This window comes from Anomalospiza imberbis, chromosome 11 (assembly GCF_031753505.1).
Source record: "Anomalospiza imberbis isolate Cuckoo-Finch-1a 21T00152 chromosome 11, ASM3175350v1, whole genome shotgun sequence".
In the NCBI taxonomy this organism is placed as follows: Eukaryota; Metazoa; Chordata; class Aves; order Passeriformes; family Viduidae; genus Anomalospiza; species Anomalospiza imberbis.
Genome location: NC_089691.1, coordinates 22,711,891 through 22,989,666, shown reverse-complemented (window position 1 = coordinate 22,989,666; position 277,776 = coordinate 22,711,891). Strand labels below are relative to the sequence as shown.

At 48.4% G+C, this 277,776-nt stretch overlaps 12 protein-coding genes, 4 long non-coding RNA genes and 1 other non-coding gene across 31 annotated transcripts in view; 8 read left to right on the top strand and 9 right to left on the bottom strand.

Annotated features, from left to right (window-relative positions):
* The window catches only part of LOC137480926 (uncharacterized), a 6,940-nt gene extending 2,918 nt beyond the window's left edge, over nt 1–4,022 (bottom strand). Inside the window, exons 1-2 of the long non-coding RNA XR_011003176.1 lie at nt 2,326–4,022; nt 1–1,613 (exon numbers count right to left, since the gene is read on the bottom strand). The exon at nt 1–1,613 is cut by the window's left edge and continues 2,918 nt beyond it. This is a non-coding gene — a long non-coding RNA (uncharacterized lncRNA). The remainder of the gene's footprint in view (nt 1,614–2,325) is intronic.
* Nucleotides 4,023–4,111: 89 nt separating this feature from the next.
* TMCC1 (transmembrane and coiled-coil domain family 1) lies at nt 4,112–76,556 on the top strand. Of its 9 annotated transcripts, XM_068202393.1 has the most exons (8): nt 4,218–4,233; nt 4,916–4,988; nt 7,678–7,924; nt 18,664–18,720; nt 21,379–22,090; nt 62,664–63,598; nt 69,956–70,091; nt 72,394–76,556. In XM_068202393.1, the coding sequence occupies exons 5-8, from the start codon at nt 21,545–21,547 to the stop codon at nt 72,706–72,708; spliced, it is 1,932 nt and encodes a 643-aa protein (XP_068058494.1). In that variant the 5' UTR covers nt 4,218–4,233; nt 4,916–4,988; nt 7,678–7,924; nt 18,664–18,720; nt 21,379–21,544; the 3' UTR covers nt 72,709–76,556. The 9 variants fall into 9 exon arrangements, with proteins under 9 accessions (XP_068058495.1, XP_068058490.1, XP_068058492.1 ...); XM_068202394.1 differs by lacking the exon at nt 4,916–4,988 and having other exon boundaries at nt 4,112–4,233; nt 21,846–22,090; XM_068202389.1 differs by lacking the exon at nt 4,916–4,988 and having other exon boundaries at nt 4,112–4,233.
* Nucleotides 53,214–55,552, top strand: LOC137480929 (uncharacterized). The gene is made up of 2 exons (XR_011003180.1): nt 53,214–55,108; nt 55,162–55,552. It is a non-coding gene; the product is annotated as an uncharacterized lncRNA (long non-coding RNA).
* LOC137480924 (uncharacterized) lies at nt 65,494–69,956 on the bottom strand. The gene is made up of 2 exons (XR_011003174.1): nt 66,155–69,956; nt 65,494–65,675 (listed from the first exon to the last, which is right to left on the bottom strand). It is a non-coding gene; the product is annotated as an uncharacterized lncRNA (long non-coding RNA).
* A 14,210-nt stretch (nt 76,557–90,766) lies between the features above and the next one.
* Nucleotides 90,767–92,840, top strand: LOC137480908 (uncharacterized). The gene is made up of 2 exons (XR_011003169.1): nt 90,767–91,386; nt 92,736–92,840. It is a non-coding gene; the product is annotated as an uncharacterized lncRNA (long non-coding RNA).
* A 4,156-nt stretch (nt 92,841–96,996) lies between these two features.
* Nucleotides 96,997–165,690, top strand: PLXND1 (plexin D1). Of its 2 annotated transcripts, none has more exons than XM_068202377.1 (36): nt 96,997–98,449; nt 114,421–114,597; nt 117,495–117,626; nt 119,343–119,443; nt 120,116–120,245; nt 120,781–120,955; nt 122,416–122,524; nt 123,399–123,501; nt 126,325–126,432; nt 128,245–128,334; nt 129,182–129,275; nt 131,672–131,835; nt 132,617–132,768; nt 132,917–133,016; nt 136,050–136,189; nt 136,536–136,703; nt 138,630–138,720; nt 138,872–139,147; nt 140,055–140,204; nt 143,083–143,197; nt 144,177–144,284; nt 144,934–145,046; nt 146,229–146,336; nt 146,884–147,014; nt 147,386–147,584; nt 153,154–153,300; nt 154,030–154,186; nt 154,391–154,494; nt 155,478–155,541; nt 156,417–156,451; nt 157,568–157,672; nt 158,434–158,597; nt 160,012–160,159; nt 163,174–163,314; nt 164,114–164,188; nt 164,819–165,690. In XM_068202377.1, exons 1-36 carry the CDS (start codon nt 97,106–97,108, stop codon nt 164,933–164,935), a joined length of 5,835 nt encoding a protein of 1,944 aa, XP_068058478.1. In that variant the 5' UTR covers nt 96,997–97,105; the 3' UTR covers nt 164,936–165,690. The 2 variants fall into 2 exon arrangements, with proteins under 2 accessions (XP_068058478.1, XP_068058479.1); XM_068202378.1 differs by having other exon boundaries at nt 96,998–98,449; nt 126,328–126,432.
* A 3,291-nt stretch (nt 165,691–168,981) lies between these two features.
* On the bottom strand, nt 168,982–170,889 carry H1-8 (H1.8 linker histone). Its single transcript, XM_068202376.1, has 5 exons — nt 170,384–170,889; nt 169,921–170,183; nt 169,708–169,840; nt 169,593–169,630; nt 168,982–169,514 (listed from the first exon to the last, which is right to left on the bottom strand). Exons 1-5 carry the CDS (start codon nt 170,397–170,399, stop codon nt 169,107–169,109), a joined length of 858 nt encoding a protein of 285 aa, XP_068058477.1. The 5' UTR covers nt 170,400–170,889; the 3' UTR covers nt 168,982–169,106.
* A 2,171-nt stretch (nt 170,890–173,060) lies between these two features.
* Nucleotides 173,061–178,664, bottom strand: RHO (rhodopsin). 3 transcript variants are annotated; one of them, XM_068202374.1, is made up of 5 exons: nt 175,650–178,664; nt 174,548–174,716; nt 174,268–174,433; nt 173,789–174,028; nt 173,061–173,382 (listed from the first exon to the last, which is right to left on the bottom strand). In XM_068202374.1, exons 1-5 carry the CDS (start codon nt 176,008–176,010, stop codon nt 173,263–173,265), a joined length of 1,056 nt encoding a protein of 351 aa, XP_068058475.1. In that variant the 5' UTR covers nt 176,011–178,664; the 3' UTR covers nt 173,061–173,262. The 3 variants fall into 3 exon arrangements, with proteins under 3 accessions (XP_068058475.1, XP_068058474.1, XP_068058476.1); XM_068202373.1 differs by lacking the exon at nt 173,061–173,382 and having other exon boundaries at nt 173,449–174,028; XM_068202375.1 differs by lacking the exons at nt 173,061–173,382; nt 175,650–178,664 and adding an exon at nt 175,210–175,521 and having other exon boundaries at nt 173,449–174,028.
* A 1,001-nt stretch (nt 178,665–179,665) lies between these two features.
* IFT122 (intraflagellar transport 122) lies at nt 179,666–210,456 on the bottom strand. Of its 3 annotated transcripts, none has more exons than XM_068202379.1 (29): nt 210,323–210,456; nt 210,032–210,098; nt 208,654–208,738; nt 207,760–207,838; nt 206,938–207,014; nt 206,462–206,528; nt 205,532–205,678; nt 204,736–204,811; nt 204,008–204,199; nt 203,188–203,326; nt 202,389–202,591; nt 201,781–201,918; nt 201,445–201,609; nt 200,395–200,592; nt 197,860–198,000; nt 196,148–196,201; nt 193,719–193,880; nt 190,791–190,957; nt 189,760–189,931; nt 189,101–189,203; nt 187,443–187,583; nt 186,363–186,460; nt 185,392–185,492; nt 184,091–184,256; nt 183,010–183,121; nt 182,484–182,612; nt 181,575–181,654; nt 180,788–180,952; nt 179,666–180,103 (listed from the first exon to the last, which is right to left on the bottom strand). In XM_068202379.1, exons 1-29 carry the CDS (start codon nt 210,361–210,363, stop codon nt 180,014–180,016), a joined length of 3,555 nt encoding a protein of 1,184 aa, XP_068058480.1. In that variant the 5' UTR covers nt 210,364–210,456; the 3' UTR covers nt 179,666–180,013. The 3 variants fall into 3 exon arrangements, with proteins under 3 accessions (XP_068058480.1, XP_068058481.1, XP_068058482.1); XM_068202380.1 differs by having other exon boundaries at nt 180,788–180,949; XM_068202381.1 differs by lacking the exon at nt 180,788–180,952.
* Nucleotides 210,457–210,658: 202 nt separating this feature from the next.
* Nucleotides 210,659–214,231, top strand: MBD4 (methyl-CpG binding domain 4, DNA glycosylase; the record flags this gene model as incomplete). The annotated part of the gene is made up of 8 exons (XM_068201406.1): nt 210,659–210,966; nt 211,158–211,727; nt 211,999–212,144; nt 212,289–212,378; nt 212,666–212,800; nt 213,030–213,179; nt 213,784–213,887; nt 214,030–214,231. Coding segments are annotated over 8 exons (1,581 nt in total), but the record flags the coding sequence as incomplete, so codon positions are not given.
* Nucleotides 214,232–214,628: 397 nt separating this feature from the next.
* Nucleotides 214,629–216,691, top strand: RPL32 (ribosomal protein L32). The gene is made up of 4 exons (XM_068202372.1): nt 214,629–214,944; nt 215,485–215,585; nt 215,780–215,961; nt 216,519–216,691. The coding sequence occupies exons 2-4, from the start codon at nt 215,490–215,492 to the stop codon at nt 216,646–216,648; spliced, it is 408 nt and encodes a 135-aa protein (XP_068058473.1). The 5' UTR covers nt 214,629–214,944; nt 215,485–215,489; the 3' UTR covers nt 216,649–216,691.
* On the top strand, nt 215,286–215,421 carry LOC137480933 (small nucleolar RNA SNORA7). The gene has a single exon (XR_011003186.1). It is a non-coding gene; the product is annotated as a small nucleolar RNA SNORA7 (small nucleolar RNA).
* Nucleotides 216,692–217,211: 520 nt separating the features above from the next.
* On the bottom strand, nt 217,212–230,107 carry LOC137480901 (cullin-associated NEDD8-dissociated protein 1-like). The gene is made up of 15 exons (XM_068202370.1): nt 229,866–230,107; nt 227,628–227,771; nt 226,234–226,388; nt 225,695–225,818; nt 224,856–225,112; nt 224,139–224,244; nt 223,524–223,666; nt 223,071–223,363; nt 222,536–222,677; nt 220,453–221,958; nt 219,995–220,090; nt 219,140–219,309; nt 218,861–219,025; nt 218,370–218,477; nt 217,212–218,164 (listed from the first exon to the last, which is right to left on the bottom strand). Exons 1-15 carry the CDS (start codon nt 229,931–229,933, stop codon nt 217,937–217,939), a joined length of 3,705 nt encoding a protein of 1,234 aa, XP_068058471.1. The 5' UTR covers nt 229,934–230,107; the 3' UTR covers nt 217,212–217,936.
* Nucleotides 230,108–230,202: 95 nt separating this feature from the next.
* On the top strand, nt 230,203–236,589 carry SEC13 (SEC13 homolog, nuclear pore and COPII coat complex component). The gene is made up of 9 exons (XM_068202371.1): nt 230,203–230,307; nt 230,558–230,602; nt 231,567–231,682; nt 232,086–232,237; nt 232,798–232,931; nt 233,692–233,825; nt 234,312–234,432; nt 235,210–235,356; nt 235,717–236,589. Exons 1-9 carry the CDS (start codon nt 230,305–230,307, stop codon nt 235,825–235,827), a joined length of 963 nt encoding a protein of 320 aa, XP_068058472.1. The 5' UTR covers nt 230,203–230,304; the 3' UTR covers nt 235,828–236,589.
* Nucleotides 236,590–238,101: 1,512 nt separating this feature from the next.
* IRAK2 (interleukin 1 receptor associated kinase 2) lies at nt 238,102–249,997 on the bottom strand. Its single transcript, XM_068202369.1, has 13 exons — nt 249,840–249,997; nt 248,301–248,480; nt 246,853–247,017; nt 246,030–246,142; nt 244,461–244,655; nt 243,959–244,023; nt 243,400–243,514; nt 243,006–243,115; nt 242,442–242,637; nt 241,707–241,769; nt 240,470–240,670; nt 239,788–240,304; nt 238,102–239,499 (listed from the first exon to the last, which is right to left on the bottom strand). Exons 1-13 carry the CDS (start codon nt 249,976–249,978, stop codon nt 239,381–239,383), a joined length of 2,178 nt encoding a protein of 725 aa, XP_068058470.1. The 5' UTR covers nt 249,979–249,997; the 3' UTR covers nt 238,102–239,380.
* A 3,859-nt stretch (nt 249,998–253,856) lies between these two features.
* Nucleotides 253,857–255,502, bottom strand: VHL (von Hippel-Lindau tumor suppressor). Its single transcript, XM_068202368.1, has 3 exons — nt 255,283–255,502; nt 254,736–254,846; nt 253,857–254,339 (listed from the first exon to the last, which is right to left on the bottom strand). Exons 1-3 carry the CDS (start codon nt 255,485–255,487, stop codon nt 254,167–254,169), a joined length of 489 nt encoding a protein of 162 aa, XP_068058469.1. The 5' UTR covers nt 255,488–255,502; the 3' UTR covers nt 253,857–254,166.
* A 1,598-nt stretch (nt 255,503–257,100) lies between these two features.
* Nucleotides 257,101–262,364, bottom strand: THUMPD3 (THUMP domain containing 3). Of its 2 annotated transcripts, none has more exons than XM_068202366.1 (9): nt 262,028–262,364; nt 261,566–261,643; nt 260,518–261,054; nt 259,515–259,645; nt 259,003–259,072; nt 258,512–258,627; nt 258,216–258,326; nt 257,871–257,994; nt 257,101–257,639 (listed from the first exon to the last, which is right to left on the bottom strand). In XM_068202366.1, the coding sequence occupies exons 1-9, from the start codon at nt 262,238–262,240 to the stop codon at nt 257,508–257,510; spliced, it is 1,512 nt and encodes a 503-aa protein (XP_068058467.1). In that variant the 5' UTR covers nt 262,241–262,364; the 3' UTR covers nt 257,101–257,507. The 2 variants fall into 2 exon arrangements, with proteins under 2 accessions (XP_068058467.1, XP_068058468.1); XM_068202367.1 differs by having other exon boundaries at nt 258,216–258,323.
* Nucleotides 262,365–277,776: the final 15,412 nt, after the last annotated feature.

Sequence of the window (277,776 nt, the reverse complement as noted above, 5' to 3'; positions counted from 1 at the left end):
TACACAGGCTTTGTATTTCCCTTGTAAGCCTGAAAGCACTGAGTCTGAGAAATGCAGCTGAGTGCACTGGTCACTTGCTTGAATCCATTTTGTCTCCCCCACAGCCTTCATTTTCTATATGCATCCTCAGAAAGATGGTAAACCTGGCAGTTTTTACTTACAGGAAAACATGTTTTTTCTCTCCCAGTGTATGAAAACTGGGAATTTATAATTCAATGTCACAAAGAGAGAAACTCATTATGCTGCCAAATCATTCCTCCCAAGCTGAGTATTGATCCTTTGTTCTTAAGTAACCCTGCAGTTAATCATAATCATTCTGAGACATCTCATTCCAGTGACTGGATCAATAATGTCTTTGATGGTGTCCTGCAGTGTTTTCCTGTCATTCCTCGGGACCTCTCTGTCACCTACTGTTCTTCCAGATCCCAGTGCAATAACCTGCTGCAGTGGTGAGAATGCTGTCAGCCCCTTCCCACTCACATAGGACTCAGCCAGGAGGATATGGATGAGAGTATTTGTAATCAATGTCCATGTGAACTCCACACTCTCCCTCACACAGAGGCTGGCAGATTCCCCCCCTAAGTCACAGCAGTCAGACCTAATGCCCATAGGATGATTGTCATGAGCCTGCCTTTGGGCAGAAATACAGAAAAATATCCAAGTTCCCCTTCTCATCCAGAGGCTGAGTAAACGTGCCATAGAGCAGTGAGTCCAGGGGCTCACCAAGGGAAGCAGGACCAGGAGGTGAGCGGCCACAAGGCAGGTAGAGCAGGGGCCTCCCAGTGCGGCACCTGAGGGCACACCTGTGTGCAGGGGACAGGGCAGCACTGGCAATGGCAGCCAGAGCCCACCAGAGCATAAGGGCAGTTTGTGGTGACAAGGTCCAGCCATGACATCAGTCCATGGGTCAGGATCACATCTAGTGGCAGTAACCAGGGTCACATGGTCAAGTGATTGCCAGGCAGGTCCGTAGAGTCAAGACAGTTGATCTGGGCTTGGTAGACCTGGCCACAGCCTCTGGGCCTCTCCTGTTGATCCCGCTCAGGTGCTAGGGGAGGCCTGGCCTTTGGAGACCGCTGCCTTGCCAGCTGTGCTATGGTGTTTGGCTCCTAGCTCTCCATACTCTATTGAGTAGCCAGCCCTTGCTGTGCCCTTTTTTTACCCTTTCTCTCCTTCTCCCATTGTAAAACATGCAGCTTAGGGATGGGAAGAAATCTGAGCAGTCAGACAATTTTAAAGATGGAGTTGCAAAACAGAATAGTGCTGTGTCACCTGCTTACCCAGAATTAGATGTGCTACTCTTAAATAATTTCTGAATCTTTCTGATAGACAAAGCTGGTTGCATGTTTGTTACACAGAAGCCCTGGTCACTCAAAAATTGCCAAGCAATGGTGTGGGTTTTCTATGGGGCTTCTTAAGTTTCTCAGGGATGTGGTTTCTTCTTTTTATACTACTTTGGTGACACAAATCCCATATAGTTCAGATGTAGTTATAGAGAAACCAACTATATGTGCTGTAAGTTTCTGTAAGATCTAGTATAACTGTATCCTCATGAAAACTTTTAAGTGCTGATGCCTCCCATCAATTTCAATGGTTTCATCCCACTTACACAGCTGGAGAGTAAGAAACATTTGTATTTGCCTTAGAAGTGTAAACACGCAAGTCTGTAATGGTATTGCAGTAAAAAGCTTTATACAAATTATAACTAAAATTTTAAAATACACCTTGCCCCATACTCTCTTAGTCTTCTTCACCTGAAAGCAAAGGTGCATTCTTAGATCATAGCTGGGAACCTTCAAGACATAGGCCACAATTAGATTTTGTTCTGACAGAAGGATGTCAGGTGGGAATTTGTTCTCTTGGCTGCATTATAAGCCAACAGTCTTCCTATGGTTGTAAAGTACCTCTACTAAACTCAGAGGAAAAATTTGAAGGTATGCTTTAAAATAATTGCAAGTGAATTTCTAGTATATTACTTGCCTGCAAGTCAAGAACTGAGCTTGGCCTAACAGGTTCCCACACTTTGTTCTTATGATGTGATTTTACTCCAAGCTTAATTCCACACTGGTTAGTTAATTAAGTATGTCAAAGGTTATTTTAGGTTAATGCACTAGGATTGAACTACATAATATTGCATAGCCTTTTTGCAGCAGTCTGAATAGAAGACAGTTAAGGGCTTTAAAATATGGTGCATAACTAGATGCTGTAAACTGACCAAGGTTCAAAATGGGATGGACATCTTTTTAAATTTGTAGAATTTAATTTTAATCCTGGATTTAAATATTCCAAATTCAGATGTTGTCATCCAGATCTCAAGTCAATGACCTGAATTCATCATAAAGTCCAGCATCAGTTGTTCACCTCGGGCTATCCCTCGGTTGCCCGATATTCTGTACTTTGGGGCACACAGTGCATAATGCAGTTCTTCAGCCAGTCTTACTCTCTCGTTCTCTCTCATATACACAGTTAAAATGGAAGACAGGGAAGAAGTGGAAAACAAGGACCTCCTGCACTCTTGCACTTTTTTTTCCCAGCCTGATTTGTGCCTCTAGGAAGACTGTGAAATTCAGGTCACACAGTACTGCCAAAGGTGAGCCTACCCCAGCAGTCTGTTGAAAATGGAGAGAATATGCTCAGTCTGTTCCCTGAACCAGCTCATTTGGCCTGAATAAGTCAAAGGCCTGCAGTTTCCACATTTCATTTGTATCCCATCATTTTAGTGGATAGAAAGTTCTTAGGTATTTCAACTGCAGTTTGCAAATAACTTTGTAAGGAAAAAAATGCAGAAATATATTTGTGAATTTATAATAGTCAGATTTGATTAATGATTTCAAACAGACCTGAATCTGTGTTTCCCAAATCCATCTTAGCACTACATTGGTTTGAATAAAACTTGTGTTGAGGTGAAGTGCAGGTTACGGGTCAGTAGTAAACAGTAAAGGGCCAGTATGAAAGTCTAGCCCAGACAATGGATATGAAACAGGTATTTCAGCCCTAATGTGAGAGTGCCCTGTCCCTGGAGCTATCGGTATGTGCGGTCTGCCTGAGTGTGTGTCCGTAACACCTACCGCCGGTGCCACTCAGTTGCACTTCGGTCCCAGCTCAGTCCCAGGTCAATCCTAGGTCAGTCCCAGCCCAGTCCCTGCCCGGTCCCAGCTCAGAGTCCCAGGTCGGTCCCAGCCTGGTCCCAGGTCAGTCCCAGCCTGGTCCCAGGTCGGTCCCAGCCTGGTCCCAGGTCGGTCCCAGCCTGGTCCCAGCTCAGAGTCCCAGCTCGGTCCTAGGTCAGTCCCAGCCTGGTCCCAGGTCAGTCCCAGCCTGGTCCCAGGTCGGTCCCAGCCTGGTCCCAGGTCGGTCCCAGCCTGGTCCCAGCTCAGAGTCCCAGCTCGGTCCTAGGTCAGTCCCAGCCTGGTCCCAGGTCGGTCCCAGCTCGGTCCCAGGTCGGTTCCAGCCTGGTCCCAGGTCGGTCCCAGGTCAGTTCCAGCCTGGTCCCAGGTCGGTCCCAGGTCAGTTCCAGCCTGGTCCCAGGTCGGTCCCAGGTCAGTTCCAGCCTGGTCCCAGGTCGGTCCCAGGTCAGTTCCAGCCTGGTCCCAGGTCGGTCCCAGGTCAGTTCCAGCCTGGTCCCAGGTCAGTCCCAGCCTGGTCCCAGGTCAGTCCCACCTCGGTCCCAGGTCGGTCCCTGTCCCGCTCACCTGGCTGGGGCGCTGCTGCCCTCTGCCGGACGGCCCTGCCACCGCAGGGTGGGGTCTCCGCCCGGCGTGTCCCCCGTGCCCCACTGCCCTGTGCTCAGCCCACGCGAGCGCAGCCCACACGCGTGTGACACGTCTACCCTCGGGGCTGACTGCTGGGCACCCCCGGGGGTTACGCAGTGCGAGGTGCGGGTGCCCATGGGCAGTTGTGGGGTGCACGGCCCGCTGAAGTGGGATCTGGTGAGCCCAGGTGCCACGAGGCGCCGACAGTGCAGGGTAGAAGAAGGAGATTGCGCGGGCCGCGCACAGGCGAGCGGCAGCGGGAACGGGAACGGACGTAACCCCGCCCGGCCCGCACGTGACCGCGGCAGCGTGGCTCAGGGCGGGGCCTCAGTGCGCAGGCGCCGTGGGGAGGGCGTACCCTTCCTCAGGGCCTGCCCCCGCAGGTGACGCCACCGCGCGCGCCCGGCCCCACCTCTCGCGCGACGTCACGCGGCCGGGCCGGGCGGTGGCGGCGTGCGGGGATGGAGCGGCCGCCGCTCGGCCGGTGAGTGACCGACGGACCGCGAGAGCGGGAACGGGATCGGGAACGGGGCGGGAGAACACCCGGAACCGAGGGACGACGCGTGGGGACCCCGCCCGACCGGCCCCGTGTGCGCCCATCGCGAGCGCCTCACCCACCCCCAGAGCCGCCACTCGGCCGCGCTGTCTCTCGCCGCCCCGCTCCTGCGGCCGGTTTAGGACTCTCTGGCCGAGTCGCGGCCCCGCCGGCCCGCTCGCCCCGTTCCGGGCCGTCGTCCGGGACGCAGGGCCCGGCCTTTGCGGGGCGATGTCTGGCCCGGCGGTGGCGAGCGGCGCCCTGCCGTGGCCCCCGCGATCGCCCCGATCCCCGCGGCCCCCGCAGTCCCCCCGGGCCCTCCCGGGGCGGCTGCACGCACGTGTGGCCGGTGCTGGGGGCTCGTGAGGCACCGCCTCGGCCCTCGCGCTGGTTTGGGGCGGCCTAAGGCGTGTGTTCGCTTCGCCGATTCCTGCTCGCCTTGGCTGTCTTCGATGAGATGGTTAAGACACGAATTATTTCATGGCAAGCTCAGAATTTGCTGGCTTAAAAGCAGATTGTCAGTGACAGGCCTTTAAAGTAAAGAGCTTAAGGGGTAAAGCAGCTGCTTCGAAGCTTTATGAGTGCCAAAATTCATGAGACTTGAAGCTGACACTGTGTGACTTGTCTGCAGCTGTTGTCACTGGAGACGCAGAAGTACCTGGTGTGCATTAGTGACAAATGCGGTGGCCAGCAAAACTCCCATGGTGGGTGGAGGCATTGCTTTCACTAAAAAACTCTGTCAATAGGGAAACTTCATGAGGCTTCTTGGTGGGTAGGAGGTGTAAAGGTCTGAACTGAAGGCACAAAGATCTGAGTGGAAGGTTAGGGGAGGAGGAGACAGAAGAGGGTAATGTAACTCCCGCTGCATCAGTAAACAGTGTCCATCATCCACAAACCTTAAAATGAGGTGTTTCTGCAGGTTAGAAGGCCTTAGTAACAGTCCAGGCTACCGGTGTGGTCACTGAAGTAGTGATGCGTTGTCCTGAGCCAGTGCCACTGGGTTCTCCTGCGGTCAGGGAGCAAGTGCTGCTGTCCCTGATGCTCATCACTGACTCTGTCTTACTCAAGATTAACATGTGGCAGGTGACTCCATTTTTGGTTATGATCCTTCTCTTAGGGTAAATTCCTGGTCCATCTGGAAGTGTGTAGAGGCAAGGCCCGGTGAGTAAGTATACTCACTGAAGGGCTGTTTTTGTCTTGGTTCTGGGGGGGGGAATCTTCCCTCTCTTGTCTGGGGACGGTGGGGCTCCCCAGCTTGCAGGGCATGCGCTGCTCAGCAGCTCTGCAGCCACACAGGGTTCTGGCACCAAATGAACAAGTTTGTTGGAGCTTTGTATCCACTGTTCTGCTGCCTGATAAACCCACCCAGCTGGTCTGGAAGCTATCCAAAATATGGAAGTAAACTGAAGACAGAGGAAGATCTACTTTATGTGGAATTTGCTTTAGAAAGAAATTGGAACTTCAGGTTTCTATAAAGTTTGGGGTTTCCCTCCTCCATTTACCACATAAAAGCTGCTGAGTTTGGTTTTCTAAGCAGTTCTGTGTCATAGTTTGGGCTGTCTTGCATCTTATTTAATCATAGCTGAAGTTCCTGTAATTAAAATGTATGTCTAATTCAGATACAAAATAGAAATCATTGGAAGTCTACAGATTTTGTTTCCATGTGTTTAGAGAGGTGCATTCTGCAGGAAATGGGTTGTATCTAGTGAGTCAGCTCCTCCATTGCTTGGGTGAATGGCCTGTGCCTGACTGTGAGCCGGCAGCTGTGGCTGCTCTGGAGTCAGGCAAACCTCGTGTTAGTGTTTTCTCAGTTCTTCTGAGAATTGTTTTGAACCATTCAGAAAGACTTGGTGTGATAATATCTTGGGCTTGGTTTCTAGGAATTTTTGCTTAGAGCTTTGGAGTAGGAGTCTTCCCTCTCCACTGGCTTCCCCAGCGTGCTAACTGGTGTGGCGTGTTCTCCTCAGGTGGTTCTGTAGCTGTCTGCCAGTGAGAGCTGGGCTTTAGCACCTGAGTTCACTGAGTGCCAGGTGTTTCTTAGGTGAGCTGGCCGGTTGGCTGCCTCTTGATAGACCTGGAGTCTCCTCACCCCTGAAATAAAGGGAGTGGTTTTTGCTAAGTCCTGATGAAGGCTGGTTGCTGTGGCACACTGAATGCTGCTTGGCACAGAGGTCGTGCGCTGTCCGTGAGGGCTGGAGCTCATGGGGACTTGAGCTCTCTGGGGCCAGGGTGGGCTCTCAATAGCAAGACTTGTAAAAATGGTGTGTAGGCAATGAACTCTGGGTGGCCCAGGTGACATCCAGAGGTCCCTTCCAAGGTTAGCAAATCTGTGAACTCAGCACAATGTTTCCTAGAGGATAAACTGGCATCTCTGGAAAGAGTGAAGATGGCTGAATGAAATGGAATGTGAAGGTGGCAATCTAGATGTGCGTTGTCTGCACTTCTAGAAACTCAGTATTCTGCTGTGATTAAATACTTAACTCCCCAAAGCAGTTGAGACCCTGGATATTGTTACAGCACAATGAGCTGATTCTTTGGGCTTGATTTAAGCTCCAAATTCTCAAAATTGTTCTTCCAGCCAAGCTGTTAAGGAAAAAGGAAAGACGGAAACAAGCAATTGTGTGGAATTAAATATATTTTTGCAAAAAGCAATGTCTTCATACTTTCAGAAGCATTTTATGGTAATGCAGATCTAGTTGACCCTTTTTATTTATAGAGAAGAATCCTACTCATGTCCCAAAAATACAAAAGACTTCTGTCAAAATAAGATTGAGAACTTTGATTTGGAAGCTAGATCTGACACACCATGTGAAATGCAAACACAGAACAGGAGGTCTCTGCCCCAAAAACATTTACATTTTATTAACTTAAATCCAAACCTGAGAAGTTCAGAAGTTTGCCAACACTCCTGAACATTTATGCCATGCAGATACCCCCCAAGTATGTACTTCATGTGCATGCTGTGTTGGAGCTTCCATCACGCTCTGTGTTGGTTCTTGTTTTGGACAGTGGCTTAATTCTTTAGTCTGACACTGGTCACACAAGCACTCCTGTGGCGAAATTCCCAGTGAACATCAAGGCATTTGGTCAGCTGGGAAGGTCTGAGTCAGGGCAATCTGTCATGTGGTATAGTGTTGCATGCTGTGATATGATCAAACTTTATTTGAATGCCTAGAGGATTTCCCTCCTTGAGATAATTTATTAGCTTAAAGTAGCCAGAGTATGAGGAAACTTCAGAGGCTGCTTCTGATTTTAAATACATCAAAGCTAGCAGAAACCCAGTATTTCAAATGAGTTTATTCTTTTCTCTGAAGGGGACTCTGAATATGTGTGCTGTTTTATTGTTTATCAGGTATTAATGGTGTTTCTTATTGTGCTTGTTAATTTTGGCAGGTCTTTCTCCTCTACAAAGAAGCTTTGTTGACAAGATTTACTCTGAAAATGACCTACAGTACTGACTGCAGATGTCTGCAAATGTAGAAGCTGATAAATCCTATCTTCTTCCCTCCCCTGACTTTCCTGTTTCCTCTGGAATTTATACTTCTAAACTTTTTTAAAGTTAGACATCTGTTGATGGCATTTGGATTACAACTGTGAGCATACCTATGCAAAGAGACAAGCTACCCTGAATACTTTTGAGGTATGTATGCCTGCTATGGCTTAGAACACATGGAAGGGGAAGGCCATCTGATTAGGGCAAAGAGAGCTCTTGTTGTACTTAGTCTAGATTTAGGCTGTTGTGCACTGTTTTGCATGGTTTTAGCAGCAGAATATACGTGTACACAGTGAGGCTGTAGGAGCACCAGAATATCCAGCTGGCATTGTATGGAGGGTGACCTTGGTTAAACCTGCTGTGGGAGTACTTAAAAGATTGTCTTGAGAAAATCTGTATCCACTGCTCACCCATTCATTTCCTAAATCCCACCATGGTTTGCAGAAATTTTCTTCTTCGAAGTATGTGACAGACATGCAGTAGTCATTGAAATGCACCTGGGAGGCCATGGTGGTTGCTCTGTTTGCTCTCACATGAAGTTACAGAGTACTTGCCTTGATTTTGGAAGCATCTGGAATAAAGGTTAGGAAAGAAGGATATTTTGCTTGCTTTCTTGTGCACAGGTGCTGGCACAGTGCTGTCTGGTCCCAGAAAGGAGCAGTCTTGTTAGACAATATGCCTGTGACGTACAAGAGTAGCAGAGCTGGGTGGGATTTGCCTTGTTGCTGTGTAGGTTTGTCCCATCCAGGTAACAAAAGATGGACAGCCTTGGCTGTTTCCGCAGCATAGAAAGTAGCCGGCATGCACAGTTTTATTTTCCTGGAGGCTTTTAGTTGTCTATACGTATTCTAAGCCTGGAATGAGGAAGCTGGCTAACTGCCTCTGTATGGGCTTAGAGGAGGCTGGTGTACACTGTTAACATCTTTTACTTCTGTAAACTACTTGGACATGTTATCCCTTCTGTGACGTAGATGCCAACGTTCCAGAGCAGTGGTGGTCTTGTCAGTTCATGGTGGGTTACAGTGAAAGGCAGCCAAACACACACCTCTGTGGCTTCGAGAAGAGACATTCATTAGTGGGTTTAGTTCAAAAAGGAAAATTAATTGTGCTGAAAGTAGCTACCTGACTGAATCATTCATCATGCCACACTGCCGTACAGGATGTATTTAGCAGACAACACAGACACTTTTGTTGATAAGCTCCAGTGGTTCAGACTGAAATGATACTGGAGGGACACAAAACTGACCTACCTCCCTGTCTGACTTAAACCAGCCTGATGGTGTTCCTGTAACAGGAGGGCAGAATGGGCCATGTTGCAGTGCAGGTGTGAACTGTGATGGGCAGCAAAGTGCAGTAGTTGGGAAGGGGATCCCTTACATGCGCTGAAGGAACTCCTCCATCATTCACCTGCAAGCAGAGCTGGGGCCAGGGATTGGCCTCTTGGTGAGATTCTGTGTTAGGAGTGGGCAGAAGTTGGTGCAGCACACTTTAAATGTGCTCCTCAGTCTGCCTGGGCAGTGTTGTTTGGCTGTGGCAGTGTGCAAAACTAGCATTGGGCAGAAAGGAGGAGCATTGTTTCTGTAAGCTGCTTTCATGGAAGCTGTAGGAACACACCAAGAGTGGTTTGCTGAGCTGCTCATTGCCACCTTAGTGGTGCTTTATGCAGTGTACCAGGGATGTGGATTCTGTAACCCAACTTGGTGCATTTTTTTGATTGTATATAAGTAAGTTATGATCTCTGTAATCCTATCAATTAATGGTGCACATTTCCCAAAAAAGCTGCCATTCTGTGAAAATAGAACAATTCCTGCAGTATCTCTAAATACCTGTAAGAATACATAGATTGCATCTCTGTGAGTGTATATTCCTAAACAGAATATTAGTCTTTATTTCCGTAACTGTAAGATAATGTTGAACTACCTTTGTAAAACATTAAGTTTCATGAAAAACATAAGTGCAGTTTAATTATTCAAACTCATATAACTAATATAAGTGAATTACTACAATGTTGGGTGACAAGGAGATTGAGTATAAGATAAAGTTTTCTTTTGATGTAAAGAAGTAGTCTGAAAGGTGAAATTGTGTACATTAGAGAACATTGCATTAAAACTGTTCTACAGGGTGTCTAAAAAGTTCAAAGAGCATTAAAGGGCACTGAAGTGTTGAGATCAATGGTACTGCTGTTGATTCAGCTGGTGGGATGGGTTATGACAGGAAGTTTGCAGATACCTACTTCCAGTTTCTTCAGGCATAAATTTGGTGAATTTCAGTATATTTTGGATTTGTGTGACCTGATGATGTCCTTAACAAATCCCATAGTAGCCTTTCGTTACGGAAGCCGTTGACTATTATTTTCCTGGAAGCCAGTTGCCATGGTGATTACCTGAGGGCAAATAAATGTGTTTTTCATGGTTCCCAGTTATACTAGTTTTGAGCAAAAGGACCGTGGCTTTTTCTGGGATCACCGGAAGTGCTGCACCCATAGCTCTCCATGTTTGTAAATCGCTGCCTGCTGAACAAGCATCTCATGCTTTAGTGGGTCACAGTCATAAGGGTTAGTGTCACTTGTCTGTGAGAAGCAGTGAGTGTCCTTGCTGTGATCCTGAGGTTGAATAGCAGTTAAAATGGGAGAAATGAACACAGAGTGACTTTGGGTCAGAATCTGACTTTGGGTCAGACTGAACTTAGCCCATTCAGGCCAGTGATGGCTGACAGACTAGTAAGGCAAAAGCTCTGTTGGTGAAAGCCAGTCACTCCAAGGTGCGTGGGGCTGTGGTCCTTCCCTGTGCTGGCTTTCAGCTGGGGTAGCCTCTAGCTTTGTTTGCTACTGAATGCTTTGTGGAGGAAGATATTCTGTATATGTGATCCTTTGCATAACAGAAGAATTTGGATAGTGAGCATTGGATACCTGTGAGAAGTTTGACTGCCTGGGCTGCAGAGCATCCTGTGGTAAGAGGAGCAGAGGGGGAGGCTGTATCAGTGTCTGCTTGCTGCTCTGCAGAGCAATTCCTGTACTGGTCATACTTTTGCTGTGGGAGTTAGTTCTCAGCTGGTTTGTTGTGCTGAAAGTTTTGGTTCTGGTTTACTGATGTCTTTTAAATGCTTCTGGTGTAATTCCAGTCTGTGGGAGAAGTACAGGGTCCAGTACTGTACAGTCTTTTTATTACTATATTAATAGGGCCAGGTGAAGAATTTTGTAGGTGATGCAAGATGGAAGTTGATAGACCTGATGATAGTACTGCCATTCAGAGGCACCTGGATAGGCTTGAGGAATAGGCAGACAGGAACCTCACGAGGTTCAATAAAGGGAAAGAGGAAGCTCTGCACTGGGGGAGGACCCACCCCGTGTAGCTGGTGTTCTGTAACCACGCATGTACCTGTACTGGGGGCCTGACCAACTGCAAAGCTGCTCTGCAGCTAGCAAATGGGGTGTTCTGGCAGAAACCCAAGTTGAACAAGGGCTCTGTAAGGAGCCATTAACTTGGGTCTTGGTTTTGACTCTGATTATAACCCTGCACCTTCTCAGTGGTAGCTGAAATTCAGCCTTATTTCAAATAAGACTGCTCTCTTCTTGTGCTGCTTTGGGTAAAGATTTGTGGATTTTTTGATGTGGACTCTACCATGAATGTAGGAGGAAACATTCTGATTTTGGCTGAGGTTTTAAATGCATGACTACTTGTTTCCTATTAGCAACAAAGTAGTCAAGCCCAATCGCTTTGTACCAAGTTAATGCCTCTGTGCAGCTGGATGTGGAGGTGGATATTGAAGAGAAGCATATTTGTGAGTGGCTGCTTTGCTGTGCTGTGTTTGTGCAGTTTGTGTCTGTGTCTCTAAAATGCATGATAAGAGCTAATAGAAGAAAAGGATCATAGATATGCATCAGTATTTTTATTGCAGAAGTCCAAAAAGTGAGCAAAGTGGGGAATTCACAAGTCTGTGTGGTAGCAGTTGATGGATGCTGCTCTGAGGGGATAGGGAGTTGTGGCTGTGCTGGGCTGGTTCCTTGGCACCTGAAAAGAGGCCTGGCAGCATGTCTGTGTGCTGCAGGGCAGGTGCCCATGGCCCTGCTCACACAGATACATGGGCCAGGCTGGTGCTGTTCCTACCCATTAGAGTACATAGGAATGAAGTTCCTTGTTCCTTGTCTCAGGCTCTGCTTGAGCCTAAGTGGGACTGGGAGAAGTGGCTGTAATGAGTCAAGTCAAAAACATCTTATGCATGTTTCCTGTTTCTGTTGACTGCTGATAGCAGGTTTTTAACACTGAGATCAGGTAAGAAGGTGTGGGTGGGGGTAGTCTTTTACTGATGGGTCCTCCCAGCCTCCTGCAAATGCTGACTGAAGGACTTCAAGCAGTGTCTGATGGGCAACATGAACATCTTGTTTGTAGTCCTGCAGGGAGGAATGTACTAATGCTTGATTAGAAAATGCCATGTAAACAAACTGTCCCCAGATTAAGACCACTACTATTATACTAATACAATTTTTTTAAGAGTTGCACTTAAGTAAAAGCTCCCTAGACTAGCAGTTTTGAAGAAGGATCAGGAGGGAGAGTTTTCTTCTGAAGAGCAAGATGAAGCTGTCAGTGGTTGAGCAACATCAACAGTCAGAGCATTAGCGATGGCTATTGACTTCTGGTCAGAATTTCTGTCTTGCCAGATTTGTGTCACGTTTTAAACAATACTGGTAGAAAGAGCTGGTTTTGAGTCATCAGGGGAGGTATTTTACCACTCTGTGCGAGGTTAGTTCTACTTTCTTCTTTCACGAGTCATTGTAAATATGATACTTTCCAAAATTCAGGGCTAAAAGCACATGTTAAAATCACACATAGTGTGGGGTGTGGGTTGATGGTAGATGATATCTTTCTTTACAAGCCTGCTAATTTAACTTGTTTTAACCTCCTTACAACTGCAAGCCTGGAATAAACCTCTCTTTTAGAACTAGAGATGCTAAATCTTGCCAGCTTCTCTGCTGGCATTATCACGTAATCCTGCTAGGAGTTAAAATGAGAGGCCATCTCTTCTTTTCTTTGTATTACTAGCATACTTAGAAATCCCTCTTTAATGCCAGAAATAGGTGTAGGATAAGCTTTTGTCTTCCCTTGGAAGTGGAATGAAAATACCTGTCTTTCCACTTTATGGTTCTCTTGTTCCTGACATTTGAGTCAGCTTTGACACACAGAAAATGGCAGTGTCTCTTGGCAGACAGGCTATGAAGAGATAAGAGCAGCTTTGATCTCTCCCCTCCACCCCTTCCTCTCCTGAAAAGATCCTGCTGAAATTCTTGCCATGGCCTAGTACTGTTGCGTTTTTCCAGAGACTGAAGAATCAGATCCAGATAATGCAAATGTTAATAGGAGAAGTTGATAGTAGGAGTGCAACTGACCACTAAAATGTTTGAGATGCTTCAAGAAATTAAATCCATTCTTTTCTTTGTGGAAGACACATTGTTTTGAATATTTGCTTAACACTTCTTCAGTCTTTTCCTTTACGGGGGGGAGTTTCTCTATTTGCAAAATGCAGTATTGAACTGTGGAAGTGAAATCACGTGTATTCTCATGAGTCCTTGCTGAAGCTCACTGAGTTCCTGTTTCTGCAGCTGTTGTGGCCATAGCATCAGATAGGAGGTTTTTTGATAACACCATTTGGGAGTAATTGTGTACCCTGTCTGTCTACTTCCTCTCTTTAACCTTATTCCAAAGTTGTTATAACCGGGTCTGTGGTCCAATTTGTCCCTCAGTCCTGTCTTCCTTCAAATAAGAGGGTTTTTTTTTGTATTGGTTCATATCACAGCCGTGGAAATATCTGTGCCTACAAAAGCTAAAATTGGATGCCATGCTCTGGTTCTGAAAATGAGCCCCAGGGGACAAAAGAAGTTGGAAGTTCCTTAAATTGCTACTTCTGTTGTACTTCTTTTGTTGTGAAAGGACAGCTTCAGATCCCTGCTTGGACTGTGGCTGGAGATGTCCCTTCAGTGTTCTTCAGTGAAGCCCTGAGTTCAGAGCATGCACTTGACTGGTTTGTAGAACACGTAAATATGGGTGCAACATTTTTCCCTTTTGCAAAAAGCAGAGCTGTTTTAGAGGAAATGCTGCTGTTTGAAGCTAAGCCAGTTTGGTTTTGAGGAAGAATGGGTGAGGATGTCAGTTTTCTGAAACAGGTCACTAAATTAAGTGGAAGTGTCAACTGTCAGCCCTCCTGTGGCAGACCACACAGTTTTGAATTGCAGGTTTCCTCTTGAGCCTAGTAAAGCAGGCTGTCTTAATAGTAATTCTTCATTCAGTTTGTTTTTCTTCTAAAATCCCTGCAGACCACACTTTTAGTGTTGTCTCCCAAATTTTAAGTATGTTCACAAAATAATGCCAAGAAAAAATGTATGATGTATGTAATTGTCAATGTCAACTAATCAGAAGACTCTAGTTAAATCCTTCTTGGACATTCATTTAGCTTTCCTGAAGCACTGTTTTTATATAATGTTGTGGAAAATAGCATATATGTAGCCTTTTCCAGAAAATGATGTTTTAAAATGGTTTGAGTAGGTTCCAGCTACACTGCTGTACACTGTTCATAAATTAATCTGAAAGTAGCAACAGGAGAAATCATGGAAGTATAACATTAGCCTTATAAGAGAAAATTTTAAGTTTGGTTCTCTGCTGTAAAAGTGTCACATAACCTTTTGGCAGCTTCTTGATCTTTCTGTGTGGGGGGAGGTTCGCTTGAAAACCAGGGAAATATTAGTAATTCAACATAATCTAGGAGCATTTGAAGGGTGAATTCATGGACTGCTCACATGTTATGGTAATATAAACCTAGAAATACTTTATGTAGCTAAGGAATTCATCAAGGATGAAGTTCTGCTAAGCTGTGGAACCAGCAGCACTGCCCCACAGTCAGACTCCATGGCACACTAGCTCTAGATGCAGCAGTGCAGTTGGGAAAGGCTTCTGATAAATAGGCAGGTCACCAGCTATAGAAATACAGCTGAAGCATTTTGCTTTGGTTTTCACATGAGATTTTAACTTATCACAAACACAGAATGATTATGTATTGGTACCTCTGCATGGTTACTAATTTTGAAAAAGTCTTGATCTTTGCTTCATAGCTTTGATTCAAACAGTGTAACCACTGAGTTACCGAATGTTCAGAGAGGGGTGGAAAAGATGTCAGGGGTGGAAAAGATGTCAGTGGCAATTGGTTATGCTGCAAAGCAGCAGAACCATTTCTGAAAACCAGTCACTCAACTTTAGGCCATTTTGAGTTATTACTCAAATAAACATGGAAAACTGCCTCATCTTTGATGTTTCCTATGGTCCTTAGATGTGAACTTCTAACTGTGCAGAAGAGCCAGCAGTCTATTTTACATTGAGAGCAATGATCAAGCAATACTTCCTATAGGGAGGGCATCAGTAATGTAGAGGTTGCCCACAGGTGGTATTGAAAGTACTTGATTCTGATGTAGGTGTACTCTGGAAGATGTTTCTTAAAAAGAAATTGAAAGGAGAAAGGGACCTGTCACTCACTAAGATAGTGTTTGGTGTATGTTCTGTGAGTGACAATAAGTGAAGTTTTATCTACAGAATTAATATTTGAGCTTTCAGGAACATAAACTGTGTACATTAGTTCTGCTGGTCAGCAGTATTAAATATAAAGTTATAGGAAGGAACTGTTTCAACAGGATGTGGATCTGAGAAGAAGCTGATGTTGAAAGATCACCTTCTGGTATGTCTCAGCATGCTGCCCTTGCACAGGTGAACCATTAATGGATACAGTCATAGAAATGATGAACTCTTTTTGGTGTGCCAAAGCATAAAATCTTCTGCTGATGAAACTTTTGAAGTTGCCATTTGTTAATGTGTATGGGAAGGCATGGGAAAAAATGACTCTCTCTCCCTCCCCACCCCTGCTTCAGAGAGAAGGAGGACAATATGTGATCTGCTCTCACTCCTTTTTCCTTGTAACATACTCACCTCTAATAAAGAAGTGCCTGGACTGTGTAGAGCTATTTTAGGCTTGTGAGGATTTTAGGAGAAACATTTCATGTTTTGCATGTGATCAGACATAATGCCATTTTTGTCCCTGAATATCTTAAAAATCTTGTAATTAATAAAACACGCTGCCAGCCTTTTCTTTTAACAGTGCTCTCAGCCATACTCCCTTTCCAGTCTTGGCCTGGAGAGGGTCTTTGTATATCTGTATATTGTGTTTCTGGTTTTTCTTTCGGACTTCAGTAAAATTAAAAAAAAAAAATTTCTTGGGTGAATTTTGGAGGAGGAGGATGATGAAGAATTATGTATGTAAAACTGTAGGTATCTTTTCCATTAAAAATACTGTTTTCTGTTTTCTTTCTGCCTGTATTCTGCCATGTACCTAAGGTATTTATATTTAATTATTTCTTGTATGTCTTCTTCCATTCTGGCCCAAATTCTCCACTCAGACTTTTTCAAAATTGTTCTATTGTAATAGCTAAATATATACATTTCTCTAGATATTGGGTAGTCATGTTGCTATCCCGTTTACTTGAGTCAAATTACTTACTCTATTACTGGTGTCTTCCTCTTTAAATGTTTTCCAGATGACAGCCCTCTTGAATTTCACATTCTGATTTCTCATGGGTTCTTTTTTCTGATAGGATTAGCTGTTAACACACCCGGAGCTTTCTCCTTATTTGCTGTGCTGAGCAATGATGCTTTTATAATATCTTAATCCTCCTTTGGATATAAATCACTTGCTAGGGTTCCCAGTTCCTGTAATAGGTGGCTTTCCAGTGTGTGACTGTTGATTCTTTAGTCTTTCTTGCTAAACTGTTTGCCTGGATACAGACTCAATTTTGGGATGAGTTTCTGAAAATAATCTGGGATTTCTCAAACTAAACTGGTCTTTTTCTTACTAAAAATTGCTTCTATTCTGAAACAACTGAAAAATACTTTTCTTTTACCAAATAGGATGAGTGGGAAGCATCTCCTTCCTAAGATCCCTGCTCACTGTGATGACAACTCTATAGTGAGTTGTTAAATTGACCTGTTTATGAAATAAAAGGAATGTGAGGATTATATAGGTAATTGTAGCATTATTATTAAGGGTTCATGGTGTTCATATATGGCGTAAGTAAAAGGTATTTGAAATACTCTATGAGAAGGTGGAATTTTTCCTGTTTCCTTTCTTTGAAAATAATTTTTCTTCCCCATTTCTGCAGTCCTGTACTGTTTGCTTCTGTAACAAGTACTTCAGCTGCAGATAAGTCATCTCTGGACTGGTTTTCAATGGTAGTTTCAGAGTTCACTTTGTTTACAAAGAACTGTGATTTTGAAGGGAATTAATTCAACTGATTAATTTAAAGTAAACTTTCACTTGAATAAAGTCTAAAATCTGAGGGGCAGAAGTATTTTCAGACTGATACTTGTAAAATTTTTTTGAAATGTTCGTGTTACAAAGTATTTGATAAAGAAAAGTGAAAGAGTGGGAAGAATTGTCAAAAAACATTAAAGCCAAGATGATGTCTACGCGTTGTAAGTACCTGGAAGTGAAGGAATTTTGATTAGCCCTGTGCAATAGTTTCTCAAAGTTCAGAAGAAAATGGAGCTTCTCACAGAAAATGGGAGTTTTGGTGGTGTGCCAGTGAGGGTTGTGATTCACACGAGGGACAGTACAGGTAGTTTTGGTGCTAATGCCTCAGTGCCCACCTGTGGGCACTCTGGGACACAGACTCTGAACTGTGGCAGCTGTGAAACAATTTGAGCCAAAAGCAGCTGCTAGTCTGCAGGTCCTATAGTGCTGTAGGTCATCCTGTAGTGCTGTAGGTCATATCTCCGAAGACCTTGCTGACAAAAGCTCTTACAGTTACTATAAATAAAAAAATAACATTAAAACTTTAAAAAAGTAGACAAATAGAGAGACTGAAGTTCTATTGGTGACACTTCATGTGACCAGTACTTCACCCATTATAGTAGTTCTCCACTCATGCTAATATAGAAATGGACTTTCTTCTATATGAAGATCTTTTTCAAAAATGTGTTTGTTCATTTTTTCCAAGTTCCTAATATTTGCTGTCATCACTTTCTTCATATTCTAGCATCCCTCTTCATTGGATCAGAGTAACCCTTTCTTCCTCTTTTTCTGTCTTGGAGGTGGGAATCTGATGTGGGATAAAATATCAAAATACCCCTGTTGTGCAGAGTTCTTGTAGTGTTCATCTGAAGAGTAGTGTGCTCCCTGTTTTCAAGAACTGGTTGAGTTAATGATCATCTTTGGAAAATCTGGGTGATCTGGCTGTGTTTCAGAATAGTCCTTGAGGCTGCCTAGAGAAGTGTGGTCACCGTGTCTGGTCTCAGCTGACCTCTTGTCATCTCCTAGCAAGCACCTGGCCTTTGGGTTGTTTGCAGAAATGTACAGTCAGGAGCTGCCAGGGGACAGCAGCTGCCTGTGCAACGAGCTGTGGCAGGTGCAAGTGTGTCCAAGTGCTCACAGCTTTTACCTCCTGTGAGGTGAGCACCAGGTAAACCAGAGCCAGCTGTTGGACCTGTGCTGGGAGCATTGAGAATGACTAAATAGGAGAAGAAAATAAAATCTGTATGGTGCAGGTTGGAGCCCTGGCGTCTTCCTCTGCTTTCAGCCTGTGGTGATGGCCATAAACCCCAACAGAAAATGCTCCTTCACAAGAACTTCTTGATTAACTCTATAAGATTCAGTTTTAACTTCAGTCATATTTGTATCCCTTCAGTTATTTGAGAGAGTTTAAAATAGGACAGCTTCCAGGGGTGCTTGCATTTCAATGGAAAAAAAATTACTAAAAAAAAAATTTTAAAAGTTGGAATCTTGCTCTTTCTTTGTTGTTTATGTATATCTTTCCTCCCATTTTCAGTATTGTATCTCATACTCAATTTCTTTTGCAGTTTTGTTCAGTGGAGGGACTGCTGTGGGTCAACCATGCTAAAGGGCAAATGATGGAGGCAAGTATAAGTTTATCCTTTCACTGTTATCTAATGTTGGTTTTGCCAGTTTTTCCTTTTGAACTGTTTTGTTTCCCAGGGCTCCTGGGCAATAATTGCACAAATGAAGGACTGTATTAGAATGTTCTGGGATGTAATAATGCTATAACATCTCATTTGGCTGTATATGGAATTGTGAATTTTGTTCCTGATGTAGTATATTCTTGTACGAATAAGAAATGTATGTTTTTGAACTTTATGCTATAAAGTATTGTTTCCTCCCAATAACAGGATATAAAGGTGGTTGTAAGTAGAGAAAACTAAAGTGAGCACAAAAGTTGAATCCTAATGCAAATAAGTATGCTAATTAATTTTGAAGATTCACAATTCTTCACACTTAGAGTATTCTTTTTCCCCAGAAGTAGATACTAGAACAAATAAATAGTTGTAAGGTTTTTCATACCAGATGTGTCATTTGCAAAGCTCATTTCAGGCTCACAACAGACTCATCCTATGGAAACAGAAGTAGGAGATGACTACAAAGCTCCCATTAGGAGCCTCTGAGAGGCCATATAATTTCAGAAATCTGTCCCAGAATACACAGGGTGGCCATGCCTTGTTTGTGAGCTCACTGTGGGCTGGTTTGTTTCAGGTTGTTTTGTAAACTGTCATAGGGTTAATTTAAGCAGGGTAATTTTTTCTAGCAAATAATGCATGGAATTCCAGTTAGATTCAGGTGGTGTTCTTTAAGATCAGCAGCATTGCCAGTGATAATGTGGATAGAAAGCATGCAGGAGATCAAAGAGATCCTGGCTGGAGAGTTTACCAATCATCTTAGATAAGAACTGCAGTTCTTCAGTGAGTCCTGACTGAAAATAAATGCTGAGTGAATTAGCTAAAATGAAAAAGGCAGTTATGGGTCAGCTGTCAGGTTTGTGTTTTATACGCCAAATAGTTTTGGGACTCTTGCTTTTTTATATGGTGAGTTTTGTTCTCTGAACCATTTAGTCTGTTGATTAAAAAAAGGAGCATCTAGTTTAGCGATTTTTTTGTCCCAAAACATAAATTAAGTGGAGACTTGTAGTCTAACTTTCTGCAAAACCTGTTACCTGGGGAAAAAAAAAAAGATTAAGAAAGAGGAAGGTCAAAAGTCAAAGCATACTACTAGACAGAAAGGCACTTTAATTCATTTACGAAAGTGTTAAGTATGTAGGTATGTTGTTGGCACATCTTTTTTTCTTCTGCCACACGATTGCTGCATGAATGTGGGTAAATATATTTTTCTTGGATGTAGTTTATTCCTTTGCATTTAATGTGTTACTGATTAAACTGGCCAGTATATTTACACTCAATGCTTATAGCATCTTCAAAGCACTGAGATAAAATCCTTCATGATTCCAGTGTTCTGCTTTCTGTAAGTATTGGGATTCTTCTTGCCTCCAACAAATAGCAGTGACACTTGAAAAAAAGAGAAGCAGGTCTTCTGATATTTTTGGATGGCAATTTGGAAAGCATTTTGGAATATCTGTTTAACCCATTGTGTTAGGCTTCAAATGCACAAAATCAAGAGCACTCCAGTTGTAAACTCAATGCATTATGTTTCTGCAGCTGTTCTAGCATAGAAATGAACACTCTCAAATCCCAAATATGCTGAGTTTCAAATAATTCTTTTCTAAAGCACACACTGCTTTTTGCCAAGATTGGGGTAGACCTCTGTGAGCTGGTTTCTGTATTTATAGAAGCCTAATCAAAGTTTTCTCTTGCAGAAAACAATGGTCAGCTTCTGAGCATGTGATCTCATGGTGCTGATGTAAAACCCTTTCAGTTACTGTATCTTTCCTTCCTTCCTCCCTTCCTTCCCCATATCTTTGCTGACCATCTCCCATAGTTGTTGCTATACAAGTGCTGAGCTGCACTGTTGTATAATCCAGTCCTGTCTGAGCCCAGGGAATGACTTGGGTTGAGGTCTCTAAGAACAGCTCTGCAGTTCCTGTGCCAGAGGCTGAACTGCACATACCTGGTGCTGTTCCCTTGCAGATTTGGTTGCTTAATCTACTTTTCAAAAGGCATTCTTGTTTCCTCTGAGGGCTGTGGACAAGAGTATGCCAGTTGAAAGCATTTCACTTGTCTGTTCTTGCTTGAAGATAAATTTTCACATCTAGTTTCCAGTGACATCAGTGGATGCTGGCTGTAATAAGCCATTTCTCACTATGTGGAAATGAATAACTCATTTGGAAATGTTCTTTTTGCATGTATTAAAATATCGTTACGTTAGGGTCTTAGTATCAGATCTTTGTCAAAGAGCAAAATTAATTCTGCCTGAGTGACTAACATGCTCTTCAGAAGTTTAACATCATGTTAGATGTTATTATGGGCTTGTTCTTAATAAACAAAACCCCACTGGTTTCTTCTTGCTTCTCCCCCTTTTGAACAGCTTTTTTACCTTTCTTGCTTTCCTGCACCCTTCTGTGCTGGACTTCTCCCCCCAGGCAATGAATGACTTGTCTCACAGAACCTTTGGCTTCTGAGTACAGCCTAGATGCAACTAATGCCACGTGGAGGAGTGCTCCAAGGACTGATACAATTTATTTTGTTAATAGCATGTTTTGCGCATTGGATTTTTAACCCACACTTGCTGCATGGATGTATAATAATGACTACTCTTTTGTTTAACATTAGATAAGCATGAGATCACCGTGGCACAGCTGCATGTATAGTCACTCTTGAAGCAATTACACACCTAATTGGCTGGCAATCTTGGCATTTTCAAAATAAACACAAGCCTTTCAAAGAAAGGGGACGTATTTATGTATGCATAGTCAAATAAACTTGTTGGGTGTCATCAATGGAGCCGTCTGGCACTGAACAGTTGTCTGATGACCCTGATCCTGGAGGCAAATCCCAAGATCAAGAGACCAAAAAACAACATGAATCAGAGCAAAAATTATCCAAAATAACGCATAATGCTTTGGAGAACATTAATGTCATTGGTCAAGGCTTGAAGCACCTGTTCCAGCATCAGCGCAGGAGGTCGTCTGTTTCTCCACATGACGTCCAGCAAGCTCAGGCTGAGCTGGAGCCTGACCTGGATTTGGAAAGCCAAAGCGTCTGTGCTGAATTTGATGGTGTCTCCACCCACCCCACAGCTCTGAACCGGGTGCTTCAGCAGATCAGAGTGCCACCCAAAATGAAGAGAGGGACCAGCCTGCACAGCAGGTGGGGCAAGGGAGATGCCCCGAAAGGAAGCCCGCAGATCAACAGAAGGTCTGCTCAGGATATTCAGTCGGGTCGGCCCAGATCATCATCCACTACAGATGCTCCCACAAACTTGTCTGTGATGGAGATTGCTTCTTCTATCTATGTAGGTGGAGAAGAGGCTACAGCAGCAGCAGTAAGTTACTCAGATTTACCTTTGATCTTTATCATCTCCTTGTATGTTTTCTTAAGCCCTTTGAAATCTTGTTTAGAAAAGCAGGTTTCTTTCAGCAAATTCAGATGGTGCTATGTTCAAAAGCTTCTTCAGTGGTGAAGCAAAGAGCTTAAAAGATGCAAGCATTAGTCATTTTCTCACATGGCAGGTGGCTGATTTTATATGTATTTGATCAGTGAAATGAGAGCTACTCTTCAAACATGTTAGATTGTTTGGATGGCACACCTCAGTCAAGGAGTGATGGCCTGAGCAGCAACCAGAGTAGTCCTTTGTAGCATCTGTTAGCTAGTTCCTGCAACAAAACCTTCCATTTACCTAGATGGCTCTTTTAATTCCTCTGTCATTTTCTTTTGTATTTCATAAAAGCAAAGAATTCCAGTGTGAGTGGATGGTGCTGTTGGTCTTTTAGGCTGTGAGAGGCTCTGGGAACACGGTCTGCAGCCTGCGCTACTGTCCAGCCCCTCAGTGCTGGGTTGCCTGTGCGTGGTTTAGATCAGCCTGGCTGCTGTGCTGATGAGGGATCACTGCTGTCTCCTTCAGTTTGTCCTGCCTGTGTGGGAAAAGCATTCACTGAAATTACAGTCTCTGTTCTGTGGCACGTTCTTGCAGAGTTGTGCCTGTCAGCTTATTGATGATATCAAGAAGTAAGCAGCATTTGTCTTACCATTTCTCCCCTTTCCCAGATCAATTTAGTTGAAGCATTCTTGAAGTTTGATGGGGTTTTTTGGTTTGCTTTTTGGAAGACTAGCTTTCTGATTAGCTAATTTTAGCTTGTTCAGGACACTGGTTCAGAGAGTCCTCTGAAAAACAGCCCTTAATGACAATGGGGTCTATGGAGACTGGATATACTTTGTTTCCTTTTGCAAGGAACGTTGAAGGAGTCTGCCTGGAGCTGTATCTGAAGCTTTTGCTTCTTGCTGACTGTTACAACAACAGAGACAGTAATAAAGTAGTTGTGAAAAGCATGCACTCTCCTGGGCTGGTTAATTTTGCAGTTAGTCAAGCCATTGAGAGTTGTGAGAAAGAGACCTCTTAATAGCTTCAGGTTTATTTGTATATTGCCTCTCTTCATTGTGAGTGAACTCATGATCTTGGTTTCAGGATAATTTTAGGGAAAATTGTTAGTTTTTTGAGTTTGTTCCCAAATCCAGCAACAGAAGTTTATAAAGCAAGGTCTGGTTTGTTGATTTAAAACTGTAGTCCCTTTACTTCATGTATGAGCAGGGAGATTGAACAAGCCTAAGCATATTAGGTAAATAATGTTGGAATATGGGGAGCGGCCTTTTCTCCCAACTGTGCAGCTTGTCTGATGAAATATTTGCCCGGATTGAAGATTTCCAAAGTGGAATGTGGGTAGGACAGCCCACTGGAGTGCAGGAAGGAAATACTTTTTGGCTTGTTTTATCTTTATTTTCCTTTATAGTTTGTGTTTCTGTGTATGTTTTAAAATAAGCATATTGTATTAGTTAAGTAGTACATATACCTAGTTTATAAATAAGCATACATGTATTGGGAGTCCATGCTTAAACATTTTGTACTGATTGAGTATGCAAAGTTTGGAAACCACTGGGATCACTTGGCAGGAGTGACAGGAAAAATGAAGACTGTTAATCTGATAGCATTCTGCTACAGCATCTTGCAGGTGTGAGAACAAGTTTAGGAGTCACTTTTTGGCATATAAGGGCCTGTGATTAGGTGAAGCAGCCACTTTCACCCTGCAGCTGCCGTTCCTCTGGAGCAGCATGCAGTACAGAAGAGTGGCTGGGGACGGGGTCCTGGCCTCATCAGGCAGTCATCCCACTGGGGAACCATCCTCGGTGCTGCTGGCTGTGCCCTCGGTGGCCTGAGGGAGAGGGGCTGCACGGGCTTTCTCCCTTCCATGTTGGAGAGAGGGGGACTGGAGTCTGAAAGAAGAAAACAAAATGAGGGAGGAAAGGCCACCTTTGGGTACTAAACCATCAGAGACCTCTGTGACCAGTTGACCCTTGGTAGAGCTTAGTGTGTTTCTCGCTGCTTTTTAATATTTGCACCATCTTGTGACAGACAATAACAATGTATACTGTAGGTCTAAAGTGACATGGCCAAGGAAATACTGCTATGGAGAATGAGACATAAAATGAGAGGGAGATGTGAGTGTCAGTCCCTTGTACTGAAATCACATTGCATGGGCCTGTTTTCTGTTACTACCTTTTGTCTTTTAGCAGGTAGTCTGTAGGAGAGGGAAGAAAGATGGGCAGGAGAGTTGGACTCTTTATTTCCCTGGAAAATTTTGGCAGGTCTGGGTGGTGTACCTCATTTTCTCTCTTGAGGGCAGGTAACAGCACTATCTCACAGTGTGGCACAAGGAAGAGTTATTCAGTAGTTTAGTGCCACCTTCCAAAAATGGGGATCTCTATCCCCTCATGCCTCCAAGAGCCAGAAAGGTCAATACTGCTGCAATATTGCTATGCAATCTGCATAATGTTGGGAGCTGTAAAAATCACATGAACTATTGCTTGACTTAATTTGCACAGGAAACACAAAGTAAAAATTGGAAAATAAAGATTTTTTTTTCACAGCGAACAACAGAATGTTGTCTGATATGCCATGAAAAGCACTGTGTGAGTTTGCCGTATTAACATACAATCTTGCTGTTATTTCAGTCTGAGACATACTGTCTTGGCTATGGCATATATCTGTACGTACTAGGTTTGAAGTATGTTGATGCCACTCGAAGTTACAAATGAATGGGAGACAGCTTGCAGGTTAAATGCAGATGATTGTATAGCTTTAAATAATATATAGCAGCCTTTACTGAATTTTCAGTATAGAGATATAATGCATTAGTAAATCAGCTCCATGTAAATTTTAAGTCACTGATATGATTATTAGCAGAGCTTCTTCGTTTGTGAAATCAGTAAAGCATAAAGCAGTCATTTGGTAAATCACCCTTATAACAGATGTCAGTGCTGTTTTCATTGGAGAAGCCAGCATAGCATTCAGGCTGCCACACTGCTGGAATTTATGACTATAAATTAAGGAGTTGTTAAGTTGCAAAAACTAACTCTTCATTCAACAATTTGCATTGGAAAATTATTTACAACACACTTCAAATGAATCAATAAAGAGCCAGGAAAAATCTGAAATCATTAGAGCAAACTTAAAGTTTGAGGTAAATTCAAACTTTAAACACTGTCTTTAAGTTACGAGGTATCTGAAGTTGTTTCACACAGTGTTACTTTAACCCTAAATTCTCCTACTTTATTTAACCTCACTGAGACTAGATTACATAATGAAGCTGAAGAAATAGAAATCATTTATTTGAAGTGTCTGGCAGATAATGCTCAGTCGTCAGGGTTGAGAGTCCTCCAGACCCCCAGGTTCTACCAAGCCTGTATGGATTGTCTCTGCATCCAACTTTCACTTAACATTTTTGTTGTTTTGTGCTCACTTTCTCAACACTTTGCCTATTTGTCTCCTTCAGGTTTTTGTGATGTTATCTTTTAAATAAATTTTTGACCTTTTCCTTTTAATACAGCCACACCGATTTTACTTCCTTGGTTTTGATGTTTACTGCTGACAGTGATGCTACACTGACTGACCTTCCCTCAGCAGGGAGTATTTCCTTCAAAATTATTTAAGAATTTCATAAATCCATCTATAATTAGAAAAATGTCACTGAGCTACAGCATTGATCCATCTGTTGTGAACATATGGGATATACAAGCTACAAGGAACAGAGAAACAACTCATAGAATGGAAAAGTTGTGATTTAATTATGACAAGAACGACGTAACATAGGATTTGTAGTCAAGCAGTATAACTGTTTTCTGATTCCTGTCTTCCATCGTTGTTTGCTTTGCTGGTACCTCCCCCTGTCATGACACAGCTTGTTCCTGTTGGTGTTGGATGTGTGCCAGTGGTTCTGGGGCTCCTCTGCCCTGTCAGGTAACAGGTGTTGAACTGCACAGGGCTGTGCCCATGCCTTGATGTCACCTGTGTCGCTGTGCTGGCACTGCTCTTGTGGCAGGAATTCCTCCTCTGCTTTCCTTTCTTTCATTATTTTTCTCCCAGTATTCAGACCTATGACAGTTAGGAAGAGTAATGAACATTTTGTTTGCTTCACATGCTCTGTACGCTCACTAGGGCATTGAAGTGGGAGGTGATGGGCTCAGTCAGGCACTACACACCCTTGTGTGCCATACACCCTTACTGCTTTTAAGATTCGACTGTGACTGCAGAAGGTTATGCTATGAGTAGATGAAGGAAGTCAGCAGGCTTGGATTGCTGAGAAATTAACCTTCAGTTATATTTTATCAGAGGCTTATTTTATCAGAGCATTATTCTATATGCTTTTGTGGGCTGCTGTGAAATTGTCAGTGCTTCTTATTGGAACGGCAGGAGCATTACCTGTTGCAGAATTGTTTTGTCAGGCATGAATGAGCAGGAGCCCACGTGCGTCAGTCTTGCTTGCTACTGAAACTTAAAGACCTGATAAACACATCCGGGCTATTTCCAGATCTTCCATGTTTTGGGGAGTCAAGCCCTGAGCTTCATCCTTCTCTACAAGGCTGCACAGTGATTGGATTTTATGCTTGACGCTGCCTACATGAATGCTGTGTTGAGCTTGGCTAAAGCTTGTGATTTATTTGCTTTTTGGGCTGGTCTTGCTTGATGATATTATGTTTGCTTTTTAACAGTAGGTGCTGTGTCTGAAGACAGACACTCTTCCTTTGGAAAAGAAAAAAAAGCCCTTATCAGCCTGGCCATGTCCACAAGGTAAATTCCAAAAGTGCAAAAGGAAATTTTGTAATTAAATTCCATGGTGTACTAAGAAACTCAGCCCACCCTCATGAGGCAGCTGTGGAAGAGCAGAGCTCAGGGCAGGGAAGCTCTAGGACCTGGGTTTTCCAGCCTGCTCCTCAGAGTCCCCTTCTGCCTGCATCACATGCAGGGTACTGTGTGCAAGGTATGGTATTGATATTAGTTTGTCTTGCCTCTGTTCTGTCTTGGACTGTTTAAACTTCTGAAAGCTCCTATCCCATCACCATTTTTGTGCCCCTTTTTTTCCTGGTGTCTTTGTTCCAGCTTTATGACCCAGATGGAAGTCATCTTTCTTCATGTGCTGGGTACCATTTTGTCATTTATGTTGCATTTTTAAAAATAGCTGTAGCCAATGTGTGTCTTTCACGCCCGAGCCACAGTTTCTAGCATGTGAGATGTCTTCTTAGGCCTCACGCTTCCTTTTTCAGGAGCTTCCTCTTTCCCCAGCCTGCTTATTTCACATGGCAGGGTCAGTTTCCAGCTGTATCCTGATTAGATACACCTACACTTTCCTTTTCGTGTCTATAACCCCATTACACACATGTACAACCTCCCCCACTAAATACTGGGCCAGAAAGCTTAGAAGGGTGATGTCCTCAAAATGTTGTATTGTTAGCTGAAGTGTGGGGTGGGGTTGGGTTGGTCAGGTGTTGGTATTTTTTTCCCCTGCCAATGTTTTATGTGTGGTTGCTTTAAAGTTTTGGAGATAGGAGTCTTTATTTCTTGTTGTTCGGCAAAGCCCTTGGGTCAAGGTTGGACCCTGGGTGCTGGGGCCAGGCTGCAGTGTTACTGCATTGGCACTGGGACAACAGAGGCAACAGAGCTGCCTGCTCAGGCTGTTCAGAGAACTCAGAGGTTCTCTTACTGTGCAACAAAAGCATAATACAATCTCTGCTTTAAGCACTGGTTTATGTGAAGAACAAGGTTAAGCCTGGAGCAGCTGTCAGAGTTTTTCATGGGCTGTGATAGTCCCTTTCAGGTGAAGGTGGAAAACTCTGGTGGTGTTTTAACTTCGCCTGTAAACAGGTTGATGTTGTGTTATCTCATGTTTGTATGGTTCTTCAGAATCATGAGTTTTGGATGAGCCTGATTCTGTGGTGCTGAGGTCTTCCACTCTCAGTGGCAATGAAGGACATTGAGTATTTTGTGGTGTAAGGGAGAATAAATTCTTAATAATCCTCTGTACACAAAATGTTTTTAGTTCACAGTATTGTTCCATTCTCTGTTTTCTCAATTTGTTGTTGAAATAGAAGGGCAAATGTTATCCCAAAACAACAGATCAGATTTTTTGGAATACCTCATTTACATATATTTGCATGTGTAATAATCCTGCCACATGTTGTTAGGCTTAGTATAGAAGCTGAGAAATGAGATTGTCATAGCATTGAAAGTGTAATAATTAAAATCTTACTGAGATACTTCATTTGGGCTTTTATTTCAAGCAGTCTAAATATTTTTGCATAGATCTTTTCTTTTAGAGGCAACCCACTGAGCTGAGAAAATCAGAATTGTGGTTGTTTGAAAATTATTGAGCCTGCACAGATCTCATTTGGGTCTCATGTACTTACAGAGCTTTTTGTGGGGTAGCCAATTATGTGTCAAGACCAGAACAATATTGATGTTTGAGAGATATGAAATTATTGGTACTTCGGTGAGCAGTTGTGTCCACATGAACTTTTACCCATGCCTGTGACCCACAGGCAGGACCCGGCACCTGGCCTTGTGGAACCTCACTGTGATTTTTACCATGGAGGTCCCTGTATGGTTTGCTGTCACCTGGGCATGACACCAGGGTTGGTGTTGGAGCATGGCTGTAGTGAGGTCAGGTTATTCAGTCTGGGTTCTGGACAGGGAATTGGTTTGGAATGTTTGGTGGAAGCCCTTGGCTGACACCTTCTGGCATTACTGAGAAGACAGACCAACTTGGATTAATTTAGTATGAAGCTGTCTGGTGGATTTGCAGCTTTTTGCCTCCATAGGCCCAGACATTTTCATGTTGCCATTTGCTTGTCTTAGGGCTGCAGGAATGATGAGAGAAAGGATTTACTTCCTGCGGTGGGATTCTCATAGTGCAGCTTTTCAAGGCTCCACTCACTTCAGTCCTGCTGTATCCTGACAGAACTTCACATGTCCTCCTCCACTTGTCAGTTTTGACAATAAGTTTTCATAAATATTTTAAATACCTTTGGATTTTGGTTATCAACTTAAATCTATATTTTGTTAGTGTCCACATTTTAGAAAATGTCTACATATACTTCTGGCAGAAGTTTACAGTCTTCAGCTTGCAGCTGCATCGATATTTTGCAGATAATGTTGATCCCATGGGTATCACAAACCTAGCAATAAGCTTGCTTTTCTTAATTACTTACAGTGACTCCTTCCAAGTGTTCACACTGGTCTGCACACTGCATGATAACATAAACAAGACAGCAAGGTGGTATCCTTTCAGTATACGTAGCACAGTTGTGAAAGAATGAACATTTTCTCTCCAACTGTAAATAGTCTTAGGGGTAACTTATTTGCCAGAAACTTTTTGCAAATTCTTCTATCCTAAACAGCATGCAATATACCTGGGACAGCCACCTGTGACAAGGCAAAAGATAAGAGTTTTTCATAACATTAAAACCATGTGGAAAGTCTACTGTGGCTGTGAACTGTATGTCCTGGATGTCTAAAAGATGACTTTGGCTTTAACCCATTTCCCCAAAGAACAAGCAATCTTAACACCATACTCTAGTGTTGGCTTTCCTGTTCAGGTTACATTGGTGGTGAGCATTTGGTAATTTTTTTTTTGTTGTTTTTTGGTTTTTTTTGTAACTGATTGAAGTAAAACATTTTGTTGTTTTGTCTGTAAGGGACTGTAAATGCTAAAAATTATTTCACTTTCAGCATCTGCAGCTGAATCATGTTCAGCCAGCACCAACTTGCACAGTTCCTGTGAAGGGAGAACTTACACTCTTTTGGGAGGGTGAAGCAGGACCTACCCTGAAAGCCAGGTGTACAAGAACCTTGGTAGACAGTGCACAAAGAGCATTTCAGGACAGCAGGTATTTATCTCTTTCTTAAAAGTGGCCCTGTACACCTCTGGAGCTGCAGATCTGGGCTCCAGCATATCCAAACAGGGTTGTGTCATTGTCTCTGGGACAGCTCTGGCTCCTGTGTGCCTGTGCCACTCTGCTCCCAGCAGAAGAGTCAGCCCAGCACTCATGCAGGGTGATAGAGTTGTGCTGTTTGTGTCTTGCAGCAAGGTAAGATACTGGCAGATCACTGGGGTGGCTTAATTGCAAATTGAGACAGGTCAGGAGTAGGCTGAGGGTTATTTTACAAACTCAGAAATTAGTCTTCAGTTGATTAATTGCCCCAGAAGCCCATTCTGCACCTGGCACTGTTTTCCCTCTCTGGGAGCAGTCACCTTTGTGCAGTAGAGAGGGGCATTAGGCTCAAAGTCTTGTGGGCAAAGGATACACACACACACACACACACACACACACACACACACTCTCTATAGGGGAAGAGCCAAGAATTTTAGTATAACTGAAATCTGAAGGGTCTCATCATTATTAGTCCAGATCTAATTTTTTACAGAAGAAAAAGTATTATTGGTGTTAAAATGTTATACACACACTTCTTATTTTATAATCACTTCCTTCAGTTTACACTCACCCTTCCAGTATTCCTCAGGTCCTACAGTTGGTGATGTTGTTCTGGCCAGGGTGGAGGTGTTATCACCTCAAGTTGTCAACAGCTAGTGTCTGACACTGAGAGGTTACTTGGTTGCTCAATTATAAGGCTAAAAATGTAACCTTCTCTAGGCAGTGCTGTTAAAACTCAGTGCTACATCTTCTGCTGATGTGGTTCAGCCATGATAGAGCAAGCTCTGGAGACAGATGCATGCTGCAGCAGGTAGCAGAGCCACTGTAGATGTGTCACCAATGTTTTTGACTGGTCTGCATCTTCCACAGTAGAATACCATCCAAGATCATCCCCAAATCTCTCTTAGGACTGGGGTCAATAAAATCATGATTTTGAGCCATTGGGAAAGGGGCTGCACCATCTTTATCCTCATGGTCTTTAACTGCCGGGATGTCACCAAAGTGACAAATGCTTTGTTTGCCTGTTATTCACTGTACCAACACTGTCTGTGATAGTCACTGTGGTAGTATCAAATTTCATGGCAACTCAAAAACATTTTAAGTAATTTCTAATTGTAGATTTGACTGTGATATATATCTTATTTGTCAAACTTTTTGCAACTTTTTGCAAAGTTGTCATGAGTGCTTTCTGAAACAGTTATATAGAAATTCTAAGTGTAATTTAGTTGGAAATTAATGTCAAAATAATAAAACCTGGGCTTTTGCTTTGCAGTGGCCCATATAGGAAGTGGGTGGCAGAGAGGAGAGATGTTGAGTGGTACCATGACACTCTGCCAGGGTGCTAGGATCAGGCAGGGTTGTGGCACCACTGGGTGTGTTTATCTGCCTTGTGCAGTTTGCAGGTGGAAGTCCTGAATAGAAGAGCTAATCTAATCTCCCAGTTCCAAATGGTGTGCAGGAAGGAAGGATATTTTACTGGGGCATGTTCAAATATTTTACAACTATGGGAATGCTGTGACTTTACTGATGAGAAGTGGAAATCTGCTGTACTCGAGCATCAAACAGCTGCTGGCCAGGAACAGAAATATGGTCCCTGAAAAAACTGAAGTAAATTTTACTCTAAGCAATGCTATGTCCAGTCCCACTTTCGGTGAGTACTGAATGTGGGCAGGACAGGTGAGTCTTACCCAAAGTAAGACCGCCTAAACTAAAGCAGACAATGGAGGCCTGGGTTGGCGGTGTTCAGGACTGAGAGAGGTGAAGTCGTGCTGATGGAGCCTGCAGCCTGTCAGCAGCCAAGGTGCTGCAGTGGGGGACATAGGCTTCTTTTTCCTCTCAGTCAACTTCATTTGTGAACTTGTTGAGAATTTTCTTAGGAGGACATGGCATCTTTTAAATATGTGAGTTTCTGGTGATGCTTAAATGTGAAGGGCTTTGATAGACCCCAAATCTGGAAGTGTTCGTGGTAAGGTTAGATGAGGCTTGGAGTAACCTGGTCTAGTGGAAGGTGTCCCTGCCCACAGCAGCGGGGTGGAATGAGATGGTCTGTGAAATGCCCCCCCAGTCAGCGGCAGGAAGAGGTGCGGCGCTGTGTTGGCGGAGGTGCAGGTGTGGCGCTAGTGCGGTGTTGTGGTTCTGCCCGTGCCCCCGAGCTCCGGGCCGCTCGGGCCGCACAGCGGCGCTCCGGCCCGCAGGGGGCGCGCGGGGCCGCGCCGCGGGAGCGGCGGGGAGAGGGAGCTCAGAGAGAGCGAACTCCGGCGCTGCATGCCGACACCTGGGGCTCCCTGTCATGAATCCAGAGCACTGAGGCGTCTTTAAGTTTTTTATTTTGAAATACATATAAAATAAGTTGAAAGGGTTGATCCTGAGAACGTGTAGGTTTCAAATTTTAATTTTCCAAACCTTCTGCAATAAGAAAATGTCTCTCCTGTTGGTTATCTCAAAAGGTCCCCCTGTAAGGGGTTATCAGGAAGATGCCTTCGTGTTCATTTACATGTGTCAAGCGTTGACGTAACATTCATACATACATATTTATTTTAGCTTTATATGGTGCTAAAAGATATTAAAAAAAAAACCCGCTAAAATCTGTTTATTTGATTTACAAGTATTTACTTGTATTTGATATACAAGTAAAAATCTGTAGAAGATCTCCACAAGAGGGATATTAAAACAAATAATTCTCTTCTTTACTGAGCATTTTTAAAAAGAAAATTATTTACAAGATGTTTTGTACCAAGGATTAATTCTAATTGTGTTTTGTATTCTTATGAAAGAGTATCAGGCAGAGGCACTAGTTCATTATGTCAAGTTCATTTTAAATTTGAAAATAAAATTTGGTGCCTTTTACTGGAATCTTGCTTTTTGTCCATCATGTTCCTGAATAAAAACAGCAAAATTCCCCAATTAAGCTATTGCACAGGAATTAATTGCTGTAGGAAGGTAATATTAGGAAAAAAAAAGTGACAATAGCCCAGCAACAGGGGACTAAGGTATGTGTTCAGAGCAGGAGCCATTAATTAACTGTGAAGATCATAAGTTTGGAAATGCTGAATGTGAGGCCTTGGCTCCAGAGACAAAGGAGAATGTTGCTACCATCAATTTTGCTAATCTGGCAGTCTCATCTCAGCCTGATGTGGATTATATCCCAGACAAGCTGGCTCCATTCCTTATCTGTATCTCTGTGACCCAAACTCTGAGCTACAGGAGCCAGTTGGGGAAGGGAGAGCTGAGTGTCTGTAGAGGAAATGAGGCACCCTGTGTCCCAGGTGCAGGACAGTGGGTAGTCCTCAGGACCTTGGGCACCAAGCCCCGTGGGTGAGAGGCTGATTACCCAGAGCCATTGCTATCTGCTGTCAGGCAGCATGGAAGCAGGGAGGTTTGGGTACAGCAGATAAGGTGGCCAGCTGGCTGTCCAGGCTCCAGCGTTTTACTCCAGTGCTGTGGTGGACTCCCACGCTGCATCACTGATAGACTGCACATGTGTGCACACTCACACTCTCACGCTCTCTCGCACTCCCACGCCATCTCACTCTTACACTCTCATTCTCATCTCACACACACATGCCCTGTTGGTCTCTGCAGCAGTAGGCATGTGAGCTTTCCCTGGCACACGGCTGTTCAAGGTGCTGGTATGGATTTTCTGCAGTAGGAATTGAACGGTGTGCATGAGGCTTCTGAATATAGCCAAACTGCAGAACAAGTAGTACTGACCCAGTTCAGGGAGGAGGAGGATGCAGCTGCGAGATGCAGAATCCCCTGAGCATCTGGTGTCCCCTCTGTCAGTACAAGGAGGTGCTTCTAGTGCCCCAGTCCCTTTAATTTTTTGTGCTGTCAGCTCTCTGTGGTCATCACAAAACAGGCCTGGTAACTGGGTAATGTACTTTCTGTAAATTTAAAAAAAAGGAGAGCATTTTGAAAAGGACTCCCAAGTTCTGTCAGGGAATACTTTCCCTGTACAGAACGTGTCTGCATTCAATACCCCTAAGTTACCCCTGACTGGGCAGAATGCTACTGAATCCTGTTCTCATTTCACAGCTGCAATTTTGCTGCTGAAGAATGTATCTCTATTGATGTTACTTTTGGATGACAGTTATAAAATAAACACCTCTGTTTAATCTTCTTATAACTTTCCCTTCAAATCTATTTAAAGAACCACGCTGACTGTTCTCATAACCTTCCATGGCCCAACTGCGAATCTCTCTCTAGTGTCCAGGTCACCTGATGGCCTTAAAAGTAGGCCAGAAACATTTTCCTTAACAAGGCAAGTATTCTGGCCTAAGACACCTTTGTTTTTCTACAAGACTATGCAATCATGCATGGCAGTGATCTGTACTTACCTAGTACCTGCCATTGGAAGGGATTTTGTATGGAGTCAATGCACAGCTGACTCCTAACAGCCAGGTACACACCATAACCATACATACTGTGCTGTCTGGAGCCCCAGATCTGTCATAGCTGGAGCATGCAACGAGGTCCCTTTTAACCACTGTGCCAGTACTTGGTACCCATTGAAGCTAAGCTCTGAGGAGAGTGCTAGTGAGCAGCACAGTCCTGGATAATAACAGCACTGATACCGAGTCAAGACTCATCAGGGACATGCTCTGGCATGGGAGCTGTTCCTTATCCATTACTTTTGCTTATAGTTACTGAGAAACTATTTTTCTGTGTAGGTAAGGCCATGTACTGGAGTGATCAAGCCATGGCAATTTCAGTGTTGTGCAAAAAGGAAGCCTTTCTTATTGCATTCAGGAGGCAATTACAAAATGAGTTGGAAATAAAATCCTAAGAAGTCCAAAACTAAAATGCTGGGACAGGACTACTTGAGAAATAGACTTGTTTCCAGAGATTTTGAGCTCCTCATTGTGTTTGGGGTTTTTGGTTTACCTCCTTCGTGTATGAACATCCTGGCAGCTGCTCGAGCCCATGCGTTGAGAGCCGGCCCCCTCTGCACAGCTGAGCTGGCACTGTGTGTGTCCTGGCTGCTGGACTCCTGCAGCCCCTCCGAGCATTGCTGCAAAGCGAGGTTAGAGCCCTGCAATGCCCTGTTCTGCAAGACTGTACGGTGTCTCTCACTCACCCGTGCTGTGAGCAGAGGAAGAACACTTTCAGGATCCAAAAGCGACTCTTGTCACGGCATTTGAAGAATTGAAAGTGTACCTGTTTTGTCACACATCTTTATTGCATATTTATGGCGGGGAGGAAGAAATACTTTCTTGAACTATTTTGTAATGATTGCAGCGGAGTCTTCTGTGCTGATTCCCGGGGCAGAGTCGACACTCCCGTGCCACAGTGTGCAAAGGCAGCGGGAGCTGCGCGGGGCCCGCGTCCGGTGGGGCTCGGCGGGAGCGCTGGGACGGGCTCGCCGTTCAGGGGGGCCCCGGGGCGGGCGCAGCGCTCGCCAGTGCCCCGCAGGGCTGGGCCGTGCTGGCGCCGGGGCGGCGCCGGGGCGGCGCCGGGGCGGTGCCGGGGCGGTGCCGGGTGTGTCTGTACCCGCCCTCCGCAGCGGCAGGCGGGAGCGCCGCGCCCCGCACTGCCCTGCCCTGCCCTTTCCTTTCCTGTACGGCCCGGCCCGGCCCGGCCCGGCCCGGCCCAGCGCCGGGCTTCTCGGGGCAGCGCTGGCCCAGGACACGGTGCCGGCCCCGGCGCCCGAGGATGCGCAGCCCCCGCTGAGCGCCGCCGGCTGCCGCCCCTCGCCCGCCGCGCCGCGCCCCGCGCTGCCCGGCCCCGCGGCGGACCATGGTGCAGCGCTTCAGCCTGCGCAGGCAGCTCTCGAAGGTGGGTGCGAGCCGCGGGTCCCCGCAGAGCCGCGCTCGGGCGAGAAGCCCCTCCGCCTTTGTTCGCGCCGGCACGGACACAAAGGCTCGGGCGGGCGCCCCGGACCGCTGATACCGCAGCGGGGCCGGTTATGGGGGTCAGCGCAGCCTCAACGCTGGGCCAGGGGTACGCGGGAGGGGGCAGCGGAACTAACGGGTGTGCCCGAGAGGTGCCTGTGAGAACGTTCACACGTGTGCTTTGTCCTGGGCGGAAGGTCCTTAGCGGTGTGAGCCGTCCCAGCGACGTACCTGCAGGGGCGGGGGAGCATGCCCTGCCCGGTGCAGGCTCAATAGCCCTCACTGGCAACACAGTGGGCTTCAGAACAAAGGAGCTGCCGTGTACAGGTTTTGCGATTTATTAGTTGAAAGTGTTCGGATTCGTTTCAGGAAGCTGCCTTAAGAGAGAGAATAGTTAATCTACGTAGTCTTGCAGCTCGTCGCTGAATCCAATGCATGTAGCTGGAAAAACATTTAGAAAAATCCATCCGTGAATAAAAGTGAGTCTGTGTAGGACACTGCAGGTACAAACCGTTCTAGAGCTGCCAGCACAGCCCTGTTTGTACACCATTCCTGGTGAGCAGACTTGACTCTGGTTGTAGGAGTTACAGTATTGGACTCCTAGAAGGCAAGCTGAACTTTCACTTTACATTTAAGCTGTTCTTCTCTGTCCCTCCCACCCCCTTGTGTGTATTTGTAAAGGCTTTAAAATGCAATCATCAGAATTCTAAAATGCTGTCATCAGCGTTTAAAATAGGTCAGAATTCGCATCCTGCAAACTGTGTTGGGAAAAGCTACAGCTTTGCAATAATGTGGTATCTTTCTAATTAATTTGTAATTTTTTTTACTACCTCCTCATCTTTAAGAAACTGATGTGGCCATTTCAGGGAAAAGTGAAACTTGCATCTTTTAACGGTTTGCCTTGTTATGTATCAAGCTGTGTCTGCAAGCAGTAGAAGTCTCCACAGACACTCTGGAGTTTAATCTTCCCCTCAAAAGAGACTTGATCTAGTTATTAATGAACTTTATATCTAAGCTTTATTTATGTAGGGCAGCCAAAATAGTTTAAAATGAACTCATTTGGATAACTCCATTTTAATCCTTGTTCTTCTAGGTGGGCAGGATGATTTGGAAAAATGTTTTCACTGATTTTTTACTATAGGAGAACTATTTTCAATTTGTTTTTCTAGCTCTCTCCATTTTTATGTTGTCTGACACAATTGTGTCTTGCACTGCATTAGCTCTGATTGTGTCAAACCTACTTTTTACAATTGTCTGGCCCTGGCATATTCTTGACTTCTCTGTTTTAATTATAAAAGTTGCACAGCTCTTATAGTATGGTGTACTGAAGGAGAAGATGAGAGCTTTGTCTATGTTTACCAAAATAAAGAGCATAGTTGTGTGAACAATTGGAAGGGATTATGTTTATCGTAGTTTGGATGTAGGATGAGAACTGCATCTCCTTGCCGTGCTTTAGATAGTACTGGGAAGTCCCTGTGTGTTGGAGTCCTTGGCAGAAGAGAGGCAAATGGTATTAAAAATGACCTTTCATCTGCTGGGAGGAAAGCATAGAAAATATGTATAATTTTGCTGATAGCTTTATCAGCTGAAATGCAATGACTGCCAGACTGTATAAAAATAAACCAGAACTTTAGTAGTATTTCTTGTGTGAAAACCTTAGTTCTTTTATGGGTGGTGACTTACACTTCACAGTTGGCAAATCCTTTTGTAAGACCTGGAGCACCTGCTCCCAGGGTGTGTCCACTTCTTGTGTAAAACTGGACATTATTATGTGGCATGCCTGTGTTATGCAGCTGCAAGGTCAAAATTGCAGTTTCTAACCACATTTAACGGTGGAGGCTCAAATAGAATGGGTCTGTGCAGATTTGAGAGCTGCAAACTGAAAAATGCTGCCACCAGCGCTTATAAAACTTGAGCAAAGAAAAAGTAGGATTTCATGCAGGAAGGAAAATATGGCCTCATGATCCAGGCTTTAATCTCCAAGATCTGGTTTTCCATGGGGCTGTTTGCACTGCATGGCTTCCGTCAAATCCTTTCAGCTTTCCCAGTTTCCATCTTCCTCCTATGAATGAGGTTAATGCCTTTCTCTTATTTACATAATGGCGATCCAGTTTTAAAATGCTATTCTGGAGAGGGCTGTATAAGCACTTAACTGTGTCTTAATTCATTAAATGTTTTCATTTGATAACCAGTTTCCCCTGGCCAAATTTGGTTTGTTCACTTTGTCGTCTTATGGTTCTGTGGGAGGTCTCCATGCCTTTTTTTTTTTTTTTTTTTTTTTCATGTTTTCCCTTCCTCCTTAAGTATCCAAGGTGTTTTCAGAGTATTTTGGTTCAAACTGCTCTCTATCTTGTACTGTCTGGAAGTCCTTGGAGGACCTGTAGTTACTGCCCCCCAAGATCTCAAGAAGTGCTGTTGCTGATGTGTTGCATTTGGAGAAATCCCTTGCTGTTGAGGTGATAGTACAAAACTGCATCCAGCTGTTACACAACTTGAATTTGTTCAGGTGTTTTAGCTGGGTTTATGAAAGGAGAATAATGGAGACAAATTGAAGTGTATTTGAGGATGTTTTCCTGAGTTATCATGCATCCCCTTTTTCAAAAGGTACTCCTTTCCTGGGAGAGATTCCAGTGAGCCAAGTAGTTAAGTTCAATTTAAAGAAAGAAAAAGCCAAAAAGAAGTCATTATTGTGAACTGTGATTGATACTCCATTAATTTAACCAGCACATTAAAATATTATTAATTTCAGGCCAAACTCTTTTGCTCTCAAGTACAATCTGGATTTATCAGCATCTGAACTGTCTCTGTGTTGCCCCTAGTGTGTGTGGAGCTTATTTATGGGAAAGAAACTTCAGTGTGTTGTGTTGAAATAGCGTGGGAATAGCTGAGCTAAAAGAAGCTCGTCTGTGTGAAGGTGACAGGGGGTGACTGTGTTTGACAGCACAGGCTGCATTTCTCCTTGTCACTGACATAGGTAAAAAAACTTCTTCCTGCAGTGTTGCCCCGGCTTCCTCAGGTCTCTCTTCCTCAGCTTGTGGTCTCGGGCAGATACACTCTATCCTGTTGTATCTGTATGCCACCGTGTAGTAGCTCTCACGGAGTTCTCGCTAAAACTGTCCTTAGAAAGGTATCTGGTGTAGCTTGCCTACACTTAATAGTGAGGAAAAGTTAGAAGTAAGAGGAAGATTTGAAAATTTTATGCATTTCAACCTGATTTTCATGTTTAACAGAGCAGCAGGCACACAGTTTCCCTGTGGCTCATCAAATTTGCCCTGCTCGTGGAACTGGAATGGCACTGTTGTACCCGTGGCTAAACAAGGCCAGTGGGGTAGTTGGATCTAATGAGACCATCTGAGCTACAAGGACATCTTTGTTACCACATTGGTAGCTCAGTGGATTGCCTTTAGATTAACCTTTTTCTCTTGATAGATGTGATGCAACTTACTGGTGGGGGCATCTGATAGAAGGTTGCTCACTTTCACTGCAGCCTTTGTGGTGTGCTGCAATTCTGTCCCAGGCACACCTCACCATAACTCAGGTGTGTGCCCTCCCTTGGGTCATGCAAGGGATGAAGTTCTCCCAGTCAGTGCAAGGGCAGTTATTCAGAATTTTCCTGTTGCTTCCAAGGGAAAGGTAGCATTAGGTTGGCTCGTCTTGGTCGTTTGAGTGCCTTGTTATAGACAAGCCAACTAGAGCATTGCAGTGTATTGCTCCTCACATTTTTTGGGTTTGAATCTGTTACTGCAGATACTTTGCACGGTGTACAGGGCAAAAGGCTTGTCTACACAAAGCTGAGAGGTGGCAATGTGCAAACAGGTCTCTAAGCATTGCTGGCTGTGCTGGTTTGGAATGAGTGACTAGAAATGCTGTGAACTTTTCCAGGCATAGTGGGTCCTCAAGAAGCTTCCACTGCATCATCTTGCTCAGAGGAATGTGTGGGAAAATGTTACAGAGATATTACATTCATCTTAGAAAGGAAAATGAGCTTCTAGTGCTCTGATTGAACAAGTTGGAATATCAGGTTTCCTGAGGAGTTTGTTCTGTGTCAGCGTAACAGCTCCATGAGTGCCACGATAGTGAGGAAGTAAAATAGACTTGAAGCATCTCTCACATTGGTAATTAACAGGGTCTGTAAAACTAAACCTGCAGAGATGTTAGAGGTAGGATTTGGGAACTTCTCTTTGTGGAGAAAGCATTACTAATAATCCAGAGAATCAGCCCTATCCATGCCAGCTGGGGGTCTGGCAAATTGCATGTAATGGTTCATTGCCAAATAGACTTACAATGTATAAGGCTGTCAACACAGACTATAGGGGAATTCAGCTTACATAAATGCATTTTTCCTGCAGCTTATGGCAGTTTACAGAAGATCATCATACTTTGTAATAGGTGCTTACATGTGGCTGGATGGTGGTAGCAACTGGAATTTCCTCCCATCAGGGATCAAAAGAAGCATTATAAGTGTTGGCATCTTTACTCTGAATTGGTTACCTTTAGGGGTTCTTTGTCGAGGTTCTGTCTTGTGTAGAATTTGCCCCTTCCCCCTCAATTCCTTGTGACAAACTAGTTGGCTATTTCCTCAGCCAGTATTTCTTCAGGGGCAGAGCAAAGTTTGCTCTCCTTTTGCAAATCTTTCTGTTCTGGATGCGACAGTCATTGATAAAGATGCATATGTAAACTAGGTCCTTTCCAGAAGGGACAGAAAAGCCCTTATACTGGTGGAGGGCCTTGGTGGAAGTTCAGGGGAAATGAAATAATGCAAGAGGAGTTAGTTCTCAACATTTACATGATATCCAGTTTGGGACTCCCTCTTGTGACAAAGAATGTCACAATGGCCTCCAAAATAATTTGGAGATTAATTGTGAACAGTTGTGCTTGAGCAGAGAAGAACTTGAGGTTTCATTCAGAGGATTTTGGTTGTTCAAAGATGGGGTTTGCCTGTTCCTTCAGTCACATTTGCTCAGTGTTCCCAAAGTGGAGGGAGCTGACTTGCACAACTTACAGCTACTTATTCCTATGGACAGGAAAAGTAAAGGAGCGAGATTTTTTTTTTTTTTTTTTGGTGTTTGGTTGGTTGGTTTTGTTTGTTTGACTTGTTTTTTTCCTGAGACACGGTTTGTATCTCCCTGAGATCAACTGTTATTTGAATAGAGAGTTCAGCATAGAAAACATTCCTTCCTTGAGTTCTCAGCTTTGATACAATTAAAAATAGACAGGAAGAATTGCTAAGGAAGCCAGATTCTTTTCCTTCAAAGATGTGCTGTGAAGGTTTTAGTATGCATGAAATAGAAGATTGTATTTGGATTTGAAATATGAGTAATAAAATATTTCAGCAGCATATTATAAGTGCTGTTGTTTGAGCTTTGTGATAGGGCATTTAAAGAGCACACACTTAGCAAGAACGGAATCCAAGATCACCAGAATGCACGCTGAAGTTTTGCTACAAGAGCGGTTTTGTTGAATTTTTTTCCTGGAGTGCCCTTGGTAAATGTTCAACTGCAGAAAAATATTTTCTCTGTGTTATCTGTACATTTTGCGGTCTTATTTAACTCTTGGACGTCTGTGAACACTGAAGTCATGTTCGGAAAGTATGTAACCTGTAAAAGTCTCCATTCTAGAATCACTAACTTCTCCCAAAGAAAAGGAAATGTTGGAGTGCTTCAGTTAGCACAGGATGGTCTTTGTGCAGGCACAGTTTATGCTTGTTCAAGCATGTCTGCCTCGGAAGTGCACTGAGACCCACTGCCTACATTGTGGTGTGAGAGGTCCCAGGATCCTGTTGATAGTGGACAAAAACTTACAGGGGAAAGAAATATTTCTATCATTAGAAATAAATAATTCCAGCCTGCTGGCATTGGCAACAGGAACAGAGGAAATTAAGAGTTTCAGGTTGATGGGGAGGCGGTGTTTTCACTGGAGCCTGAACTGCAAAAAAGCATGTGTAATACTGGTGCAGTACTGCTGCCCAAAGGTCATCAGTGTGTGGAACTGATGTATTGGAGTGGGACTAAAATTTCTTTTCTGTCCACCATAAAGAATATAGGATTTTACTAATTTGCGTGAAAAGTAAAGTGGAAGAAGAAAATACTGCTTTTCATGCCAGAAGAGAGCAAAAAAACTAAAGACTGTGCAAAGAAGTCATTGTGCTGTTGTAGATCTAAATAACTGGGTCGCAAACTGCTGGGCAAGGAGTTCCTTGGCCACTGAAGTTCAGTCACAGTGCATGTAGCGTGGCTGAATCTCCTATTTTTCCAGACCCAGATGAGGAATTCCTGGATAGGTGTTCCCCTACAATACCGCATGGAATACTGGCAGGACTTGGGCACCACGGAGCTTGTGGCCTCAGTGCTACAGGTTTCTCCAAGCAAATGCCTGTGATGTGTCTGGCTAGCAAAACCAGAAAGCTGGTTGCTGCAGGTTTTTGGTTTCAGAACTCATCAACTGTTGTTCAGCTGTTTTTCACACTGAACGAATTATAAACATCTGCTTTAAAGGGAAATCCTTCCCATGTAGAGTGTGGTTGTGAAGTGACTCTGGTTTGGAGGGGCACTTGTTCTTCTGTTACAAATGTTCTCAAAACCATTGGGATATGTTGATCTTTTCTAGTTCTTCACTAACTACTTAATTTCTACATAGTCTTTGAGAGTTTTCTAATGTAAAATACCATGAGAATGCCTTCATTCATTATGTGGGAAAAACTGGATAACTGGGAGAGACAGTAGGTCAACTTTAGCAGTTCACTGACAGCCTGTGCCAGTGGGTTTATAATCCTTCTGTATTGATGGAGGCAGGAGAACTGTGGAAATTCAAAGAGGATCCTTTTACATGAGTCTAGACTTAATTATTTTGTTAGATATTTGGAAGCTAAGACTGTGCTGGGTTTCATGTTATCATAATATTGATAAAATTTGGGAAATATGGAACTTGCTACTGCTGCTCAGAAATGTAGAGAGTGGACCTTGCTGCAGGTGTCACTGGAGAGCTGCTGGAATTTAGTCAGCCAAATGTTTATTGTTTAACCATTGTTAAATATTGAAATTGTATCCTTTCAGAATCCAGGCTAAATGTATATATTGGTGGAAACAGGGTAATGGAAGGGATAAACTTAATGCTGTTCTGCTTTTAACTAAGGAAGTGCCTGCACTAGGTACTGTGCAATCTGTGTGTGGTGCTTTGCTGCTGTTGCCCTATGTCTGTGTGGGGTTTTGGGGTGCCCATTACCTGGCCATGCTGCAGAAGTGCTCATGGGGCCGCGGTCAGGTTCATGCTGACATCTGGATGGTGCGACGTTACCTGGGACTGCATGCTCCAGCAGAGGCCAAGGAGCTTGGCTTTCCCTGCTGCTACCAGGCTCATTCCCCTGGGCCTTGGCTGCTTAGATCTGGGAAGATGATGTGCCTCTCCTGCTGGTGAGGCTGGTTAGTGAGCCTGGGGGAAGCTGGGGAGAAGAGAGACCTGAGTGCCAGTTGAGCTGCTTGTCTGCTGCTCTGTGCAGAACCTGAGAAGCTCTGGCTGATGTGGGATGGAATGAGCGCTTGGTGATGGGTTTTATAGTGTAGGCCAATACACACGTGCTGCAGTGCACTCAGCCTGACTGCTCAGGCTGTTCTGTAGTTTGTAGAAGTCGTGCCTGAATTCTTGTCACAGTTCATCACATGGAAAATTTTTAGTATGCTTGGACATGGCTCTATGATCATCCTCCTCTTACCGGCTCATGTCCTGGCCCAACATGGCCAGGTTTCCATTTACAGTATTTGTTACAAAATGTTTTTGTTAATTAATCCATCTGGAATATTACCTTGTATTTTTTTAAACTTAAAGAATTAATACTTTTAGCAAAGTAAAGGGAAATTTGACATTAATTAACTTCCAAGTTTAGAGAGAAAAAGTGCTTAAGGTTATTAAGATTTGTTGAAGGGCAGCCTTCCAATGCCTAAAGGGCTCCAGGAGAGCTGGAGAGGGGCTTTGGACAAGGGAATGAAGTGACATGACAAGGGGGAATGGCTACACACTGACAGAGAATAGGGTTAGGTGAGAGATGGGGAAGAAATTCTTGACTGTGAGGGTGGTGAGGACCTGGCACATGTTGCCCAGAGAAGCTGCCCCTGGCAGGGGGTTGGGATTGGATGGTCTTTAAGATGCAATTTAACCCAAACCATTCTGTGATTCTATGAAATGCTAAGAAGAGTTGAAAAGAAAAACTTGACTCTGTGAAATATAAGCAGTTTGGGCAATAATACAGGGTTAGTATTATCATGAAGACTGAATTTTACATGTAGCTGTTCAAAAACTGTACATATACTTTTTTTAAAACCTCACTGTCCATCAGCTGCCCTCTGTCTAACTGTCTTTCTGGTCACTGAGGAGTCCCGGTCTAGAGTTCTATCTGCTTTCCCCTGAGTAAACCCGATTTCTAGATTAAATGACTTTTCTGTTGCAGGAGGTAATTACCTGAGAGATTGAATTCTCTGTATGAAGAGAATGGTGTTGATGACTTGGTAGCATTTCAGCTAGAGGCTTGCTGCTCAGTGCTGTAAACCTTATTGTTGTTCATTTCTTCACTGAAAAATTATCAAACTGTATTTCTATCCCATTTTTCAGAAAGGGCAGTAAATTGCTTTAGCTACTTTGTTATGCCATGGAGAACGGACACTTAATTACTCAAGTGGCTCAGTAGATATTTTGACTGAAACTCCTTCTGCCAGTGCAGAAATTGGTTCTATTTTTAACAACTTGAGATACTTTTCAGCAATTATTCGGCTGAGTTGCTTATGAGGGGGTATTTTCATGCACTGCTCTGGTCTGTCTTTTGGGTGAGGTTTATTTGTTGTCCTGTATGGATACTCTTTGTTGTCTTACAACAGCTCTTTTCAGCTAATCAATGACAGTTGTCATTTAAAATGTGTGGGAATACTCCAGTCAGGAAGCAGAAAACAACTAGGTACTTTTGGAAAAGTTTTATTGCCTACTTTGAGACCAGGTTTTGGGATGGGGAGAGTTGCCAGCAGAGCTACTTTGCTTTTTGGTTTTATTATTCTTCAGAAAAGTAGACTCTCACTTGAATTGTGTTCTTGACAGGGTCAGGGATGAAGTATTTTTTGCAGCCTCGGTGGCTCTGCTTGCAGCGCGTTCGTGCCTCACTTGTTCAGGGTTGCAGTTGCTTTTTCAAACACGCGTTTGGGGCTCCTGCCAAGACACCCATGGCACTACAGCATCGTGCTACAAGGTCCTGCTTTGTGCAGGCAGAGCTCAGCCCGGTAGGGCTGGGTCTGAGTTCTGCCAGCATAGTGGTGTGGTACAGTGTGTTTGGCCAGTGGAGGGGCGCTGGGGTTCACACTGCGTGCTGCCCTCACCGTACACTCAGCATGGAGAACTAGCTGCCTGCCTCTGGAACCATATGTCCTGGGGCTTTCTCCTTTCTTGGATGTCAGCTGTACTGGGGTTGTGGATGTGGTTGGTTTGCTGGACAGTCCTGAGTCACCACTGAACACCCAGGCTCTGCATGTCTGTTTGCTGTTGCTGCTGGAGTTTGCTTTTAAAAAATCAGTCAGAAAGGTGCTATGTGTTGTGACACCAAGGGATTGAAATCAAGTGTCTCCTGTCCATCCTCTCATCAGAGTGATCTAGGTTTTTCTGCTGCTGTTTTTCTGCTCCACAGAAAGTAATGTTTGTGGCCCAGGTTGTGCTCAACATTAAAATAAGGAAACCCACTTGCGCCACTGAGATGCTGGTTTTGTCATCAAATGCTTGATCTGTTCTGGATGTGGCAGTAAAAATTGCTCATTGGGAGACTCCCCATGAATGCAAAGAATGTGTGGTTTGAATGGTTTAGTGATTAGAAAAGGTAATACCAGTTTCAGGAGTATGGTTAATGCTTGTCCAGTTATGGTGATTTCTTCCAGGGAGCTTTGAGATCTGGCTTCCTCATGGGAATCCTCTGCAAAGTCTTCTGGAATTTGTGCCAAACAGCACAGAATGTGGGGAATTTGTCAGAAAGTGCCATGTACAGATGCAGTAAACAGTAGGGAATATGAACAGCGGAAGAAACATGGCTGAGATAAGTTTTTAGTAGTGTTTAAGGCCTCTTTAGCATATAAAGGCTGCATTTTATCAGGACAGCAAGACAATTCTAGGAAACTCCCTGTTTTTCAGGAGAGAAATGTGCTGGTCTTTGGAAGTCTACCTGCATATTTCAATGGAAATATTTTGGTCAACTGAAATTGGATGTTTAATAAAGAAAACAGTGGTGAACCCCCCAGGAGCTCCCTCCCCTTGGTGCAGAGGAAATCCAGTCCCTGCTGGGATTGCTGCTGTCATCAGCACTGGTTTGAGCTCAGCGATTTCCCCCTCTTGTTGCCTGTGCCTTGGCTCTGCTGGGTGCAGGCTCTGCCACCCGTGTGGGTCTGGCAGTGGTGGGATGGGCCCTGTCCCGGGCTGCAGCAGGGCTGGGCTGCAGGTGTCCCTGCAGAGCCAGGGCAGTGCCATGCGTTCGGACTGCTCCGTGGGGATGGGATGGGCAAAATAATGCTCTGTGTTCAGCCTGAGCACGCTCCTTCCCAGAGGACAGAGCTGCATTGTTGGGATAAAGAAATGTGAAAATACTAAAAGCATTCAAACTATTTTCTTTTTATTTGGGAGCCTTTTGTGGAGCTCTGCAAAGCAGCCAGCCCAGTGTATAGAGCCACTGGCAGAATTCAAAGGTGAGCTGGGAGTAGAAGGAAAACTATAAGCTTTTTGGATTTTTTGCTGCTTTCAAGGAAGGGTTCTTATATTTTTATAGGGGACATTATCAGTGTCAGGCTAAGATGCCTGGATACGTGTTGACTGATGTATTTAAAAGGAAAAAACATTTTTAGTCAATCTGGTTTCAGGTGGTTTATGGTCTGTACTCTATTTCAATGACTAATACTTTGGTTTTAAAAATTCAGCTTTCTTGTGTTGTCATCTTAGCTGCGAGTATCTGGGACTTCAATACCTCTCCAACAAAGCCAGAAAGGATCAGGTTTTCTGCTATTCATATTCCAGCAGTTGAAGGAAGTATGGGTTAAAGGGAAGAAGGTTTCACTTTTATGCTGAGAGGAGAGCTGTCAAATTCAATGTATCCAAGCCACCTTAGTGAGCATAAGGCCTCAGGTATTTTATTGAATTAACAAGTAAGCCTGTGTCAGCTAAACTGCAGTAACCCATCATGTACTGTGCTTGCTGCACGCATTGGCTCGTTGCAAGGTAGAAACAAAACCTTCAATCTTAGATCCTGCCTTGCACATGTGGTGACCAGCACTACTCACATTTGCAGGTACGGTGATTCACCCCCAGCTGCTCCGCGTGTCAGTGTGGGCTTGTGTTGACACTTTAATGAAGTTCAGTCACTGAATGGCAAAACTCAACCACAAAGACAGTTGCTGAAGAGTGAGAAGATGTTTTTTGTGGGTTTGAACTTCGGTTGGTTTTTTGTGATTTATTTTTTTTTCTAATATTTTAATAAAATGAAAATGTGAGAAGATGAAGTATGTTAGCTCAAAAAGCTTTACATGATAACCAGAAGTAATCAATTTGATTTACAGATGTGCAGCAAAACTAAAAACTGGCAAGGTAAATTCTGTTTGAAGAAAATTAAAGCAATTTCAACCACAGCTGTGTACCTTCTCAAGTTGTCATTGGAGAAAACAGAGCATTAAGACTAAAAGTCTTGGGGAGTGTGTGTATTGTGTGTCAGTTAGACTTACATGTCAAACACTGTGGTGATGTTCAAGCCAGCAATATGGAGAAATGACAAGTCTTCTTGGAAATGTTCCATTTCATCACTCTGCAGTTTTTAGGTTACTTTATTGATAAACTTAATCCTTTATGCAGACTGGGCATTTTGCCGTGATTGTTCCTGCTAAACCGGAGCCACGTGGATAGTGTGGTAAGTGTCTTTATTTTTAATGTTATGTATCATGAAGGAGGAAGATAATGTTTTATATGCAGATTTCTACCAGATTAAGAAATTAATTGCTTATTAAAAAAACAAGACTATGGTTTATGGACAAAACAAGCATGGTTTAAAGCCCATGCTGCAGGTCTCAGATCTGCTGAAGTTTAACTTTGTTTTCCCCTTGCTTTCCCTTGTGGCTGGAAGCAGATCCCAGTGATCATGAAGCAGCAGCCATTGGTGTGCCCTCATCTGCTAGTGCCGGACTGAGGTGTAGGCAATTTTCTTGGACTTGTCAGTTTTTCCTGTACCTGGAGAAATGGAAAGGAAAGGAGACAGGACAAAAATTTAGTGCAGTTTTGCATGTCCTTTGGATGTAATTCTTTAAAGTTCCATTCTATCTTTGGAAGCGAGGCTTTGGATCATCACATGAGTAGCCAGAATAGACAAACTGTTTAGTCTCCCCTAGAGAGACGCTAGGTTATAGATACCGAAAAATCCATTTCTAACTAGACATCTTTTAACCATGTATGCAGATCTGGTCTAGTAGCAATCTGGCAGGCAGCAGCTGGATTTCCTTCATTATTACTGTGGGCAAGTCAACTTGATGCAGCAGTGATCACAAGAATGCCCTTGGAAAATGTCCTTGGTGTTGATACCTCCTGAAGGGTGACGTGTCCATCCATGCAGCCATTCCCTCTCCAACATGGTCCTTGGGGACATCTGCCAAGTGATAGCTGCTTTGGCTGTGGGCTGCCTTTGTTGGTCCCCCAGTTGTGAGCTGCGTGGTCTCAGCCTGCCATGGTCTTTCCTTCAGACTCCCGATGGTGGTTTTGTGTTTGAACTGGTTGTGAAAAGTCCCATCAGTATGGCTGCACTTCACATCAGTGCTATGGGATGCAGGATTTATGAGTTAACCTTTCTCTCTCTCATTTCCCCACTTCACCTCCAAGTGCTAATGGAAACATTTGGAGTACTTCTGGAAACAGGTGTGGGGAAAGGGAAGGTTATTTTTCTTCTGGTAATTAAAACTGGGGCAAGAATCTGTGACTAGTAAAAAGAAAGCAAGTCCTGTGCAGCGCATCCTCTGAGGGAAATCTGCAAAAGACAAATATAGTCAAAACTGGCTTTATTCCAATGGGTGTGTACAGAGGAGGGGAACTCCAGCTCTGTGCAGTGACTTTGAAGTCTAGGATCTTAAATTAGAAGATAAATGTTAAATAATGTATTAGCGTAAAGTGCTTCTGGCCCAAATGGTACCTCATATGATTAGGCTATTGCAGCATTTATAATCACACACAGGTTCATAATTTGTATATGCCAGCAGAATGTTCAGGTGGCTTCAGCCCTTGTCCTGGGCAGTAAGCATGGGAACAGTCTGGTGGGTTTCAGTTTGGGGAATAGTATGGATCAAGACCAGGGATCTGCAATTGAGGTCTTGCAACTGTGCAGGAACTTACTAATCACCACAGAATTAAGCAGGAAGCCTTATGCAAGAGGCCTATTATCACTGAGGTAATTGATCCAGGAGTGCCATTGGGATATTAAGTCTTCACTGGCTCTACAATGTTCTAGTCAATAAAGGCAACTTGAATTTTCTGCTAGTTTCTCACTCTCTCACTTAATGTTTTGCATTACTTAATATTTGGCAGCATTCAGATTTTTTCATTGTAAATAGCTTTAGCCCCTGCTGTATTTTTTTCCAAAACCTTTTGGTTTTAAGGGGTCCTGCAAAGAGTTCTCATCTTGTTACAGGGGTCATATGAGCATCTAATCTCGGTAAGTTTTTAAGCTCCATCAAAGCTCGTTTGCTCCCAGCCCTGCAATTAGTCGTCTGAGAAACTTCAGGAAATAAATACTCTAGAATGTAAGCAAGCTACAAACTGCCCCTGGCTGCATCCCCATACTGAAAACACTTGTAGCAGGGAAGGGTGCTTAGTGCCCCATCCCTTTCCTGCCCTTCTCAGTGCTGGCTCAAGTTAGGAGACTTAGTTCTTGGCTGAGGCACTTGGAATGTCTGTCTTTCTCCATGTAGCTGAGGCTTGATGCCATCATTTGGCTCCAGCTGCAATGGCCACTCTCTCCTGCTATGTCAGGCTGTCACAGAAGGGAGGTGAGGATGGCAATGCTGCAGGAGTTTCTGCAGCAGTGAGACCTGCACACTCCTACCCGAGCTGTTTGGGTTTTGTTTGCATGGAAGAGTGGATATTGATGCCCTTTGTATGATGTTTTTATTTCTTTGTGGGTATAGATGTCTCCTTTTTACAGCATGGGACACCAGTGCTCTGTTGCCATATGAACTCACCGAAGAAAGCATGGGTTCATTTTGGATGAATGAGACAGAGTCCTCTTATTGGTGGTGAAATTCAGCCTGGTAGACTGGGTTTGGTTTTACTGCTCTATAGCAATAAAACTTCTGAAGGCTCTCTGAATATATTAAGTAGACTAATTAGCATATTTTCATGGATGTGTTTATTGCTTTATGTGGTGAAATGATCTATCTGAATAGAAGTAAAATTCATGTGAATCAGACTGGGTTGTACCCGACATCAACTGCTTCCTAAATAAGTCTAATGGCATTTTTTCTGCACAAGCAATTTCACCGTCCTTCCCTCTCAGCCCTATTAAATCAGATCTGCTGTTGTTAACAGAAAAAATATCTTGGGCATCTGGAGGTTTCTCAGTATAAGTACTGCTTTCTGAGAGGGCAATCTGCCATATGAATTTGAAACAGCTCCTTGAAAAAGAGACCTCTTTTTTTGCTAAATTTCTTGCTGTTGTGTTAGATTTTGATTCCAAATCCAGTGTGTGCTCTGAACTTGTGCAAGAATAGAAATTATTCCGTTTCTGCATTTAGCCTGGACAGTGGCTTTTTAATAGAGGATTCTCATTAGACTCTTGCAACAGAGTGGATGCCTCTTGGCCTGGTTGTTGCTCTCCGTCGCTCTGCGGCACAACGGATGGAGTCAGGCGCTCTCCGCAGTGTTGTGCAGTGCGGTCAGGGCGTTTGTGATGAGACCCTGCTGCATGCCCTGGACGAGTGGATGATCACAGAGATGGGGCAGATGTGGGCTGGGATCCTTGTTTGGTACAGGTCAGTGACTAATACCAGTGTTTCTGTTTAAGAGCCTTTTTTACAGCTTGAATGTGTTTGTTAGTGCACTCAATAGTCAGAGAATATCAATATCTAATACTCCCATAAGTTGATAAATTTTTAGAGATCCTTTTACCATTTAACCCTGAAGATAGCCACAGAGAAATAGTAATGCAAATGTCAGTTGAATTAGATTTCCTGTAGTTTCTGGGGTTTGCAGTCATTTTCATGTCAGTATGTTGCAGTTTGGAATCCATGATACTATGGTCAGTTGTGGTAGTTTCATTTTCCTTGGTGTTCTTTGCACATCTTGGCCTTGGTTACGGCAGTTCTGCTGCCTGGGCTCTTCCCAGGAAGGCGCAGGCCCGCTGACAGGTGCAGCTCTGAGGCAGCCTGTGCCGTGGCAGAGCACGACAGAGCAGGGTGGGAGTGGCGTTGCTGGCAGCAGTGCTGGTACCTGCTCCCTCAGTTCCCCACTGCAGGGTCCAGGTACACCGGGCACCTGTCTGCCATGGGGGGATGGGGACTGCAGGTGACCCAGTTGCAGAATTGCACCATAGACTCTTCTGAGATCCACCTTCCTCTTGCCTTGTCTCTCATCCATTGTCCTTCATGTCCTGTTCTCTAACGTCACAGAAATTACCACAGAAATGCTTTTAGGGCCGTATCATTTAACGTCTCCACCCCAACACGGCTTGTTTCCTTCATGAATCAGATGTTACCTCTCCTGCCCTATGGAGTGCTTCCGTTCTCAGTTCCTGTTTGTTCTAAATGGCCTGTAAAATGCCCTTGCCATTTCATCATAATGCTTTTTCAGAAATGCCACCTGACGTACCAATATAATTTGAGACAATGGATTTTCAGCTATTCTTCCTCTAATTTTGCTTCTTACAGAACATGTTTTTGGGTTTTAATTCCTCTTCTCTTTTTTCCTAATGAAAACCGAATTTTGCACATAGGAATATTTTCTTCCATATTACCTGTGATCTGAGTCAGTCAGGAGTTTCTCCTCTGTTATGTTCCTGAAATTTATATTTTAGGAATTAACATTTCAGTGCAGAATTTCTTCACGTTACCAATGCATTAGTGCAAGCAAAGAAAATTATTTGAAAAAAACACAAACCTACCAAACCATACCACTGTGATGTCTGTCAGAGCCTCAAAGAGTCATTGCCTCAAAGGGACAAACATAAATTAAAATGGGAAAGTTCAGTCCTTGTATTGATATGGTGGCAGACATGCTGCAGGATTCATGTAGTGGGGAACTCCTAAAAGTTCCCCACTCCATTCCTGTCAGATTTGGCGGTTCCTGGTATTTCAGCCTTGGGAGCACTTTGCATACTCTAAATATAATGGTTCTGAAGATCCCAAACTTAGATTATGTATGGCTTGTCTTTGGATCATCATGTCTCTGTCCTGGGTGAATGATAATATTTGCTACAAACAGAATATCAGTGAGACAAAGAAGAGCAAGGGGAGAAGTAGCCAGGGGGGTGAGGGTGGCTTTTTACAAATGAGTCTGAAGGAGAGGGGCTGGGTGGCATAAGGTGCTGTGAGTCAGAGCTGTCAGACAGGGTGATGAGCCTTTGCTTTACCTCTTCGAAATATCATAGTAAAACACATTTTCTTTGACAAAGAAGTTGAGGGTAGGGGATAAGAGGTGCTGAGGTTTCTTCATGCCCCATAGTCAGCTGTAGTAACAGTGCTGTGCTGGCTGTGTTGTGTACTGGAGTCCTTCTGTGACAAAATTAGAGCTTCAGCCTTCCAGGAGATCACGCTAATATTGTTTAGTGAATATTAAATAGCATTTCAGCACTGCCATAATTAGAGCATATAGTTTATGGGTGGATTTGTGTCCTGCTGTGCATTTTTGAATCTCTAGTGTCAATTCTGGTTGGCCTTTGATCCCAGGTCTGTTATGTTGTATTGCTGAGGAACTGTGTCACTTAGGCTCTATTGATCTACTCCTGATTTGATTGTCTGTTATCCTGAACTGTTTTTCTGGCTTAGAGGTATAGTTTTAAAAATAGTGTCAGGCGTTGCATAGCACCCGGGAAGCCCTGTAGCTTTAAATCCCGTGTCCTGGTCCTGCTCCCAGCCTGGAGCAGAGCTCCCCACCGAGGAGCGGGACTCAGCCTGGCCCGGCACTCAGCCATGCTCGTCCGGCAGTGGCGCTGGGGCGGCACAGCCGGCGCTCGGTCCAGCCGATGGCCGTGGCACTGCCCGGGCAGTGCCCAGCGCCGGGGCTGCCCATGGCAGCACGGTGATGTTTATGTGGTGCTGCTGTACCTGCGTGTGCTGTGAAAGGGACTTCTGCGAGCCCACAAAGGTGAGGAGGTTGTGGGGGAACAGTTGTAGCTGTCATGCTTGGCTGTTTTATTTAAGTCTCCAGTAGAACTTGACCTCATTTTGTGCATCAGCCTTGGAAGCACTCCATTTTTCCTCTGGGCACTGCTGTTGAATTTCAGTGGTTGTTTTCTTTAATATAGCTTTTCTTTGCTTTTGAAGCTGGGAAGTGCAAAAAGGCTCCTGTCTGAGTGAGTGTTGCAATTCATAAACAAGATCAAATGTGGTGCTGCTTTTTGGGATTTTCTGGTTTTGTTGTTTTGGGGTTTGGTTTGTATGATAACAGTGAGTGATGAAAAAGATGGGAGATGCAGATGCAGCAGATGCAGATGCAGCCCAGAGTCAGAGATAAGTATTTGCATTGGTAGCTTTTGTAATGTTACCTCTTGTTTTGCTGTTTTTAGCTGTGCAAAATGTATTTTCTGGAAGTAGTAAACAAACTACAGAACCATATTCTTCTCCAGGTAAAAAGAGAGTAAGTGTGCTGCCTCCCATAGACCCAGTGACCTTCAGAAATGATTAAGTGTTTTTCTTCTGTTCCGTTGAGCTGCGTGGCTCAGCATTGCTCCTTTTCAGTCTGCGTTAACAGTAAACTGTATCATCCCCTCCTCCTCCATTTATTAAATACTGAAGAGAGACAGTAAGGTCTTTGATGCTCTGATCTGCAACACAAAATAGAAGCTATTTCTCTTTGAATTGTTGCAGTTGGTTCTCCCATGCTCTGTGGTCCAGTGTTTGAGGAAAAAAGAAATCTGGGATCCAAACTGGTTTTTGCCATAGGTGATGGTTTACCTGAGGTCTGTTACAGTTCGCAGAGACACGGTTGAAAGGTTGAATAGTATTCCTGTTGTGTTTGAAACACATATGTCTAATGCATTTATTTAATTAACTCAGATTTTCCCAAAGGAAAATAATACCTTCTATGTGTGTACTTTGTCTCACTGTATTCATTAGTCTTCATAATAAAAGTGACACACAGGAGGCTCTCAGGAAAAATGCCTGTTGCTGAGTTGCAGAGGTACAGATTGCAGTGGTACAGGGCAGCAGGAAAGCCCGGGGGGTTACAGATGTTCCAAATCCCAGGTTGATAGATCTGCATGCTTTGCATCTTGTCACACCTAACTGCAGGTTACTGCATCACCTCTTGAGAGCTGAAGGAAGGAGTAGTGAGCACAGGATACCATACTGTGTGCTCTCTAGGCCAGGTCAGGGTAGCCTGAACAGCTTTCTACCATGTGTTGAGGAGATGCTGCTCTGAGGGCTATCTCTAAATGGAGTTCTTAATGAGGATTCTTAGCTTTTGCAGGAATACTGAAAGCATCGTGATTTCAGTATTTACCTAATTCAGTGTTCCCTCTGGATTTCTGGACAAGTGCCCTGCTGCCTGACCCTGACAGGTGCTTGTCATCCCTTGAATGCGTCCTCCTCTCTGGTGTCTCATTGCTTGCTGTTCTCTTCCATGTTTCTGAAGGCATCCGTGCCATGCATCAGCGGCCCTGAGGAGGGCATGTTCATGGGCTGAAGGGACTGCCCTTGCTCACAGTGTCTTGTCCTTTACAAGCTGTGTTTGCCACTTGGAATGATCTTAGAGATTTAGTTAGTGCTAATGCAGGAGCACCTGCAGCACCTGGAGTAAACAAGCTGCTTTTGAATGAAGCAGGAGTCTGAAACAGCTGTACTGAATATCTGTGACAAGTGTGATCTTATCTGGTACTATTTTTATATTGTACTGCTAAGGCTTTAAATAAGGAAATATGTGAAGAAATGCTCTATGGGAATGGCAAAGCAGTATATTCACAGGAAGCATGAATCTTGTTGTTTTGAAATACTTAATACTGTATGAACTGTTGATTGGATAAACTTCAGGGAGGAGTTTTGGTTATGGTCACACTGTGTGTTGTACCTGCAGAAATTACTACAAATAGTAGTTACAAATAAAGAAATGAAGGAAGTGTAGAAGTACAGTTGCTGGAGCCCTTCAGATTAAACACTTGGAGGGGATGTGCATGTTAAACCTCGGCAGAGACACATCCCCTGAAAAAGGGAGAATCTTTGCTTTCGCACAGGGCTGTTCTGTGCAGAAGGATCACGCAGAGGCATTTGTCCTTCCAGACTTCAGACCCAGTTTGCTCCAATGCTTTGCAAGTCAAAGTTAACTTGCAACCATAAAATTAAACTGTGTTCTTTACAAATTAATATATAACATGCAATAATAATCTATTCATCAGATAGCAGCTTGAAGCATAATAAACCAAAACTGCTTTACTCTCTGGGAAGTCATAACAAAAATTTTGTCTCTCAGGTATTGAGATATGACTCAAGCACTAGGGAAAATAGGATGAGATTTTAAAAAATATCAGAACCAAACAAAAAAACCACACACATAGTCACTTCCTTATAAAAGCTTGTATAAACTGGTTTCTTAATCAGTCCTCTTCTGCTGGTTCCTATACTTAACTTTTGCTCAGCTTTACCTCATTTCCTATCCTTATTGTTGTAACTTCTAGCCTGATTGGCACTCCGCACTGGAAATCAGGAGCTGCTAGAATAAACATCCATGGTTGTTATTTTGGCCGTATCTTTTGCTGTGTCATCCCTTATCACCTCCTACCAGCTCTTGTGTATAATTCAGTTATTTCTTATTTTTCCGACCAGATTGTTGTATCCGTTCCCTTGGATTTCCCTCACCCTCAATGTTGCCTTGTTTATTCAGTCAACACCGATGATTTTCTGCTTGACTAGTCTAGCTTTAGAAAACCATTACTGAATTGGGCCATCAAACCTTACTTTTTTGTGCTCAAAAATATCTTTTTCTCAAGATTTCAGAAATTTGAGGTCAAGAAGATGATATCTTTGGCAGCAGTGCTGTTTAAAAGGAATTAAAGGGGCTATAGGCAACCTCTTAAGGGAGACGTTACACTGCATTGTGTCAATCCCTTCTGTCTCTGGGATGTCAATAAGTACTTGTGGGCCAAGCTGGTTCCTGGTCCCACATGTTCCAGTCCTGCTTGAGGGAGCAGCTTGTGCAGTGTTCCTTGCCTCAGCCCACCACACTGGGCTGATAGGCATCAGGGATGCATGTGCCTGAACCACAGCTGGGAAAGGTGGAGGTCAGCTTTGTAGATTCAGCTACCTCTTAACCAGTTAGTTAAGTGAAACACTTGCTTCCCGAGAGGCAGAGGTCTCTGGGCAGGGAGTCAAGCAGGGGGAACATGTGGAGCCCACTGAACTCCCCTGCACTGACAGCAAGGTGCTGTGGGGGACGCATCTGTCACCAGCAATTGCCTTCACTGACAAGGCTTCGCTGGAGCTCCCCTGTGGAACGTGGAGTGTTGGTTGTGACAGAAGCTGCCTCTGGTACAGCAAGTATGATGCTGTGTGGCAGCAGCATCTTTCTTCATTGCTCCCAACACCAGGGAGTGCTGCAGCTGAATACTGGTCTGCTTTGGGAAGAATTTGTGCTGCTGACAGCTCTGAGAAAAAGACAGCTGGCTGCTTTACAACTAAACTATTTTTGGCACTTGATGTGGCGCATGAAGTCACATCTCCATTTCATACTGAATTAGGTACAAGGCCGTGGGCAAGTTGCCCTGTAGCTGGCTTTACCAAATCCCAAGCTGAGGGTTTGTTTGTGTGCCTCGGGCCATTGCTTGAGGAATGCTGCTCTTGGCACCAGTGCCAAGTGAAGCAGTCCCAGGTCACCTTTCCCTCCAGTGGTGTTTCTGCTGTCTTGGGCCTGATGGTGAACCACATTTGGGAAAGTGGTAAGAACATCCCCAAGCACCTTATCACTTGGTTCCCGGTGAGCTCGCAGCTTGGCTCTAGAGGGAGCTGCTGTCCTGTCTGTCCCCAGGCTGTGCCAGTACAGGATTAGGCAGGGAGCTGCTTGGCTTGGATGCCCCTAAAGAAAGGGAATGCTCAGTTGCATGCAGTATGTGTGAAATGTGTCCCCTTTGTGGTTGCCCACAGCCCTTCTGTCTGGGCCAGGGACCTGCCCTCTCCCCTCTCTGCAGAGCAGGCCTGTGGGGCTCTGTGTTGGCAGATGTACCATTAGCGCATTCCTGTTGCAGCAGTCATCACTCATGACTGTTTAACTACTGTGAGTAAGGAGTGAAGCCATTTCCTCTTGGTGTCACAGTGTTGGTTCCCTGCTCAAGCTGTTGTCTGAGGCAGGCAAAGGCATTGTACTGGAATTTTTCCTGAATATTTTTCAGAGTAATTTTTCCTTTTTTGTTTTCTCACTTTTTTTTTTTTTACGCATAACCATGGTGATCTTCCCATCATTTTGAGTTTTAATTGCCCATAGGCAAAGGCTGTATAACTTTCAGAAACACCCATTTTATAATCTAAACAATGAGCTGTTCTGTGAAAAACACACAGCAAGATTTCCTTGAGCTGTCCATCTGTTTGTGTGCTTTCCTTAGCCAGGTTAAATTTGGATTTGGATTTAGGAGCATGCTAGAGACACCTCAGAACAGTTGTTCTCAAGGATGACCATAGGTTTCTGTGGGTGAGTAGCTGGAGCCTGTTAAAAAGCAAAGCTGCTGCAGCTTCTGAAGATTCAATTGGTCAATACAGTTTTTCAGGATAACTGGCAATGTGTCACAAGGAATCACACTAGACATGTTTTTGGCTTTCCCTTTTCCTTTTTCTTGACAGTAAATCCAAGGCAGATATTTTGTAGAGTGGGGGCAAGTATGCACCCTGAGCACTTGCTGAGGGAAGGTGGACGGTGGATTCATAAATGAATCCACATATGAGTGAACAGTTGTCTCTAGGGATGGTTCAGTGCAGCAGTATTTAGATCTTCTGTCTATATTTACCTGAGACACGAATTAACAGAAATATTCTCCCTTACATATGCTGTTGCACAGGATTTGCAATCACAGAAATATGCAACTAGAAATAAATAGTGACCCATAGAGTTGGTGGTATCAGATGTCTGGCAATGTTGCAGCAGACAGATCCAACTTTCTGTTACAGACAGATCCACAAATGCAGGATGTGGAAGTAGTATCTGGGAGATACTCAAAAGCTTTCTGGACATGGTCCTGGGCAACTACTGGCTCTTGGTGGCCCTGCCTGAGCAGGAGGTTGGACCAGGTGAACTCCAGAGGTCCCTTCCAACCCCAATTGATCTGTGATTCAATAACAACCTTTAAAAAGCAAAGCATTAGAAAAACAGACTCTTAATTCTCGATCAGGTGTAGGTCATAAAGAGCTTATTGCATCACCTAAGTGGGTGAGGCAGTTCGTGACACTTTTTTGTTTCCTTTGTTTCCTGTGGTAAGTTGTGCCATATCCAATGACTGTGTTGGATCCAGAAGAGCAGGGCACTGACTGCTCATGAGACAGTGGGGCTGGTGCCACGTTAACCCATGTGTTTCAAGAGTCATGTGCTGCAGGTGGCATGCAGGGAGGTGACTTGTGGCTGTTGATGGCACTTAATCTAATGTGTTAAGGGTACCTCATAGCAATTTGTGATATTTAAGTATCTCTTCATTGTACCTGCTGGGGATTCTGTATGTGTTTATTCAAATGTGCACTTAGGTTTTTTAATGCAGATCCAACAAAATGGGGCCGGGTGGGGCTTTTACTGTGCAGATGTGGTCAGGCACAAAGAATGGTGGGATTTTTTCTCCCCTGTGATTTTTATTTCCTGTAAGGCGGTGATTAGAGATCTTACTTACTAACAAACCAACTCCCTTGTAACTGTCATCTGAGATTTTGAGTCTCTGCTACTGTGTCTGCCTGAGGCTGGAGGCCATCTGTCCATCTAGTGTGGAGGGGTTGGCCAAGTCCCTGTGCCCATCCATGCACCTGCCATGTGCTAATGATGCTGTTGAATGATGCTTCCAAACAGGAAGTCTAAAACCTATGACTTTCTATGAGTCTCATAGATTTTCTGCTTGTATGACTGTATTGCCTTCAGCGCAGTGGGAAAAGGAAGCAAAACAAGTTCTGAATGTTTTCATGGTTAGTTATAGCTGCCAGTGAGGTGTTGCAGTCACTGGGAAGGTGATTAACCCAGGCACCTCTGGTGCTGTTAGCTCCTTTCCGGGGTTGTGCAGTCTCACTCTGAGCTCCTCTGTCTCACTTTGTCCTGTATGTGTTTATTTTAAGTAGCACAACAATTTTCACACTTTTGAAGTTCCAGGCTTCACAAGGGGAGGAAGGAGGAAGCAGGAATTGCCCCCTTGCAGCGGGCTTGCTCTGAAAGCTGCTGTTTGCTTAGGCCAGCTGCCCTGAGTGTTTAAAAGCAACAATGCATCTTCTTGGTGAATGACCAGTATATACTTTTACTGGAGGAGTTTTAGGAGGGTGAAATACTTTAAAGGAACTGCGTTATTTAATCTTCAGCAGCACCAAAAGGCAGAATCATGAGGTGCTTTTTGGGCTGTGTGCTGCAGAATAGAAGAGACATTGGAAAGCTTGTACAGGAGGAAAAGCCTGAGAGTTTAACAGTTGAGAATTTGGTGAGATCTTGAGAGAGAGAAAGCATAAGGCCCTCGCATGATTTCATCTGGTTTGTGGCACAATGCCAAAGCAGTTGTCAGTGTACCTCCTGGTGGGAGGGCACACTGCTCCCCTTAACTGGACTGTCAAATATAATGGAAAATTGTATTGCAAGAGAGATTGACTATTGAATTTTAACCCCTATTCTTATACAAGCATTGATCATTATAGTATTTAATTTACCAGCGTCTTTTCAGGACAGATGGACCATAATCTCAAATTCAATAACATGTCATCGGCATTTCTCAGGGACCCAGTTTGTGCTAAGTCTTCCCTTTACAAAGCCTTGTGGATATGGACAAAGTACTTAAATTATCTCAGTTCTGTTCTAGAACTGCACTTGTTCAGCCTTTTCCTTTTGAATTGGAAAGAACCCTTTTTGTTATTTCAGAATAATATCCACACAGCTGGTAATTATAAAGCAATTATCCCAACGTGGTTTATTCTATTACTGCTGTTCTAGTTCATTTTCTAACACAGGTGTAGGGCAATAACCTGTGCAGATTTGCTGAAGTCGACTGACTTTAAAAGGGGAGGAAAAGAAAATTACTACCAAATTTTTCTCTCACAAAACTTGTGTCATGAGAGGAAGAGTGTACTATTAGTGTAATTTATGGTAATTATTCATACACGCACACACTAATTTGACCAAACCTGGAGTAAATTAAGCTGATAGAAACTCTTTACTGCAAAGTAGTGTTAAAGCCCCAGTAGTTCTATGGCATTGATCTGTGCAGATTTCAGCTCAGAGCCTCTGGGCTGCAGAAGAACTGGTGCTGAGTAGTTGTTTGGTTCTGAGATACCAGGTCAGTCCCGTGCTCACTCACCCTTACCACTGCCCAGAAAAAAAAACAATTATTAAAAGAAAAATAAAAAATAAGTTATATTAAATTAAATTGTGGAAGTTTTTCATCAAAACTGTGGATCTTTCTGGTTTTCTTCATTTGCCATTAAATACTAAAATGTCCTTGCTCTGGAGGAGGTAGAGATTGTTCAGAATGGATTGAGAAACCCTTGGCTCATAGGCAGTTAACAGTAATATGATTGTCTCGGTGTGCTGCACAGACGCTCTGTGCTGCTCTTGGGGTGGCGGCTGGTTGGCAGAGCTGCTCTGTGGGTGAGGCACAGGCCAGCTGTGCCATGGGTGCTGGGTGATGCTCCCAGGCCAGGCATGCCATGCACAGGCAGGGTCTTTGTGATCGGCTAGGCCATAGGGTGAAATCTGATCACCGACAGCCCTGGAAAAATCTTAATGAAATTAAAATTCCAAGAAGAGGGATCTTTACAAATGTGTATTACTTCCAAATGCACATCCCTGCATCTCAGAGACAGCATGTTTGCTGTGCAGTACTGATATCATGCGTAGTGTTGGTCCTGCTGATTAATATTAATTCTTAGCACCAATTTTCCATTGATCTACTCAGAACTCCATTGGGTTTCTACAACTAAACCCTCTTAAGAAAGCAGTTGATATTTCAGGATTCACAGCAGACCGAGAAATTATATTCTGTGGTTTCCAGCAGCTAAACTCCTCTAGAAAATGAATCGATTGCTTTCCCAGGTGTCTGGTCTTCCTCTTGATGGGACAACAGAGAACCTCAAGGTTATGGGAAGGAGCCTGGCTAACCCCCGGCGCCGGCCATTGTTGCTGCCTGCGGGGTTTTTTGCATTAAATATGGAATGATTAATCATGAGAGAGGGTACAGTTAACTGTAACAACGTTGTTTTGTGAAGCGCATATTCACAAACACGGACATGGTTCTGCGACTGGGCAGTAGCGGTGGGTCAGCTAGCAGCTGTTCCAGTGCAACGACCCGGGGAGCGGCCGGCTGGTCCCCGCCGAGCCGCGGGAGCGGAGCGTGCGGGCAGCAGTGGCAGCTGCTCGTCAGCTCCGCGCCGGGACGGGGGCCGCGGGATGCAAAGGACGCGTTCGGTTTAAAAGTCTTTAACGGAGATTCCCTGCGGGACGCGCGCGGCTGCGGCTGCGGGCGCCCCGGCGCGGCGAGGCCTCCCTGCCGCGAGGGGGCGGGCGGGGCCGGGCCGCGCCGCGCCGCGGCCATGCGCGGGCAGCGGGCGGCCGGCGGGAGCCATGCACGGGGAGCGGGACAAGGTACGGCGGGGGCCCCGCGGGCGTTCCTCCGCCGGAGGACCCGCCGTGGCCGGGACACGAGGCTGGACGGGATCGGAGCATGGTCGGCTCCAGGGAAGAATGCCCGGGTCAGGAGCCGCCGGTGCAGCCGCACCTGCCTGCCCGTTCTTCGCGGGTTCGCGGCGGGTGCTTGGCGGGTTGGATTGCGCTGAAACAGCATGTAACTTTCTTTATTTCCTTCTTCTTCATACGTGGGGTTTGTCCTTTGAAACTCACTATTTTCCTCCCACTCGGAGACACCTGCTCGCAGGGTTTGCCGCGGCAAGGCGTGCATTCGGGTGCCTCTCAGGCTCCGTTTTTCTGTTAAAAACACTGACCGTAGTTGATCGGTTGTAGGTTTCACTGTTGCTGCTCTTCAGACAGGTGAAGCACTAGGAATGACTCGAGTGTGCTGTACTGTAGAGTTAAACCGTGTGGCTTCTGCTCTCAATTACCTTCTTGGTCTCTTCACTCTCTAGCTAGTTGAGCTCCTGCCCTTGTACTGATATCTTGGAGTGCTTGGTCTGCCAAACTGCGGTGCCCTGTTGCACATATGTGCTTGAGTTTTGAATTGTTTGAGGTGATTAAGTGGAGTCAAGTATGAGAGGTTTTGCTTTTTTTAAACTTTTGCTGATCTCTGTAAAATATGTGAAGCTTTCCTGATTGATACTGTCCCCTGGCCAGCTGAAAAATGGTACCTTTTTTCAGAATTATATCCATTTGCCAAGTTGGTTGGCATAAAAAAGGAAAGCTTTTCTGTTGGTGAAGCAGCTGATTAGCACTCATGTTTCTCTGTCTCTCTGTGCTTAGATTGAGCGATTGGAAGTCAGCAGCTTGGCACAGACCTCCAGTGCTGTGGCCTCCAGTACTGATGGCAGCATCAATGCAGACTCTGTTGATGGGACCCCAGATCCGCAGCGGACAAAAGTGGCCATCACACACCTGCAGCAGAAGATACTGAAGCTGACAGAGCAGATCAAAATTGAGCAAACAGCCCGTGATGACAACGTGGCAGAGTACCTGAAATTGGCCAACAATGCAGACAAGCAGCAGAGTGCCCGCATTAAGCAAGTGTTTGAGAAGAAAAATCAAAAGTCAGCCCAGACCATCTTGCAGCTGCAGAAGAAACTGGAACATTACCATCGAAAGCTGCGAGAGATTGAACAGAATGGGATCCCTCGGCAGCCAAAAGATGTCTTCAGGGATATGCATCAGGGTTTGAAAGATGTTGGAGCAAAAGTCACTGGCTTCAGTGAGGGAGTGGTAGACAGTGTAAAAGGTGGACTTTCCAGTTTCTCCCAGGCCACACATTCAGCAGCAGGAGCTGTGGTTTCCAAACCCCGGGAGATTGCCTCCCTCATAAGGAACAAGTTTGGGAGTGCAGATAATATTGCTAATCTGAAAGACTCCTTAGAGGAAGGCCAGGAAGATGGGACAGGTGGCAAGGCTCTAGGTGTTATTCAGAACTTTCAGTCAAGCCCAAAATATGGCAGTGAAGAGGATTGCTCCAGTGCCACATCAGGCTCGGTGGGAGCCAACAGTACAACAGGGGGCCCTGTGGGAGCTTCCAGCTCCAAAACAAACACTCTGGATATGCAGAGCTCAGGGTTTGATGCAATACTTCATGAGATTCAAGAAATTCGAGAGACACAGGCAAGACTGGAAGAATCATTTGAGGACCTTAAGGTTCGCTACCAGAGGGATTACACGTTGATAATGCAGACCCTGCAGGAGGAGCGGTACAGGTATGTGCTGTGGTACTTCGTTTGACAATCCAATGCTGTGATTGCAAAGCACCAGAGTTGGGGATGGTAGTGCTCAGCAGGCTGTTCCCAGCAGCTTGATTCAAGTGGATAGTTCTGAGGTCTTCTCAGGACTTTTCCCTCCCAGTTCTGCCTTTTATAAATATTGCTATCTTGCTGCTCACCTCCCTATCTGTACAAAAAGAGATTGTAAGGAAAAAGGTTATTTCAAATTGTTTTCAAGATAAAAAGTGAAGCTGAAGAGGTCTAATAAGGTGTCCCAAACCCAGGAGTACATTGATGCAATTACTGTTATCAGACGGTGATTTGCCCTGCAAAAAATACTGAAAATGTCTGGATCAAAGCAATGACAGGGAATGTGCACATTACTTGACCCTGCCTTCTCCAACACTCAGATCCATATCTACCAGAGAAAGAAACATTCAAACTTTCTTCAGGTTCTCTAAAAAGACATGATCTTGGCCATGTGCCAAAACTAAGATATCCCTTCCTTTCTCTGTTCAGTCCACAGTGGCAGCTCTCAGGGAAATGAAGTTGAATTAAATGGCAGATACTGACAGTGCTCTTGTCGTGGAGATTATAAGTGACCCATGTTTCCATGAGTCTTCCCCTCACTGGAAGGAATGTAAAGGTGTAGCTGCTGATCCTTGATGAAGTCACAGGGAAGAGGTGACAGTGGCCTTCAGTAAGGCAGCCGGTCTGGCTGCCCCCACCTCCCTGCTGAGGAAAGCTGCCCATGGAGAGCTGCTGAGGGAATACTTCCCTTTCTTTGCTGGGTGGGAGAGGCTCTCTGCAGAGTGCCCTGTGCTGTCCTGCTGAATAACTGACGTCCCCTACACGCATGCTGGGAGCAAGGGCTTGACTCCAGGCTCTGAAGGGAAGAGTTACTAGCTGCTCTTCTGCAGACATCCTGGACAGGATTCTTAAACTTTAAATAACAAAGGCAAAGCCCAATTCATTACTTTGCCAGGATGTGAAGCACAAAGGCACAGCAGAGCTGCTGGGGGTGTGTACAGGCTTGCTGAAGTGCCCTGTGCCACTTGCTGCACTGGTTTGTGCAGCGTAACATGGAGTTGCCCTACAGCTCTTTAGACATGCTTATGCAAAAACATTGGAAAAACTCTGGAAAAGGCTAGCCTGCTACGATCTGGTAGAGACAGCAGGCTGTCAGTGTGCTTTGCAGAGCTTGGGCAAACAAAGCCAGGCCAACACTACTTTCTGATCCTGCTATGCAACAATCAGCAGTTTGACTGAAACCGGCAACCAGCACAGCAGCTTTGGTTCCTAGTGCCTCAGTGTCATCAAGTCATCCCAAAGCAATGTGAAGCTGGATCTTCTGTTCCTTAGCAGAGAGGTGCTGTTGTCTATTGCTGTGTAGGTTGTTGTTTCACACATACAGCAGCAGCCATTCATGATGGAATGCTAAATGCAAGCATGGCACAGCTGAAGGAGTGGCCTGAAAGTACAATAGCAGACCTTGGGGACTGATGTGTGCTGTCAGCTAAGTGGGCTGGTTACTGCCCAACACCTGTGAGCAAGGTTCACGTAGGTCCCATACTAGCGCACCATGAAGTCATATCTGTCATGTGCCATTAACCTTTGCAGAGCACTCCCCTGAGGTCAGCCCAGACCCCAAGCACTAACCAAGGCAGCCTGGAATGAAAAGCAGGGAGAATCTGCATTTGGCTTACAAAAGCTTAAGATAGTAATTTAGACCTGTCATTTGGAATGTTGATGCAAATTAATTAAAGGTGTGACCTTTAAAGAGGACCAGTTAAACCACACTCAGTACTCTTGTCTGTGTGGGTAACTGCATGATCAGCAAGAGCTCATGGGTTAATCGTGGTTAGATGACTACAGGACTGTGCAAATGTAGATTCTTGTTTTTATAGCTTCTGTATTTTGAACCGTCACAATGATAAAAGCCGACATCACCTTACAAGTGGAAGGTGATGTGATATGTCCAAGGGCAGAGGGTGCTGCTGCCTTGGCAGGGAGGGGTGGTGCCTGTTCCTCCAACTGGAACCCCTCTTACTCCTCAGCTCTCTTCAGAAAAAAGCTAAAAGAAGGGAAAGGAAGTTGTGGTTTAATGCTGGCAGGCTGGGGATTCACATTAATCATAATTGGCTTTAAAAGTTGTAAATATCTCCTTACTCTGCTCTGTTTATGGGAAGCTTTCAAAAACAAGTACAGAGTTGAGTTGAAGCTTAAAAAATTTTTTTTGGAGAAGTCTTTTTCTTGTCAGGTGACACTGAGTGTTTGCATTGGACCTGGAAGCTGGAACAAAGAACATGCCGTGACATTTTCTCACCTGGTCTTAATCCATTTCCTCTTTCTGAAATTGTCTACTGTTTTGCAGGTTCTGATCTTTTTTCCCATTTGTGTTTGTGCACTTTCTGTTTATCAGCCATTGCTTGCCTCACAAGTTTTCCTTGACCTCCTTCATCTCCTCCCTCCCCTCTCCCTGCTTCCAAATCTTGTCAATCACTCCATGTGGCTGCCGGTTTGCTAACCCTAGTCTCTGAGGCAGGGACTCACCTGTCCAGTTGCTCCAGTTCTCCCGCCCTGGTGCAGGCCTGGCAGCACCATGGCAAGGCCAGGGTGGGCTGTGCTGCCCAGCACATGCTGGCTCCGGAGCACTGCTCTGCTCCACTGGGGCTGAACCACTGAGGAAGGAAAAGCTTGACAGTACTTGGCCATCATTGTTTTCTTTGCACTAGGAGCAGGCGCTGAAATGGCTTCTTGCTAATCTCATTATTGGAAGGTGGCGATTGTTTACTGGTACAAGCAGGGACTTTCTGTGCTATTGAGACTGAAATAAAGTTCCTGCTGAGTATTTTCATCTTGCTTGACCCTTCAGGAACCTGTTTGTACATGGCAAAACCATAAGCTCGCATATTTGGAGTGTGGCCAGTCTAAGGTTTTGGGTTTCTTCCCAAGCCTGACAGCCTTGGAAAGGGTATTTAGGTCTCCCATGCTCCTGTCAGAAAAAATCCTTCAGCCGAAAGGCTAGTCACTGGTGCTTCCATTTGTCTAGGTTTTAATGTAGTCTAATTGTCACACTTCAGTCTGTCCTCATGATGTGTTTTAAAATAGATCAAAGGAGCTTAAAACTCTGAGGTCTGGGAGGGTTGGCAAGGCTGTTCTGGAGTGTGGCTGGGCAGTGGAGGCAGCGTGTTGGTGCTTACCCAGCCAGGGCAGCACCAAAACATCCCTGAAAAGCTGTCTGTCCTCCTACCAGGGAGGCTCGGAGCTAGAAGTACAGGGATGTGTGCGAGTGTCATGAGCAGCTCGTGCTCCCTGTTGGGAGCAAGCTCTGTCCTTTGTGTATCTTTCTAGGTAGAAGACTTGGAACATACTACAAATAACTTCTGGTTTTAGTTGTTTACTCCACTACTGGAAGCAGTGTGTTCAGTAGCGTAAAGATGTATTTAGTGACAAATGTATATGAATGTTTGTATGACATAGCTATAAAGAGAAAATATCCATCTTGAGAGACACCTGAAGACAGGTATTAAACTTCATTCACAGTCTACTGCAGATGTCTTTGTAGCATTAGTTTGATCAGAGTTTCTTACCATAGCACTGAGTGCAGATCAAACGTCTTTTTTTATCACCTCTCTCCCTTCTATATGCTGTGTTAGCTGTGCATTTTGCAACTATTACTTTAAAATGCCTTAAAGCTTTTTAGAAAAAATGAGATGGTCATAATTGTGTTTCTGAGCCTTTTTCAGACCACTGTCCCAATTCCCACACAGTGAGCCTCAGAAAACATGTGGAAATAAAACACGACTCCTTGAAATGAAGCGTTCCCATATCCCACAGTTGAGCCAAGCGCCCCAGCTATTTACCGTGTCTGTAGGAACAGCTCTGATGATCTCTGTGGTACTTGTGAAAGGCAGCATTGATCTGCTGCACAGAGACGTTTCTGGGCTGGAGCTTGTTCTTTTAAGGAGAAATTTCACATTTTAAATAGTAACAAAATAGTTCTTGAACTCCAAAGAGGCGTTTTCCATACATGAAGTGAAGTGGGATTTGATTATTCAGGGCACTGCAATATTCACAGACAAGTTTAGTTTGTTCAGTAGACCCTAGCACTCACGAATTAGAGGCATGTATTTCATCTTAACCCTCTTGACAGGTAGCCTATCCCTTTTATTTGTGTAATACTCCCAGTTAAATGCAAGCCAGCTTTAAATAGGGAAATCCTGGTTCTGTGCCCTGAAAGTCGCATAAACTCCTCCTTGCTTTTTAAATTTGAACACCAATAGAAAGCAGCTGGAAAAAATTAATTTTCTAAAATGTAGATAATGGAACAAGAAGTGAAAAGAAGCTGAATGGAGGATGTGTCATTTAAAGAATAAGTCAGGGTAGGTTAGTGGGAGCAGGGATGTGTTTTTTTAAATAACCCAGTTCTAGCACTTGCCTAACACAGTGAGTTCTGGAAGTGCAGGTGATTCTTGGATGCAAACTGCAGCAGTTCTGGGGTTGAGCAGGGAGTGAAGTGTGGATTGGGAACAAGCTGGTTGTTCTGCAGTCTTCAGGGCAGGAAGATTGGAGCCAACCCTTCTGCTAATCATGTTCTGTTTAAACTCTTAACTATACAGATTAGCAGGGTTTCCTTATGTTTCCTGTAGATTGAGGTAGTTTTGAAGTTATTAAAATATAATTGTTTCCTGTTAGAGAACAGGATTTAAGCTGCTTGGCAACAGCTGCTTTATGAAAGGTGTTTATATGAGAGGAGGTTAAAAAACACAATCATGCTATTTTCAGAAATGTTTAAGTTTCTTCTTGTGTAATAAACACACTGGTGAATTTTGTAATATAGTAACAAACTGAATATATTTCACGTAATTGATGCTGCCTTTGGGGCTTGGAGTGGGTTTAGTTGTGATTTTTTGGTTATTGTCAAGTTGTTGTCAGTTTTAAGTTGTGTGGGAACAAAGGGTGATATTAATTATCTGGGCTCCTTCTTCATTAGCCACTCTTCACATGGCCATTCCCTTGTCAGTCCTGGGAAACCAGTTCTCTGGTGTGTCCTGGCACAGTTGCACAGCTCATCTGGCACCTTTCTGGGCTCAGCCATGTCAGCTGCCAGTTGTCTTGGTTTCACTGCTGGTTGACCACATGCGTTTTACTGCTGCAAATTGTCATGCTGTCTGACTCCTTCTTAGTTTAAAGTAATATTTCATTGGGAACATAAATGAAAATTCTTTTCAAACTTGTCTATTAAAAACAAAAGCAAGACTGTTTTTAAAGGCTAGCTTTTGACTGCAGATTCTAAAACACAAAAAAAAATATTGAAAAAAATGAGAAGCAGGATTTGTGTCTTAGTTTCAGAACTTGCAATTCTTCATTCTAGATAAATATTGCTTATTCATCTTATGGTTTGGCTTTTTTTTTTTCTTTTTTTTTTTTTTTTAGGAAATAAATTCAGTGGAGTCAGAAGAAAAGCAGAATTTAAACAAGGAATTATCTCTGTGGTTAATTCTTTAGAAATGTCCTGGTTATTAGTATCAAGATTCAGATGATAAGGACTGTGTGGTAAGCTTTTTCCATCTGCTACAATGAGTAGACAGTGGAAAAAGCCCAATGGCCACCATAGCTGTACCCATACCTTTGTTACCATCAGAGCTCTACCATTTCAGTTAATTTATAACTCTCTTAGGGAGAAGCAAAACTTTATCTCTCAGAATTGTTATCACTCAGTTTGTTTAAGCAACCCTTTTCTTCAGGACTGCTTCTGGTCCATTCACCAGGAGCAAACTGAAAAATAAGCCTCCAGGTTAGTGATTCATATATCCTTCTTACAAATAATATGATGGTATTTGCTTGTTAAGTTGCATCATTCATGGGAGATAAAGAAAAAACAAATCAAAGATCCATGTGACCTCATGTAGAGATCAGACAGTAGCAGCATGTTCTCTGAGGCATCAGTCATATGTCATTTCTGTGTAATTTTTATGCCCAGTACTGTTCCAAGTGTAGGTGAAAATGCTTAGGAGTTTATGGTATTAGAAAGGAACTGCTTGGTTTACACGGAAGTTTGGTGAATACCTCATTCTATTCTCATTCTGTCGTCAATTTCTTGCATCACTCAACAGTTACCATGTAATTGTGTGTTTTCTGCAGGGTAGGAACAGTATCACAGAGTTTACCTGGTAGAAAGAACTAATTCCCAGCAAGAGGGCATTAGTGCTAGAGTCTGCTGTGTGCTGACTGAGGCAGCCCTGCTGGTTTCCGTACACAGGCCATGGTGTTCATTGCTTGCTTGGCACTGGTGTCATTTTGCCATCCTCTTCTCATTAAAGCCATTGTACCGTGTGTTGTCATTTCTAGATGTGAAAGACTTGAAGAGCAGTTAAATGACCTGACTGAGCTCCACCAGAACGAGATCCTCAATTTAAAACAGGAGCTGGCCAGCATGGAGGAAAAGATTGCCTATCAGTCTTACGAGCGAGCCCGGGACATCCAGGTGGGTGACAGAAGCAAGGACCCAAGTCCTGCCCTCTGCCTGCTCTTTCAGGAACTCGTTCACTTTTGAAGCATGCCTGTGCTTCAGTATTTGATTTTAATCCTTGTAGCTTTATTGCTGAACTGCTGCATTCCAAAAGGTCCTTATTCCATCTCTGACCTGTGGGTATCTCTCCAGGTAACCTTCATAAAGCAGGACTGTGTCCCACACAGAGGGGACCTGCTGCTCAGCTGGAGCAGATCAGGAGCCAGAGCCCACTCTTTGTGCAGGCTTTTATATTAGACTCTGAATGGGCTGTGACCCAGACACTTCTTTTACAGTAGTGTTCCCAGTACACGGGCCCTGGGGTGTGGTTGTGTCACAGATTTTACAGCAATGGTCACATACATCTAAGGAAAAATGGCTTTGTGTATGCACTGCATAGAGTCAGGAAATAATTCCTTCTGTTGACTTTGAAGAAATAAGGAGGTGTTTCTAAAGAAAAGTTTCTTTTAGTATGTAAAAAAGGCTATGAAACAGAGGTCTTGAAGTTGGAAGCCCTTCTATAAAGCAAAGCAGCTGCTGACCCTTACAGAGAAAGGCCTATTCAGAAACAAGTCTCTTGACTATTATAAGTACTTGCTGTGGTAGTTTTAACAGATATTTCAGTTCTGTTTGATGATGGGAGATATTTGTAGTGTGAGCAGAGAGTTGTAGGTTAAGAGTTCTCCCTTTTTCCTGCTGAGGTACTTCAGCCAGGTGATTTCCTCTGAAGACCACGCAGGCTATGCTGTTCGCACGCCAGCTGCAACTCCTGTTGTCAAACGTTCTTCTTGGTCACTGCTGTTTGGGGCAGCTGAGCAATTCTGCCCTGTGCTTTCAGGTGTCTTAACCAGGGAGAAGCCCTCATGTTTCATTAACCGCCATAGACATGATGCAATGAGAAATGTAACAGGTGACAATGACCTTTAACTTAAATTCAATCAGTGTCTGTGGACAGTGGTACTATGGCCCCTGGCAGTGTAAACAGGAGCCTCTCCCTTGCGGGAGTGTTGCAACAGTCAGGTTTTGTTCTCCTCTCTAAATTCAGATGGCAGGAAGATTGAATTGAATTGGGGATTTCCCAACAGCTTTTTTTAATCTTCATTGTATGATTCAGTGCTTTTAGTATAAACTCAAAAGTTGGGATAGTCTATTTCTCAGCACTGCTAGGGAAGAGGGAAGTGTTTTGTTGTATGAAAAACTATTGAAGAGCATGAGCTACTGTTGCAGAGGAACAGTCCTGGTTCCTTTTTTGGTGATCAGTCTGGGAAGGACTGCTGCAGACTTGTATATCATATTTTTAGTTGTGTCTGAAAAGGTGCCTCTGAGGGAAGATTAGTGGAAATACTGTAACTTGGTATCTTCAAGAGCAGAAGTCTCTCTTGGTGTTAATTGCCTTAACCTCTCCTCTTCTCCCTAGTCCCCTGCATTGCATGTCACCAGTGTTTTAGTGCAGGCTGGGTTGGTCCAGCTGGGGTTCAGCCTGGTGAAAAGGTCTGACAAATCCCCCCTGAGTCAGTGGGGCTTTAAAGAGGTGGATTTGTCCACCTTCTTTCATTCTGCCTCTTCCTGTAGGCAGTGCCATAAATCTCATGCTTCTTACCCTTCTAGATGTCTTTCCCCAGCCCTCACAGAGTCAGCTGGAACTGTGCCAGTGCCACAGCTTGCTGCAGTCTGGAGAAGATATCCTTCCTGCAATGGCAGCTGTGCAGTCCCAGCCCTAGTGCCCCTCAGACCTTTCTCTGAGCTCACAGCTCACTAAGCAAGCGGAACACAGCTGAGCCTTTGGTAGTTATTTTTGTTGATGTAGTTTTCTGTGAAGTTGCCTAGCTTTCTGCAAAGGGGTCAGATAAGCACAAGTGACTCCAAGGAAGGTGATGGAAGTTGAGGTTCTGGGAATGCACATCCCAGAAGAAGAAGAAGATTTCTGGCTAGGCACAGCACCTCTGTCCTGAGTGGCCTCTTGGAACCAAAGCTGAAGTGACCAGGTGTCTGGGTAGCCCCCTTCTGGCAGAAGCTCTGGGGTTTCCCAGCCTGGCATCTCCATGTCAAGCCTTCTGGGTGTAGATGAGCCGCCGTGGTGTATTGCAGGCTGCAGTGCCCAGTCAGCAAGGGGCTTCTCACCTCGGATATGGGAAATGGCGCTGCTTCCTCTGCTCCTGCTGCAGGGCAGGAGCTCAGTGCATGAGCACTGTGAGGTGTGGGGATGGTCCTGACTTGGCCTGGCTGGTGAGGTAACAGCTGTGAACTTGAGTAACCCAGCATGTGCTCTTGCCCACAGGAGGCACTGGAAGCATGCCAGACGCGCATTTCCAAGATGGAGCTGCAGCAGCAGCAGCAGCAAGTGGTGCAGTTGGAGGGGCTGGAGAATGCCACGGCCAGAAACCTTCTGGGGAAGTTCATCAACATCTTGCTGGCTGTCATGGCTGTCCTCCTTGTCTTCGTCTCCACTGTGGCCAACTGCGTCGTGCCCCTGATGAAGACTCGCAATAGGACGTTCAGCACTTTATTTATAGTGGTTTTCATTGCCTTTTTGTGGAAGCACTGGGATGCCATCACCGGCTACTTGGAACGATTCTTGTCTCCCCCCAGATGATGGTGGCAGGAATGGGCTGTGCTGCTCCCTCCTGGCGCTCTTGGTGAGCAAGTGTGGCAAAGATTAGTCAGCAACTACTCTGCTGAAGTTTTAAAGTGTCTGAGTGAATTTGTTTACATTTAGAATAACGTTTTTTCTCTGCAAGATGCATTGCAATAGTATTTTTTAGATTTTATTCAAGAACTCTTTTGGCGAGAATCCTGGATAATTTTTATGTAGCACGGTTCTCTTTGGATGCAAATCTTAAGATTCTTTAAAGTGTACAAAAGAAATGAATAAAATACAGAAATTTGGAGCATACCAATGGGCAATTTAAATTGTGGCTTGAACTACTGTACTAAACCTGTCAGGAAGAAGAGAACATGGTTAGCTTAAGATGAGCAAAGCTCAAAATAGTGCACAGCCTTGAATGATGGTACCACAGCGAACCAGTAACACTAAACTTTTACTGTGAAGTCTGCTCACATTCCATGTCCAAGTGTATGCGTTGAGTGGTTTCTTTCCTTAACAAGAGAAAACAACGTGTGGATCCCTCTTCCAGCTCAGCATCTGGGTTCGCCGTTTGTGTTAACCTGACTTCAGTAACTTTCTGTAAGGCTGGCTAACTTGGCTGAGTATATGGAGTGGAAGCCTCATGCCATACACAGTAACTGCACAGTTGTGCTACAGTATTTTGAAGTAGTCCTTGAAATATACTCTTTAAGCAGAAGCCCTTGGTCGCACTTTTAAGGTTTTTTTTAATATATGTATATTCACAGATTTAAAAAAAATCCGAACAGCATACTTGAAGAGTGTAATACTCAAACTCTCAGTGCTTCCTTATTGTTTCTAATAGGATTTTTTATTATTATTATAATTATTATTATTATTATTATTGGGGGTTTTTTTGAAAGGGTTGGGAGGGTCATTACTTTTTTTTCTTTCAAATAAAGAAGTGATGTTTTTAAATGAAGAAATGCGTGAATAATTGTAAGCCGTCTTGTCCTGAAGCAGTTCTGAGGAGGGCAGAGAGTAGTTTCTAGTGTCAGCCTGTCGAATGCAGCACTGTCCATATGCCATTTGTCTGTCCTCCTGAGCTTAAAGATGCAGCATCATGAAAAGCATCTGTCTTCTCCACACCTTTTTGTCATGCAGGGCTTTTGTTTCTTTTTCCACATGTGAAGGATGGTATGTTTGTATTTTTTGTTTGCATTTTATCTCTCATTCCTGGCCTCAGCATAAGAGCAAGGAATTTCTGTTCATCTCCTCCTAGGGAAAAGACAGGTTCTTTTGAGGAAAGAAATACTGACTCAACAGTTCACTTAACAGAATGGTTATCTCAAAAATAGTTAAAAAAAAAAACAAAAACAAAAAAAAAAAAACCTGAAAAGTGAAACCAAAGTTTTCCTCCTGTCAGGCTCTGGTAAGATTGTGTGTCTGTATCTGTGGTGTGCCATCCTCTTTTTCAGCCACAGAGGCCAACACTTGGTGCAGACATCTTTGTAAATCTCAAAAGGAAACGTCAGCTTCAAATGTAACCCCAAGTCCTCACAATGTGCAATTGCTGGTGACCTGTTGGTACAGGCAGGCAGCCCTCAAGTCCAAGGAATCTGTGTTCATTCTGTGCTGATTTTTAACTGCTGTCCCTTTCACCATAACAGTGCCACGATTCATCTTTTGTCTTCATGAAATCTAAAAAAAACCGTCCAGGATTCTGTCAAAACCACTTATGGTGTTTAGTTAGGTCTTACTGTTTTCCTTCATTCCGGGATCAACTTCCCTCTAGGAATCAGATGCTGCCCAAGTGACCTAAATCAGTTGAAATCATACATGGGCATGTATGAGACATGTACAACATATATATATACACATACATGGGCATTGTGCTATGATGCAGATTCTGGGTTCTGAGAAATTCCCTCAAACAAGGTTAATACCTTGAGTGTTTTCTGATTGCCAGCAAAGGCAAGCCCTCCACTGTCCAACCATCTTTCTTCCTCCAAGGGTTCTTTTTTTCTGTAGTCACAGAAAACTCAGGTGCCCTTCCCCCAGGGATCCCAGTACACCTCTCTGTCACCATGTGCACTAATCTGCTCCTGTCCTAATTAAAACAAAGATTGCCATTTACAGCTGACTCAAGTCAAAACTGCTTGTGCTTTCTGCAGTGCCACAGCCAGAGCAGAGGTGCGTGGCTATTCCCTCCCTTGCTTCTGGCTCCAATGAGGCTCTTCTCTAGTGACTCACATTTCTTGGCTAACTATCATCTTCCCATTATGCAGGTTTTGTCAGAAGCAAATGTGTGAATAACAGTAAGAACTGATTTGGCACATAACTGAAATACTTTGTTGCCTTTTTTTCTGAAACCTGGCCTTTGTACCTCTTTTTCTCAGTCTTGTTCACACTAGAATTGCTTAAGGTAGGTTTTTTATGTGGTCAAATCAGGAAGGAGTTAAAAGCCAATGGCTCTGGACACTCAGTGTCTGTAGTATTTAAGGAAGTGTTTGTCCCTCTTCTTTAAATCCTAATTTCATTTATTTTCTCAACACTGTCATATTCAGTAAATAACATTTGCTCGCTTTGCCAGAAGGTGCAGGCTTAATAGAAACTGACATCTCAGAACTCTTTGGTGAAGGCCACATACATATGGGTCTGGACAAAGTGTCTGTCTCTTTCTCTCTCAACAGTTTCTTCCATTCCAGAAAGTTGTCTGCAGTAATGTCATATATGATGCTGCATCCACTTTTCATATCCTAACACAACTGCCATGAGTTTTGCCTTTTGCACTAGCAGAACATTTTGGGGCTTTCCTCCCTCTTCAATTTGAAAGTCTGTGATGATTTCTGATAGCTTAATGATGATGTTGTTGGAAATGTGATTCTAGCTTTAAAGCTCCCTTTCCTTGTAAATGGTTGTGTTTGCTTTCCTGATGGAGTGTTTCTGGATGATGTAGAGGACAGTTCTGCTGTGGATGTGAGTGCATGTGTGAGTACCTTTAATAGCCTCTTTTGTAGATAAAAACTTTATAGTGACCATCTCTGAGTTGCAGAATGTTTCCCAAAACATTTCATATTCAGAGTTGAAGTGATTCAGAAATTGCTTAGATGTGTTTAGCACATACTGCCTTGGCACATAAAAAGGGAAAAATATAATGGGCTGTGTTAAGTTCCAAGAGCAGCACCTCCTCATTAACATTCAAGGGTTCAAGTGAAGTTCATCTGTTTCCCCCATTTCCTTCAATATAAAGAAGAAAGAAAATCTTGATGCAAAAAAAAATTTACTTTTTAAATTTTTATAAAGTTGTTTTTTCTCTCAGTCTCATTAGTTCAGTTCAAGGATACTCAGCATGCTCCCAGCAGTTGCTCTATTGGTTTATTCCAATCCCATGTGTGCTTAGGTGGGATCAGATGAACTGATGACTTATGTGTGTGTTACACTGGGACAGGAAAGCACTGTCTGTCAGCTTTGAAAATATGCATTTTTTAAATTAAAAAAAGAAAAGGCATTATAACAAAAGAAGCCAAGCTACAAAGGGTTCAAGATTGGGTAGTTTTGCCAGTTTTTAAATGAATTCTGAAAGTGGCTAAAGAGTTACCCTGTGTGTCTGTGTTGTGTATGCCAGGTGGTATAGTCGTAGGCAATTGACTTAGCTGTAAGTGTGTTTTAAAAGTGTAAAAAAATAAACAGAAAAACTCACTTGCACGGATTGAAAAGTACAGAAATGACACTTGTGAACGTAACACTGTAGTTTATAGATCTTAAGCTGCTAATTGTTGAGAGAGATTTACATTTGTCTTGTCTGATTGTCGCAGATTTACCTGTGGCACTTTTACTGTATATAAAAAACTTTAAATAAAGACCTCAGCTATTAACACTGGTCTAGTTTGGATCTTTCCAGAGGGGCGGGGGGCAGGGGAAGGGAGGTGCTATCATGGAGAATAAGAGGGGTGTGTCAAAACTGCTGAGCCCTAAGAGCTCAAAATGTGAGCAAGTTTTCCATAGCTCTAATTATCAGATTTTATCCTACACTCAGCCAGCCACACACCACTAGGGTGCAATGAAAATAAGCTGGTGTCAGCGTCTGGTCTTTGCGGGTAGAGGAAAGGAGCAACAGCATTGCATTTGTCCTCATTGATCCTTTCCAGCCCCCTTGTGCCTGGGACAGCCTCTGGCAGGGTCCCTGTGGCCACACTATGACTCAGTTTGCAGGTCGGTGCAGTCAGGCTTACCCAAGAAGTGTCTGTCTTGGAAGGACCAGAAGTTGGTCCTGTATTTTTCCACCACTGGTCTGTGGCCTGCCCTGTCCCAGATGAGAATGGCCCTTGCTTCTGTGGACTTTGTCCTTAAGGGATTTCAGGACCACTGTGTATTGCATGCATATTTAGAGGCAGGTGCAATTGCAGCATCACCCATGTGTCTCAGGGAGCTTGTGATGGAGCAATTCCAGGCCTGGCTCCCTTTGGATGAGGAAGGCTGCAGCTGGCAGGACAGCACTCCTTAGCAGAGGCAAGAGACTAAACAATGTTGGTTGAGCCACTGCTGTAAACAAGAGGTATTTTGGCTACCATGTTTAGTGGAAGAATTTCTGAATCCTTTATTATTTGTAACTGAAAGCAAATTCCTCACTGGTGTGGAGAAGATACTTGTTCCTCTTGGTTTTTGGTCATGTGGTATCAGGAACAAAGAACCAAGAAGGGAATGGAAACAGTATTTTAAGGAGAAAGGTACTGAGTACTTTTCTCTGTTTTCACAGAGATGCAAGTACTATAAAACCAGCAAGAGATCAAAAAGCAAAAGCAGCTGTTTGCAGGATTTTTCCGCCTGTGATCTCCTCACAACCAGAATGCAAATTGCAGCAGTTTATGGATGAAGCGAGTGCATGGTGCTGCTTTTGCTAGAGCTGTCTGGCTCAGGATGGGACATGGTTGTGAGGGTAAATGGTTCTGCATTCTTTTGGGGTGGTCACCTGAGAGGTGCTGGCTGTGGCTCAGGACCAGCAGAGGGCCATGATGACCAAAGGTGAAAGCACTGGCCTTCTACTCCCATGTCAACAGATTTAATCTGATAATATAGGGGATTAGGTGGTGTTACTCAGCTTTTTGGTTAGTCTGTGGGAAGTGGTTTGATAGCTCCACCCAGGTCCTGGGGAACAAACAGGGATATGGCAAGGGTACACCCATGCTGGGTTGCAGCAGTGGAGGTGAGGAATTCGCTGATGTTTCTCACTGGAGTAGTCATTCTCCCTGGCCAAATAACATCACTTTGATGTGCTAACAGTGGAAATTTTTGCAAACAGCCAGCTCCCTACCACAAAATACTTGTCTTCAAGTTGTTTCTTAAAAACCAAATCAACTGGTGTTTAAGTGTTGGTCAGTGGTTCATCAGCCTCAGTGGATCCTCCCTGACTGACTGGAGTTAGAAATAGGAAGAGGGTTCTTTGCTGCCTGAGTTAGCATGAAATCAAATATCCCAGGGCAAACCAGCTCTGCTGAGTGGCTTGTACTCTAGCCAGATCCCCTCTGAAATTTGGACTAAGAGTCACTTGTTATGTGTTCTCTGCCTTTGTACCAGCCATGTGCCAACCCTGGCCAAAAGGGGAAAAATAAGTAATATTGCCTGAGGAGAAAGACCAGAGCAGGATGGGAAGATGCAGTGTGTTTTCAGCCCTCCTCCTCAGTGCAGCTGTTCCTGTAACCCTACCTGCTTTCAGCTGATACTCTCTTGCCTTGCAACCAAGAAGTCTGAAGGCATTCAAAAGTTCCTCCACTACACATAAAAGTGTTTTCAGATTGGGGTCACCTATCAGATCTCTGTTGCCTGAGGACACCTCTGGCTCCAAATCATTGTTTGAAGAAGACCTTTATGGCTAATCCTAATTGTGATCTCTAGGGAAGAGGACCCCTGAGAGCCTGTCTGGCCAGGAGAGAGAAGCAGATGAGTATGACACCACATTGCTCTATCTGGTCAGTCAGTTCCTCAATTCCACCTGATTCTGGCACTACTGACAGATCTGCATATGACTAACGTGTTTCCCCAGTCCCTGAGGGTGAACAGGAGCTCTGGGCCAAGCCAGCTCCCGTTCCCCCTCAGCTCTGCTGAACATGTCCCTGAAGGGGATGGTGCTGACACAGATGAGAAGACTGAGGGGGAGGCAGCTGCTTGGTTTGCTCTGGGAAGGCGATGTGACCAGAAAGCACGGCTCATCCTTGTCTCAGGCAGACCCCGAGAACTAAATGGGATATTTTACAAATATCCCATCCTGCTTAGTTGGGCAAAGGATCCTGAGAAGAGAACAGGTATTGTATGAGGAAGCAGATGACGTTTCACTGATGGAGCACCCCTCAGCAGAAAATATCTTCAAGGAAGCAACATCCCTCGACCCTCTTGATTGTTGTCTCACACATCTTGAAGCAGTTGTGACCCTTGGCATGGGTACAATAGCCCTGTCCCACACTGCTCAAGAACTTGGGGCATGTTCCTCCAAAAATGTTTCTTTGAAAGTTCGTTTGCTTTTTTCAGATCAGCTCTCCACCTCCATTGGGCACATCGGCATTTCCCTCCACCTTTGGAAACAGACTGGCAGGTAGGTATCAGCTGGCATTCCATCTGTCCGTCCACTGCTGTCCCAGCTGGCCAAGGCCGGTTTTTGCTGGGAGCGGCCAGACTGGCCCAGTCGGGGCCGAGCCTTCGCTGCTCCGAGTGCACAGAGCCGGGCCAGGAGGTGCCTGGGCCGGCGGCTCCCGCAGCTCAGGCGGGGGCAGCTCCCGGCCTGCGGGCGGCCGCAGACAAAACCTGCCCCTTGGAACTGCGGGAAGACCCGTGTTCTCAGCCGGAGCAGCGGCCGGGAAGGAGCGGGACCGCCTGCACGGCACTGGGGCGCTGCTGCCGCGAAGTTATAGGGATGGGATCAGGAGCGGCCGATGGGAACCCTTTTGATCTCGGAGTTAACGGAGGGGCCCTGACGGCTCCGACCCGAGTGACCCGGGTCCCGCCGCGCCCTGAGGGGACTCGCGACCCCCTCGGCTCTGGCGCCGCCTGGCGGCGGAGCTTGGCACTGCACGTGCGCGCCGCCCGCGGTCTCAGGCGACCCCTGGCGGCCACGTCCGGTAGCGCGGGCAGAGCCCGGGACCCGCGGGCAGGGCCCGGGACCCGCGGGCAGGGCCCGGGACCCGCGGGCAGGGCCCGGGACCCGCGGGCAGGGCCCGGGACCCGCGGGCAGGGCCCGGGACCCGCGGGCAGGGCCCGGGACCCGCGGGGTCTGTCCGCAGGGCTGCGGCCTGACAGTTGTGCCCCTGCGTCCCGCGCGGCCGGGCCGCACCCCGCAGCGGCGGAAAGGTGCGCAGAGGACATGGGAACGGGCACCGGGAGCGGAGCAGCTGGCACAACTCAGGCCGCCTGCTTGCAGGCACTGCCGGAGTCCCCCAGCTCTGCCACTGACTGCTCGGTCAGTGCTGCCGCATCCCGGAGCAGCGTTGTGCAGCGGGAGGGGACGTGGAGACTCGGACCTGCTCGGACATGCAAACACCTCGCCGAGGCTGTCCCGGGCTCCGGGGCATCCCGGACGTACAAACGGCCTTGCCGTGCAAATGTCCCGGCCGCTCCACCCGCGAGCCACGGGCAGCAGCTGCAGCAGCACATCAAAGTTCCTGCACTGGTTCTGTTTGGCAGGACTCCTCACCCCCATGGTTCAGCATCCTTACAGCAGTAACTCAGTGGTTCTTACTGCTCGGATGCAGTCCTGTGTCGTGTTGGCTCAGATGAGGAAGAGCCTCTCCCTGCTCAGGCCCTCTTTGCAGGCTCTCTCCCGATCCTGCACTCAGCTCCCTTGTCCACATGGAAAGGGAATATGCAGACACACGCTGCAGCTCTGCAATTCCTCGTTGCTCCTTGCTCTGAAGGGAGCCATTCTGAGGGGTAATTGTTCATGGGACATGCTTGATGGCTCTCAAACCAGCAGTCACATAAAGCTCTGCTTCTCTTGTTAAGCATGCCTGGGTCTGTGACTACAGTGAAAATCAGTCTGATCTGGACCTTTCCTCTCTTCTCCTGAAAGTGGGGCTGGAGTCTACAAAGATTTGCTGACAAGCTCCTCCCTGCTTCATCCACTGCAGCTCTGCTGGGCACTCAGACCTGATCTACTGCTGCCTCTCCTGTTCTCATTCCCGTCGTGATATCTTTGCTCGCAGTTCTGGCTCTGGAGGCTTGGTGTCTCCTCTGGCTCCCAGAAAACGTGCTGTCCTGTTTGCTGGCTTGTCCCAGAAACAAAGGGAAAACCATGCTGATCAAGGCTCCCCAAGCACCAGCCTCAGCTCTGCTCTATTGGAGGGGTGTCCCCACCTACAGAGCTCACACAAAGGAACTTTTTCTTGGATGCCGGGTAGCTTCCTAAGAGAAAAAGAAATTGAAAAATCATATGAGATTTTGAGGTTCTTTGAGAACACGACGGAGAGAACATAGCAACACTGGCTACACTGATGAATTCCCCATTTCCTGACACGGGCTGGGAAGGAGGGACTCCTGCAAAGGCAGGACTGCAGAGTGATGGGAACTGGAGATGGCAGACAGACCATGGCAGTGCAAACAGAGCTGGCAAGCTCAAGCTGCCTGTGGCCCTAGGGAAAGATAAACCTTCGGATTTTCAGCCTCAAGGTGTTCCCTCCTATTAGCAAAATGCCCGACATCCCCCTCCAAGGAGTTGCCAAGAGCTGCACCTTTTTCCAGGTGTTACCTACATCATTAATTACTAGGGGCAAGGTGTGACCCCATCTGAAAATGGGGAGGCTGTGGAGACAGGGCACAACTGTGAGTTGGGAAATACCGGGAACTGGCTGGGAAAGGGCTTTTAATTGAGCTGCTGAAAACCTTCCCCCTCTCCCCATCACCAGAATGAAACTGGGGGTTCTGCTGTCCAAGATAATATTTTGTTTTCCTCTGGTGTATAATTTGTTTTCCTCTGCTCCCGTGTATCTGCCCTCCACAGGAGCGGGCTCCAGGCTCCCCGCGAACGCCCGCGGCAGGAATGGCTTCACTGCTGCCGCACGGCGTGAGCCTGTGTGCCCGCAGCCCCGCCTGTGCTCTCGCACACCGCAGGCACCAGAGCGCCAGTCCCGGCCCCAGACTCGTCTCCGTTGTGCGAGGAGCCCGCTGTGGGGCTGAGTTTTCCCCTCACAAGGACCTGACTTGTTTGGGGTCAGACGGGATACACCAGCTCACTCACCTTTTACATTCCTTGAATTCCTCCACGGGGCTCCACCAGCAGCTCCCACAACTGTCCATACACCAGAGGAAAACAAAATATTATCTTGGACAGCAGAACCCCCAGTTTCATTCTGGTGATGGGGAGAGGGGGAAGGATTTCAGCAGCTCAATTAAAAGCCCTTTCCCAGCCAGTTCCCGGTATTTCCCAACTCACAGTTGTGCCCTGTCTCCACAGCCTCCCCATTTTCAGATGGGGTCACACCTTGCCCCTAGTAATTAATGATGTAGGTAACACCTGGAAAAAGGTGCAGCTCTTGGCAACTCCTTGGAGGGGGATGTCGGGCACACAGGCTCATGCCGTGCGGCAGCAGTGAAGCCATTCCTGCCGCGGGCGTTCGCGGGGAGCCTGGAGCCCGCTCCTGTGGAGGGCAGATACACGGGAGCAGCCTCGGCGTTTCCGCTCTGCCGGCTGATAAGCACCAAGTGTGTGCAAAGCATCAGTGAAGCTGGCTTTGCCCGGACCCCCTGCCTGACACAGAAACACGGGCAAGGCACAGTTTGTGGGTCAAGATAATCCCCCTTGCTAGGCTAACCTAAAGGTGCTTTACACACGGATGTACCAGTGAGCAGGAGCGACAATGGTAGTGGAGTAGACGGATTGCTACTATCTGGGTTACAAAGAGCTTGTATTTAATGATGCTCAGCTTTCTTTCCCTGATGCTGAATTCCTGCACTGGTGCAGGGCTCGCCAGTGCCCACAGCCCCAAAGCAGCAGCAGGCAGCAAGGCAGCAGGTGCCCGCACCCAGAGACCTGCCCAGATACCACCCTGGGGTGGTTGGAGCGGAGTCATGCAGGCATCAAGCCCAAGCTCAGTACAGAGGCACTGAAGGACTCCTCACATGACAACCAGCTTCCAGGGGAGTGTGGGTGGGTGAAGCTCCTCCGAGATGGCTTGGCTCACACCTCATGCTGGTTTGATTGTGGCTGTAGCACCTGGCAGAGACGGTCCACACTCTGCTGCCTTCTATTTTTAAGATTCCCTTTGGAGCATGTGCACGGAGTATCTGCTGTCCTTGCAGATCTCATCAGGGCAATGCTGAGGCTCAGCTCGTGGTAGACCACTGCCTCCCTCTGAGATGAAGGCATTGAGAAAGATCACAGGCCCAGAGACAGCCAAGGCCAGCCAAGACTGTAATGATCCTCCTGGTTACACCACTCAGACCAGAGGCATCACACTGCTGAGGCATCTCCCTGCACTGAGACTGGGGACAGAGTGGGACGAGGTCAGTCCGGGGTACCCCTGCAGAGTCAGGGAGCCAGCAGAGCTGCATCAGCCACTGGCAGTTCAGAGAGCCAGTGCAGGAGTGGGGCGGATAGTTCTGGTGCCCCAAGTGCCTCCCCCCAGCGACACCAGGCCACATCCAGGCTGCAGGCATAGTCTGAGCATCAGGGAAGTTCTGATGGCAGTGGGGAGCCCTAAGACTCACTGCTGGCTCCACTGGCAGCAGCACTTCAAGGCCCCACTGGACGAGCTCCCGTTTGCTCCCAGAGGTGGGAGGTCTGGTGCAGGCTTTGGGGAGAGAGAGGGGGCAGAATAGAGCAGGAACGTGCTGGGCTTTTCTTGCTGTGTTTCCTGTTTCCACTGCCTGTGCCCATCCCTCCTGGCTGAGACCAGACCGTGGTTTCTAAGGGTGCTGGTTTTGCTTCTCTGTTAGCCTGCTCCAGCCTTGACTCACTTCCTTTCCCACCACTGTGCCATTGGGAATGCTGAAGAATGTCCTTCTGTTCCCATCCTGGAGGCTGGCAAAGCAGGGACTGCTGTACTTTGCTGTGTTTCCTTCAGCACAAGCAGGTCACTGACACAGGCTGAGGTTCAGGCTCCCCTAATCACTGTCCCCCACCATGGCCTCCTGAGCAGCAGTGAGCCAACACTAATCAGTGATTTGGTTTGTTTATTGTTGGCTTTCAGCTTGTGGGCTCTTGCCCAGGTTTGGTTTGTTTTTGTCTGGAGCATCTGGAACCCCAGGGAATTTCTCACCGTGCAGGTAGTTGTCACAACATACAGGACGTGACAACCCATCCCTGTCCTTTCAGGGGAGGTTCTGTGAAGGGCTGAAGATTTTAATTTTCTAACACAGGCTTGGAACTCTGTCTAAGAATGTGTTAATTAATACTCAGGGTTCCTGCCAAACAGCCAGGGAGGCCAGCCTTCCTCCAGCCAGGCATGGGGAGGTGAAATGACAATGATGGTATTGCCTAAGGTCTGTGGGAGAGATGTTGGAGCACCTGCCATCCTTCAGTGCAGCCCCTCTCTCCTGTGAGGGGCAGATCAGTTTTTGTCATGGTCAGAAAAAAAAAAAATCACAATGCCTGGTTGCTCTTCCACCTTGAATTACTATCAGCTTTGACAAGCTTTGTCTCTTGGCTCCCAGGATACTGCCAGCTGAATCTAATGCTGTTGATTTGATAATATATCTAATTTGACTTTCTTGAAAATGCCCAGTATATAAGAGCTTCTGTTTTCCTACTTGAACCATCTTCCCTCTTTGCCTTCTTTCTCTTTCCCAGCTGGGGCCAATCTGTCTGGGAAATAGTCCAATTTATTTCCATCTGATGGGAGCGGATCCCAGCTCCATTCCTTCCGTCTACTTCAGAGTTGAAATCAGCCTAGGTCATTATTTTGAAATCCCTCATTTTCCTGCTCTGCATTTTTGCTTCAGCTTTTGTCCCTCATCAGAGGCATCAGTGGAAACACCTCTAAATATCTCTTTCTGAGGGGTTTTCCCAGAGCAACCATCATGCAGTCAGCATGACATGGATGATTGAGGTCCAGACAAGGTGTTCCCCACAGTTTAGACCTTCCTGTGGTCTGAGCAGAAGCACCAGTATCCCATGTTGGATAAAACTCAAACTAGCAGGTCTGGCCAGGCCTCAGTCTTTCCACAATCATTCCCTAAGGGTCAAGGCACACAGCACTTTCTATCTTGTGCCTCTCGTGGCTGCTGGTCACCATGTGGGACAGCCAGGTCTCCATTACTCAGCAGCATGTGGGTAATGGACCCATCTGCTTTTGCTCCTGAGGGGATCCCCTGGATGGGTCTGGACCTGGCACGTTGGCTCTGCCGGCGTGGGGGCCACCAGTGCTGCTCCCCCCTGCTCCATGTGGGGAGGGATTTGCTGCTCTGCTCCACTGCCGTCCTCCACTTGCCATGGTGCCTACCTGGGGCTGCAGTTGCACCTCTGAAATGGGCCCTGAGCTGCTTCTAACTTTATTGTGGTGACAAGAGAATCACAGCTGAATTGTCCAGTTTATGGATCCCTGAGTAAATTAACTGTGATTAATAAGCCACTGCCAGAATGAACCACACTGCAGGCCTATCTGTGTAATCCCTGTTTGTGTGTTTAAAGACTGACAGGAAAGCCAAAAAAAAAAAAAAAAATCCAGACAAAAAGATAAGGGCTGAAGATGCAGGGTGGTGTCTTGCAAATTTAATTTAGCAGAGAAAATATCCCTTCTAAAACCACTTTATTAACTGCTGTCAAGTGACAGCCATTTGGCCTTCACGTGCTGTGGATGAATTCAGCCAAGTTGTGTCAGACTGCTCTGAAGTGTGGTGTGTGCCATGACCCAGGCCCTTCCCTGGGCTCGGGGTGCATAAAATCTGCATGATTGCTCTGCAATGGGGCTTGTCAGCGGGGACTGCAGCTGGGTTATGAATCACTTTAATTTGTCATGTGAGCTGGTTTCACACCAGCATCTCTGGAGGGAAAATGCTGGAAAACTGGGGGAGGGAGGAGAGGGGGAATGTCAGATGCTATCCCCCTCTTCTACCCCCTCCCCCCGCAGGTTCTTGATGGAAATTATTTTCCCTCTCCACCAGCCAATGACTAGTCCTAAATTAATAAAATGGAGAGAAGTGGCCAATAGAAAATGTATGTGTTTTGTTTTCACTTCTGAGTCTAAGGTGGCCACAAGTCATAGTCTGTAATGATGGGGGGTGTTATCAGTCACACAATCTGACATTTTGCCAAAAGGTCTCTTTTGTCTCTTCTCTGAAGTGTGAAAACAAGGGATGCTGTTTCTGGTGTTCTGTAAAGAAAAATGTGGGTTGCAGAGCCTTAAGGAGCCATTAGCTGAAGGAAACCAAAGAAGGATAGAAAAGTTAAGACCTCTTTCTTCAGATAATTACACAAATGCTGGACCTCTAGGGACACTTAATAGAATATTTTAGGAAGCACCTGAAAATCTGCCATGGAAATTTCCCATCCTGGCCATCCCATTGTCTCCTGCATCCTTTATTGGGGCAATTCTGAGAAAAATCAGACTCAGAGAATAATTTGACTTTTCCTTTATTTTGTATTTACTTATTCACTTGCTGTTAAGGACAATAAAAATAAAATTACCCACTCCTGACTGAGTTCCCTCAACACTTAGGTAAAGTACCGAATTATACAAAACAAGTAGATTCCCACTGCATGTTATCCTAAGCAGCAAAAGCATAAACCAAACATAAGCCCCTCCATGGAGACAAATTATTCACCCATCAAAAGAATTACTCACTGTGAGCAAGTAGGCTTTCACAAGGTTGATTTTTAAGCGTGCAGATGAATGTTCCAGCTGGTAAGAATTCATTAGTCAATGAATCTGCAGCAAAGGAAAAGATAAGGAGACAGAAATTTGTTTTTCCTAAGTGGAAAGGGTCCCACATTGTGATGCTGGAAAATGAATGCCCCGGTCTCTTCCTCTCTCAAATTAGAAAAGTGTTTGGTTGTCTGTTTTAGCTTTAGGCTCACAATAAGATCTCCTGAAATTAAAGAATTACTTGTTTTCTTCAATAGAGTGGAATCATTAGACATCTTGAGAGACAGCTGCTCCCTAGAGAGGGTCAGTGAGTGCAAAGGTACAATCCAAACGCTGTTTTCCAGTGCTCCCCCTCAGCAGGTTGCTTCTCGTCTCCAGGTGTGCCCAGAGCCAGGGACCTGTGTGGCCACTCTACAGCCTGGTTTGTGGCTCTGGGGGCAACATCAGGCTGAAAAACGAGCTCCGTCTCGTTTCGATCATCCAGCCAGCCAGCCAGCCCCTCAGCTCTGCCCAGCAAACTGTTCATCTGGCCTTGCAACAAGCAGCTCCTCACAGCAGCAAGCTGCAATCCTGGTAAACAACATATGTGAGAATGAGCTGGTGGAGCTGCCATAAAGACTTTTGCTTCTTCCAGATTCTGGCTCCCCCAGCACACACAGACTGCTGTTTGAGCGAGCAGAGCCCGGCTCCTGGCAGCGCGGACGCGGGGCTGCCACGCAGAGCCGCCCCGGAGGTCCTGCCGGCACAGCACACCTGCCTGTGCGCCTCCTAGGAAGGCTGCTGTGCTCACCTGCCTGTGTGCAGCAGGCATTTAGACATGCCAGACACATGTGCTGCTGCCCAAAGGACCGGCTTCCTCGCTTTCTTTGTACTTCCTGAATCCATTCACTCTTCTGTTGATTTCTCTGATGCTTCCCTTCCCGCTTCCTCCAAAGACTGTGTGGAGGATGCACACATGAAAGGAAGGAAGAGTTGGCCTCTCAGGGAGGAAGTACACATTGGTGCTTTTTTTTTTTTTTTTTTTTTTTTTTTTTTTTTTTTTTTTGTCTGATTCTGGAACAAAAAAGCTCCAGCCAGGAGCTGATCTGATTAGGTCATAGGATGAACCAGATGCAAAGTTTCATGTGACAAGTAAAGTGGCACACGGAAACTGATAAATTTTTACACGCTGTTGTTCCCCATCTCTTGCATGGGATCAGAGCTGTTAGATCTGTAGCCAGTTTCTTAATGGTCATTCTGCAGCTGGAGTGTAATATTCTTTTGAAATAAAGACCACAAACAAGGTCTTCCCATTTTTAAACAACCCCACTTCTTTCTATCTTAAAAAGAATGAAAGGAGAACAGGTTTGTTAATAGTGCCAGAGCTGGAGCAGAGGTGCATTTACGTTCCAAAACTTGCACTAATGCCCAGCTGCAAGAGTTTCCAAGCAGGGCAAAAGCCAGCAAGTCAAAGGAGTTGGACAGTTACACTAATTTGTCTGCCTTGTTGGCATTGAAATAATTCAGGCAAGGCCAACTGTGTCCTGGGATTCTCTAAGGTATAATTTAGGCATGAGATGTTTACAATCAACTCTCATTTGCATCAACCGCGAGAAAAACACAGAATTTATTGGTTATTTCAACTGGTGGGTTAACTACTAGTTTGACCACTAATATTTATTCAACCTTCTGCATCTGAACAGCCCCATGGCCAGATCCTGCACTCTGGCTGCCACACTTGCTCTGCAAGTTTCCTGCAAGTGAGAGAGGAGCAAGGCCAGGGCCTACTACTGTGGTTCATGCTTTGCAAAGCGGAATTGGTGCCTGATCCATGTGGGTGTCTGACTGAGAGCCACAGAACAGCCAGAACTGTATGCACATCCTTTTTCAGTCCCAGGAACAAGCTAGAACAAAGATACAGTTTGCCATGGGTCATGCTCTACGTGCCTGCCAGTGGTGGTTACAGAATGCTTAGCAAAGAGCTTGATAAAATCAGTGGGGTCGTGGGGTCGTTTGTGAGCTAGGAAGTGCCTCCATGTGTGCCAGGACCTTGGAGACTGGCTCCCAGACTGCTTTGTGAGCGCTGCACAAGGAAGTCTAAACGCTGCTAAGAAGGCTGCAATGAGCAAGGTGACCGATTGACAGATTTGATTGAAACCAGAAGTAAGTTTTGCTGGGTTTTTTTAATCCTAGGCTTAGAAGACATCACTTAGAAGAGGAACATTGATCAAAAGATAAACCTAGTGCATGTGAGCACCCTGAAGGTGAAAAGTACCATTAAGTAGGTTAAGGGAGCCTGTCCTTTCATGACAAGCTGTGCTCTGTGCCAGAGGACAGAGAGCACCAAGAGGGAGATGAGAAGATTAGGAGGTCAGAAATCTCTGTAGGCTCCGTGGCTCTGTCCATCTTGAGCACCTCTGCATGGGTTGCAGGGGAGAGGCTAATGACTGCTGGCTGTGATGCCTTTGGTGCTGCTCATACCTCTTGTCCAGGAACTGACCCAAGCCTTTCAGCTAATTCCTCTATGCCAGTAGCTCTCTCTGTGTGAACAAATCTTTGGTATTTAGCTGCCTGGCCTGAAAGGACTTGCTCTTAGGGAGAAGAAAGGTCCCATATTTCATCCTAAAGGCACCTAGTGAAATGCACGTTTTCCCTGCGGGGAGCGGTGGTCTCCAGGACGGTTTGGATGGATGAGATCTCTGAAGTCGGGTTGATATATGCTGTTTATTAGAAAGGGCGTGGGTGCAAGGGCCCTGCTTGGAGCTGCCAGCTGCAGCTCGTGGCAGGCCCAGGGGGAGAGGGAGAGAGAAGGATGGGGAAGCGGGACAAAGGAGCCAGGGCAAGGAGCAGGGACCAAGAGAGAGGGGGGGAGAACAGGAACCAAGAGAGGAAGGTCTAAGAGAGAGGGTGGGAGAACAGGGACCAAGAGAGGAAGGTCTAAGAGAGAGGGTGGGAGAACAGGAACCAAGAGAGGAAGGTCTAAGAGAGAAGGTGGGAGAACAGGAACCAAGAGAGCATCCGGTCCCTCGGGCACACCTTATCAGGGGGCTTCAAGGTGGGCTGGAGCAGGACTTGGGCCAATGGGGTCACAGATACCTGATACTTCAGGGGAGGACCACAGGTGTGGGATGAACCATACATTGGGGGTGAGACAGAGCATTCCATTTGACCTTTGGACCTATCTGCAGGTAAAGGGCATTGTTTAATCAGAAAGGGGGATTGCTTTCAGCCTGGCTATACTATTGTTTTCCAGTTATTCAGTAGTCAAGGTTTGCTATTTCAAATCTAGTTCTCATCTCAATGTCTGTATTTTCCAAATCTTTTGCCAGGCAATCATATTTATAAGGTTTTCCTATTTCATCTTCCCCAACATTTCCCATTGTGACCCCTGACAGATTCTTGGCTATCTCCCATGGCATTTACCACGGAGAAGTTAAACAGCCCTGGGCTGGGGCTGACCCCACAGAGTGGGAGGCAGACTGACCCTAGTCCTGCCCTGGCTGGAGGTTATGCTGGTGATTGCAGGAGGTGGGGATCCCTGGTTTGGGTCTCGGAGGAGACAAAAGCTGACAGAGCCCAAATCTGACCTGGTGGTGTGTCACAGGATTTGCTTCCTTCCAGCTTTGGGTGAACAATTCCTGCCCATTCACACCTCAGCTGGAGAGGGAGCTCAGCACCCAGGCTGTCACCTGCAGTGCAGCACCTGCAGCTCATCAGTCCTTGATGCTTACTAGAACTCATCACTGCTCTCCAGACAAACGCCACTAAACAAAGGGTTGCTGCCGTTGCCCAGCCTTTGCAGGGCTAATGGGTCACTTCATTCCCTGGAGATATCATTCTGCACCCTGTGTAAGCAGACTCACTTGCTCGGAAGGATTGCAGAGTGATTTGTATGAGTCCTTCTGCCCCTTGTGGTGCAGAGTAGGCTGAGAAAAGGGACACCAGGGACAGCCACGACTCCTGAAATATACTGCACAGCTGTGTACAATGTAATACATGGAGGTGAAATAGCACAAGCACTACTGCTTAGATAGATGGAACAGCTGAGCTGGCATTCAAGTGATAAAAATACCCCAGTCTCTAACTGTGTGGCGTTAATACTTTAAAACAGCGTTAAAAGGTCATTTTTACTACTTAGGTAGTTTGATTGCCTTTTCCACTCTCCTCAGGCATATCAGCTGAGGTTGCTTCGTCTCCCTTTGCTTTACCACTACTTCTGCTCAGTTTCAGGGTCACATTCACTGGTGGGTAAGATACTTTGGGTGCCCATCCCACTGGGATATCTGGATAAAAAACTGGTTTCAAGTGTATAAGGATTCCTGTGAGTGTTTCTATCAGCACACTTCTAACATAATGAATTTTAAATTCTTGGATTTGTGATGAATTCAAACACAAATACATGTCTGTGCACAGAAACATGTGGATTGTGCAGGGACCGTATCTTTGCAAGCTGAACAGGAACTGTTTGAGAACTCTCCTTCTGTGCTAAAAATTCAAAATGCAACCAAGTCCAGCACGGGGCTTGCCAACATTTCAAATGTGTATGTAGACACAAGTAGATTTTATACACGTATGTGTGTGTGTGTGTGTGTGTGTGTGACTTTTGACTTATCTCTAACGAATGTGTTTTCTGTACCTAAGTGATGTGGAAGCCTTTAAAACTGTTGGAGTCACCAGGGAAACGTTGAGAACGAGATCACACGGTCTGCATACAACATATCCAAAAGCATACAAGCCAGCTCAGTGCAACATGGTATATATTTTAAAGCAACACGAAACGTTAACCAAAATGCTTAGGATTGTATTAAGCCATGCAAAACAAACAATACATTTACAATTAACCACATTTGACCCTTTCACTTCAAAGCACAGAATGAGCATCAACACTGAAGGCTCAATAAGCTCAGTGAACATGAGAGATAATACCACTGAAGCCACTGAGGTAAGTCAAATTGGTTGGAATTAACAAGGCTACTATGGGCTGTAATAATATATTTACAAGCTGATGATTATGCTGTGGGAAGGAAGGGAAGGGGATTAAAATCCTGTTTAGTTTAGGCTGCATTTTAGTGCAGCCTCTTCTTCAGTAGTACACAGTTAAAAATGTAGTCTGTCAAATCCCGCTGACATATTTTGGCAATAGATATATCCTCTAATTGAAAGCAATTGTTGTGTTGTAAGCTTTCCCCTTTTCCCATTTGTTTTGGTTAACGAGTAGTGGTGGCCTGTCTACTTAAACACGTATTGAGCAACTGCTCACGGGGAAGTTAGCATATTGCAGAGCATGCAGCACGATCCTGCCTGACTTCATAAGGAAAACTTCCTCCAGGCTTTGGTGGAGAATGTTTGAACAAAGCTGGTAGGATCAGCCTTGCTGGTTGCTGTTGCAGGGCTTTGCTGTATGGGTCAGCATGTGTGAACCCTGGGGTAGGAGTCAGGCTCCCTCCCAAGGCAGCCAAGCTTTGTTTTGAGCAATCAGCATTGGCCTCTCCTGGGATTCCCATGAAGGGATGCTCTGCTTTATGCTGAATTTGCTTCCTTTGCAAGGAGCCAAGTCCTGCATCCTGCATGGCTGGCCACGTCAGGACACGCAGGGCCCGGCACGGGTGGGACATGGATGGCCCTGTTATGCTGTAATGCTGTGAGCAGTGCCCCGCAGCTCTGGGGGGCTTAACAAGCCCCTGCTCGGCCAGCCCAGGCAAAATGGCATGAAAACCACTGCTACTCGCAGAAACCCTCTAAGGCTGGTGCTAGCTGGACCCAGGGCCCTACTCTAGCACGCCCACCTGCACCCATGCCGGCCCATGATGACAAGAGACAGGTATGGATGACAGACTGTCAATGTAACCGGGTGGAAGGGACTGTGCTTCACCTGGCCACCACCTCAGCACAGGCTGAGCTTCCCAAAGATCAGAACTGGAGCTGCATTTGACCTCATGAGCCACATCTCCAGCCCTGACCAATGTGAAGCTGGGATAAGTGAGTGCTGAGTCCTCCCTAAGCCTCTAAGGAAAATAAAAGTAACTGGTCACCAAGGAGGTCTGGGGAAAACTGGGAAACCTGCTACTCTTGCATACAGTGAGGGTCCAAGTGGTGAAAGAGCTTCTGTCCACCCACAGGGCCCAGGTCAAAGCCAGCACAGGCTACCAAAGACACATCTTTATTGCCTTGTGATAAACCTCCCAGTCCAGAAAGTCCTGGTATTGTGGTGTGTGTGAACTTTCACCATCATCAAATCTGTCATTAACCCAGAAAGAAACCTTTTTGTGCTCACAATCTCTGTCTGCACAGCTCCTCTCAGGAGGCAAATCCCTCATGGCGAACACGTCAGCTGGCTGCATGCTGCAGACAAGGTTATGACTGCATTACACATTCTGAGGAGAGCAAGGCTCTATATTACATTGGGAAAGGCTCGTCTTTGAAAACGAAGAGGCTGTTTTTACTCAGAAAGTGGCTGAGGTCCCCATAAATCCCTCTCACCCTTCCTCAGACAGGGCTGGAGGCCAGCAGCGTGGTGGCAGCAGAGTGTGCTGTGCCCCTGCAGTTCCTGTTACAGCCGTCTGCAGCGGAGCCTGGGACCACACCGGAGCATGTGTTCGGATTAAAGGACGCTGGGGAAGTCACCTTGCCTTAGTCTTTCTGCTAAGCACCTAGCAGACTCCCAGTGTGCTAAATCATTAGTAAAAATAGTAATGACAGTCTGGCCTCATCCACGAGTAGTTCCTGCAACACAGATTAGTAACAATAAAATGGGGTCTCAGTCCACACTCATCCAAAAATACACCGAGGATTGCTAATCAGTCTATTTCCAAGCCCACTGTTATTTCAGAGTGCCCTGAAGTGCCTGAGTGAGCACTTGCTGATGGGTCCAGCCTGATGATCCAGGAGACTAACAACTGAGAGCATCAGGGCAGGGTAACAGGCATGGCTGGAGAGAATCTGGGAAGTGTGATGCTCAGGGAACAGCTCTAGTTCAGGCAACGATTGCTCTGTGTCCAAGTGTTTCTCGGCTCCTCCTCATCTCGCTTTGTGTTTCCCTGGTGAATGGCTCTTTGTTCAGAAATGCTGCTTTGGGGACAGCCTTGTTCTGGCCATCTCTGGGCTGGGACAGCAGAGACCAAGGGGACCACTCCACTTTCTCCTACCTGTTACCTTCTTCTGTAGGATAACCACTCATGGCCTCTGGCAAGATGGGGAGAAGACAGGGTCTGGACCCTTGCTCTGATGCAATACAGCTATTCAGAGGCCATTTTCCATCAGTACAGGTTTCTGAGATGAAAATCAAGCGCCTAAAGAGATTCAAAATGTGTCTGTAAGAGTTTGTGAATTCACCTTGTGGTCGACTGCCAACCTGCTCTGCAATCATATAGACCCAAACTGCACACTGAGGGGCAGGGAGTAAAGGAAATAAGAAAAAGGGGGACTGGCTGCCTGAGTCAGAGCAGAAGCACCTTCTGATCCACTGCACTGCCAGGGCTCTCCCACAGCAGCTCTGGGGTGGTAGCGCCTCTGCCAGGGTGCCCTGTAGGCCTTCTGTAGTGACTGACCCCGGGCTTTTCTCTGCAGGGCCATGTGGGGCAGAGGAGGGGCAGCTGCCTTGTGTGCCAGCATGTGCTGCCCGATCAGGCCTTCCCCATGCACTCAGTGTCAGACACAAAGGCATGGAGCACCTTGCTCTACTCCCAGGTCCCTGGGGGTCCCTGCCACCCCAGGCATCCACGTACCAGTGGTCCTGCGTGCCTGCCCTGTGAGCAGCACCTCTGCTCTGCCCTGCCCTGGGCTGCTGGTGCTGGGCCGAGAGCTGCTGAGGCAAACCCAGCCACCTTTGGCTGCAAGGGTGGACGTCCTTCCCAATCCACAGGGCACCCTATGGGCGCTTCACAGATAACCCCTGCTAAATAAACAGATGTTTATACTCTCTGTATTAAAGTAATGAAATCCAGGGGCTTGACAGTGTTGAGTCAATATAACCTGAGTAATTGCATGAGTAACTCATGTTTCCCCTAAAGGGAAAGTGTTCTTGTGTAAATATATTTGTCAATAATTAAAGCAGTTTTGAGTTCTTGTCTGCACAGCCCCTCTCCCCCTGCCCCAGCTGAGAGGCTGGTATCCCCACACCTGCACAGGAGTCAAAGAGGAAGGGATTTTGTCAGGGTGTGATGCTCTGTGACAAGAGGCTTGTGGTTTTATTTTGACCTTTTTCTCTTCCTGAACAAAAAATAACGGTGAGATCTGTGTATGAGATTTAAAAACCTCTAATACTCCATTAGGAGCATTATCCTGAAATACTCACTGGAGCTTATAACAGCCCAGATAATAGGGGTGGGAAATCATTGCTGGAAAATATTCCCCTCAAAGCATCTTACCAGAAAATTGTTTCCTAAAAACAATAGCAATAAAATATTTGTCAAATAATCCTTAAATACCACAAATATTTTGTATTTAATTGTATCAGTGTAGACAAATGCTTGGCATATGCAATAGGAGTCAGAGTTCCTGGGGAATTTTTTCTGACAGAGCGAGTACTGGATACCTTTGGGTAAGTCACACATTTTTCAATGTTCTTTGGCCTATTTTTTTTTTTTTAATTCCCTGTAATCTGGAACCTAATTTGATATGCCTTAAAAAGCTGATTTCACATGGAAGATGCTCTGCTATCAGGGTAAGCAGCCATAAGAAATCCTAAAATAGGCAGATTAAGGGTTCCGGATCATGGGGGTTTATTTCTATGCAATTAAAGACATGATCACATTTAAAAATTGCTAACCTGTAGTTTAAGGAGAAAAAGCCACTAACAACTGGGAGTCCCACATTTAAAAACAGCTAATAATTCTTAATTAAGGATATGATTAGCAGAGACAATGAGTTAGATAGCAAGAAAGCACAGCATTTAATTCAATGCAGATTTTCAGTGGACATGGCATGGCCAAGGCAGTTGTGTATTAATTAGTGCTCTGAAGAGGGTGAGGAGACAGGAAGGGGAAAGGAAAATTGGCAGGTGTAGAAATGAGATTAGACAACAACAGAGGATTTTTCTCTCAAGAACAGAAGTCATATAGAATCCCCATCAGCCTCACTAACATGTTTTGTATAACTAAAGTTCCATGCCACAAGAATGGGCAGAGGACTAAGGCACAGCCTGGGGAGAGGGACAGGGAGGACAGCTCTCCAGGCTCCACAGGCTTGCCTGTGCAGCATTTCCAGGCAGCTGTGATCAAAGACCAGCCTCCATTTCCCACCCTTGTTTTAAAGGCTGCTAGCTATTTGTGGATGGTGCGATGCCTCCGTGCTCGACCCTCGCCGTTATGCTGATACAACTGCTGCAGCTGCACCGCGAGACCAAGCACTGACTTTCCTCCAATGCAGGGTGCTCCAGCCAGGTCTCTGCTCTTGGTGGAAACCAAGGCTGGAGGCAAGGATGCTGTGCCCACATCCCACAGCCACTCCTCTTGCCTGTTAGCTCTGCCAATGCCTCAGCTTGAAGCATGCACATAGTGCTGAGCATGTCATGACCTTGGCATTTGCCATGCGCTGCAGCACACCCGTGTCCCCTACTGCATGGGGACCTGCGTGTGTTGCCCGGGGAATCAAGCTCCTGGGCGACCTATGACTGTACCCTGTGTCACGATACTGTGGCAGGAGGCCAGCTGGGTAACGGGCTGGGTAATTGCTCAGGGCTGTTACATGAAGCCTGAAGGGACGTGAGATACACGGGCAAACAAAATATCTACTGCAGGATGTGTGGCCCCGTCTGCCCCCATCCCGGGTTGGACCCTGGCTCTCCGTACAGCCTTGCCCAGGAGTGCTCCTCAGCCTCGGACGTGTCCCCTCGCGACGAGGAGTCAGTTGACGTATCCGCAGAGGGGAGGAAGGCAGCAGGAGTGAACCCGCTCAGGTGGAGCGATCCCACGGGATGGGGCGATGGTTCAAGGGCTGTCCCCTACATCATCCCAGTGTGTAATTTGGGAATTCACTTCTTTGGGTCTTTTCTCGTTAAAGCGGAGCCCGTTGGAGGGCAGAGGAGACGCGCAGGCTGGTCTGTACTCCGCTTTTGACGAGTCGTGCGGGCAGAGCCGCTGCAGGGGTGGGGCCTCGTCCCCCGCCCGGTCCCCGGGGACCGAGAGAGAGGGTATTGCGAGGGGATGTGTGGGCTGCGGGGGGTTGTGAGGGGGCTCCGGGGAGGCGGCTGTTCCGGCTCGCCGTGCTGCTCCGCAGCTGGGAAAAGTGCTTCTTCCCCCGCCCCTTCCCCCCCGGCCTGTCCTGCTCGAAAACGCGAAGGAGGCAGAGGAGTGGAGGGGGACAGCCCGGAGCAGCCCCTCAGGCGGCGGGGGGACGCCCTGTCCGAAGCCCCCCAGAGCTGCTCGGTGCCGCCCAGTCGGCGGCGCGGGAGACATCGGTAACTTCACCGCACGCACATGACGGGCCCGCGGCACCGGGACGCGGTGAGTACCGGTGCGGGGGCGGGCGCGGGGGCGGGTGGAGGGCGGGGGCAGGGAAGGGGCGCGGCCGCGCGCCCCGCCGCCCCCCGCCGCCCCCCGCCGCGGCCGCCACTTCCCGCGGGCGTCGCTCGGCGGCGGGCGCTGCCTCCGCAGGAAGCGGCCCCGTGCCCGCCCCTCCCGCGCCCGGCGGCGGGCACATGCACTGTGCGGCGCGGCGGCGGGATGGCTCCGGCTGCGGTCCCGGCTCCGGCGGCAGGCGCCGAGCCGCGGCCCCCCGCGCTGCTGCCGCTGCTGCCGCTGCTGCTGCCGCTGCTCCTGCCCGGCCGAGCCGCCGGCCTGGAGGTGCAGCGCAAGTTCCTCTCGCCCACCCTCACCAACAACTTTGCGCTGGACGGCCCCGGCTCCCGCGTTTACCTGGCGGCCGTCAACCGGCTGTTCCAGCTGTCGGGGGGCGAGCTGGCACTGGAGGCGGAGGCGGCGGTGGGGCCGGTGCTGGACAGCCCGCTGTGTCACGCACCGCAGCTGCCGCAGGCCTCCTGTGAGCACCCCAGGGTGCTCACCAACAACTACAACAAGATCCTGCAGCCGGACCCGGAGCAGGGCGTCCTTGTCGTCTGCGGCTCCATCTACCAGGGCCTCTGCCAGCTGCGCAGCATGGCAAACATCTCGGCAGTGGCCGTGCGCTTCCCGCCGGGCGGGAGCGACTCGGTCACTGTCTTCCCTAGCATGCTGAACGTCGCGGCCAACCACCCCAATGCCTCCACCGTGGGGCTGGTGCTGCGCCGCGGCGGTGGCGGCGGGGCGCGGCTGCTGGTGGCCGCCACCTACACTGGCTTCGGCAGCCCCTTCTTCCCCCGCAACCGCAGCCTGGAGGACCACCGCTTCGAGAACACGCCCGAGATCGCTATCCGTGCCCTCAACGCCCGCGGCGACCTGGCCAAGCTTTTCACCTTCGACATCAACCCGTCCGACGACAACATCCTCAAGATCAAGCAGGGCGACAAGGCGCGGCACAAGCTCAGCTTCGTCCGCGCCTTCTTGCAGCACGGGGCCGCGCCGCCCGCCCGCCGCCCTTACGCCTACCTGGCGCTCAACACTGAGGCTAACGCGGGCGACAAGGAGAGCCCGGCGCACAGCCTGCTGGCCCGCATCTGCCTGGGCGAGCCAGCCGAGGCCACCCTCAACGGCAGCGGCGAGACCAAGAAGCTGACCGAGTCCTACATCCAGCTGGGGCTGCGCTGCGGCGGCGCCGCCGACGCCTTCACCCGCCTCGTCTCCGTCTTCCCGGCGCGGGCAGCTTGGCGCAGCCCCGCCGCTCCTCACGGCCCGGGCCTGGCCCCGCCGCCCCCCGAGGAGCTGCTCTTCGGCGTCTTCGAGCGGGCCGGAGCCGGCGGCGGCCGGGGACGGCCGCAGTCTGCGCTCTGCGTCTTCCGCTTCGCCGAGATCGAGGAGACGATCCGGGCCGCCCGCAACTCCTGCTTCGTCAGCCCGGCCGCCGGCATGGTTACCGTGCTGGACAGCGTGGTGCAGGGCACCGGCCCAGCCTGCGAGAAGAGAAATATACAGGTACGGCGGGCGGCGGGCACCTGCCGGGGTGAGGGGGCGCGGGGACCCGGTAGCCGGCGGTGGACAGCGGCCCCATCTCGTCGCGTCCCGTCCCGCGGCCCCTGCTGTCGTCACCTCTCCCGAGCTGGAGCGCTTCCCCCGGGCGGGCGGCTGAGCCTCATACCCCGCTGCCCTCCCTGCTCTCCCCGGAGACCCTCCCGCCTGCTCGGGGACAGCATCGTTCCCCTACCCTGGTCGCCGGTGCCCCACTCCTCGTGGGTGCCCCGCGCGCCCGGATGTCTGTAGGCATCGCCAGCCCCATGTCCCGTCCCACGGCGCACAGCCCTGCCAGGGACGACACACAGGCAGCCTTGGCTCCCCGCGTTCGTGGCAGAAGTTTGCCATTGTCACAATTTGTTGCTGAGTGGCCGTAAATGTTAGCGCGAGACAGAGTCGCCTGTTTCCCTTTTCACTAAAAATATATCATGCTTGGGGAAAAAAGAGAGGGAAAAAGGGCTGCTTTAACGCTACATTTTTTCCTTCCTCTGGGACGAGTGCACAGCTCGGCTCCATCAAAGATTGTGAAAACATCTGTTTGATTTCAGAGGCGAGATAGAGCATTTGGGCTTGGGCTTCCCTGTGCAATGCCAGTGGCAAAGAGAGAAAGGTTTCCCATGGTAACCGGAGTGTTTAGTGTGGCATCTCTACTCTGTGGTAAAATATGTAGTCTTAATGCACTTGGTTCATAGACCTACTCTAGCAAAGTTGAATAGTTTTTCCCTGGTGGCAAAGTACAAGCTGCCTGACAGCCAGCAAATCTAGTAGTTGGAGCTAATTCCACAAAGACTGGGTGTGTTAAACACTGGGAGCTCAGTCCTGACATCTTGGCATGGTCACGGCTCTCAGAGGGCGCACTGGGAGTCAGGAATCCTATTTACAGGATGTGAAGGCACCCGTAGTTCTTGTTGGCTGTGGCTGATGCTCAGCACCCTTGCGGAGCAGCCCCTCAGCCTCGGGCGGGATTGAGCTGTCTCTGCCAAGGCGGGTCAAGCAGCAGCATTGGGGCTGGGGCTGCTGGAGGCACTTGGGAAGTGAACAAACAGCCTGGTCATAACTGAAACACAGTGGCAGATGCACCCATCACCCTTGAGCTTCCCCAGGACTCCAGGACTTCTGTGGAGATACAGTTTTTTCTAACTTCTGTTCAGTAAAGAAAATAATCATGACTAACACCAGTCTGCTGATGTTGAAAGTATCAAGTGCTGTATCTAGTAAGGTATTTAGACAGCTAATTAATGAGAGACTCAAAGGAGACTACGCACAGATGAGATTTCACTCCATCTTTGGTCCCGGCTTGTCACACTGTTCCACTGTAATGTGTGTTCTTGGTAGCACCTTCCTCTCCAAGTACTACCTGGGTAGGCAGGGAGGGCGACCAGGAGCCTGTTATCACCATAAAGGCTGAGAAGGATGTTGTGTTCTTGAAGGGATGAGCAACAGGATATGAGGGTTAGGGGAATGAGCTAAAATAACTGAGCACTGCCAAGCCACTGGGAGTCAGTGGGAACCCTCCATGTTTGCAGCCGTGGCAAGATCAGGCTGCAAGAAAATTTGCTCATGTGGAGACAGCAGTAAGACCAGTGGTGACATACCGTGGGTGGGGAGATTGGGTTCTAGTACCAACTGACATTGCTGCTGTGTCACTGGCCTTGAACCAGTCATTGAGCCCGAGGTACCTCAGTTTCCCACTTATTCCTGCATTTATTGTTATTCAGAAACCCAACTCGTGTAGTGTCAGATTGCATTTGTAAAGCTGCTTTGAGATCCTTTGATGTCAAATACAGCAGGATATAAATGAAGCATAACATTAATATTCGTTCATGCCTAATATTTCTACACTTCCCACCTTTTTGAAGCGTATTCCTCTAAAACCACTGATCGAGCCTGCTGGGAAACCATCCTTCTCGTCAGGAGAGCCTTTAGGGTTTTGTTTTGTTTTGTTTTTTGTTTTTTTTTTTTTTTTTGTTTGTTTGTTTTTTTTTTTGGTTTTTTTTTCCTTTTCCATAATCGTTAGAATTGCCAACAAGTTCACAAGCTGTTTTTATTTTCAAGTCCCAGAGTGGCAGTGTCAAGAGAAGAGTTGTAATAGTGTTTCTTTGTGCTGCAAAAACCTAACATCAGTTTCCACCTTCAAGACAGTGAAATACTCTAATATGTTTTGTGTCCTGGACGTGGAAATGCAGCAGGAAAATGTATTAAAGCAGCAGCTGGTCTGGCAGAGCAGATCAGTATCTGTCTTCCCATTGTGAGCTCTACTTCTCCTCCTGGTAGTGGGTTTCCAGTTTTCCAGTTGCCTGTGCATCACTGATAGGGGCTCTGTAAGTAAGTGTGGCTCGTTAGCTCTTCCTGAGGACCAAATACTTGGGTTTTAATCTCCTTTTGGAAGGAAAAAACCCTGATATTGGCCTGATTCATTCCAAGCGTGTGCTCAGCTGAAGTAGTCAGTTGTTACAAGTCTGGACCATGGGCTGTTAGGTGTAATGCAGTGTGAAAGGAAAATCATTGACCCCTTGTGTGCTCTCCAGTCTAATTGAATGCTCCTCTCCAGCAGCGCATGCTTTGACTCAGCCAGGGAGCTCCAGCACTCACCCACCAGTGAGGGGTTTTGGGAGTGGGCACTCAACATGCCAGCCATCCCTGTCAGTCCCACAGCATTTCTGCTCAGAGCTGACTGATGTGGGGCAGGGCTTCTCACCACTCACTGCTGTGAGGTCTGAGGGAGGCTGGCACAGAACGAGGGGCTTTGTCCCTGTACAGGTCGATGTGGTGGCAGCCACTTGTTTGGCTCCCGTTGTGACCGTGTGGGATTGGCCACACAGGGGGCTGTGGAGGGTGGCTGGGGCAGGTGGATCTGCCAGCTGCCCTGCTGGCCTGCATTCCCCAGGGTGGGGAAGGGGAGCCACCAGCTTGGCCTGGAAACAGCCCCTCTCTTTGATGGAAATGCTTACTTGCAATTAAGCACATGCTTAACAGCTTTGTGTCAGACTAGGAGAAAATGTGCAGAGGAGGATGGTCTAGGTCAGGAGTGGGGGCTGTTGGTTCTTCTCAATGAGGGTTGCTGAAAAGTCACGTACGGAGGAGATGAATTCACAGTGGCAGCTCAGGGGAAGGAGGATGTGTGAGGGAAGGATTTAGGTTGGTTGGCTTCTTGCACCGACAGTGAGTGGGTGAGCTCTAGGATTGCTTCCCCTCAACAGAAATAGTTTTTTTATAATGAATTTTGTGTCAAATGTAGCTAAATTGGAATACTTGCATGGAATCACTGCAGTGTTTTGCCTACTCAAAGCCCATGTGGAATTTGGACTCAAAGCCCCAGAAGGGAAGAGGAGTAGGAGCTCTCTGGAGCAAACTGCCTGTGACAGCATTTGCAGCAGTGTGCTGACAGACCTTATCAAATTCTTGGGACACTGCGTGGGTTTACAGCTCCTATTTGAGCTATTCTACCCCAGGAGGATCATGGCCCAGTGGGTTTGAAGGTTATGCTGGCTGCACGGCTGGAGTGTGACACAGCTGTGAGATGCTGAAGCCATTATGAAAGCAGAGCAGGCAAGAGCCCATCCCCAGCTTCCAGCTGGCTCAAGAGCAGTGGCCATGTGGGGCATCCCTCAGTGCCACTGCAAACAAAGGTCTGCCTGGCTGTTCCTTTGGTCACACTGCATCACAGCCACGTCCCAAGATAGCAAAGCCCCCACAGCGTCCTCTTGCCACTGCTCCATCTCTCAATGGGTATTTTGGCAGGGGACATAGCCAGGCACCTTTGTGTGCACACTTTGCTGTGATGAACAAGCTCATTTGAAGAAAAGCTGAACTGGAAACCCCATCCCATGCTCGCAGCTGCTGCGCCAAACTCAGTGTCTTCTGTGGGTTCTGCATGAGCCACATGGTCTCCTAAAAACTCCTGGAGAGGTACAGAGAGCAGACATATTCATTAGGCCTAGATTTGCTGGCCAGGGAACTACATCTCTCTTGGGAAATATTTTGGGGTCTGCAACTCGAAAAAGGCTGAAAATCCAGTTTTTTTCCTCTGCTGAAAACCATAGGCATAGTGGCATGGGATAATGAAATGTTTCAGCATTAATTCTCAAGTTTCTGGCTCTTGTGGCTTTGTGTCAGATCCTGCATGGTCACTGAACACCATGTTTGGGGGTATAATGATGAGATACCCACCAGTGAGCTGAACTATAATGGGTTGTTAAATAAAATGAACTCCTCGGGTAGACTATATAAACAGTCTCTGTATATATGTGTGCCTGGGCATGAAAATGTGGTTTAAAACCATTCAGAAAATGTTCCCAAAGAAAAAAATCTCATATACACGTGGGAATATGACAAAGCATCTACTTACTGTCCAAATATACTGTGGCATCTCCATGGAATTGGGTTTTATAGGAGCTGAGTTCCTTTGAAGTGCTGGTTTATACTAATTTAGAAATTCCAAACATGAAACTAAATGTGCTCTAACCCTACATGTACTCAAATAAATCCAGAGGATTAGCCACAGAAAGGAAACTGGGAATTTACACTTAATTTCTTCATTAAAGATAAGGTGGGAGTTCTTGTAGAAAACCTAATTTCTGTGTTTTGCAGTGCAGGCTGTTTAGAGTTGCTGGCACCACCCCAAGGTGTCACTGCCCAGGTACTGTAGAGCTGTGCCATGGTTGTCACCATCCTCTGCTTTGCTCTGGGATGTGGCATTACACACAGTGGGAGGTCAGTGTCCCTCCAGCTGCCCTGCAAGGGCTGGGGGTGAGGGGTCAGGCTGCCCGTGGAGGGGCTGTTGTGACCTAGGATGCCCTGACAAGAGGTTTGAGCCACAGTGTGAGCTTTGCCTGGCTTTGGACCCAGACCAAAGCACTGTCTATCTGTTCTGTCTCTCACCTGGTACTAGTGAGTTGTGGTCAGCTGTTGGTTAGGTTTCCTTGGGAATTTATGTGAAAGTACAAGCTGCTGCTGCAGTCAAGATGCACACAGGCAGCTCTGTGAACACCATCCTTCCTGGGAAGGCAGGCTCAGCTCTGTGGGCTGCCAGTGCCCGGGGGCTCTCCCACTGCCAGGGCTGGCATGGCCTTTGTGCTCCGTGCCAAGCAGGGGAGCCTCCTGAGGAGCAGGTTGGTGCCCCCGAGCTGAAGGTGGGTGGTGGGAATGCTTTCCTGGGGGCCCCAGGGCTCATCCCTGCTTTGCATCTCAAGCTCAAACAGGTCCCAAATTGCAAAGGGGAATTCAGTCAAAGTGGCAAAAGTTTCTGTGCCTGGAAACAGGAAGCTCTGCTGCTTTAGGGAACAGAAACTGGCTCCTGATTGTGGCATGGTGCCTGCCTGTTCTGGGAGCCCAGTGCTGCTGGCTGGGCAGGCAAAGTGTTTGCCAGTCCCTTGGCAGATGGGGGTCACAGGCATGCTGCTGGTTTCTGGAGAGCTCTGCCAACAGCTGGCTGTACAGACCTAGAAATTCCTGGTACCTGGATCTCAGACTAGATTTGATGCATTGAGCTCATTAAATCCCCTGTAACTAAATAACAGTTTAGGTGGAAAACAGGAAAAGGGTCGTTTTGGCTAGAGCCAAGGGTTTTCCAGGGCAGGTGTTTGACTCCTACATGTGAATGTGAACCCACGCCCCAGGAGCCACAGGTTGCATGCTCAGCTGCAGGTGTGGGTGGATGGAGATGAAGGGATTTGCCATCTTTTTTCTGATGTTTCAAAGTTTCATTTACAGCGACTGAGTGACAAGATTGTTGGGACTGAGGGCACCTGGAGAAGTGAATAAAGCACTGTGAGATGTCTATGGATGCCCAGGGATGCTGTAGAAACACCTTACTACGCCTTGTAAATCCCAACAGGTGTCTGTTCAGTGGCAGTGCTGGGACACTCCGATGTCCTCTCTCAGCGAGGGGTTGGAAACATAGTAAGTCTGAGCCCCTGACTGTGGTAATTTAATGCAAGCACCAGGCAGGCTGGAACGTGTGGTGGAAACAATGTTCTAACCACCTGGGTGCCACCACACGCTGCCTACAGCACCTGGGTGTCACCACACGCTCCCTACCGCAGCGTGGCTGCGCCTCCTTGCCAGGGTTGTGCACAGCGTGTGCCAGGGTGGACCGTGGCTGCCAGCAGCTCCCAGGTGCAGGGGCTGAGCCCCTCAGCTGCACCAGGGAGGAGGGATGGATGGGGCTTGTGGCTGCCACTCTGTGCTGGGAATGGGATAGTTTAGGGGTGTGACTGCTCCTCTGTACTAGGCACGGGGTGGATGGGGATTGGCATTCTTGACTGGAGGAAGAAAAATGGCTCCAGGGGTGGGTGACTGTTGCTTGATGGTGTTGTCCCCAGAGCAGTGTTTTGACAACCCCATGCACTCAAGGTCCTTTTGGCACGGTGAGCCCTGGGTACAGTGCAGCTCCTGTGCTGGGGCAGCATTGTTGTCCTTGTTTCATGGTGGGGAGGTGGGTGCTCAGGTCCCCCGATTGATGTCTCTGGTCAGAAGAGTGGCAGGATTTGAATTGAGGTCCCAAGTGTTTCTGTGTGACTGTCCCCAGCACACATCCCTGGGGCCACAGTGTGGCAGGGGATCAACAGCAACATCTGAAGGAGAGCTCCACTTTGCTATTTCTTTTTATGGTTTGGTTGGGTGTTTTTGGTTGTGGATCTTTTTTTTTGTTGTTGTTGTTGTTGTTTTGTTTTGTTTTTGTTTTGTTTTGATTCTTGTGAGGTTGGGAAAGAAATGATTTTAAGTTGTTGTTTTCGAGTTGGGCTGTAACACCCTGCAGCAGGTGGAGGAGGTGGCAGACTGTCTACAGCATCTCTCACTTTGAGAGGCCAGTAGAATTTATTGGCGTTTTTGAGCAGAGGGAGCAGTACTTATTCCTAACATCTGGAGAGCAGCTCCGCTGGCAGCTGCTGTTCTGACAGAGCAAGGCTGCAGGGCTGTGGGACAACTTGTGCCTGGGAAAGCCCAGATCAGAGCGGGCCCAGACGAGCCCTTGTCAGATGTGATGTGCTGGTGAGCAGGGTGGATAGCAAAGCCCACGATGATCTTGCCTTGATACCTGCTGAGTGTCAGCAGGGCTTGTCCAACACAGAGAGTGCACGCTGGCTCCTTATGCAGGTCTGTGGGAGCTGGGACTGGGATGTCTCCAAGGAGTGGGGATGTGCTGGCTGTGGCATCCTGCAGCAACGGGGATGGCACATGGTCTGATCTGCTGTTGCTGATTCCTGTGCCTTCCTCTCCCATTTGTCAGACCTGTGGATAAGCACAGCCTTGCAAGGTGGGACAAGAGGTCCCCAGCGTGGGCTTTTTCTCCAGGGGGCAACATGATAGGGGTTAACTTGGATAGTTAAGCTCTTTTCCAGGTTAAGGGGCTTGTTCTGCTGTGCCTCTCCTCTGAAGGCAATGTGGCCAGAGCAGCAATCATGGTTTTGCTGCCATGCTCCCAAGAGTGCTGCTGTGGGAGCTGTGGAGCTCTGGTGGAGTGGTTGAGCCCAGGCACAAACCCCAGTGAAAGTTCCAGTGTTCAGTGAAGCTGCAGGCTCATGTTTGCATCTTCAGCCACGGAACCTAGCTGATGCTGTGCCAGCTACTGGAACGAGGCTGCCTATTTTGGGCCTGAACCATTGTAGGGCTGTTGCTGTTACAAGATGTCTGCAGGTTACGTATTCTAAGTGAAACTGGAATACAAATCTTTCAATTCTAACCCAGAAGCAAAATGCTTGAAAGTCTGGATTTTGAAAACATGTACATCTATTATTTGAAGGAAATCTGGATCTTACCATTCCATTTCTGTTTCATCTGTTTAAGGTATTTTGCTGCTGTGTACAGCTCCCTTCTGGAGCAGGAACCCATTTGTTACTTGGTTTTCATCCACTGTCTGTTGCATGCTGCCAACATCCAGCAGGCTGTGAGGTGCTTGTGGCCACTGCTGTCTCTGGTGGGTCACCTAAATAAAAGGAGTTATTGAAAACTTGGCATGTTCCTGAAAATAGCTGTGTGTGGAGTGATCATTTTAGGAAGGGAAATTTTGCAGTATGATGATAGCACTCAATGAAGAAGGGAAGAGGTGAAAGATGAGGAGGTTTAGCCAAAGTTGTTTGGCTTGCTGTCATCCTTCAGTTTGTCTCATAGACCTAGACATTGTGGTTCAGGGGCATCAGGACTGGTGTGCTGTTGTGTGTGGTTTCCCAAGGCTGGGAATTGCCTTGCGCAGGACAGGGGCTCACGTTGGGCTTTTGGCAGTGGGTGCAGCATGTCATTAAATGGGGAGGAAACTGGGGCTAAATGTCTGTTTGAAGGGACAGAAATTGATGTCTGGAGAGCAGATACAGGTAAGGTCTGGTACAGGTAAGGTCTCTAGAACAAGGTAAGGGGTACAGGACTGGGATGGGTGCTCCTCGTATCCCTCCTGGGTTCCCAACCAGGACACTGCTCCAGTCAGCGTGGTGGCAGCCTTACTGCTGGGGCTATTTGACTGTGGAACCACAACTCGGCTACACTCACATAAGCTGCTGGAAAAAGATGTCAAGTTTTGGGAGGAGCTGGGGTTGCAATGTTATGTCCCTGGAATCTCCTAACTGTAGTGCCATTTCCTGCTGAGATCTGGTATCACAGCAAGCTCAGTGGGTCTCTCCTAAAAGTTTGGAAGCAGCAGCTTCTACAAATCTTGAAGACAAAACTATAAAATTATATAGAAAAGGAAAGCCTTACATGCTTTAACCAAATCAGAGCAGTGCTCAGCTGCTGAATCCAATATGACCACTGATCTGTAACAACATTTGAAATTATCCAAGTTATATAATTATTATAATCCTAATTTCCTAACTGGGAGGGGAATGGGGTAGGGAGAGAGGACCTCCAGAGCTGAATCTGTGGAGATGTCAACAGGCACAGTGCTTTCAGAGTGATGCCTGCAGAACACCTTTTGCTTTGTTCAGGTGCTGGCTGCCAGAGGAGACAGGGTGTGAGTGTAAGGGCTGGCCACAGGCCAGAGGAACCTGGCTCACACGTTCATCTTTGCACTTCCTTTGCACTGATAATTCACTTTATTTGAATCTCTTCTGTTTCAGAATGAGGACAGGGGTTAGAGTGGAGGAAGGCTGTACTGGTGATCCGGGGAAGTGGTGTGCCTCCTGTAGACTGCATCTGTATAGCTTGGTTGCTTCTGCATTTGGAGTGCTCAATTAATGAGTAAAAGGGTTTTATTAAGCTTTCCATGACAAGCTTCTTCTGCGGGCTGGGTGCTCGACCAAGTGGTGGTGGTTTGTTTTTTGGACTCTGGTGCTGAGGCTGTGGAGCAGGTGATGCGTGGGGGGTACCCAGAGGGGGACAGCACTGCAGCACTACAGCGTTGCTTCTCAGAGGCAGGTTTTACTTAGGATGCATAAAAGAAGGGTAGAGTTCTGCTCATTATCTCAGGGCTTAATTGATTCAGCAGAACTAATGAGGAAAACACAGGAAAACATTTACTATAAACCATTGCTAAATGAAATAGATTTGAACTGACACATGCAAAAGACCAGTTGTGCTAGGTAAGAAGCTGTTACTTTAATGGATGCTTTTTTCAGCCCTGACTTGCACAGATATGCCTTCAGAGCACTTTGAGCATGTGAAGTGCTAAGTGTTAGTACTAGCAATAATAAAATAGTAACGACCAAAGATCGAGGAGCCAAACTCATGGTTCATCAGGCACTCTTCCCTGTGGAAGAGAGTTTGAATGGTCTGAGGTTGGTTACTGAGGCCAAAGCTTAACGTAAATGAGAAACACAGGTTGAGTGGTGGAGGGGCAACAAAGAAAGAACAGCTAAGAAAGTACAGCCTAAACAAACCAAGTGTCTTACTCTGAGCAGTTTTTGTGGGGGAGGTGTCTCTTGGGCTTCTGAGCAGAAGTGGGTGTCCTTGAGATGAGGCACGCTCGGATGATCTGCTCAGCCCCTTGTCCCCAGGGAGTGGGAAGAGGAGCTGAGTTTCCAAGACGGGTGAATTTAAAGGACATAGAAGCTCTTGCTGCTCGAACACGTGCTGTTCTGACTGTGACAACCCCTCTGGAGCCTGTTTGTTAATCCCTCTGCTTGCCCATTCCTGGTGGATTTGATTGTATAATCTGAAGTATTGTATTTAATGCAGGATGAAGGCTAACATAATAAGCTTGACCGGTCTTCCTGGCGGCATGAAGGATGTGCAATTTTAGTTTAAAAAGTGCTTCTTTTTCATGTTTCTCCACTTGGAGCAGTTCCCCATGCTGTTGCACTTGCTGTTTCAGTGCCCTGCTGGGGGAAGCACTGGTGGGTGCCAGACACCTGACTTGTGTGGAGCAAGGAAGGGGGACCCATGCTGGGCTGCCAGGGCTGGGAAGGGTGTTTTGGGGGAGAGCTGTGCAGGTCCTGCCAGTCACCTGTCCGCATTGCCTTCAGCTTTCTTTTCCAGCTGGGGTCAGCATGACAGGGTTGGGGCTGATGGAGTGATGGTGGCCATGAGCTGGGCCAGTTGTGCCTGGAGGAGGGAGCAGAGGAGATTTATAGGGGAATCACACTGTCAGCTGCAGGCATCCAACTTTAGTGCCACTGCTGGAGCTGAAGCTGGAGCCTCTGAGGACTCGCAGCAGCAGATGGTTGGATGGCAATAGGGACCTGTGGTTGTTCAAGCTGTTGTCAGGCTTTGGCCTCACTGTAGCAGACTGGCTGTGCCTGCAGCCCAGCAGTGCCCTGATCCTGTCCCAGCCTCTATGTCCTCCTGCTGAGGTGGGTTCTGGAAGGCAGCAGCCGAGTGGGCGTACGTGCTGTCTGCCCAGGGCTGCCACTGCCAGAGCAGCAGATGCAGCTTGGGTTTTGCCCTCTGAGATGCTCTGTGATGCTGAGAGCCTCTTCCAGCATTCACACTCTCACACCTCTGGTGGTTTGAGGTCTGTGGCTGCAGTGGAGGTGAGCATGGCTGCTGCTGCTGAGTTGCAGTGCTTTGGCCCGACCCAGCTGTGCCTTTCCCCAGCCATCAGTCCTGTGCTTGCTGTGTCTTGCCTTCTAGCAGTTCTCTGTGCTCTGTCCCCTTCCTTACCTCAGCCACCAGTCCCATGTGAGGCTGCCAAGAGTGAAATTTAGGAGCTGTCAGGAAAGAAAAGTTTGGAGTCAAGAGGAGAGAGAGGGAAGAATGAGTTTTCTAAGAGTGATATCTCCCTGCAGGCACAAGGTCTAGGTGGCTGCTGGGAGCAGAGGGATGTTGGGATAGACCATTACTGGTGTCACATTAGTGACTCGCAAAGTGCCCTAGCCCAGGGCTGGCATTGTGCAAACGGGCAAAACACAACAAAACCCCCACTTCCTCGCTTGAGGAACTTGTGGCCTAAGCAAACAGTGAAAACAGAGTGCAAGTCTCACTTTAAGCCTCTTTTTTGTTTTTTAAGAATGTCTCCTGTGCTTTGTGGATACTGTACTGTTGGTAATTCTTGAGAAAAATTTGTCCAGATTCATTTTGCCAGAGATTCTCAGCCTGAGTGCCTTGACTGGCCACAAGTGCGCATTGATTTGCCTCCTGTTGCCTAAAAAATATGATGGGAACTCTGAGGAGCTCTGTGCTAATGCCTGCCCTTGAGCATCACTGCAGCTGGAGACTGTGTACATCTCAAGTGCCTCAACAGTGGAGTCCTCTTCTGAGATGACATTTTCCTCCAGGCATCCCAAAAAGCCTGGTTTTGACAGGTCTGGTTGCGACACTGCAGCAGATAAACGAGTGATTGTGTGTACAAACTGCTGGGGGACGGGGGAGCTGCGGGGGGAATGCTGGGGGTGTGTGCTTGGTCTGGGCTCTGCCCGACACAGAGCAGGGCTTGTACTCTTCCTTAGCATGATGCAGCCAGGCTGGCTTGGCATCACTGGCTGTGTCCTTTCTCCTGTGCAATATTTCCCCACTGGTTTTTAGCCTGTCCCTACTGTTCAGTGCAAGTCTGTGTCCGGCTATTCTTTTCAGACAGTATCCTAATTATTCTGAATATTGTCTCTGAAGTCAGAAATTTCCCTGAGTCATACCTAAATGTTAATAAAAGCCTAATGGTTTATGTTAAGGAAGACAAGAGATAAAACTAGAGCCCTTTCATTCACAGCCTTTAATGGCCTGAAAATGTCAGTTGTGTGGGAGCAGCTGCCAAATTTTGAGCCTATGAAGATGATGGCTAAGTCCCACAAATCAACAAGTTTGGAGCGGATTATCCGATGCTGGCTGTGTCATTTTCCCAGGACTCCAGGCATGCTGGAAGCCAACACTTTAATCCTCTCTGATATGAAGTCTGAAAGGGGCTGGGCTCCCCTTCTCACTCCGGAGCTCTGGAGCTGCTGCAGTGCAGCCAGCATGGCCTCGTGGAGGGCAGGGGCTCAGGGCTTTCCTCTATGCTGCAGCTTCTGAGTCACAAATTAGCTCCAGCTTTGCTTGAGAACTATTTTTAAGGTCACAAACACAGGATGCAGAAATCAGCGCATTTCATGGTTTTCCTGAGAGCTGCCTCACCACTCCTCTTCCTCCTTCTGTTTCCAACAGACTTCCTTCCCGAAGGGACATCCTGCATGCCCAGGGCTGGGGAGCTGTAATGGAAATTCTGGGAAATCGCTTTTTATGCTCCTTATAGGCCTGGGATAAAGAACTGAACTCACACTGTGAAGACAGCTGAACTCTTGAGCTCTGATGTGGCTGGAAATCTTTTATCTCTGTCCCATTTTGTTTCTGCAATCGCACTCAGGGGTTAATCTGAGTAACCATCCTCTTAACTGTGGCCCCTTGATTTGAATTCATTTGCATCACTTGTGAAGTTTTGCAGCAATAGCACAAATTGCAGTGTGCAGGGGCACAGCAGCATCATGGGGGCCGGCAGAGCTGCTCAGCTGGTGCTGGCTGTGGCTGTCCCCAGCTTGCGCCCAAGAGGCTCCTCATCAGCGACAGAGTAGCAGAGTCAAACGTTTTGTGGGCAGGAGGTTTCAGATCTAGAATCAGCCCACAGTTCTGTGAGTTATTGAGTACCCAGAGCATGTCAAAGAAAAATAGAAGCAATACAGTAAATGCCCACGGGGTGTTTTAAAATGCAGATTATAGAAAGAGATTGCTTTTGGAAGAAAACTTAACATTTGCTCTTTTCCTACTTCAGTATGGGGCAGCTTGATTTAAGGAGTGAGATTTAACCCCTTCCACTTGTAGATGGCCTTCTATTACATTCATGCACGCTGCCTGGTGCCTGCAGAGGGATGTGACTTGGCTGTATCCTGTTTACTGTAACGTGATGGAGTTAGCTGTCCTCTTGGTGCTGTGGGGTACGGGTAGCAGCAGCACAGCATGTCATCCCTTCTTTGGACCCGGGAGAGGGAAATACCATATGTCGCCTACCCATCCGTTTGTTGGAAGATCTGATGTCATTTGAAGAAAGGTGTTTCAGAGGAAGGATGTGTGCAGCCAAAATAAAGCTTGGCCTGTGTTAGAATAGTTACATCCTGTTTACTATGGAAAACACTTTGCACTGATATGAGCTCTGAAATGCATGATTTATAAGCCGGCAGGCGCTGCAGATAAGGGACTTCCCGTGATTTTGGCCACCTGTGAGAAGAAAGGGCCATGTCTTTCAGGCTGGCAGGCAGTGATGCTGGTCCCAGCTCCTGCGCAGCTGCCATAGAGAGAGGTGCTGAGCATCCCTTGGGGTCCCAGCAGGCTGGAGGTCCCTCTGTGTCTCTGTTTCCCTGCAGGAAAGAGCCTTGTAAGCTTCAGGTCATTATGTTCTTAAAGAGTACTGAAAAAGAGCTAGAGATAACCATCCCTAAGACAAGTAAATAACCCCAAGTGAATTTCTAAATAGCTATTTGGGAAGGGAAGGAATCATTAAATAAGAAACATGAATGGCTTGCCATGTCCTCTGTATAGTATAAAAAAAGTTGTGTGGCCCAGTTTCAGAGAAAACATACACATTTAAGAATTTGGGCTGTGGTTTTTATTTTTTACTAGAATGAGATGCAGTAAAACTGCAAAATGCATTTAGCACTGCATCCACAAACTTGATCCTTTCGTCTTGATCCCCTAAGAACAGAGCTACAGCTTTAAATGTGCTGCCTCATTTGGCACTCATCTGAGCATAGGAAGTTTTTCACATCAGGCTTTGTTACTCCGTGTCTGGCACAGCCAGCGGTGGCCACGGGGTCTGGTGGGGCACAGGGGACCAAGGTCAGGGTGGTTTTTTGGAGAAGACCCAGCCTGTCTCTAGTGGCACTGTGGCTGTGCTAGCCCAGCAGCAGAGATATGAGCCCTGGATGTGTCTGCAGCAGCATGATCCCTGTGGGCAGGGGTACGTGCTCATGTGCACAAGTTGCTGTGGGGTGTGACTGCTCTGCTGGGTAGCCCAAGCTGTTTGCTGGGGCTGCTACAACACACCAAGGGCTGGCTGGCATCCACAGCTCCTGGTGAGGTTTGCTGCTGTCCTCTACCATGCAAGGAAGAGGAGTGGGCAGTGCCATGGCCTGCAGTCCCCATGCTGACTGTTCCCTGGACCAGTCCTGGCTGTGACAGGGAGGTCACCACCCCCTGTGGGCGTCTGGAGCTTCTTTTCTTTTGCTGGTGCAGGGACACCATCTCTTGCTTATGCATACAAAGCCCCATCACTTTGCATTCCTTTTGGGGTTTAGCATGTTTCTTCCCCACATCTCCCCAGGAATGTGTTGCTGTGGTGTGGCACCAATCCAAGACACATGGTGGCTTGGGGGCAGATGGGCATGAGGCAAGAGTTGCACCCCAAAGTGGGATGACCCTGCTGAGAGACCCTGCCCAGTCTCACCCTCCTGTTGCAAAGCCTATAGATTTGCTTAATCTTCTGAAGTGTCTGGAGAGAGGAGAGAGCCAAAGCTTTAGCCTGGTTCCATTAATGAAATAATGAAGATGACTAGGGAATTAGCATTTGGGCCCTGGTGTAGCCCAGAGAAGAAGGACTGTGCTGAACACGCTGGTGGTCACCTTCTGCCTGGTGGAAACTGCTTTCCCATTCCCTGACAGATACAGCCTCAAATCCCTGCATTTATTCTGCTTAAATTCAGAATTCTGTCAGCTTCTGTGGCAGTGCTATCTGCCTTATGACTGGATTCAGAAAGTCATAAATATGCTTTGTCCTTGGGGCGTGGGATGCAACCCTGCAGGTGTCTCTTGCAGGAATTTTGTACAGGCACTTCCCACAACTGGAGCTTGGATTGTAGGCAGGTGACCTGCGGATACCTGCTGCTGCTGGAATGCCAGCCCTGCTCAGGAGTGTGACAGTGGAGTCACAGCCTCCCCTAGGCTAAACCTGGGGTGACACTGTGGATGATGTGGTGATGGCCCTTGAAACGTGCTCATTTGAAGGGCTCCAGCTGCACCTGCTGCAGCTCACAAAAGCTGCTGCAGGAGTGACTGCAGGTGAATTGCTGGCAGTGAGACTGCTGTGATGTTCAGGCGTTGTCGAATCCATCCAAGTTGTCTGAGCAGAAATAACATGAGAGTCTCAGAGGATTTGGAGTGAGGGGCTCATAAATCTTGGGTGCATCTTGTCAGGGTAGTAGGAATATGAGGCATCAGTTCCACTTGCAAATGCTGCTGTCACGCAGCAAATGCACTAATCAATTTAGCACAGGAGAGTCAAGTCTGTTGTCTTGCTTTCGGCCAAACAAGTCAAATGCCTGCTCATAGACACAGGTCAGTGACAAGTCCTTAACCACTGCCTTTGCCCCTTGGCACCAGACAGTGAATCCATGTGGCAGCCCTGCTATCAGCCTTGTGCCCCACGTGCCAGCCCTTGCAGGTCAGCTCAGCAGTCAGGGCCAGTTGCATTTTCCTGCTCCGTGGCTCAGCAGCGAGGGGCTCTAGGAAGGCAGAGCGGGGCTCTGAGAAGTCCCCACTGCTCCTGAGGGGGGTGGCAAGGGAGCACACTGATGTTTGTGCAGCCTGTTGATATTTGTGTCTCTCCCTAGCTGCAGCCGGAGCAGCTGGACTGTGGAGCCGCACACCTTCAGCACCCGCTGGCCATCGTGAACCCCGTCACAGCCACCCCCATCTTCACCTACAGTGGCCTGACTGCGGTGGCAGTGGCCAGCGTCAACAACTACACGGTCGTGTTCCTGGGCACGGCCAGTGGAGGACTCCTGAAGGCAAGTGGGGCCCAGCAGCAGCAGCGTGGGGCAGCAGAGCTGGGGACAGGGTGGGTGTCGGGGCTCCCCCTTCCAGCACCTCTGCTCTGCCCAGAGGATGACATCTGTTGTCCACTTGGTTTGAGCACCTGCTTCCTTCAGGCAATGAAAAAGTCCTTGGGTACTGCCATAGCCTGGACAGTGATACATGCCGCCTGATGACTGGGGGCTGTTAATCACTGCTCAGGGCTGCCATGGGAGTAGGATGTTTTTGATAAACCCTAAGCTGAAAATGCTATTGTGCAGCATTGAATTATTAATTGATTTAATTATACTATTTTATTAATTATATTAATATGATTTAAAAGCAATACGATTACACACACACTATAATATAATTTTATTACAATATTTTGTTATTATTTTAATTGTTGACGTTATTAAAATTATTAAAAGCTCTTCTAATAAATTCTCCCTCTGAGGTGCTGGCTTTTGAAGACTCCGTGTAGACAGGGGAATCACAAAGAGATTCTTCTTCACAGCTGAATCCAAAGCAGGTGTGAACCCATGGTGGAGTCTGTTCTAAATAACATGTAAGAGGTGATGCAGGGTGATGCAATGCCCCAGCTCTGCAGCCAGGACACAAGGCCAAGCTCTCAGTAACCTTAGTGCTTGAAGTTTGCCAGAGAAAGTTTTGATTCCAGGCAGCCACAGCAGTCTGGTAAACTGCCAGTATCAAAAGCCCATAGAGAAGAGGGGGAAAAGGCCTGGAGCAGAGACAGCTGATACCTGCTTTATCTCTGCCTGAGGGGACTGATGCACAAGGGGGGATACTGGATCAAAATACTTGGATAGAGGAAAACTTACCCAGTTTCTTCCCTTGCCTCACAGTGCTCCGGGCAGAAATGTGGGAACAATCACAAAGAGGCTCCCTGCTTTGATTTTTGCCCACAGGGGCAGGTAATTTGTGAGGGGGAGGGAGCTGGCGCTGGGCCAGGCGCAGGGGCTGGGGGGCACATGCCACACGCAGAGCAGCCTGTTCACACGGCATTAACAGCTCTGCTCCATTATCATCTCACAGAGACCAGCCTTATCTGCAGTGCCTCCATTAGGGAGAGGCTCCTGGCTACCCTGTGCTGGGATAATTTGCTCAGATAGCTGTAATCTAATTCCACAACACAGCTGCATAACCAGAAGCCCTTCTACCTTTGGGGCTCCTTGCTCTTTGGCACGGGACACAAGGTACTTTGCGTGAGCAAATCATTCGGATTTGTTGCCTGAGAAAAGCCAGCAGAGGGGCAGAAACAGTGTTTGCCCAGCTCCCGCCAGCAGCACTTAGGGCTACCAGGGGCATGTATGGTGAATTAATGCAGTTCTGTGGCTGCAGATGGGCATTTGGTGAGGACCAAGACCACATCTAGCTGTCATGAGAGGCTCAGCAGTGCTTGGGCAGCACAGCCAGGGCACGGTGTGCCAGGGTGTGGTGCCCTCAAGGGTAACGGTGGAAGGGAGGGGTCTGTCCTGGTGTGTGCAGATGTGGAAGGCCACAGATGAGTGCTGTGGTGGGGTTACCCAGGACTTCACTCGCTCTGCTCCCACCGGCACCCAGGGCAGTGCGTATCCTCCAGCCCACCCAGCCTGCTCCCCTGCTGCACCAGGACTGGTGGTCACTGCCCCTCTGTGCTGCTGTGGGGGCTCTCCCCCAGAGCCTGCAGCCCCCTGGAATCCAGGGAAATTGCCTGTGGGAAGAGGGTGTAGGGTGAACCTGCCCAGGAGGCAGAGAGAGCCAGACACAGGTGTCTGTAAACAGCCACGAGGAGCATATCTCAGCAGTGAGGGAGAGAGGATGCAGTGGAGAACGTCAGGGCTCAGTTCATGGACATCTTGGGTTATCCCAGGGAAATAATTTAAATGGACACAGTGATAGTACCCTTTTTCTGTGCTATGTTACTTAGCGAGAAGCCTTCTTCTTAGGGAGAAGCCTGAGCCTGTGCTGTCATACTGGGGTGTGTCAGTGCTGCTCTAGTGTAAGAATTAATTAACCTATGTTAATTAATTAATCCACATTTAGAGAACAGAGGCACACTTGGTCATTACAATTATTGCCTTCCTTTGCTAGTAAGAAGGCCAGAATTTTCCTCACTCCCTTTCTGTTTTAAGCTCAAAAGTGAATGTCACGAGAAATTGTGTAGCCCCATTGTTATTTCCTCGCAGCAATGCCACATTTAATTTACTGAATTTTCAAGTCAAATGCCAAGACATTCAGAGAACTGAAAGGCAGGCTGATGCTGTACAGCCTCCTCCATCACTGCCAGCACTTCTGTTGGTGATTCATGCGGCAAGGTAGGACTTGGCACTCTTGTTGCAGCTGCCATGGTCCTCCGGAGTCAGCAGGGATAGCAGCTTCTTCTGGCTGGGAGTGACAACACTTATTTTTCAAATATGCAGGGAGCAGGAGATGCCATGCTGTACAGCTCTGTTGCTGATTTTCACTGTTTTTCATTAAGTTTTGGAAACTCAGTGTTCTCTGTACAGAATGTGTGTATGAATACAGAATGCCTGAAGGCTGGTGCCACTTGCATGAGGGTAACACAAATGCTGCTGTGACTGCTGGATGAAGCTGTGCAGGGGTAGAGCCTCCAATCAGACACTTTCCACAGGCAGCCCCTCAGAGGGACCAGGGACACTGAGGGTCCTGCATCACTGAGCAGGGCTGGGGCTTTCTGGGCCATGCCATGCCTGCCCAGTGACACAGAGCTAACTTTCCAGGAAAACTCTGTGTGTGCAGCCTGCAAAGTGCTTGACGACTTGGGGCACCACTGAATACCATTCTGGTTTTTATTTATAACCAAGGAGAAATAATCTTCTCCCCTTAGCATTTGAAAATGGTCTCAATGAGTGGCCTCTTCTCTCTACAGATAAACCTGGACAGTACGATGAAGGTTATTAGCAGGAGATCCATTTTGGTGGCTTATGGAGAGCCTGTCCATCCCATCATGCAATTTGACCCTTCTGATTCCACTTACCTCTACCTGATGACCTCTTACCAGGTGAGATCTTCAGTCCTCAACAAAACAGTTCTTGGAGCACAGCACGCATTTGATTTAGCTCAGAGCTGGGAGCAGAAAGGGTCAATAAGATTTTCTTTAATGGTGAGAGCCAAGATGTTCAGATTATTGGCTGTCACTGGGCTTTCTGGGGAGGTGCCTGTCCATTCTCCTGTGCTGGGTGATAACACCATGCAGCCCAGCTTATCAGGTCTTTGTGGTGGTCAGGTAAAAAGAAGAATGAAAGGTACTGAAACCGATTGCACTTATGGGAGTGCAGAAACAAGCACAGAAATAAGGAAAGGTTGTTCCTGTACAGAAACCCCAAAATGACAGTACATGGTCTTTAGGGAGGCTTTCAGGAGATCCTACAGACAAAAAGTCTGCCTGTCAGATGTGGTTCCTGGGGAGGCTTCTGCTCAGTGCTTGGCAGGAGGGCTCTGCAGAGACCTGGAGAACTGCAGCAGGTACAGACAGGTGGTCCCATCTCCATCAAGTTAACACAGTAGGAAGATGAGAGCTGAGCGCTCCAGGCACTGAGGGTTTGTCCTGAATTGCATTTTAATCTGTCAAAACAGATGCACAACCCCAAATGTTACACGTTGTGTTTGTATTTTCCGAGCTTTAATTCCCTGCAGATTGGTCATTATCATTTCACAGACCCCTCCCAGGAAGCCTCTTTAGCTGATGGCTCTGACTGTCTCATCTCAGCCCCTGGCTGGGCTGTGCCCTCCGCTCAGGCTGATCAAACAACTGGTGTGGTGCTCATGGTGCCTCTTCTGACTGCTTCTTTTCCAATAAATCTGATGAGTTAGTTTTTCTTTGGTGGAGTTAGCATCCTGGGAAGCTCCCCAGGAGCTTGGCAGGGTTGGGGTGGGGTTGCTGAGCCCCACAGGGCTGGGGAACAGTTGTGAGTGAAGTGGGGCTCTGGCCAAGGAGCCTACAGCCTGGAGTGTGCTTGCCTGGTGGGAGCTCAGGGCTCTTGGCACCTCACATTTTCAGTCCCCCCTGTTCCATACCACTCAGGTTTCCTTCCCAAATGTTTAGAGATCAAAGGAGGAGAGAGCAGAAACCAACACATGCTTTCCCTTCCAACTGCTCCTGCCAAGTGAGTCCCCAGAGGTACTTGATTTTTTCACAAATCAAGGTTTCTAGAGTGGTGCTGCTTTCTGGTCTTTGTGTAAACAGACAGAGAGTGCTGGGCTCTGTCTGGAGAGGAGCTTTCTGCAGGTCTGGGTGAGAGCTTTTCACAGAGAGGGACAAGCTGTGAAGCTATGTCCATCGGACTCCTCTGAAAGGTGCAGTGTCACATTCTGTAACCTGGTTTCACATGGCTCCTGCCATGGCACCAGCTGAAAAGGAGCAGCTCAGCCCAGCCTAGCTCAGCTCAGCTCAGCTGGCTGCAAACCCTGTGGTTTCTCAAGCCCTAGGGGCTTGCAGCCCCTGGCTTGGACAGGCTCCAGGGGCCCCGAGTGGGCAGGTGGCTTCTTGGGCTCATCCCCATGCCAAGTGGCCATGGCACAGCTCCAGCTTCCAAGCCATGCCAGGGATTGCTCCTGTGGCGTGCTGGGTGAGTTTGCTCCAGGGGAAGGGTGTCGCAGCCCAAGGTGCTGGTGTCTTGTCTCCAGCTGCACGTGGCTGTGCGGCTGCGTCCTGGCCGGGCGGGTGTTCCTGTGGGGCTGTGCCACGTTTGGAAGCAGCTGTGCTGTCGTTGTGCAGATGACACGGGTGAAGGTGGCTGCCTGCAGCCAGTACTCGACGTGCACGGAGTGCCTGGCCGCCGCTGACGCCTACTGCGGGTGGTGCACGATGGAGACCAGGTAGGACCAGCCATGTCCTGGTGCGCTTCAGCGTGTCCTTTGGCCCTCAAGCCTGGGCAAGAATTTCTGGTGCCTTCTGTATTTCCCCCCAGTCACACTACCAACAGTCTTTTTCCATTCCTTACAAAATACGTGCTGTTAGAAACTATTCCATCCGGCCCAAAGGGTTGGGATGTTCTTCAGAGCCAGGATTTCACCATAGCTGCATTGTTATGCCACAGGCACTGCCAGTGCAAAGAATCTCTTGTAGGTCTCAAACCTTGGAACTGGGAGAACCCACACCCTATGAAAGTCCATGTTTTGCCTCTGCAGATCTCATCTATCAGTAGAAGACAATCACATGCAAAAGGGGATATTCAAAATTAGATTCCACATTTGCAAACTGAAGATGTCGGACAAAATGTCATTCTCTCCTCCTGAGTTTGGGTTCAGCCTGGCCTTTTGCTGCCTTCCTCAGTCCTGCTGCTCCACTGGTGCTGTGGGAGTTCATGTTTTTATCATGGCAAGCAGACCTTTAAAACATACCAGCAAATGTTACGACTTAGCTGCATGGATGAAGGAGAAAGATACAGACACAAGATTTTCTCAGGAGCTTCCCTCCCAAGCAATTCAACAATTTTATTACCTGTTTTAAAACTTATCAACCACAAGCTGTTCCTCTGTTTGTTGCAGGTGTTCTCTGCAGCATGAGTGCACCAACTTCACCGGGGCCAACTTCTGGGCGAGTGTGAGTGGAGGAGTGCAGCAGTGCCCTTCCATGACCATCCTGGAGCCTGAGATCAATATTGACAAAGAGAACCCGGTGCGTTTGCTGCCAATTCCAAATCAATCTCCTGCAGGGTCTGTAGAGCCACTGCCTGCTCCCAGGCTGGAGCAGTACGGCTCCTCATGGCTTGGATGTGGGTCAGGGGGATGCTGAGCTCTGCTGCATGCTGCTGCATCAGGCCAAGGCTCTCGGGGAGCTGGGGGTGACCTGCTGCACCCCGCAGCCTGAGCCGGCTGGATGCCAAGTCTGTAGGAAAACAGCACCCTGAGCTGAGCCTACAGGCAAAAACCACCCAGAGCTGCTGCACCAAACACACAGGGGAGGGTCGCAAAATTTCAAACACAATCAGCTGCAGACAGCTGAGTCAACTCATTTCCTGGTTTTGTGTTGTTGCTATTTTAAAGTATTTTAATTATATTTTAAAGGTTTTTATCAAAATATTATTTGTTTCAAGACAGACCCTGTCTGTGGGCTTGTTTTGGAGTTGCCTGCCTCTGAAAAGCTTCTAAAATGTCGACAATTTTGAAATACAATTTTCTGTGATAATAGCTGACTTTTTTGTCTAATATAGGCCCTGATAATACAAATAAATGGAACTATCCCGAACTTGAATGGAACAAATATTTCATGTGACTACGGAAACAACATCCACACTGTAGCCAGAGTTGCTGGGGATTATGTGAACCAATTTATTTATTGCAGTTTGCTTCCACACGAGAAATATCCAGCATTTCCTGATGACCAAGGTATGTAGAGGCAAACAAGCTGCGTTCCTTCTAACCACTTTTGTGGACATAGTTTTTAATAGGCTTTATTTATTTTTTCAGTTGTATGTGCAGTTAACACATACAGGGAAGAAAAGCCCAACGCTGTGTCTGTTTTACAGGGCATATGACTCTGAAGCATAGGAGTTCCACCATCTTTACATGAATTTATAGCATTTCAAATCTATGAATTTTTGTTTTAAACATCAGAATTTAAATGCCAGTTCATGTACTTATTTTTATCTGTTTTGAGCTTCTGCTTTAGATTTAGTATGTACTAAGCCAAAAATGTTTTAGCCCTGGGGAAATAATGTAGTTTTTTATATTGATATTTTCAATGTCAATATAAACACACGCTGCCTTTCAGAAGAAGTTCTGGAGGAAGAGCGAGTGGGTACCTAAAGGAGCCCAGGAACTCTTAGCCCCATTTTGCAATCAAAAGCCAGCCAGAGGTGTCCAGTGTCCCCTGCTTTCCGATGGTGCCAAAGGGGATGCGGGTCTCGAGGCTCCATGGAGCTGCCTCCAGAGGAGATGAGCACCTGCAGATGAGGCTGGAGTCAGCTGAGCTGCTGGCTGAGCTGGCCAGATCTGAACTGGCCACTTAGCGATGCAGTCAGCCCCTCTCAGTGCCTTTGGAGAAGTTTGATGCTTTAGTCCAGACTTGAGTGCTTGTAAAGTTTTCACCCTTCAAGGCTGGAGTGAATGTGCTATTGAAAATGGCTGACTTCAGTAAGGGGAGAATTAGCTAGTCCTTTTGAAAATTCCACTTTTCCTAGGCCCATTTGTAAAGCTGCATTGCTTTCCTCCCAAACTATCCAAAGAATGGGAGATCATTAACAGCTCTGTATTATTGGTTTCAGCAATGTCCAAATGAATTTCTGGAATCCAGTGCGCTGATTTATTCTCTGTATTCTGAAAGAGGCATTGTTTCTTCTCCCTGGTGCTTATATGGCAAAATTGCAAAGGAAAAGAAATAGGCAATTTTGGGGGGAGGGAAGGTAGTATGGTGTGTTGACCAGCCAAAAAAGGGATTTCCGCTCTCTGCAGGTTTGTTGGCACAGGGAAAGTGAGCGGAATTTTAAAGCATGATAACTAACATGTTTTAATTACCACATTTTAAAAATTATAGTTTAACACCAACTGTATGTGAAGACAATAATTAAATCTGCTAATTAACACTTGCATAACATGCTGGAATTTTGTGCTAAAAGTCACCATGTTCTTTTTTGTGAGAGTAATGTAAAGTGCTGATTTAGGAGGGTAGAGCTGAACGTCAGAGGAGAAAGGATGACTGGTCCAAGTTCTGAAATGCAGCTTGGAGGAAGCCCTAGAGAAAACAAATCATATTTAGCCCTTGTTTTCCCAAGGGTCTCTCGTCTACTGAGTGTGAGCGTGAGCAAGGGGCTGTTGCAACCCAATATTCTTTGGCTTGATTTTCTCAGACCACGTGATTGTCGAAACTTCTCTCCGGGTCAACAACAAAAACATAATCCGGGCCAATTTCACCATCTATGATTGCAAAAGGATTGGAAACATTTACCCGAAGAGAGCGTAAGTGGCCGCAGTGTGCAGGCAGCGGAGCCACCACGGGCAGGTGGTGGCAGGGCGAGGGTGACAATGGGGCACTGGGTGACAGTGAGGGGCAGTTTGAAGCGGGGAGGGTGCCAGCACAGAGCTGGACGAGGGTCCTCCTGTGTGGGGTTAATGGGGGAGCTCAGCTCCTGAAAGTAGGCGGCTGGGGGCCTGGGCAGGATTTGGCAGGACCGTGGGAGATGTGATGCCAGAGGAGGGTCCTCAAGCCATCTGGACATGTTTGGTTTCTTTTAAACATAAATAATATTTTTATATAAAGCTTGTTCTGTTAACCCTTCAGCAGCAGAGGTGGCCTCCCCAGCAATCTGTGGGGCATTGGGGAAGGGAGGGTCATGCTCTCTTGCTCCTTCCAGCCCTGGGTGGAAGCAGTCACATACCCCCATCAGCTGGAGGGGGCTCTAGTGGCTCACACCAAAACTCATCCACCTCTCAGGAGCATGACATCAGGACCTGACCACAGGGCCTGCCAGCGCTCCCATGTCTGTGTAAACAGCAGAGAGAGTCTTAGTCAGGTCCAGCATGCCAGGCTCCTCAGAGAGACAGATGAGGGGAAAGAACATTTTTTTGAGGGAGAAGCGTTTTTTGCTAAGCAGGGGAGGGTGGCTCTCAGTCTGCCATGGCCTGAGGCCAGGCAGGGATGCCCGGGGGTGATGGACTCTGGCCACATCCCCTGCCAGCTCCCAGGGAAAGGAGAGGGAAATCCAGCACCTGCTGTGGGTTTTTCTAGGCATCATTAAAGGCTGAACAGTGTGAAGATGGGTTGCAGGGCTGAGGTGTGGCCCCTCTGAGCAACCTATACTCTGCTTTCCTCACCTTGCCTTTGCCATTTCAGGTGCACCAGCTGCCTCTCCGTCAGGTGGAAGTGTCACTGGTGCCCCTCTGCCTACAGCTGTGTCTCCAACCACTCACAGTGTGAGGATGTGCTGCGGGTGGAGGTGAGGCTCGTTCAGCTGCTGCTTGGGCTCCGTGCCTGCTCCAGCAGTGGCCAGCACTCGCTGGCCATGGCTCGTGCCCTGCTGGGCTTGGGGCACCCTGCTCAGCTGTGTTCAGGAGGGGGATGTGTGCGCGTGGCTAGCACCGTGCTCTGCCGCTGTGCTGTGCCGAGCCGTGCCTGTGGGGAGGCTGGCCCAGGGATTCAGCTCTCCTGGTGCCTCCTGTGGGCTCCATCTCTTGGCTTTCCATGACTTCTCATACCTGGAGCAAGGCTGCTCTTTCTCCACATCCTGGGCCACCTGGGTTTGAGTGCAAGAAGAAACAGCCATTCTCCACCATTCCCTTGGCTTTGACTCGAGGTTGCTTTATGTTAAAAATGTGCTGGGGCACCACTAGGGTGCTCACCCAGAGAGCAACTTCCAAATTGCAGCTTTAATACCCAGAGGCTTAGAGTTTTCCTACTACTGAAGTTTAAATTGAAGTTAATTTAAATAAAATGGGCCTTTTAGCAATCAATCTGCTCTAGATCCAAGCCAGGCTTTTACACTGTAAATTGAATATCCCTTTTGCACCACTGCTTTTAACTCAGGTCTCCAGTGCTCCCCATGCTCATCATCGAGAGGAGTTTGGCCCCGTGTCAGATGTCCCACCCTCTCTCTCAGGCTGAGCCCAGGGCCAGCCCTGGCATCCACTCTCCTCCAGTGGGGAAGAGTGCAGAGCATGGGGGTGGAGCCGAGGCCAGCACTTACAGCTCCGGATCCTGTAAACCCCTGGGAAATGGGGATGGAAAAGTCCCTGCCAGGTGGCAGCTCCCAGCAGCACAGGGCAGTGTGTAGTGTAGGGTCAGCTGTGCCTGCCTGTGCATACCCAGGTGTTTTGGGGAAGCATCCTCTTCTTTGTCCACTTCACAGGTTTCAGTGTCTGGCATTTTCTCTGGCTGGCTGAATGGGTGCTGGGAAGTTGAAGACCATCCTGATGGTTGCTCCTGTTGGGTGTCTGTCCTGTGCCAGAGCCTGGGGAACCCTGCAGGGGTCTGGCACATGCTGCTGTTGGGGCAGTGGGTGCTCATGCTGTGTGCGCTGCTGGGCACTGCTGTGCTGCTCGTGCCAGGGACTTGGGGGTGTCAGTTTCAGCAGTGACACTGGGTGACATCAGGGCTGTGGGGTCACCTGGGGACTGCCCTGGGTTCGTCCTTGATTAGCAAAGGACTATCTCCTTGGATCTCCTGCTCCAGAGGTACAATTGGGCTGGATGCTGACCTGCTTGGGCATGTTTGTTTTCTTTCTGTGCCTCCTGCTGATCTTGTGAGCAGGAGAGGTGCTCTGTAGCCCTGGAAACATGGTGCTTTTATTGTGCAGTTGGAGCTTTTGGTAAACAAACCATTGCTGGCGCGGCTGCACCTGAGCATGGCTCTGCAGGGAAAGCTGCATCCTCCTGGCTCCACCCGCAGCATCTTGGACATTCTGCCCGTTTCCTCTGATCCAGATGTGAAGGATATAGTCAGCTGGAAGCTCTATTGCTGGTGGCTGGTGAACAGCAGGAGAAGGGGCTGCAAGATGACAAGTTAATCAGTCCTCTAAAGTGTATTTCTCTGGGAAGCTGTGCCAGCTCTGATGACATGCAAGTACTCACCTGGCCAGGGGAGGTTTTGCTTGAAATTGTAGCTGTGCTGGTTTTATTTTAACTCTTTTTATTTCCTTGGAAGAGGCTTGGGACTGAAATCTCTCTCCAGTTGTTTGCTTTGCTGTTTTGCTTCCCATATCACGTTCATCTCTGTTATTTAATCTCCTTGTTTAGGCAGCACAAACTATGCTTGGTTAGATGAGTGTCTTGACAGAAGTGAAATATTTTTTCTACAGTCAAGCAGGCACTTCCAGGTAGTTTCCTGACCCCTATCTAGGTCTGGGGAGGCCAGGAGAGAAACCTCTCCTTGCTGCATGTCCAGTCCCAGGGATGTGTCTGGCTGCAGGGATGTGTCTGAACAGGCATCCTAGCACTGGGAGGGCAGGCTTGGCCTCTCCTTGGAGCAGCAGCAGCAGCACTGGCATCAGTGGAGCCACAGCAGGATAACCTTTAATGCAAGCGAGAGAAAATCTTGCCTGCTGCAAATGATTCTGCATAATGGACTGAGTATTTTGTTGTCTTTTACCCCAATGGCTCCACTGTCACAGGCATTACTCTGGATGTACCCTGGGGCCATGCACAATCTGGCTTCATTTTTGCTGTAGTTTCGCAGTGTGATTTACGTCTCATGAGAGAACAGGACGGGTTTGTCACATAGACTGGAATTCTGAGTCAGCTCCAGTGTCTGAGACATCAATTTAAAACAAGAACAAAAGTAAGGAGACAGATGACCTTTTAAAATAATTTTTCAGCTTCATTTAAGCCTTTTCACTGCAGCTGCCCTACTACTGCAGCCCCCTCACTGAAGGCCCTGTAGTTCCTCCTACCCTCTGTCCCTGCACACGCAGCCTGTGCACTCCGCAGCGCCGCTGTGCAGGTGGAGACCCTGGAGCACAGGCTCTGCAGGTGCTGGCAGGAGTGAGCAAGGCAATGGGTGTGACACGGCTTACAGGGGGTAGGAGAGGGTAACACCGGTAGATCTGCCATTGGAGGTGGCAGTGCCTCCTTTCAGAGTTATTCTGGCCCTGTCACGGCCAGAGTGGCGGCTGAAGTGCAGGTACACGGTCACTGTGCACCTGGCAGTTCCCATTTCCCAGTGAAATGAATCTTATCAAGGACCTTCATGGTTCCTCTTCTCTTGTTGCTGAGGATGCTCAGCATGCACCCAGCTAACCCCTTTTTTGTCTTGTTTTTGTACCCAGCAGAAGAAAATTGACTGTCCTCAAATAGTACCTGCCCCTTTGGAGCCGATGCCCACGGGTGTATCTCGGAACATCATGATCTCACTGGCCAATGCAACTTTCTCTAAGGTAAATGAGTTCCTAAAGGCAATGGGAAAGTTTGGACAGGTGTTTGGGGGAAATAAAACTCCCTGTTCCCTTGTGGGTGTTTGCTCCACCACAGAGCGTGCTGGTGTCAGCTCTCCCAACCCCATCCAGCCTGGCGCCAGTGCCCGCGCTGAGGAACAAAGGACACAGCTCTGAGTGGTGGGCAGGGAGCCCTGTCTGAGCCACAGTGTTTGAGTACAGCATGGAAGCATTGTTTAACTTCAGATTGTCACTGCAGAGCTCATTTGGTGTGGAAATGTCCTTCGGGTCATCACTGCAGAGCTCGTTTGATGTGAAAAAGTATTTTTTGTGAAATTTTCTGACATGTTAATTCTAACAGCAAAAAGCAGGAGTGGACATCAAATGGTGCCTTTGGAGATGTGCTGCATGCCAGAAAGAACCAGAGGGATTTGGGGCAAAGAGGCTGAGCACTGGGAAAGTGCTTGAATAAGCTCTGGTGTTTGTAGAAAGCTGCCCTGAGTAATTTTGGCTCAGATCAACAGGGCTCATGGGGCCACATTTGCCTTGCCCCTGCTGATGATTCCAGCATTGTGGGCAGCCAAATGGCTCCTTGTTCTTCAGGAGAGGAGAATTTTGGAAGTGCCATGGAGCTGTTCTGGCATGCTGGAGGGTGCTGCTAGAGGCTGTGGGGGCACCACTCCCACCACACCTCCTTGCCCTCAGCACAGGGGCAGAGCAGACCCTCGTGCCTGGATGGGGTGGCCTTTTCCTGCACAGCTCCAGCCTCCAGGAAGGAGGCTGTGACCTCTGCAATCAGCAAAACAGGGTGAGAAATCCTTCTTCCTGTCTGGATGCTGGAGGTGGCTGAGGAGGAAGCAATAGTGCATGGAACCCACAGGAAATGGAGTCAGCAGGAAAGGGGCAGCAGGAGAGGCTCTGGCAGTCTGGCTTCCTTCCATCACCTCCTGCTCATTGTCCCAGGGTGCCGGGTAGGATTTCTTCTCCTTCCCTCTCTGGAGGAACTCATGAGTGCTGCTGAAGCTGGGAGCCTCAGAGACATGTGCCCCAACCCTTTGCTGTAGCAGGAACACTGCATGGGCAGGGACATGAGGCCAGGGCTCTGGGCAGCCTGCAGAGCCAGAGCTGCTTGGGGGCAGGTGATGCACTGGGCAAGATCCTGCCTGTGTGTTTGCTGAGCCAGCAGCTGCCTGCCAGGAGCCTGGTGCTTCCTTCCATGTCGTTTATCAGATCTGCCAGTTTTCAAAGGGTAGTTAGACCTCAGTAGTGGTGAAGCATCAACTGCTTGGAGATAGGATTTTTTCCTGCAGGATGTGGGTACAGCAATAATTTGGTGCAGGATATCATCCTTGTGTTATCAGGAGAACAGCACAGAAGTTTGTCTTTGAACCTGTTCTCGGCTGGGTCCTCGTTTGAATTAGAGATTTGCTCAGTGTAGTTGTTGGGAGGAGGAGGAGGAAGGTAACTTTGAGCCCAAATCTCCGACTGGTTTGGGCTGGTTTGGACAAGGTGGCCTGGGACAACGCTGGCTCTCAGTCTGTGCTGCAGCATGAGTTCTACACACCTCGGCCCAGAGGAGCTGTTGGGGTTACAAGAGTCCAGCCAGGCACATCTGGTCTGTGTGTGCTGTGGGCCAGGCACAGCTCCTGGTCTGCACCTTTGGTGTCGGGTACTGATCTCCTGTTTGACTTGGGCAGAGTTCAGGTGCCAGTGGCAGAATCAAGGTGGGACATGGACCCTGCTGATCGACTGACAGACAGAGAACTGCACTAAATGGTTGTTGCAGCCATTCTGCCCTTGTCTTCCCTCTCCTAGGAGACAGCTCTGGAGTGCCATTTTGGGACAGACAGGACATTTGAAGCCCGGTGGGTGAACTCCTCTGCCGTGGAGTGTGTACATGTGCTGGTGAGTCGAGGGGTGAGGCTGCCAGCCCTGCTTCCTCCAGGCTGAGGATCAGGTCTGAGGGCAGGCAGGGTCTTACCCCCAACCTCCCACCTGGCAGTGGGACACCACTTGCTCTCTCCCGTCCATCTCTCTCTCCTGCATTCGCCCTCTGGGCTCTCTGCATGTGCTGATGCTGGCAGGGCACACACATGTCACCGATGCTGTGTTCCCAGCTCTGTGGTGATCTGCAGTTGCTCTGGTCCCCGCTCCCCTGGGGCTTGGGAAAGAGCTGCTTGTTTACCTTTCTAAAGGGGAAGAGTTTAGTTCAGACAAAAAAATTGGCCACTTTTCAGGATTGCTGTTTCTGTAGCTTTTACTTTGAACAAGGAATTGGCCTGAGAAAATGCTGTGATGCTCACTGGAAAGCAGTGTGTGGTTGCCGGAGGGCAAACTGCACCTGCAAAATGCAGCAAACATTTGGGCTTTCACCAGTAGGAACATTGCAAGTGGCAGCTGGAGAAGAGCACTTTCCCGTCACATCACCTGTATCACAGCCCCACACTGAGAATGTGCAGACAGTCCTGGCTGCTCGTTTTCCTGTCCATTTCTGCTAAAAATAGCAGCAACCCAGGACTCTGTGCTCACCACGATATGCACTGTGTCCTGGTGCCCTTTACTGGGACTTCAGCAAAATTATTAAAACAAAACAGCTGTCTCACTTCTTCTGCTAAGGATAAGACCCTTGTGTCTGGAGGAGCAGTGGTCAAAGAAGCCTCACAAGAAAGGTCAATCCATGGGGGGTGGGTGTGTGTATGTAACCTCCTATTTCACTAAATTTCATAAGTTTTTGTTTGTGTTTTGTGTGCAGCTCCACACATCAGAGAAAAGCCATCGCTTCCCAGTGAACCTCCAGCTGAAGGACAAACCAGACAGATTTATTGACAGTCCGGATATGATGACAGGTCTGAGTTGAAAATATTTTTGTGCTTCTCTCATCTGGTTGGCGTGAACAACTCTCAAACCTGGGCAGAGTTCATGGCTGCAGGAGAGAAACCATGGCTCCAGTGGGCACAGCGCACTTCCTTCTCTCAGGCACATGAAAAAGTGTATTTACCCAGAGTCACCCCCCACGAACGTGAGTTTAGAGTGGCACCCACACATCCCAGACAAAGTCAAGCCCCGCCTTGAAGTGCAGCTCAGGTCTCACCTGTCAGCGGTGCATGGTTCAGGTTACCTGGTGCTCTCAGTCACAGCCGGGATGTGGGCTAGAGAGGAATTCCTCCCTGGGAGAGGAGGGATGGGGCAGGGCTCTTCCCTCAGCTCTCACAGGAGCATGGCATCAACGTTCCACATGCTGTGAAAATTGAGTCCTTCTTTTTGCTTCCTCTGCTGAGAAGGAATAAAATGTGTAAGCACATTTCACCCCTGGCCTGTTCTCTGTCTCTGCGAAGAGTGGCTGGATTCCCAAAAAAGCCCTTGCTACATCAGCAAACTGAGGAGGGCAGGCAGTCAGACTCGAAATGAGTCAGACTCAGACACGGTAGCCAGGCAGGACGAGCCCAGTGGGTCAGCCACGGAACCGGGCTGGCACAGCAGCTGCCACTCGCTGCGTGGCCGAGGTTTGGCAGTGCCCCTTGCCAAGGGCTCTGGCTGGAGGCAGCATTCCCGAGGCTCCTTTGCCTCTCAACAGTGTCAGCAGCTGTGGCAGAAGGGGCTGATTTATCTGAGGTGCAGAGGAGGATGAGAGCCCAAAGAGAGCTTTCCTTTGGAGGATGGCTGTGACAGGGAGAAAGACGCAAGCACCAGCACCCCAGTGACCAGGATAGAAAGGTTTCCCCATGATAAACCCCTGTGAACAGAGGAGGATTATCTTGCAAAGTGAAAATACCTGGAAATACCAGCATAGGCAGGCATGAGGTCTGGTTTCTCTGCAGAAAGAGGAGGGCATAATTTTGCAATACAGTGGTAACCCTGAGGAGGGGAGTGGGACACGGGGTTTTGGCTGTGTAGAAGACTCAGTTCTCTGTGTGGGTGGCGCTGGGAGCAGGAACCACAGCAGAAAAAGTGTGGTGGAATTCCCCTCCTCCTGCATGGAGAAGGAGCTCGTTTACATAGGCCATGATTGCATCCATCGGAATTGGCCAGAATATTTGGAGTTCCCACGGGACTGTTATGCTGCTCTGGCTCCTCCTCGCTTTGCTCAGGCTGGTGTGAGTCACATTAGAGAGACTGCTTTGCATCAGAGATCTGCTAGACAAACATGAGCATCTTTTTAAAAGTGTCTTTAATGAAATTGCTGATGTTATTGTTTATTATTTCAACGTTGATTAGCTTTTACTGTACACTCTGTTTTGATAGTCCATTGAAGGAATACAAGCTGTGCTATTTTGGAAAACCACCCAGTGTAATCTCCTGGGGAGACTGCAGATGACATGGAATAAGCTTTTTTTGCGGGGAATAGGAGAGACCCTCAGTACCAGTGATGTTTCGTTAGCATGGCACAGGCAGAGTGTTGGTGCTGATGGAGTTTCATTAGCACAGCGCTGCAGAGCGTTGAGGCTGAGGGACTCATTAGTTACTCAGGAAGCGCCTTAAGATGCTCCTGTGAGCAGAAGTGCCAAATGTGTCTGTTTCTGTGTTTTATGTGCTCCTGCAAAGTCTCCTGTGGGGAAAAGGGTGTGAAAGCCATGTTTCCTGAGCATTTCTGACCATTACCTCCGTGGATACCCACATTTCAGTGGCAGAAGTCTTGAGGCTGGAGAGGAAATGTAACCCAGGGCACCAGCTAATGGAGATGTGAAGGCAGTATGAGAAAAACAGATGGAAGTTGAGCTGAGCAGATCTGAAGGGAGAAGAAGTCAATGAAAGGGGTCTGTGGTCACAGGGGGAAGGACAGAACTGTAAACACTGTACAGAGCACAAACTACCCCATTTTTTGTCAGTGTGGAAGCAATGTGATTGTTTTCCTGGCAGGATGGAGCCAACTTTGCCAAGCAGCTTCCCATGTGGATGCTGAGAGTTGGAAACATGTACCATTAATTGACAAAAGGTTCCAAGTTTGGGTGTTGCTTGTTTTCCAAGGGGGAGAAAAAGGAAAAGAACGTGCTAAATTATATTGTAGTGTGAACAAGCGCCCAGGCCTTCTGGGAAGCCTGCAGGATGGTAGCCAAGTGCTGCCTCGTCTCGCTGTGTGTGCAGACTGCTCCGCTCATCCGCTGGATTTCAGATTTTACTGGATTCATGTAGCGGGCAGGTGGTGGGAGTGGGGGGGCGTATGTGTTGGATTGCCTTAGGCTAAGCAAAGCTGTGCGAGCCTCAGGCCTGGAGCTCATGTTGTCTGTTGTCTCTGGTGGTTCAGTGGAGGTGTACAACTGTGCGACTGGCAGCGCCGACTGCTCCCAGTGCTTGGGGAGGGAGGACCTGGGGCACCGCTGCCTCTGGAGTGAGAGCAGCTCCAGCTGCAGGCTGCAGACCGAGCCTCCACAGGTCTCTGAAGTCTGCCCACCTCCTGAGATTCGCAAGGTAAGACCCGAGGGCAGCATGCAGGGTGCTCGCAGTGTGGCGTGGCGGGGCGTGAGGTGGCGGGTGGTGCCCAGGGCTGGGACTGGCTGCACTGTGCTGCCTGGAGCAGAGGAGGATCTGCACATTGTCCCTGGCACAGGACGGGGTCAAGACCAGCACTGAATTATGCACTGACTTTCTATGCTGTCAAGTCACCTGGTGCCAAGGACATCTTGCTAGTGACAGGATCCAGTCTTCATCATGTTAGAGGGAAAAACAACAGCAGCACAGTCATGGCCAGTACCCTGTCCTCTCGCAGCACTGGGATGTTGTCTTGACCAGTACTCTGTCCCCTCACAGCGCTGGGGGCAGCAGCTGTCAGGTGAAACCAGTGGTGTAGGAGTGGGTTCAAAGCTGGTGTGTGGAAGAAAGCATGTTTCTTCCCAGAGGTGTTTGCAGCTGAAATGATCCTTGACAAAACCCCACTGCCCAGCACAGCAGAGAAGTGTGATGATTTCTCCTCTGCCAAGCTGGAGCAAGGAGACTCTGGTGTTGGGTGCACTGGGCAAGCAGAAGTGTGAGGAGTGATTCTGTCTGCTTCACAGGGCTCAGGTGGTGCTTGGGCACCAGGATTGGCTCAGGGATGAAGGCCAGAAACTCCTGGTTCTCCCTGACCTGGTCTAGTGGAAGGTGACCCTGCCAATGGCATGAATCATAGATGATCTTTGAGGTCTCTTCCAACCCAAACTGTTCTGGGATCCTGTGATGCTCTGACTTTATGACCTGCCCCTTGGTGCTACAGATCGAGCCGTTGCATGGGCCTCTGGAGGGGGGCACGCTGCTCACCATCCGCGGGAGGAACCTGGGCCGCCGCTTCAGCGACATCCTGGGCGCCGTCCGCGTGGGCGGCGTGCACTGCGCCCCGCTGCCCGACAGATACGTCGTCTCTGAGACGTGAGTTGGGGGAGCTGGGAGGAGGGACCATGACCCCTGCATGTCCCCGGCCCCTGCCTGTCTCTCCCTGTCCCCGAGGCCAGGCAGAGGCCAGCTGCTGCTGCTCCTCGCCCCTGGCACTGCTGCCATCTGCCTCGTCCATCCACAGAGTCGTGTGCCAGACCGGAGAGGCTCCGGAGGCGTTTTCGGATGTGGTCACGGTTAACGTGAGCCGGGAGGGGAGGTCCAGGGAACGGTACTCCTACGTGGTAAGTGGCTGTCTCCTGAGTGTTCCTTTGGTGATTCCTGTGCCCCTTGAAGTGGGTGTGCAGCTCCCCACGCCTTCCCCAGCTGGCTGACAAACAGGAATGTTGGGGTCCTTAAGGAGCTGCTGAGGTGTCACCTTACCTGTGGTCACCTGTGTGGGGTGTGGCAGGACCACAGCAGGATGCTGGCAGCACAGCCATGCTCCCAGACTCAGCTCCTGCAGGGGTCTGTCTCATCCCAGCTCTATTGACAATTCTCCTGCTATAAAAAGGAACTCAGTTTTCTTCTACCTCTTTTGCTGAAGTGTTGTTACAACCTGTGAGATTTTTTGAGACTTGTGAAACCCCTTTGTGCTGTGTAAGTTACATTCCATAAACTCACATTGTTTAGAACTGATATTTTTGCTGCAGAGATTGTATTAGTTTTTGCATGAAATAATGTGTAGGGATTAGACTGAAGCTAAGCCCATGTCATTGTGCAATGAAAAGCCCCTTATAACTTTGTGCTGTGCTGTTCCACAAAGATAGCTTTCATCTCTATAAACTTGGAGAGAAATCCATGCATTTTTTCTCTTCTCTTCCCTACATGAGCCTTCTTCTTGGACATTATCCATGGACAGCCACGATGGGTGGGTGCTGAGGGCACATGGAGTGCTTGGAGCCTTTGTGCCTCCACTGCAGCTTCAGCTGGGACAGGACAGTCCGTGCTGCAAGTTGATGGCCTGGGAGGAGACTTGGAGCCCCAGAAACCGCTTTGATTCCTGGGGGTCCTTGTGAGGAATTTGGGACAGATCACGGAGTGTGATTCTCCCACCCTGAAGCCAATGACAGATTGGGTGTTTAGTGCAGGGAGCTGAGAGCATGCAGCCAGCACAGGCATGGCACACCCCAGCACTCAGCAGAGCCAGCCTGACACTGCATGGGGAGAGGCTGGTGAGGTGATGGCACTGCCAGGCCAGTCCCAGCAGGAGTTCCCAGATCCCATTTCCACAGTCTCCAGGTGTCCAGGTTCACAACAGCCCCCTTTGTTTGGGGATTCTCCGGGTGTGTGTGCTGAGCTGGCACATCCCCCACTGCTGGCTGCTGGCTGAGAGAGGGGAGAGGGGCCCAGAGAGTGGAACAGGGCTGGGCAGCTCCCTCACCAGCTCTTAACATGCGGGGAAAAGCCTCTCAGGAAACACCTGTGGAAGCACCAATGCTGAACAAAGCCAGTCCCTGACCTCAGCCTGGGTCCATGGCAGCCCTGGGCAAGCTTAGGGAGCAGGCTCCTCCCTGGAGTGGGAGAGGAGCCGTTCCTGCTTGGGTGGCACAGTAGAAAACTGCTGTCTGTCTGTCCATCTCTGTTTGTCTTGTTTGTCTTAGCAAAGCTTGGAGCAGATGTGAGGGAGTGCCCTGCCTTGTGCACGTGTTGGGGAGGGACACTGTGTGATGGAGGTGTGTCACACTGAAAGTAGCTTTCATGCCATTTGCAGACCAAGCAACACTCTTGTTTTCTTGGTTCTCCTCTCCCATCTGATAGCATGCAAATGGAGTAGCCTACAACATGCATAGCTGGTCTTGGTGAGACCTGAGGTTGAGCACTGGTGCAGTTTGCCTGGAAAAGTTTAAAAGCCTTTCAAAACTGCCCTCCCAAAGAAGGTACTTCATGAAATACCAGATATTGTTTGTGTGCTACGTCTTTCAAAGTCCCCATTATACATGCCTAGAAGAGACAGAATTCAGCTGTAATTGTACTGAGGAGGAGGGAGCGGCTTCTTCAGGACATTACAGCAGGCTGTGGATGAGCTGGATTTGCCAAAGCTGCAATGGAGGTGATTGGTGCTGGCAGTGCACTAAGAGCAGCAGCCCCTGGCTCTGGCTAAGGGGAAGGGCTTTGGGGAACAGGAATAATCCTCTCTGCTGATGCTGTAGCTGCACTTATGAATATGTGGGTTAAGGGCCAAGGCCAGGAGACAGCTGCCTGCAGACAGAGAAATAGAAATTAGCAAAACGGATCCGGTGGAAATGGGTGACGATCAGAACTGACAGAGGAAATGGCAGTAGAGGAGCAAAGCCATCTGAGTGTAGGACAAGGGCCAGGGTAGATGTTAATGCAAGGGTTTGTGTGGCAGAGACTGCCAGGCAAGGCATTAAGAGCAGGCTCAGCCTGCACTCCACTGCCCGCCTGCGAGGGTCTGCTCTGCATGAGCAAGGGATGGGCTGGGGGTGAGTGGGGCTAGCTCCTGTGGGTCTGTCTGAGAGGGAGTCCCCAGTTCCCTATGGAAGGGTCTAGAGATCATGATTTGCTCTGCCCTGGCTGTCCTGCTCAAATGGAGCCAGGGATGTTGCCAGCAGCCTCTCCTGGGGTGCCTGTGAGCAGACAAGAGGGCTCAGCGCCACATGAGTTATCAAAGCCTCCAGCTTATGGATCTCAGGAAGATTTCCAGGGGCTGCAAACACAGATAACATACGTGCTAATTTATGCTGCAAATGGCAAGAGGCAAAGTAACTTCCCCCTCAGTTCCTGTTGCCTCAAGAGATACAGATTTGAAGCTTCCTTAGCAGGGGTCTGATATCCAGTTATCTAAACCCAGGTGGCCATTTTACTGATCTCAAGGCCATCCTCTAGTGGGGCTTTAACATTATCCTTGCATTTTGGAGGACATGGATCTGGAAGGGCTGAGATGGTGAGGGAGGGAATGAGTGAAAATTTTCCTTTTATTGATGGACCTTGTGCTGTTGCTGGCTCTGGACCTTCTGCTGGAAATCTGAAGGGAATGGTGGGATCTTGGGCTCCTGTTTGGCCCCATGTTTCATTTACAGACAGTATTTAGGGACCACTGAGAGTCACAGAGGTTTTATATGATCTTACTCCTTAGCGTTTGTATCACTTCTCTTTTTCTGAAACCTTGCCAGCAAAACCTTTTGCTGTGCTGCTGTTTGAGCCTCACAGTGCTGGACACTTACTCGAAGTTCTGAATCAATTCCCATGTACAGTGTTGAATATCCAGCTGCAGATTTACCAGGCTAGAAAACAGATTTCCCCTTTGTTTTTAGCTTCCCGTGGTGCAGTCCATAGCTCCTCCGAATGGCCCGAAGGCAGGAGGAACAAGAGTAACCATCAGAGGCAGCAGGCTGGATGTCGGCTCAGAGCTCCGTGTCCTCATCAACTCCTCCAAGCAGTGCACGGACCTCAGGTGGGAGCAGGGCTGGGGGCTGGCACTGGAGTAGTGATGAGAGCCAAAGCATTAGGAAGGTTGGTATTGTCCCCCAAGAAGTCAGGCAGAGCGAGGGTTTTGATGGGGGGCACCACTACATGCTGGCATGGCATCTCCCCACCCACCCTTCCCCTCTGTGTGCGGGGAGCAGTCCCAGCAGCCGGCTGGTGTGAGCTGGGAACTGCCCGCTAGCAGGCCTGGAGGAACAGCTAGTTGGCATGTGATGGAAGCTCCGTGTCTTCTGTGGCTGCCACCTGCCTGTCAGGGGCACACAGAGCCTCCAGCCCGTGGCTCCCTGCAGCTCACCCCTCCTGTCCTCACGCAGCCGCACCGACAGCACCATCACCTGCACCATGCCCGCCGTGGAGCTCACCGCAGCTGTGCCAGTCTGCGTGCAGTTTGAGAACAAGTCTTGTGCCAGCCACAACATCACTTTCAAGTACGAGAAGAACCCCGTTATATCAGACATCAACCCCAAAAAGAGCCAGATCAGGTGAGATCCTGCCCTAGCTGAGACAGCCTGTGAAAGAGAGGGTCAGCTCCACGTGGGAGAGGGTGGGGAGAGGGTCCTGCCAGGAGAAAGGGGCCTCTCAGCCCTGGGCTGGATGGGTGTAGAGGGTGCCTTAGCTTGCTCTTGGGGTGCTCCAGGGTAACCCCCCCATGGGAGTAGAAGAGGTCTCACATACCAGGACTGTCCATAGCTTGTTTTGATGCATTTATGAGTGGAAAAATGTCAGCCTTGGTAACTATACTGTGCACACCTGGTGAGTGCTTTGGGGAGGCCCATATGGGAGCTCTATGAGACCCTGAGGATTTTTCTTGGCAGTAAAACTGCTGGAGGATGAGATGAGATTTGTAATTTTGGATTTCAACCTTCCCCGCGGTCACAGTATTTAATTTTTAAAGTGCGTTGCTTTTAGTTTCACATCTCTGTGGAGTTCTCAGACTTCTGTTCCTTTGAATACCATGGTGAAATACCATCCTACTCACCTGTGGAGCCTGAAAAACCCAGGGCTGACTAGGAAATCTGGCAGGCCAGCAGCTGTGCTGCAGGACATCACTGAAAGCAGCACGCCCAGGGGCGAGCATGAGCAGGCTCTGGTGGCCTGACCCTCTTGGAACAAAGCTGCCTCTCTGTTCCCCAGCACAATGCCAAGGCTGCAGGCTATGGGAATGTTAGGGGAAAGGCAGAGCCATGACTCAGCCAGGCCAGGCGCAGCCCCATCGCAGGCTTCCAACTGCTGAGTGGCGAGAGCAGCGCCTAAAAAGAGACAAGGGAAGAATGTCCTGCCTGTAGTCACAAAGGAAACCACTGGGGTATTTCTCAGTCACCTTAGTCTGCTTCCTTGGTACTTAGAACCGTTCCCAAATTTCAGAGAACAGGAATGGTAGCTGCAGGCTCTCTCCAGCCTCTGGCGTGGCTCGTGCAGTCTGACTACTTAGCACATTGCTTGGCTATTGACCGTGAGGTGCTAATAACTTGTGTAAAAATTTAGCTGGATCTGATTTCTCTTACCATATTGATAAAATAATCCATAACACCAAAATCTAAACCAATGCAAAAGTTGTACACTAGTGTGTAGATGTGACAGGCTAGTGAGAAACTTGGATCATAACTTCCTAGTGATATCCCCAGGGTTCTCTGAAGCCTGGGGCCTCGTGCCCAAAGTCACTGTGCCTGGAGTGCTCTTCAGATAACAGGACTTGTGAGTCTTGCCTGTTCCCTGGCAAATACTCCAAACAAGTCAAATGTGATACGGGGAAGGTTGATCTAGGGTGCAGATGAGTGGTGATGGTTCTCCAGCTGTTGCTCTGCCTTGTGCACATTGGGGCTGCTCATTATTCTTGATGACTGCACAGTGAGAAGCCCATGTGTTGCATTTCTCCCAAGCAGATTCAAAACACAACAATTTTCACATTTTGATCTAAATCACAAGTTCCTGGAAGATGTAGGACGTTTCCCTCTCCATGTCTCACAGTTCTGTGTGGGCTGCTGCAGGGCAGGGGCAGAGATAGGGGCAGGGGCAAGGGCAGGAGATGTGTCCTGGCCATCACTTTACAGGTCACTTACATGGCCAGTGGCCAGAATGCCTGCTGCATACCCTGACATGCAGAGGCTGCTGTTCTGGACAGTGGGAGTAAGGGGGACAGCTCACTGATGCTGGAAGAGGCTCCCCGCTTTCCACCAGCGCATCTATTCCTCCTTCCTTCCTTCCTTTCTTACATGGTATTGTGGTAGCTGTGTAGGTAGCTTCCTACTTCTGCTGTAAGTAGGAAGAAGACTTTGGCTGTTGGGTCACATTTTCTGCTCAGGCAGCTTGGAAACACCTTGAGAAAATGACAGGAGGAAGATGCAGCCCTCACATCCCACTGCTGCACTGTCCTCTGCAGTCACCCTCTCTTTCTTCCCTTCTCAAAGTGGGGGCAGGATCATCACCCTGGAAGGAAGAGGCTTTGGGCTGGTGCAGAACGTGTCCATGGCTGTCCGTGGCATCGGCAGAGAGCACACGGTGGGTGTCTTGGCCAGGCACGGCCCGGTGATGCAGCAGGGCTGCATGCCTGCTGCCAGGAGCTGTGCAGCTGGGGCCTCGGCCCGTGCCTCAGGATGGGCTGGAGCACCGGTGGTGCTGGGTTCTGACATGCTCACGCTCCTGCTTTCAGCGCTGCAAGGTGCACACTGACACGGCCATCACATGCCCCTCTCCAGCTGCCTCCAACGTCACTGTGGGGAGCAAGCCAGCCCCAGTCGATTTCTACCTCAACGGGCGCCTCTACTCTGACGAGCGCTCGGCTCTGGATGAGGAGATGTACTCCGAGGAGGCCTCGCACATCAGCAAATTCAGCCTGGGCTACTACGCTGACCCCCAGTTCTCCACAGCCAAGAAGGAGAAGTGGATCAAGCACCATCCTGGCGAGCCCTTAACTCTGGTCATACATGTAAGAGGATGGTGGTTACAGTTCTGCTTCTCTCTGGGTGCTGCCATCTCCACCCTGGGCAGCTCCTCAGTCCCAAGTACCAGCACAGGGACTGTCCACAGACACAGCACGGAGAAGGGGGTGGATGGAACTGAGAGGCAGGAGCAGGTGATTTTGGCTCAGCCTGCAGCTTCTGCATCTCTCTGCCCCAGGAGATGCAGCCTGGTGTGGGGATGCCTTCTGAGGCATGATGCCAGAGAGCTGCCTGGGGAGGGGGCTGTAGCAAGGGGTTAAATGAAATACTGGACATGTGGAAAAGAACTACAATGCCCTGGCCTGAAACCAGGCAGGTGCTGCAGAAGGGCCTGACAATAGGTGTTTATTCCTGCAGAAACAGGTCATTCGTTCTTCTCTTTTGGCTACTGAATTCAGCTCAGCTCACAAGGAAGTTGGGGTGCAGAACCTGATTGGCCTGGACAATGAGCAATAGTAATTCAAAGGCCATTGTTTGCTGCAGGATATCCTAATGGTTTGCAACGTGCTCCAGAAATGTGCTCCCCCTTTCTCAGGCTTTGCAGGCACATTCCCTGGCTGTCCCCTCCGTTGTACATCCTTCCCCCCTCCCAGATGGGTGCTTACATCCTTATCTTCCATGCACAGCAGGCCCGATCAAAAGCAGATTTTTCCAGGTTCCATGAGAGGCTTGTTCCTCCTATGCCCCATGCTGAGTGAAGAATGGGAAACAGGAAAATGGGGAATGGCCTGGTTTTGGCTTTCCTGTGGAGTCCTGGAAAAATGTCCTTGGTGAGGGAGAGTCTTCCCAGGTCTGCAAAACAGCAGGGAATATGGAAAGTAAAGCAGGAAGATCGATTGCAATTCTAACTGCTATGCTGCAGCCTGACATCCTGATGTTTTTTTCTGACTTTAGAAAGAGCCTGACAGCCTGGGCCTGGAAAGCAATGAATACCAGGTGAAAATCGGCCTGATTTCGTGTGAGATCCAGATTGTTTCAGACAAAGTCATCCACTGCTCCATCAACGAGTCGCTGAGCTCCTCGGAGAGGCAGCTGCCGGTGACGGTGAGTGCGGGGCTGTGCGGACACAGGGGTCCCGCTGCACACCCCGCTCTGCTGCGCCTGCCCAGCTCGAGCTCACCCGCTGGTGGCCCTGCAGGAGGCTGTCCCGGGGAAGAGTGGCCAAAGCACGCCGTGCTGTTGCAGGGCAGCGGTCAGCAGGATGCAGGGCCCGGGCCGAGGGCTGCCCCGAGCCGTGGCACCACAGCTGCCCGCGGAGCTCCGGCGCTGGGCCCCAGGGGAGGCTGGTCAGCTCTGGAAGGCACGCTGAGGTCTTGGGCATGTGAGCTTTTGTCACCTGCACTAGTTTCCTGCTCCTCATGATATATGTTTGGGGATTTCCTTACAGCTTTAAGCCGTCGGCTCTGCTCCCACCAGCAGAAGGGCTACGAGTGGCCATGAGAGGCCAGCCTTCCCCGAGCTGGGTCCCTGCGGAGTGACCGGGAGGGTGACAGCAGCACTCAGGGCTTCCAAAGGCTGCTGCTTTCTCGCTGCAGAGTTCAGTGTTCAGGGCTGCTGTTTCTCTTTGTGTCTGCAAATACACCACGCTTTGTTACTGTCCTGTTTTCCAGAGGGCTGGACTGAACTGCTGTGCTTGCCTCAGTTTCCCTCATGTCACACACAGCCCGTGGCCATGCAGGGATGTGACCATGGCTCTTTGTACCTGGAGAGAAAATGCCTCCACCTCCGTGAGAGACCCCGCTGCCCTCTCCCAGTCCTTGTGTTGGCAGGGGATGGATGGGAGCCTGAGGCATGGGCAGGGAGGGCAAGGGGAGCTGGAGGGAGCTGCAGAGCTCTGGAGTTGGGCTGCCCAGGAGAAAGGCACAATGCACTACCAATTCACTGACAGGATTGTCCAGTTTACTGGCAACAATCTGAGGTGTATGAAATTCTGTTGCAAACTGGAAACTTGCAAATGCAGAAGTAACAGAATTTTTTAAGTCATCTTAGCAGGAATTTTAAACGGTAATTTTTTTTTTTTTGTAAGAACTGAGAAACAGGGGAATCCCTTTGTGGAAGAAAAGGAATTTTTGAGTTTGCTAGTCTTGGTGTGACATTAACCAATCATGGCAAGTCCCCAGGAAGCAGGAGTGTGATACCCAGCCCTAAATATCACAAGGGTGTTCAGAGTGCGCCAGCAATGAAAGTGCAGCTAATTAATCTGCTTGTATTCATACCTGTGCACCCCTACTAAACCTACAGGCGTGGCTGGGGCCCTTGCCTGCCCGCCATTCCACGAGTGGCCGCTGCTTCATCACACATGAGAAATGGCTTTGGTGACACAGGGCAGGCATGTGCTGGGGCCTTGCCTGGGCTGCACTGAGTGTTGAGTAGAGCTGTCCAGCTACACAAAAGAGACTTGTCAAGACATTCAGGCCCATCTTTGTTTATGACCAAACAGTTTAAACATTGAATTAAACAGCAGCCGAGGGATTTTTTTCTCTGAAAAATGCAAGAGGCTGAGCTGGTGAGGGAGAAAAGACTCAAAACACATTAAGGAGCTGCCTCATTGCAGCATTTCAGAGGGAAAAAGTGGAGATCCTGAGTCTGGGCATGTGGCTGTGAGGCTGCTGAGTAAACCTGCCCAGGTGTTCTTGCAGTGCTGTGGCTTCTGCCCCTGTCCAGCACCACGGCTCTTGGACAACGTGCCAGGGTAGAGACCAAAGCTCTCAGTGACTGGAGCCTTCCACTGGCAGCAGCCATGCCCTCACCAATGCTCCTAGAGCTAGGGCTGGATTTCCCTCAGGATGGAGCTGTGTGTCTGGTGGTGGAGGTGGAAGATCCTGCTTGTGGGATGGCTTTGGTCCAGTGGCTGAGCTGCTGGAATTTCACCACAGTGGGCACCTTTCCCAGAGGTGTTCCATGACACAAGAGATCAAGATTAATTTTGATTAATCAAATGATTAATCAAAATCATAAGATTATTGGAGCTCTTCCCTACCTAATTTCAAGTTGGTTTTTTTTTTCTCAAGTTTCTCTCACTTCTCATTCCCTGGGAGAAGTGAAATTCACATTTCCAGAAGCGAAAGCCTTGTGTGGTCATGAGTTTTCCTTATCAGATGATCCTGTGGAATCCTTTCATCCCAAGGGCCCAAAGAGCTGTTTGTAAACGGCACCCAGTGACTTGCCAGCCTGTGATGTGTGCTGGCCTCTTCCCTTCTGGAGATCAGGAGACCCAAGGACTGAGCTCTAGTGGTTTGTGCTTGTTGTCACAAGAAGTATGGGCTGGGAGCAGAGCCAGCACCTTCTGACACCCCTTTCACTGCTTTGGCCACAAGATCATTACTCGTCTATGGTCTCATTTATTTTTATTCCCTTAGTTTATTTGTATTTCAAGGACTTTAAAGTTTCTTAACCGTACTTCTTCTGGGTGGCAGCCGTTCTGATTTTGGAGGAGAAAGGCGAGTGCAGCAGGGCTCCAAAGGCTGTTCAGAGCCATAAAGAAGCTGATGATTAGTGGAAGTGATTTTCTAGTAAGCAGCACAGGCAGCCTTGTACAGTGCCATGGGCTCTCTAGGAAAGGGCTGTCTTTTCTGGGGCAGATGCAGTGGGGCCACGGGGCCTGCAGTTCTGCCAGCAAAGCCCTGTGCTGGCGCTGGGATGGGCACCACTGCAGCATCACAGCCTGCTGGGTGTGGCCTTGGCATCCCCCAGAGCACAGGAGGGGAATTGGGCTCCCTGGAGACACACAGAGTGCCCGGGCTCTGGCAGTGAAAGGCACAGCCCGGCCTCCCTCCCTCCGAGCCTGGGAGGCTGTGCCAGCTCGCTCACCGAGCCCTCGGGTGAAGGTCTGCTGAGTGCTGCCCTGTGTCCTCCCTGCTCCCAGCCCTTTGGCAACCTGCTGCTCAGCTCCTGCTTTTCCTGCCTCCTTCTCCTTCCTCAGATCCAAGTTGGAAAGTTCAACTACACAATTGCCATGCTGCACCTTGGGGGAGGAGAGACCGCGATCATTGTCTCCATCGTTATCTGCAGCATCCTGCTGGTGCTCTCTGTTGTAGGTAAGGGAAAGAACGACGTTTCCAGGCTGTGGCAAGGTTTTTCTCTCTGCGTGTGGAGGTGTGAACTCTGAGCGCTGCACTTGTGCAGTACCTAAGCTAGTCTGGGTGCAGCAGGTATGGCACAAAGCTAGTACCAGGACCACAGCTCCCTGCAGCGCAGAGCTTTTCCTGGCTGAATCCACAGCTCAACTCTGTTCATTGAACCTGTGATATTTATAAACTTACCCTTTTCCTCAAATACTTAGTTCTATAATACAAAATAAAGAAGGATGTGAGAAACTGATCTTGGTCACAGGCACGATTGTCCCAGACCATTCTAAAGGCACTCTTAGGCCAAGATCCCATCATCAGGAACAGTGACAGGTGCCTGGCCGAGTAGGAAGAGCAGAGCCAGCATCCTTAGCTGCAAATCTGAAGCAGGCACATTAGTGTATGTACCTGGCTGGAAGCCGTGCTGCACACCTTTGTCCTTGGGCTAGGGTCCCTGCTCATCTCATGCCCAGAATGACTGCACAGCAAGAAACCTGCCAGTTCACAGCATATGAGGGCTTTAGAGTAAGGATTTAATTTATCTTTAATAAAGGCTCTAATGCACCCTATTTACTAGATGCATCACCCATCATTAGAAACATATTTCTGGAGGCATGGGAAGACTGTCAGATATGAACACTGTAATACAGGTGGTAAACATCCTCAATTCTGTATTCATTAATCAGCTGGAACACATTAATATAGAGTTAAGCTGAATACAGACAGCCCAGACCTAAATTGAAGATGACAGTTACAGCATGATCATTAAATTCCAGCTGGTACTACTTATTTACAGACAATCGACAACTGCCTGACCAGTCTGGTGGTAGGTGTGAAACCAACTCTGGGTTTAGCTTTCTGCACTTGTGTCAGAGAGAACTGCTCTGATCCCAGCTGCAGCTGCTCCCAAGCCCGGGTCCAAAAGGCTTGTTCTCTTCCTCTTTTCCAGCTCTCTTTGTGTTCTGCACAAAGAGCCGCAGAGCTGAGCGCTACTGGCAGAAAACCCTGCTCCAGATGGAGGAGATGGAGTCACAGATCCGGGAGGAAATCCGCAAAGGTAAGTCCCTGTCTGGGTGCCGAGGAGCCATGGCTAGGAGCAGGATGTCAAGTTAGCAGGCTTGAAGCACCTTGTACTGTGTAGAAGTTTATGGAATTATTTGTAGGAGAATTTCTGTGATCACCTGTGAGTTTTGACAGGGTTTGGGAATGAGGCTCAGTGGCTGGAAGTCTGGCCCTGCCACTGTCCTGCTGCCTGGCTTGGGCAAGCCACAGATCTCCAGTGCCACCAGCTTCTCTAACCTGGGGTTAATGGCCCTTGGCTGTGTCAGAGGGTTACTTGAAGGTCATGCTAACCTTCAGTGTGCTTTCCTCTTGGGTGCAACAGAAACTGCAGCATGCTTCTCATAAAGCAATGGGAGAAGCATTCCAGGTGTTGGCACCCACCGCCCCGTGGTCCATGATCCCACCACATTGGCTGACCTCCTCTCCTGAAGGCACTGGGGCTCCTGGGGCAGAGAATGTTCTGGGTGTGCATTCTGATGGTTAAACCCTGATGGGAATGTGCTGCTCAGAGAAAACACGGCATCAGCCTCCGCAAGGGCACGGCGTGAGGGGGCAGAGATGAGATGTGCCGTGCTTTCCAGTGCCAGCCTCTCTCAGCTGGTGGAGGACTGGGCTCTCACCACCGGCGGGTCTCTTTGCATAAGGTTTTGCAGAGCTGCAGACAGACATGACAGACCTGACCAAGGAGCTAAACCGCAGCCAGGGGATCCCCTTCCTGGAGTACAAGCACTTTGTCACCAGGACATTCTTCCCCAAAGTAAGGAGACAGCGCGTGTCACGGGCACCTCACTGCTCCCAGATATGTCCCACTCAGTTTAGGGCTCTGCTAAAGGGCTTTTACAGTGTCACAAAATCATTCCACTGTTATGTATTTACTTGTCACATATTTCAGTCTTAATTATCATCAGAAGTGGAGCTGCACCTCCTGGGGTGTCATACAAGATCGGGCTTGCTCGCACATGACAGAAGCTGGCGGCAACTGTCCCAGGAGTTGCTCTGGCTTGCCTCTTTGGGGCTATTACACACCTCCTCTGAAAGAGCTCTCACACAAGCAGAATGCTGGGGTCTCCTTCTCAAGGGCTCCAGTGTCACCCCAGTCCATCCAGCAGAGGCTGAAGGGTGGCTGAAGGGTGAATTGGCAATCAGGAGTGGGGCTTTTTGTCCCATGCAGGGTGCCCCCAAGCATTCCCAGCAGCTCAGCCAGTCCTCAGGAGTTCTGTGGATGTCTCTGTCTCTCCCTTTCTCCTGTCCAAGGTTGGGTGCGTGGTGCTCCCAGTAAGATGTCCCTTGGGCACCCAGTCCCAGTCTGTCTGCCCGGGGTCCTTTACCAGAGCTGCAGCAGACGTGCTGGTGCCGTCATTCCTGTCACCGGCTGCTCCGCTGTGTGGCTGTGCGCCCCTCACTGCAGCTGTATTTCACCCCCGAGGCAGTTGTGTGTCAGTGCTGAGGACTGAGATGATGATTTATGACTGCAGAGTGTTTCATTAGTAGCTATTACTCAGGTTTTTCAGTTACCCAGTCTCCATATCTCTGCACACTGGAGGTTTTAAGATTCAGGCTGGTGTATGAATGCAAGGGATTTAAACATTTTTCCCATCTGTTTTAAAAGTTACATATGTTGAAACACCCAAAACTCCTCTATTTTGATATAGTCTTCTGTAAAGCTTCCTCTTCTGGGAGTTTTCTAGCTGTCACATTACTCTATTTGCAGTCTCCCTGCCCTCACAGCCATGCGTCTGAGCAGACGTCTGCCTCCCCCCATCCTTGAGGTGTTTGCTTATTCAGGAGGCTCTTGCAAAGTGTTTCAAGGCTACAAAAGCCAGCCCCATGGGTGTCTTTGGAATGGGTGGCTTTAGTCCCAGTGACCTGCCTCCCCATCATATTGCCCTGAGGTGCACAGCACACAGGTGCCCTCCCCTAACACTGTGCTTGGTTCCAGTGTTCCTCTCTCTACGAGGAGTGCTACATCCTGCCATCCCAGCAGCTCAGCTCACAGGTGGGCTCCCAGGTCCAGGAAACACATCCACTCCTGGTGGGGGAGTGGAAGGTGAGTAACCCACTGACAGAACAAACACTTTTGGGTGTTGCTAACCATTAACACAGACCAGCGCTGGATCAGCTTTGGCTGGCCGAAGAAGGCAGATCTGTGAATCTGCTCTTGCATGATGAAGCATTGGCCTGGAATCCTTCCTGGCTCTGTAACCCTGAGGCTGCAGTAAGGTCTCCCTCTAGAGCTTCTGAAAGCTGACCAAACCCAGCCCTCTTCACCTCTCCTTGTACACCTACTAATCGTTTTGTTAGCTCTCAGCTGCACTTGCTCCATCTGTCTCATAGTGGGATCCCCAAACTGGCCACAGCGCTCCAGGTATCCTCAGGAGTGCTGAACAGAATGGAATGGCCACTGCCACTGCCCCAGCTGGGGGTCCTTGCCAGCAAAGCTGCTGTCTGTGGCAGGTAGAGGGAGGAGGGACTCTTCTACTTAGTATCTCTGTGCTCAGTAAGGGCATCCCCGCCATCAGGAGGGATAAAATGTGGAGGAAAACAACAAGCAGGGTTTTCTTTCTAAATTTTCTGCTTTCTAAATTTTTCTTCAGATCCCTGAGAACTGCAGACCCAACATGGAAGAAGGAATTTCTCTGTTCTCCACCTTACTCAACAACAAGCACTTTCTTATCGTATTTGTCCATGCTCTTGAGCAACAGAAGGACTTTGCTGTCAGAGACAGGTATAAGCTTCAGAACCAAAGACTTGGCAGCTGGAGGAGACTAATTTATTCCTAACCCAAAGCAGTTCAGCCAGTGTCTGGGACTGTGTGTTTCACCGGATGGTTGAGTCACACTTGCTTACACATTTCTGTTAGAGATGGATGGCCATAAACCCTGAAGAGCACTCACTCATTTGGCTTACCAGTAAGAGTGTGCAAGCTGACCTGAGGTCCTGCAGCACTGAATGAGAGGGTTGGAACTACTAACACCATTAAAAAGGCTCATGAAAATTGTCTGAAAGACTGCCTTTGTGTGTTGGGTATTTTAGTGCCAGTCAGCAGTTCAGTCTCGTTGGACTGGGGTTTGAGTCCTGTATCATTCTGTGTTTCAGGTGTAACCTGGCCTCCCTGCTTACTATTGCACTGCATGGGAAACTGGAGTATTACACCAGCATCATGAAGGACCTGTTGGTGGATCTAATAGATGCTTCAGCTTCCAAAAACCCCAAGCTTATGCTGAGGAGGACAGAATCTGTGGTGGAGAAGATGCTCACCAACTGGATGTCCATCTGCATGTACAGCTATCTCAGAGTAAGAGAACCAGTCCCTGCTGTGGTGGGTGCAGGGTCACCTCTGTGTGCACCAGGGATGAAGGACGCAGAGGATAGCCTAGGACCTGACACTTGCTAGCACTGCCACTCAAATGGTCACTAACACTTGGCAAACTGAATGATTCAGGTGTAGGAAAGCAACCTGAAGTTCAGTTGCTTCTCCACTTCTGCCCAGGATTTTGGTGAGCTTAGTCTTCATGGCAGGCCAGAGCATGGATCAACATTTTCACTGTGGTTGAGAAGAGCCATAGGGGAGCTGAAAAATAACCAGAATGGCTGGAGTTTTTGGGGCCCACCTGGTTATGTGTTGTTTCTGTGACCAGCTGGCACAGCCGTGCTGACCAGTCAGCATGTGTGTCTCAGGAGCCAGGAGGCTCAGAAGGGCTGAGGGCACCACGCAGGGGCTGCTCTGTATCGGTGCCCACTGCTGTGTGGGGCCTCTTATGCAGAGGCATCCTCGTGGTTCTGCACAAATCTGAGCAGGAGGGGTGGGGTGTCTGTCCCAGAAGGCTGACGGTCTTCTCTTGGTAATGAGCAGGAAAATGTTTGGCATCCCAGAGCCATCAGCAGTCCATCTGCTCAGTGCTTTATCTCCAACATTTGCCAGTTCTGTTTGGAATTCCCCAGAAGAATTGAGCAATAACTTAATTGATTCCACAGCAGTTAATTGGAGGATACCCCATTATACCCACGGGAAAGCCTTGAAAAAGCCTTTGAAAATATCTCTTTTCCCAAAGTGTTGTCTACATCCACAGAAGAGGTTCTATGTTGTCTTCATACACATTGTGATGTCTTCTGATCCCAGATGACCACTTTTTGTCCTAAAGCCAGTGGTTTTGTAGTTCATAATTTTTCATTCTAGCCGACACAGTTAGCCAGTCTAATAAAAGAAGAGTTACAGGACTGGATGAGGATGACTGTGCCAATGTAGCCCGGCTATCCAGCCTGTAAGGACAGAAAAGAGGAAATTAGTAAAATTTTTTTCATCTTCAGATTTTGTGCCTGTAGTTAACCACTGGAGAAAAAAAAGTGCTGATATTCCCTTTTGGGGAGGGGAGACCACATGTGAGGCATCTGATCCAGCTCCAGCTTGTGCTAAAAATGGACATTGTGCAAGAAGGCTTTCTCAGGGAAAAAAAGAAAAAGAGGAAAGTGGAGCCTTATCACGTGGGCCTGAAGGCTTGAGCACATTACACAGCTCACAAATGGCGAGGAGCTCCACACGCAGCACCGCAGCCCATTCCCCTGGTCTGGGGCTGGGGGCTGTGGCCATCCCCAGGGCTGGGCAGTGCTGCTGTGAGCTGAGAGCTGAGAGCTGGCTTCCCCCTGGCCCGCAGAGGGAGGATGAGAACAGGGTATGGTGGGAGCAGGACTGTGGGGTCCTGTGAGGTGACTGGATCCTTTGCAGAGCTGTTGGGCTGCTGGCTGAATGTGCATTTCCATCCACCTGCAGCAGGTTCTTGGCAGGGTCTAAGGCTATGCTCTGGGTTTGCAGTCCCCTCCAGGCCTCCCATGTCCAGCCTGAAGCCATGGCAGTGCAGAGCCTTGCTGCAGCCTCTCTCCCATCTCTGAAAGCAAATGCACAATTAAGTTGATTTCCAGGGGACTCTGATATCTCACATGCTCCACAGTGAGGGTGGGATCAGAGGTGACACTGAGCTGCTCCTGAAATACAAAAAGGGAAAATAATTGATCAGACAGGAATGTCTGGAGAGAAAATTTGTCCCAGGTGACCCAAGCCCAACTGTGCAAAGGGACAGGAGCTTGATTCAGATCAGCAGAGCTGGCATCTTCCCCACCACACAAATGAGGATGGAGCTGCTGTGGTGGAACAGACAGCACCTCCTTCCACATGGCTGGTGTCAGCTCAAGGCTGTGATTTAAATGGTAGTGATAGCCAAAGGCCTCCCATGTGCCTTGCATTCCTAAGGATCAAACTCTGCTGCCTTTGGAGAGGCATTTCTTGGTTAAAAAGAAGGCTTGCCTGTCTGCCTGTAGCTCTGCTCTGTCAGACATGTGATGATGGGCCTGGTTTTCATTCCTGAATTATCCCCATTAATCACAATGTCTATTTGAAACAGCTGCTGCGAAAGTCCCTGCCGTTGTGCAGTGGAAAAATTCCAAGTGCTTGTATTTTCCCTTGTAAGTCAACGCTACATGCTCAAAACATTTGTTTCGCATTAATGCTCTGCCTAACAGCCCGTCCATTTGTGTTTTGGGGGAAAATGATTTGAAGGAGCTGTCTTCAGCTGGGAAAGAGCTGCTGGCCACAGGCATTCGTGGCCTGCACATGTGGAGGGCACCTGAAGGCAATGGAGTCCACGGCCAGGGGCTGGGGCAGTGTGTGAGAGGTTGGGATGAGCTGGCAGGGGCTTGCTGCGAGGCACGGGGGCTCAGAGGTAGCTTGCAGTGCTTGCACAATCAATGCAGAACTCTGTTTCTGCAGAAATGGGTGAGAATCGTAGATGAAATGGTCCACGTCTCTACTTTGTGCTACAGTTTTGGTGGAAAAAGCTTTAAAAGAAAGCCTTCTCCGTGAGCTACTGTCGTACCGTTGTGCCTGGCTCCTAGCAGGGTTGGGGAGTTAAAGGAAAAGCAGGGTTCTGGAATTCAGCTTTTATGTCTGGGTCCAAGCTTACCCAAGTTTTGCATGTGGGATAGAGGTTTGGTTCTTCACAGAATGCAAACAGATAATTGTCCCAAAATTAGCAGGCACTTGGGATAAGCAGCTGTTTTCTGTGCTGTTCCCACCCTAGGTTCACCAAAACATTTTGGAAATGGCTGTAGTGTGTTCCTGGGAGAACATCTATAATAACTTGTGAGAGTTGTGTTAATAGGGCAGCAGCATGTGAATCCAGTCTGTGCTCTAAACCTTTTTGTTTTCCCAAGCATATAAAAACGAAGCCCTCCCACGCTCCGTGTGCGTGGAACAGTTCAAGTCCTGCCAGCCTGAACTGTGCTTTCCATTACTGCAGTTATTTCAGTGCCCTGGGTGGCTTCAAGGGCCCATAACAGTTCAGTCAAAAATGAAAATGAAGTCTCATTAAAATACATTCACAATAGGAGGAAAAAAAAGGCCCCAGACTGTGTATTTTTAAGTTTTTTTTTTGTCCTGAATCAGCACTGATCTCTTCTGGTTAAACTTCCTTTCTCCTAACTAGCCAAGTCCAAAGACAGTTTTGATTCCGTTCCAGATGAGTTTTCTGAACAATGCTGGAGGTTTCACAAGTTTGCCATTTTATCTCTAGTCCCTGCCTGCCAGCCCTTCTTTCCCCGCTTTGAAATTCGCTGTCTGATTAGCACTTTTGCAGATTTCCATAACATCCCACAGTTCCTGAGCCAGAAAGCCAAAAAGCCAAACAGAAATAGCATCTCACCGGTGGAGCACTGTCGCTGTGTCCCCTGTGGGCTGGCCTGGGCCACATCCTGCCCGTGCACCCTGCAGTGCAGTGACCCCCAACGCGCGCTCCGGCGCTTCCTGGGCAGCCTCGTGTGAGCAGGAAGGTGTCGTGGGGTCAGCCCTGACCTGTGCAGCCCATGCTCATTTCAACCCGTAGGAGTTCCCATATCAGTAGGACTCGCCCTTTTTTCATGTTTTTGGAGACACTGCAGACTCCCTGTGGCTGCAGCTGCCCATGGCGGGGATGGGAGGGCTCCAGAGCCCAGCTCTGAGTTTAGCCTCAGGTTTGTCCCTGCTCACATGTGACACAAACAGGGTTCCTGTTGGTAGCGTGGCCAATGTCAGAGACTGATGACCCCGTGTGCAAGGCAAGCCAGTGGTGTCTTGCAATTCGTAGTATGAGGGCAGTGGTACTGCAGCCCGAGGAGGTCTCCATGTCAGTGTTGTCTCCTTATTATATCTTGCTTCTACCTTTCTCTCCAAAATTAACTCTTTGTGTCTTCTGCACATTCTTCACTCCTTGCAATCCTCAGCTTCTCCACTTCCTGACTCCACACCTTCCTCTACATTCTGAAAGCCATGCCTTCCTGCATTCCGGCACCCACAGCCCTGCGCTGAGCCCATTTTGTGCTGCCTGCTCATAGGAGCATTGCAGGAATCATTAGACCCCTGCAGCAGACCCAGGGAGCTTCCCAGTATTCATGAAGTTGCCCTTGACAAGGAAGCGAGTGCCCTGCTGGCACAGACGGCATGTGCCCACTGACAGCCCTGCTGTATCACCCTATCATCAACCGCGCCAAATGCAGCGCATCCAAATTGACATCGAACTAATTGCTTTAGCAATTAGCAATTTTATAGGGCAATTAGAATAAAAGAATCACCAAGTTTTAATTAAGAGGCAGATTGAACAGGATTTAGCAGTTCCTAGCTGAGGAGTATCAAACCATGGGGTATCTGTTGTCTTGAGCAGGCTCTCAGATGGCAGGCCTGTGTGTGCAGGGGGGAGGCTCAGAATACATAAATGTGCAGAATTTGCACTTGCCTCATTGGAAGGAAATTGAACGTGAACATTAGGGAGAATGGGATGTACTCTAACACTGAAGAGCTCCTTAAGAAAATAGCTTGTGTTTCCCTTGCACATCAGTGCAGCAGGCAGAAATGGCTCAGAAATTTGGCATTAAACTGTGTAGCTGAATCACATCAGAAATAGATGCTCCCCGTTATATTTTTCGTTCCTGCTACAGGGGTGCCACAGTTCACCTCTCTCCCATGAACTTAGGTTTGATGAATGTAAGGAGTTAAATGGTGTGTTTGCTTGCTGTCACATGGGAACAACTTGTTGACCCTGAGCCTCTGTTTTGCTGTGATGAGGGCTCTGCTGTGGTATGAGAAGTATGAACGCTGGTTCCCAGAGCCACAGGCCCAGGCTGTGGGCTCACTCCCATGGAGTTCAGTGGCAAGCCAGGCAGTGCAGTGAGGGGTTCACCTGACACGTTCATCAGAAAGCTGGGTTCTTGGATTTTTGTGCAGATCAGCCCTATCTTGTCCTGCTGAGTGCAGCATGTTGTACAGTCTGCTCCCTGTCAGATTGCAGGAAGCATCTCTGTAGCACAGTAAGCTAGATTCTCCCTGTTCCTGTGTAATTCACATGTAAATTAATGCACATTTGCATTTTGCTGAGTGTCACATGTGCACATCCCTACTCAGCACAGCCATGCCTTTTTCCCCTGCCTTCTGAGCAGCACCCCAGCTCTGCCCCTGGGACAGCACAGGCTGGCACAGCTCATCGGTGGCATTCCACAGCTCCAGTGCTTGCTGCAGAACTTGGATGGGGTATGTTGATGCTGACAGCTACAGCATCCCCAAAAACGGCCTGCGGCTGTTGTTGGCTGTTGTGTCCTCTTCCCCATCTGCGCTGTCATGTTGCCACAAGTCTGAAAACTTCTCAGCAGCCTCGGAGAGAGGCAAGTGGGAGTTGGGAGGCAGTGGCCCCCACCAGGTGTTTGCAGCACCTGGGGTGCACTAGTCCTGCTCCCTGGTGTGCAGAGGCACCGTCACTGTCCACACAGAGCCTGTCCCTGCTGCACTGCTGATGGACCTGTCACCACCAGGTCCGGGTTGCTGATGTGGTCTTCTTTCCTTTCCCCAGGAGACAGTTGGAGAGCCCTTCTTCCTGCTGATCTGTGCCATCAAACAGCAGATTAACAAGGGTTCCATCGATGCCATTACAGGGAAGGCCAGGTACACCCTCAACGAGGAGTGGCTGCTGAGGGAGAACATAGAGGCAAAGCCAAGGGTGAGTAGCCATTTGCTCAGGCTTCCCCAGAGCTGGGGTGAGAAGGAGATGCCATGCTCACAGCATTTAGGTCTGCACAGCTGGTGAGAGGAGGAGGCACCCAGACGAAAAGAGGAGAGGGTTTCTTATAGAAAGAGTTGCTCTCCTTGCCCTGCAGCTTTGGGCTGCAACTGAGGCAGTAGCTGTGCTTCCCTGGTCTTCAAGTGGGTGTCTGTGGCAGCCTGTAGGCCCTCACAGCTGCCTGTCCCGCTGTCCAGGAGCTCTCAAGGGCTCCAGGCACTGCAGCAGACCCGTCCTGCAGCAGGCTTAGAGCTGGTTTAAGCAGTGGAGCTTGGCCTGTTGCATCAAGCAGAGGCTGAGCAATGAGCTTTGGTGGTCCCATTAGTCACCAGTTGGAGCCAAGCAACTGAGAACACGGCTGGTAATGGGGGCTGACCCTTCCTCCTGCCTCGTGGTGGTCAAACCCCATTACCAAGACAACATGAGAGGGGGTTGCTGTGTTGCTCCCTGTGTTCTCCCAGCTTGGTCAACGGAGCCCTCAGCCCCTGGGGCTGTAAACCAGTGCTTCTCATGCTGTAAAGCATCGATGACCACATTAGTTCAGCTGATTTCTATCAGCACGGGGCCCAGGGTGCACCAGCCAGAGCTGTGCAGACACCACAGCTCCCAAGCATTCCTGGGAGCCAGCAGAACTAGGCAGGTTGTCCCTAACACAGCCTCTCCCTGCAGAACCTCAACGTCTCCTTCCAAGGCTGTGGGATGGACTCCCTGAGTGTCAGAGCCATGGACACGGACACACTGAGTCAAGTGAAAGAGAAAATTCTGGAGGCCTTCTGCAAGAACGTGCCCTACTCCCAGTGGCCAAGGGTGGAAGACGTCGACCTCGGTAAGGACCAGGTGCACGGGACCAGCCAGTTTGTAAAAACAGGTGAAGCACCTGAAGTTGTGCAGCCGCTGTTGGTGCCTGTCAGAGCAGTGGGTGAAGCAGCACGGACAGGAGGGCAGACATCAGGGCAGCCCTTCAGTCCCAGACCCCCTGGCCCCTGCCTCGTTCGGGCTGGGATCTCACTTCTCCCCTCTCTGTGTTCAGAGTGGTTCGCCACCAGCACTGACAGCTACATCCTGCGGGACCTCGATGACACCTCGGTGGTGGAGGATGGCAGGAAGAAACTCAACACGTTAGCACATTACAAGGTAAAGCTACAACACCTCAGGGGAGCCCCACCTCCTTGGAACCTTCCTGGCCTCCAGGGCGAGCTGCGGTTCCCCTCCAAAACGGGATCATCAGGAACAAGCAGAGAGGTTGCCATAGCTCCGTGAGAGCTTCCAGGGAATAGACATCTGCCCTGGCGAGAATCTCGTTAATATTGCAACACACAGAAACTAATTAACACTCTTCATGCAAAACAAGTTATTACTGACAACAGAAAGAGGGGGGGAAAAGCTCTTATTCCCAAGGGCCACCAGCCTGGCTGATTAGTATCACTGTGCTCTTGATCCGCACTCCTGCTGAAATTGCAGCTACGACTGTTAGTGCCTGCTCTGAGAGCAGGGGCTGGGGATACCATCCCCAGGAAGTGAGGCTGAAAATATGAGGAAACATGGTGAATCAGATTGTTTTCTTGACTCTTTTTCTGTTTAAAATTAAATGAAACCAGAAATACTTAACGATTTTCATATTCCCTGGTATGCCTGGAAGCGTAATCCTCCCTGGTGTGTAGCCGTGCCTGGAAAACAGAAGTGGAGCTGAGTGCTCACTGGCATGGTTATCGGGGCAGCAGCCGTGCCGCTGGCACAGTGCCCCTGAGCGCGGCGGCTGCACCAGCCCCACGGCTGCTGCCACTCCCTTCTCCCATTTGGGGAATGGCAAACCAGCACCTGCACAGCCAAACTCTCCTTCCTTTTCGAATTACCTGGTGTCGACATCCAAAAGTGTACCTTAGATACATGTATTTGCCCAATTCCCATCGGGTTTGAGAACCTCACTATCTTGTAATTGTATTGAAAATTCCCTTTCCACATAATGAGGGGCAGGGGCAGGGCAGGGCAAGTTCAGGGGATGTTTGTGGCAGAATTATGACTGCACCAGCATCCTCCAGCTCCTGGGATATCCACAGGACCAGGGAGGCACTGATAAGGCCCCTATCATCAATGTGTGCTCTTCCCTTCCTCCACAGATCCCTGAAGGGGCATCCCTGGCCATGAGTTTGACGGACAAGAAGGACACCACACTGAGCAGAGGTAACATCTCGCTCCTCTTTCCTGCTGCTGATGACTGGGCAGGAGTGCTTGGATTATCAGAGAGTTGTCTCTGGCTGGGGATGCTGGAAGAGGCTGCCAGCCCCCGTTCCTGGGCACTGTGGATGCGGTGGCTCTAAACATGTGCTGTCCAATCTCCTCCCTCTGCCTCATGGTGTGTAGGGTGCTCTCCCAGCCCTCAAGGTGTTTGCACCTTCCATCTCACACCCTCACTGGGAGCTGGCATCCAATCTGTGCTGACAGAGTGAGGAAAAGGAAGAATCTGAAATCACTTGGTTGAAAAAGTCCTCTTCCTCCCAGTTACATATATTCAGTCCCTTGCCAGTGCATTTCTAGGTTTCAGGCTGTGCAGAGTGAAAACAAGCCAAGTGAGACAAAACTCCACATTAAACAAGGAATTTCAAACCCTGTTTCCAGGCTGCCTCCAGAGAGCCTGGCTCTCCAGGAGTCCTTTGCCTGCTTTGTGGCAAGGAGCTGCTTGGGACTGAGCTGCCCTGATGCTGAGGCTTGGAATAATCCTGGGAGTGTGGGGCACAGCAGGGCACAGCAGGGCGTCATGGTGCAGGAGTGCCCCTGTGCTCACCCTGCTCTCGTGCCCTCTTGAGTCCCTCTTAAAACATCCCTTGGGAGACCTCAGGTTTCCCCTTGAAATACCTCCTAGGCTACTTGCCACGAGCCCGATAATGCAACAAACAACCCCAAAACAAGGAGAAACGCTGAGATCACTTGTGGTTGAGAATGCCAGCTTGGTGTTGGTATTCTTGGGGCTTAGATGCCTCTTGACATGGAGGTCACCAGTTGAGAGGGATTTCAGTTTGGGCCCCCCTGACTGAGCCACTCTGTCTTCTTCTCCACAGTGAAGGATTTGGACACTGAAAAGTACTTCCACTTGGTAAGTATCCCTCTCCTGGCTGCAGGGGTGATGGCTGCATGTGGGGGCTGCTGATATTAAATTATGTCTGTGGGCTGTAGTGCCAGATGTGATGAACAAGCAACATCAGGGCTCATTAGTTCTCTTCAGCAGGGTTCAAAGAGGCGCAGAAAGGTGATCTGTAGATAAGCTTCATCTGTAGATAAACTGAGGGACGTGATAAAGAATTACCAGGATGGCAGAGAAATTGCTGTGTCTGATGGAGCTGCTGCAGCCACAGAGAGCTCAGGGCTGAGGTCAGAGCATGGCACGGCAGGCACGGTGTCAGTGGTGGTGTCTGTGACACCTCGGCTGTCACCTGCTGGGAGCTCCTGGCATCCCGCCTGCTTCCTGGGCTGAGCAGCTCCGGGGGCTCCTGCTGCTGCACCGTGCTGGAACTGCCAAGTGCTAAATGCCGCTAAAAGCTGTTATGAAAAAATGTGTTATGGACAATAACAATATTTTATAGCCTGGTTTGGGGCTTTTTTTTCTCTGCAAGCATTTCCATGCTCAAGTAGAAGCACACATGCACACGCACGCACACACACACACACACACACACACACACACATGCAGAGCAAGGAGGGACAAGGAATGGGAAACCAACTGTTCATATGTGAAACAATGCCAAGATGGATGTCAGTTGCTTGCTTTGTCATTATAGAGAGTAATTCACTGACCTAACCAGTGGAATATTCATTTTTGTTTTGAAAAAGTCAGCATTCCTACATACTGTGCTTTTTCCAAACCCAAGCAAAGCTGGTTTCTGCAGAAGCCATGTGCACTGCTGCTGGGAGCCCGAGGTGCAGCCCAGCCCGGGGGGGCAAGCAGGCCAGCGTGCAAAGGAAGATGAATGGGTTCATTTCCTTCATCTCGGGTGAGAGAGGCAGTAAAGAGCACAGGAGAAACAAATGTCATAAAAACTGAGTATTATAGATCACTTTTTTTAAGCCATATAAGGGTGTGTTTATAAAGCAGTAACTGCTTTTTTAATTGAATTTTATATGTGATTGAAATTCTATGCTGAAAGTAAAATTTAGTGTGACGCTTTCAGGGAAGAGTGCTCTGACCATGTTTATCTGCTTTATCTGGGACCAGGTTCTCCCAACTGATGAATCAGTGGAACATAAGAAGTCCCACAGACAGAGCCATAGGAAGAAGGTTCTTCCAGAGATCTACCTGACACGGCTACTCTCCACCAAGGTAGGAGCTGGGCTGCCCCCGTTCTTGGCAGGTGGGATTGTTTGTGGTCTGTAGGGAGAAGCCTGCTCCAGGGAAGGAGCAGCTTGCAGCTCCCACTGCAGGGCTGGTTGCTCCCCAAAGGCAGTGGGACTCCTCTCCTGGATGGCTGTATCACGTTTAGTGAGGCTGTCAGGCTCCTTGGGGTCCCTCCATCTTCCCAGCTCATCCTTGCTGCTGTGTGATGCCCCACATGATCTCCCTGCGATGGACTGGGGTCCGTGCAGACAAAAGGGATTCTGGCTGCCTCAGGGCTTGAGATGCAAAGCTGAGACCTGAAACCATCTCTCCAGAAAGAGATGCTGCTGGGACAGGAGATGGAGGTGCTCAGCTGTGGGAGCAAGAGAAATGTCTGTGTGATCTGAGGTCAGATCTGGCCCATCTTTAATCCCAGCATGGTGCCTCACTGAAGCAAAGATCACAGGGGTGGCCAGCAGTCTCTTGTCTACTCTGTCTGGGTGTACAGAACAAGCACAGATGTGAGATCTCAGCAGTAAGAAAGAAAATCTTGGTGCCAAAAGAAATTAACCCCAAATGCAAGTTTATAATATTGCTATCCACAAACAAATTGTTCCCTCCCTGCTTTGGCATCCCCTCTCTCTTCTGACTTTCTAACTGGCAGCAGAGGGTTTCCCCTAGTGTGCAGCAGTCACAGCCCCTCTGCTGTTCTCCTGGGCCTGGGTGCTGCTGCTCTCCCCAGGGTCCACTGTGTCCTTGTCCTGCAGGGGACACTCCAGAAGTTCCTGGATGACTTGTTCAAAGCCATTCTCAGTATCCGAGATGATAAACCACCCGTGGCTGTGAAGTATTTCTTTGACTTCCTAGAGGAACAGGCAGAGAAGAGAGGGATCACAGACCCTGACACTCTGCACATCTGGAAGACCAACAGGTTTGGAAAAGGAAATCCTTCTTTTCTTCCTTCCATCTCTTGGGAGCAGCAGCTGCAAAACCCTGGTGTCCTGGACTAATCATTAGATTGCTAAAAGTAGAACAGGGACTTGGGAAACAGGGAGGGTGGCAGAGAGGGCTGTGAAAGATGAAGCCAAACACAGGATTGGAGAGCTTTGAACAAATATGAAGCCCAGGGGAACAGTGAGCTGAAAGAGGAGGCATGGGCAGACAAAGGGCCAAAAGAACTGGCACACACAAATAATGAAAGGAGAAATAGGATGATGGGAGACAGCAATGGGATCAGCTTCAAGCACTGGAGATCTGAAACAGAGTCCAAGACCATGTCAGGTCTTAAAAACGTCATGGAAATTTTAAAACCGACATATTTGGATCCTTTTCATTTGGTTTTCTGCCTTTTCAGCCCTTTAGCGGTTTATCCTGCTCATGTCTGTAACCAGGCTGAGTCTCCAGGGTATTCAGGGGACCCCAGGAGCGGGTGCTGTGACAGTTCGTGCTGGTGAGCACCGCAGCAGTGGGACCAGAGGGAGTGGTGCTGAGGGACATGAGCAGCTGGAATGGGGTGGAGGAGCCCAAAGTGAAGGGGAAATAGTGTAGGAAAGAAACTAGAGGATTTAAATGGAGAGAGCAGGGAGCTTGGAGAGAGTGTCAAGGAGAGGCTCAGCAGTTTGGAGACTGTGGAGACAGGAACTGTTTCCAGCCCAATGTGTGAAAACTAAAACCAAATTTTACTGGGAAAGCAGGCATGCAGATACAACCATTGGGCAACAGATTTGCCTACCCTTTACGACCTTCACTGGCCTGTAGAGCCAAGACACACAGTGGTTTTCATCTCTCAGCTGCTGTGGAGAGTAGGATGGGTAAGCAATAGACTGAAACTGTATTGTGGCCAAATCAGCAGTGAAATAACTAAAGGAGAAAATGATGAGAGAACAGAAAAAAAGACAGATGAAATGCATTTTGTGGGGTTCACTGTCAGAACCAGATGATGGGTTAATGTCAGGAAAGAGGGAAAAGGAGGTAACACCATTGCTCCAAACAGCAGCAAGTGAGGAAGCCTGACTCGACAAACCCACCCAGGCAAAGCTGCTGGTGCCTCTCTGGGCCAGCAGCTGCTGGGAGCTGCTGAAGGAGCAGGGGCATGTGTGTGCCTAGAGAAGGCTGTGCGTGCCAGGTCCTCCAGCCTGAAGAAATGTCTTGAAGGTGAAGGTGTGTCCCTGCCCCTCTATCAAGGCAGGGGTCTGTACCAGGGGTGATTAAATAGCAGAACCCATCTCCTCAGCTTTCCTCTCTACTACTCCCTTACTATCATTGTCTTTCCTGCATTTACGCCCCTCTTCCTCTGGTACACAAAAATTCATCTCGTGTTTGTCCCTGGATCCTTCCCTTTGCAGCCTACCACTGAGGTTTTGGGTCAACATCCTGAAGAACCCCCAGTTTGTCTTTGACATCGACAAGACAGACCACATCGACGCCTGTCTGTCTGTGATCGCCCAGGCCTTCATCGACGCCTGCTCGCTCTCCGACCTGCAGCTGGGCAAGGTACATCCAGCGAGGGCTCCTGCTCAGGCAGTCACAGACCTGGGGCAGGCTGGGTGCGCAGGGCCTGGCAGAAGTCACCAGCCCAGCCTCCCTCCCTCCCGTGGCCGGCTGGAGCTGTTGCTTGGGCTCAAGCAGCTGAGTTTTTGTTGTCTCCAGGGATGTGTTTTCCCCTCCCTTCCCCACCCCTTTGTTCAGGCTTGAGCTTTAAATTTGCACCTCCTCTGTCACAAACAGCCAGGGAGCAGGGACACACCGTCACAGGCCGGATGGACACAAGGCAGGGCCCCCAGCCTGGGGAGCTCTGAGGATGGGGGAGACCAAGCACTGGGCTGTGTGCTCAGGGTTACCCATCAGCTCCGTGAGCTGTCCTGCAGCCATGGCAGAGCACCTGCTCACTCAGCACCGTCTCTGGAACGCTTCCTGAGCCAGCCGAGCTGCTGCTGAAGCAGATGAATATTTTCTGCTGTTGTCTTAGGCAGGGGCAAACATGGAACACCGAGCATAGGTGGGGGCCAGTTCTGCTCAGGGCACCAATATGGGGCATGGGCAGACCCCACAGGGGAGCCCTGCTTCTCCAGTCAGGGCTGGTTTAGGAGACACCATTGGCATAATGATCCCACAAAGTAGCTGAGGGATAATGTAAAATCCTGGTGACAGGATGGAAAATGATGTAGCTCCAGGTAAAGCTGCAGTCGTTTCTCTTGGTGATTTCTGCAAAACCTCTTACCTAGGAGAGAAGCCCCGGAGGTGAACCAGTCCTCTGAGAACACAGGCTGTGCCTGTCCAGGGATCACAGACCAGGTCTGGCCCACCTAGAGGTGTGAGTCTGTCCAGGGCCATCCCAGTGACAACATCCATCAGCGTGTGGAAGGGACTTGGCAAGCACTGTCACAGCTCGTGGTCTCCTCCCGTGCAGCGCGTCCAGCCCACAGTGGCCATGTCCAGCGTGGGGTTGGAGGCCGGTGGGCTCAGCACAGCAGTGGGGGAGCTGAGCCTGCTCCAAGCAAGCAGAAGGCTGCATGAGCCAGGTCCCATCTTCCACCCTCAGGCCCCACGCACAGTCCCGCAGGGCTGGCCGGCAGGAAGACATCCCATGTGCATATTCTCTTTTCTCCCACTGCCTTGGCTGAGCTCAGTGCTGACATTTGAAACTTCCTGACATAAAAAAGTTTTATTAAGAAATGCTGTAAATCACCCCCACTGCCCCCCCACCCCAGAGGCTGGTGGTGACAGTGTGTGACTTGGGGGACATTGTGCAGTGAGGGGGTGGGCGCTACACCCCCAGCCCCAGAGCTGCAGGAAGCCTTTGTTGGGAGAGGTTAATGCTGGAGGAAGATCTTGATTTTTTGTTTGTTTGGGTTTTGGTCTTTTTTTTTGCATGTGTTACGAAACACCTACAATTTGTCTTGTCAAGCGGCAGATGAGGGGAAGAGGGGTCAGCTGGAGTCAGACAGCAGATGGAAACACTTTTCTGGAATACAATAGTATAAGTGAATGAATTGTTGAGTAATGTGGGAAGAATAAATCCTCAGCATAAAAATCAGCTTGCATGTACACGCAGTGTAGCACTGAGCATTTCCCAGACTGGATTCTTCCCTTGGTTTCAGCATGTTGCTCTTGATACTGCAAATGTGAGAGCAGACTCAGTCCATACATTGACAGTGCACAAGCAGTTAAGAAACCAGTGCCCATCTCTTCATCATAGAGACAAATCAGACACAAATTAAAAAATAATGTAGAAAAGGCAGCATGGTTTTCCTTCGTGTTTCCAAGGAAAAAAAATAATGCTATGAGCAGGCTCTCTGTAAGTTGGCCATAGTCTTACCATGCCTTGTCACTGGGTTTGAAAATAAACTGCTGTGGGAGCTGGTGCCCATTTCTTGTTTCCCCTGCAGCATTAGCCAAGCTACAGATTGCAGCAGCAGATTGGAATCACCCTGGGCTCCCCTATTCCTGCCTGACAGAGCCAAGTATGCTGCCCGTGGGCAGAGCCCACCACTCCCTGCCATCAGCAGGTCCCCTCCCCTCTCCACCTGTCAGAGCACTGGGGAGCAGTCTTGTGCAGGACCAGGACGCAGTGATCTCATTCCCTTTGGTGTCCCCAAGCCTGGGGCCGTTCCCCTTGGGGATGCAACACGAGGCTAGTCAGCCAAGTTCATTCCTGGGGTAATGAAATCGGGAGGGCAGGATTGCCTTGAGGTTAAAATTACTCACACTCTGTTTGCAAGGAGGGCAGCAGGGTTGTGCCTCCACTGGTACCACTCTGTTGTGTGGCTGGGAGGTTAAGGCTGCTGCCTCCAAGCTGACATTAATCAAGAGAATTCAGTATTCTCTGTTAATTACTTTACGTGCACTCAATTTAGGCCAGGCAGGCTAGATTAGCCAATGCAAAATAAATCAAAGCTACATGAAAAATCCAAAAGCAACATTTCAGCTGACAAAGTTCAACTTGTAAGATAGCTTTGTTCTTTAGCGTAAATCAATGTGGCTGCTCAAGAAACCCCAGCAACTATGTGCAGAAGCCCTTCCCTTGTTGCCAATTTCCACACACAGCACCACAGAGCCCAAGTGTTTGATCTGGTACAGGTGTGCTACCTCACCTGCAGAGCATCCCCTGGCAGTAAGCCACCCTGCCTGACCCTGGGCTTGCTTTTAGCATGTGCTTGCTGCAAATAAAAGCACACACCCATCACCCCCTTCTCCAGCATTGAGCTGATGGATGTTCAGCTCATGCAAGGGCAGCAGGATGGTGGTTTGTCTCCACAGGCACATGGTGCCCATCCACAGATCCTTGATGTGTCTCAGCCCTTCTGCCATGAGCTGTTCCGTGCCTTGGTGCTGTCCGGCACCGCACTCCTCCCTGGTGACAGCTGGGACCAAAGGCAAAGCTGTTCCCTGCACCCAGCTGTAGCTGAGGTCCCCATCTGGTGTCAGTGCTTTGGTCTGAAAACAGGATAACATTTTCAGCTGGGAACAACCCAGTGCCTGAGTTCGGTGTCTCGCCCTCGCTCTAGGACTCCCCGACCAACAAGTTGCTGTATGCCAAGGAGATCCCTGAGTACCGGAAGATAGTACAGAGATACTACAAGCAAATCCACGACATGCCCCCTCTGAGTGAGCAGGAGATGAACGCCCACCTCGCCGAGGAGTCACGGGTAAGTGGGTGGAGAGGATGGGGTTGAGTCTGCAGGCTCAGCGTCCTGCTGGAGCCTGGCACCAGCAGGGAATGCACATAGGCTGCAATCAGCTACTGCTTAGATGCTGGAAGGAGTGCACAAGAAAGGCTATTTTGCCTGAAACTTCCACACAGAATCTTCATCTGACCTAATTCCAAGCATCTTCAATTACTGCCAGAGCTGCAATAAACACCCATGAGTTTGCTTGAGCCTAACTAGCTCTGGCACCACTGGGAGTTGAGAGCAAAATTCAGTGCCAAAAAGCCAGAAAGTTTGGATTTCTGCAGTCCTGCAGCCACCCATCCAGCTGGTTCCCAGGTGCAACTGCCAGGGACAGCCCTGAGTCCCAAGCAGCCAGCCCTGGTACCAGCCTCAAGAGCTGGCAGCCACATTCCAGATCAGAGTCCTGCCAGCAATGCACCACAGGTTCCTCAAAATCAAACCTTCTCCCCGGGGTGTTTTAGCTTTGGGCACCAAGCAGGATTTTTCTATTGATATTCTGCAGCGCAGCTGGTGCACTGCCCCCTCCTGTGAAATGGCTTTGGGCACAGAGGGATATGCAGTGCTGCCCAGCGTGGATATTTACAGCTGGCTTTGAAAAGACCAAGACCCATCCTGATGCAAGCAGATGCACCTTCCGTAAAAATCCAGCTGTACCAATGTGACCACAAAGTCAGGCACAACCTGCTTTTACCGCAGTCAGTGCCTGCTGGCTGGGCTGGAACTTACATGCTCCATCCTGCTAATATTCTCCCCTCTCTTTTCTGTCTTTATAAAGAAATACCGAAATGAGTTCAACACCAATGTCGCCATGGCTGAGATATACAAATACGCCAAGAGATACCGCTCCCAGGTGAGTGGGCTTTACAGCACATGGGCTCTGGCCTGCCTGGTAAGGGAGGAACTGTGGCTGCAGTAACCCTGCAGGCAGACACCTGCATCCAGTCCCACAGAACAGGATTGCTGGGGTGTGCATAATTGCAGTACGTACGTAATAGATGCACCTACTCTCTGTCCCTTGGTGGGCAACTTCTTGGAAGAGAAGGCTGGCTATTCCCAGCTGATCTTAATGGCCTTTGGCTGGGCTGAAGAAGGGCTGCCAGATGTATAAACCCTTTCAAGAGAGCAAAACATGCAGATATGGTTCACCCTCAAATTACCTTGCACCCACTGTCCCTGCCCCGTTGAGGCAGTGGCCCTGGCTGGCTCCTGCCCCCCTGCAACCTGTGGGCTGGTGCTGTACCCTCAGCTCTATTACAGCAGTGCATTTTTGTCAGCTATCTCTCCACTCTGAGCCCTGACCAGGGACCTTAGGAGAGCAGGAGTGCCAGGGGTGTGAGCACAGGGGCTGTGGGGCTGGGTGGGCTCTCGCCTTTGGAGCTCTGGCTGGAATTTGGGCTCCATAGGTCTGGTGGAGTGAGCTGGGCTGGCATGTGAGCACCCCACACTGCCTCAACACCCTGCCTGCCTGTGTCTCCCACAGATCGTGGCCGCCCTGGACGCAAACCCCACGACAAAGCGCACCCAGCTCCAGCACAAATTTGAGCAAGTGATTGCTCTCATGGAGGACAACATCTATGAGTCCTGCAGTGAAGCCTAGGCTGGCTGCAGCCCTAGAAGTGACCTTTCTTGCAGCACAGTGCCGCAAGGGACCCTGCCTTCAGCCGCAGGCTTACCTTGGTCATACTCAGACCAGCCTTGTGGAGGGGGTGGGCCTGGCCATGGCTACAAGTTTGCCTCACTTCACAAGAAGCCACAAGACACCTTTCCAAGCAGCTAAAACTCTTCTGGTCTGCACTGTGGCACCCCTAATTTATTTGCTGTTGCCAGCCAGAAATGGAGGCATGACCCTTGTGGCAAGCTCCGTTCACCACTTTCCCCTTGGTCAGCACCCAAGCCGTCAGCACTCCGTGCATCCCTGGTGCGTGGTTCCTCGGGACGGGGCTGCAGAGGCTGGAACGACAGACACAAAGCAGAAGGGTCACCTCAGGGAGTAATGACCACAGACAGCAAAGACCATCATAGCCTGAGCTCCCACTCCATCCCTCCAACATCCTTGTTTTTCCAACATCAGGGACTCTTTATCAGCTGTTCACTATCTGCTGCATTCTGTGTATATTTGTGCCTTTTAATTTTTGTACTGTATGTGTAAACATAACCACTCCTCCATCTGAAACTTGGGCAACACAGGGAACTCGAGGCTGAGACAAAGCAGTTGCTTCCCAAGCAGCTAAGGCAAGGTGAAAGCACTTTATCCCCAATGGAGACAGCTGTCTGGGAGCTGCAGGGAGCCCAGCCTGTGCTAGCACGGGAAGGGCTGTTCTGCCTTTCCTGGGCTCTCGTGTCTCGTGCGTGGCTGGAGTGCAGCAGGGAGCTGGACGCTGCACCAGCCAGCCAGCTGGGGTGCAGCGGGCGGGGGAAGGACGTGGCCCTCGCTCATGCCGGCTCCACACGTCCATGGCACTGCAGCACCTCAGCCCGGTAACACCGTTCGTGCTCGTGGGGCCTGCTGACAGCCCTCTGACAGTGGCCTCAAGCCACACGCAGGGCAAACACCAGAAAGCATTGTCTGTGCCTCTCCCTGTGACCATCACCAGACATGAGGCCAGTCCTGCAGAGGTGTCTCCTAAAGCAGCTTATTCTGCTTGCTTTGGCCCAGCCCTGTGGCTGGTACCTGAGAGCAGCCAAGAAAGTGGGACTTGGCTGCATGGGCAGCCTGTTTCCAGCCCTTAAGGGCAGAGGGACTGGGCCCAACCACTGCCAGCCCAGCACTGACACCGGCCAGCAGAGCATCTCCAGCACCCAGAGCTGCAAACTAAGGTAGAGAGTGTCCCAGCTCAGGCTGGGGTCACTGAAAGGGTCCCAGTGGCAGACAAATGGAGCTTGCCCAGGACCAGACATCCCAGTGCCACCCTGCCGACCCAGCTTGGTGGCCTGTTCTCCCTCCTGCAGCCTGGGGAGCTGTGACCGCTCAGGTGGCCAGTGCCACACGGGCCCCCGCAGAGGCTGGCTGCAGGCAGCGCCACGTGTTCAAACCAGCATTCCTGCACGGACAAAGCTCCTGCCCACGGGCTGACCACCACAGCCACCACGGCTGGAATGCCATACAGGAAGGAAACACAGTTGCTACCTCACTGCAGGAGGGTGTAAGGGAAGCCTTTGGTAGTCATCCAGCTGGCTAGGATGCAGTCTGTCTTTGGATGACTTTGTCCACCAAAACTCCTGGGTGATTCACTGCCATGGACAGGTGGTCTCCATTCCATCATTTCCAGTAGTGCCACATTTGTCAGAAACCAGAACATCAGAGTTGTGTATGTGTACATAGATATCTATTTTAAAACAAACAGTAGACTTTATCCAGTATGTTAAAAGGTGGGGAGGGAGGGGAGGGAAAGGGGAAGAACAGAGTTTTTTTTTAAGAGAACTACAGAAAAAGTACTTACACTGTGGAGGTCTCAATGTCTTTGCTGAGGATGTAGCTTCAGAAGAGAAACTCTAAGAATGTAGCTGGGCTACATTGTATTTTGAAAGTGATTTCACAAAATTTTCTTGATGTTTTTGTCTTTTAGAAACTGTGAATAGCTGCCAGAGATGTAGGCAGGCCCAGCACAAGAAAGGCCAGGGTGAGAAGGACCAAGGTAGCAGAGAATGTTGAGCTTGGCTGGAGGCAGGGAAAGGGCCATGGAGCTATAGCCCCATGTTGTTTGTTACAGGGAAAGGATACAGGTGAGCCAAGAGTAAGTAGAGTTTGCCTCCAGGTGCTGTGGCTGGGCCATGTATTGGGGCTATTGTTTTATTATTTAATTTTTTTCCAAAGTAAAAAAAAAAAAAAAAAAAAGGAAAAAAAAGTAGTTGCTACAACCGTTTAAAGGAACAACTTTAGCAAAGGGTTTGTAGTGTTGCCTTGAACTTCTGAGCCCTTTGTAAGATGTTTTTAAACTTTGGCACGTGTTGTGGGTGTAGTGCCCTTACCTGCTGTGTAGTGGAAGTGGCAGACTCCTGGCAAAGCCTATCTTTGTAATAAAACAAGGTGCTGAACCTATGGAGTGCAGTTCCTGCCAAGCACACGGGGAGGACACACATGGATGACACCTGCTCAGACAAGTTTTGCACATACAAGACACACCATGCATGGGGTCAGCAGCCCAGTGAGAACAGGTTTGTACCCCTCACACACACCACTCCCACAGCCAATCCCCCAGTTCCTTCCTGGACGAGGCACAGGAGGGGACAATTGGCATGAGGACAACGGCACCTGAACTGACCAACACTGTGCACATGCAGATCAGTAACCCCACAGAAGCAGCTGCTGCCAGCTGCCAACCTGTTCTCAGTTTTGCACCTCACCTCTGTCAGGTGCCTCCCTGCACCAGACTTGAGTCTGCAGCTTCAGCACTCCGACACCAGCTGTGGCCCAGGGCCTTTAATGACCATGGCATTGCTAAATCTTCCCCCTGTCCCAGTAAAAGCTGTGCTTTCCAGACACCAGAGGGATTTTCTTCCGCTAGCAAGTTGATTCTTTGCAAAGCTAAATCCAGCCATTAAATTATTTGGCCTCTCGCATAGCAAGAGCTTTGCATTTCACACCTGGTGGCTGGTGAGAGGGAGGATACAGTCCCTGCCTGGCGCTGTTGGGGACATTGCCACACGGGTGAGTGGTGCTCTGTGAGGCCACCCCCATCTGACAATCCAGTGAACTCTGCTCAGTTACTGCTGCTACATTCCCCACCCTGTCCCTGGGGGGACACGAGTTCCAGTTCCTTTAAAGATGGATCAACACAGTCAAGGCTGAAGTTTAAGGGAAGTTAGTTTGCTCAGCTCTTGCTTAAGCTCCAAAGCAAGGCCAGGAGCCTTGGAGGGCAATGGCAAGGCCAGTTGCAGATTAACAAAATCCTCTTTAGAAAGAGTTTTACTTCCACTTATTTTCTCCCACCCAGGAGGACTGTAACCCTTTACATGATCAGCGTGACCTTCAGAAGGGCGCTCTGAGCAGAGCAAGAGAAATTCAGGCAATTGAAGCTATTAAATGGAGATGTGACACACTGACCCACAGGAGCTCACAAGATAAGTTTGTAGGTGGGAACTGTGCCATAGACTGGTAATAAGAGCAGGATCTGTGCTGGAGGCTACAGTAACACCCCAAACTTGATTTTTGAGCCCTTAAACACCTCTGTCTTCCTCTTACTGTAGTTCAAGCACAGGCTGCTTCACCTCTGCTGGGAGACACTTGCCCGTGGCATGTACCCAGACCTGCCACCCTGGTGCTCCTGTAATCCCAGCTCAGCCAGGCATTAGCACAAGGGCAGCCAGGACGACAGAGGGCTGGACACCATGGCTCCACAACAGCACTGGCCGAGCCCGAGTTTCTGCTCCTGGGGATGTCACCATGCTGTGGCCCATGGGTCTCAGGGTCTCTGCCCATCACCTGGCACACTGTCAGCCTGCACACACACAGCACCCAAGCCCAGCAGGCCCTTGGCACCACAGCTGGGGACACATGGGGACAGAGAGAGAACCTCTCCATGAGGGCAAGCAGCTGCCTGCAGCATCAGCTCACCACCATGCTGGAGAGGGTGAGACAGGGCTGAGGGATTTTGGCACTGAGAGATGGAAGTGCAGGGACAGGGACCCCCAACAGTCATGCCATTCCATGAGGCAAGTAAAGAAGCTTTATTAGGGTGAGGTGAACACAGAGGTAAAAACCTGTCCTAGGGACTGAAACCAGCGCAGACCCCAAGGGCCTGGGGCCAACTGAAGCAGGGCTAAGCTCCCTATGGAGCCTTTCTGTCTGCTGCCACGGAAGCTGCCTTCTCCACCCTGGCCTTCCCCTGCCCAGCTCCTGGAGTCACCCGGGGCTTCTTCTTCGCCTGATCTTTACCTCCCTGTGCCTTGGGGGCATCCTGCTGTGCCCCCTTGGGCACCTTCCCCTTGCTCTTTCCCCTGGGGGCCTTCTGGGGCCCCTTCACCCGAGCACTTCCAGAACTGTCACTATCGCTCCCTCCTGAGTTCTCAGCAGCCCGAGCCGTGCTGGGTCCTGAGCGTCCTTTCTGGGGGGCCTGGCGGTGGCCAGCAGCTTTTGGGGGCCCTGAAGGCCCTGGGCCGTGAGCCCGGGGCCGGTCAGCAGTTTGGGGATGCTTTGCTTTATCACTCCTGGGCTTCCCTGCTGCTCGTGCCTGGGCCTGGAGGGGAGAGAAGAGAGCAGCTCAGGGTGTTGTTGTGCCACGAGCCACCCAACCCCGCTGCTGGCCCCAACTCACGTTCACGGGCTTTGCCTTCGGCTGCTTCTTGGCAGCACCTGTGGAGGAAGGGCAGCGGGTGAGTCCAGGGAGGCCAGGCAGTGCCAGCTTGCTCACAGCAGCCACAGCCCGTTACCTCGTGGTCGTGCTCCTGCCAGGGGGGCCTGGGGCTCCTTGGTGGTCCCTTTCTCTCCTGGATTTGGGGCCTGTCCTCTGTCAGGATCTGCCTGGCCCAGCTGCTGCTTCTGCCCTGATTTCCTGAGTGCTAACTGGAGGTGAGAGAGGGGAGTCAACAGGGCCAGCCAGCACCTCAGTCCCCAGCCCTGTGGCTCCAGCAGCCCTCGCTCACCTTGAAGGTGCCAGTGGCCCCCACAGCAGACGAGTTTTGGGGCCGCACCAGGTCCCCGCAGCTCAGCCCCTTGCTCAGCGCCTGCTTCAGCAGGTACTTGAGGCGGATGGGATCCACAGTGGGGTACTTGGCCAGGATGAAACGCTTGATGGCAACAACAGAGGCACCCTTCTTCTCGTCATGGGCCTGCAGTGCCTCCTTGACCATCTGCAGGGTTGGAGGGTGCTGGGCCTGACTGCGTGGGGTGATGCCAGCAGCTTTGGCTGCTGGGAGAGGGACCATTTGGGACTGAAGTCCAGTCCTGAGACATTCACACCCCCAGTGGTTTCAAAGCCCCAAGACGCCAAGCAGCCACCACCCTGCTCATCCCTGCAGCCCCCCCCCAGGGAGCACAGCCACCAAAGCCCAGGGTGTGAACCAAGCTCCAGCTCTGAGGGACCCACAGCACTTGCAGACCCCTTACCCAGCTGAGGCTCCATGGCAGCACACAAATCCAGGCAGTCACAGGCACCTCTACTCACAGCAGCACAATCCCTACTGCCCTCCCAAGCTCACCTCCATCCAATTTATCTGATGAGCAGCCTGGCTGCAGGTGCTGGTTGGTAGCTGCTAATTGCTGTGGTCGAAGCCCTGGTGGAAGCCAGGGTCTGGAAGTTGAAGGGCCTTTGCCAAAGCTTTGTGAGGGGCTGGAGGAAGAAGGGGCACACCTAAGCAGAGAGTTTGGAGAAGGATGAGAGATGGGGGTTTGCAGGGTGAGTGCCCTGAACAGGCAGACAGTGGGTGTCTATCTGCTGCAAGGTGGGTGTTGGGGTGCTGGGATTGCAGCTTGCTGACAACACTTGCTGTGGGGTGCACAGGGAACCAGCCCAGAGCACAGGGCCATACAAACCCTTTGCCATTGTGAAGGTGGGATGTGCTGTCTCCCTTACCACGTATGGCCTCACTAGGAAATGGGACTCTGATAATGGTGGCGGGGGGTGGGATGGAGAAGATTTCACAAGTGAGAGGAGGAAAATGAAGAGCTGCTTTGTTAGCCAGCAGAGGCAGGAGGAGCAACTCTTGCCCAGCATCCCCAGGTGTCACAAGCAGGACAACAATTTGCCCCCACCCACTGAATCCCATGTTCAGGGGAGAGCACTCCCAGCCCTGGACACGGGCAGCCATGTGACTTCCATGACCCCTCCGTGCAGGCACCTGTGCTTGTGAGGAGAACCTGAGGAAAACACCAATGGCTCTTTGGTGCAGAAACAGTCCCCACTGCAAATGTCCCCACGGTGGGGACTGCCCACTTCACGTAGGATTCAGAGGGATTTTGTGTGGGATTTTCCTCTGTTGGAAACGTGAGGAAGTTGCAAAGCAGGATTACATGATGGCAGGACTGGCTCATGGCCATCTCAGCAGACCACAGCAATGGACCTGAAAAGCACTGCCCATGGAGACCTTTGTAAACGTCTGCACCCACCTCTTGAGCCCAGGGGCCAGATCCTGGCTGAGGTGCCAGTAGGAGCCAGGTCTGGAAAAAGGAGCTGGGAGATAGACCCATTGCCTGGAGCCCCACATGTCCTCTTCCTCCCCAGACCAGCACCAGCCTGTTTATTGCTTCATTTCCAGTGCATTTCTGAATTCCCCAAGAAGGGGACAGTGGGGGCACAGGAGAGCTGCTGGGGCTGGCACCACAGAAGGTTTGGGTGCATTTCCTCATCCTGGATCCATCCATCATCTCTTTGGTAGCTCTGTGATGCCTCTGGCACCTGTCTGAAGTGGCAGGAGGGTCCCAAACTCTTGCTTGCCCCAGCACCACCAGCAGCAGCCAGGTGTCACAGTGTGGGGACAGCCTGCACGCCTGGGGCCAGGGCTGGTCCTCCATGGGCGGGAGAACCACAGTGCCAGGCATCACCACACTCCTGTGGAGCACAGCCTCACGGACAGCAAATAAACACTAAATCCTTCCTCCTTTTCCCTCCAAAACCACCTCCCAGATTTGAAGAGCATGAATCAGACATCAGCCTAAACACTGAATTATTCATAAAACTCTAATCTTTAGATTTCACTGAATATGCAGAAGTATCAATAAAAAAAAATAATGAGAGAATTGTACTTGCAAATTGCTCTTTATTAAGGGTTTAACTCGCGTGGGCTCTATACATTCCCTATTAGTCCTTGCAAAGCTGCATAGGATTAGAAATCAGAGAGGATAATAATGTACAAAAATAGTTTCAAATGTTGATAACACTGAACAGTGAGAAAAACATCTTATTTGTATAACTGAACTAAAAATAAAAATGAAGAACACCGCTACATTGCAATATGCCATCTTGTAGTGCTTCGAACATATGTCGGCATCGCTGAGCCATATGCTGCTGGGTCCTGCCTGCTGCGGCGTGGAGGGAGATCAGCCCCGGCCCGGCAGGCCTCAGCAGCACCAGAGCTGCCCTAAACCTTCTGTTGGGCTGAGGCCAAACTGACCACAGCCAAAATGGGGAGGGGCACGGGCAAGCTTGCTGGGGGCTTGGCCCTAGGGGTCCAAAGATGCCTAAGGAAGAGAGGTAGGACTGTGGGGAAGGGGTGCTGGGGGACATGGAGCAGAGCTGCTGCTGAGGGTGCAAACACCATCCATGTGCGGCTGCACCAGTGCTGGAGGACTGAGCACAGAGGACTGAGCACAGAGCCGTCCCGGAGAGCTGCGGCCGCACACGGCTGTGCCGTGCTGGCACGGCCCTCTGTGCCACCTGCCTGCCAGGCAGGACCCGGGCACCGCTACCTGTCCCGTCCCCCTGGAGGAATCACGGTGTCTCCCAGGACTTCTGGCAGATGGGACAGGGCCAGAGCTGGGAGCATCTGGCAGAGCCGGGGCGCTTTGCAGCAGCCAAACGTGCTCTGGGCAGAGTGTGATGGGGCTGAGCGACTGGCAGCACTGCCTAGGATCCATCTCTGACAAAAGGGCCAGAAAGTGGCCCCAGTTCTGGCCCCAGCAGCAGCAGATGCAGAACATGCCCTGGGCCCTGGCTGGGGTGTCAGGGTGGGTTGAGGGAGGCAAGGACAGCTCTGTCATGGCCCAGGATGGCAGAGCTCTCCAACCCAGCCTGCACTCGGAGAAGGGGCATGAGGTCTCAGCAAGTCAACAGAAATGCATGGATTTATGCCGGAGGAGCTAAGCCTTTGCATTTTAATTACAAAATGTGTACACATTTTCAGCCTTGTTCCCAGGGTTCCTAGAGCCAGGAGCGAGGAGCCCGCCCCACAGGGCCTTGGCCATGGTGAAGCAGGGGCAGGTGGTGGTGGCGGTGGGGTTAAGTTTGTGCTGCCAGGGCGGCACCCCAGGGACTGCTGCTCCCATGGGGCCTATGCAGGAGAGACCTGGCTGGTGGAGACGGAGGAGGTCTCTGTCTTGCCAGCAGATGTGTCCTCGTCACCCAGTGGGTTCTTGCCACAGCAGAGGGTTGTGATCATGCAGTTACGGAACTGGGAGAGAGGGAATTCCAGGGTGAGCCAGCTGGACACCATGCAGCTCTAGCTGCAGAGCTGTCTTTAAGCCCAGCAGTACTGTGGTGCAGGAAGAATTACGCCTATATGGAGTCTCCTGCCCCACTGTCTACTGCCCACCCCATCTACTGCCAGCCCTGCCTGCTCCCATCATGGCTCCTCCATCAGCCCAGCACCTGCATTATTTCAGGTGGAATGGCCTTGCATTTGTGAGATTTATGCAACACCAAGGATGAGCTGCATAGTCAGTTTGCCATGTGCCAGGACTAGATCTCCTGGAAACAATCCCCGCTCCAGACACTGGCACCTTGAGATGCTGTAACTCTCTGCCAGCTGTTATAAAGAGAAACACAAAAGAGGGGTTTCCTGGCACCCTGCCAGTTACCTGTTTGTTCATTACGATGTAGATCACAGGGTTGTAGATGGCCGAGCTCTTGGCAAAGAATGCCGGGATGGTCATGAAGATGGGCCCAAAGTCTGATCCCTGGTTGGTGAAGATGTAGAACGCGACGCTGGCGTAGGGGACCCAGCAGATCAGGAAGGCGATGACCATGATGATGACCATGCGAGTCACTTCTTTCTCTGCCTTCTGGGTGGTGGCAGACTCCTGCTGCTGGGCGGCAGCCTGTGGGCAGAAAGGAATGGAAACATGATGGAGCCAGTGGTGCTGCACCAGTAGGGACACAGGTCAGGGCTCTCGGCAGTCAAGCTGCACATCTGGAGTTTGCTATTTCCCATTCCATGGACGGCCAGGCTGGCCCCTAGAGGACCCTCCCTGGCACCATTCTTGAACCTGGTGTGGGCCCTTTCCCAGCACTGGGGACAGGGGTAGCCCTACTGTCGCTGCATCTGACGGGTACCCACCTCCTTGACAGTGCAAACCAGGTTCCCATAGCAGAAGAAAATGATCGACAGCGGGATCATGAAGTGAACCACAAACATGTAGATGACAAAAGATTCATTGTTGACCTCTGGTTTCAGAGTGTAGTAGTCGATCCCGCACGAGCATTGCATGCCCTCGGGGATGTACCTGCAAGGTGAGCCCAGCAGGTCAGCACCCAGCAGAGGATACTGGCTGGAAGCCACAGCTGAGCCACCAGCCAGGCTCCCACACCCCTGACACTGGGTCCAATACCCTCCCTACCTGGACCAGCCGAAAAGTGGGGGAGCTGCACACGCCAAGGCCATGATCCAGGAGAAGGCAACACCCATGATGGCATGGTTCTCCCCGAAGCGGAAGTTGCTCATGGGCTTGCAGACCACTACGTATCTTTCGATAGCCAGGACCACCAGTGACCAGAGAGCAATTTCACCTGCAGCAGGGAGAGGGACAGAAAGGGACACAGGGACTTTGAGCTGGAAAAGAAACCACCCTGATGGCAGCATGAGGCCTCCTCAGACTGATGTTCCTGAGGACAAGCCCTGGCAGAAGGTCAATCTCTGCCAAGGGTTCAGAAAGATAAATGAAGAATGGTCAAGGGCAGATGTGGCAGGACAGTGTGAGAAGACCCCTTCTCACTGTAGTGCTGACCCACAGGAACCATTTTGCTGCAGTGTTTTGAGATTCCTGTCTGATCCCACCATTCATCCCAGAGAGCATCTGCACCTGCAAGCCTGTGGTCACACTCCGAAATGCAGCAAGTGCCCGTCATCCCAGGACTTCCCCTCACTACCCACAGCTTCCCAGGAAACTTGTGCCACAAGGACCAAACCAGTAAAACAGTAGCTGTGGCTGAAGGCTGAGACAAATGGAGGAGGACATTTTTAGACACAAAGTTTCTGTTTCACATCTCTTTGGTTCCATACCAGGCTGGCATGGGGAGGAGAGCCAGCTCTGCTTGCCTGTACCACCATGCACCACACCAGAGCCTATGGCAGATTCAGCCCTGCAAAATAGGAGGAGCAAAATTGTCATCCCTCGGGTCAGAAAGTGAGCCGAGGAGATGCACAAATCCAACAGCTGCAAAATCTGATATTGGCTGCTTTTCATTGCTGCACTGTGGTCCTGAGGATACTGAGCAGGTGGCTCCCAAAATGAAGTTGTTTTTTTTTTTAAAGTGTCACTTGTCACTTTCTTCAGCTCCTGCCCAGAAACAGGGCAAATGGCCTCAGTGTGCATCAGCACATCAGCAGGTCAAGGATGTTACAGGTACCATGTTTTTCCAAGATCATCTGTGTTTTCCCTCCCACTACTAAAATCCAGGGAAACTCCTGACAGAAGACATTTGAATATTTGGAAAACTTACCGCCCAGTGTGGCAAAGAAGCCTTCGATGTAGCACCCTGTTACTCCAAAGACAAAGTACCCGTTCATGGAGGTGTACATAGTGGTTGTGAAGCCTCCGAATACCATGAAGAGGTCGGCGACGGCCAGGTTCAGAAGGATGTAATTTAGAGGTGTCCGGAGCTTCTTGTGCTGGATGGTGACGTACAGCGTGAGGAAGTTGACGGGGAAGCCCAGCAGAATCAGCATGAACATGTAGGCAGCCAGTGCCGAGTACTTCCAAGGCTCAGCCAGGTAATACTGGGGGTACTCAAAGGGGCTCCGCACCACCCCGGTCTTGTTGGACATGGGCACATAGAAGTCTTGGCCTTCTGTCCCGTTCATGGCTGCAGTTTGTGAGGCGCTTTTTGCTCTTACTCTGGGAGTTCTTTTGTGCAAGGGGGAAATTTCCCCTGAAATGGAGCTCCTGCCACCTCTCAGCCTTCACTGTCACCCCAAGGAGAACCAGTTACACTCCTCCACAGGGCGCCTCTTATAAAGTGCCCCTGGGGTAAGCTCCTGGCACTGGTGTCAGCACGATTAGGGTTTAGAGAATTATTAATCATAATCATCCCGGGGTAATTGGCTTTCCTGGGAAGGTGTTAAGGTGACACCAGTTTCTGGCCAGCACTGTCATTGTTGGAGACCACGGCTCATGGTCACATATATAAAGAGGTAGCTCTGCACCGCACCATTCACTTGAAGGGGCCCAGACCAGGCAGCAGCTCCCTTGCACAGCCTCACTCTTCCTTTCCCTTCCCCACTAACAGGAGGGACATGTGTGGTTCAAACCCCAGCACTGTGGGTTTGGGGGCTGCAAATGGTGGCCCGGCTGGGCAGGTGTGGTGTGGTCCCTCAGTGACAGAGGAGTGTCCCTGCCCCATTCTCACAAGGGGAATGTGGATCTGTGAGACCAGCCAGTCCCCAGTGGAGAGCCATCCCCACATACCGCCAGTCCCCGTGGGAGGCTGCAGAAGGCAGCGTGACCAAACCTTCTTCCACAAGCTCCAGCCACCTCTCTACTCAGGATCTGGCTGTGGAGGTTTGACCACCACCATGAAACACTTGGCCTACTTGCAGGTTACCAGTTCTGCCATCTTCTCTGTGCCTTTGTGTCTGATTTGGGTCATGCCAACTCCATTGGTAACAGCTAATAAATAACCTAGTCCATCTGTCCTGGACTGGAATCATTCTGCAATGGTGCTGAGAAGGCTGCTGGACCAGGGCACTGATGGGACATTCAGAGCTGAAGCCAGCACTCAGCTTCACATATTGGTTGACAGACAACCTCAGTCTCCTCAAACCTTGCATAATTATCAAACTCCACACGTAAGGCTATTGTTGGAGCCTTCTGTGCCCTCTATGTCTCTCTGACTCACCACTCTGTGCACTCAGTTGTGTTTGAAACATTCCTTGTGCCAACCAGAAGCTGAGTTACACAGCTGAGTTATCTTAATTTTTCAGAGGCAGTGGGACAAAACGTACAGGAGATGAGCACAAAGAGAGACTTTGCTCTGCCCCTTTGTAGGTGATGGAGGCTGGAAGGGAGTTGAGCACCCACCTCCCCTTGCTGTTTTGGCTGCACTGAGGGCTGAGCTGAGCATTCCTCACAGCCAGGAGCAGGTGAACTTGAGGGCCTCATCCAGTACAGCAGGATGTACCAGAGCTGCTGGAGCTCATGGGTGTAAGGTGGGCAGAAGTTCACGTCCTCTTGGCCTTAATAAACTTCCTCCAATCCTAGCCTAGTTCTCACCAATGTTCCTTGTAAGTTAGTTCAGAAATAAGTTTAATGCAAAAAAGCACAAAGCACTGGACTCTCCTTAGAGCAGATACCAAGCTGGGAAACCTGCCCTCTAAGTGGGGAAGGTGGAAGGGGCTGGAGTGCTGGCACCACGGACTAGGGCAGACCCTGCTGGCAGCTCAATGCAGGCCACAGTCTCTGGACAGTCCTAAAGGTCTTCCTTCACCTCAACATGAAAACACCAGGTCCACACACACACTCTGTTCACCCTAAATCCCTCTCAATTTCTCACACTTGTTTCCAAGGCCAGAGCAGTGCCACTTTCTAACTGCAAATGCAGCTCTTTACACTTGTACCTGGGCACAGAGGGATTAAAGGTTTATTTCCTAAAACACTTTAAGCTGATGCAATAAGCCACTGCTGAGGTAGCAGCTGCTGTGCAGAGCTTAGGGCTGGCGTGCGTCACCACTGGATGCAGCAGTGGGACAGGCAGGCAGCTGAGAGACAGAGGAACAGGGCAAATTGCTCACAACTTCCAACCAAAGTGCCATGCTGGGACCTCTTGCACCTCCAGGGACTCCTCAGCACGAAGCCAGCTGGTGGGCTCCATGGCACAGGGCAGCCTGGACTAGCACACCTTCATCATGTATGTACGAGACATGCAGAGTGCTTCTGCCCAGAAAAGCCCAAAACGCTTTTCAAAGCTAGACAATATTCACAGAGTTGTTTAAAAAAAACACATTGGTCCATTTTGTCTTGGTCCATTTTGTTTTTGTGTCACAGCAAACCCTTTCTCTTCAGTTTTATAATTTTTCATTCCCACTGGCTCGGCACAGCCAGCTCAGTTCCAGAAGGAGCTGAATTCCACCCTGGCTCCCATCTCAAGCAGCATTGTTTACCCATGTCAATAGCAGAGTCTTCACTGCAAACAGTGACAGCTGAGTCAGAAAGCAGACGAGCTGTAATTAGAACAGAATGTTTTTAAAGTGGTAAATCAAGCAAACTTAGTCAGGAACCACTGAGGGACTCGGAAACTCGGCAGTGTGACTGCAGGGTCTCCTTTTCCAGAGGAACTCGAGCAGACAGACGTCCCGTTTCACGTGCAAAGTGCTGCTCCCATGGGAGCTGCTGCCAGCACCGACCACCTCAGCCAGTTGCTCATGTCCTTTCCCACTCAGGGTAGAGGCAGGCTGGGACAGACAGGCTGCCATCCCAACAGAACTCGTGGCAACACGGGCACAGCTTATACCGGACTGAAGTTGAGACGCACCAGTTCCCAGCTCCAGCCAAGCTGGTTACCTACGTGAATCTTCCTGCGGCTGGGAATGACCCTGTGGAGAGTCCCTGCCCGGGGGTATGCTGGTGTCACTGGCACGGAGACACTTCCCTCCCAGCAGCGTGGCGTGCTGCATGCTGGTGTCTAAGCCGGCACAGGGAGCACACCGCCTGCAGCTGGGGCAGAGCACTGAGGGCTCCATTCCGCCCTGTGCCCCTCAGCCACAGGCCAGAGCAGGGCTGGGAATAGAGGGACAGGCCTGGCACAGCTGGCCAAAGGGGTGTGCCACTCCAGATGATGCTGTGCTCCAAAATAAAAGCTCAGGGAAAGGGGGAGGAAGGGAGGATGTTGTGTTTGTGGTGCTTGCCTTCCCAAGTGACAGTTAGTCACACTGAGCCCTGCTCTCCAGGAAGCGGGGAATAAATTCCTTCTTGCTTTTCTTTGCTTGCACGCAGAGCTGTGCTGCAGCTATCAAACTGTCTTTATCTCAACACAGGAGTTTCTTGGCCTTTGCTCTCCTCTTTCCTGCCCAGTCCTGCAGGGAGAGCGAGCCATTGTAGGGGCTCAGGTGCTGCCTGGGACTGCTGCCCCCCGTGTCTCACGCCTCCACAAGAGGCTGCAGCAGAGAGCAGCAGGTCTGCCTCCTGCCACACGCTCACAGGGCTCGTGCTTGGCCCAGGACTGACACGATGCTGGGACACCCTGCTCAGCAGCACTCCCTTGGCACAGCCCTACATGGCAGCAGCACGGAGCTCAGGTGCGCACAGCCTCACATGCTGCACTTCAGCCAGGTGAATTCCACATAGGTTCAGCCACCACCTGCCCCAGGGTGGCTGTGAGATGCCCCCAGTGCCAAGAGTAGTGGCACTCTTCAGATTATATTTGAAGGGCTCTAAATGCTGTTCTTGCCTAAATGGAATAGAAAGAAAAAAGAAATTCCCGATCAGAAGCATGAGTATTATAGCAAATTCTGAGACAATAAATAGTGAAAAATAGTCCCATTTATTTGAAGATCTGTCAATAACTGGTGTATGTTAAAGAGCACAATCTGGAGTAAAACCAATTACTTGAAGGCTGAACTTGATTCTAGAAATGTTCCTATAAAATTCTGTGGCACTTCAGATGATTGCCTGGAAAATGCAGAGCACATTCACAAAAAACAGACATCTTAATTTAAAAAAATAGTTACAATTCTTCAACTTGGTTCCACTCTTACATACAAAATGAGACAAGATGACGTAACTAAGTTATTAGGAAAGCTCTAGAGATCTAAGAAGGGTTTTGCCAAGCCAACAGGGGAGTCTGTTGTTGAGGTAAAAGACTGGTTTTCTTCATTGGTTTGACTCGTCTACTCTCCGCCGACAGAATGGACAACAATTATGCTGGAGTATGAGGAGCTCATAGTCTTCTGTGTGAAACATCTGTTAATTAGGAACAAATTTAAAACAAGTTAGCCTGTACCCTGCTCAAAGAAAATGCAAACCGAGTTCAATGGCTGCTCAATAGCACAGATATTCTGGCACTACCATCACAGAGAATTGGTCCTCTCAGTTTCAATCACCTGAGAGCTACGGCCTGGAACACAGGCAAGCACTTCACAGACCTCTGCCAGAGCTGCCGAGAAGGCACAAACCTGCTAACTACTTTTGCAAAAGGATGGATAATTAGGCAGCTGAGTAAGCAAACATGACTGAATTCCAGCATTTCATAAAGTAATTTCTGAGCAAGGCAGGAGCAGGACTGAGCCACAAGGTAAAAGTCACTGACTGGATTTCCTGGCTAGACCAGGCTGCAAGTGAGAGAGACAGAGCAAAAGGAAATAAATACAAATCAGCTTCTGTTGGTCAGCCAAGGCTTGCTCAAGAGGCTCTGACTTGCTGTCAGGGCAACTTCTCAAATTCAGCTACGGCCAAGTCTTCCAAGGCAGCTGTTCCCCTGTCTATCCCACAGCTCAGAGCTGGGCTTCCACTGCTCTGCCTCTACCTCATTCAGGAATTTGCCGAGTACATTTCAGAGGATGAGGTTTCACTGGTTAGCACTGTTTCACCCATCAGGCTCTGGCTAGGGCCTTTTGTTTCTTTGCGAAGCTCCCCGTGAAGCAGTACCTGGAAGCAGGAGGGGCACATGGTGATGGAGGCGTCGGGCAGCAGCGAGCGGTAGTACTGCCAGCGCAGCGGCCGCGGCCAGCGCTTGACCAGCACGTCGCGGCGGCTCATGGAGCGCAGCACGGCGCGGCTCACCACCACCGGCACGAACGCGGAGCCTCCCTGCTGCACAGAGCGAGGACTGCCGTTACTGACGGCACCCCGCTGCCCGCGCAGGGCTTCCACGCTGTGTGAAGAAGCTGAGTAAAATTCAGTAGAAGCTCATGCAGACCTGCCTCAAGCCTCGTCCCACCAAACTCCCTGTCAGTTTTATCAAACCCTCCAGTGACAGCAGCATCCAGCCACATCTGTTTCCAGTGAGCTTCCCTTATCTCTTTAACTCCTTGCAAATAACAGCCACACTCACAGTCTATGAAACCCTGCGGTAAGGCCTGCTCTACAGGTGTGCTGCTGCTGTACCAGTGCACAGTGAGGAAACAAAATTCCAGGACTGTTTGGTTTAAAATCGTTGTTTTGTGAGGTTTGTGTTTGTTTGTTTGAGGGGGGGTTGTGTGGGTTTTGCTAGTTTGTTTCTTTGCTTTGAGGGGTTTTGTTTGTGTTCTTAAGGGAGGAGTTAACTGGTTAGTCCATTTCCCTCTCAAGTGCCATCCCCCTCCCAGTCCCCTGCTCTGCAGCTCTCTTTGTACCACATACACACCAGAAGAGTGACTTTGTAAAGTAAAATTTTCTATAAAAAAAAATTTTCTATTAAAATTTTTCTGCTGGTAGACACAGGTACAGTTCTTACCTCAAAGCTCAGTTTTGCTGTAAAGGGATCATCGTCCTCAATAGTATCTGTACTGTCATCAAGCCTCAAACTCTGAGCATCTGGATACATGTCTTAAGGAAGGACAAGAATTCCTGTAAAACTGGCATATTTTGATAAATATGGCTTACCATAGCCAGCACTGACAGAATCAGTATGAGAGCACCCCAGCAGGACCCTTGCTGCTTCAGAGTATCTCAAACTGTGACAGTCCCCAGATCATTACAAAAAGTACCAAGAAGGCCTTGCTGGGGTTTCCAGTGACTGGGGAAGTTTGTCACTGCAGCTGCTGTAGAACAGCCAGAACAGACTGACCACAGCCAGGCATGACATCAGCTCTTACCCTTCCACAGATGACAGAGCAAAGGAAGCAATCTATTGAAGTTACATTTTTGGGCAGCTTTAGTCAAGAGTTTGTGTGTTGTGCATTACTCTACATCTCATATTCTATATCCATGACAGCAACTGGGAGCTCTGGATGCCAAAGCATTCCAAACCAATTCTTAACAGGAACAGTTGTGAAGTGCTACTTCCCTTGGCTAGGAGAAGGCAGCCTCTAAAAGAAGCTGTTATTGGAAGCAACACAATCCATATTCCCTTCATCCTTGTCAGAAAGCAGTTCACACAGAATAGGTAAAGCATGGCATTCCACTGTTAAAAACAAACATTGCCAGGATTATAAATAAACTGTCCTGATGGAAAAGCGTCTTGACAATATTAGGTTTAGTTGAACCATATTTTTGTTGTTATACTAACACAACAAAGAAACAAGATGCAATTGTACTTACCTCAGTCATATGAGAGAAAGGTTTAAACCTAAGGGGAAAAATAAACTCTAAATTGTTTAACTTTTCCCTAAGAAAAGGAAACCAATTCTAATCAAAAGGATACGGTCAGTCATCCTCTCTTGCCATTTATCCTCTCTTTTACTCACTCTTGGAGCTTCAAGATTAATGAGAGCTACAGCTTCTTCATCCGTGATGCCATCTTCCAAAAAGAACTCAACCAGATGCAGCACCTCTAAAAGGTGGGAAAGGCAGGAAGTGTTTGACCTGCAGGAGCTCAGGAAATGCCTCATAGCAGATACTGTGCTCCTTCGTGTCAGTGGTGTTCTGCCCACCTTCTCTCATGAAACAAGTTAAAGAAAATAAAATTGCAGCAAACCAAACCCCGCGAACTTCTGAGAGGGTTGGGTCTTCACAGAACACTAGAGGCTTTTCAGCATCTGGCAATACAACAATGCTGTGCTGCTGCTCTGCAGTGAGAGCCAACAAGCCCCACTCAGTCAAATTTAACAACAGTAAAGGAACATTTGTTTGGCCAAACAACACTGCAGAAGGAAGAAATGAAGCACTAACCTACTCAGCTAACATTTATCTACTTGCAAAGCGTGAGCAAACCCGACGTCCCAACGCACCGTAGGAGGAGGCCGAGAAGACGAAAGGCTGCCTGCAGTTAATGCAGACGTTCCCCAGGTTATTCAGCAAGGGGTTGTTGGTGGAGCACCTGTAACACAGGGGCACGAGCTCCTGAAAAGACAGATTGAGACCATGGTAATCACAGACCGGCACATCCTCAGCTCTTTGTCTTCAATTAAAAAAGGGCCCCTTCGGCTGACAACACCGACACAGCACCAGCGCCAGGCTGAAGAAGCACTGCTGTGAAACCAGACCCTTCAACATCTGAAAGTGCTTTCCCTTTTTAACAAACAGCAAGTTTTCCCATTAAAGATAGCTGTCTTCACCACTTTAACAATTAGATTTTCACCTTGCCTTTGCAGTAACAGAAGCAGAATTCTGCATCAAATACACAGGGACAAAAGAAGCTGAAGAGAAGTTTACTGAAGCAAAGTTTTTTGCTCTAAGATTTGATCAAATTTAGGTTCTCCAATTAATTCATCTCTTTTCAAGAGCCAAGTTATTTTAGGCAGTTCTTAAAGGGTGTGTTTCTATTATTTCACAAGGCCAGGTGTATGTTCACTGATACAATGCAATTTATTTTTAGTGAGTACTCCCTGAGACATGGATTTATAGAAAACAGCAGAAAGCCAGACTTCAGTGAAAGAAGAAAAGGTGTTAAAATAAGATTTACGGAAGGAAGGTCACTGAAGGGATGGAGGGAGGAGGGGAAGAGTGTTAGGAGTGGGACAAATGAAAGTGACCTCCAGCTGGAGAGAGGGACAAAGACTGGAACAATAGCATGTGAACTGGGGAGAAAAGGGCTTGGAAGAATTAATAGGCAGTGAGGAAGGTGACTGCAAGAGAGGAGAGGGAGGATGGAAGCTGCCCACAAAGAGAGGGCTGATTTTAATTTGCTCTCAGGAGCAGAAGGAAGTCTGACTAGAAGAATAACAATAAAAGGACTGTGTTTCCAGCAGAAATATAATTATATCACAGAGACATGCATAATGTATTTCAGATTGTTTTGTGCACACAGGAACTCATATTCTAGGATTAGGCCACATATTAATGATTAACATGAAACACATTAGAGCTTACTTCACTGTCATGGAATGGCTTGGATCGGATTGTCAGGCTGCCCAGCTCAACAGATTTCTGGAACCTGTCTGGGATCTGCAGTCCCTGCAGCTTGTCATAGGCATGACGAGCCAATTTATATGCACCAAGAGCTTTACTCTGCTTTGCCAGGGCCAATAATGTATTGCTATAATTTAATTAAGGAATAAAAATACATACAGCATTTATGAAAAAACACAATACTCTGTCTAATCACAGAAGCTGTGCAATGAAGCATATCCAACACCAGGACTTCAAACAGGCCAGAGAAATCTATTTACAGAACTTCATTTACAAACATATGTGAAAGGACTATCAAAATATCTGTGGGCAATTATTAGCAAGGTAAGGAACTGACCCTACATAAACACTGCTATGGCTCCATTTACAATATTTCAATAATTTTGGGGTGCATGCATTTTCCCCTAGCCACAAAAAAAACCAAAATCCAAACATTTTTTACAGTGTAAGTTACTCACTGACACTGAATAAATACACCTGAAAGAGTGTGCCCCAAGTTAGCAACCAAGTGTTGTCCTTCCCTTTCACCGCAGTGAAACAGTAACTGCTGCTCACACCTGCTGACCACAAGGCCTGTTATCAAAAACTTCATGAAAGATTCTACATTTATAAGCGAGGAAATTATGAAAAGGAAAGCTAACATCCCATCCAAAGCCAGAAATGAAGTGAAACCAAGATAAGGCCTCCCTATGGCATCCGGTGACCGTGTGGCCATCTCTTACAGAAGGGTGCATTTCACTGGGCTCACACAGCCCATTTAGGAAGCACTCCCCAGAGGCTCCCAGGCACTAACAAAGCCATGCAGATGTTGGCCTGAGAGACCACATGGCCACACTGGCCTCTCAAGAAGCAAAAGCTCCTGGGTTTCCCTGCTTCTGCCTCAGTTCAGTCTCCTCGCAACAACACTGTCAAGATTCAGAGCCAACATCTTTTTGCAGTGACTAGTGTCCTAGAACTTGCTCCTCTGACACAGGTGACACACCAGACTGGGCAGGTGTTCAAGGTGGCCTAACAGAGTTAGACATTAGTTGATTTGCACAGCTCTCCAAAACTGTAGCAAATAACAAACTAGTGCAGCTCAGCACACAATAGTTTGAAGATGCTGATTATTCCTGAGGGACAGAAGTCAGTTCCTGTTAATGATAACCAACAGGTGACACCAAAGATTCCCTGCAGGAAGTCCCTGCCTTGGACCAACAGCAGTTATTCCTTTCATGTATCACATGAGAACTTCTAGATTTTGTACTGTATTGGAAGGATACACTTTTGAGATCCCCAAAGGAGTCTCCTTTGTTAAGCTGTGAAGCAGAAACCTGGAAATATTGAAGAGGGTTTCAGGCAAGTGGAAGCTGAAAGGCTCCTCCTGTGGTATGAAAAACAGACACACATTTCTAAGCTGGAAAACCAACAACTTACATCAGTAAGCAACACAGCACAAGGCATCTCTAGTATGGTGTTTCTTTCATCCCTTGAGAAAAGAGGTGTTGACAGAACATAACAAGTGGATTTTGCATGTCTTTATCACCAAAGCTCATGCCTAATACACACAGAAAAGAGAGACAGAGAGATCGGTGTAGCTAAGACAGAACCTTTAACAGGTTATTTAAAAATGAGGGCAGTCTGCACAGCCACAGTGCAGGGTCCCTAGTGCTGTGAGATCTCAAGTACTCTGACAGCAAAGACTCCACAGCACAGAGTTTTCTTTTGGGCAAGACACAGAGCATGGGTTCTCAAACGTTTTACAACAGATATTTGCACCAATGCAGCATGACTCTAATTGCTGGAATTAGGAGGAGCTCCTCACTCGTGACTGCACATCAGAGACACATGCAGCACCCTCTGGAAATCCCTAGGCTAGCATGCCTTCGGTTCAACCCTGTTCTCCAATGACTAAGGGAAAAACTGACCCTGGCCTGTGCAGGAGCAGAGGCTCATGTACCATGGGACCAAACCAAGGCAGCCAGCAAAAAGGGCCATGGGCAGGAGGGAGGTCAGGCACCAGCACAGCCCTGCCCACCTGCAGCTGTAAGGAGCTGAGCAAGTTCTTGTACAGCTCAGCTGAAGACTGTATAATAAAATAAAATAAAATAAAATAAATAAATAAAGTTACTGTACAGTATTACTGGTGTACATTCAATATTTAATTGCCTGAAAAGTCCTAGTTATTTTTAGACTCCCCAAGGAAAAAAGCTCAGGAAGCATAAATACACAATTCTAAAGTGAGTTATCTTACAGTGTATCTTTGGATAAAGTGATAGACATGGTAAACTTCTGCCAAATGCTGGAAGTGATGAAACTTCTGCAACATTTCAGTCTGCTGTCCTTCGTTCTCTGTGGGAGGCAAAGGCATTGTGTCAGTCTCAAAGAACAGTCTATGAGACTCAGCTGGGAGAAAACAACCTGTTATGATTTTAGCACCAGCACTGCCAGAGGAGGCATGTACCAGGTCAAGTATGCCCCATCTACCCATGCAAATCATCTGCTTACAGAGTTTGCTATTCTTCTGAGCAAACTTCTGGCCTGGAACAAGCATGGCAAAACACAGCTCAAGCAATGGTTTAACACAGCCAGAGGCTACAGCTGAGCTACAGACAGAAAGCAGCAGGTGTGCATCCCTGCAGACCTCTTCCAGAATGCTAGAATTCACAAATAGAATTAATTTTGAAAACTTTCACGAATACCAAATATACTACTAAGCCATTTGGAAAAACATGCATCTCAAACATCTGAGAGGTGACAGATCAGCTGAACTAAAACCAAAGGTACTCAGAGCACCAGGCAAAAGGCAGTATTCCCAGCCTTCTGTATTCATTATCACTAAACTACACCTATTAACTATTAACACCTCTCTCCCAGTGACATACATGTTGGAGACAAGATGACAGCTAGCAAACAATCACTTTTACCTGTTGGCAGAAATAATTTGTAACCTCCTTAACCTATGTTCAAACACTTGAGGTAACTTACTCTCCAACATCTTTTTATTTACTAGCACGTTAACCCTCCAGGCAGTGGGTATGATGGGAAGGTGCTGGAGGATACATGGTCCCAGGAGGCACGATTTGCAGCCCAGCCAGACTTCAGAAGGAGCCTTATGCCTGCTGATGTCGCTGGTTTGTTTATTTGTTTTAAATTAGCACATGGGAAAAAGAGGGGACTACAAAAATAGCACAAGCCCGAGATGTGCACAGCATTAAAAAAGCCAAATCAAACCAGCCAGCAGAGAAGCAGCTGCAGCAATGCCAGCACAATGCAGAGCTGTTTGTCTGTGCACAACAAGGTGACAAACACACACTTCCTGTCGGTGACTCACCTTGGGCAATGTCTAAGCACTGCATGGAAAGCATCCAGTAATAATAGGCTGCGTCGTCAAAGCGGCTCTCGAGCACGGCGTTGTGTGTGAGCTGCTCCAGCACCCGCACGGCCTCCCTCTGCCTGCCGGCCTTGTGAAACGCTGCCGAGCCCAAAACAAAGAGGGGCTCACAGCGTGATTAGATCAATTAAGGGAAATTAACGGTTTTGGACCGAGAGCACTCTATTCAGCCCATATCAAACACTCTGTCCAGGGCAGGATAAAAAGGATTATACACTGGCGTTTTCCTCCTTGAAAGCAGTGACACTAATGGAACATGAGAAGCGTCTGTAGGTATTTTGAAGCTTTTGCACTGTCTCAGCAACTCTTGAGCTCAAGGAGTATGCATAATACTGGTTGCTGGGGTTTTTTAAATAGAAAAGAGAGAAGATGCTGTGATGATTAGCTCTCTGTACAAACAACAGTGATCTCCAAACACCGCAAATCCCAACTTCACTCCAAACTACAATGAATTGTTTGAAGCCAGTGCTCTGGTGTGTATGAATACTTTAAAAGTATTGTGCTGAATACTTTAAGAGAGTACAGCTAGTACACCCTTCGGTCGTTTACTAACAGCATCTTCTTTTCTGATGCACCAAGTAACACTTCGAATTCTCACTTGGCAAACGTGCATTTGGCCAATGCAGTCTCCATATAAAGGAATGGGGCTGAGGGGGAACCAACCCCAACAAACCCAGCCCCACAGCACTGCTGCCCCGAGTGAGGCCAGCTCAGCTCAAACCAGACCTCACGTTCTGTTCTGAGACCAGAACACTCCCATTAGGACCTCCAGCTCCTCCAGCTCTGGGCATCTACACTTGCTGAGCCCCAGCAGCACAGAGCTTTGTGGAGCACATGGGGCCTCAACCTGCATTCAGAGAGTGCAAACTACCACCCTGCCCTCAACCAGCTGCTCAAAGGCTTGGTGCCAGGACTCACAAACTCGTCTTGTGCAGAGACAGATCAGGCCCAGCCTACTCCCTACCTGGGCCCTTCTAAGCCAAGCAGTGCCAGGCTTGGATCTGAGCTGGCTCAGGGAACAGCAGCTGCACCTGTCACATGGAGCTGCACCTGAGCCAAGCACTGCACACAGAGCTCACTTCAACAGCTCCTTGTCTCTCCAGTACTTTGTGGACTGAATTTTGAAGCCTTTCCACAGGATAGGAATTTGACAGTTCTGTTCAAATGTAATCTTATAAGCCAAACAAACCGCACAAAAACCTTAAGGAAACAGGAAAACTTGACTTGTGCAAATCCAATATTGCCTAAATAGAAGGAAAAATTATGTTTTCCACTCAGGTTTATAAGAGAGCTGCCATAATTTGAATCTTCGTGGGATAAAAATTTACAACAGTTAGGATTACATGCCAAATACCTCTTATGTGCCACACTCAGATATACAACAAGATAGAAAATCTGGACTTATATTTAGATGCCATCATTTTTGATAGATCAATCACATTTTCCTATAAAATAAGGAGATTTCCAGTTACTTTAAAACCAGTATGAAAAGATGGGTTATATTGGGTTTTGAGTACCACTGATAAGAAATTCACCGGGGCAGAGTCTACTATGGAGTAAATATGGAGTGAGCAGTGATCTGTCAGTGACATTCTCACCTTTTTGGGCTTCTTCAAATCGATCACTCTCTGCCAGCCACTGAGCATAAGGGACATAGACTTCATCTTTGAACTCAGGATGCTTTTCACTCAGAGCAAATGCCTGACATAAATAAAAAACTCATTCATAGAATAGTGCATGGTTTAAACAGTTAAAGGGTTTAAAATATTCCATGGGATCAATCCTTCAGCACTAAGAAAATTCACAATGAAACATATACACAGAATAGAGAATGTAATCCATATTTTCTCCAGTATGAAACTTATGTGTTTAAAAAAAAACAATCAACAACAAAAGAAAAGAAGCTTAGCATAATAACAGACTGACTATTGAAACAGAAAGACTTGAAAGTGATTATCTGGGAAATTTAGTAGATTTCCCAGCAAGAGACAAAAAATATTTGTATTTTTACTGAAAGCATTTTCTAAAGAAATTGAAGTAACACTATAAATGCAGTTTAAATTCAATTTCAGAAGACCACACCACCACGAAACACATGCTGGCATACACGATTAACTAAATACTCTGAATCCTTCTGCAGAAGCCTTCCTCCCTCACTACAAAGCTAGGGGAGCCAGACATTTGCCTCTCTTTTTAGTTGCAACCAGTGACAGTACGAAGCAGTGGTTTTCAAAACAGAAATCAAGGGCACACTCACTTCTTCCCAGCGATGAGTCTCCACGTGGAGCTGGACCAATGCTTTCAGGTCACCAACCTTCATGTAGGTTTCTGCAGCATAGCCAGGGTTATCAAGTTGCTTAAAATAGAAGGCACATTTGGCCAAAGGCTCACGCTCAGCTTTATCCAGTTTTCGAGCAATTTCGATTAACCTAGACTCAGCAGAAAGAAGCCAGATGTTTCAGATTCTGCCTTGGTGCTTTGCCTGTTAATTGTTGTCATTACTTCACCTTTAATCAGTTAACATTTAATAGACATCCTAATAGTACTACCATGCAACACTGTTAAACAGTTTCAGTAAACATTCCAAATAGCTTTTTCCTTTTGCAGACTCAAACCCCTTCCTTCCCTCTTTGCTCACACATTCAGCTCCCTATCTCAGACGCTGTGCAGATGGAAGGAGGGAACACGTCCTGCATGACTCAGTGGCACAGGACACACTTCCCAATCCTGACCTGAGCAATAGGCTCCTGAATAAATGTCACCCCTGTGCCACACAGCAGAACAGAGGCAAGGCCAGCCTGAAGGGCCTGGCCAAGATCTTAAGGCAGCTCAGCAAATGACCTAAAGTGCCACCTACACTGATGAGAAATGACAGTGACAGGAGTGGCCACAGAGTTTCCAGACTCTGTGCTCCACGTGACTTCTCTACCCCCTAGATGATTATCCTAAACAGCTGAGAACTGCAGCAATAGGCTACCTGGTACAGTTACTGCTGTGATGATCACTCTGAAGGCATTCGGGCTATTTTACATAATCTTATCTTGGAGATAAACCCATGCATACTCTTCATTGCTGTAATGCATTAGTTTTTGTAACACATTTATGGCCCTACCCTCTAAACATATGCAACTTTTAAAACATTTTTAATCACAGGTGTGTTTCAGATACTCAATCTGATATAAAGGCAGATATCAAATACATTTGGTCTTATTTTAAAATTATGTGGAATTCATAATATCTCATGCAGCCTTTTATTATGTATTATCTCTGAGGAGACACAAAACCTACATATCCACCCAGCCGTGGTCCCCGCTGATTTCGATGGCCTTCATGTGCTCGCCTGCAGAGAGGTACATCTCCACTGCTGCCTTTGGTTCATGGATATCCTTGGCCCAGTCTGCTTGTTTTTTTATCAGCATCTTTGTGTCTTTGGGATCTCCAGATCCCAGAAATTCCTGCAACAGTGCAGTACAAAAGTCTGCATTACCTTCTGGTTACAAACATCATTACAGTCTAAACTCTAAAACAGATAAAGGCTTTTTGTAATGAAAATCATGATGCCTCCCAAGGACAGAAATACTCCACAGAGAGCAACATGCACTGAGCCAGCCTTCAGCAGCTCATCACCAAGGCCCCATGTCTGGGAGGAAACAATGGCAAGTCTCCCATTTATACAGTTTTCAATTAAAAATAAAAAGCAGGAGATTGTGGCCAGCCCCAGAGAAGGACAGTGCAGGTGCCTCAGAGGCAACACCAATGTCCCCTCCTGCTCTTTGCTGAGCCTGGTTCGGTGGATACGAGTTACGATTTCTGCAAGCCTGTGGGGAACAGGCCTTTCCAAAACAAAATGGTACTAATCTAAAAACTCTAACAGATCAATTCCATGTTTCAGATTTTCTCTTGCAAGCCAGGCAGGTATGGATTCATTCTAAATGACCACCCAGTCCCAGCCCATGCTCAGCTAACAGCAGCACATTCACTAAATCACACACTGGCATCAGGATGTCCCACCACAAATCAACTGATGACTGAAATAATTATCAAGTGTCTTTGCAGGAAACAAGGTGTTTTAAAAAATATTTCCATTAAGTTCTTTTATAATGACAGAACCATAGCTGCTCAAAAGTGAGAGTGCTCTGAAGCACTGCTTGGACTTGTGGAAGGAATGCAAACACCAAGCCTGGACCCCGTGTCGACAACCATTTTGGAAATATTTCTAATAGTTAGTTCAGCTTTTTCTGCCAGTACTAAAGCTCTGGCACCATATGGTTCACATCTCTTGACATCATGTGACAGGAAAAAGATATAAAACCCCCCTTCAACACCAGAAGATCGATTAAGGGCAATTTTGTCTGCTAACAGAACAGGCTACTGCCCGTTAAACAGCTTCTATCAAAAGCAAAATCAGAACAGAGGAGAGAAATGACAGGTGGGAAAAGAGTGGAAAACTGTGTATGCTCTATGTTTCTGATTGAGGTTTAAAAAATTAAATCCTCGAATTCTGATTGAGGTTTAAAAAACCAAAGCAACAAATGGGCAAAAACCTGTATGCCAGATCTGCTTCACCACTGCAATTCAGCAGTTCCCTGCTACAGCCAGAAGTGCACTCCATGTGAGCCAGCTCCAACTGAGCCCCAGGCCTGCCTCCTGCAGCACAGCCCTGCTCCAGGAGCAGCTACACGGCTATCCTGGCAGTCTCTGAATATGGAAAACTGCACACAAGAGTGAGGTCAAACAATCTCTTTGGTATGACTTGTTTTCCAGCTTAGGTCACCAAAATAAGCCCAAAATCAAATGCTAAGCTCAGCTTCCCACAGTATAAAGAGGTTTTTTTGTGAGTTGCCAGTAATTAGTGATCTGGTGCTGTGATAAAGAGCCTGTGACCAGATATCAAAGGTCTCCCCACCTCTGCCTCCAGTCTGGACCCTCCATCCAGACCTCATCAAAGTCATGCACAAGAAACCAGGTTCTGTGGGTCCCTTTGAATAATTCTGGCAGCATCAGTGAAAAGAGCACCACAAAAACACACCCCTCCCCCATATAAATAACTGGAAAACAAGGGGGGTTTACATGTTCTTCCATGTCCTGTGCACTCCCTGCACAAAAATCTGCCTTACGAAGTACCTTAAATTTCTCAGCATGGAATCACTCCGAAGCATAGGAGACATGAGACCTCTTGCTCTCTACTGGTTAAATTTAGACATGACTGCAGCCAAGAATTAAAAGATTCTTACAAAGACTTATGGGAACATTTTCCTGTATGAATTACATTTATGTTCAAGAGGAGCCAAAACACTGAAGCTAACAAAGACTCATCGGCCAAAAATAGCGGAAGTTAGGCTTACATCAGCAAAGCCCCCAAATGTTTCTGTTGAGCTCTTGGAAGAAAAAGATCTCTGCAGCATGGCTCGGGGAATCTCTGCTAAAGAGTTTCTGTGCATGTCATGGTGAATTCTTTGTCCTGGACTGGGCAGAATAGGGCTCTGATGAGTGATGAATGAGCCTAAACAGTGCATGCATTCTCGGGGATTTCGATAAGAAAACACCACAGAAGACTTAAAAGCCAAGTAATGCCTCTTATCACCATATAAAAACATTACTTTTTAGAATTATATTCAATTTATTCCTACAAGGAACAGAGTTTTTAAAAAAGCCAAGACACTGAATCTTTGGAAGAAATTCTGTAGTACACAAAAATATTCTAGCTTAGCATATTATGCAGTTTTTAAAATGCATCAATAAAGAACTGACTTACTCCAACCCATAACTATATTTTTATTACAACATGGGTACTACCTTGTCATCTTTGGAGGACAAACAAATAAAAAGGGACTCTCAAATAAGATAATGGAGAAGAAGGAGTCATAAACACAAACTTTTTAGTTTTGAAAGAAGGAAAATTACTATGGATAATAGTATGTAATCACAAGGTCCACCAAAAGAATTCACTGAAAAGCCCTGAATTTCCACAGCCATATTTGAGACTCTACAAAACACAACCTGCTGCCTTGGTAGCAGACTCTGAAGGAAAATGCCACCGTTACACCCAGGCCAGAGACACTTTTCCCTTTATAAGCCAAATGACCTCCAAACAAACACCAGAGAAAATGAAATTGGAATACAACGCCCACACTTCCTTTTGTAGGATCATACACTGGAAACAGTTAGAGGTGCATCAGTATTTCTGCATGCACATGTCCAGGTGCCAGGTCCTACCTTTGCATGGTCGAACATGCGGAGGTCTGAGTACATCTCCAGGGCCAGGTTTTCGTGGCCGCTCCTCTTGTACAGCTTCGCTGCCTCGTGGAATTTTCCCTGGTAGGCATAAACATCTGCCAGGAACAGCTCGTGGTTGTTCTCGCCGTGCTTTTTCCGATCCTGGAAAAATAGAAACACTGAAGAGAGATGTAGAACATATTCTAGATGATCAGCACTTAGGTGAGAAATAGCCTTTGAGGAATTAGATTTTCAGGCTTAGATTTTAACTGCTAATAATTAAAAACCTGTAACGGGATAGCATAATTATGCCTCTCCTACATTTCTGGTGAATTTATAATTAAAGAATTAAATCCCTCCTTAATTAAAATTATGAAGAGCAAAATTAAATGTCACTATACAAACTAAAGTGATGAAAAGTCACTTCTCTTGATTCCACACAGGAAAATGAACACATGCTATCATTATGCCAGTCTATTTTAAAAAAGGCATCTGATGGGCTCTTCATTTTCTCCCTACAATCTCACCATCATATAATTTGGCTACATTAACACTATGTGCAGGTGGGATGACAAACAGGAGGATATCTGCCATCAGGAGGTATGTTAGCCTGCCTCTGAATACAAACCGGTGACACCTCCACTGTCCCCACATACAAGAGCTCATGGATTTGGGTCAGCACCAGTCACTTCCAGAGCACCAGTACATGCTCTCCTGGAAACCAGAAATGCTTGTTCTGTTCTGGCCTGGGTAGGGACCATGAGGACAGCAGCAGTGCAGAGCCACGCAGAAACCTCCCGTGTGTGCAGAGCCATGGAGAAACTCTGCACATGAATCAAACTGCAGCAGTGCCCTGACTGTGAGGGACCCAGGACAGGTTTGCACGTGTGTGTGTGAGTGTGTGTGTGTGTGTGTTTCCATGTGTGTGCCTTATCCTGTGGATTGGACACACAGCACTACCCTGCCTGGGATAAAATTATTGCTGCAGTTAGCCCACATCAAATGGAAACATGTAACTGTGAAGTGAATTTAAAGAAAACTGCATGCAAGGGGAAAAGTACGCCACTAGCATCCAAATTCAATCCTCTGCTGCCAGAGGGGCTCAGCCATCACTCCCCCATCACACTGACTGACTGGACTGACACTGAGCTGATGTTCAAAGTTTCCTTCAAATTCTTGGTTAAATGAATAATCAGAGGACTTGTTACACCCTTTTTTGAAGACTCCACAGAATCTTGCCAGATAGAGATGGCAAGCATGTTTCTCTGTCATCAATTAGGAAAGAAAAGTGTCATTACTGAGAGAAAACCATGGCATTAATGGAACACCCCTAGTTACACCCCTACAAGCCTTAAAAGGAATCCAGTCCACTACCGGTGAGAGTAAGTGGGGATGTAGAACTCACTGCAGAAAGAGCATTTTCAGGATGTGTGAAATTAAGTTTATGCCTATTTTTAGGGGGATTCTTTCTTACTAAACAGAGTATGATATGACAAATCCAGAATGTCCTCAATAAATAAAGATCTGGAGAAGCATATGTGGAAAAGAAAGGTTACTACTGGTGAGAGAACACTCTCACCTATCTATACCCTTGAAAAGAAAAAAAAAAAAAAAAGAAAAACAACAGTAAAAGGGGGCTCTTAATGCAGACCTTTGTCCTGTGCTAGAGAAAAGTTCACTGAACCAGCTGGCATTTTGACAGCAGCAGGACAGCTCTGCAGACATGAAGACAAGTAGTGTATCTTTTAAGAGAAGGTGTAAATCTAATTAACATAAGGAAGAGGAATTTCCTTTATGCCATCTCCAAGCAGATCTTTAAGCATTATCTTGCCATCTTTGCAGAAGGACAAGGGTGATGAGTGTATTTTCAAGTGCTTATGACAGACAGTTACTGTTGAGTGAAATTCTATCAAGAAGTGTGAAAAGATTAGGAAGGAGTGATTAGAGCACAGTATAGAAGTATGGAATCCCAAATTCTATTTCCAGTTGTCACAGACTTGTCATGAGACCCCGAGTTTGTCATTTCATTTCTCTGGGCCTGTTTCTGTCTCTGCAAGGAGGAGATAATAGTAATTACCTACCTCCAGGGGGTAGGGAAAGGCTTAATGAACTCATGTTTATGAAGTATTCTGTACTAAGCTCTGTCAGCACAGTAGTATTGTACCAATTATTAATTGAATATTGAACATTTTTACAGTTCTCCTGAAGACAGTTTCAGAAGTTCCCATCCCACTCCCACATTTTGGTCCACAAAGTTCCAATCCTATGATTAGAACTTGAGTCACCTCTGCTAACCAGGATTTTTCACTTCAAACACATCTCCAACAGTCAGAAGCACTATCCAAACAAAAGTCCTTCCTAAACAGAAAGTACCGATTTTGGTACAGTAGTAAGTTTAAGAAAATTCACCTTCTTGAACACTGCCTTACCTCTATGCTGCTGATCAGTTCTAAGTATCGAAGGTCTCGCACTCTGGTAAATGCCTGTTGAAAAGAATTTAAAAAAAAAAAGAGTAAAAGGCATTAACTTAAAAATCCAGAAAAGACCAAATATTATTCTGCATGAATCAAGCTGTCTTCATGCAAAAAGGACAGGCAGAAGTCTGCTGGGGTTGGGTTTGTGTAGTCCCAAATCTGAGTGTGGCCCCTGAGGAAAGGAGACAAGGCACAGCCAAAACAGCTCAGCCCTGACACGAGCAGCACAGCAGGCAGCGGGAGCTGGGCCTATCAGTCCCCCAAGAAATACCAAATGTCAATTCAAATATTACATGCTTTTATTCTGGCTATTTTATAGCTTCTCCATTTTGATGTGAGGTATGACACAGACAAGGAAATTTCAGGAAACTGTTACAAGGAAGGGCACATAACTGATCATACTGTCAAAGCTGGCTGCAAATGCGGCTAGTTTTTAAACCATTCTGAAAATCCAGCATGAAAGGAGCTCAGAGAGAGGAAAGGAAGTAAGAAGACGATAAGATAAAAGTACTTTAAGACAGTGTAATATCTTTGCAAATGGAGATAAATGTGCAACCCAAAGTCTCAAGTGGCAAAGTCACGTGCAAGTTGCAGCAGCTCAGCACTTATTCCTGACATGCATCACAAACCAGAAATTTAACTCTTTGGGCTGCACATTCAAGACTTCCAACCAAACTGAAGAGGGCACAGCATATTCTGCTTACATCGGATTGGACTAGGAACTGTAAGAGCCTTTAATGTCAAGAAGCTGCTTTTGTTTGAATTAATCCGCTCTAATTCTAAGAGGGCACTACTTGAAAATTCCAAGGAGGCACTGAAAACTTCTTTTTAAAAGTATCTATTTGCATAAAGCCATCCACGAGACTAGAATTATTCTGATGCCTCCACTTAAGGAAAAAAAAAAGCATTTAATTTCCTTTTTTTTTTTTTAATCTGTTATTAAAAGATGTCTATCACTACAGACCATTCTCAGTGTATTTTTAGAATGTTTTGTCTTTCATACAATATTCATGACATTGAACTCAGTTTGGTCTCTCTTACTTGAGAAGAGGTGGTGAAAGAAAATAGGGAAGTATTTTACGCCAGAGAAAACTCAGTTCTTCAGCCTATGCCCACTCATAGGCCACTCCCCAAAGCAAGGCACGCCACACAGAAAAGAACTAAAATCAAACTATCCCAGCACCACTGCCTTCACACAGCCTTAACGGGCAGGTAACACAGCATAGGAAATCTTCACATTCTTACTGAGGTTATATTAAATATTTAGGGGGAAAAGGGCAAGTTTGCAGCACTGAAGAAGGTGGGGGCCAAAGCCAGGTGAGCATCCTCTGCTGCCACCCGGTGGGCACTGCTTCCCAGCTCTGCTCCCCTAAATCCATTAACGCACTTTCCAGACGAAACCATTTTCTTTCTATCGAACACTTTGATTTAGAACATGGCATCTATATAGAGAGATAGATTTCAGTTCAAAACCTCATCTCAAATTCCTGAGTTTGTAACAAACAATTGGTTTGTTTGTGGAATAAGACACACAAAAGACAAGCAAGACAGTAACCCAGGAACACCATGCATTCCAGTCATAAAACATGCATTACACTCATCCACACACACATATATATAAATATCAAACCCAAGCTTATTGCTAAACAAGTAAATGAATGCTTTACCTTTTTAGCAGTTTCAAACTCCAGCCCTTCCAAGGCTTCCATGGCCAGCTCTCTCCAGTCAGCATCAGTCACTCCTAAACACGCAATTTGATAGGCTTCTTTAAACATTTTTCGTTCCAGATATTGATACATGGGTGCAGACTGAGGATTGTCATCAGAAAAAACAGGTATCAGAAAGCATAATACTGACATATATTAGTGACATTCTCTACATATATTGGAAAAATATATATATATTCTAATCACAACTGTTACAAGCTGCCCAGAGAATAAACATCTCAGTTTTGTACACAGACAGAACATTCTGGGGTGGTCTTTATCTTATCTTTAGACAAGCTGGGTTAATTACATTCCAAACTAATCCATTTTGAAATCTTCAGTTCCTTGCAATATAAGGAAGTAGTTAAGGATGTGAATTCTTCTGGGCATTGAACATGCTAAATACGACGTACACTGAGCTTGTGTAGCACTGTGGAAGCAGAGCAAAGGAGGGGCAGTGTGTTCTCAAGGGCCAAGGGCAGGAGGAGCGGCACATCCCTGGAAACACCCAGACACACCAAGGGGGACTGAAGCGACCCTCCTGCCCCAGCCTCGAGGACAAAGCTGTGCCACCAAGGCGGTGACTAGACAGGCCCAAAAGACACTGGGGCCTTCGAGGACCTGCCCCACAGGAAATCCCCGCGGGGAGCTGCCAGCTGCTGCAGGGTGACACAGACCCACGTGCAGCCACAGCCTGAGCCCTCTGAGCGAACAGGGAGCACTGCAGCACCGCTGCCAGCTGCTGCAGGGTGACACAGACCCACGTGCAGCCACAGCCTGAGCCCTCTGAGCAAACAGGGAGCACTGCAGCAGCACTGCCAGCTGCTGCAGGGTGACACAGACCCACGTGCAGCCACAGCCTGAGCCCTCTGAGCGAACAGGGAGCACTGCAGCACCGCTGCCAGCTGCTGCAGGGTGACACAGACCCACGTGCAGCCACAGCCTGAGCCCTCTGAGGGAACAGGGAGCACTGCAGCAGCACTGCCAGCTGCTGCAGGGTGACACAGACCATGTGCAGCCACAGCCTGAGCCCTCTGAGGGAACAGGGAGCACTGCAGCACCGCTGCCAGCTGCTGCAGGGTGACACAGACCCACGTGCAGCCACAGCCTGAGCCCTCTGAGCGAACAGGGAGCACTGCAGCAGCACTGCCAGCTGCTGCAGGGTGACACAGACCATGTGCAGCCACAGCCTGAGCCCTCTGAGCGAACAGGGAGCACTGCAGCACCGCTGCCAGCTGCTGCAGGGTGACACAGACCCACGTGCAGCCACAGCCTGAGCCCTCTGAGCAAACAGGGAGCACTGCAGCACCGCTGCCAGCTGCTGCAGGGTGACACAGACCCACGTGCAGCCACAGCCTGAGCCCTCTGAGCAAACAGGGAGCACTGCAGCAGCACTGCCAGCTGCTGCAGGGTGACACAGACCCACGTGCAGCCACAGCCTGAGCCCTCTGAGCGAACAGGGAGCACTGCAGCAGCACTGCCAGCTGCTGCAGGGTGACACAGACCCACGTGCAGCCACAGCCTGAGCCCTCTGAGGGAACAGGGAGCACTGCAGCAGCACTGCAGCCTTAACCTGGCTTGGCAACCCCAGCAGGACACAGGTCCATTTCTGCGTTAATTTACCAATTTATCTGAACACTGCACACCCTTTGCTACGGCCTCTCTCCAAAAGCATAGCTTTGGACAAGCTGCCTCTGAGATGCTGCACAATAATTCGGCGGCATCTTGGTGCCCACAGCATGCCAAAGGCAGACAGGAGTGTTCAAGGCCTGGTGATCCTGTCTGTGGCTGCCAACCACCCTGAAAAACCCAGAGCCTCACCAAGGACCTGCCCAGGGCCTCAGGGGACAAGGCTCTGTAACACGGGTGTCCCTTAGTCAATAGAAGCACAGGACATTCTGCCTTCTTCATCGATTCTCAGAGGCAAGTCCTGCACACTCTTGGATGCACAGAGTCACAATCCCTTTACCTTCTATTTTTGCTTTGGTTTTTTTTTTTGACTTCCATGATGACAGAAATCAGCATTTTATGGAAGGCAATCCCTAAATTTTGAATATAAAGACCACACAGGTACTATACATTCAGACTAAAATATTCAATTTAAATATTGCCTAAAGACATCTAGATGAAGCAACAATAAAACAGTATTTGATGTATTCAAGAAAAATGAAATTACAATGGAGAAAAGTTACATAGAGAGAACACAGTAAAAAATCCTGCAGGAGGTAAGGCCTGCAGTATATTAGATTATGTGCATTTGCAAGTATAAAGGGAGAATCAGAAACAATTACCAACAGCAAAAATGAAGTTAGCTTAATTAACAAAGAAACAAAAATGAAATAGATCACACAATATAACTTAAATAACAACGAAGGAAGTGTGAACTGCAATCATTGTAGTGATGAAATACAAGTCAATCTCAGAAAAGCTTCTTCACTTGTTAAACATTCATGTTTATGAGATATAAAGCAACACTTAATGAGATTAAAGGATTACCTGCGGAACTTCAACTGCTGACATAGAGAAAACATGAAGGCAGAAGATCTTGGAGCCATTGTAACCCACAACAAAGCCTTGCAGTTTTTGCTGGTGGACAGGGAAGTTGCTAGCTTTGATATTGAGGTAACCCCCTCCAGAAAAGCAAAGCATATCCTCACACTGGGTATTCCAGGCCACACTATTAGCATTGGGTTCCTAATGAGCAAAACATCTCAGGATTACAACTGATGCAATCACATCTTTGCTAAGAAACATGTTTCTTCAGCTGTACTGTTTGACCTGGTGTGTACATTACAGCCTGGTGTGTACAAACACACCTATTATTCAGATTTGCGATATCCTAAAGCCTAGAATATTCCTAAACAGAATCATTGGGGGGATGTATTTTACATTTTAATACTCAGCTATAATTGTCTTGCCTTTTATGTATATTTAGTAGTGATCTCTACAATCAATCTGTAAAATATTATACCAAATTCTACAATAATATACTGCTAGTTAGCACAATTAATTGATCATTTCTCAGTCCGTTACACAAAGGAAGTTGTAGACCCTATCTTTGCAGCACTCCATCCTTGCTATCCAGTATGTTCTGAAAACATTTAATCAACATTAATAAGTGACTGCTACACTGCCAATGAAGAGAACATTATCATGATTCCTTTTATAGCCTATGAATACCCAACGAACAAAGACGTTTAGGCTTTAATTCTGTTAGTACTAATGATAAAACTAAAATGCTCATTAACTGTAATGCTTCAGAGGGAAGCAGGGCAGAGTTCTAAATTAAACTGAAAAGGTCACATGTCTAAGAGCTCTATTCGGCTGTTGCTCACATAGATTTCCTATCTTCTCACTCCTACTCCCCATCTCTGAGAGGGTGGTTTTGATAAACAGATCACAGTTAAATTGTACAAGATGTGATTAATAGCTTAAATGAGCTACATGAATTTCTGCACAGCAACACTTCTGGGGTGTTCTGTGCGCCAAACTACTTCCTGTCCTCCTGGCCCCCCCTTAAAAACCCCAGCAAGTGTTAATGTTCACCTGGAAGAGGAGCTCCTTGGTGTGGATGTCGTAGACGAGGCAGGTGTCGTTCTCGTCCACCACGGCCAGCTTGTTGCGGGACGCGCTCATGTCCAGGCAGCGCACGGCTGTGGACTGCTTCAGCAGCACGATCGCCAGCGCGTTGTCCACGAAGATCTTCAGGATCTAGGAGATTGGAAACAAAGTCACTCCAGGCTTTTCTGTCTCTAGGACTGCAAACAGCACAGCGGTAGAAACTTCAGTGCTGTCTGAAGTGTGAAATGGCAAGGTTTTTCAGAGACAAACTGCAATAATTCATTTGCAGTGGAAAGACACATACCAGAGATGATGTGTTACCTGACCGTTCTTTAGACCAACTAAGAGGCCTTCTCTTCCCGGAGGTCCTCCAATTACTTTAATGTAACGAATGAGAGATTCCATCAGCCATTCTCGTTCTTTGACACCACTAAATGACAGGCACTGCAATCTCTTCTCCTAAGGACACAGTAAGGTATAAAACACAGCCTGCAGATGAAGACCAAAATCTGTGTCTGATGTGTGATGTTTATGCCTATACGAGCAGGTGTGTCTATTTTTACATTTAAAACTCATAAAGTCAAATACTCAATTTAATGGGTGAATTCTTTAAGATTTTCCAATCCTATGAGCAAACAAAAACACACACCCCAGTCTTCTTCTAGTAGTTCTCTCCCACCCAAAAGTACCCCTGGATTCTGTGCTAATTTATCAAATTCACTCTAGAGCTTGCTTTACTGAACCAGAGTCACCCGAGCCATGCCACAGTGGCTGCCCAGCAGCACGTGAGCACTGCAGGGCACAGCAGGACTGCCTTGGGAAGTGCTGCAGCAGATCCCACGGAACAGTTACGTCCTGCCAGCCACTGTCTGGGACAGCCTTGAACACTGAACACATCCCAGGACTACTCTGGCTTTTAAGGCACATACCTGGCATAAAATAATGTGATCTGAACACACCACCAGCAAGTTACATTCAAATTTCTTTATGATCTTTTCCTTCACCCGATAGTACATATCTGCAGAGTCATCTGAGTACAACTCGTAAATCAGGATTTTCTCTGGCATCTGGATGGCTAATCTGTTTTTGTAAATTGCAATTTTCTTCACAAGCTCTCTGCCTTTTATCCTAACTAGAAAGAAAAAACACAAAAATGATAAAGTATAAGCTGACACAAAAATAACATACAGAAATCAGAGAACTAATACACTGAAATTGAATCTCCCCAGAGCACTTCTAAAATTCAAAGCACATTCCTGCTCAGATATGTTTGCTGCTCTGCATCTACGTAATCTACTATCCCTGTCACAGTTTACCACCCTCTGTGAACAGCACATTCTGGAGCAGTACTTCAAATCCTTGCCATAAAAAACCGCAGAAGCGAAGAAAGAAAATAAGCACAAATGCTTGAGGTTACAAGTAAGGAAAATAAAAGCTGAATATAACACACAGTATTTTTATCTCATTTTCAGAGATTAAAAGCTTATTTTAAGAGCCCCTGTCCCTCCCAGTCTCTTTTCCAATCCCCACATCTTTCATTAAACTTGTCAGTGCTGAATTTGCACGCTCCAAGTTTGCACTCTCCTCATCCACGGTGTGTTCCACGGTTTGACTGCCAAAGTAACAACAGCCTGTCAGGTACATACAGCATATATTCCAAGTGTCCTGGTAGATATTAATTAAAACAAGCTGCAGGAAGCTTTGGCTTGCTTGCAAGTGTGGGATTACCTTTTTGTTCCGTGATGAGGTGCTGGACAATAACGTCAGTCATGTTGTCCCTGTAGGCATAGCGATCTTTATAGAGGCCATGGACAGTGCTGAAAATCAGCTGGTAAAAGGAGATTGTTCCATCCTGACACCCTACTGCCTGAACACAAGAAGGGAATAATTTCAGTTAACTGGTACATACAGGCGAGAACTGGCAGAGTGTGCGGTGTTTATATGAAGACAGTGTCCCTTTTCCTGCACAGACTGATACCAGTTACAGCTGACTTATATTTAACCATGGTGCAAGTGCACTGAGAATGGACTGATCTCACCACAGACCATGGAGTCCACCACGCTGGGGGGGCCTTGGGCTTATTTGGTTGGGGTTTTGCTTAGATTTTTTGCAGAAAGTGGTGTGTTTGTTTGTTCATTTTTAAATTTGCTTTAATTCTCTTCCCACTTGTACAGGACTCAAGAGTGCAGCATTTTGGGCTGACAGTTGCCCTGTAGGCATTTTCTTCCATCATGGAATTAGATTTGGTCAATTCCAGAAGTTATTAGCTGATATTTTTAATTATTTTTCCCTCCTCTTTTTTAACCAAAATGCAGCAAACGCCTTAGCACTTGAGAGCAGGTGTGATGCTCCTTAGATCCTTCTTACAGCTCAGGTTTTACTTTTGTGGAATATATGTAATTCCAGTGGCAGTTATAGGACCTCCCTAAACACTGCTGAGGTTCTACTGCCTCGGTAGGAATGTCCAAGCAACTAAGCTGAAAATGTATGATCTTACTTTAAGTAACCAATTCCCTGAGAAATTGTTAGAAAAACATCCCTACTCACCACATAGTTGGAGTCTGGTTTAACTTTGCAGGTCCACACCCAGCTGCTCTGCTCTCCCACAGTGCCCAGCAGTACCCCGTCCCTTGTGAAGAGAGAAACCTGTCTGTCTGAACCTCCCAGCAAGAGATACTCTCCTTTAGTAAAGTAGCTGATGCAGCATGGGTCAAAATTGAGCACTCTGTCCTTCCCAATCTACAAGGGAAAATAAACCAAAAAAAACCAATAAAAAATTAACAGAAGGATCATTTCATCTTTCCTGAAAACAAGTGCCATCACTGACAGCATTCATCTCCTCCATGCATGGCCCTTCAATACCCAGAACCACTGGCTATTTTAAGATTCCCAAAGACAGTTCTCAAATACATCCAGGAATCCCTCCAGTCCCAAACCATTCTGCTCAGAACACAACAACTCACAAAACCCCTTTAGCCAGCTGAAAAAACCAACAAAGATGTTCTCTACAAACCAGTGAACCATGTTACACAAGTCAGCAGAGTTCTCATGGCTTTAATGGAAGAACTGTAAGACAGCAGCTGAGCTGCTATGTGAGAAGTAAGACCTGAAGGAGTAATGGTTGTTGAAACAAAAAGTAGACTCATAAAAGGCTGGGAAAACAGAAGACATTTAATGTAATTAATAAAGTACTTGTCTACAAATATTTTGACTGTGGGACACAAAACAGAACCAGAAATACCCTGTGACTCTTGAATAAACTCTCTAAGACATACCTGCTTGCCACTCAGGTGGTAAAAGGAAAGCTTCTGACCCCAGTCTGCCACAGCTAAAATGTCATTGCGTTCATCTCTGGGGAAAAAAAAAAAAAGTAATTCTACAGCAATTTAATTAACAAATCTCTTAGAGCAACAGAACCAAGTAGCAGAGTAGCAGAATTCACTTCATGTAACTCTTTAAAAGTCACAAACTGAAAGGACAGCAGTTTGTCATTTTAACCTCTGAAAAACAGCTTGGGAACACAAAATCAAAACCGGTATCCTCTACAGGAATAACTCAAAGCTTGAGGGGGGTCAGGCTCTGCTCTCAGGGAACAGGGACACAACAAGAGGAAATGGCTCCAAGCTTTGCCAGGGAAGGTTTAGGCTGGGTATTGGGAGAATTTCTTCCCTGAAAGGGCTGTCCAGCCCGGGCACAGCTGCCCACAGCAGGGGTGGAGTCCCCTGGAGGGATTTAAAAGCTGTGTGGATGTGGCGCTTGGGGACAGGTGTTAGTGGTGGCTTTGGCACTGCTGTGGGAATGATTGGATTTGATGTCTCAAAGGGCTTTTCCAATCTAAACAGTCCCACATCTCCAATCTAAACTTCTTCCCAGGTTCTCCACTCAGTTCCCAGGTTCTCCATTCAGTTGAAGACTGGCAGCAAAGCCAAAACCCCAATATATAATCACTTAAAGAAGGTAACACACATGGAATTAATCTGCTCCATCAGGGATAAAAGTCAAGCCTTCCTGCAATCAATAAGCCAAGAATTACCTATTCAGCATGAAAAGAAGAAGGATGAAATTATTTACCTGGAAGGGTTCCAACAAATTGACCATACTGGAGAGGAAGAGCCCCCTGGCCTCTCTATTTTCACCTTCTCATCACCATTTTTGTTCCTTATGCTGACAATGCCGTTGAACATCCCCAAAGCAAGGTACTGGCCATCATTTGTCCAGCTGAGAAAACACATACATACTGAAGAGTAAACTAATACAAACAAGCAGCAGGAAGGCAGGATGGTGTACAGCACACTCACACAGCAATGGCAGATAAAAGTATATTTCTAAGAGGGAGTTCTGGGAGGTGGCTAGTAATCCTATGGTTTGTTTATGCATCTAAATCCACATTTATAGCAACAGCACGCTCTACATCAAGGACATTTTATCGTATACACAGAAGTAAAATAATAAATTAAAGCTTGCAATATTTGCAACATGTGCTAAGTCAGATACATTTTGGGGATGGCAGTCTGGGAGCAGACCAAAATGCTTTAAAAGCCACATTTAGAATATGATCAGACAGAACTGTCTGGTGTAGGACAGGGGAGGCCTAGGGTCTATTCTGGTCTCTTCTTCAGTCAGATGAATGACTTCAGTTATGAATCCTTGCTTCAGGAAGGATTGCTACCCCACAAAGGTAATACCTTCTTCAACTGGAAACACCAACAGTACAGCGAATGAACTACAAACAAACACTGCAAGTATTTTTCCTCTAACTTCATTTTATTGTTGTTGCACAAGACAGATGAACGGACAGAACACCTAAGACACCTCCTCAAGACCAGAATCTGTCTCTGATGCCTTCAGAAGGATTTGGCTATAAACAGGACCAAGCATAACCCAACACTTTGCTACTGAAAAAGAATGAGGGGAAAGACCTTTTTTTTAAAGGTTCCATCTTACCTGCAATGGTTTGTATTGAAACTAACTGAAATGCCACAGCTAACCCTTAAAACTTACCTACAGCAAGTAATCCTGCAGCTTGTTTTATGTTTAGAGACTGACTTCTGTTCCGGAGACCACAAGCCTTGATGAAAGAAAACAAAAAGCCAATGACAAGGAAGTATGTGCCAGGGTTCAGACTGGAAGCTAACACTGCCAGAGAACTCAGCTGGGATTTTAGAGGCATCAAATGTCCACTGCTAGTGGACATTTAAATACATATTATTTATTATTAAATAGGGAAAAAATCCATCTAAATAACAGAGGGTGTCTCTGCAAAAAACTCCAGTAAGAGAGCAGCACATCTGATCCTGTGACCCCTCATTACACTGTCCTTTGCCACTGAGTTTAAGTGATTAAAATCAGTATCCAATGTCACTGAATGTTAGGTAGCTCTGTGTCCCATCTCTCTGTACCTGTCTGTGGTTAGCTTGGCTATCCAGCTGTAATGGAATTCACTGTCTCAACGGGAAAGTTCAAGGGAGAAGACATACCAAAATCCCCAGACGAGCAGGATGCCAACTGATGAGTGAGAGGATTGTATGAAATGCACTGGATAGAGTCATTATGCCTAGAATGAAGTTACAATCAGATTTCAATAAATCATTCTTAAATGTCCCTTTTCTGACTTTCAGCAAGTGAGCTGAAAGCCTTAGCAGATGCCAAAATAATTGGATTGGTTTATAGTACATCAAGTAAGTCTGCTATTACTGTAAAGTAAATCAGTAATAAACCTTGTAAGAACTGTCTCCAAGTAGCAGGATTCACTGTATTTCATCAAGATTACAGCAACTTTGGTTTGTGAAATATGACTGAAGGTTGTATCCAAATCCTAAACCAAGTGTGCTTGTGCAGGCTCTGTGCAATGACCAGCTAACTCCTGATAACTGTGCAGTCAGGAGAACATGAAGCTGTTACTTCAGAGGGCTGACTGAAAACAGAGCCAAATGATTGAAATATACCAGAAGTGCCAAACCTATCTTTAATTTGATCTTTGAACCAGAATTATGGTTTATTATAGAAGACTGGTCATGTTATGTTTCATTTTATTCTGGTCTATTCTGAATTTCCTTAGTTCTCTGTCAGCCCTCTGAATTCACAGATTTCTCTGGATTCCCCACCTTCTTTTATGCCTTTAATTGCTTTCCTGCCTCATTCAGATATTTCAGCTGTTCTTTTCCTCCTCCCTCCCCTATCACCCCTTTCCTCTGACCTTAGTGAACCTTCTCCCAAATCCAACAGCTCGTGCTCTTTAATTGCAGCAGTGCATAATCAAAATCAGCTTCTGAGGCACAGAACCGAACGGCATCACTTACGTGTACTTCAGAATTCCTTCTAACTTTGAAGTCCAAATTATCACACTTTTATCAGCAGAGCCAGATGCGAAACGCTTGCCTAGGAATTAGAGATAATTTAAATCCCACACATACAAGAATCACTTTCACTCCAAATAATCAAAGAGAGAGCAAGAAATTCTTGAACTTGACAAGGCTCAAGTAATAAAGGGGCTGACACTGAGTGCCTGGAAGTGCTGGTGCTTCCCCAGGCACATGGAGTTCCAGTGGCTGTACTGCAACATCTCCATGGCCTTGCTAGTCACCAGTCCTTCAGTGCTGTCCAGCCCCAGGCTGGAGATTGATGGGAACAGGGACAAGTGAAACTGGTACAGCGTCACAGGAACTCCCATCACGCAAACAGCAGCAGCTGCAGGAAGGCCCCGTGCCCACAGAGCGAGTCCCACTGAATGAGAGTCGTAGACCATGAGAAAAATGGAAGCAGAGTGCACTGAGCAGGTAACATACGAAGGATCAGGAGATCAGGAAGCTCTGGGACAGAGGAACTACAGGAATAAAACTCAGAGGCAGATGAGCAGTAGAAACAGGAATCTCTGAGGTGAGCCTTCTCCTCACACTACCCATGAATATACACTTCACCAGTGGCAAGCCTAACACTAAAGTCAAAGAGGAGGAGCAGTGGGACCACAGCTCTTGGGTTCACAGGTGACCTTACAGGTACTTGTGCAGGTAGATCTGCACAGCAGATCGCACCCTCCACTGGACAACAAACCCCAGCACTTGGTAGAGAACAAACCCCCAGGACCCCCACGCTGCAAGCCAAACAATGCCCATTTCTCCACTTTCAGTGGGCAATCACAAATGGGAGAGATGCACTTTACAAACAGGCTAGCAATGCCCCAAGGTGCTATTTACCATCTTTGGCATAGGCCACGCAGTACACAGTGTCTTTATGTCCCTTCAAAGGCTGAATTAGGGTTCCATCAGAAGTATCATACACCTGTTCAAATGGGGACAAAAAACCAATCCAAATATACAAACAAAAGAACTTACACAAAAAAACCCCTTCATTGAAGCAGAGAACCACATTTGGGTGGGAAGGGACTTTAAAGTTCACTCAGTTTATGCTCTTGCCATGGGGCAGTGAGACCTTCCACTAAACCAGGTTGCTCCAAGCCTCATGCAACCTGGCCTAAGATACCTCCAGTGTGAGGGCTGGGATATAAAATTACTGAAGGCCAGCAGATTATGCACTTCCTTTTGTGTCTGCTTTTTGGATTTGATATATTTCATAACAGACAAAACACTTTCTAGCACAGAAACAGCTTTCTGTAACATGACATTCTTAGAAAGAAAGAAGTCAGTACTAGAAAATAACATGCACAAAGGACATTTTTCAACAGCTTGTTTGGCAGCTTGTTTTACAGTTTATTGGCTTTTTATATTTTATTTTTATATTTTACATCTTGCTGATAAAACATCTTTCTACGCATTTTATGTTTAAGCATAATAAATTACTGCAAAGGAGCATCACTAAATACATTATTCTGTTAGCCCTGAAAATAACACCTGTAGTCCTGCAATGCTGAACTCCACCTCTACCATCCATCCCTCCATCCATCCCTCCATCCATCCATCCATCCATCCATCCATCCCTCCATCCATCCATCCATCCATCCATCCCTCCATCCATCCATCCATCCATCCATCTCTCCCTCCCTCCATCCATCCATCCATCCATCCATCCATCCATCCCTCCCTCCATCCATCCATCCATCCATCCCATCCACCCCTTCCTGTAGCTCCTACACCTGCCCCACCTGGAAGCTTCACAGGACCTGTAAGCAGCTGGTCCTGAGCTGCTCTTGCAGCAGCCCCAAGGAGCCACAAACAGCTTGAGCTGAATGCTCCACACCGTGTCCTCAATGCCAGGACATGGCTTTGAGCCTCTTCCCTTGTCACAGAGATTTTAAGGAAACTTGCACAGCACAGCCCCTGCACGCTGTGCCAGGACTAGGGGTGGGCTCACGGATCTCAAACCCCAGGCACAGCACAAGAGGATGAGACGACACAGATAACTTAAATCTCATTACTTTTGGAAATGGAGCTTAAAACTTGGTAAGAAATATTTTAAAACTTAAAAAAACACTTTAGAATTGGCCTGCATTAATATGTATGTTGCTGTGAGGCTGCACTGACAGAGATAAGGGGATTTCAGATAGGTTATATTCATAAGTTAAAGAAATCACGTTCATACAGCTGAGAAGGAGAGAGGACAGGAAGGTTTACCTACCAGCAGCCTGTTGCCAGCAGCAATTATCAGCTGGGTCCCATCCGGCTTGAACGCGAGGTCGTAAATGCTGAGGGAAACAAACAAACCAAGAACCGCGTGTCAGAGACAGGAACAGCTCAGCTGTGCCGCAGGGCCAGCACTGGCGGCGGCACAGGGAGCGTGGCTGCCACGGCCCGCAGACCCCCGAGCAGCGGCAGCGGCAGCGGCCGGGACCGACCCCGCGCTGGGACCCGCCGCAGCCCCTCGCAGCCGCTCGGAGCGCGCCGGGCCGGCACGCCGGGGGCCGCTCACCACTGCTCGGCCCTGTCGCGCCAGGTGAGCGCGGCCCGCATCCCTCGGACCCCGCACGGCCCGGCACGGCGCGGCACGGCTCAGCGCCGCTCAGCGCCGCTCAGCGCCGCTCCTCACGGCTGGGCCCGCTCCGCGCCGGGCCCGCTCCGCGCCGGGCGTCGCTCCCCCGGCCCCGCCGCTGCCACGGGCAACGCGCCTGCGCCCGCGGCCCGCGGGTCCGCCGCCACGCCAGGGGGCGCTGCCAGCGCCGCAGGGGGCGCTCGCGCGGGGGCGGTGCCGTGGCCCCTCGCGAGCGGCGCGCGGGAGATGGCGGCGCCGGCAGCGGCGGGCGGGTGAGGGCGGAGCGGGTCCGGGGCGCGGGCCCGGGGCGCGGGCCCGGCTCGTGTGGGGGTCCGTGCCCCGCCGTCCCCGGAGCTCCGCCGGCAGCAGGACCTTACCGGGCTCTTCTTCCCCTGCAGCCCCGGGGGCGGCAGTCGAGGCGCGACGGCGACGGCGGAACGGCCCGGCCCCAGCCCCAGCCCCAGCCCCGGCTGCAGGGACCGCGACCCGGCGGGGCCCAGCGCCGTCCCCCGCAAGTGGCAGCGGGTGAGCAGCCGCAGGCGGGCGGGCCGGACGGCCGGGAGGATCGACGTGTACTTCATAAGGTGAGGCTGCGGCTGTCAGTGAGCTCTGTGTGGCCTTTCGTGGCAGGACCATAGAAATCTGCCCAGACGTCGCCCTCAAAACTGTTTTTGTCCTTCGTTTGGGGTTGTTTTTATGTGTTATTGAAGATTTTTAAGCGAAGAGTGGGAAAATGAGAAAGTCATTGCTAATTTACTTTATTTTCCTACCACAGCCCTGAAGGGAAGAAGCTGAGGTCAAAACGAGCACTTGTGGAGTATTTACAGAAAACTGGGGAGACAACACTGAAAGCAGCAGATTTTGATTTTGCAGCTCCTCGAGGGAGCACACGCTCAGGATTGAGGGGATATGGCACGGGAGCTGCGAGGACTGACCTGGAAAAGAAGGATTGTCAGAGCAAAGTGCAGGAGCTCCATGCACAGAAAGGTGCTGAGGTTGGAATTCAGAACATCCAGACTGGGAATGGACACCTGGAAGATGCTATATCCACTGTGGAAGGCACAGACCCAGAGGAGAGTTTGAAAACCAAAAGAAAGAGGGCAGATGATAAAACTGTCCAAACTAGGAAATGTGAGAAGGCCTCAGAAAGGAGGAACCAAGGTGACCCCAAGAGCAAGAGGCAGAGAAGAATCTCTAACACACGGGAGACCAAGTGTGTTCAGAACAAGAGGGTCTGTGGTCAGACAGAGGCACGTGGAGCTGACAGCCAGGGAGCGGGTGAAGCAGGTGCTGACCCTGTGGGTGCAGGGAAAGCTCTGTCAGCAATGCCCAGGGCACGGCTGAGGTCAGTGGCTGGCTCACAGAGGCAGCTGGCTCACCTGCCAAAGGAGGGGCCGTGCTCCAGCGGCACACCTGCTGCGAGGTCTGAGGAGAAATCCTCTGCAGTGGAGACAGGGAAGGTGCCAGGTCCGGGGGATCTGGGTAAGCAGGATGTTACCTGTGACCCCGAGGTGGATGCCGAGCCGTGGGACGGGACAAGCTCCGCCGCAGACAGAACGTCACCAGGTGCGTGCGTGCCAGAGCAGGAGGTGATGCCAGCCTCACCTTCTGCCCAGGCCTCTCTTGGCTCTTGAGGCCACGTGTTCTGCTTCAGGTCAAGCTGCTCCAACATCCAGATCTCATTTTTATCCAACAGCATTTAAATTAATGCAGACTTACTCAAAACTGACACTCACTGTGCCAAGCTCTTTAGCTGTACAGTGTCAGGCAATAATCCGAGGAGGTGTAAGGTACGCTTGTGTTCTGTACATGAGAAGAATTCCTTCTGTTTCCATCACCGCATAAAGCGGAAGTGGTGTGTGAAACGTGACAGTAAAACACTTGGTGCTTTTTCTTAATGCTGGAGTTTATTTCTTTACAGAAGAGTCTGTCCCACGAACACAAGTGGAGAGAAGGAAAACGAGTCCGTATTTTTCCAGTAAATACAGCAAAGAAGGTATTGTATTTAGGGAAATACATTTTTTATGGGAAAGAGATAGGATGGCTCAGGATCAAGTGATGATGTGGAAAATCCCTTGCAGCTTGACACTGGCTGCAGCTGTGCCAAATGGGACACAGTCCCCTGCAGCCCTGTAAAGGCTGTGTGGGAGCTGCTGTGGCTCCATCTATGCACAGTGCCTCCACAAAAATGCCTCAGAGGTCTTCATTTTATTTTTTTTTTCATTAAATAGGTAAAGCCATCCTTTCCTACCTAATAAATGTTCCTGTGTTGCCCCTGTACAGCCCCCAGCCCACCCAGAAGAAAGGCCCTCAGAAAATGGACTCCTCCACGTTCTCCTTTCAATCTTATCCAGGAAACACTCTTCCATGATCCATGGAAGCTTCTCATTGCCACCATATTTCTCAACAAAACTTCAGGTAAGTAGAGAAGCAGGAGTAGGTGTGTAAATGTTTGGAGGTGTTACAGGGCTGAAACAGCTGCCAGTTTTAATGTTATTAATGAAAGAATTGATTTATTTTAACGTGTCACAGTGAAATAATAATCCTTAGTTGGTCCCTTACCTTGGAAAAGTTCACTTGAGAAAGTATGGATAGGGCAGAAGGAGAACTCCATCCCAGCCTCCTGCTTACAGGGTTCTTTCACCAGGGAAAATGGCCATTCCAGTGCTCTGGGAGTTCCTGAAGAAGTATCCTTCTCCTGAGGTAGCCAGGGCTGCAGACTGGAAAGAAATGTCAGAGCTGCTCAAACCTCTTGGGCTCTACGAACTCAGAGCCAAAACCATCATCAGGTTCTCAGGTGGGTTTTCCTGACACCTGGAACAATCTTGGTTTGGCTGGCAAAAGGCAAACAGCTTTGATGCAAACGCTGCTCTGTGGCCTCTCCTCTGTTGGGTGGGTTGGTGGCTATTTTGTGCAGCGTTTGGGATCTATTGGTGTCACACAGGCAGAGCTGCTGATCCCAGTCTGAGCTGGGAAGGAGATGCCAGCCACAGGGTGTTCTGCAGGAGACCAGAACCTTGTTGGAGTAGAAGCACCCAGGCAGCCACAGCACTGCTGCTGTGTGTGAGCACTGTTACAGGGGGGCTGTGCTCAGGGCTGCTCTGCTGACCTGCAGAAGGCCTTCCAGCTGGGATTTTTCTGATTCTGTACTCAGAACCTGCAGAGGAGAATTGTGTTCTGATGAGAGAGATTATGATTAAAACTCCCACGGTGGTTTGTTGAAAAGGAGTTAAAGATTAACCTGTGGGGATTCGTGGTCTGCATGCACATGGAAACACCTAAAACTTAGGGTTTTCATTTAAAATGAAGCCATTAACAATGGCACAGGGTCCTGCCCCTGTGTGCAGGCAATGAGGGCAGGGTCTGTGTGCAGGTGCTGAGTGCTCTGCCCTGCCTCGCAGGTGAGTACCTGAGCAAGGCGTGGCGGTACCCGATCGAGCTGCACGGCATCGGCAAGTACGGCAACGACTCCTACAGAATCTTCTGTGTTAATGAATGGAAGGAGGTGGGTGGTGCCTTTGGGGCCCTCAACATCTCGCTTGTGCCCACTGACCCCCGGCACCAGAGAAACCAGCGCTCACGATGTTGGAGCGATGAGATATCCTAAGGTGTTGCAGTAAATATTTGACATTTTCCCTGTGTCTCAGGTGCAGCCACAGGACCACAAGTTGAACGTGTACCACACATGGCTGTGGGAAAACCGGGAGAGGCTGAGCATCGACTGAGCTGAGCTGGGGGTGACCTGGCACCACCACCTCCCCTCGGGTACCCTCATGGTTCTGGGTGTAAATATTTGTGTGATGTCATGGCTGGAGTCACTGCTATTTTTTAATAAACGTGTCCCTGTTTTGTAGTGCCTGTCTCTTCTTGCAGTGCAGCTCCGTGCCCACAGCTGCCTCGCGGGCTGGGGTCCCGCTGGGCACAGCCATCCAGTGCCCACCGTTACCTCCCCCGGGGCCGGAGCGCTCGGGATCGGAGCTCGGTGCTGGACCCGGGCTGAGCGGGAGAGCCTGTGCAGGGAGCAGAGCGGGGCAGAGCAGACCTCGCTCCCTGCCCACTGCTTGGCCGTGGCTCTTCCCCGCTGCCGCCGGAGGTATCGGCGCCTTCCCAGTCTCGTCCAGGGCCGGCCCGTGTGGCTCCGGCAGGAGAGGGCGAGGCGCGTTCCGGCCCCCCGGAGCCGGGCCGCTCTCGGTCCGCGGCCGGTGCCGCGCTGCCCGGGGCCGGTGCCGCCTGAGCGGGACTGGCGGAAGCAGCCGCCGGGCACAGCCTGCCCGTGACGCAGACAGGTCCTGTCAGCCCCGTAGCAGGCTCGTGGCGGCGGGCGGGAAGCACCGGTCTGGGCGCCCCCGCCGGACTGAAGCTCCCTGCCCGGTGCCACCTCGCCGCGGCGGCGGCCTGGCCTCCGCCCGCCCCGCCGGTGCCCGGTGCCCGGTTCCCGGCGCCCTGCGCGGCGGCCGCAGCGCCACACGCCCCTGCCAGGACCGCCCCGTGTCCCACAAGCGCTTGCGCGCAGGGCCCCTCCCTCTCTCGCCCGGCCCGCGGTGGACGCGCCATCGGCCCCGGTGAGTCCCGGCCGCGCCATCCGGGCCCATCCGGGCCCCGGCGCTTCTGGCACGGACCCGTTTCCTCCCTTTCCCTTCTCCTCCGCCGCATCTCTTCCCCGGCGCGCGGAAAGCGGCCCCCGCGGGCCGGCACTGGCCCTCTGCCTGCCGGGGCGACCCCGGTGGGCGGCGCTGCGGCCTCACCCGTGCCCCTTCCCGGGCGGTGCTCGGTCACGAGCCGGGCCGGGGCCTCTGGAGCGCGGGCGGGCGGAGCCGGGGGTCTCGGTCGCTGTTGATGCCCACGGCGTGCGGCGCCGGGCTCCGGGCAGGAGCATCGCAGGGCCGCGGGGATGGCACCGCGGCACCTCCCAGGATCGCATCTGGAGAGCTCCCAGTGCTCTGCCAGCTTCGGAGGCGGGAGGAAGAGCCCCAGCAGATGAAGACCCATTCCCTCACCGGCCCGCCGTGGCCCTTGGGGGAAGGCAGTCTGCGACACGCGTGGCCCGGGGAGCTGCACCGCGCCTCGGGCACGCCCCTCGCTCACCCCGCTCTGTCCCGCAGCCACCATGCCTGCCCTCAGGCCTCTCGTGAAGCCCAAGATCGTCAAGAAGAGAACCAAGAAGTTCATCCGGCACCAGTCTGACCGCTATGTCAAGATCAAGGTGAGGCGTTGCTGCAGCTTTCCAAGGACAGGAACTTTTGGGGTGCCTTTGGTGTAGGTGGTGAAGGAAAGCCCAGCAGCAGGGTGCCAAGCTGCAGCAGCTGGGCAGGGAGTGCGGAGGCCGGTGCAGGCGGCCCTCAGGCCAGCTGTGCTCAGGGCGGTCGCGTTTTGTAACTGTTCCCTGCATTTGTGCAGCGCAACTGGCGCAAACCCAGAGGCATCGACAACAGAGTGCGCCGGCGCTTCAAGGGACAGATCCTGATGCCCAACATCGGCTATGGCAGCAATAAGAAGACAAAACACATGCTGCCCACGGGCTTCAGAAAGTTCCTGGTCCACAATGTGAAAGAGCTGGAAGTGCTGATGATGAGCAACAAGTGAGTGTGTGGGGCCTGTACTCCCACCTGGGAGAGGTGGCGTGGTCGGGGTGAAACGAGGAAAATCATTGCCTTTGAGAGCACAGCTGCCATCACAGTTCCCTCAGTGCCGCTGGAGGGTGGGGGCACAGAGCGGCCTTGGGGCTGGCAATCTCATCCCCTTGGCAAAAATGCACTACGGTGGCGAGCCAGGCTGTGCCACATCACTGATAACCACAGTCAGAGCTGGGGCTCTGGGTCAGACCTGGGCACAAGTCTGCTCCAGTGCTTGTTCTCGCTACAAAGTAGTAAGAACGATAATTAACGAGTACCTTGGACTGAGTCATGCACAGGAGAAGCTGAGCTCTTCTGGAGGGGAGCTCCTGCCTCAGGCCAGGCAGTGAGGGGTGGGAGCCACGGTTCAGTGCCCATGCAGTGGTGCCCCTCAGCTCGGCTGTGTCCGAGTACTGCTGGCTGGACAGCTCCAATGCACTCCCGGGGTGGCGTGGCTCCAGTGGGCTTTGCCTCAGCTCTGGGTGCTGCTGGAGCCAAGCCCAGCGCTGTCTGTCTCCCAACAGGTCGTACTGTGCAGAGATTGCCCACAACGTGTCCTCGAAGAACAGGAAGGTGATCGTGGAGAGAGCTGCACAGCTCGCCATCAAGATCACCAACCCCAACGCCAGACTGCGGAGCGAGGAGAACGAGTAGCAGCCTCTGCAGCACAGGTGTATTTAATAAAGCCTCAGTCCAACTCGGGTGCTGTTTTTCATGGGCAGAGGAGGGGCAGCAGCCTGTGTTTGGCTCCAGGGCCCTGCTGTCAGGGGCCGTCAAGGAGCAGTGTTGTAGTGATGGTCAGGGAACTCGGGGTAGGCAGCTTCACAAGTGTTATTTTATTTTCTATACCACCCAGACAACAGATGTCCTTTCACACAGCACTATAAATACTATTCACATCAACCACTCTGTCAGAAGAGAAAAGAAAGCACAGAGCTAGAGCAATGTGTCATGATGGCCTCATCTTCTAGTTGGCTGTTAGAACCTTTGTCTCTTAAGGCATTTCCTCTTGCACAAAGCAGGATTTGAGCACAGCACCCGCTATGGGCTGTGTGCTTGCACCCCTGGCTCCTGCCTGCCACCTCAGCCCCGTGACTGTGACACTGAGCACTGGCGCTCCTGCAGATGCCTGCTGCTCATGTGTGACCAGGACCAGCAGACCCTTGTGGCTCGTGACACCAACACCAAGGTGCTCCAAGGGGAGAGAGAAGCCAGTGTTAGTGCAAAGCAAAGCTTTAAGCAGGACTTGTCACTGAAACAGTCACTAATCCTTCAGGGAAGACGGTTGAGGTATTTTGCATTCAAAACCATAAATATGAAAGCTAAGCAACCAAGCTTTGTATTGCCCAAATGCCAAACTGAAGCCCCAGGAGGAGGGTGGGGGTGTCAGGTAACCTTCCTGCCCTGTGCAGCCTCAGCAGCTCGGCAGGTGCAAGTCTCCCTTCCCAAAAGGCCTGTGGGATGAACTCATTAATAAAGACATGGCTTCCAGTTTTTAGCCATGTTTTTTAGTTAAACACTATAAGTACATTCTTGGGCAATTTAAGGTAGAAAGTGCATGTGCAGTGATTAAAAAACCTTTGTACTGCAGTAAGGAGTATTTGAGGAAGTAATTTCCACTGTTCATGGAACCACAACTGCAATTGCTTTGTGCACCCCTTAAAACTTCCTAAAAAAACGTGAATATTCATCTTCCAGCCCCTCCCCTACATGAGGCTGTATTCCCTGATCTCAGATCTTGTTCCAAATCTCTGAAGTGTCTGATAGGAATGCAGCTGGATCAAGCCAGTCATGTCCAGCTGTCACATTTAACACACCATCCCCAGTTTCTCCTGTGGCTGCCCAGGGACTTGGACTTGGCTGTGGCAGGAGAGCAGCTCAATGGCATTTTTTCTTCCCCACCCAGCATCCCAGGGGCAGGAGGGTGGTGGGGAAAAACATCTTAGCTCATGTCCATTGACTCCGAGGTGGGGAGGGAAGCAGAATCTTTCTGAATGCTCTCAAAAAGTGATGCCATTTCAGGACTGGATCTGATCTGGGATGAAAACTCGGCCATTGCTGGGCTTTTCTCCACCTCGGGGATGGTCAGGAGAGCAGCCACTGCCCGCATGGCTGAGCGCTTCAGCTCATCCTGCTTCTCAAACTCCTGCTTCACCGAACCGGCTTTCACCTGCAAATCCAACGCCCCGTTCTCAGCTGGCATTTAGAAAAGCCCATACAGCCACAGAACCAGCACAGCAGCAAAAGCCAGCACAGAACTTTCCAGCTGGGGAAGTGAGGGAAGTGGGTGGCTCAGCAGCACTGAGGGAGAAGGCCAGGAGCAGAGGCAGCTTCGGGCAGGACCCACGCGGGCCCTTGCACGATCCTGCTCTTACCTTTGTGGAGCAGGTTGCCCGGAGGGGCTCGATCAGCCGCTCGAGCCGCTGCAGCACAGCGTTGGGGCAGAGCACCGAGAGCCGCGCCAGCATGATGAACGTCAGCATCTGGGCAGGAGGGGAGGGAAACCTGGTGGTGCTCTGGGGCACCCAGCTCTGCTGGCAGGCTGGGCTGTACCCGCACCGTGCTGAGTTCTCTGCACTGGTGTGAGGAGCTCTGCTGAGCTGGAAGTGCACCCCGGGCAGCCAGGGGAGTGCACCCCTGGCCGAGTTCCTCTGCACTGGTGTGAGGAGCTCTGCTGAGCTGGAAGTGCACCCCTGGCAGCCAGGGGGCTGAACCTGCAGCTGGCTCAGGTGTGTGCAGTGCCGCAGGTGTCTGCAAAGGGCCGACAGCCCTGGGGACACTGCACCACAGGGCTCTGGGGATACAGAGCCCAATTGAAGCCCAGGCCCCTCGCAGAAAATGACATCAGTCAGGGCACAGCACCTACCTGAATGTCATAGTGATCTTTCAGCCCATCCTCCACGTGGTTCAGGTAGTCATAGATGTCCAGCCGGTCCAGGCAGCTTTCCAGCAGGGTGTACATGCACTCAAAAGCAGCTTTCCTCACATCAAGGCCATCGTCCACTGTGTGCTTGAATGGCCCCATCTCTACCTGAACCAAGACAAACGGTACAGCTGTCACCAAAGAGCAGACAGAGCAGCAGCTCCCTCGGGGCTTCGCAGGCCGCTGAGAATCACCGTGTGGCACCCAGCCGAGCCCAGTTACCTCCCGGATGAGCTCCCTTCGCACTTTGGTTTCATTGTACAGGCTGGGCAGGACTGTGCTCAGTAAATCCCGGATCAAAGAAGGCTTGTTGTGAGCAGCAGAATTAAACAGGGCTAAAGCCACACGGCGAACGTTCAGGTCTGGATCTTGCAGAGTTCGTAAGAAGTCACCTGTGGGACACATCAGCCAGTCCTGCAGCCAACAGGCTGCAACATTTTTGCAGTATTTTAAAGTACATTGGGATGTATTTCAAGGAGGCTAGTTATGAGAGCATTTATGGTAAAATAACTAGTAGCACAGTCTGTCAGAGCCATTTGAGATGCTTTCTCTCCCTCCATTTGAGATACAGTAAAGAAACATGACTACCCTGCATTTGAGCATAAAAACAAATTATGTGACTCTAGCTACCTCACCCTAAAGTCAAATCAGCAGCTTTATTATTCAAGGAAGTTGTGGGGGATTTTTCTTGCTTAGATCCCGTCTGATCAAACTTCTCTGAAACAGAAGGGCCAGTTTTAGACAGCAGATCCATGTGTGGGCTCCCTGGACATCAAACAATCCTCATGTAGGTTATACTTCTGAAGATCCTTTTTGTGGGGTGCTGGAATTCTGAGTTTACATGCAGAAGGAGCTTAAGCACTCTAAAAAACAATGGATAATGCCCAAGAGCAACGCATCAGTGCATTTAGCAAGGACTCACAGTACAGGGTTGCTGTTTAATCCCAAAAGCTGAGAAACACTGATAAAAACTAACCTGACTAGAAGAGGTTCACACAGGAAAGAAAAATCCTTGAGCTGCTAACAACACCCAACCTCTCTTGGCCCCAGCTCACACCCCTGTCCAAACCAGCCTACCTATGCAGCCTTTCAGGAGAGCATCGATGGGCTGAGGCTGGTCTGTAATCGTGAACTTGATGGCAGTAACCACGGTGCTCCGGGCATGTGGGGAGCCTGCAACGAAGAGGGGAAGAAGAACAGTGAAAAATCGAGAGAGAAAATCACTGCTGTAACTCTAGTACATATCCTGTCCTTGGTCCTGTTACACATGTGTTACAGAGATAAGGAAGTAGAGGATTCTTCTTATCAACTCTGTTTGAATCTGCTCCTGCACAATGTCCTTATGCAGTCCCTGCTCCCTGCACCTTCCTGTTCTTGAGCGGACCAGTGCTCCTCTGATCTCCCTTGCAGAGAGATCCACCTTATTACCTGCTCTCCTCACAACTGGCTTTGCTCCCTGTAGTACCCACAAGCAGTTTACAAAACGAACTTCCATCAGAAGGCAGCATTTCCCCGCTCTGGTCATTACCCATTACCTGCTGACAGCTGTTTCCTCAGCCGGGGCAGCAGCTCAGCTGGGTTCACCAAAGTCAGCTTCCCCAGGCACTCCGCCACCACGTTGCGTGTCCCTTCCTCTGTGCACTCACAGTGCTTGAAGAGCAGAGCCCAGATATCCTCCACGTAAGGTGTGAGGCTGTCAGCTGGGGAGCAGCTGATGACTTCCTTCAGGGAGTGCAGCAGCAGGTACTGTCGCTTGGGCTGGCTTCCGATCTCCTTCAGCATGAAGGGCAGATACTCCTTCAGGTTCCCAACGCTGACATTCCCCAGCGCGTAGGAGGCAGCGGATTTCACCTCTTCGCTGGGGGAAGAGAACGCTTCCAGGATGACGGTTCTGAGCTCCCTCTGAGCACTGAGGTTCGTGGCACGGCCCACCTCTGCCAGGAAGAGGAAAGCCAGCACTTGAACAGCAGGGCTGGACTTGGGACTTTTCACATCCTGGACAAACTGGTTCACTGTCGCAGGGGCTTCCTTTGGGCAGGCTGAGGACAGGGCTGCCACACACTTTGCGATGGAGTGATACGCCTGCTTGTGCAAGGTCAGCGAGGCCCCGACCGAGCCCGAGGAGTAAACGGGTGCTGTCAGCTGCTTCATCAGCTCCGGGTAACCCATGGCAGCCGTCTTTGTCAGCACCAGTGCCTGGAAGAAGTCGATGATGGCATTCAGGGCCCCTCCTTGAAGCAAAGGTGAGTGGACAAGCTGAAAGATTTCAGCAAGCACAGAGCCACTGATCTTGGAGATACAGGATGGATAAACCTTGGCCAAAGTCGTGAGGAACATGATGGTCACCTGGGACACGTGCATGTCATTCTCGGTAATTAAGACGGGGAGCTCTGTTAGGACAGCCTCAATCATGGCAGGCTTGAGGCTGTCACTGTAGTTCTTCACCAGGATGTCCAGAGCATTCAGAGTGCTCAGTTTCAAGGCACGTTGATTCTTTCTCAAGAAGGAAGCTAGAATGGGGAGACCTTCCCCTAGGATGGGTCTCAAATCTATTTTAAGTGGAGAACTAGCAATTAAGGTTAATGCTTTGACTGTTGTCAGTCTGGTGATTTCATTTTTGAGCCTCTCCAGAAATATCTTCAAGGTTGGTTGGAGGTCAGTGCTTAAATGGTCTCCCAAGTTGTAAATTATTTGTCCCATGCAGGAGATGGCACGTTCCTTCACCTCCTGGTCGATGTCAGCTGCCTTCAGCCGCTTCAGAGTACCAGGGAAAAGGTCCTTCACATAGGGCTTGGCATCAAAGGTGTAAGGTTTGTCCAAAGGCCTGATAACTTTCACAAGCTGCTGAGTTACCAGCAGAGCCTCTGACGTGATCTTATAAAAGGGGTCTCCAATACAGGTCACAACAGAAGGCAGCAGGGCTTTGACATGAGGGTGAAATACCTCTGGCTGGTGGTTGCACAGAAGGACGTGGAGGAAGGACAGTGCGTCGATCCGCATGTTGGAGGAGCTGGATTTATCCGCCAAGGAGAAAACAATACCTGTGCAGAAGAAAATATTATGTCATTTTTTTCCCAAAGAAGGAGGTTCATGGATCCACCAAGGACAATCACAGGAGACTTTTCTCATATTTACTGTATAACCACACCAAAAGCAAAGGTGGGACCTGAGCCTTCCAGCAGTGGGATGCTTCATAAGCCCACTGGCCACAGAACTAAGAGAAAAATGCGGTGGTGCAAATTAAAGAATCAGTCAATATAAAGAATTTTTTAAAATGCCACTGCATTTTGCAAAAGGAAGTGGCATTTGTATTTCTGATCTCAGTGTGGTAACAGCACAATTCCAGCTGCTTTCAGAGGAGGCTGGAATAGGCCCTCCCAAAAGCATCTTGTCACGGGACTGTGGAAATGAACTTGACGTTTTTATCCTGGCTTTCAGTGCAGAGGCCAGAATTAATATGGGAGCTGATCAGCACAGAGCAGAACTTCATGTATTTGTCCTAATGCTGAGCAGAATAACTCACAGGAATAAAACTGGAACACACAGGCAAGAAGCACATGTGTTCAGAATGGATTTTGCCAGCCCTGCTGCTTCACCCTAGACCACAGACAAGCTTACCAGGGATAAGTGCAGGTATATGATCTGCCAGGCAGCCAGGAAGAACACTGGCCAATTCTGTCAGAAGGCTGAAACAACCCTGTCTTGATTTGATGCTCTTTTCTTTGAGCTGCTTGTGCAAGGCCTTGATGATGTTGGGAACCTGCAGTTTGGAGAAGCAAATGAGAATGGGACACCTCAGTCATCCCAGCTGCTCTCAGAGGCTCACTCTGGTACATTTCTACCACAGTTTATTCAATGAGTTTCCTGAGCAAGAGCTGTAGTAAGGCACCAGCCAGACACTTCACCCAGAAGCCACCCTGCCTCAGCCTGTACACCTGTCAGGGCTGGTGGAGGAGCAGTGCTGGCTCTACTCCCATGCTCCTGTGCTGTGCCAGCACTCTTCCCCCGGGGATGGCAGGAGACAGACAGTAAACAGCAAGCCCTCTCTGGATCTGGGGCCTTCTAGATGCCTGCTCCTTCAGCTAGCCACATTCCCAAGGTACCTACTTCTCATTGCTTTGTGATTTAACCTAGCCACCACCTGCTCACACACCTGGTTCTGAAGCATCGTCAGGGGAACGTCACCCTTGCCAGAGGCATCCGAAGAGTGCAGCCAGCTCTGGGTAGGCAGTGTTTGCTTCAGCAAGGAGATGTAAGCATTGAAGATGTCAGCTTTGACATTCTCCTCCCTCTCTTTGAACCTGCTTATCAAGGCTGGGGAGAGAGTTCTGTAGAAGTCCTGCAGGAGGTCGTGCCTGCTGCTGACAATGGCCTCCAGGCACTTGGCCGCAGCCCTGCGGACCTTCCAGCTGATGTCGTCATCGTCACTGTACTCGTCATCGCTTTCTAGAAACAACACAAGGGGAAACAAGATGCAGCATTATGAGAAAATGTTAGCTAAAGGACCTCTTGATCCTCAGAGCTGCCCTCTCCAGGAGGAGAAAGCAGGAAGGTGAGAAATGTTAACCCCGTTCTGCTGAGCACAGCCATCCTCACAAGCAGGCACCTTGCTCTTCATCCTCCCCATTTTCAGTTTCCATCATCTCTTCCTCTTCCTCATTATCATAGTTGTAGTTTGGGTCAAAGGTAATGTACTTCAAACACAGTCCCATCACACTTGAGATGTGAGGGTCCATTTCCTTTGGGCACCTATCACAAATGAAAATTTTAAGAGTTAATAGGAGACTAAGCTGTTTTAAATATCGAAATAATATTATTAATCTCAAAAGGATCACAAAGTGCTTTACAGACCATGTTGATGGTAAGAATTAAACCAAAGATGGTCCTTCCTGCTGTGCATGAAGCAAGGCCACATTCCCCTATGGGGAGAATGCAGTAATTTTTATAAGGACAAATAAATAAATCGACTGCCTTCAAGGACAAGGAAAACTCCCACTCCTGCAAAACCAATACAGAAGGACAGCCTCACATGCTGAGGTAAAGCAGCTCATGATTCCAGTCCAACTCTGCATGTGCAGAAGAGATTTCATAAGTGAACTGTCTTCCCAACAGGAATACTTGCAGGAAGGCCCTCCTTTGAGGATACTGAACATATGGATATTTACACCAGGAGGACACAGATGCACTGGATGGTGCAGAGGCATTCCCCAAGGGCACACACCTTCTCACAAAGGACTCAAAGGCCTGGAAACAGTACTCTCGCAGCTCGTCGTCATCCACGTTACAGTACTGAACAATCAGAGGAATTATCTTCTCCAGGTGTTCTCCTGGGAAAGACAAAGCAAACAGCAGTGAAAATCCATTCCAGCCTTCACTCACCTGGGCAGCTGAGAACTCAGCCAGCTGCCACTTCCTTCCTGTGCCTGATAGAGCATTCGTGCCCCAGACCTTCACGGCAAGGAGCCAGCAGCCCACCAAAACCAGCTGTGCTGGTTTTCAGCAGCCAATCCCCACTCCCTGTCTGCAGCCCCTTGTGGGCATTTCAGTCACAGGAAGAGCTGTGATTAGAGATCTCTTAGATCTTAATCTCAACTCTGGCAGGTCTTTTAGACAAGTAATACAAGATGTTGCCATCCTCTCTGTCATTTAAAAGGGGGTGAATCCACTGACCTGGTTCACGGAGGTGTTAATTCAAACCAGGCAAGAGCTGCAAGATCTTGAGGGGAAGACCTTAGTCACTAGCGAAGGGCAGCCAGAGAGACACTCTGGTGTCTCCTTTCCAAGTGGAGATCAGAGAACTAGACCAGAGCCACAGAGGGGATTACAAGCACAAACCACTAATACATAAGAACAATAAGCACTCTTCTTTCACCACTAAGAGGAGCTGCTCTAAAATGCATGTACAGTTCCCAGCATCATTTCAAGCTGCTCATCCTACCTATGCGGTGCCCAGCCTGCCTGCTGATGCCAGCCACACACTGAATGTATGTCCTGGTGGTAGATGTGGACTCGTTCCTCTTCAGCTCTGCCAGCAGATGCTCTGTAAGCTCTGAGAAGATGTTGCTGCTGCAGGTCAAGACCAGATGCCCCAAGGCAATGATGGCCCGTTTACGCACTGCCAGCCTGGGGCTGGTCAGCTGGGGCAGCAGGCAGGTCAGGATGGAGGAATGGAATGAGTAGAGCGTTCCTCCCAACCTGCAATGAACAGAACAAGGCACTAGGTGAAAGTCAAAGGCTCAGAAAAAAAAGGAGGAGGAGAAGTGGGTTTGTCATTTTGGTCTGAACACTGACTTGGTCTGTAAAACACAGGGAGAGGTTATTTGCCTCCATCATGGAGGAGTTTTTGACTGTGTCCTTCTGGATGACCCAGGGGCGTGCTAATAACTTCTTGCATGCAGACGACATACGACACTGTCACTCTGACTTATGCAACAAGAGAAAGAGGCAGCCAGGAAAAAAAAAAAAGCATGTGTGATGGGCTCATAGGGCTAAAATAAACCTCCCTGCTTTGCCCTCACCCTTCCACATTCGTGTGAGCTAAGCTTCTGTGGGATCCATCACCAGAGGCACTGCCATTCCCAAGCACAGAAAGGCTTGGCATGTTATTTCTCACCCCTGCTGGGGACCTGCTCTACTCAGATATTCCCTAGGAACAGCCAACCAAATCCTGTGTTTTTAAGTCCCAGTAATAGGATTAGGAAAATAAAGAAATCAAAAGCAGACACATCCCTGCAGCCCCCTTCTATGCACAGCTGCCAGAAGGAAATCCTCTAGTACCTGCTCAGCATATCTGACAGGATGTCAAGAGCTTCCAACTGCACGGACACATCCTCCTGCTTGCCAATGGCTCCTGTCAGCTGGGCTGTGATCTTTTTGCACACATTTGCTGTCATGGTGGAACCTGCAAGAGAGATATTTTTCCCTGCTGTCAGTTAACACGGAGTCTTTTTGCTGCTAGGAACCATTCAATCCCTTGTACACTGAAAAAAGAAATCATCACTGGGAGATCTAATCAGGACAGATTCATGAGATGGCTGCAGAGGAATATCCTGTTGCTGGGAGTCTCAAGTATCCCCTGAAAAGCCGATGCATTTTTGGGATACGTAGTTCCAAATACAGCTCAAGTTTTCATTTAATTCTATCTTTCATCCCATTGGTACCTCAGCTCTACTGTCCCTCCCCTGATTTCACAGATTGTCCTCTAGCAGGTGAGTAAAGAATCGGTAACTTTTAGGCTCTGGACTCTACACTTTCCCCCGTTTGCCAAAGGCTGGGACTGCCCGTCCCTCAGTGACAAATGGGGACAGACAGTGTACCTGTGGCAGCTGGTGGCAGCTCAGAAATAACTGTTTTGAGGCCGATGCTGGAGATATCTCGCAGCTGCTCCTTGTCCGACAGCATGTTGGTGCAGAGCGTGTCCACGATGGTCTCCACCTGGTACTCCTTCACTTTGCCAACCAGCGGGCCCAGGCTGCGGGAGGAGAAGCCAGTCAGGATGAAGGGCCTAATCCAACTGTCCTCGTCCTTCAAACCATCACACTGCTCCTTCTTAAAGATCCTGGCCACCTATCTGGGAATGACTGACATTCTGCTCTAAGCACCTCCCTAGGCAAGGAAAGGAAATATTCCTGGTTCCACTTTGAGACCTCCTCATTATCGCACTCTGGATGGATGAGAGATTGCAATGAGTATGGACTTACTGCAAATACAGCCAGAGATAACCAGGAAAAGAAGTTGAGAGGTTGGTCCTCTGCTCAGTGCCTAACTGTTTTGCTTTAAAACCCAGAAAAAACCAACCCAAAGCAGGCAGATACAGGAGCAGGGCCAAAAGAAGTCAGTACAGTGGGAATCAAAAAGAAAGGGCCAAAGATAACAGGGAAAGAGCAGGGATAGAAGCAGCATGTGGTTGAAAAGAAGGGACTATGAATAGGATCCACAGCAAGCAAAAACAGAGGAACCTAAAGTTGTCTTTAAATGGCCCACCTTTCTGGAGCCCTGGGGTGAACTGAGCCATTCAATGGCATTTCTAGACTGAACACGCCCACTTAGCCATGCTGGGGAAAGAGATGGGAAAGAACATGTCAGCAGCAGGATCCCTTTACCAGAGGATTCACTAATAGAGGAACCTGCTACTTTTGTTCACTTGGATTAAAAAATATGGGAGTGGTCACAGGCAAAGCAACAGCACCGGCTGCACTCAAGAGTCAAGGCAGGGAAAAATCCAAGTGCACTATAAAGTTCAATGAAAACTCCCTTGAAGAGAAGGATTTGGACCTGAAATTAAAGCCTGTAAGGGCTGTACATGTTTAGTACCATTGCTGTCAAAGACAGATCCACAGAGAAATGCAGCACTGGATTTCAAAGCCTGAGAGAGGTCAAGAGGTTGATGAGCAAAATTTTGAAGTGTGCCTCTCCCTGAAGAAATAAAATCCTAGGGCTCTACCTTCCATGTGGTAAGGTTTATAACAGGAACACTGAAGTACTTCCAAAATCCAAAATCAGCTCTTGCTGCTACAAAGTTATCTGTGTGCTCACCCCTTGTGAGTGTCTACAAGGGGAGAAAGTGCAGTGCCTGCAACAGAGAAGCAAGTCCCTTGCAGAGGAGGTTTGAGGGAGGTGTCAAGGGCCAGGCTCGGCTCTCACACTCTCTGCAGTCTGTGATGGCTTTATTACTGCCAGGGAACATGACTGTTACTGTCTAGGCTCTTACCATTTGACAGCAAGGTTCTGTACTTCCCCATTTTTGTCCTCCAGCAATTTCAAAAGCATTTTCACAATTTTTTTCTCACTGTCTTCATCTAGTTTTATTGAGTCTTTCTGCAGTTCCATCATCAGGTCATTGGTGGCCATAAACCTGAAAGGACACAGGGAGAAGGTGGATTGGCTGATGTACAGACACAAATGCATCACCTTTTCATCACCTGGGCAGAATTTGGCAACTAGCACTTGTATGAAAACACACTACCAAAGAGTAACTTACAATGCTGTCCTAAGAAAAAGGAAAATTACTACTATCTTACAAGTAGATAACTACCTAACAGGGGTCAGGTAAACAAAAACTCTTAAGAGTGGCACGTAGCATGTGTATTTTTTCTCAGTGACTAAATGAAGATGGTTAACTATGCCAGAAAAAAATCATGATGGGTTTTTTAACCAGTTTTTCACCTGGCCTAGGAAAAGCAGTCTGGGGTCTAAGAATTCACCTAGTTCTGTTCTTTCTGGCTAACTTAGCACTGATAGTATGACCCCAGATATGGACAAGCCCTATCACTTTCAAAAATGAAAAAAGAAGTCATGACTCCATGCAAACTACACCTCAGAAGTGCACTAGGCTATATTTAGATTGCTGTGAGCAAAACTAATCGAGTATCTATCACTCCAGATTAGAAAGAAAAACAAAGACCAAACTGACAGTCAGTTTTCTAACAGGATCAGAATGGATATTGAGAAACTCTGGAAAGTATCTATTTTCCCAGGAGCAGGAAGTGCAGAAGGTGCTGGTGTAGGAGTCTGAGGTTCTGAGAAATCTCAGTGTGGCTATTGTGTGTTAGCTGCTTTCCAATGTTAGCCCCGCACAGAATGGATGTCTGACAGGAATCAGGAAGTCCTTCTCTCTTGTTGCAAAATGACAGCTCCTTTTTAAATTAGGCTCTGATGTCACTCATTCAGCACATAAGAGCTCTCATGTACAGGTCATCATTTGAGGCCTCAACCTGCAAGCCCATTCCTGAGCAGCAATGAGGTACATGTGGAACGGGGGACTGCTGTGCTGTTCCCCAGCCAGCCTGAAATCCAGCCTGAGAAAACAGCAGTAATGCGCCCCGAGATGTTAACGTGCAATCTATTTCTGATTCTGCGAGAGCTCTTCACTGCACTCCACAGTTCAGCGTGTGTCGAACCAGCATGACCAATTATGGCCACAGGCTGAACAGAGCCTTCCGCGGCAACACATCCCGCTTCGGCCTGGCTGCCTGCTGCCATCCCGCCCCAGGAGCTTGGGATCTCACCAGCAGATCCATCTGTGAGGGGGAACAAGAGGAACTTGGTCCTAGAACAGGTCGTGTTTGGCCATGTGCTGGGAGGAAGTGGCCCTGCAGCACCTCTGTGACATGGCGTGCCTGGTGTCGGGCACATCTCCTTTGGAGCGTTAACTTTCTTTGAACAAAACTGTCTGTACAACTGCTCCATCACTGACTTCGTTATAAAGTACCTATTTCAACATCTGAGAACATCAGCAGCTTCTACAAAAATCAACCTCGTTTTAGGCTATTACTAACCCCTCAAAATACAAATCTGGCCCAAACATTACCTTCCAGTTTGATACTGCGAGAACAATACGCTAAGGAATTAAATCTTTCATACGTGTCAGTTGTAATTACTTTTTGATAGAGTGCCTTACATATCGAGCCATCTGCCTAACCCTAAAAAGATGTCAACTTTTCTGCTGACATAAACAAAGAAATAAAAGCATCTCAGTTCTGTTAGGAAGGCACATTTTCCCATCACACAGAAAAAGTTCTCCAAGCAGCCTGAGCAGAGACAGTATGTGCAGCATCTATCACCCAGGGACATGGGGGTCTACTCACCCCTTTTAATGCACTGACTATCTCACAAATTATCAAAAGAAACTAGAAGCATTTCTGCTACGATGTTCTTTATTCACAAAACAAATAACAATTTGGAGTCCAGCTGCCCAGACTTATTCCCCCTTCCACTTTAATCGAGCGCCAATCCAGGCAAGGGAGGGGAGCTCCGTCGGCTTCTCCACCATGCCCCCTCAGCCAGGACACAGTCGGCTCGATACCCTGCCAATAACGCCGGTGCGAGCCTCCGGCACGGCCGCTCCCGGCGCGGCAGGACCCCTCTCCGGGCAGCCCCCTCCTCCCAGGGCCCCGAGGCGCCGTTCGCAGGTGGCTGCCGCCCGCGGGGCCCGTCCCGGGTGCCGCACCTGAAGTCCTTGTCGGTGGAGGTCATCTTCTCCAGCAGGCTGGAGATGTGGTAGGAGACGCTGGCCATGGCGGAGGCCTCTGCGGCGCCGGGGTCGCCGCCCGCTCCGTTCCGTGCCGGGCGGCCCCCAGGCGGCGGGAGGAGCCGGGCCGGACGGCTCTGGGGGCCGATAAAGGGCTCTGTCCGGGCCCCGGCGGCGCCTCCGGCCGCTCGGCGGGCTCGGCTCGCGGCGCCCGGGGCAGGCCGGGGCAGTCCCCGCTCCCGCCCCTCGCCCTCTGCCTGCCCAGCGAAGGCAGGGGCCGGCCCCGGAACCCGGCACGAGCGGAACGTCGTCGCAGGCGGGCGGGGCGCGGCGGGGCCGGTTGTGCGCGGGACCGGCGTGCCACGTCTGAGCGCGCGGGCAGAGGCCGGGCCGGGAGCGCCGCGGGGACGCCGCCGCCATGGTGAGGCGGGGGCGAGCGGGCACGGGCCCGCCGCCAGCGCCGCGGGGCCGGGCAGGAGGGACCGGGGAACCCGCGGCGGGCCGCTGCGGGGCCCGAGCGCAGCCGGGTGCGGCCTCCCGCGGCGGCCCGGGCAGCCCGGGGCACGGCGCAGGGTGCGCCGGACCCGGCCGCGGCCGAGGATGGACAGGGGCTCCAGGGGCCGCGGCCGCGCGTTGGTGCGCTGAGCTCGTTGTGTTCCTTCTCCCCGCAGGTGTCGGTCATTAACACCGTGGACACGTCCCACGAGGACATGATCGTAAGTGTGCCGGGGAGCTGCTGGGCCACAGCTGCTCTGGGGCTCTCTGTGAGCACTCAGGGCGGCATGTATGTGCTCGTGTAAGAGCACACTCGTGGGGTGCTGGATGCAGAATGCTGTCTGAAACCCTGATCTTGCCATTTTATACTGCGTGAAGAGGAAAACTTGGCTGGGAGGAAAGGGGAAATGATTTTAAACCTTAATTTCCATGTGAGGGCTTGTTTCTGCTCGTTTCTGTAAAATAATAGATATGCGTATATTTGCTGGTACAGACCTTTGGCTGATAAAAATGGTTTTCCTTTAAGTGGATGTGTCTGGAAGTAGATGTATTAATGTGGGTAGGAAGAAAGGTTTCAAAGTAATTTGTTGAAGGAGGGAGCCCAGTTAGGTGAGCCTCGTTCTTCAGGAAGAATTTCTTCACAGAAAAGGCTATCAAGCATTGGAAAGGGCTGCCTAGGGAGGTGATGTAGTCACCGTCCCTGAAGGTGTTCAGGAAATGACTGGATGTCGTATGCAGTGCTCTGGTCTATTGAGAAGTGACAACCGTCGGTCAAAGGTTGTAGTCAGTGACCTTGGACGTCTTTTCCAGCCTTAAAGATTCTGTGGTTCAGTGATGGTGAAGTTTCCAATATAAGTAAGAGCAGTATTCGTACACCCACTTCACATTATAAGAAACAGAAATAGATAACCGGTCAGTGCTTTGTAGTCAGCAGCCTGAATTCCCTGTCATGAAAATGCTGTGATTGTTGCTCAGAATTCCCTGGAATTCTGTGTATCATTTATGTAGTGATTGAAGAAGCACTTGGGGAAACAAATGGCTTGTGTGGCGTGCGTGGATTGTTTAAAACGGTTCTGTCGGCCCCGGTGTGCGGGGCCTGGGGTGGCTGTGCTGCGGCGGTCAGTCAGCAGGCCGAGCGCGCTGTGCCGAGCGCAGCTCTCCCTGCTCTCCCTGCTCTCCTTGCAGCACGATGCACAGATGGATTACTACGGCACGCGCCTGGCAACCTGCTCCTCAGACCGATCCGTGAAGATCTTCGATGTCCGCAACGGGGGGCAGATCCTCATTGCAGACCTGAGGGGGTGAGATGTCACAACAGGAGAGGTTCACCAGGACAAAATCTTGGTGCTTTGTCCTTTTGCCCTTGGGCAGCACAGTGCAGGGTGAACTCCTCCAAGACTGTGCTGAGAAACTTCTCAGAGCTGGGGTGGGGACAGAGCCCCAGTGGGAAGCACAGTGGGGCTTGGTCGTTCATTTAGTACTTTGCACCTGTGATTTTCAAGATGTACTGATACAAGTTGGAATTGTTTCTGTGACAGTGAGCGCCCTGTGTCAGGGCACTAACATTGCCATCTAAGCATTACTCATTCCTCATGTCACAGCTCTAATCCCTCCCAGCACAGCGGTTCACAGCGGTGATCTGTGAGGCAGCTGCAGCTGGAAGTGGTTTCTCTCAGCTTTTCCTAATGATGTTGTTTCTTGCAGGCACGAAGGTCCCGTGTGGCAGGTTGCCTGGGCTCATCCTATGTATGGGAATATCTTGGCTTCCTGTTCCTATGACAGGAAGGTTATTATCTGGAAGGAAGAAAATGGCACTTGGGAAAAGACCTACGAGTACACGGGACACGATTCTTCAGGTATGGAGGGTTGGAGTGTGGAGCTGGGAAGGGAGAATGAGGGGATGAGGGGATTTGGGTAAGACTGAAATATATCTGTTAGTGTTAAGGAAGAAAGCCTCTGTCAAAAAGAAAAGGATAAAAACTGAAGAGAGAGCAACTCTGTTCAGCACTAATAGGACATTTCCCTAAGGTTGTATTGCTGGATAACCCACTACTGATTCATACCCTGTGTCCATAGGTGTTGTTACACAAATAAGTCAGCTTTCAAATAAAGATGCCAGGGAACTGAATTCTTGAGGAAAAATACTGTTTCCAGTTAGAAAAACTGCATTTAATCATGCTGTATTTTGTTTTAAAATGGAAACTGTTGTGTTCAGATGATTTATCCTCCCAATGCAGATCTGTTACTCAGTAAACAATGCTAATTGGCTGGCTTTTGCTGAAATTTGACTCGTTCTTAGCTTTCAAAGCCACTTGCTTTTGGTGACTGTGCCACTGATACCAGTCAGTGAACTGGTCAGTCAGTTTTGTTTTAGGTAGTCCCTGTGCTGTAATCTGGTCTGTCTCGCCCTTCCCAGTGAATTCTGTCTGCTGGGCACCACACGACTATGGACTGATCCTGGCCTGTGGGAGCTCTGACGGGGCCATTTCCTTGTTGAGCTACACGGGTGATGGGCAGTGGGAAGTCAAAAAGATCAGCAATGCACACACGGTGAGTCTGGTCCTTTGGAGCAGCCCAGAGTTCCCAGACCTACAGATAACACCGAGGTGATGCCTCAGAGACTTGAGTAGATAAATACTGAAATGCAGTGGAATTATGTGAAACATCCAGAACCAAGAATAGTTTCAGTTCATCCCAAGTAGGCAGGTATATGTTTTAGTCACTAAAATGATGAAGTTCACTAAACAGCACTGGCAATGCCTGTTTATTGGGCATTATTGTTAAACACAGTGCTGAAAGTTACCTGGTAAGAAATGGCCTTGGTTCTAAGAATACATGCATCAGCTGGAAAAAAATGTGGGACTCCTGTTTTTCCCAAAATTGTGGAGATTTTTGTTTAAGTAGAACGTAATAAGCTAATGGCAGTGGCCCCCAGGAAATTCAGCTTAGGACCACAGGTTCTTTCTCCTGTATTCCTAAATCTTAGCAACTGCGTGTGCCTTTTATCTTTGCAGTTTCCGTCTCTATCTCCCCTATTTACACATCCAAGATGAACTATTTTGTGTGCAAATACCCTTAGCTACCTCAGGCTTTCTGAGTAAGTGCCTTAGTGAGGCTACTCTGCATCTGAATTTCTTATTCATCCGATACTCATCCAGCATTGTGCAAGACTTCAGTTTTTCTGAGATGGGCTTATTCTCCACTCTCAATAGAGTATGCTGCATGTTCTTCACCCCCTCAGCAGCCTTTATCTATTCATTTAGTTAATGAAAGTAAGCAACTTTTAACAGTGATGTTTTTCATTGACTAGATTGGATGTAATGCAGTTAGCTGGGCTCCTGCTGTTGTACCAGGAAGCCTTATAGAACAGCCCTCTGGTCAAAAGCCGAACTACATCAAAAGGTTTGCATCTGGTGGCTGTGACAACCTGGTCAAGATCTGGAAGTAAGTGTTCTGTCGCCAGATAAAACCTGACACTTTAGGCTTTGAGTGTCCCTGTTAGTATCCCAAGTAATATTTTCAGCATCCCTATTGTATCATCTTCAAATTACTGTTTTAGAGAAGTGTTTTAAAAATGGAAACTTAGTGATGCACAATATCTCCCATGGTTGTTGCACTTTGTGCCAGCCCTGTGTGATCATGTCTCCAAGGGTGGCTTTGTAATGGTCTTTGGTTACCACTTTGGTAATAGCAGACTTCTGACATTAACTGGAGGTCAGAACCTTTTTGCCTGTGCTGCTTTCTGTCCCCTGGAAGGGATTTTGTCAGTTCAAGCCATAGAGATCTTTGGAGAAGTAGGGAACACTTGTGCTTTTTATTGTACTCATGAACAAGGAGTTTGAATGCTACAATCCAGAGCCTTCCTGAGCAGGGCATGAGATGATAAAGGGTGCTGCTGCTACCCTTCTGACTATACAGTTGTGTTGTCAGGGAAGAAGAGGGTCAGTGGAAAGAAGAGCAGAAGCTGGAGGCTCACAGTGACTGGGTACGAGACGTGGCCTGGGCTCCATCCATAGGTTTGCCATCCAGCACCATTGCTAGCTGCTCACAGGTGAGGATTTTTGGAGGGAGGCACTAGGTGTGCTCACTTCCACATGCTTCTTTCTCCATTTCTCTGGTAAAGGAATTGTAGGGATAGAGCTACTGTAACAGGTCCTCTTGGCAATCCTTTGCTATATTTGGGTCTCTACATAAGAGCCTTTGACTCCTATTCTTCCCAATCTCAGAAGCCCAATAGAAGCATTTCTGGACAAAGGTTTATGTGTGTGTGTGCCTCTGTACCAAAGACTGGCTTCTGGTTTGAAAATCATGAGCAGGATCGTCTCACTAGGAGGAAGACCTTTCAACTAATGCCATACTTAGTGTTTTGGGATCAAATTTACTGAACTTCCTTCTAAAAATACTGTTTTCTAATAACTGGCATTCTTTATCAGCTCTGATGTCGTCAGCCTTTATATTGCCTGTTGTGTTCTTGTTGCTAATCTGTAAATGCTTTTTTTTTTTAACATCAAGACTACTTAGTGAGCTCCTGCCATGTGAGCGGAAAACAAAATCTCATTCTGGGGAAGTATTTCAGCTGATACATATGTATTTTGGGGGCCCTTTTCTGGTATTTGCAAGTCATTGTTTGTTAGTAGTTTTTCTCATCAGAGCTGTTTCTCCTGCCTTGCCTTTATCCATAGCAAGGAGACAGCCCCTGGCTGTGCTGAGCACAAATCCATGCACACACATCAAGGGTGGTCTGTGAGCTGTGATTTGGAAGTGTAGCTCCAAGGGCAATTCAGGGTTATGTTTCTTGTGCCCAGCCTTGGTCTCTGTGTTTCTGCAGGATGGCCGAGTGTTTATCTGGACGTGTGATGATGCCTCTGGAAACTCCTGGTCGCCAAAGCTGCTGCACAAGTTCAATGATGTTGTCTGGCACGTGAGCTGGTCCATCACTGCCAACATCCTTGCAGTGTCTGGAGGAGACAACAAAGTGAGTACTGCTGCCTTGGCCTTTACCCCTGTGCACCCTGTTTCCAGAGGAGCTGAGCTGAGACTGTTGTCACGTGTTTAACACAAGGCTGTCGTAGAGTCTCTTTTGCCGCAATGGGGACATTTTTTCTTCTGATTAATCAGGAGGGCAGGAAGACCGTAACCTTTGGAAAACTGCTTGGACTGCATTCTGAGTCCTTACTGGAGGGTAGAAATGCAGGCTGAACTTGATTTTGTGGGGTACTGACAATTCACATACTCTTGTCATATGACTGCAGGCTATCACCAAACCCATGCTGTGGTAGCTGCAAGAAAAGGGGAAACAGGATATGTTTAAAGCTGTTCCTGCTCTGTTTTTGAGGTGACACTGTGGAAGGAGTCAGTGGACGGACTGTGGGCGTGTATCAGCGACGTGAACAAGGGCCAAGGAGGGGTGTCTGCTGTGACAGAAGGGCAGCAGAATGAGCAGTGATGCACAATGGAATACTCCAGCTGCAACTCCAGCTGGAATGGAATACTCCAGCTGATCACTGTCCCTGATTTGCAATGTGTCTTTAGCTGGATGAGAACTGATTTTATCTAAACTGGACATGAACATGGGAAACAATTATCCAATTTTATGAGCACTCTATTACTGGGAGGCTACAATATGTTGATAATCAGCCTTAATTGACATTCCCTTAAATTTAAGGTAAACAGTATAGCCAAGTACTGTGCCTGATACTACTCCTTGATACTGTAGGAATTATTCCCTGCTCTTCTGGTTTAGGGGTCAAATTTGAGTGGCTGTGCTGTGGTCAGAGTTCACGCACTTCAACAAGGGGAAGCTGTCAAAACAACGAGGTGTGACACTCCTTTACGCAGGGGACAAATACTCTGTGCCCTCAAAGACCAGAACTTTGTTTCAAGTGAGGGATTGGGCTGGTGGAGGTCTCGGGTTAGCTGGTAGTGTGCTAGCTAGCCCTGCTGGTAACAGTGACATTGTACTTGTGTCTTTCTGAAAATAATGTGCTTGGTGAAAGTCTCTCTGCTTTCTTGAAGATGAAAAGGAGTAGTGGAATGCATATGTCTTCTGCTTTATAATAATCTCAAACTGGGTTATTTAACCAACATCAATAAATCAAACCATGGTTTGAAGATTTTTTTTTTTTTTAGTCACACTTCTGTACTGTACCTCAGTTTGGATTTTTTTTTTTTTTGAGCTACGGACAGAATAAAATCCTATTGGTTAAAACCTGGTGTGCCGTATTAAATAATCTTTTCACAGGACTGCTTTTTCAAGGCAGTCTGCAGTCTGTCTTCAGCCAAGCCACAGTCACATCTTCCTATCCATGTAATAAGCTTTGCAGGAGCTTGGCTTTTTTGGTGGGGTTTTGTTTTCCTGATGGTACATCAGGAGACAAGGCCTTTACAAAGCCATTGCTCTTCCTTTGGTCTTGGCAGTTCCCAGGGAGAACGTAAGCAGTGCCAGCTTCCCTTTTCTGCTCTTAGAGCTTTACTCGTCATGAGGGAAGAAAGAAGGACGAACCCATTCGCGCACTTTGAAGTTGTTTTTAAAGCCAACGTCGGCGGGTGGAAAAGCCCCAGCCGCGGGACTGTGGCCCTCAGGGCGCGGCCCCGCCCCGGGCGGGCCCTTGGCGCTGATTGGGCGGCGGGGCGGCGGCGGCGGCGGTGATTGGATGGGCCGGGAAGGGCGGGAAGGGCGCCGCGCCCGCTCCCCTCAGCCCCGCAGGAAGCTCTGCAATTCGTTTTACGGTGAAATTTTTCTCTAGAGCCATCAGAGGGAAAAAATCAGCTATTAGACGGGGAATGAAGACCCAATAAACATGTCTGTACTAATAATTACTACTGAGAGCAAAGCTTTCTTTTGCCCAAATAGAGATACATTTTCTGTGCCATAAATCATGAAAAAGCAGGCTAGAAAGAAAGGAATTTTTCAGGTTTTTTATTCAAAAAGCTATTAGTAAATGGTAATGCATAAACTGCCTTGTGAACTGCCAAGTTACATAACACTGTTATGTTAATGTGAGACCACACAGTGTCTTATATATGTCATGCTAAATACTTAGGTAACTCTGTAAGACAACCTAAATCACCTCATAATATTTTAAAACTATCAGAGTACAAAACAAAGAACAACACTTCCATTTGGCGACTACAGGAGAACAAAACCTCTAAAGCACTTTTGTGAAACAGAACTGTGCACAAACCACATTTCTCAGTTTAAAACTCTCAGGTTTCCCATTCTGCTCTGCAGCGTATCCATGTGCATTCCTTTCTGGAAGAAGACACGAGGATTTCACCACGGGTCTCCCAGACTATACCAAAAAATTCATTGTGAAAAACAACTAATATTACATTTTCAGTGCCACAGACTATCTCGATAAATCTCCTGTAGAATTAAGCAGTTATTGACCAATCTGAGTATCCAATGTTTCTTATGTCAGTACTAATCTTAGCTTCATTTGAATCTGGTAAAATTAAAAAAAACCCTGACACTGGTAAATACAAAGACAGTATCCAAGGCACTTATAATTAAGGAATTTTACCACTTTTTGTGTAGAGAATAACTTGAGAAATGTGTAGATAATTCCAGTACTCAGGTCTTTAGCTCAAATACTTTTACTTGCTCATAATAATGCATACAATGAACTAGATACTGTTCAAATACAGAAGGTGTTAGGGCTTTGTGTAAAGCTAGGAATATATACTAGTACACAATTCCACTGAAAATAATTACATATAGTTAATTTTGTTCCCTGAACTGCACTCTGAATTGCAGCCATTTCTGCACATCAGGCCCTGTTCCCTGTGCTCAGGAGGCAGCTCACCTGTCTGTAAACTGAGCTACATACACTAATAATTATTTTGGTCCATAACAAAGTTTTTCTCTAGACTGCACACAAGTGGAATATGCTAGCAATAATAAAAATAATAAATATAATAAAATCAGAAGTGATACTTTCTTAAGGTGGGTTTCACTTGATCATAAATACACCAGCATACACATTTCTATTTTTTTCTTTTGCATGTGATCCCCGGGCCTGAGACCAAGGCTCCTACTGCTCCTACAACTAAGGGACATCCAAAAGGATTCCTCTGAGAATGCCTGGTGAGTGTGGAACCATCAACAAGTCCCCTTATTAGCTTATCTTTGACTCATTGCCAAAATAAATACAACAAATTATGTTTCAAGTGTCCTATAAAAATTCAAAGCTATTTTAAATTAAAATCTTTTCCCTAATCCAAAATATACAACAGTTACTATGTGAAACAAAATGAGAAACATTACCATGTAAAGGACACTTATAAAAAAAATAATTTCCAAAAATACTCCTCTGAAGTATTAAACATGGTCTTAGAGCTCCCAACAGTGAACTGAAAGGTTGGACTTAAGTGGTGCCCCATGTGTATGTGGAGGGACGCTCAGAGAGTAGAGGAAAGTGGCTGAAGTTAATTACCTGCACCTGTGGTCAGTGCAGTTCAAACCAAGATGAAGCTGTGTACAACCTTCTGAGAACTTGCATAAAAATCTCCCTCTCTCTGGTAATGCAGTGGTTCTGAGAATGTGGACTAAGATTGTATGGAACAGGAGAGAGTCACTGGCAAACCTCCCCAGGGGCTCTGAGGATTCCTGCCTGCTGTAGGCAGTGGGCAAACAGCACAGGGTATTAGTGTCTGCCCTGTAACTCCTGGGGCTGTGGTTTAATGCTTCCTGAAACACACTGCAAATGAATCACAAATTATTTTGGCACTTGTGTTTGCCATTCCTTTTCACATGGCAGATGGAAAGGCAGAATGCATTTCCGTGTACAGAGTGGGACTGTGCTTTAATCTGCTATAGAACAGGTATTTTCTGGTGCTTCTCTTTGTGGTACTTCTTGTTTCCTTCAGTCAGGGCTAGTGCTCCTGATCAAAATCTGCTACCTAATCTTAGTGAAAGGTACACTTTTACCATCTTTCTAATGAGGAGACAGTCCTTATTTCTTCTTCTGAGCTGGCCACTGTTAATTAATCCATCCAATTTATGATTCAAAAAGTTCAGAACTGTTTAACTTGTCCTCTTCATACAGCAAAATATTTTCCATGAGCTTCTTTTTTTGATCATTTATTTGTATTTTCCAAGATGTCTCTCTGGCTAAGGCTGAAAAACAAAAAAAAAGCCCAAATACTGAGGGAAAAAATCCATCTATTGTCTAAGGAATGATAATTTTAAATTTAAGAAAAAGCAAGCAACCAACCAAACAACAAAACTGGCTTAGGAAAAAGTCTGATAGAAAACTGCTAAATGTTTTGTAGATTTATTAGTAAATTCATAACCAAGGACAAAAGATTTATTGATATGTGTTTAAAAGTAGGAAGAGGAACCTAAGCAGCTCTGGAGAAGAGAGAGTAATTTGCCCCTGGTATTGTAAGGGAAGGGCCCTTTTACCTTGTGGAGCACACGAGGAGTCCAGCTCTGTGTGTCCCTGTGCACAGGTGCCCTGTGCAGCAGCTGCTGTCTCCAGGATGCCATCGCCTCCGGCGCACGCCAGGCTTCTCTCCTGCAATCTCTGGGCAGGCTTTCCCTGCTTGATCCTGTCATCACAGCCTGCCACTTTTTCTGAATTGGTGCACTTGTGGCTAGGTAACTCCTCGGTGGATTTCTCTGGAGGGCTCCATATGAAGCTACTGGACTCATCTGATTCACAAGGGACCCGTGACACGTAGATGCCATGCGTGTCGGGTGCCACAGCTCCCGCCAAAGGCGCGCAGGGGCTGCCACCGGTCAGGGTTGCTGCCTGGCTGCTCTCCTCTTTATTCCCCACTGCAGAAGGCACATCCACGCTCACACTGGCTGTCTCATCATCAGTTTCTTCTGGAGTGTTCATGGAGAATCCAGAAGTGCTGCTTCCACAGATGTAATGCTCTTTTAATTTGTTTTCAGTCATTTCCATCATTTCACGTACCTGTTTTTAACAGCCAAATCTGTGAATGCATAATAATTCCTGTACCCCTGCTTATACATATTCTCCTACATCAACACTCACAAAAATAAGCAAGACATGAATGTTGTAGCTTTACACCCTGATGATGAGGAGATTTAAATCTTGGCCATGTATTTAAAATATTACCTCTGCCATATTCGAATTCTTCTTTCTCAGGCAAAGGCAGATGGCTGATGCAAAATCAACAGCCACCTCTTCCATCAAGTGCCCTGCTTTTCTGTCTAGGTATTTGCAGCAGATTTCCTTGGCAGCCAGTTTTTCCACATTTTTTACTTTGGAGTTCGAGCTTTCTTTTGCTGTTTGAATTTCATCAGCAATCACATCTTTCTGTTCAAAAGAAGGAGATGCATTAGTGAAGGCAAAATGAACACAAGCATTTATTCTTGTCTGAACCTCTGAGAATCAGTATTGCTGTGTATTTGTCATTGGTGTTCCTCAATGCCTGATTCACAGACTGAAAACCTTTAATAATCTCTGTTCATGCAACCGACAGAAATGTTTGTTCTCACAGGAGAGAAAAAGGCCAGTGGCTTTCTCTGCATGTGTCCAATGTCAAATTCCCTAAAGCAGGGCAAGCTCTTCCTGGCTTGTGCTCATTTATATAGGAAAAAAAAAGAGCCAACACTATGCAGAGCAGCATTCTTACACAAGCTTTTATAACACATTAGAGAAATCAGGAATGTAGGATCTTTGATTTTCTGAACCCCTCTGAACACTTCTGAATTGCTTGCAAATAGTGGGAATACTGCTGTTCTCCCTCCAAGGATTCAGCCAGACAAGAAATCAGGAGCACGTTCCACAGAAGGAATGCAGGTGAAGGCTGCTTTCTACAGATGGTTTTAATGCATTCAGTGAGTTTGGCTGTTCTGATTGCTTGTGAAATTGGTTCATGTAGCTCTAACCTCAGCTTGGGAAACTGGTGAGGATATCAGTTCCAGGCATGAGCACAAGACAAACGCTTGATAAACATGATGAAGAGCTTCTGCAGTTCCTGCCTACCCAGGTTTCCCCACTCACTGTGGCTCATAACACCTCCTTCTGACACAGAGAAAATATGCAGCAGCATTTCAGCACAAAGCCTTGTCTCTTAAATATTTATTTATTTTGCAGTCTCTCCTAATGCAATTCAGGCCAGCACCCATGAGTGGGTATGTAAAATGTGAATATCTATTGTGCTTCTATTCTAATGGCAGGCAGGCTACTGACGTTAATGGAACCAGAATATGGCTCCTAAACTTCCCTTTTGCAGGACATGTACAGCAGACAGCAAATATCAAATTGTATTTAAATAAAATAAAAATTATTTTTATGACAGCAACCCCATGCATTTGTATTGGTGTTCATTACTGCTGCTTTTTCTTACCAGGTAAATCGGGTGTCTGTCTTCATCCAGTGCCTTAATCCCAGTCAATATCTCTGCTAAGACCTATAAAGTGTATTTGAAAGATAAAATTATTTGTTCAGAATTAACTATAATTAAAAAAAAATAAGCTTCTAACTAAAGAAATATTGAACTTTCAATGCATTCTGATATTATATTTTACTTCAGATGGCTTAACAATGCGAGCTAAGGGCATTTATGAGTCTTTAGATCTACCTCCAGAGCCCAGATTTTATAGTTCAATAGATATTACTGCAAAAAAGCATAAGAATAAAGTAAAGCTAAATGTAGATAAGAAATCATACTGAACAGAGTAACTCCCTACTTAAATGGAAACGCCTGGAGATGGGTGACATCATAGACTATCAATTATTTTAGCTGAAATTCAAATGAACAGGCAATGTTTGTAGAAGTTCATGTGGTGAGTCTGCAAGAATTTTGAGCATCTGGTTTGTTTTAAGCCATCAGCATTAGTACTTTATTTACAATAAAAACACTTTTGTTTTTCTTGTTTGAAAGATTCACCTCATTTTGCCACAAACTGAGATATATTTGGAGTGTAAACAACTAAAACCAGGATTTCAACGCATTATAGAGCCAGCAACTATAATACAAAATTGCCAGTAAAACATCCACATGGGGTACTTGCTCTTACATTCAATTTCTTGTCTAGAAGCATCAAAAAATAAACCAGAGCATGGAAAAAAGGCAACATACCACACCACAGCTGAATATATCCACTTTTTCTGTTAACTGCCCATGTCTGACAAAATCTTCTGGCAGGTAAGTAAGAGAAGCTTGTAGGACTTTGGTTTTCATCATGGCATATTCTGATTTTTTATCAGAAGAATGCAATCGCAGTCCAGAATGCCCGAGCTTTGGTGTAAAGTTTTCATCCAACAAGACGTTTGAGCTGTGATAATGAAAGACAAATAACAATATTGGTCAAATCATTACTTTATCTTGAGGCAAAGAATTAGTTTTATACTTTTAAACTTAAGCACTGAAAGTGTCCAGCATTTGGCCTCATGCATAGGACTGAAAGGATTAAGAATGTTAGAAAGCAAGAAGGGGAAAAAACAAGCACCCAAAAATTACTTTAAAATAATTTACTTCCATCATTTAGGAAAGAGAGACAGGTTAAAAAAAAGGGTAAAGGCCCTACAGAACAAGAGACAGTAGAAATTACTGCAAATGTATTTCCAAATGCTATAAACTTTAGCCATGATTGGTAAAGAAATCCTTAAATTACCAGTTGACCAAGGAGATCAAAGTCCTCACCTCTTGATATTCCCATGAAGAATTCCAAAATTATGCAAATACTCCACTGCTCTGACAACTCCTAAAGAAATGCTAATTCGCATCTCCCAGGTGAGTAGAGCAGAATCATCCTGCCAGGAAAGGAGGAAAAAATTGGTAATTAATGGAATAAAACACTGTAAGACATTGGTAATTTAGAAAACCAAAGGCTTAGCTGAGTCCCAGTCAAACTCCAGGCAAAACTACAATCTCCAGGAGAAGAGCTGCTGCCTTTCTGGTGCTTGCAGCCAAGGCACTTAGGCACCTTTTTTTTCTGTCTGTTTCTCAGGAATCAAAGAGATGCCATTGTTTTTCCTGTAATTCCAGGAGAGAACCTGCAATCACAAGTAGGTGGCAGACCCAGATTATTTCTTACGTGGCACTGAAGCTTGTTTTGCAGGGAGCCATTGGGCAAGTAAGGATATATCAGACAGTGCAATCCAGTTTCCACCGAGAAGCCCAGCAACTGCAGAATGTTTATGTGGCAACACCTGCAGGCACAGATCAGCATGATTTGCAAATGATGTAAGAGCAACGCAGAAAAATACATTCCTGAGCTGGAGTAAGCTCCTAAATTCAAGGCAACTGGAATGGTGTGCTGCAGCTGGAAGCACAGCTGGAGGCACCACACGGTCCTGGGCAGGAGACAGCAGGAGGCTGATGAGCAAGAGCCCATTGCATTGCAGCAGGGGGTACAAGGTGGGCATTGTGTCCTCCCCACCCCAAGGCTGCAGAGTGGCTGTGCCAGCTCAGCCAGGAGCAGCAGTAGCCCCAGGCACTGTGCTGCTTGCCCAGGGCTCCCACACAGGCAGCACAAGACTGCTTGTCCCCAGCTCAGAACAGTGCCTGGAGCAGACGCCCCAGTGTTGACAGAACACCCAGCAGCAGACCACGAGTGGGACATGCACCACTGCCTCTGAAAGACAACCACTCACCGAAAACAAATCTGCACTTCTGTATGAAAGAACCTCTGGGTGGAATTTGGGCTTGTGCATTCCAGCTGAAAAATGAAAACATGCAAGAGAATGTCATTAGTAATTACTAGGACTTTGCATTTGGACAGATCTGGTAGTCTCTAGATGACAAGCTAGTGTAAGAAACAGGCAAGTACCACTCATGGCAACATTAAGTCAAAGGAAACAATTAACTGGCAATTAGAACAAAAACTAGTGTAAAGACACCCCCGATCCAATCATCAATGCAGGCAGCTGTACTGCAGGCTACTCCTATCTATAGAGTTAATGGAACTACTCACATGAGTAAAGTATTCATCAAAGTGTGTTTTCTGAATTTAGGTTTAATTGTTTACATAATTTCATTTTTACCTCTTCTCTTGTGTAGTTATTCTGGCTCCTTCCCCACACAATATTAAACAACAACTGCTAATGGGCGCACGCTAATAACACAGCCTCTTCTAGAAAAAGGTGCAGTACTTGCCTCTTTGAGTCTTTTGATGACAAACACCATGTTGTTCCTCTGACCTTTGTAGATATCCGCAAAAGTACCTTCACAGATTCTGTTCTTGTCACTGAAACTGTTTGTGGCATTAGCGATTTCCCTCTGGGTCCACAGGAGACTCCCGCTAGGGAGATCAGCCATCGTCTCCTGCTGAGGAGTAGAAGAGCTGCAAGGCTACACATTTGTAGAAGAAACAAGTTTATCTCATGATAATTCATATGCTTTTTCCTTCTTTCAGTGTTGTATCTTCCTTCCCATGTTTTAAGCAATCACTGTGATTGCTGAATGAAACTGTGAAAGGTACTATGCAATCACTGCTTTGGGTGTAGGTAACTCCTGCATTGATGCGTTGGGATGATCTAAAACTTTTGCGTAGTAGAAGCAACTTGAAATCAGTTCCCAATCTGCATTTCCACCTTTCCCAGGAAACAGTTTTGTTTAAAAGTCCATATATTTATGTGATGTTAATCCGATTTACAAAAGATCTTAATCTTTATAGTTGGGTTACATATTAAGAAACAGTTGGATGAGAAAGTGGGTCCCTCATAATGTAATTATGCTCTGGTAAACTTCATATCTACTTTTGAAGCATCTGGCATCGGTTGCACAATAATTTGTTGCTACCAGTGTGGTAAGTCCTAATACCAACTATAATTACAGTCCCACTGGAGCCTAATAATACAGCTTTCACAACCTTAATGTGCACCCAACTTGAGGAAATAAAGCACTAACTTCTTCTCAAGAAACTCTGAAACTACTGCACTCTGAGTCAGACTTCCCTCCTGGCTGGTACTCCTGGACCATGTTAAAGCCTCAGACAAAATAAACCAAAGAAAACAGGCCAAGAACAACCATGATGGGACTAAGGTGTGCCTACATTTCTGGGAAACACTTTGGGTCTAGTTAGACTATATGAAAGATGAGAGAAGTGTGGGGAGGAAGGAACAGGAGACTTTACGCTGAAATCATTATGAACGTGAGGAAAGTTTTTCCCACTGTGATGGGTAAGCACCTGAACAGGGGCTCAGAGAGGTGATGGAACCTTTATCTTGGGAGATTTTCAGTTGTCAGCTACACAAGCTTTGGACAACATGACTTAAATTCAGTAATAGCCCAGTTTTGAGCAGAAACTGCATTTAAAGTGTACAATGAAACGAAAAGAGGTATGTGGTTCTGACTAATCAGTGGTATATACTGTCCTGTCCTGCGATCGCACCAGAAATGTAAGCCCTCTGTAAAATCTACACGTGAGAGACCTTCAAACTCAGTTGCTATTTGTGGGTATGCTACCCCTTCTGAGCTAGGCAGGAAGTAATACTGTAAATTTTTCCCTCACTGGTCCTTCACTGGCAAAAAAAGTGATGTAACCACAAGCAATCTAACTGAAGCATTAGTGCTGTATTCAGTCCAAACCCTTTGTACGGAGCTCAACGTTTTCACTACAGCAACATTTTTGTACAAGCAGAGGGATAAACTTTAACTGAAAAAAGACAGAATGTCATAAAGGCAATTTTCCTTGTATAGTCAGCGAGCACTAAGGGGATTTACCTTCACACTTGATAAAACAGGAGGATTGGACTGTAGGGAATTCAAAAGGTCTCTCGGGGGAGGTGGTGGAGCAGGGAGGGAATACAAGGCTCCTTCAGAAACAGCACCTGAAACTGAGATAACAGCATTGAAAACACGCCTTATTTTTATAATACCACCACCTGTGACTAACTACAAAGGTCTAAGAATTATGAAGATCTGGGATATTTTTAAAAATTTTTTGGACCAAGAATAATCTGTGACAAGTTGTCAAAGTGTGAAATTCTGTGTGAAGATGGGGAGCTCTCTTCCTGGTTCTTGTTTGCAGGATGACTGTGCAGCCCCCTCCAGCCCTGGCTGGGGACCTGAAGCTCCCTGTGCCTGTGGTGTTGCAGATGCTCTCCCCAGTATGTGCTGGGGTTCTCTCCTTCCCTCTCCCAGCAGAGGGGCTGCTGACCCCTGCCCAGCTCTCTGCTGACCTAGATTTACTGTGCATGAAGAGAGGGACAGGGGGCAGGACATGCATGCACTGGTGTAGACTTTGTATGGAGCCAGGATGAGATCAAGGAATTCAGAGACCTGGGAATCATCCTGAGATCCCAGAGGAGAGATACAGCCAGCATCTCTCAAGGCCAAGGGGGCCAAAGGAAGGACGACCAGGAGGTCGTGTGCTGAAGTCAGGAATAAACAGGAGACAACAGGGCTAGGAAAACAGCAGACACTCAGCTGTGCCCATCTGGGAGACCAGTGTCTTCACTGTACAATCCTGACCACAAACACACAGCAGCCTTGGCTATGCAGTCATTTCATGTCAAAGCAAATTCAGAGTGCATACTGTACTTACTGCCTGCTGGGACTGCTCCCAGGTGTGAGGAGTCTGGGGAGGGCAACAAACTTATGGCATTTTCTTTGTCTCTCCCTTTGCCTTCTGTGGAAGGTACAGATATGATCTGTTTGGGTGGCTCTGGCTCTTCTTTCTCAGGGCTGGTGATGCTAGAGGCCGATGTCCCTTCAAAACAGAGCAAAGGGAAGACAAGGATAACCAGGGAAAATAGAGTCTGCCTCTAATCAGTGACCAGAAAATAATCCTAATGAGGACATCAGTCTTCAAATTAACATCAACATTAAAATGTAACTGTGTTAGAATGCTATGAGATCCCAAATTTTACAGGGTTTTAAAACTAGCTGTCAAAACGTCTGCAGATCTTTAGTCAAAACTGACAGTCCCTTCATTCTGCAGGCAAGTCCCTGTATTCTGTTTTTTTTTCTCACATGGTTTAACCTAGAAGTCTCAGAATTTAGCATCACTTCCCTTATTCAACCTACTTTTCAGGGTTTTTCATGACTTTTGCAACTTCCTGCATTTCAGACAAACAGGGCAGCACCACAGCTAAAGAACCAATATAGAAAACATCATTATGGACATTCAGGAGTGGGACTAGAGAGTGCAGAAAACTGTTGAATGGATGTAGAACTCTCTGGGAAGTAATCTGCCAGCAAAAGATCTCCCTTTGTGCTGTGTCTAATTCCTTTAAGTAGGAATGAACTGAATTATGGTAGTGTAAGGACCGCTTAGTTTGCTGAAGTGCCCAACAGAACAAGCAACATATCCTCTGTATCTGCCCAGGAGGGATCACTTGAGTAAGCATATTGAGACACAGAGAAAAGCTAAAAAAAAAAAAAAGTAACTGACAGGAGCATAAGGGAAAGCAGGTAATGCCCTGTTGTACCTGTGCCAGGTGCAAATTGTGCAAGCAATGGCCATACTGACACACCAGAGGGAGCAAACCAGACCCACAGAGGGATGGCCAGTGTTTCCCTGCAGGGATGGCCATTGGTTTTGTCTGTGCTGTGTCTGTGTTCCAGGGCTAACTGCTGGAACCTGCTCTGGGACTGGAAGCAATCCTGGCAGGGGCTGCAATATGCTGTCTCTCAGGATGTGATCCAGTGCCACAGGACCAGGCCTGAAGGGCAGCCTCTGTGTTCAGAGGCTTGGCCACAGCCCACCTTCCTGACACTCCTTGAAGGGTCCAAGATAGGCACCACAAAGACGGGGTGATGGGGTGATGAGCTGCGGGGACCGGTGAGTCCACCTGTGTCACCTCTTCCCTCGCACCACCAATTTTACTCGAGTGAGCAGAGAATCACCATCAGTGGAGACATACTAGAATTTGACACAGGATGTGACTTCTAACAAAAAGCTTCTTCAGCTAGCAAGGGAGATGTCCTGAGAGGGGCCTGGGTGCTGTGAGGAGCAGCACAGAGCCATGGGAGGAAGGGGCAGCTACTCACAGTCCAGGATGACCTGTGCCGCTCGGTAAAGCTGCAGGCCTTGCAGCAGGTCCAGGAGCTGCTGCACTGTTGCCAGCCTCACTCCCCACCACCACATGAGCTCCCTCGTGATGCTGATCCCCGTCTTCTCCATGCACTTGATCTTCCGTAGCTCTGTTTGATCAGTGATCACATAGGAGGCTGGTGTGAGAGAATGGATATTTGTTTAAATATTAGAAAAAACAGGCAAGGGCAAGCAGGGCAGGCTAAGATGTGAGACACAGTTTGCTTTTGCATTTGCATATCTTTATAAGGAAGGATCACAATAAATTACCTATGTGGACATGAAGAAATTTTTGTTCCTAAAGTAAGATATCCCTTTTCTTCCTTCAACTATTCTGGAAAAATTTTATCAGAGACACTTGAAAAGAAGACCCACTCATATTTTTCAGCATATTTTCCCTGCAACCTTTCTCCTTAATACTTTGTACCAAAGTAAGGTTAGATTAAATTCCTGGGGTGATTCTCCCAAAACAGGTGACAGCAGTCAGTGGAGTGGCTGCGCTCCCACTTGCATTCCTAAATCCCTGAGCTGTGCTGAGCCAAACAATAAGTGAATCACCTGGGTGTTAGTTACACTCCGATAAAGCTGTAAGGGAAATGCAGCTATTTTTAGATCCTGTGCCAAAGCTGACTCTCCACAATGTGTCCCAATTCCTGACCACGCCTGTCACCCCGCTGTATTCTTCCCAGCTCACTTACCCGCACAAAACCCACCTCCACCCCACACACCTAGACACAGCCCCAGAGCTGGAGTCTCAGAGGGGCTGTGCCTGAAGGGAAACGGCTAGGGCCTGGGATCTTCGTGTGGAGACAAAGATTCCTGAGTTCTCACCACGGCTGGCTTTGGAAGGACATCAGAAATACAGCTTTATGCACCTGAAGGTAGTGGAGATGAATCCCACTCTACATCAGGAAGTTTAACTGGGATAAGAGCTTATTCAGCACACAGGGAAGTCATGTCATATAAAGGAAGGCAGGTACTAAGAAAAAAATCAGCTTAGACTTGTTTGCACGGGGATACAGGAAAAAGAGTAAATAACTCGGGGAGTATATTTTCTGTACTTACTGACTGTACACAGCCAGGACCGAGAAAAACGGGCACAAAGTATGAGGGAATATACGTGAAGAGAAGGAGGAAATTAAAAAATAGAACATCTGAGCAGATGTGAGGGACGCTGTGGAAACAGGCAGTGAGAAGTGGCAGGAGATACAGTGCGACTGGAGAGGGAAGTGCGAAAGACTGCGGAGAGTGAGGAGACGGAGCCTGGCTGCCCAGGAAAAGCCAAGGGACCACAGAAGTCCGTCATTCCACCTGTGTTTGAAAAGCAAAACCAGACTGGTGCCCGGGAATTCCCTGTTTACAGGATGTGCCCTGCCGAGCGCTGGGAAGCGTGGGGGCCAGCACGAAGCTCGCGTCCCTCCAGCGCGTCCCCAACGCGCTGCTGGTCCCTGCGCCAGCGGCTCGGAGCGCCGGCCCACCCGCGCCATGCCCCTCACCGAATCGCATCCAGTCGTAGTCGCTCAAGCAGTCCATCTTCTGGCAGAAGTCCTCCAGCACCCAGGCGGGCATGCTGTGGATGTAGAGCGCCGGGGCCGAGCCCGCTCTGAGGGCGAGGGGCGGCCGCTGCAGCGCCATCGCCGCGCGGTCCCTCTCCGGACAGCCCCGGTCCCCGCCGCGGCCGTCAGCAGCGCCTGGGGCGCGCCGGGCCGGCACCGCGGCGCGGGCAGCTCACCGGCCTCTCCTCCCTTCCCCCAGAGCCTTCTCTTCTCCGGGGGCTGCCCTCACAGCCCGTCCCAGCCCGGCAGGCGAGCTCGCTGCCGGGGAAAGAGCCCGCGACACTGCCGGCGGTCCCCGGCAGGCTCCGAGCGCTGCTTCCTGCTCCGGCTGACGTCAGGCCCCGGCCCCAGATGCAAATAAGATTTTCCTTTCCGTGACTGCTTATTGCTCCAGTCCGGTTGCCAAATTACGGGTTCCACGTGCCGGAAGCGAGAGCCGTTTTCCCGGGTGTTGCGCACAGCTGGCGGGCCGGCGGTACGGACCGAGCGGGCTGTGCGCGGGGCGGGAGCGGGGCCGGCGGAGCCGCGGGGGCGGCAGAGCCCGCAGAGCCCGCAGAGCCCGGCGGAGCCCGCGGAGCCCGGCGGAGCCCGCGGAGCCCGGCGGAGCCGCGGGGGCGGCAGAGCCCGCAGAGCCCGGCGGAGCCCGCGGAGCCCGGCGGAGCCCGGCGGAGCCGCGGGGGCGGCAGAGCCCGGCGGAGCCCGCGGAGCCCGGCGGAGCCCGGCGGAGCCCGCGGAGCCCGGCGGAGCCGCGGAGCCCGGCGGAGCCGCGGGGGCGGCAGAGCCCGCAAAGCCCGGCGGAGCCCGGCGGAGCCGCGGAACCCGCGGAGTCCGCAGAGCCCGGCGGAGCCCGCAGAGCCCGGCGGGGCCCGGCGGAGCCCGCAGAGCCGCGTCCTCCGGGCGCTCCGCCCGCGGCTCCCTCGCCCGTGTGACCCTGGAGAGCGGCTGTAAACACGGACCCCCACGAGCGTGCTGGGGCAGCGGGACTCGTCTCACAGTGGCTGGGAAAGGAACGGGCACCGCCAGAGAAGCTGAGAAGCCGCCAGGGATCCTCCGGCCAGGGCTTGCCATCACGGCAGCGCACAGGAGATCACGCATTACAGTATGTGGTGCGGTAGCATATGCAGGGAGTGAGAACTAAAGAACACCAGAGGCGCTCCCAGGGCCAGGTCTTGCTTGTCAAGGGTTAGGTTTAAAATGTGTTCTTAACATCAACAATTTTTTCTGATTTTTTTTTTTGTTTAACCTGATTTTGATAAAAATATATAATTAATTAATTTGCCAGTGTAAATATTACCAGTACTTCTGGCAAAAAGGAGAGCCTTCCTGCCATACTACTGCTGCTAAAGACTGCCAGCAGATATGTACGTGTAACCATTCGTCCTTCTGGTCTTGTTGTTCATATTTAGCCCTAGGTCTAAATTTGTATGAATGGAAAGAAGTGCTGTAAGTTTTGACAGCTTTTAATTCACTGTTTCTTTGTACTCTGCATATATGTTACAGTACAGCTAACTCCCGTTTTCAGTATCAAACTTTCAAAATTTTGCAGTTTTCCACACTCCTGGCCTCAGAAATCATGAACTTCCTAGCTCTGCTGTGACAAGGAAAAACTGAAAAATACAATATCGTTGTAGCTATAAGATCAAAGAACAGGAAAAAATAAAGAAAACTACCCAAAGTGTATTTAAAATATGACAACTCAAAGATTGCCTTGGGATGAGCTGTTTTATCAATAGTACCAGTTCAACAATAATAGTTGCATTTAAGGGGTTTTCCCCTCCCTTTCCATTGCTTACTATCCCTCTGACACACATTTAAATGCTTTCATGATTGGAACATCTCTGAAAGTTATGTCAGATGAGACTGAAATTGTGTTGCAAAGAACTACACAAAAGTAGGAAGAAAATCCTTCTTCCCCTTAGGTACTGGGAAATCTTGTGAAACCATTTGAACTATTTGCCTTGGCTGGGGAAAGACAAGGGGAAAAGCAAGGAAGTGGAAAGACCGCATCCAACCGCGTGTATGGCTTCAGTTCTGCTCTGAATGTCACAGGTAATGCAGGGTCTTACTGGGGAACTGAAATCGACTGAATAGAGACTGGAGCAATCCTGTGTATTCCTGCTCTTAGGCCTTCCCTTTCCGAGGTGCTGTGGGCAGGACCCTGCACTGCTCTGTCTCTCCCCGAGCCCTGGACGCTGCAGTGCCAGAAGCATTTCTTTCCCCGGCGTTCCTCCCGTTCTGCCGTGCCCCTCCGCCTCCCGCACAGCAGGGTCGCGGCACGCCCGCTCCCTGGCCCTGCCGGCTCTCGCTGCTGCCCCCGGGATGGCCAAAGAGTCGTGCTGGACTGACTGAAACTACCCAGAGCTAAGGCAGCTGCCACAAGTAAATGACGGCTTTCACTCATTGCTAACACGCCGGAGTAACTACTAGGAGACTGCATTTCCCGATGTTCATGTGTTAAAGCCAGCTGGGGTTTCTCCAATCTTTTATTCTGATCCAAAGGAGCACTCCAGAACAGAAAAATACACTCTAATAAGAAACAAGGAATCACAGATCCCATCCAACTCAGAAATACCCGGAACGTGTGTGCCATGTACAGACTGTTAAACCCAACACCTAATACCAACTAGGATACAGGAAAAGCTGCAGCCAAGCAGGTCAGCTTTCTGCCGGGGCCGGGCATGCTAACTGCCGTGCCCCATAGGCAGCAGGAGGGAACCTCCTCTCAGGTATGGTCAGGAGCAGAGAACAGCACTCTCCAGCCCTCAGGCTCCCTGGGGCACTGACCCAGGTCTGCTCCAGAGGCCTGCGTGGACTGACTTTCCCTCAGAGATCTGTGAGAGGTGGTAGGGCAGAACTCAGCAGCCCCATTCCTGCCCAGGCGCTGCCTGAGGCTGTGCTGATAGATCATGAGAGCCACAACACAGCGCTGCAGCAGCGGGCTGGGCAGGCTGTGCAGTCCAAAGTGTCTGTCTGCTGCTCATGCACGACTGTCAGAGAATCACAGGAATACACAGAGGCGCTGGGGCCTTACCTGACAGAGTTACAGTCAGAAAGCAAGCATTTCCGTTTTTATGGCCAAGATCAATTTCTTCAAGTATGTAAGAGAAACAAGTTTACAAATAAGGAGACATTCCATACTTACAAAATACATTGAGACTCTCAGTTTCACAGCTACTCTCAGAATGTACAACTGGAGGGAAACATATTCACAGAAATAACCTGCTGTAATCAATCTGCTTCTAACCTGAGCTGCACCACATCTTGCTCGATGGACAACACATGTAAGATTAAACTATGCTGCTCTGAACTCTCTGTGTTCACACCAGAGCACATTCCACTGAGATGTGGGGAACAGAATACAGGCAAAGAAATATTATCTGTCCCCCTCCAGCCTGCCACTAAGCATGGCCCTGTTTGTGAGCTGGCTGTGTGAGCCAATACAGCTCCCACTGGTCCTGAGAAGACACAGGCAGCTCGAGAGGCCCACGCTCCCTGAAAGGCCTCCTACTACAACTTGGACTAGAGCACTGCGAGGGGAAAAGACAGAAGTTAAAGCATCTACCTCCTGTGAACCCTGTACAGGCTGCTGGGGAAGCAGCTGTGGGGGACAAGGGTGTTCCAAAACGAGGGTCTGGTCTGTGTGGCTGAGATCAGCCAGGCAAGAATCCTATGACAAAGGCAAATAAGGCATTTGAGGTATGATGACAGTGAAAACATGTCAGACCTAGAGCAGATAGGACATGGCTTTGTACGTGGAACGGTAAGAGGCAGAATAACCTGCAAGCATTTACACATCATCTTTCCACCAATGTAATGTTTGTCAGACCCTCAGGCACTGCTGGAAACCCTCATGTACAAACCCCTCATGCTCTGTGACCTGCAGGCACATTGAGGCGTGTGAAAGGGAAATTCCATCAAAACAAATGACTCAAACAAAAGCGATGACACTTACGACCATTAGTCTGGGCTAAATTAATCCTTGGTGTAATCTGCTTTCTAATACAAGGAAAGTTACTTTGTATGAATGTTTTCCATTTAGCTGCCCTGATCTTACCCTACAGTTTGCAAAGCCTGCAATGAAGAAATGAACTGAACCATCAGAACCCAGCATGCCTCCCAGTGCTGTTCTGTCACGGAAGTTACTGAGTTTATGTTTCAAAATGTTAAACGGAGGCATCGGTTCTCGGTGGGTCTCCTGGCGACTCCCGCTCAGACTCAGTGGTTTGTAACGAGGAGTCTGAAGTGAGTAATCCTGCTGTTCCACAGTTTAGTTCCTCAGTGCTTCATTCCTCTCCAGAGAAAGCCGCCGAAGGTCCTTCCAGATGTCAGGATGATCCTCCAGCTCTTCGTATAAGGACTGGACGATGTCCAGTTTCCTGTAGTCCATTGGGCTGACCAGACTGCGCACAACCTGCAGACACCTCTCCTTCAGGGTGAACACTGCAGTCAAGCACAAGCACAACACAGCCTTGTCACGAGGGCTCGCAGCTGCTGCTCCAATGCCAGCAGAGCTGCTCAGCCTGTGAGCACAGAGCACGGCCCGCAGCAGCGACCCACGGCCCACAGCGGTGACCCACGGCAGGCTGGGCTCTCCAGACAGGAGACAGATGTGGGTCTGCCAAGAGGCACCTACGAAAACCCCTCATAGACCCCTTGAAAGGAGAGCTCTGCCACTAGCTCCATCCAATACAACAGCTCCACCTACAACCCCCGCACCTTCTCTTCCAGTGTCTGAGCAGGTTTAGTTTGATGAGGATCTGATTTCTCACTAATCCTAACAGGTCCAGACAGACCAAGTTCGGAATTCCCTCGGGCACATGTGGTCCTGCTCCTTACCTGGCAGGGTGATGTCAGCTTTGGTCACGTTGGGGGCTGCCACGAACAGCTCCTGCTGGTTGACCAGCAGCCCGTCATTGGTCCCTGCATCCCGGAACAGCCAGAGGTGCCCTGGCAGGGAACAAGGTGGGAATGCACCAATTAAAGAACTTTTTAAGGAGTGGATCTGAGGGGCATCTACTCACAAGGGACCAAGTCTCCAGCTTAGCTCTCTGTGCACAGGACACTACCACGGCCCCAGTCACTGGCATGAATGGGGAGGGGAGAGGAAAAAGGGGAAAAGGAGAGGAAAAAATAAAAGGGCAAAAGGAAAGGGGAAAAGGAAAAGAAAAGCAGCAAAGGAAATGGAGAGAGAGAAAGGGAAAAGGAAGGGAAAGGTAAGAGTGGAAGAAGGAAAAAGGGAAGAGAAAGGAAAAAGGGAAGAGAAAGGAAAAAGGAGGTGGGGGGAAGGCAAAAGGGTAAATTCCACCGCCACCAGCTCACCCACCCGGGCCCCGCGACGCCCAAGCCCGTCCCGTCCCGTCCCGTCCCGTCCCGCCGTACCCACCCCGGTAGCTGCGCATGACGCGCCCGCTGCGCGGCTGCAGGACCGGGTAGCAGCGCGGCCGGCCCTCGAAGTCCAGCCAGACGGGCAGCACGCAGCGGGGGCTGTGGTTGTTGAACACGACCTCGGAGAGCTCCCGCGTGTTGACGGAGCGCAGCACGGGCCCGGGCCCGGCCCCGCCGGGGCGCCCCGGGCCTGGCGGCGACATCGCGGCCGCGCGCCCCGGCCCCGCCGCGCGCACGCGCCAGGGGCGGCGCCGAGGGGCGGGCCCCGCCCCCTGGCGCACGCGCCGCAGGGCGGGGGCGGAGCCCGCGGTGAGGGGAGCCCGCGGGGAGGGGAACCCGCCGTGAGCGGAGCCCGCGGGGAGGGGAGCCCGCGGTGAGGGGAACCCGCCGTGAGCGGAGCCCGCCGTGAGGGGAGCCCGCGGTGAGGGGAGCCCGCCGTGAGCGGAGCCCACGGTGAGGGGAACCCGCCGTGAGCGGAGCCCGCCGTGAGGGGAGCCCGCCGTGAGCGGAGCCCGCGGTGAGGGGAGCCCGCCGTGAGCGGAGCCCGCGGTGAGGGGAGCCCGCCGTGAGCGGAGCCCGCGGTGAGGGGAACTCGCCGTGAGCGGAGCCCGCCGTGAGCGGAGCCCGCCGTGAGCGGAGCCCGTCGTGAGGGGAACCCGCCGTGAGGGGAGCCCGCCGTGAGGGGAGCCCGCCGTGAGGGGAGCCCGTAGTGAGCGGAGCCCGCCGTGAGCGGAGCCCGCCGTGAGCGGAGCCCGCCCTGAGGGGAGCCCGCGGTGAGGGGAGCCCGCCGTGAGCGGAGCCCGCCGTGAGCGGAGCCCGCCCTGAGGGGAGCCCGCGGTGAGGGGAGCCCGCCGTGAGCGGAGCCCGCCGTGAGGGGAGCCCGCGGTGAGCGGAGCCGCCAAACGCTCATTTTAACAAATACACAAAAACCAGCTACGGCCGTGTGGCACGCGAGTCGTCACTTAGAGCTGTCAGCTCTCTGTCGTGTCTTATCGCCCAGCAGCCTCAGTTCTTGGGACTAAGGCGCTGGGCTCACCAGGCCTGCCACAAACCAGTTCTTCCTCAGCCAGTGAGAGTTCAGCTGCCAGTTCCTTCCTCTCCGATCTCGGGGTGCCAAAACATTCCCTTATCCTTCAGCTGTAGATTCACAAACACTGTATTATCTTTCTCACACACATGAAAACACTAAAATTTGAGAAAAAATAACTAGATATTGGAAAATCTGGACGTGAAGCAGAAAAAGAAGACAATTGAGACTCATCTCTTTATGCAAAACTTCTAAAACTTTAATACTTGTTAATTCACCTCTGAACAGTTACACAAACTTAGCATGAACACACTGTAATGGAAAGGGCAAACTGGCAATTTGTTTTCAGCCTCTGATGAGCAGAGTGAGAGGCCTGAGAAATCATAGTATGGTCGCAGAAGAAAAAAATATTTGCAACAATATTTTTGTGAATACTGTGGCAGCATAGCTGTGGTAGTTAAATTACCTAAGAAATTCAAATTGCCACCTTGATGCATCCATGGTAGACACCAAAACCATGAACTTTTTAACTGCTAGAAGAACCTCAAATAGTAACTATGGACTGTTTTCTAGGGCTGTGTCTTACCCCCTCATCCACGGCAATGGAACAATAAAACACAGATCAAACATTTACTGGTAATTAGCCGTAAGGTAACAGGCAAGAGAACCAGTAGCACAGCACACTGTTTGCCAACTGGAGTTTGTTTATCAGACCACAAAAACCAGATACTGGTTTATTATTAGTTTACATTTGAGCAATGGTATAAATTAGAAAACTACTCTGAACCCTTTAAGGTGACCGTCTTAGTAGTACTGTTAGTCATTTCAAGATACAGCTTGGTAAATAAATTAACTGTTACACCCAGAGCTGCCGCAACATGTTTTCTACTGTAAGCAGAAAAAATAATCGTTTAACTGAAAAATACAAGAGAAGATTGAAGTCAAGGAAAGAATTACTAATTCCACTAATGAATTTCAGTTTGGGTGGAAGGGAGCAGAGGTGATGTAAGTAATAAGGTTTCAGAACACACAGTAGAGCTGGCAGCTCTCACGTTGATCCCTGGTTTATTGTTTGTGTGACAATTTCTCCACAGGTTGTTTGGTTTTGAACTGACAGGCTATGCTCTCAGGGGTCTGCTTTACCAGCTGGCTATTCAAGGAAGTTCGGAGGCGTCTCTAGTCTTCTCCCACGCAGTTTACCAGCAGGACCTTGTCTCCTCTGCCCGCTCCCAGGTGCGCCTCAGCAGATACACTGCGGCGTGGAGTCCCCCCACGTTCACCCACACGGTCTGAGCTCTGCGCCAGATGTGTCCCACACGGGACAAGGCCTGCGGGCCAGAAACAGCCAAAGAGTGGCATTAAAACAATAACATTCAGTTTATTATTCTGTATCACATCTGATGGGAACATCAAAGGACTTCCAGGTCCAAAACTGAATTTAAGCATTACTAATGATTGCTCTATAAATGAAGTATCATTTGTAATGATGGCAGCTTACAATTTTTCCCTCAATGTATTTTGAAGTGTAAATAGGTTTGATTTTCTCTCACAGAACAAACCTTGGCAAAGCATTTCTTGTCCTGGGTAAGCAGCACAGCCCTGCCTGTCCCTGGGGTGCAGATCCGGCCCATCTCCATCAGACAAGCTGGGTAGAGATCCCAGTTCTTCTTCTTCGACCCTATCCTGCAAGACACATCCAGAACCCCACTGCGGTAACTGGCACCAGGTCAGTGTCGTTGGTGTCTCAGACATCAATCTGCTCATTCGGGAGCACAGTTACTTTCAAGCTCATTTTTAACACAGCACTCCTGACTCCTTCCCCTGCAGGCCCCGTCAGTACCCAGCTGGGGAGGAGCCCAGCCCTGGCCAGGAGAGCGGCGCAGCCCCTTCCCAGCACAGCTCACCTCTTCCCGAAGGGCATGTCTGTCACCACGATGTCCACAGAGCCCGTCCGCAGAGGCAGGTTGCAAATGTCCCACTGGATGACGTCCAAGGGAACGCCCGGGGCAGCGCTGCTGCAAGAGCAAAGGCAGCTCCCTCAGACATGAGCACCCAGAAGGGTTTTACACTGGGGAGGTCTACAATGTCGGCAACAAAATAAACAAGAAAATATGAACCAGACACTCAAGTGCATCAATGCAAAGTGGATTTATGTGCATGCAACACTGCAGGAAAGGTAAATGCCTCAGGCTCCTCTCACCTGTCCTTATTCTCGTTTTTCCTCAGTAAGGAGCTGATGTTGTTTGCTGCTCTCTTCACTGCCTGAGGGCTGTTATCCCCTGCAATGTGGTAGCAGTAGGGCCATTCTGCTGCTCCCTAGGAGGGAAATGATAAACAACATTAGCATCAACATGAATTAAAAAAAACCCAGAATAATTTCTCAAACATGACAGAATACAACAAAGCGACTGCAAGTGGATGGCTGGAAATTTAGAATTCTGTAACAGATAGCTGTATTTTGCACCTTTAAAGCTTAAAATACTTTTGGATTTAGTCTCTTCCTGCTACGTACGTGGAAGGAAAATTAGGTCATTTACAAAAAGTGTATTTGCATTTGTTCAAAAACTGGTGAGACTGGAGCTTACTATTCAGTCATTACTAAGAAGATTTACACATATTATTCAACTATAATAGAATATAGCTAAGATAGAGACAAGTTTAATTAAGTTTAAAAAATCAAGGAAGAATCACCTCTATTGGTATCGCACCTGTACCACACATGGGATCAACTATGATATCTGTGGGCTGGGGATCACAGAGTCTGAGGAACAGAAGAAAAGATATGGTGAGAAATGTCTTAAAAACCTGAATTTCTGTAAATAAGAGAAAGTGAACTATTTTAACCACTCTGATATCTACCCTTCTAACAAAACACTTGATGTGATCATTTTTTCCACTAGTCAAATTTTTTTATAACCAGCAATGAAGTGAAATTCTTTCAAGACTGTGGTACACTATTTTGAAATTTGGCTAATACAGCAAATATTTACTTTCCTTGGCTGGGAAACACCCACTGTTATTACAAGGCACATGGTGTCAGCAACTCCAGGGGTTTTTTTATTTAATTTTCTTTAAGAATTAACAGAAATGGCTTCTGAGGAAGCAGTGGGGGAGATAAAAGGTTTAATTTCTTAAACAAAAGCTGCTGTTCCTTAAACAAAAAGACTTGTTAACCGAGCATAATACAACGTAACCACCCTGACCTGAGCATGCCGTAAGCCAGAGTGGAACGCAGCGTTGTGGGTCCGAAGTGAGTGATATTCCGTCTGTGGAGGCTCTCTTCAGTTAATGCAATCCCCACCACGACTTCATTGTTGTGAATATTCAGAAGAACCTAAAGAAAAAGCCTGAAGTGAATTTCAGGAGTAACAGAAGCTTTCCACAGAATGCCTAGTAAATACTTACAGGAATCTTAGATGGTAATTTAAAATCCAGGAAAGACATATAAAAAAGCTTATCTTCTTGGAAGTAAAGTAAAGCACCATTTTAATAGGACATAATTCAGGCGAGCATTCACATACTCTCCCATTCACACCAAATCTGTTGCACAAGACTTCTCCAAGTGCTATAACCATTGCACTGGCTTCTTAAAAGATTTGGTTTGTAAGTCTGGGGCAGAGGCCGGGTAAGTCCTGCAAGACACAGTGAACCATCTGCAAAAGCAGCAATAAAAATCATATTTGTGGTGGGGACTACATTAACTAGGAAGGTGAAATCTCATTCCAGGGCAGTGGCCAGCCCTTAGTAAAGCTGCAAGAAAAACTAAGGTCTCTCTGTCCCTCAAAAATGCTGGCTCCTGACCACCAACAGGTCAGGGGTGCTGGTTGTATTTTCCCAGACTCTGCTCTCCCCTGACGGAAAATAAACACCTGACAGTTATTGTTAACTACTTCTGTCCTCTTCACCCCAAAACCAGCATCCATTTGGAGCATTTCCTGGTAACTTAAGACCGCTATTATACAATGCATTAGAGGAAAGATTTACTGAAGGTGAAAGCAAGGCAAGGACACACATCAGAGGACACACATAATGTCCAGGGAAATAATGAACCAAGGAAAAGAACACTTCAGAGGAGGCCAATTTCAGCATTGCCAGTTTTCAGTTCCAGAGTCTTTGGAACGCAGTTTGGAGATCTCTAAACTAAAAATCGAGAACTAAAAATTTGTACTGTGGAAATGCAGGTATTTCCAAGGTATGCCACTCTACCTCCACATCAAAATTGGTCATGTCAGCTTTCCACTGGAAGTGCTCTTGCACGGCTCCACCGAAGTCTCTTGCGGCCTCGTTGGACGTGAAGCTGTGCTTGTCTCCAGCTCTGTTGCACGTCACTCGGAACCGCAGCACCTTTGCCTCTCCTTCACCCGCCTGACCGTCGCCAGCCTTGGTCCCACTCTCAGAATTTGCCTGCACTTCACTTTTCACATCTGACTGCTCGTTATCTTCCTCCTCCTCCACCCCATTTCTGGATGTCACTCCTTGGGGATTCTCTGTATCCTGGCCACCAGTGGGTTCCACAGCCACAGGGTTTTGGGCACAGTCCTCCTGGTCACTAGTGCTATGTTGGTCTGCTCCTCCCTCTTCTCCACCATCACCCAGCTTCCCTCTGCTTGCAGGACTCTGCAGATTGTGTTTTTTGCGTTTTGTCTTTTTCTTTTTCAAGCTGTTGTTCAACTCCCAAACTTTCAATGGATCGGTCCAGGGTAGCTTTTTAACCAAATCTTCCAAATCCTTTAGAGCATCTTCCTTTAAAAGACAGAAAAAGTTGTGCTTTGAAGTTATTCCATCCTTTTAAAACTTATCCTTTTTTTTTTGAGGTCTCTCAAAGTAGTCTATTAAACATTAATCCACTACATGTTTAAGTACAGCTTACAGGCTTTTGTCTGTTTTTTGCTGTAACTAAATGGAATTACAGTGAAAATCACAAGACCCACAGGGTTTCATCATTTATCTTGTAATACAGACAACTAACACTGAATTAAGTGACCAAAGTGACACTTTGCTATTCTGTGTCTATGGCCTACAAACACAGCATCACCTCTTACCCCAGATTTTGGCAATGTAAAGTATTTAACTACAGAAATTATGTTAGATGACATGGCCACACTTCCATTTACAAGCCAGAAAAAGGGAACTGGAATAATATCACAAATTAAAAACTTATTAAACAAACAGAATATTTTGATACTAGTCTTAAATAAAAAAACCCCAAACACTCCAAACCCCAGAACTGACAGAAAAAGCAAGAGTGATTCACCTTATTTTCCTTAAATTGATAGTCTTTGAATTCCTGAACAACAACAAATAAATTATCCACTGACCTCAGCCGATGGACCTAGAAGAGATGAAACGATGACACATTACTAGCCGTGTGCCGTGGGGACTGTGTTTACTGTTTTCAGAATTTTGCTATCTGTGTCGAGGTTTCAGAGACTACGGTTTTCCACCTTTAGCCCCCACAGGAGTTATCAGTTTAGTCTTTGCACTGGTTTAACGCGCCCATCTACCATTTCATCTCCCCCGGACACCCCGGTAAAGGCGGATACCGCTGCTGCACCCAAGGCCGGCCGTGGCTGGCTGCGGGATGCTGTGCGGACCGGGGGCCTCCGACACCGAAGCGTTCCGCGCGGAGGGGCTGGGACCCACCGAATCGAACCGATCCGAACCGGCCACAGGGGGAACAGCGGCGGGCGGAGCGGCGCAGAGAGCATGCACGCACCTGAGGCAGGCTCCGGGCCGGGACCTCGAAGTAGATCTTGCCCCGATCCCTGCTGATCCTGGAGGCCGAGCCCAGCTTCTCCTGCACCTCCTCGGCCGCCGTCTGCTCGAACCCCGTGGGCACGGTGGCGCCGATCACGGCCGCAAGCTCCGCGCCCTCCCGGGCTGCGGCCGGGCCCAGCGCCGCGTCGCCGGCCGCCTCCGCTTCCGCCATGCCGGGCTGCCCGGGGAGGGCGAGCGACCGCCCGCACCCACCCACGGCCGGCCGGCCGACCGACTACCGGATCCGCCCCGGCCGCCGGCCACACCGCCCCCGGCGCCGCCACCGCCCTCCCTTTCCGCTTCCGCGCCGGGCGGCACCGCCCGCTGCCCGCGGTTGGCTGCTGGGCGCGGGCGAGAGGCCCCGCGGGGACCGGGTGTCGGTCCAGCGGCCCCGCGGGGAGCTGCTGTCGGACCCTCGGCCGGGGCTCGGTGCGCGGCTCCGTGCGTGTTCCCACCCCGTGACAGGGTGGTTCATTTCCCTCGCGGAGCGCTGGCGGGCCCGCGGGTTCCAGTTCCCGGTTCCAAGCCCAGCGCTCCGGGAGTGTGGGTGTCCCCGCAGCCCCGAGGGTCCCGGCGCTGAGCTCCCGAGCTGGGCTGCCGGTGTTCCGGCCCCCGGGCACCCACACGGCCGCCGCTGCCATAACCCCTGTGCCGCGGGTGGCAAACCATGGGGTGGCCGTTTCTCTTTTCGTTCCTTGTTGCTCTGTTTTCTCGATGGTTGGGCTGTTTCCTTTGGCGTGTTTCCAGAAGTAAAATTATTTTTTAAAGTAAAATCTAGTGGCTAAATGTCTCTTTTTCAGGAGAGACAGAAAGAGAGGCCACGCTACCTGCCATGACCATGCCCCCGTCACTATGACCAAGTGTGAGCTGCATGAAGCTGAATAGGTACTATTTTCCCCCCTCGTTTCAGGTCCCAAAGTCTTTACACCCAGCACTGGAATGATAAATGTAAACACAACTTGTTCGTGCAGCTCTTACCTCCCCAGGTGCAGCATGTCCTGTCAGCAGCACCATTGGTGTTCATTTCCCCTTTTGTGTTCTGGTTCTGCCATCACATTTAATGTCCAACAGGAGGCCTGAGGCACTGCTCTTGCCATTGAACCTTCTGAAGCATTGCTTTGCTTTCACGTGAGCAGGATGAGGGAAGGTGTGGGTTGACTTGTGATTCAAGTCTGAAAATACAGCATGAAAACCGTGGAATTTGGGTCATAAACATGATGAAGAAAGTTTGTGAAATGGCTTTCAATGAGAATTTAAAAATAAGCTAAAGCAGAGGCATTCACAGATTTTGCTCAGCTTTATCCTGCAGCAACACCTATAGCAAGGCAGAACTTTGTGGTTCAAGTGGGACAATAAGCTCAGATTGCTGAGCTATGTTCACTAGCAGACTTTTCAGCATCTTTTGGTGAAGTTGTTTGCAGACACTGAAATGAATTCCACGTGTCTGGCCTAGCAGCAGCAGCTCTGACCCTCACAGCTGGCCTCACACTGGAAGGTAAGAAGCAGGTGAGAGCTGCAGCCTGCTCTGCTGCAGCTCTTGGAATCTGTCCAGACACCATTTCAGAACAGTTTCTGGCTGCTGGCAGGTTCTGTAGCAGCTCTCCTACCTGTGTTTTGGGAGGAGAGAAAATATGACAAACTCTTCACGACTAAAGCAGAGCTGTGCTTCGTGTCCATTTCAGCCCCTTCCCAGAGCCGAGGAACCCAACTGGCTCCCAGGTTCAGCAGCATTCAGTTAAAGTGAGAAGGTGCCTGCTGGGCATGTCTGGGAGCCCCCTTTACAGGGAACAGTGGTTCCTGATGAGCTGGCAGCGTCGTTCTCAGGGCTGGCTTGGTGCAGAGCTGAGGAGGAGCATTGCTGTCCACTTGCCTGGAAGGGTTTGTGCTCCAGGTCTGTCCATTTGGAAGGCACATATCAATAGCTGGCTGGATCCCAGAGGATCCTGAGCGTTTCTGCACTCTTGCTCCTCAGGGCTGTCAATGGAATGATGGACATAGCAATTGTCCAACTAACCAAGGGGTCCTAATATTATCCTGGGATCATCATTATTTGTCTCACAAGATTGACACACAACTAAAGAACATTTGCCATACACTTCTCTTATTAAAACAAATAACTTATCCTGTAACTAGGACCAGACCAGGATTCTCCAAGCCCCATCCAGCCTGGCCTTGAACACTTCCAGGGGTGCAGCAGCCACAGCTTCTCTGGGCACCCTGGTGGCCTCACCACCCTTACAGAAAAGAATTTCTTCCCAGTATCTAATCTCATTACCTAATTTTCCTCAAGTTTTACTACTTTCATGTGTGTGAGAAAGATAACATAGTATAGTGTTTGGGAATCTACGGCTGAAGGATAAAGGAATGTTATTTTGACACTGAGAGATTAGGAGAGAAGTGAATTAGCTGCTTAACGGTTACTGGATGGGGAAGAATTAGTGTTTGTGGCAGCTCTGGTGAGCCCAGTGAGCCCTCTTAGTCACAAGAGCTGTGAACTGAGGCTGCTGGGTAATAAGACATGACAAAGAGTTCACAAGTCTAAGCTGTGGTTAACAGGGGACTGCCCTTCCTTTCCTGTCCCCAGCAGATTTTTCACAGGAACAAATACGCCACAATTGCCTACTTGTGCTGGGGCAGTGTGGGTGGCTGCAGAGCTGCTCTGGGCGGTCAGAACAGTGAGGAGGCCACAGAAGATGAGCAGCTCATTCTACAGCATGTGAGAGGTGTGCCGAAAATGTCAGACTGGTCAGCCCTGCCATACTGGTCGTGCACCTGTGCCCAGGGACTGAGCTTTGTCACCTGTGAGATCTGTGAAACGGAAACTGCTGAGGGAGCCTCATCAGCAAGAAACGCCGTGCACACACATAACCTTACCACTCTGAGATTCCTGAAAACAGTGAGACATGTTCCAAAGTCTTGCTTAATTTTTACCAGGATAATGGAAATTAACTTCTTGGATTGGTTTAATTAATTTTTAGGCCATAAACGAATTTACAGAATTGAATTTCCAATACTGAAGTGCCAAGTTATGCTTGCACCTGTCTTGCCTGGAAAAACTGCTTGGTTTGAATTCATTCATTTCAGAGCTGCAGAAAGAATTTGGTGTCAACTGATCTGGTTTGTCTTGCAGTGATAGGCATGTGTTGTATAAATTCCATCCAGCACTTGAGTTTGCAAGGATTAAAGTTCTTCAGGCTGCTTCCTGGCTCCAGGGGTTACTTTCAAAAATTTAGGTTTGTATTGCAATATGTGCACAGAGAAGTGAAATCAAAAATTTGCCCTTCCAAAGTAAAAATGCTGTGAGCAGTATAGAAAATTTTTCAGAGAAAGATGCACATGAGGGTGCCAGGCTCTTCCCTCCTGTGACCTCTTGAAGAAGGTTCTGCTTTCAGGGGACTGTGGCAAGGCTACACCACTTCCTCCTCAGTGGAATTCCGGCTGCATGCTCTCTGGTACTGGAGCTACTGCCTCTTGTGCAGTACCTCCCTGCTACTCAGAAGGTTACTACAGGAGTGAGGGTTAGCATGGGGGTTTGTTCAGATCACCCTTTAACCTACAGCATCTGCTTCTGACCTGAAGCTCCAGCTTACTTTGAGACAACGTAGTAAAGAGAAGAGTCCTACACACATAATTAATCAAAAAAGCAGGCAGAGATTAAGCAGTTTACAATTCAGAATTTTTCATGGGATTTGAACCTCAACTGGTGCTGGCAAGGTCTGAATGAAGTGTGGGTAGGCAGCCTGTGGTGTGAACTGCAGATCAGTCAGACAGGGCTAATGGGGTCCAGTTCTTTGTGCTGCCTCAGTGGCCTGTGTGAGGAAGGGAAGAGGTTGTACAGTTCAGGATTTCTTCCTCTTCCAGACAGGGATACAACTTAATGGTCTTGAATCTGCTTTGGCAGCCAGGAGAGTGAGATTGCTCACAGACTGATGGAGCTAGCATGAGCTTTGAAGAATGGAAAACTAATAAACCCTACAGTCATTTTTAACAGATCTGGAAGCACAATTCAGGAATATATACTCTCATTGTGACCCTGCAGTTATATTTTTCTGTTACACCTGATTAGCTCCTATCTGAGTCCAAAATGCCACTGATGCTAAAAATATACAGCCTTGGGAAGTTACCACGGGCACTGCTGAGCATCTTCAGAGTCTGCAGCTGTGTTTTGCTAATGCTTTTGATCTGAAGCTTTGTTTTCCTAACAGCTAATTTATTAGTGAGCAAATTGAGGCTTTTGCATATTAACAGACTTGCCAAGTATCACTTAGGGGCCAGAACAGAGGCTAATGGAATGATAAAGTCTCTCCTCCACACCCAAAAAACTGCCCCTCTTATAAAGTCAATTTAATTATTCTCTAGGATAGAATGTACAAGATGCATAGTGTATTGCAATATAAAAGAGTTCAGTTAATTTACCTCGGTTAACCTCTGTGTGACCCTGCTGTGTGTCCCCTCTGTGGGACTTGAGGATCTGTCACTCCTCTTGCTGTTGGCTCAACATCTGTCGTGTTAAACCACACATTCAGAGGATGCATTCACTGCTTGGCTCTCCTGCTATTGCTGATATTTTGAGCTGAGAAGAAATCAGTGTCAGGCTCTTTTCTCTAGAAGCAGGGTTCTGCATTCCAAGCAGTGGCAAGCAGTGCTGTAGCCTCTTTCCTTCTGAGCCAGCACAGCCAGCACCTGTCAGAGAGATTGTCTGTACCCAAGAGCTGCTGTTCAGACCTTTGTTCCTGGCTAGGGGGTTATTTCCAGCTAATCGTTAGTCATTGCTGTGGGAGGAAAAGCAGAATTGTTGTAGTGCTTAATAGACCTCGGTGACATGTGAGGTGCTGTGTGTCTGGGCATGAACATCACCGTGTTCTGCCCACAGCAGCTTGTAGGGTGCAGGGAGCTCTGCTGGACTTACTGGGAAATCCCAGCTCCTTAAACAGCTGAAGCTTGGCAGAAATTGGAGTGACCTTTGTGCCAATGACTCTGTTGGAAATTTTCTTAGCCTGCATGTAACCTGTATGGGCATTGCAGCTGGATATTGCTGCGGACAGCTCAGCTGAATTGTCAGCTAATTTCTTCAAATACGTCCTGCAGAGAAGATTTAAATTATGTTACTGAATGGAGATCCTTCTGTTGGGAATATTGAAAGAAAACTGGCACACACACTTAAAAAGACATTTTTGGGGAGCCTGAGGGTTTGGGTTTTATTTTAGAAAGTCTGATGTACTAGTTTATTTCTGTTTTAAACATGCTTTTAAGTGGGAAACCTACGCTGTCTTTTACCACGTGAAACAAACAGTTTGGTCGCCTCTTTAAAGCCCATTCTGCACAAACCTATGCCTGTGCTTGGGGTTTCAAAGCGGGAGAGCTGCTCAGAGCGCCTGTGGAGGCACTGGGCGGACAGGAAGCTGTCTCCATGGGAGTCACTCTGCAAGGGGCTTTCCCTAAATGATGTGACTGAGTCTTAGGTGTCTTCTGTGAGGCTGTGTAACACATACAAACACACAAACTAGCTCCAGAGCGCAGTGCAGGATCTAGCTACATCCATCTGTGCCTGCTTGCAGCTCCTTCTCCTGGAAGTGCAGTGAAGGGAGCAGAGAGGTGAGAAACAACAATGTGCAAACACTGCATTTCCTGCTACCTGTCCTGCCAAACCCAGCATCTCCTTCCGGCCCCGGGGCTGCACAGCTCACACGGGGACTCACAGGGAATGGTGTATGTTTCACACTGCTGCGAGAGGAGCCCCTCCTCTGCTAGGAAAAGGAGTAATCCTGGGTAACACGTCTGCTTACTGCTACACCTTCATCCTAAATAATTTTAAAGGGATGATGTCAGTGAGATGAAAACTCAGATTTGATAATTAAGTTTCCATTCCAAACCTGCAGTCCCCGGCAGGGTCTTGTGAAGCACCACTGATCTTTACTAATTCTTCATGCAGTTACATGCTCTTCTGGGCCAGAGACAACCCCCTGCACGTTCTGGTTCACATGTGAATTTCTGGCTATTATTGTGCTGTGATGAATGTTCTGTCTGAGCAGATATCTGACTGATTCCTTAACAGATTCTGCAGCACTGGGTTTTTCAGAGGCTGAGGGGAGATGCCTTCCAAGTTAGACAGTGTTGAACTCAATCTGTGAAGTCAGCCATGGGGAATCCAGGCTTCACTTCAAACCCAGCTCTTTGGCATTAAATCACAGAGATATTTTAAAGTGAAACTGGGAACGTTGCACAACTCTGCAGAGAGCAGAGTCCAGAACAAACTCCAGGTTTAAATTTTCTCACTGTTTTTCTGCAATTTAGTGATTTGTTTGTTCTATATCCATGACTACATGGCTGCAGACATTATCATCAAACATGGCTCATATGAAATACTTGCAGCCGTGGCAATGATTCGAGGCTTGTCAGTCTGGGCTGTGGATGCCAATCCTCTGCCTAGGTTGTCCTGCTCTCTAGGGCTGTCCCTCCAGCGTGCCTCACCCTGGGCTGGAGGGAATCCCTTCAGCAGGGACAGGGATTTCACTGAGTTGCAAAACAGTGAAGTCAGAGAATCAAAGCTTGTAATTTTGGAATTCTGAAATGTGATGATCTTCAAACTCATTTCATAGCGGGGGAAGATAACTCTTTGTTGGAATGAATCCAACTTAAGCACTGACATGGGTCACTCACCCAAATTCCTACCTGTAAGATTTTGGGTTGGAGGGCATGGGATTCACTCCACAGCGCTGAACCCATTACCTCTATGTGTTCATTGCTCCTGTGGCGGGCCTTGGCAGCCAGCTCTGCTTGTGATGTGTTGGGTGTATTGTGTGTAAGGGCTGTGATACACAGCCTCCAGGGGACCAACAGTCTGTGGTGTGTGGCTCCTGCATGGGGATGACAGTATTTAATCTGTTCAATCAGTTGTGCCTTATTTTGTGGGGTACATCGGTAGGTGGAAGTGAGCGTTAGGGAGGTGCCAGTTGTCCCAAATTCCTGGTTTTCCTTACCCGGTGATTTCCCAGTGTTTCATGTCTTAGGAGAGTGTGGAGGTGTCAGTCACTGTCTCTGCTGACCTGGTTCTTCTTTTTTGACCTGGATGTGCTGTGAGCTGGAGCTGTTTTGGATAAGAAGTGACAGCTGAGGGAAGAGTGAGCAACAACTCATCCCCCTGTACCAACCTGAACCACACTCACACAGCAACCCATTTGTGGATTAGTGGGATTCAGTTTAGTGTGAAATATGTCAGAGCAAAGATCTTGCAGTGTTGGTACTGAGTTTTTGTCAGTTTTCAAGCATTTGCAGGAGTGTTTCATGCTGCTCCCCCATGATCTTGCTCAAGCTGATTATGAAACAGTGACCTTGTGGGTGGTTTGCTCAGGAAATGGGGCTCCCCTCTGCTCTGGCCCAGCTCCCTGTGCATGCAGCAGCTTCCCTGTGAGGCTGCAGCAGGTTCTGGTGCTGGTGTCAGCTCAATTTTCTCCCCCTAAGAGCACGCCAAGGCCTAGATCTCAAACACTGGCAATGAAACAGCTCTTGGAAGAACCTAAAGCAGGAGTGGAAGAGGACACGGAAGGGATGCCAAGACTACAGAAACAGGAGACAGTAACTGCCCGGATGGTGCCTGGGCAGGACCGCAGCTTCCAGCGCTGCTTCCCTCAGTCCAGCAGAAAGGAAGGAGCTCTTAATGCTGGACACCACTGTTGGCCTTTTTCTGTAAATATTTCTGAGCTAGCTGCACATCTGCCTGGGGAGAAACTAGCCATGCTCCAGACAGAAAGAGAAGCAGGTGAGCAAACCTGAGATGAGCATGCTGAGATCCCATGGAGCCCAGGTCATGCTGCCTGGGAACAGGAGGTTTGGGACTAGTTCATAAAGAATGGGGATCTAGGCCTTCAGCCAGAGACTGACAAGAGCTCTGGAAGTAGCTCTTTTGAGTTGAGAGAGTGAAAAGATGGAAAAATAATATCCTGAATGCAGGTAAGTCTGCATCTTGTGATAAGATGAAATGCAGGCTTGTATCTACTACTTGTCTGGCATTTGATGTGTCCTACAGAAAGTCAGACTGTGAGCATTGGGGAAGTTGTGTCCTTTAGACTAACAAACTTACGATTAAAACAACAGCTCAGGATTTTGCTCGCCTTTGACATTTGAGACTTTACCATGCTCTTGGATTATATTTTTCAGGATTTTTCTCTGCAGCTTTGAGGCAGGGGAGCTTAATTAAAACCTGAAATGAAAGGTCACTCCAGCCTTTATGTCAAATTAAAATCCCCCACAACATGTTGCCTCTCATACAAGTACTGGCTGTGAATCCCTGGGAGCAAGCAGGCTGTGCTGTTTGTATTACAGTTGGGGTTGTCAGTTAGAACTGACAGTGTTTTGCACCGATGCCGGGCACACGGACAGCTGGCACAGTGCAGCTGAGTTCCTGTTTTACACATGTGTTTTGCTCTGCCCCTCACATCTGGGAGCTGCTGGATCCAGCTGCATTCCTGCAGTGGCAGTGCTTTGGAGCAAGAGCCCCATAGCAGGGTCATGGCCTCACTGGAGAGAAGCTGTGAGAGCTGACAGGTATCTCACCTCTGCAGAGCTGCACAGCAGTGCCACGGAGCACAGAGCCTCTGGAGTCCTGCTGCAGGAGAAAGGGGCAGTGCTGCAGGAGAAAGGGGCAGTGCTGCAGGAGAAAGGGGCAGTGCTGCAGGAGAAAGGGTCAGTGCTGCAGGAGAAAGGGTCAATGCTGCAGGGAATCAGGGTCAGTGCTGCAGGAGAAAGGGTCAATGCTGCAGGGAATCAGGGTCAGTGCTGCAGGAGAAAGGGTCAGTGCTGCCGGGAGCCAGGGTGAGTGCTACAGGGAGAAAGGGTCCATGCTGCAGGAGAAAGGGTCAGTGCTGCAGGGAGAAAGGGTCACTGCTAGAGGAGAAAGGGTCAGTGCTGCAGGGGATCAGGGTCAGTGCTGCAGGAGAAAGGGTCAGTGCTGCAGGGAGAAAGGGTCACTGCTAGAGGAGAAAGGGTCAGTGCTGCAGGAGAAAGGGTCAGTGCTGCAGGGGATCAGGGTCAGTGCTGCAGAGAGCCAAGGTCGCTGCCTTGTCTTCTGGCAGTGAAATGAACAAAAAGGCCCCTCTGGCTCTTAGAAGGTGAAACCCCAAACATGTGGGCTGTGCTTCTGCTTTGCCTTTGGAGATGACTGACTCAAGCTTTTGCTCAGTATTTTCAGGTCAGTGCCTTCATTCCTGCTGTGTTTTTGGAGACCCCTCAGGATATGAAGTTTTCCCTTTGGGAGCAGTGTACTCCTGAGCAGTCTGTGCCTCAGGAGCCCGCACTAGGCACATACCCTGCTACCTCCCATGTCAGAGGTCCTTTGACTTGCAGGAGTTACAGGAAGCAGCCCATTTTGGGTCAGTGACAGCCAGAGCAGCATGGAGAGCTGAGTGCTGTGCTGCCCACGGTGCTGCAGGAAAGAGAGGATGGAGAGGAGGGCTGGGAGGCAGCAGGGCAGCACACCCAGCAGTGGGGTGACCACGGGCTGCTGAAGCCCAGCATGAGGCCACGCTGGCTGTCTCCTGGCTCAGCAGCTCAGCCCAACTCAGTGTTTGCTCGGGTGCATCTCAAGCTGTGCCTCAGCTTTGCTCCTGCCCTGGCTGTCTGGTCACCAGAGTTCTGCCTCAGCTTTCCCCTCCTTGCAGCACCTCTGTTCTCATGTTAGCAGGGTGGGCTTTTTCCTTCAGACTGAAATTCACAGGTATTAAAAGTCCACAGTAATTTTAAAAATATTTTCTGGTATTGTTAAACCACTAGATTGTCTCATAAAATGTACTTTTTATTGTCTTGACAAAGTATCTTTTGTCCTCATTTCCTCCTCAAGGCATTTGAATCTTAGTACATTTAAGCATCTGTGGATCTGTATACATTTAAATAATAGCTAATGGCTATTCCACTGTCACTGTAAACCAGATTTTTCTTACTGCAGTAATTAGGGGAGGACAGGAAAAGAAAATGTATCATGATCGAGACATGAGAAACCAGTGCCAAATCAGTGCCAACACAAATTAGTGCAGCTTTTTTTTTCTGGAAAGCAGTCGTGGCTATACTTAGGTACTTAGATACTTGCTGGGACATTCCTGCTCCTGTCTAAAGGGAAGGATTCACATGCAGCTCACTGAGTGGCATCACAGCAGGAGCTGGCCCATGCCAGCAGTGGAGGTTGGATGCACAGCTCTGCTGGGCAGACCCACGGTGCCTTCGGGGGCTGCAGGAGCAGACCTTGGCCTGCTGCTCTGCCACCTCCACATTCACAGTCAACACAGCATGAACTTAGAACGAGGGGAAGGAGAAATCAAACATCAGGCTGTAGCTGAACAATAGCAGGGCTGCTATTTCCCTTGAAGCTCTTGGAGTGGCTGCAGCTCCAGTGACCACAGTGCTGTCATTGCAGGGGGCAGTTCTCCAGCTGGAGGGACCTGCTCACACACAATCGGTTTTACTGGTGTTGTTGAGAATTCTAGTTTTCTGGGCCTCCTGTTGTGTGAGCCTCCCCCTTATCAATAGCATATCTGTTACGTGACACTCTTCTGTGCTCTGAGGCTCTGCCAGCACTGCAAGGCAGCTCGAAGCATACAGCAAATCTGCTTTAACTGCCTTGGAACAAAAGCCTAATGTAGTGTGCAAAATAGAGGGAGACAAAAAGGATAAAAATCAAATTAGATTCACTGTGCACACAAACTCTCAAACCCAAAGCACAGTGATGCTGGTCATAGAGGGAAGAAAACAGCTTTAAAAACATGGCATAAAAGTGGATTGCTGTCTTTGCCTCACTCTGGGAGTCTCTCTGTGTCCTGCAGGCACAGCCAGGCAGAGATGCTGTGGTGGTTCAGTGCGCCTTCCCTGCCTGCCCCAGGCAGCTGTTTTGTCCCCATGGTGCTGACTGGAGGGGACAATCCCGGTGCTGCCAGACCTCACTCCCTGCAGGGCAGCTCCACGGCTGAGCCCGAGCTGCAGCGAGTGAAGGCTCAGCATTCCCTGTGAGCTGTGGCAGCATCCCTGTCCTGCAGCTGAGGCAGGGCCTGCGGACCCTCCCAGGGGTTGGCAGCCTGGGCTTGGCCATGGGGGCACCTCGCTGCTGCCAATGCAGCCCAAGCCCTCTGCAGATGCAGGAGGGCTTGGCCAGGTCCGGATATGCTGACACAGCTGATGTCAGCAAAGTGCTTATGCTGCTTCAGCTGTTCTGGAAAGGTTGGACTGATGCTGCTCCAGTAAACAGCCTTCTTTCTCCAGGGAAGGTACACCTCCAACAGCAGATCTCCCTGGCTTCAGGTGCTCCCTGCAGGGCTGTGCCCCAGGTTATAGGCCAGAGCTGGCACTGATGGTGCAGAAGATTTGCACAGTGTGTTAAGTGAGCCCTGCAGGCGTGTGAAGGCCTTGGTGCAACCCTGTTCACTCCCTTGCATGTTGTGCCAGTGCTCTCCTCTCCTCTCCTCTCCTCTCCTCTCCTCTCCTCTCCTCTCCTCTCCTCTCCTCTCCTCTCCTCTCCTCTCCTCTCCTCTCCTCTCCTCTCCTCTCCTCTCCTCTCCTCTCCTCTCCTCTCCTCTCCTCTCCTCTCCTCTCCTCTCCTCTCCTCTCCTCTCCCGCACACAGGCCATTCCCCTCCTCTCTGCCCTTACAAGCCTATAGCTGTGATTATCCCAACCTACTTTGCATTCAGTTGAGTTAGTGGAGGAAATCAGAAAATCCCTGCCTGCTAAATTAGTGTTGAAGCCAAGAGCCTGAAAAGCAACTTGAATGTGGAAGTGCTGGTGTTTTCCTGTGTGTGCCCAGTGGTGGATAATCCATGGGATGGACAGTGATGGGTAGTGCACTGAACCCATTTCAGTGAGCCTGGTTCCTGAGAAAAGCTAAAAACTCCCTCGGGGTGGGCTGCTAATAGTGACTGAGACCCGAGGTAACAAAATCCAACCTCGGTGTCTCGGGCTGCTGTGGTGCACAGGCCAGGTCACCGGGTCTCTGTGCCGCGGCTGTGCCGGTGTGAGGGGGCACTTAAAAACACCCCAAAACCTTCCACTTTTTCAGGAAATAACACTTTCATGCTGGAATTTGCAATGAAGTTGTGAATGTGGCTGGAGCCCGGGGCTTCTCCGGGAAAAGGCCCCTTTGGCCAGCTGTATTCAGCTCTAATGAGAGAGCTGAATTCTCCCTCAAAGCTGTGTTTTCCATTTGGCCCCTTTTCCCTCATCAATCGCTGTCAGTTCAGACAGAGGCCCCACATGCAGCTCCCCCTGGGTCTGTGCGCCGCCCGGGGCTGCCGGGGAGGACAGCCTGCCCTACTAAACTGCATCTCTGAGCCGCAGAACAATAGCGCTTTGTGTGAGCGCACAGAGCAAGCTCAGTTTCCCAGGCTTTTCCTTTTCTCCTGCCCCCTGTCCCGCTAGAAGCCCCCGGCAACGCAGGACCGAGCGGGGGCTGCTGGCACCGAACAAAGGGAGTGGGGCGGGCCCCTCTGCCCTGCCCGGCTCCAGCTGCAGGTGCTGCATCGTTTTCCTCAAGTACAGCAGACCCGAGTCATTCGAGCAAAAATGCGCGGCAGGGTGCAAGGAGGGCTCCAGCCAGCGCTCCAGCAGGTCCGCAGGCAAGCAGCGCCCTTGCTGCAGCCCTGGGGACACGGTGATGGCCCCGGCCGTGGCTCTGTGGGGACAGAGTGCTGCGGCGGGCGCCCTCGTGGGCTGCTTCGGTGAGGGCTCCCTGGCAACAGGTGATGGCAAGGCAGGTGGAGATGCTGCAGAGAGGAGCAACACAGTGAGGCTTAGAAGGAATCAAACTAGGCTGAATCTCTGCGAGGGGTTGGTGGTGCCCGTTCACACAGGCAAGACTGCAGGGCCATCCAGTCTGCGCACAAGGGCATGTTCCTTTCTATCAGCAGCCATGAAAGTACCCCCAGAAGGAAGCAGGAATGCTAACTCCACTTACAGACGTGGAAGTGGGGATGTGGGCAAGGCCTTGGTGTCCCAGATGAGCCCGTTTCTGCCCCGTGGGCCCGTGCCCACCCGCCGGCCCTTCCTGCCCCTCGCTGCTGCCCAGGGCTCGGGTGCTGCTGGAATCGCTGGGCCCAGCGGGCACAGGCAGGAACGGGGCTCACCCTCACCTCTGTGCCCTGCTGCAAACCCAGCCAAGCACCACCTCAGCTGGACACGCTGTGATGTGCAGGGCCTGTTTTGGTGCAGGGCTGTTCGGGGCTATGGTGGCCAGGCTTGCTGGTCCTGCTGGGCTGTGGAGGGGCCCCTCCACAGGGCACACAGCGAAAACTCCTGCAGCTGCTTTCCAACCTGCTTCTGCACTTCGGAGTTCTGCATCCCAAAATGTCTAAAATTGCTGTTTGTGGGCTTCATGCTGCAGATGGAGAGTTGGAGATTGCGCGTGACTAAATTAATCGGGAACAACAAACAGCAGGGACCCAACTATTGGAAAACACTGACAGCCCAGCCACCACTGACACTGGAGCTTCCTTGGCTTCAGCATGACCAACTGCACGCAGCTCTGTAGGGCAGACCTGAGGCTGCTGGCATCATTACCCTGCAGCTGCTGCCTTCTGCTGCCCCACGGCCTGTCCTTCCTGAGCTACTGTGCTGTTGGCCTCGTCCAGAAAGGCAGTGGTGGGGAAAGCTGTCTCTTATTTATAGCTGCATAGTCCCACGCAGTGCTGATCTGCAGGGTGCAGAGCCCCCAGTGATGGAAATGGATCAAGGAATAGATGTATCTTGCATGTGACAAGAATGGGCTCAGTTCTACAGAAAAGAGTTGCCACCATGTGACCTGCAGAGAGGAGCTGAGAACAGCATTGTGCGTGTGACAGGTGTAATACCTGCAGGCTCTGGCCTTGTGTCCATAGTCATTGATACCTCAGGAAGCGATTGATTGGCCATAAACAGTAATTCAGGGAGGGTAAAGAGATGTTGTTAAAAGAGCAGCAAGCTCCTCCTCTTGTGCAAGTTCTTTTTTTGGTCTGTTGCTACAGCAACTCTCTACCAAGAACAAAGATGACAGCAAGATATTAAATTTTGCAGCAACTCAATTGACTCCTGATTTCCCTTCTTTTTTTTGCCTTTGGTAACTGAATCCTGCTGCACTAATTGTGTTAGATTTCAGATGGAAATCGTGTGGCAAGAATTCCTGTGTTGCTCTTTCCTCCTTCCCTTCAGAAACCAATTAAATCAATTTATTTAAATCCAGTGGGTGATTATAAACACTGGATTTCTTGGCCTTATTTTTTTTTGCATGTGAACATCATGTATTTTACCCACAAATAATATTCTGTACCAAAATCCCCAAAGCCTTGATATTCTTTAAAAAGAAACAAACACTTCTTGGCAAGTACTGTTGCGGCAAAGTTCAACATATGCCAGTGGCACAGACCAGAAATGTAAAATCTGAGTAACTGCAACAGAGGTCATCTGGATTTGGGGATGTTAAAACTGGTTTTAAAGCACTGCTGCATTTCAGTTCTCCCTCCCCACAGCTTGTGTTTCTTGTGGGGCAGACCCTGGGGAGGCCACAGGTCTGCATCTCTGGGGTCATGTCTGCACACACAGAACCCTGGGTCCAGGGGAGCAGAGCCTGACAGGGACCTGCCTCACGTCAGGGCCTGTCGCCCCCAGAGCCCCAACCCTTGGCTCTGGAGGCCCAGAGCTCCTGCATGGGGACAGCCTTGGAGCAGGTGCTCTGTCATTTTGGGTTTGACTGTCACCTGTGTGTGCCAGGTACAACAGGGCTGCTCCAGACAGGGCTGAGGGAGCTCAGCGCGGCAGGGAACGGGCAGGAGGGGAAGAAAGGCCAGTGGAGTTAGGCTGAGATGACACAAAACACGACTGCTTCTGGCACTGGGATGAACTCCTGGGAGCACGTAACCAGGGGAGAACAGCAGCACCATCCCACGAGAGCAAAGCATGGGTCAGGTCATAACCAAGCTGCAAATCCAGCTGCACCAAATAGCAGAGGTTTGTACCCCACCTTGAAGAATATTGTGCCTGCATGGTGGAAGAGGAGATGGTGGGACCATGCTGGATGGTGGAGCCACAGCTCCCAGGAGCGCAGGGTGGGGCATCCTCACCCCTGGGGAGGGAGAGAATGGGGGCAAATGGAGGCAGAGAGGAACAATGACATATGGAGAAAGGGGGGAGAGACTGATGCACTTGAATTGCTACATATTTAGCTTTCCTCTGAATCAGTGGGAGTATAATTAACAATCTGGTTCTGGCAGCTTCAGCTTCGGCACGGTGTGCACAGGAGGGATGGGCCCAAGAGGAGTCTGGGCCACCCTGGGCTTAGCACAAGATCAAAGCTGTGGAAACGGCCCAACAGAGTAAACAGCTCCTGTTGCTTTTCCTGGAGAGCTATGTGCAAAAGCACTTCTTTGGGTTGTACGTAGTACAGGGCAAAGGGCTGCAAGCCACCCCATGGGCAAGGCTTAACCAGCCACTGGGATTTCAGACACACATCTTGGATATCAACAGGCAAATGCCAGCCTTGTGCAGGGGATGTCCTTCCTGAAGAGCCGGGGCGCGGATGCTGAGTGCCCACTCCCTAAAGCAGCGGCTGCTCAAGCACCAGCTGAAGTTGCTGCTTGCAGCAGGGAAACGAGAGCGCAGCTTTGACCACAGAGTCTGGGCAATCTCCCTGAGGAAACGGAGGCCGCAGATCTCTAGCAGGAAACTGGTCACAAGAGCCTTTTCACCACTGATAAGCACGTGC

Coding starts and splice junctions, on each gene's coding strand:
- TMCC1 (XM_068202389.1), top strand. CDS start 21,545: ATGGAGCCGTCTGGCACTGAACAGTTGTCTGATGACCCTGATCCTGGA. Junction 22,091..62,663: donor AAGAGGCTACAGCAGCAGCA/GTAAGTTACTCA, acceptor CTCTGTGCTTAG/ATTGAGCGATTGGAAGTCAG. Junction 63,599..69,955: donor CTGCAGGAGGAGCGGTACAG/GTATGTGCTGTG, acceptor TGTCATTTCTAG/ATGTGAAAGACTTGAAGAGC.
- PLXND1 (XM_068202377.1), top strand. CDS start 97,106: ATGGCTCCGGCTGCGGTCCCGGCTCCGGCGGCAGGCGCCGAGCCGCGG. Junction 120,956..122,415: donor AGCATTTCCTGATGACCAAG/GTATGTAGAGGC, acceptor TGATTTTCTCAG/ACCACGTGATTGTCGAAACT. Junction 154,187..154,390: donor GGTGGAAGACGTCGACCTCG/GTAAGGACCAGG, acceptor CTCTGTGTTCAG/AGTGGTTCGCCACCAGCACT.
- H1-8 (XM_068202376.1), bottom strand. Junction 169,631..169,707: donor GGCAGGAGCACGACCACGAG/GTAACGGGCTGT, acceptor CTTCCTCCACAG/GTGCTGCCAAGAAGCAGCCG. Junction 169,515..169,592: donor CGAAGGCAAAGCCCGTGAAC/GTGAGTTGGGGC, acceptor TCTCCCCTCCAG/GCCCAGGCACGAGCAGCAGG.
- RHO (XM_068202373.1), bottom strand. CDS start 176,010: ATGAACGGGACAGAAGGCCAAGACTTCTATGTGCCCATGTCCAACAAG. Junction 174,434..174,547: donor CCACTTTTCGGCTGGTCCAG/GTAGGGAGGGTA, acceptor CTCACCTTGCAG/GTACATCCCCGAGGGCATGC. Junction 174,029..174,267: donor TGGTTTGCACTGTCAAGGAG/GTGGGTACCCGT, acceptor TTCTGCCCACAG/GCTGCCGCCCAGCAGCAGGA.
- IFT122 (XM_068202379.1), bottom strand. CDS start 210,363: ATGCGGGCCGCGCTCACCTGGCGCGACAGGGCCGAGCAGTG. Junction 207,015..207,759: donor GAAGGAATTCTGAAGTACAC/GTAAGTGATGCC, acceptor ACTTCATTCTAG/GCATAATGACTCTATCCAGT. Junction 204,812..205,531: donor ATTTGTTGGAACCCTTCCAG/GTAAATAATTTC, acceptor TTTTTTCCCCAG/AGATGAACGCAATGACATTT.
- RPL32 (XM_068202372.1), top strand. CDS start 215,490: ATGCCTGCCCTCAGGCCTCTCGTGAAGCCCAAGATCGTCAAGAAGAGA. Junction 215,586..215,779: donor ACCGCTATGTCAAGATCAAG/GTGAGGCGTTGC, acceptor GCATTTGTGCAG/CGCAACTGGCGCAAACCCAG. Junction 215,962..216,518: donor GTGCTGATGATGAGCAACAA/GTGAGTGTGTGG, acceptor GTCTCCCAACAG/GTCGTACTGTGCAGAGATTG.
- LOC137480901 (XM_068202370.1), bottom strand. CDS start 229,933: ATGGCCAGCGTCTCCTACCACATCTCCAGCCTGCTGGAGAAGATGACC. Junction 222,678..223,070: donor TGACGATGCTTCAGAACCAG/GTGTGTGAGCAG, acceptor TCCAAACTGCAG/GTTCCCAACATCATCAAGGC. Junction 220,091..220,452: donor GAGGAAACAGCTGTCAGCAG/GTAATGGGTAAT, acceptor TCTTCGTTGCAG/GCTCCCCACATGCCCGGAGC.
- SEC13 (XM_068202371.1), top strand. Junction 231,683..232,085: donor CTCATTGCAGACCTGAGGGG/GTGAGATGTCAC, acceptor TGTTTCTTGCAG/GCACGAAGGTCCCGTGTGGC. Junction 232,238..232,797: donor CACGGGACACGATTCTTCAG/GTATGGAGGGTT, acceptor CGCCCTTCCCAG/TGAATTCTGTCTGCTGGGCA.
- IRAK2 (XM_068202369.1), bottom strand. CDS start 249,978: ATGGCGCTGCAGCGGCCGCCCCTCGCCCTCAGAGCGGGCTCGGCCCCG. Junction 243,116..243,399: donor AAAACAAGCTTCAGTGCCAC/GTAAGAAATAAT, acceptor CTTTCCTGGCAG/GATGATTCTGCTCTACTCAC. Junction 239,500..239,787: donor CTCCTCGTGTGCTCCACAAG/GTAAAAGGGCCC, acceptor TTTGTTTTTCAG/CCTTAGCCAGAGAGACATCT.
- VHL (XM_068202368.1), bottom strand. CDS start 255,487: ATGTCGCCGCCAGGCCCGGGGCGCCCCGGCGGGGCCGGGCCCGGGCCC. Junction 254,847..255,282: donor CGTCATGCGCAGCTACCGGG/GTGGGTACGGCG, acceptor GTTCCCTGCCAG/GGCACCTCTGGCTGTTCCGG. Junction 254,340..254,735: donor AGCTGACATCACCCTGCCAG/GTAAGGAGCAGG, acceptor GCTTGACTGCAG/TGTTCACCCTGAAGGAGAGG.
- THUMPD3 (XM_068202366.1), bottom strand. CDS start 262,240: ATGGCGGAAGCGGAGGCGGCCGGCGACGCGGCGCTGGGCCCGGCCGCA. Junction 259,073..259,514: donor CTGGCTTACGGCATGCTCAG/GTCAGGGTGGTT, acceptor TCTGTTCCTCAG/ACTCTGTGATCCCCAGCCCA. Junction 258,628..259,002: donor CAGGTGCGATACCAATAGAG/GTGATTCTTCCT, acceptor TTTCCCTCCTAG/GGAGCAGCAGAATGGCCCTA.